At 40.1% G+C, this 251,292-nt stretch overlaps 1 protein-coding gene across 1 annotated transcript; it reads left to right on the forward strand.

Moving 5' to 3' along the window:
* Nucleotides 1–106,827: 106,827 nt before the first annotated feature.
* On the forward strand, nucleotides 106,828–224,256 carry Wwc3 (WWC family member 3). Its single transcript, NM_001427611.1, has 23 exons — nucleotides 106,828–107,407; nucleotides 153,771–153,880; nucleotides 157,059–157,262; nucleotides 168,735–168,811; nucleotides 170,285–170,364; nucleotides 183,905–184,034; nucleotides 184,917–185,066; nucleotides 187,543–187,616; nucleotides 195,238–195,480; nucleotides 202,941–203,030; nucleotides 203,766–204,328; nucleotides 209,149–209,269; nucleotides 210,375–210,449; nucleotides 211,388–211,474; nucleotides 212,414–212,606; nucleotides 212,925–213,095; nucleotides 213,434–213,585; nucleotides 215,013–215,178; nucleotides 216,293–216,457; nucleotides 218,120–218,212; nucleotides 219,555–219,782; nucleotides 220,218–220,345; nucleotides 221,715–224,256. Exons 1-23 carry the CDS (start codon nucleotides 107,130–107,132, stop codon nucleotides 221,779–221,781), a joined length of 3,645 nt encoding a protein of 1,214 aa, NP_001414540.1. The 5' UTR covers nucleotides 106,828–107,129; the 3' UTR covers nucleotides 221,782–224,256.
* The last annotated feature ends 27,036 nt before the right edge of the window (nucleotides 224,257–251,292 follow it).

Raw genomic sequence — 251,292 nt, forward strand, 5'->3', positions numbered from 1 at the left:
CAGTGGGGATAGGAATTGCCAGACCCACTTCTCCCTCTCTGCCTGTGGATCAGGATTTAGCTCTCAGATAATTCTCTATCACCATATATGCCTGTATATTACTATGCTCCCTGCAATTATGATAATAGACTAAACCTCTGAAAATGTAGTAAGCCCCAATTAAATTCCTTCTTTTATAAGAGTTGTCTCAGTCACTGGGTCTCTTCAAACCAATAGAACAGTAAGTAGGATGGTCATCAAGCTTGAAAACAATGTCTATTGTTTCAACAGAATCATAAGTGATTAAAATGGTAAAAGAAGCTTATGATTTACAATGCTTACTGGAAGCACAAAAGGCCAATTTCCATTTTTCTCTTTCATAATACCATAGCAACTCAAAATTTTGGAAAACTTTATCTTTGTTTCAGTAATTTTACATTTCACCTCCGTTTTTCCTTCTGTAGCGCATGTAAATTGTACTTTGGATTAAAATAAAAATAGTGTAGCATCTTCCAATACTGATAACAATATCAATTTAGGTATTTGTTTCATTGCCAGATGAGGAGGCACATCACATCAATGGTGTGCTCATGTGCCTGATAATCTCTATTAGTCAATAGTTTTCCAGAGCAGCATTGTGCTTATAATTTGGGATATATACAACATTCTCTCATTACTCATTTATGCATATACTCTTTCTGACTTATTAAATTTATTCATGACACATGAACATTGTTTGGGAAGTTTTCTGCAAGTAATCTTATTTCCTTTCTATGGCAAAGATGGTTGTTTTCATCAAACTTACAATGTGCTCCCCTGTCTTTCCCAGATGTTTTTGAATGGTGTATGTCAAATTCTGTTATATCTACTGTGCATGAAAATGGCACGAATTACTTATGGGCCAACTAAATAAAGAGCTATTGTGTTTCTTCCAGTACTCTCTTTTCCAACCATCAAAATCTGGGAATTTACATCTTGAGAGGGCAGCAGCACCAGATGGAAGAAACTTGGATTCCCAAAGTCACCAGATTGAGATGAGCTCTGTCTAACTTGTTTCAGACTTCATGCAACTAAGAAGTAAACAAATATTTAACCCTTTGAGACTTTTATTACAGCAGCATACCCTATTCCAAATGCACTAAATGTTATTTCCATGTTCTTGAAAAAATGTATAGGCTTCTCTATGAACTAATTACAAATATATTGAAGACATGATTATCCCATCTCCAAACATCTCTGCTGGTACAATATGTGAGGTAGAGTAAGATTGTAATTATCTTCCTTTAACTCAGACACACACAAAAAGACAGGTAAGCAAATATACTCCCAAGTTTTCTGCTTAAAACATCTACACTTCTAAACTCACGATTCCAGAAATGAATAAATTTGTCATACAGAAATATGGAATATCATATCTTTAGATATGTTTAAAATATGTCTATTAATTAGTAGTATTGCATAATATTGAGAAGTGTATTCAGTGGGGACGAAGTAGAACGTTCTATGGAAAATTTTACATCTCTATAACTTTCCTATGCTGTTTTATTCTTGTGTTCCTTTTCCTTGATAACATATTACTTATTATCCCTTCCCCTTTCTTTTATGTTTTTCTTGTTCTTCATTTTCAACAAGTTCTCAACATGTAGACATGGCTGACCTAAAATTTGCAATTTTCTTCCCTCAGTTTCTAGAGTGCTGGTATTATAAATGTGTACTTTTCCATTTGGCTCTTTCTATCAACTTCTTACCTGTATTCTCAGTTACTAGGCTACATTTATTTAGCTAACAGGCAAACAACACACACACACACACACACACACACACACACACACACACACACACACACACAAATCATCCAGGAGTGTGAGATATTTTGAGAAGAAACCAGAAATATGACTTTTTATTATTTTTAGCTCATTATAGTTTAAATTTTAATTGACACAGGAAAAGGAAACTAGATTTAGATCCAGTTTTTCCCAAAATTTTCTGATGGTAAGGCCTTTAATTTTCTTCATAGGAGTCTTCTCAGGCATTTCTTCAAAACTGTATCATGCATCCAGTTTCCCCATTCCTGACATCAGGAATTAATAAATACAACTGAAGCAACTGTTTGATAAGAGAATGTCTTTATATTTATATATGGTAGGAGTAAGGTAAGTATGAAAATTCTGACTAATAACTGAACCATTTTCTTTCCATCTAAGCTCATAACAGTTTGACCACATTTCCCAGCGTTCTTTATAGTTGGGTAGGGAACATATTATAGAGCATCTCTAGGCCTGTCTCATCTACAGTCCCCATTCAAAATGTATTTTGCTTTGCTTTCTTTCCCCTTCCTTGATGAATAACCTATGGGAGAGCATAAAGTAGAAGAGGCTGTCAGGGTGTTAGTGGAGTTTAGACAGAAGGATCCTGGGTCCCTAAATGACTGTATGGAGCAGAGTATACCTTTTTTCCTGTGTATGACTAATATAATGAGAAATATATAAACATGTTTTACAGTGTAAACACGTTAACATTTGGGAGTTATTTACTGTAGGCATCAACAGACTCTGCCTAATATAGATGTTTGAAATAGCATCAGACAGTTCTTTTGGAATTGTACATGTTAGGAAAAAGTTCTCCAGATGCCATAAGCACCTCTGTTAAAGCAGCCTAAAGGTTAAATTACTAGTACAGGTTGATATCTTTGTGAAGAGTTTCTAGTTGCTCCCTTCCCAAAGAAGTGCTATTGCCTCATTATTAACAACAGGACAAAAAACTTCAAAAATATTTTATTCATTCCTTGAATATATATATAGTGTATTTTGGTCAAACCCACCCCATACTCTGTTTTCAACTCCTCTCAAACAACCCCTCCCACCTTCATGTCTTCTACATTTTTATAACTTCAATTAGTGATTTTTGTATGCATAAAGGTACAAGACTTCTCAGTGGAACATAAACAATGTACCAGAGCCCACATTCATGAAGAAAAATGACACTCTCCTCTTCCTTTAGCTACCTAATACAAATAACTCGATAGACAGACTGCAGTCAGTCTGTTGGTTACCTGCAAGTATCCTTATATGAACCACTCATTAATGCATTGGCAACATTTTTATGTACCTTATATAACATGCCATGCCGCACTTAAATTACTACTGATATAACCAGACCACCTTAAGTAAAGGTTAACTTAATCCATGTTAGGAAGCAGGATTTATAGTATCCCAAAATGATAACATTCAGTTCCTCACTTCAATGTATATGCATGTTGTTACACTCATCATACATGGAGTGTATTCCCTCCCCTGTCCCTAATTACTTTCTGTGATGAGAAAATACATTTTGGGTATTCTAGGTTTTGTTATTAATGTGAATAATGTCTTACTTGGCATTATTTCTCTTAGAATCTGATTGGAATTTAGGAATATTGGAGCATGGGTATGATGTATTATATGATACATGAGGAGAGAATTTGTCTAAGCTGTGCCTTTCTGTCATTATATATTCTGTTATAATGTTCCAGAAGCAAAGGGATCAGACATCTATGGACTAAAATCTCTGCAAATGTAAGATGAATATGTCAACTCTTGGCAATGATGCATTGGATCAACATTTAAGAATTACCATGGCTGGCCAGAAGAGACTACACTCTGTCCACATTTCTGACTCCAGAAGAAAACACCTAACCCCACCTTGGACTCCAGTGCACGGGGCCCTGCGAAAAGGCAGCACAGGCACTCATGGTTGCCGCCCTCACGGAGACCTCAAAAGCAGAACCCACGAGCAACTTCACCTGTGGGACAACAGGTAAGTCCAACTTTTCTGCTTCAAGCAATCTGCCTGGTGGACTCAGGACACAGAGAGGAAAAATTCCTCTGGTACCGGACACTTCCAGTTTTTACCTGGAGCCCCAACTTTACTGACTCTGGCCCAGACTCCCTGCACCCAATCCCCTTGGGAGAGAGAGCTCACCTCTTGAACAGCTGGGCACTCCTGAGACTGCAGAGCCAGAGAGAACAAAAATACTGCCTACCCCTGCCCACATCCCTGGCCCAAGAGGAAACTGTATACGGCCTCTGGGAACCAGAAGATAGGGGTACCCAAGCCGCTTCCCGGATCTGAAGGGACCTGATCAAAAGCTCCCTGCACCCAAACCACGTGGGAGGGAGAACTAAAGCTTCAAAGGGGCAGACACACCTAGGAAGCCAGAGAGACTACACTCTGCCCACCACTCTGCCCTCCAGAAGAAAACACCTAACACCACTTGGGCCACCGATGCATGGGGGCCCTGGGAAAAGGTGGCACAGGACCTCCTGGATGCCACCCTCAAGGAGAGCTCAAAAGCAGCCCGCCAAGAGCAACTTCAGCCCCAGGAACACATGTAAGACCAACTTTTCTACTCCAAGCGACCTGCCTGGTGGACTCAGGACACAGGCCCACGGGAACAGCTAATGACCAGTAGACAGGAAAGAGTACACACACAAAAGAAGAACACTATGCTCCCATAAGTGGCAGGTCTACAGCACTCCTGACACACAGGCCTATAGGACGGTCTAGCCACTGTCAGAAAGAGCAGAACAATGTAACACCAGAGACAACCTGATGGCGAGAGGCAAGTGCAGGAACCCAAGCAACAGAAACTAAGACTACATGATATCACTAGGGTCCAAATCTCCCACCAAAGCAAACAATGAATATCCAAACACAACAGAACACCAATATCTAGATTTAAAATCACTTTTGATCATGATGATGGAAGATATCAAGAAAGACACAAAGAACTCACTTAGAGAAATGCAAGAAAACACAAATAAACAAGTAAAAGCTCTTAGAGTAGAAACAAAAAAGTCCCTGAAAGAATTAAGGAAAACACAATCAAACAGGTGAAGGAATGAAAAATGCAAATAGAAGTAATAAAGAAAGCACAAAGGGAGAGAACCCTGGATATAGAAAACCAAAGAAAGAGAAAAGGAGCCATAGATACAAGGATCACCAACAGATTAAAAGAGATAGAAGAGAGAATCTCAGGAGCAGAAGCTTCCATAGAAATCATTGACACAACTGTCAAAGATAATATAAAACAGAAGAAGCTACTGGTCCAAAACACAAAGGAAATCCAGGACACAATGAGAAGATCAAACCTAAGGATAATAGGTATGGAAGAGAATGAAGACTCCTAGCTCAAACGTCCAGTAAATATCTTCAACAAAATCAAACAAGAAAACTTCCCTAACCTGAAGAAAGAGAAGCCCATAAAAGTAAAAGAAGCCTACAGAACTCCAAATAGATTGACCAGAAAAGAAACTCCTCCCGTCACATAATAGTCAAAACACCAAATGCACAAAACAAAGAAAAAATATTAAAAGCAATAAGGGAAAAAGGTCAAGTAACATTTAAAGGCACATCTAGGAGAATCACACCAGATTTCTCGCCAGAGACTGTGAAAGCCAGAAGATCCTGGACAGATGTCATACAGACAATAAGAGAACACAAATATCAGCCCAGGTAACCATATCCAGCAAAACTCTCAATTAACATAGATGGAGAAACCAAGATGTTCCATGACCAAACCAAATTTACACAATATATTTCTACAAACCCAGCCCTACAAAGGATACTAAATGGTAAAGCCGAACATAAAGAGGCAAGCTACACCCTAGAAAAAGCAAGAAACTAATCGTCTTGGCAACAAAACAAAGAGAAGACAAGCACACAAACATAATCTCACATCCAAATACGAAAGAAAGAGGAAGCAACAATCACTGTTCCTTAATATCTCACAACATCACTGGACTCAATTCCCCAATAAAAAGACATAGATTAACAAATTGGATATGCAATGAGGACCCTGCATTCTGCTGCCTACAGGAAACACACCTCAGAGACCAAAACAGACACTACATCAGATTAAAAGGCTGGAAAACAACTTTCCAAGCAAATGGTCTGAAGAAGCAAGCTGGACTAGCCATTCTACTATTGAATAAAATCGATTTTCAACTAAAAGTCATCAAAAAAGATAAGGAAGGACACTTCCTATTCATCAAAGTAAAAATCCACCAAGATGAACTCTCAATCCTAATTATATATGCTCCAAATACAATGGAACCTACATACATAAAAGAAAGCTTACTAAAGTTCAAAGCACAAATTACACCTCACACAATAATGGTAGGAAATTACAACACACCACTCTCATCAATGGACAGATCATGGAAACAGAAATTAAACAGAGACATAGACAGACTAAGAGAAGTCATGAAACAAACGGACTTAACAGATACTTATAGAGCATTCTATCCTAAAAAAAGGATATACCTTCTTCTCACCACCTCATGGTACTTTCTCGAAAATTGGCCACATAATTGGTCATAAAACAGGCCTCAATACATACAGAAAGATAGAAATAATCCCATGCATCCTATTAGGCCACCATAGGGTAAAGCTGGTCTTCAAGAAAATTAGGGAAGAATGCCCACATATACATGGAAGTTGAACAATGCTCTACTGAGTGATAACCTTGTTAAGGAAGACATAAAGAAGTTAAAGACTTCTTAGAATTTAATGAAAATGAAGGTACAACATACCCAAACTTATGGAATACAATGAAAGCCATGCTAAGAAGAAAACTCATAGTGCTGAGTTCCTGCAGAAAGAAACAGGAGAGAGAATATATCAGCAGCTTGACAGCACACATAAAACCTCTAGAACAAAAATAAGCAAATACAGCCAGAAGGAGTAGAAAGCAGGAAATAATCAAACTCAGAGCTGAAATGAACCAAGTAGAAACAAAAAGGACCATACGAAGAATCAGCAGAAACAAAAGCTGTTTCTTTGAGAAAACAAACAGGATAGATAAACCCTTAGCTAGACTAATGAGAGGACACAGAGAGTGTGTCCAAATTAACAAAATCAGAAATGAAAAGGGAGACATAACTACAGAATCAGAGGAAATTCAAAAAATCATCAGATCCTACTACAAAAGCCTATATTGAAGAAAACTTGGAAATCTGCATGAAATGAACAATTTCCTAGACTGATACCAGGTACCAAAGTTAAATCAGGAAGAGATAAAACATTTAAACAACACCATAACTCCTAAAGAAATAGAAGCAGTCATTAAAGGTCTCCCAACCAAAAGGAGCCCAGGTCCAGATGAGTTCAGTGCAGAATTCTATCAGACCTTAATAGAAGACCTCATACCAATACTATCCAAACTATTTCACAACTTGAAACAGAAGGAGCACTATCGAATTCCTTCTATGAAGCCACAATTACTCTTATACCTAAAGCACACAAAGACCTAACAAAGAAAGAGAACTTCAGACCAATTTCCTTTATGAATATCGATGCAAAAATAGTCAATATAATTCTGGTAAACCGAATCCAAGAGCACATCAAAACAATCAACCACCATGAACAACAAGGCTTCATCCCAAGAATGCAGGGATGGTTTAATATATGGAAAACCAACAATGTAATCCATTATATAAACAAACTGAAAAATAAAAACCACATGATCATTTCATTAGATGCTGAGAAAGCATTTGACAAAATTCAACACCCCTTCATGATAAAAGTCCTGGAAAGAATAGGAATTCAAGTCCCATACCTAAACATAGTAAAAGCCATATACAGCAAACCAGTTGCTAACATTAAACTCAATGGAGAGAAACTTGAAGCAATCCCAGTAAAATCCGGGACTAGACAAGGCTGCCCACTCTCTCCCTACTTATTCAGTAAGTTCTTGAAGTTCTAGCCAGAGCAATCAGACAATGAAAGGAGATCAAAGGGATACAGATTGGAAAAGAAGTGGTCACAATATCACTATTTGCAGATGATATGATAGTATATTTAAGTGATCCCAAAATTTCCACCAGAGAACTACTGATCCTGATAAACAACTTCAGCAAAGAGGCTGGCTATAAAATTAACTCAAATAAATCAGAAGCCTTCCTCTACACAAATGAGAATCAAGCCGAGAAAGAAATTAGGGAAATGACACTCTTCATACTTGTCCCAAATTATATAAAATTCCGTGTTGTTACTTTAACCGTGCAATTGAAAGTCTTGTATGATGAGAACTCCAAGCCTCTGAAGAAAGAATTTGAAGAAGGTCTCAGAAGATGGAAAAATCTCCCATGCTCATGGATTGGCAGGATTAATATAGTAAATTGGCCATTTTACCAAAAGCAATCTACAGATTCTATGCATTCCCCATCAAAATTCCAATCCAATTCGTCATAAAGTTAGACAGAGCAATCTGTAAATTCATCTAGAATAACAAAAAATCCAGGATAACTAAAAATATCCTCAACAATAAAAGGACTTCTGGGGGAATCACTATCCCTGAACTCAAGCATTATTACAGTGCAATAGTGATAAAATCTGCATGGTATTGATACAGAGACAGACAGATAGACCAGTGGAATAGAATTGAAGACACAGAAATGAACCCACACACCTATGGTCACTTGATTTTTGACAAAGGAGCCAAAACCATCCAATGGAAAAAAGATAGCATTTTCAGCAAACGGTGCTGTTTCAACTGGAGGTCAATATGTAGAAGAATGCAGATCGATCCATGCTTATCACCCTGTCCAAAGCTTAAGTCCCAGTGGATCAAGGTCCTCCACATCAAACTAGATACACTCAAAATAATAGAAGAAAATGTGGGGAAGCATCTCGAATACATGGGCACTGGAGAAAATTTCCTGAACAATACAGCAATGGCTTACACTCTAAGATCAAGAATCAACAAATGGGATGTCATAAAACTGCAAAGCTTCTGTAAGGCAAAGGACACTGTGGCTAGGTCAAAACGGCAACCAACAGATTGGGAAAAGATCTTTACCAATCCTACAACAGATAGAGGGCTTATATCCAAAATATACACAGAACTCAAGAACTTAGACTGCAGCAAGACAAATAACCCTATTAAAAATGGGGTTCAGAGCTAAACAAAGAATTCACAGCTGAGGAATGAGGAATGGCTGAGAAACACCTAAAGAAATGTTCAACATCTTTAGTCATAAGGGAAATGCAAATCAAAACAACCTTGAGATTTCACTTCACACCAGTTAGAATGACTAAAATCAAAAACTCAGATGACAGCAGTGGCTGTCAAGGATGTGGAGAAAGAGAAACACTCCTCCATTGTTGGTGGGATTGCAGACTGGTACAACCATTCTGGAAATCAGTCCGGAAGTTCTTCAGAAAATTGGACATTGAACTACCTGAGGACCCTGATATACCACTCATGGCCACATACCTAAAAGATGCCCCAACATATAACAAAGACACGTGCTCCACTATGTTCATAGCAGCCTGATTTATAATAGCCAGAAGCTGGAAAGAACTCAGATGCCCTTCAACAGAGGAATGGATACAGAAAATATGGTACATCTATACTATGGAATATTACTCAGCTATCAAAAACAATGACTTTATGAAATTCATAGGCAAGTGGATGAAACTGGAAAATATCATCCTGAGTGAGGTAACCCAATCCCAGAAAAACACACATGGCATGCACTCATTGATAAATGGATATTAGCACAAATGCTCGAATTACCCTTAGATGCACTGAACACATGAAACTCAAGAAGGAGGACAAAAATGCGAATGCTTCACTCTTTCTTTCAAAGGGGAACAAGAATACTCTTGGGAGGGAATAGGGAGGCAAAGTTTAGAACAGAGCAGAAGGAACACCCATTCAGAGCCTGCCCCACATGTGTATACAGCCACCAAACTAAATAAAATGGATGAAGCAAAGAAGTGTAGGCTGACAGGAGCTGGATGTAGATCTCTCCTGAGAGACACAGCCAGAATACAGCAAATACATAGGAGAATGCCATCATTAAACCACTAAACTGAGAACAGGACCCCCGTTGAAGGAATCTTAGAAAGGACTGGAAGAGGTTGAAGAGGCTTGAGGCCTCATATGAACAACAATGCCAACCAACCAGAGCTTCCAGGGACTAACCCACTACCTAAAGACTATACATGGACTGACCCTGGACTCCAACTGCATAAGTAGCAAGGAATACCCTAGTAAGAGCACCAGTGGAAGGGGAAGCCCTTGGTCCTGCCAAGACTGAACCCCCAGTGAATGTGATTGTTGGGGTGAGGGCGGTAATGTGGGGCGAAGGTGAGGGGAACACCCATAGAGAACAGAAGGGGGAGGGCTTTGGGCGAGGTTGTCCTGGAAACCGAGATGGGGAATAACAATCGAAATGTAAATAAGAAATACTCAAGTTAATAAAGATGAAAAAAAGTCACCATCCACAATGTTGCGGGCACTGGCAGGCCACATGGCATCTGTTGGGTATTTTCATCTCAATCAGCAAAATATCTCCACACGACCTGCCACATTCCCAATTTCCATCTCATGATGCTGGCTATTCTCTGGGCCCTGCAATCTCTCTGCCTCCATAGCTAGCCCCACTATGGCCCCATCTACTCTCTGGCCCCAGCAGCAGACACCCTCTTGTTGACTCTCTGCTGTGAACTCTGTTCACAGTCTCACAACTCCCAGTAACCCATTACAATCAAAACTTAATAAGCTTGTAATTTATTTATCAGATTTATATCAATAAATTCTCACTATACAAAATGTCCACACAATAAACTCAGAACCAATTAATATTGATATAAACTGCCCACCTGGGTAAGACAAATTGTCCTATAATTATCCATCCCTTAAGAAATATTCATAGCTACCTGTGGCCCCTTGAAGCCACACAGATCTGAGTCATCCTTCTCTTCCTCCATCTTGGTTTTTCTTATTCCTTCCTTCTCTGTCTCCTCTCTCCAAAACTCTGTGCCTGCCTTACTTTTTCACTGCCCAATTGCAGGCCTTGCTTTAAATATAAAAATATAAATAAATAAATAAATAAATAAATAAATAAATAAATAAATAAATAAATAAAATCTGTGTGTGTGTGTGTGTGTGTGTGTGTGTGTGTGTGTGTGTGTGTGTATGTGTCTCCCTAGCACTGGGGTAAAAAGTATTTACTGTCATAGCTGACTTTTTATATAAATCAGTACTGAGGATCTGAAACCATGTTTTTCATTTGTACAGCAAACATTTGCCAATTAAGCATCTGTCTAACACCAAACTCACTCTTGGCCACCTAACCTATTGCACTATTTTTCTTCTTGCAGTAAATAATTATATAGGGGCTAGGCATGGAAGATGGTTCCATTGCTAAAGGACCTCCTGCATAAACCAAAGGTTGAGACTTTGATCTTCAGACCTGAAAAACAAATCTAAACAAAAAACCTTGGAGATATGGAGACAGGCCAGCCAGCCTAGCTTAATTGGTGAGCTCCAGGTCCTAATCAGATCCCTTGTCTCAAAGTGCAGAGTGGATGAAGAGCACTGCTGACGCCCCTTACCCCCAACACGCAGAGAGAAATAGAGTTAGAGTGTGAGTAAGGGAGAGAGGGAGGGAGAGAGAGAGAGAGAGAGAGAGAGAGAGAGAGAGAGAGAGAGAGAGAGGCAGTCACAGAGACAGACAGACAGGCAATACATGAGCTATTTACTATCTTCCTTTCTTGGTGATCTGATTTGCTGAAATTGCCTGTAACAGTTACCAGTAAATCCAATGACCTTTGAGGTAAAGGTAATAAGAGATAGGATAATTCTAATAGCTATGTGCAAACCTAATTATCTTTCATTTTTACACCACCTTCTTTTCTAGGAATATAAACTCCTCTGTATCTCTCCTAAGAGGAATCGTTGATCACATTTAGGACTTATTGAAATCATCTTAGATAATCACCCATTTTATGATGCTTACCATAACCATGTTATGGCCCATATAAGGTTATTACAATCTTAGCTTGGATGATGGCTAATATTGCATGTCTAGTTGTCCATATCAGGTGATACCTTGCTGGCTGATTAAGCATCATCTTGGGGATTACATCTGAGAATATCTCCAGTGGATAGTAACGTTCCATTGATAGAGAGTAAAAAGATGTAGATCAGATAGATCAATGGAATGAGTAGCTCCTTAAGGAAGAGAAGACTGATGTCTGCCCATCTAATTGGTCAGGCAGAGTTAATTTGCCATCATTTTACCATTTATTTATATTTGGGTCCATAAGCAATTATTTTATAGGAACTTTGAAGGTGAAACAAAATCACCTTGGTGATAATTATATCATTTATATTATACATAATTACTATGCAACATCCAATTTTAGAGTTTTAAGAAAGTGCAGAACAAAATTTATTCTTGAGTCTGATGAGATAGCTTAGTTGGTCAACTGCTTGCTGTGTAAGCATGAGGACCTGAATTCTAGCCCTAGCCCCATATAAGCCAGGCTTGTGCTTGTAGTCCCAATACCAGAAAGCTGGAGAAAGCATATTCCTGAAGCATGTTGACCAACTGGCTTGCCCTAGTTCAGGAGCCCAGTGAGTGACTCTGTCTTAAAAGAGCAAGATGAACCACTTCTAAGGAACAGTACTTAAGGATGACCTGTGGTTTGACTATTCTTGCCCACCAGCCTCCCTCCCCAAACATACATACATACACAAAGTCATAATGTATTTGACAGAAACACATACAATGTATGCAAATTTGATTGTGAAAAAAAGTTACAGTACTGGGGATTGAACACATAGCTTTAGATGTTATAGGAAATTACCTCTGAACTATATCCTTGGCTGTAAAATTTGTTCTTTAACACTATTTTGTCTTATTTTTCCTCTGTGAAAAATAATGATAGGGTAGGGGGATGTCTTAGGTTTCTATTCCAATACCAAAAATTGATAAAGACACAACAAAGAGGAAGAAAAAAGAGACAGGGCAATATCTCTGGTGAACCCCTGTACAAAGCTTAAGGCCAAGTGGATCAAGGACCTCCATATCATACCAGATACACTCAAACTAATAGAAGAAAAAGTGGGGAAGCATCTCGAGCACATGGGCACTAGAGAAAATTTCCTGAACAAAACATCAATGACTTATGCCCTAAGATCAAGAATCAACAAATAGGATCTCATAAAACTACAAAGCTTCTGTAAGGCAAAGGACACTGTTGTTAAGACAAAACGGCAAGCAACAGATTGGGAAAAGATCGTTACCAATACTAAAACTGATAGAGGGCTTATATCAAAAATATACAAAGAACTCAAGAAGTGAGACGACAGGGAGACAAATAACCCTATTAAAATATGGGATTCAGAGCTAAAAAAAAGAATTCACAACTGAGGAGTGCCAAATGGCTGAGAAACACCTAAAGAAATGTTCAACATCTTTAGTCATAAGGGAAATGCAAATCAAAACAACCTTGAGATTTCATCTCACATCAGTGAGAATGGCTGAGATATAAAACTCAGGTGACAGCAAATGCTGGCGAGGATGTGGAGAAAGAGGAACACTCCTCCATTGTTGGTGGGATTGCAGACTGGTACAACCATTCTGGAAATCAGTCTGGAGGTTCCTCAGAAAATTGGACATTGAACTGCCTGAGGATCCAGCTATACCTCTCTTGGGCATATACCCAAAAGATGGCCCAACATATAAAAAAGACACGTGCTCCACTATGTTAATAGCAGCCTTATTTATAATAGCCAGAAGCTGGAAAGAACCCAGATGCCCTTCAACAGAGGAATGGATACAGAAAAGGTGGTACATCTACACAATGGAATATTACTCAGCTATCAAAAACAATGACTTTATGAAATTTGTAGGCAAATGGTTGGAACTGGAAAATATCATCCTGAGTGAGCTAACCCAATCACAGAAAAACACACATGGTATGCACTCATTGATAAGTGGCTATTAGCCCAAATGCTTGAATTACCCTAGATGCCTAGAATAAATGAAACTCAAGACGGATGATCAAGATGTGAATGCTTCACTCCTTCTTTAAAAGGGGAACAAGAATACCATTGGCAGGGAATAGAGAGGCAAAGATTGAAACAGACACAGAAGGAACACCCATTCAGAGCCTGCCCCACATGTGGCCCATACATATACAGCCATCCAATTAGACAAGATGGATGAAGCAAAGAAGTGCAGGCAGACAGGTACCGCATGTAGATCTCTCCTGAGAGACACAGCAAGAATACAACAAATACAGAGGCGAATGCCAGCAGCAAACCACTGAACTGAGAACAGGACCCCCATTGAAGGAATTAGAGAAAGAACTGGAAGAGCTTGAAGGGGCTCGAGACCCCATATGAACAACAATGCCAACCAACCAGAGCTTCCAGGGACTAACCCACTACCTAAAGACTATACATGGACTGACCCTGGACTCTGACCTCATAGGTAGCAATGAATATCCTAGTAAGAGCACCAGTAGAAGGGGAAGCCCTGGTTCCTGCTAAGACTGAACCCCCAGAGAACGTGATTGCTGGGGGGAGGGCGGCAATGGGGGGAGGATGGGGAGGGGAACACCCATAATGAAGGGGAGGGGGAGGGATTAGGGGGATGTTGGCCTGGACACCGGGAAAGGGAATAACACTCTAAATTTAAATAAGAAATACTCAAGTTAAAAAAAATAAATAAATAAATAAGATAAAAAAAGAAAAAGAAAGAAAAAAATAAAAAGAAAACCAAAGGAAGAGACAAGGAGCCATAGATACAAGCATCACCAACAGAATAAAAGAGATAGAAGAGAGAATCTTAGGAGCAGAAGATGCCATAGAAATCATTGACACAACTGTCAAAGATAATGTAAAATGAAAAAGGCTGCTGGTCCAAAACACACAAGAAGTCCAGGACACAATGAGAAGATCAAACCTAAGGTTAATAGATATAGAGTAGAGTGAAGTCTCCCAGCTCAAAGGAGTCTTCCACAAAATCATAAAAGAAAACTTCCCTAACCTAAAGAAAGAGGTGCCCATAAACATACAAGAAGCCTACAGAACTCCAAATAGATTGGACCAGAAGAGAAATTCCTCCCATCACATAATAGTCAAAACACCAAATTCACAAAACAAAGAATATTAAAAGCAGTAAAAAAAAAGGTCAAGTAACATATAAAGGCAGACCTATCAGAATCACACCAGACTTTTCGCCAGAAACTATGAGAGCCAGAAGTACCTGGACAGATGTCATACAGACCCTAAGAGAACACAAATGACATCCCAGGATACTATATCGTGCAAAACTCTCAATTAACATAGATGGAGAAACCAAGAAAGTCCATGACAAAACCAAATTTACACAATATCTTTCTACAAATCCAGCCCTACAAAGGATAATAAATGGTAAAGCTGAACATAAAGAGGCAAGCTACACCCTAGAAGAAGCAAGAAACTAATCGTCTTGGCAACAAAACAAAGAGAAGAAAAGCACACAAACATAATCTCATATCCAAATATGAATATAACAGGAAGCAATAATAACTATTCCTTAATATCTCTCAACGTAAATGGTCTAAACTCTCCAATAAAGACATAGATTAACAACCTGGATAGGCATTGAGGACCCTGCATTCTGCTGCCTACAGGAAACACACCTCAGAGACAAAGACAGACACTACCTCAGAGTGAAAGGCTGGAAAACAACTTTCCAAGCAAATGGTCTGAAGAACCAAGCTGGAGTAGCCATTCTAATATCGAATAAAATCAACTTTCTTTTCTTTCCTTTTCTTTTCTTTTCTTTTCTTTTTTTTTTTCAGAGCTGGGGACGGAACCCAGGGCCTTGTGCTTGCCAGGCAAGCGCTCTAACACTGAGCTAAATCCCCAACCCCCATAAAATCGATTTTCAACTAAAAGTCATCAAAAAAGATAAGGAAGGACACTTCATATTCATCAAAGGAAAAATCCACCAAGATGAACTCTCAATCCTAAATATCTATGCCCCAAATACAAGGGCACCTACATACGTAAAAGAAACCTTACTAAAGCTCAAAACACACATTGCACCTCACACAATAATAGTAGGAGACTTCAACACCCCACTTTCATCAATGGACAGATCATGGAAACAGAAATTAAACACAGACATAGACAGACTAAGAGAAGTCATGAGCCAAAAGGACATAACAGATATTTATAGAACATTCTATCCTAAAACAAAAGAATATACCTTCTTCTCACCACCTCATGGTACTCTCTCAAAAATTGATGATATAATTGATCATAAAACAGGCCTCAATAGATACAGAAAGATAGAAATAATCCCATGTGTCCTATCAGACCACCACAGGCTAAAGCTGGATGTAAAGAACAATAAGGGAAGAATGCCCACATATACATGGAAGTTGAACAATGCCTTACTCAATGATAACCTGGTCAAGGAAGAAATAAAGAAAGAAGCTAAAGACTTCTTAGAATTTAATGAAAATAAAGATACAACATACCCAAAATTATCGAAAACAATGAAAGCTGTGCTAAGAGGAAAACTCATAGCTCTGAGTGCCTGCAGAAAGAAACAGGAGAGAGAATATATCAGCAGCTTGACAGCACACAAAAAAGCTCTAGAACATAAAGAAGCAAATATACCCAGAGGAGTAGAAAGCAGGAAATAATCAATCTCATAGCTGAAATGAACCAAGTAGAAACAAAAAGGACCACAGAAAGAATCAACAGAACCAAAAGTTGGTTCTTTGAGAAAATCTCAAGATAGACAAACCCTTAGCCAGACTACAGAAGACTACAGAGAGGACACAGAGAGTGTGTCCAAATTAACAAAATCAGAAATGAAAAGAAAGATATAACTACAGAATCAGAGGAAATTCAAAAAATCACCATAATTTACTACAAAAGCCTATATTCAACAGAACGTGTAAATCTGCAGGAAATGGACAATTGTCTAGACCGATACCAGGTACCGAAGTTAAATCAGTAACATATGAAACATTTAGACAACCCCATAACTCCTGAAGAAATAGAAGCAGTCATTAAAGGTCTCCCAACCAAAAAAAGCCCAGGTACAGTTGAGTTCAGTGCAGAATTCTATCAGACCTTAATAGAAGACCTCATACCAATACTATCCAAACTATTCAACAAAATTGAAAAAGATGGAGCGTTACCAAATTCCTTCTATGAAGTCACAATGACTCTTATACCTAAACCACACAAAGACCCAACAAAGAAAGAGAACTTCAGACCAATTTCCCTTATGAATATCGATATAAAAATACTCAGTAAAATTCTGGCAAAGATTCCAAGAGTACATCAAAACAATCATCCACCATGATCAAGTAGCCTTCATCCCAGGCATGAAGGGATGGATAAAGATACAGAAAACCATCAACACAATCCAATATATAAACAAACTGAAAGATTAAAAAAAAACATGATCATTTCATTAGTTGCCGAGAAAGCATTTGATAAAATTCAACAACCCTTCATGATAAAAGTCCTGGAAAGAATAGGAATTCAAGGCCCATACCTAAACATAGTAAAAGCCATATACAGCAAACCAGTTGCTAACATTAAACTAGATGGAGAGAAACTTGAAGCAACCCCACTAAAATCAGGGACTAGACAAGGCTGCCCACTCTCTCCCTACTTATTCAATGTAGTTCCTGAAGTTCTAGCCAGACCAATCAGACAACAAATGGAGATCAAATGGACACAGATTGGAAAAGAAAAAGACAAAATAACATTATTGTCAGATGATATGATAGTATATGTAAGTGATCCCAAAAATTTCACCAGAGAACTACTAAACCTGAAAAACAACTTCAGCACAGTGGCTGGGTATAAAATTAACTCAAATAAATCAGTAGCCTTCCTCTACACAAAAGAGAAACAAGCCGAGAAAGAAACTAGGGAAACAACACCCTTCATAATAGTCCCAAATAATTTAAATGCTGTGGTGTAACTTTAACCAAGCCAGTAAGAGATCTGTATGATATGAAATTCAAGCCTCTGAAGGAAAAATTGAAGAAGACCTCAGAAGATGGAAAGATCTCCCAAGTTCATGGATTGGCAGGATTAATATAGTAAAATGGCCATTTTACCAAGAGATCTACAGATTCAATGCATTCCCCATCAAAATACCAATCAAATTCTTCAGAGAGCTAGACAGAACAATTTGCAAATTCATCTGGAATAACAATAAGCCCAGGATAGCTAAAACTATCCTCAACAATGAAAGGACTTCTGGGGGAATCACTGTCCCTGAACTCAAGCATTATTACAGAGCAATAGTGATAAAAACTGCATGGTATTTGTACAGAGACAGACAGATAGACCAGTGGAATAGATTTGAAGACCCAGAAATGGACCCACACACCTTTAGTCACTTGATTTTCAACAAAGGAGCCAAAACTATCCAATGGAAAAAAGAGCGTTTTCAACAAATGGTGCTGGTTCAACTGGAGGTCAACATGTAAAAGAATGCATATCGATCCATGCTTATCATCCAAAGCTTAAGTCCAAGTGGATCAAGGACCTCCACATCAAACCAGATACACTCAAACTAAAAGAAGAAAAAGTGGGGAAGCATCTCGAACACATGGGCACTAGAGAAAATTTCCTGAACAAAACACCAATGGCTTAATGCTTTAAGATCAAGAATCGACAAATGGGATCCCATAAAACTGCAAAGCTCCTGTAAGGCAAAGGACACTGTTGTTAGGACAAAACAGCAACCAACAGATTGGGAAGAGATCTTTACCAATCCTACAACAGATAGAGGGTTTATGTCCAAAAATACAAAGAACTCACAAAGTTAGACTGCAGGGAGAAAAATAATCCTATTAAAAATTGGGGTTCAGAGCTAAACAAAGAATTCACAGCTGAGGAATGCCAAATGGCTGAGAAACACCTAAAGAAATGTTCAACATCTTTAGTCTTAAGGGAAATGCAAATCAAAACAACCCTGAGATTTCACCTCACACCAGTAAGAATGGCTAAGATCAAAAACTCAGATGACAGCAAATGCTGGCGAGGATGTGGAGAAAGAGGAACACTCCTCCATTGTTGGTGGGATTGCAGACTGGTACAACCATTCTGGAAATCAGTCTGGAGGTTCTTCAGAAAATTGGACATTGAACTCATCTATACCTCTCCTGAGTATATACCCAAACTGTGCTCCTACATACAACAAAGACACATCCTGCCCTATGTTCATAGCAGACTAGCTGGAAAAACCAAGATGCCCTTCAACAGAGGAATGGATACAGAAAATGTGGTACATCTGCACAAAGGAGTACTACTCAACTCTCAGAAACAATGTCTTCATGCAATTCATAGTCAAATTGGTGGAACTAGTAAATATTATCCTGATTGTGGTGACCTAATCACAGAAAAACACACATGGTATGCACTCATTGATAAGTGAATATTAGCCCAAATGCTAGAAAAACTCAAGATACAATACACAGACCACATGAAACTCAAGAAGGATGAACAAAATGTGCAGGCTTCGCTCCTTTAAAAGGGGGACAAAAATATCTATAGGAGGGGATAGGCATGCAATGTTTAGAGCAGCAACTCAAGTAATGGCCATTCAGGCCCAGCCCCACATATGACCCATCTATATACTGCCACAAAACCTAGGTAAGATTGATGAAGCTTAGATATGCATGCTGAAAGGGAACAGATATAGATGTCTTCTGAGAGACACATCCAAAGCATATCCAATACAGAGGTCATTGCTAGCAGAAGACCATCGAACTGAGAACAGGACCCCTTTGGGGGGAATTAGAGGAAGTATTGAAAGAAGTGACAGAGCGTGCAACCCCATAAAAATAACATATACTGCCAAAAGTAGAAAACTCTCAAAACTTACTAAATTAAAGAATAATTTAATTGACCTAACAAATAACTTTAGAAAGCAGAAATAGATCATATTTGGAGTGCTAGGACAGCAAACGATTAAGGACTAGAGCAGTCTAGTAGTCTACAGCTTAACACATGTGACTGAAGGGTGCCTATTGGAACGGGATATATCTGAGACACATGTCACTGGCCTGTGCCAGTGGCAAAAGCTATTCAAAATGATCTGTTTAAAAGGTGTATCTTCAGTATGCTGAAAAGGAAATATGCTGAGACAGCATGCAGGGGAATAGTAGGTGCATCTCAGAAAGATGGTTTACAGAATGTTCAGGACCATCAACATGCATGCCTGAGACTTTTCAGGACTCTGGAATTCTACCATCTACGATATCTTGAATCTTCAAGATGAGTAAGGTTCCCAACTCAAAAGTTCAGGGACAAAACTTGCCTTACTCTTTCTGCTTCAACACCACATTGATGCAACCATCAGGGTAAAATCCATTGAGCAACATTTGGAGATTGTGAATGAACAAAGATGAGGCTAGAATGGTATAGAAAAACAATAATATAGTCTTACTGCAGAAAAGCTGTTGGTGTTTTTGTGTATATGATCAATGTGGCAACTTCCACAGCCTGTCATCTTGGATAGAGGAACGTAATCAAAATTTCATACTGAGTGACTCACTGTGGATTCTAGTGAAAACAAATGTGACTTGAGAAACAACATTGAGGTTCTCAGAAAAAAGGCCCTGAACTGTACTGATATACACAGCATGTTTCATGTTGAGAACTCTGCTGAAATCTCATTGATGATGGTGGCCTTTTATTCATTTCAAAGGAACCCAAATAATAGGAACTTGCAAAGAGTAAACCTGAAGTAAAGAATAGCTTCTACCATTAAACAATGCAGACACTCTCTTTCATATTTTTTATTGTTTGTTGTAATGTTGATTAGCTCACAACAGATAGTGCCAATCTTATTCACGTAGTTCTGGATTGAATACTGTAAATGTATGCTTTGGTTGGAAGCTTAGCCTTTAAAAGCTGAGTCATATGTCCAGCCCAGTGCAATAGGATCTCCATGAAATATAGGAGATTAACAAACACAGAAAAAAATTCCTAGCGATTGGATACATAGAGTATTAAGCAGCCGTCCTCTGTAGCCATCCATGCACTGAACGGAGGGTTTTGGAAACAATGTTAGACATGAAAATTTCGAACTATGGTTCATCCTGCCTGTAGAATGTTCCAGAACAAGAGACGGGCAAAGTCATCATAAGAGAGAGAGAGCAGTGTTTGGATCTAGCAATTGATGGTAACTGATTCAGAATCTCATAGCCAAATATTAGATAAAGCTTAAGGTTTAATGTAAATGAGGAAAAAGAAGGAACAGAAGGTTCCCAGGTTTATGGGAATGATGATGAAGGACATGACTCTTTAAGGATTACAGCACAAAGCTGTTATGACATCTGTGCATTGAGTTAGACATCAAGAGAAGAAAGTATGGGGATGATATTGGAAGCTGAAGTTCAGGGGAGCACCATCAGGCAAGGCTAGTGTGTGATCTTTACACATTCAAAATTAGATCTTGGAGTGTATAGGTGGACAAGTAGGATTAGCTCTAGAATATATTACCTGAGAAAACTACTGCAGATCCTGAATATTCTGAGCTAAGTTTGGGAGTGATTAAAAGTCTCTGGCAATGAAGATTAAGGGAAGTGTCACAAGCCCTGACCAATCTTTAATCTATGCATCCAGAGAGAGGCCTTACTCTATGAAGAAGGGTAAAAGTGTATTTGTATCTTGAAGAACTACCCTGGACAGGTGTTACTGTAGTAGCAAGACAGAAAGTAGACAAGAGAGGTAATGGAATATTCTGGTGGATGAAAACCTGAAGAGTAAGGATAAAAGGCTAGGTGCATACACAGTTATCATGCTCATTAAGTTATTTTGTTCATGGGAGAATGCACCAGGAATATCTAGAGCAGTACTTGAGTGACAGGACCAAGGTCTAGACATGAACAATGACATTACTGTGTGCATGAGAGTCTTAGGAATGTTCTTTAGGAAGAGCTGGCATTCAGTTTGCATCGAGTTACAGATTATAGTACGCAGATGATACAGTTTCCTGTTTCTGAGGTAATTCACCATAGATAGCCAGTGCTCCACCTGTGCTACCAGGTCCAGTCCTGTCACACAGTAGATGAGACTAGCAGGAGCATTTCTAGAGATTGCATTGTATAAAGACACCTGCATCCATGGTAAGAAAAGTTTCATGGTGAAGACAGTGTATCTGGGATTGATTCTGGGATACCTCCCCAGAGAAAGCAGGGCATGAGTGCAGCTCATGTTTACTACTTTGTGGGTACTCTTTTCTTCCACACTTTCCCATCTGTTACCCATACTTTTAAGCCTCTAATACTCGATAGGATAACAAAAAGGAATACCAGGGAAAGAAACTGATATTACTGTAGACCACTTAATGCTGATTAGGGACATCATTCTGTTTTAGGCAATTCATTTACCATAAGAATATTTAATTTCTTCTTTCTTCTTTCTTCTTTGTGCAGGAGTACTGAACCAACTTCAAACAATCACAGTGAACAATCAAAAGCAATCAAGCAGAAACCTACTCTGCCTCTCGGGACCCTGCCATTATTATGTGCTCTGAAAACACAAGAATTACAAATATTACACAACGTCATAATCAATATACAGCAGACAACATTATACCCTTGCTAGACCATGAGGTGGCCCCATATCCCACACCGTGGACTAAAAAATTAACTTATAATATTTCTGTGGTTTTAAAGAAACCAATACTCGAGAGAGAGCTCACCGCTGGGACAGGTGGGCACTCTTGAGAGTGCAGAGCGGAAGAGAACCACCAACACTGCCCACCCCTGCCCACATCCCTGGCCCAAGAGGAAATTGTATAAGGCCTCTGGGTTCCCTTGGATAAGGGCAGAGGAGCAGCAAGTCCACTGCGTCTGAGACACCACTGGAACCTGAAGGGACTGACCAGGTAAACAGTTCTCTGCACCAAAATCCCGTGGGAGGGAGAGCTAAACCTTCAGAGAGGCAGACATGCCTTGGAAACCAGAAGAGACTACACTCTGCCCACAACTCTGACTCCAAAGGAAAACGCCAAACGCCATCTGGAACCCTGGTGCACTGAAGCTCCCAGAAAGGGCGGCGCACGTCCTCCTGATTGCGGCCCCCGCGGAGAGCTCATAAGCAACACCCCATGAGCAAACATGAGCCTCAGGACAGGTAAGACAAACCTTGCTGCTCCAAGCAACCTGCCTGGTGAACTCAAGACACAGGCCCCACAGGAACAGCTGAAGATCTGTAGATAGGAAAAACTACACGCCTGAAAGCAGAACACTCTGTTCCCATAACTGGCTGAAAGAAAACAGGAAAACAGGTCTACAGCACTCCTGACACACAGGCTTATAGGACAGTCTAGCCACTGTCAGAAATAGCAGAACAAAGTAACACTAGAGATAATCTGATGGCGAGAGGCAATCGCAGGAACCCAAGCAACAGAAACCAAGACTACATGGCATCATCAGAGCCCAATTCTCCCACCAAAACAAACATGGAATATCCAAACACACCAGAAAAGCAAGTCTAGTTTCAAAATCATATTTGATCATGATGCTGGAGAACTTCAAGAAAGACATGAAGAACTCCCTTAGAGAAACACAGGAAAACATAACTAAACAAGTAGAATCCTACAGAGAGGAATGACAAAAATCCCTGAAAGAATTCCAGGAAAACACAGTCAAAGAATTGAAGGAATTAAAAATGGAAATAGAAGCAATCAAGAAAGAACACATGGAAACAACCCTGGATATAGAAAACCAAAGGAAGAGACAAGGAGCTATAGATATGAGCATCACCAACAGAATACAAGAGATAGAAGAGAGAATCTCAGGAGCAGAAGATTCCATAGAAATCATCGACTCAACTGTCAAAGATCATGTAAAGCGGAAAAAGCTACTGATCCAAAACATACCCGAAATCCAGGACTCAATGAGAAGATTAAACCTAAGGATACTAGGTGTAGCCCGCCTAACTTCTCGCCAGCAAGAACGACGCGCGGACACCAGGATCCTTCTGCAGCAAAGCGTTTATTGCATCTTAAAGAGGAAGAGAGCAAGCCCCAGAATGGCGCTGCTTATATACACCCTAATGTGGCGTGTCCACACCTGATTGGTCGCTTACCCATGATCTCATTGGCACGCCACGGGGTGGGCAAAGACTTGGCGCGAATACACTCTTGCACATGTGCACACAGCTAGTTTCCTGAAAGGAAGTCGGGCTGGCACAGCGGAAGCCAGCGCCATCTTGTAACGGCGAATGCTATCGCGGCTTTCCACAAATAGGTGTAGAAGAGAGTGAAGACTCCCAGCTCAAAGGACCAGTAAATATCTTCAACAAAATCATAGAAGAAAACGTCCTTAACGTAAAGAAAGAGGTGCCCATAAACATACAAGAAGCCTACAGAACTCCAAATAGATTGGACCAGAAAAGAAACACCTCCTGACACAGAATAGTCAAAACACCAAATGCACAAAATAAAGAAAGAATATTAAAAGCAGTAAGGGAAAAAGGTCAAGTAACATATAAAGGCAGACCTATCGGAATCACACCAGACTTTTCGCCAGAGACTATGAAAGCCAGGAGATCCTGGACAGATGTCATACAGACCCTAAGAGAAAACAAATGCCAGCCCAGGTTACTATATCCTGCAAAACTCTCAATTAACATAGATGGAGAAACCAAGATATTCCATGACCAAACCAAATGTACACAATATCTTTCTGCAAATCCAGCATTACAAAGGATAATAAATGGTAAGGCCCAACATAAGGAGGCAAGCTACACCCTAGAAAAAGCAAGAAACTAATCATCTTGGCAACAAAACAAAGAGAAGAAAAGCACACAAACATGATCTCACATCCAAATACGAAAGAAAGAGGAAGCAACAATCACTGTTCGTTAATATCTCTCAACATCACTGGACTCAACTCCCCAATAAAAAGACATAGATTAAAAAACTGGATACACAATGAGGACTCTGCATTCTGCTGCCTACAGGAAACACACCTCAGAGACAAAGACAGACACTACCTCAGAGTGAAAGGGTGGAAAACAACTTTCCAAGCAAATGGTAGGAAGAAGTAAGCTGTAGTAGCCATTCTAATATCAAATAAAATCAATTTTCAACTAAAACTCATCAAAAATATAAGGAAGGACACTTCATATTCATCAAAGGAAAAATGCACCAGGATGAACTCTCAATCCTAAATATCTATGCCCCAAATACAAGAGCACCTACATATGTAAAAGAAACCTTACTAAAGCTCAAAACACACATTGCACCTCACACAATAATAGTAGAAGATTTCAACACCCCACTCTCATCAACAGACAGATCATGGAAACAGAAATTAAACAGAGATGTAGACAGACTAAGAGAAGTCATGAACCAAATGGAATTAACAGATATTTATAGAACATTCTATCCTAAAACAAAAGGAAATACATTCTTCTCAGGTCCTCGTGGTACTTTCTCCAAAATTGACCATATAATTGGTCAAAAAACACGCCTCAACAGGTACAGAAAGATAGAAATAATCCCATGCCTGCTATCAGACCATCATGGCCTAAAGCTGGTATTCAATAACAATAAGGGAAGAATGCCCACATATACGTGGAAGTTGAACAATGCTCTACTTAACGATAACCTGGTCAAGGAAGAAATAAAGAAAGAAATTAAAGACTTCTTAGAATTTAATGAAAATGAAGGTACAACATACTCAAACTTATGGGACACAATGAAAGCTGTGCTAAGAGGAAAACTCATAGCTATGAGTGCCTGCAGAAAGAAACAGGAGAGAGCATATGTCAGCAGCTTGACAGCACACCTAAAATCTCTAGAACAAAAAGAAGCAAATACACCCAGGAGGAGTAGAAGGCAGGAAATAATCAAACTCAGAGCTGAAATCAGCCAAGTAGAAACAAAAAGGACCATAGAAAGAATCAACAGAACCAAAAGTTAGTTCTTTGAGAAAATCAACAAGATAGATAAACCCTTAGCCAGACTAATGAGAGGACAGAGAGAGTGTGTCCAAATTAACAAAATCAGAAATGAAAAGGGAGACATAACTACAGATTCAGAGGAAATTAAAAAAATCATCAGATCTTAGTATATTCAACAAAACTTGAAAATCTGCAGGAAATGGACAATTTCCTAGATAGATACCAGGTACTGAAGTTAAATCAGGAACAGATAAACCAGTTAAACAACCCCATAACTCCTAAGGAAATAGAAGCAGTCATTAAAGGTCTCCCAACCAAAAACCCAGGTCCAGACGGGTTTAGTGCAGAATTCTATCAGACCTTCATAGAAGACCTCATACCAATACTATCCAAACTATTCCACAAAATTGAAACAGATGGAGCACTACCAAATTCCTTCTATGAAGCCACAATTACTCTTATACCTAAACCACACAAAGACCCAACAAAGAAAGAGAACTTCAGACCAATTTCCCTTATGAATATCAACGCAAAAATACTCAATAAAATTCTGGCAAACCGAATCCAAGAGAACATCAAAACAGTCATCCACCACGATCAAGTAGGCTTCATCCCAGGCATGCAGGTGTTGGGAGCAACTAAAGATGGCACTGACATCTAGTGGTCATTTGTGGTATACAACCATTAAGACGTGTCTTTAGCTTTCTTCTGGCATTTTACTAGGCCACAGTTGATAAGCATGTTAATAATATATCTCCACTCCACCAATCCCCAGAGGACAAGTTTACAGCCACTGTCTGTTTTCTACTTAAGGCGAGTGCCTTTGTTCCCCGGGGTCCCCAGAATCAACAATGAGGTGTTCCTGCAATAAAGGCTGTTAAAGAAGAATACAACGGTGTTGCATCTTCCTTACTGGTCGAGGTGGGCACTTCAACTGGTGGCCAAAGTACAGGGACCCAAGAAAATTATCTTTTCTCGTTTGGATTCAGAACTTTTTCAACCTCAGGACGGTCGACGTAGGTAAGTTCCCTGAAGGGGCAATTAGTTGCCGGAGTTGGGACGATAATGTTCCTGGAATTGGGACAATAAGGTTCCCGGAATTGGGACGATAAGGCTCCCAGGAATTGGGACAATAAGGCTCCTGGATAAGGGATTATAAAATTTCCCTTATAGGACAATAAGGTTCTCTGGAGTAAGCAGAGATGATGAAAGCCTTGGTTTAGAGGCAAAGGGGTTTGTGGAACACAGCAATGTTGTCTTTCCCATTTGATCCTTTGTGGATTGGACTAGCACTCTTGCCTTATACCCTTTTTGTGTTGTGGTGTTGCTACTGTCTGAATTGCCACCATCCATGGCACGAATGCATTCGCTTGGTAGAGCCCATTAATGATGAGACACAAGATGGTGTGTAAATAAACACGCTAGCTCACCCTGCTCATAAATTGATCGTAAATAAGGTAGTAAAAGCATGGGAAACTCACACTCCACCCAGCTCCTGTCAGCTCTTCAGGAGCTTCTTAGTCAGCGTAAGCTTAAAATTGAAAAGAAAATCCTGTTGAGTTTTCTTAATGAATGTAACCGTTGTGCTCCATGGTTTATAGTTTCAGGGTCGCTCACTTTAAGAGCGTGGGACAAGTTAGGAAAAGATCTGGATAGGGAAACAACAGAAGGCAATCTTTTTTTTTTATTATGAAGGCATTTTCTTATTTAATGTTCCCAACTCTTTGATGATTTTAGACTGTGTCCAGTTGACATGAAACTAGTTGGTACACATATTTTTCACACATTGTCTATTTCTGTGTCTCAGATTACCAACAATATTTTTATACTACTGATAAGAAGAGGCCAGTAGTGGGGGAAGTCTATGGATAAAAATTTTTTTTATTAACTTGAGTATTTCTTATATACATTTCGAGTGTTATTCCCTTTTCCGGTTTCCGGGCAAACAACCCCCTCCCCCCTCCCCTACCTTATGGGTGTTCCCCTCCCAACCCTCCCCCCATTGCCGCCCTCCCCCCATAGACTAGTTCACTGGGGGTTCAGTCTTAGCAGGACCCAGGGCTTCCCCTTCCACTGGTGCTCTTACTAGGATATTCATTGCTACCTATGGGGTCAGAGTCCAGGGTCAGTCCATGTATATAGTCTTTAGGTAGTGGCTTAGTCCCTGGAAGCTCTGGTTGCTTGGCATTGTTGTACTTTTGGGGTCTCGAGCCCCTTCAAGCTCTTCCAGTTCTATCTCTGATTCCTTCAATAGAGGACCTATTCTCAGTTCAGTGGTTTGCTGCTGGCATACACCTCTGTATTTGCTGTATTCTGGCTGTGTCTCTCAGGAGGGATCTACATCCGGCTCCTGTCGGTCTGCACTTCTTTGCTTCATCCATCTTGTCTAATTGGGTGGCTGTATATGTATGGGCCACATGTGGGGCAGGCTCTGAATGGGTGTTCCTTAAGTCTCTGTTTTAATCTTTGCCTCTCCCTTCCCTGCCAAGGGTATTCTATTTCCTCATTTAAAGGAGGAGTGAAGCATTCACATTTTGATCATCCGTCTTGAGTTTCGTTTGTTCTATGGATCTAGGGTAATTCAAGCATTTGGGCTAATAGCCACTTATCAATGAGTGCATACCATGTATGTCTTTCTGTGATTGGGTTAGCTCACTCAGGATGATATTTTCCAGTTCCAACCATTTGCCTACGAATTTCATAAACTCGTTGTTTTTGATAGCTGAGTAATATTCCATTGTGTAGATGTACCACATTTTCTGTATCCATTCCTCTGTTGAAGGGCATCTGGGTTCTTTCCATTTTCTGCCTATTATAAATAAGGCTGCGATGAACATAGTGGAGCACGTGTCTCTTTTATATGTTGAGGCATCTTTTGGGTATATGCCCAAGAGAGGTGTAGCTGGATCCTCAGGCAGTTCAATGTCCAATTTTCTGAGGAACCTCCAGACTGATTTCCAGAATGGTTTTACCAGTCTGTAATCCCACCAACAATGGAGGAGTGTTCCTCTTTCTCCACATCCTCGCCAGCATCTGCTGTCACCTGAGTTTTTGATCTTAGCCAATCGCACTGGTGTGAGGTGAAATCTCAGGGTTGTTTTGATTTGCATTTCCCTTATGACTAAAGATGTTGAACATTTCTTTAGGTGTTTCTCAGCCATTCGGCAGTCCTCAGCTGTGAATTCTTTGTTTAGCTCTGAACCCCATTTTTTAATAGGGTCATTTGTTTCCCTGCGGTCTAACTTCTTGAGTTCTTTGTATATTTTGGATATAAGGCCTCTATCTGTTGTAGGATTGGTAAAGATCTTTTCCCAATCTGTTGGTTGCCGTTTTGTCCTAACCACAGTGTCCTTTGCCTTACAGAAGCTTTGCAGTTTTATGAGATCCCATTTGTCGATTCTTGATCTTAGAGCATAAGCCATTGGTGTTTTGTTCAGGAAATTTTTGGCAGTGCCCACGTGTTCCAGATGCTTCCCTAGTTTTTCTTCTATTAGTTTGAGTGTGTCTGGTTTGATGTGGAGGTCCTTGATCCACTTGGACTTAAGCTTTGTACAGGGTGATAAGCATGGATCGATCTGCATTCTTCTACATGTTGCCCTCCAGTTGAACCAGCACCATTTGCTGAAAATGCTATCTTTTTTCCATTGGATGGTTTTGGCTCCTTTGTCAAAAATCAAGTGACCATAGGTGTGTGGGTTCATTTCTGGGTCTTCAATTCTATTCCATTGGTCTATCTGTCTGTCTCTGTACCAATACCATGCAGTTTTTATCACTATTGCTCGGTAATACTGCTTGAGTTCAGGGATAGTGATTCCCCCTGAAGTCCTTTTATTGTTGAGGATAGCTTTAGCTATCCTGGGTTTTTTGTTATTCCAGATGAATTTGCAAATTGTTCTGTCTAACTCTTTGAAGAATTAGATTGGTATTTTGATGGGGATTGCATTGAATCTGTAGATTGCTTTTGGTAAAATGGCCATTTTTACTATATTAATCCTGCCAATCCATGCGCATGGAGATCTTTCCATCTTCTGAGGTCTTCTTCAATTTCTTTCCTCAGTGTCTTGAAGTTCTTATTGTACAGATCTTTTACTTGCTTGGTTACAGTCACACCGAGGTACTTTATATTTTTGGGTCTATTATGAAGGGTGTCGTTTCCCTAATTTCTTTCTCAGCTTGTTTCTCTTTTGTATAGAGGAAGGCAACTGATTTATTTGAGTTAATTTTATACCCAGCCACTTTGCTGAAGTTGTTTATCAGCTTTAGTAGTTCTCTGGTGGAACTTTTGGGATCACTTAAATATACTATCATGTCATCTGCAAATAGCGATATTTTGACCTCTTCTTTTCCGATCTGTATCCCTTTGATCTCCTTTTGTTGTCTGATTGCTCTGGCTAGAACTTCAAGAACTATATTGAATAAGTAGGGAGAGAGTGGGCAGCCTTGTCTAGTCCCTGATTTTAGTGGGATTGCTTCAAGTTTCTCTCCATTTAGTTTAATGTTAGCAACTGGTTTGCTGTATATGGCTTTTACTATGTTTAGGTATGGGCCTTGAATTCCTATTCTTTCCAGGACTTTTATCATGAAGGGGTGTTGAATTTTGTCAAATGCTTTCTCAACATCTAATGAAATGATCATGTGGTTTTGTTCTTTCAGTTTGTTTATATAATGGATCACGTTGATGGTTTTCCGTATATTAAACCATCCCTGCATGCCTGGGATGAAGCCTACTTGATCATGTTGGATGATTGTTTTGATGTGCTCTTGAATTCGGTTTGCCAGAATTTTATTGAGTATTTTTGCGTCGATATTCATAAGGGAAATTGGTCTGAAGTTCTCTTTCTTTGTTGTGTCTTTGTGTGGTTTAGGTATAAGAGTAATTGTGGCTTCGTAGAAGGAATTCGGTAGGGCTCCATCTGTTTCAATATTGTGGAATAGTTTGGATAATATTGGTATGAGGTCTTCTATGAAGGTTTGATAGAATTCTGCACTAAACCCGTCTGGACCTGGGCTCTTTTTGGTTGGGAGACCTTTAATGACTGCTTCTATTTCCTTAGGAGTTATGGGGTTGTTTAACTGGTTTATCTGTTCCTGATTTAACTTCGATACCTGGTATCTGTCTAGGAAATTGTCCATTTCCTGAAGATTTTCAAATTTTGTTGAATATAGGTTTTTATAGTAAGATCTGATGATTTTTTGAATTTCCTCTGAATCTGTAGTTATGTCTCCCTTTTCATTTCTGATTTTGTTAATTTGGACGCACTCTCTCTGTCCTCTCGTTAGGCTGGCTAAGGGTTTATCTATCTTGTTGATTTTCTCAAAGAACCAACTTTTGGTTCTGTTGATTCTTTCTATGGTCCTTTTTGTTTCTACTTGGTTGATTTCAGCTCTGAGTTTGATTATTTCCTGCCTTCTACTCCTCCTGGGTGTATTTGCTTCTTTTTGTTCTAGAGCTTTTAGGTGTGCTGTCAAGCTGCTGACATGTGCTCTTTCCTGTTTCTTTCTGCAGGCACTCAGCGCTATGAGTTTTCCTCTTAGCACAGCTTTCATTGTGTCCCATAAGTTTGAGTATGTTGTATCTTCATTTTCATTAAATTCTAAAAAGTTTAATTTCTTTCTTTATTTCTTCCTTGACCAGGTTATCATTGAGTAGAGCATTGTTCAATTTCTAAGTATATGTGGGCATTCTTCCCTTATTGTTATTGAAGACCAGTTTTAGGCCGTGGTGGTCCGATAGCACGCATGGGATTATTTCTATCTTTCTGTACCTGTTGAGGCCTGTTTTTTGACCAATTATATGGTCAATTTTGGAGAAAGTACCATGAGGAGCTGAGAAGAAGGTATATCCTTTTGCTTTAGGATAGAATGTTCTATAAATATCCGTTAAGTCCATTTGGCTCATGACTTCTCTTAATCTGTCGACATCACTGTTTAATTTCTGTTACCATGATCTGTCCATTGATGAGAGTGGGGTGTTGAAATCTCCCACTATTATTCTGTGAGGTGCAATGTGTGTTTTGAGCTTTAGTAAGGTTTCTTTTACGTATGTAGGTGCCCTTGTATTTGGGGCATATATATTTAGGATTGAGAGTTCATCTTGGTGGATTTTTCCTTTGATGAATATGAAGTGTCCTTCCTTATCTTTTTTGATGACTTTTAGTTGGAAATTGATTTTATTTGATATTAGAATGGCTACTCCAGCTTGCTTCTTCTGACCATTTGCTTGGAAAGTTGTTTTCCAGCCTTTCACTCTGAGGTAGTGTCTGTCTTTGTCTCTGAGGTGTGTTTCCTGTAGGCAGCAGAATGCAGGGTCCTCGTTGCGTATCCAGTTTGTTAATCTATGTCTTTTTATTGGGGAGTTGAGGCCATTGATATTGAGAGATATTAAGGAATAGTGATTATTGTTTCCCTTTATATTCATATTTGGATGTGAGGTTATGTTTGTGTGCTTTCATTCTCTTTGTTTTGTTGCCAAGACGATTAGTTTCTTGCTTCTTCTAGGGTATAGCTTGCCTCCTTATGTTGGGCTTTACCATTTATTATCCTTTGTAGTGCTGGATTTGTAGAAAGATATTGTGTAAATTTGGTTTTGTCATGGAATATCTTGGTTTCTCCATCAATGTTAATTGAGAGTTTTGCTGGATACAGTAACCTGGGCTGGCATTTGTGTTCTCTTAGGGTCTGTATGACATCAGTCCAGGATCTTCTGGCCTTCATAGTTTCTGGCGAGAAGTCTGGTGTGATTCTGATAGGTCTCCCTTTATATGTTACTTGACCTTTTTCCCTTACTGCTTTTAATATTCTTTCTTTATTTTGTGCGTTTGGTGTTTTGACAATTATGTGACGGGAGGTGTTTCTTTTCTGGTCCAATCTATTTGGAGTTCTGTAGGCTTCTTGTATGTCTATGGGTATCTCTTTTTTTAGGTTAGGGAAGTTTTCTTCTATGATTTTGTTGAAGATATTTACTGGCCCTTTGAGCTGGGAGTCTTCACTCTCTTCTATACCTATTATCCTTAGGTTTGATCTTCTCATTGAGTCCTGGATTTCCTGTATGTTTTGGACCAGTAGCTTTTTCCGCTTTACATTATCTTTGACAGTTGAGTCAATGATTTCTATGGAATCTTCTGCTCCTGAGATTCTCTCTTCCATCTCTTGTATTCTGTTGGTGAAGCTTGTATCTACAGCTCCTTGTCTCTTCTTTTAGTTTTCTATATCCAGGGTTGTTTCCATGTGTTCTTTCTTGATTGCTTCTATTTCCATTTTTAATTCCTTCAACTGTTTGATTGTGTTTTCCTGGAATTCTTTCAGGGATTTTTGCGATTCCTCTCTGTAGGCTTCTACTTGTTTATTAATGTTTTCCTGTGTTTCCCTAAGTGTGTTCATGTCTTTCTTGAAGTCCTCCAGCATCATGATCAAATATGATTTTGAAACTAGATCTTGCTTTTCTGGTGTGTTTGGATATTCCATGTTTGTTTTGGTGGGAGAATTGGGCTCCGATGATGGCATGTAGTCTTGGTTTCTGTTGCTTGGGTTCCTGCGCTTGCCTCTCGCCATCAGATTATCTCTAGTGTTACTTTGTTCTGCTATTTCTGACAGTGGCTAGACTGTCCTATAAGCCTGTGTGTCAGGAGTGCTGTAGACCTGTTTTCCTCTCTTTCAGTCAGTTATGGGAACAGTGTGTTCTGCTTTCGGGTGTGTAGTTTTTCCTCTCTACAGGTCTTCAGCTGTTCCTGTGGGCTTGTGTCTTGAGTTCACCAGGCAGCTTTCTTGCAGCAGAAAATTTGGTCTTACCTGTGGTCCCGAGGCTCAAGTTTGCTCGTGGGGTGCTGCCCAGGGGCTCTCTGCAGCGGCAGCAACCAGGAAGACCTGTGCCGCCCCTTCCAGGAGCTTCAGTGCACCAGGGTTCCAGATGGTCTTTGGCTTTTTCCTCTGGCGTCCGAGATGTGTGTGCAGGGAGCAGTCTCTTCTGTTTTCCCAGGCTTGTCTGCCTCTCTGAAGGTTTAGCTCTCCCTCCCACGGGATTTGGGTGCAGAGAACTGTTTATCCGGTCTGTTTCTTTCAGGTTCCGGCGGTGTCTCAGGCAGGTGTCCTGCCGCTCCTGGGCCCTCCCCCACGGGAGCCCAGAGGCCTTATACAGTTTCCTCTTGGGCCAGGGATGTGGGCAGGGGTGAGCAATGTTGGTGGTCTCTTCTGCTCTGCAGCCTCAGGAGTGCCCACCTGACCAGGCGGTTGGGTCTCTCTCTCACCGGGTCTGGGAGCAGAGAGCTGCTGCGGGCCGGGATCCGCGGGTGTCAACAGAAGGCAATCTTAAACCAGGGACAAAGCCGCTTTGGCGTATGGTTCGTGCCTGCTTAGAAGATAAACGATGTGAAGAAGCTGTTAGGACAGGTCAGAAAATCCTTACAGAGCAACAAGAGAGTATGTCAGAAGGAGAGAAAGTTTTGAAGGAAGGAAAGAAAAGAAAAGGAGGAAGAGAGGTAAAAGAAAAGACAGAAAAAATCAAGGAGAGGATAGACAAAGGCGGGAATAATATTCAGGACCTAGAGACAAAGAAAATATATCCCTCATTAAAGGCATTGATCTAGTGACTCAGAGCTTAGTGATAATGACTTAGTTGACCTTGAGGAAGAAGCAGCTCGTTATGAGAAAGAGGTTTATCATCCTGACTGGTCACACACCTACGCTACGCAGAAACAAGCCAAAGAATTAGATAAGAAAGCAATTATACCAACGGCACCCCCTGCACCACCGTATATCTTTCAAGGTAAAACAATGGTGAAGCCTTCAGGAGGTACTTCTTTTTGCCCAGAAGTATGGAAATAGTTAGGATTGAGTTTTCCAGTTTTTCTGGATGCTAACGGGCAGCGACATCATGAACCTGTTGACTTTAAAACAATAAAGCAATTAGCAGAGTCAGTCAAAACTTATGGAGTAAATGCAGCCTTTGTTATGGCTCAAATTGAGGCTCTTGGCAGATACTGTCTCACCCCTAGAGACTGGGGGAGTTTAGCCAGAGCTTGTCTCTCTCCAGGTCAGTATTTGGACTGGAAATCTTTCCTTTATGAAAATGCTAACACTCAAGATGCCCTCAATTTGGCTTCAGGAGCAGACCCTCAGAGACATTGGGACGCTGACATGCTATTGGGAATAGGCAGATTTGCTCTGGACCAGACTGGTTATCCAGATCAGGTCTATACCCAGATTAATGATATAGCAATTAAAGCCTGGAAAGCATTGCCTAATAGAGGTGCAGTCTCCGGGAACTTTACCAAGGTTCTGCAAGGACCCACTGAGCCATTTTCAGACTTTGTAGCCCGCATGGTGGAGTCCGCTACTAAGATCTTCGGAGACCCCGATACAGCTATGCATCTTATTAAACAGCTAGTGTATGAACAATGTACAAAAGAATGTAGGACTGCTATAACACCATACAAACATAAAGGTTTGGAAGTTTGGATGAAGGTTTGCAGGGAGATAGGAGGGCCATTGACTAATGTTGGCCTAGCTGCAGCAATGATGCAATTAAGAAAGAAGGTTGCTGCAGATAACTGCTTCAAATGTGGCCGTAAAGGGCATTACAGAAGTCAATGTCCTGAAAGAAGTGGGGAACAGAGTAATAACAGATCCTCACAACCTGGATTGTGCCCTCGCTATAAAAAAGGGAATGACTGGGCAAATGAATGTCGATCTGTGAGAGAATAGGGTGGCCGTCCTCTAGCAATGGGATATGGTGGTGCACGGCCAAAAAAAGCAGACGACGGGGCCCACGTCCCCAGGGCCCTCAAATATATGGGGCTCTACAGGACGACAGGCAGGGACAGGACAAACAGAGGCCTTGGCCTTCTCTTCACCACCCAAAGGACCGAGGAGAGCCACTAAAGGCTCCACAGGACTGGACCTCCACTCCACCACCAGACTCATACTGACCCCCCAAATGGGAGTACAGCCTATAGACACAGATTTTAGGCGACCTCTCCCTAAGGATACAGTTGGGCTGTTGTTGGGACGGTCCTCCTCTGCCCTGAAAGGTTTACAAATTGTACCTGGAGTAATTGACCCTGATTATTTAGGCACAGTAAAAGTCCTGGTAACTTCTCCCCAGGGAATTTCTGCTATTTCTCCTGGAGACAGAATTGCCCAGCTGCTGCTTCTGCCTAGCTTACATAGGCATTTTCCTGCTGAAAATAAAATCAGAGGAGACAGGGGCTTTGGATCTACAGGCTCCCGATTTGCCTTCATCTCATTAGAACTGGGTGATCGTCCAATGTTAACATTGACTGTGGAGGGACGTTCTTTCCTTGGTTTGTTAGACACTGGAGCAGATCGAAGTATCATCTCTGTTCATGACTGGCCATCCAGGTGGCCTACGCAAAAATCATCTCAGGCCCTACATGGTCAAGGGTATGAAATGGCTCCTTTAATTAGCTCCAAGAAATTGACATGGGAGGATTCAGAAGGAAGGTCAGGAAAGATTACTCCCTATATTATAGACATTCCTGTGACTCTGTGGGGCAGAGATGTCTTAATAAATCTAGACATGAGACTGACTAATGAGTATTCTCCACAGGCAAGGACATGATGATAAAAATGGGCTACATGCCCAGAAAAGGTCTAGGAAAAAATTTACAAGGACAAGCTGACCCAGTGCTGCTGGATTCTAAAAGAGACAGGACAGGTCTGGGTTTTTCCTAGGGGCCATTGAGGAAGGCATACCCATTACATGGAAAACAGAGGAACATGTGTGGATTCCTCAGTGGCCTTTATCCTCTGAAAAATTAACTGCTGCTGCTGAATTAGTGTCTGAACAGCTAAAATTGGGACATATACAGCCATCCACATCACCCTGGAACACACCTATATTTGTTATCAAGAAAAAAACAGAAAAGTGGTGATTATTACATGATTTAAGAGCTATCAATTCTCAGATGCAAATAATGGGTCCCATACAGAAAGGTTTACCATTACTCTCTAGTATTCCTGATGATTGGCCTAGTATTATTATTGACATTAAAGATTGCTTTTTTTCCATCCCTCTTGCCCCACAAGATAGCGTGCGGTTTGCATTTACTTTACCCTCTATGAATAATGAAGAACCTGATAAGCGCTATCAGTGGGTGGTCTTGCCTCAAGGTATGGCTAATAGCCCTACTATGTGTCAGCTGCATGTAGGGCAAGCCCTACAGTCTATAGGTGACCAATTCCCAAAATTGAGAATAATACATTTTATGGATGATATATTGCTTTCTGCTAAAGATTGTAGCACCCTAGAAACGGCCTATGCAAAAGTGGTAAAGGTGCTTGAAAATAATCAATTGTTCATAGCACCAGAAAAGGTTCAAATGGGCAAAAAGGGAGAGTATTTAGGAACAAAGATTACTCCTCATAGAGTTTCTCCTCAGAAAACTGAATTACGAAAAGATCATTTAAAAATATTAAATGACTTTCAAAAGTTGCTAGGAAGCATAAATTGGATTCAACCCTATATTAAAATGCCCAATGTAGATTTACAACCACTCTATGAGATCCTGAAAGGGGATTCTCAGCTTACTTCATCCCGTGCTTTAACCGAGGAAGCACCATTATCCTTAAGGAAAGTAGAGGAAGGACTGGAGAAAGCAATGTTCAGAAAGTATAAGGAAAAGGAGGATCTTTTTTTGTGTATACTGAGAACCTTTCGTCAGCCTACAGGAGTGCTATGGCAACAAGGACCACTTCTGTGGATGTATCCTCATATTTCTCCTAATAAGACCCTTGAATATTATCCTTCTGCTGTTGCACAGCTTGCTATGTTAGGTGTTAAATCTTGTATTCAGCATTTTGGTATTTTACCCAAGAAAATTATTATACCATATACTGCAACTCAGGTAGAAACATTGTGTGCCTTGATAGATGACTGGGCCATATTACGCTGCAGTTTTGATGGAGAGTTCGACAACATTATCCTAAGGATCCTTTGTTACAATTTTTTACTGAACATCCAGTGATCTTTCGTAAGGTCACTGCCTCAGAGCCTTTGTCTGGAGCGTTAGATATTTATACAGATTGCTCCAAAACAGGTGTAGGTGCCTATATGGTTGATTCTCAAGAACCAGTATTAATTCAATACAGTCCAGGCACCCCCCAAATTACAGAGTGTAAAATTGTATTGGAAGTTTTTAAAAGATTTCATGATTCTTTTAATTTGATTTCTGATTCTGCTTATGTAGTTGACGCTGTGCACTCACTTGAAATTACAGGACCAATTCGGTCGACTAGTACTGTATGTCAAATTCTTTTAGAATTACAAAATTTGATTTGGGCCAGAAAAAATAAGTTTTTCATACAACATATTCGAGCTCATACTAATTTGCCTGGTACCATGGCCAGTAATAACGCCCTGGTGGATGCTAGTACTCGTAGAGAATTTATTTTTCATGCAGCTCCAGTTGATCTCGCTAGAGAATTTCATCAAAAGTTTCATGTTCCTACTTTCACTCTTCAACAAAAATTTAAAATCTCTAGAGCTGCAGCTCATGATGTGGTGTTACATTGCCAGAATTGCGTTCAGTTTCACCACCCTCCTCAGGTGGGAATTAACCCTCGTGGTCTGATTCCACTAAAACTTTGGCAGATGGATGTCACACACATATCTCCATTTGGAAATTTAAAATATGTGCATGTTTCTGTTGATACCTGTTCCGGTATTATACATGCCACTCTGATGACTGATGAAAAGGCTCGTAATGCCATTAGTCATTGCTTAGAGGCGTGGGCAGCCTGGGGAAAACCTGATAGTCTCAAGACAGACAACGGGCCTGCCTACACTGCAAAGTCCTTTCAGGCATTTTGCCAAACAATGCAGGTCAAACATACTATAGGATTGCCATACAATCCCCAAGGTCAAGGAATTGTGGAAAGAGCACATCGTACTTTAAAAGAGCTCTTACAAAAACAAAAAGGGGGAATTGCCTATGGCAGAAAACCACGAGAACAGTTGTCTTTAGCTCTTTTTACTCTAAATTTTTTAATTTTGGATGTGCATGGCCACTCTGCTGTGGATCGCCATGCTGCTACTAAACGTATGACTTATGCAGACGTAAAGTGGAAGGATGTCTTAACTGGTGAATGATGTGGCCCAGATCCCGTAATTTTGAGATCCAGGGGAGCTGTTTGTGTTTTTCCACAGAATCAAGACAATCCAATCTGGGTGCCTGAACGTTTGACTCGCAAACTGCCTCCTGCTCTTCGTGAAGATGAGACTACGAACCCTACTATTACTACTGGGAATGGTAATCCAGGTTGATTCACTCATGCTGTGGGCTATTGCCAGATCCTGGCCAGTACTTATGACAGTTCATAGCAATTCTACTGTCTTGCCAACTTTTTATCCACATCCTGTTTGCGTGATGTTCCTTGTATAGTGCCTAATGGAGAATCGTCCCAACGATATACTGCCACTAATCTTTCTTTATTACATACATTATGTTTCACTCTTAAAAATTCCTCCCAGCCTTGTATATGGCTGCGAAGGACCACATTGGCTAATTGGTTAGATCCTGTTAGCAATAGTACTATGGGCACTGGAACCATCCTGGCTGCTTTGAGTCAAATTACCCAAGGAGCCTCTTCAGGCAGTGGAGACACATCAATCAAGAAGTCTGCTAGGTTAAACATTACAACTTTGATTATGATGCATAATTGTAGTTTTCCATCACCCCCGGGGCAAGGCAATCACACACTGGATAACTCTACCTGTCGTAGAGTCCTACCTACTTGCCCCCCATATCAAGCCTTTCCACCTAAATTTACCCCATGTCAGAGTCCATTCCATAGAGCAAAACAATTCCTACCAGGATTTGAATTTTCCCCTCCTCTTGGCAATGTTCAATATGATCGGGAAAAAAATAAGACTGGCAAGCGTAATTCGTGGCCCTGGTATCAATGGGTATTATCAAATGAGCAGGGAGCATACACATCTTTAGTTCCTTTTGCTCGATTATTAGGTGAAGAATTTGCATTGTATAATATTTCAGCCACTAGAACCAATAACAAAACAAGTTTAGTAAATGTAAAGATTAATAGCCTTTTAGCGAATGATACTGCCGTTGGTGCTTCAGTATGTGTTAGACCACCTTTCTTTTTTCTGATAAGCACTAATGTAAGCAATTATGCTTTAATTGTAATAATTCTGATGTAGTCTGTTATTTAGCTGAATGCTGGGATGGCACCAATGATACCGCAATGATGGTCAAGATTCCTTCTTTTGTGCCTATCCCTGTGGAAGCAAATCCAGATAATTTTCCCATACTTCATTTACTAAGAACCAAAAGGGATTTTGGTATTACGGCAGCTATAATTTCAGCCATTATACTATCAGCCGCTGCAGCAACAACAGCCGCGATTGCTATGACTAATCAGGTACAGATGGCTGAGACTATCAATCAGATTGTGGAAAGAACCATAGTGGCATTAAAGATACAGGAAGAATTTAATGCCCACTTGACATCTGGCTTTCTATTAGCTAACCAACGAATGGATTTGATTCAAGAACAAATTGAGGCATTATATCATATGACACAGCTGTCCTGTGTTTCCTCGCTTAGAGGCTTATGTATTACTCCTTTGCAAGCTAACCTTTCACAGTATTCTCAACAGAGCAAAGAAATCTCAAATTATCTGAAAGGAAACTGGTCCATGAAAGCAGAACAATTATCGAAACAATTGCTGATGCAGATTGCTGTCCTTAACAACACTAGAATGGAACCCATCACGTTTGGAGATTTCACCTCGTGGATAACCAATGTTTTCTCCTTTTTCAAAGAATGGGCTGGCATGTTTGCCTGGGGGGCCATCGTCCTCTTGGGATGTGGAGTATGTCTATGGCTTTTTTGCCGTTTACAATGAGAGCATGCCAGACACAAAGCGATTGTTAACCAAGCTATGGCTGCCATTGAAAGCGGTGCTTCAAGATTAAAACAGACACTGAAGGAACACCCATTCAGAGCCTGCCCCACATGTGGCCCATGCATATACAGTCAGCCAATTAGACAAGATGGATGAAGCAAAGAAGTGCAGGCCGACAGGAGCCGGATGTAGATCTCTCCCTAGAGACACAGCCAGAATACAGCAAACACAGAGGCATATGCCAGCAGCAAACCACTGAATTGAGAATAGGACCCCCGCTGAAGGAATCAGAGAAAGAACTGGAAGAGCTTGAAGGGGCTCGAGACCCCATATGTACAACAATGCCAAGCAACCAGAGCTTCCAGGGACTAAGCCACTACCTAAAGACTATACATGGACTGACCCTGGACTCTGACCTCATAGGTAGCAATGAATATCCTAGTAAGAGCACCAGTGGAAGGGGAAGCCCTGGGTCCTGCTAAGACTGAACCCCCAGTGAACTAGATTGTTGGTGGGAGGGCAGCAAGGGGGGGGAGGATGGGGAGGGGAACACCGATAAAAAAAGGGGAGGGGGAGGGGGATGTTTGCCCGGAAACCGGGAAAGGGAATAACACTCGAAATGTATATAAGAAATACTCATGTTAATTAAAAAAAAAAAAAGAAAGAAAGAAAGCGGTGCTTCTCCCAGTGTATGGCTGGCCTCTTTGAAAGATTGAGAGTTCACCCTAGATCGTATTTTGTCACTGTCATGTGAAGTCATTGTATCCAGAGATGGCAACTTTCCTCAGGCTCAGACCAACCTAAGACAGGAGCCCGGTGGCAATAGGGTTATTCCAGTGATGGGTAAGGCCGAGTTTTGGAGAGGAACGACCTAAGATAGGAGCAATGACTTGTATTGACGTGACACCCAGATCTAGACCAGTCATAGACAGAAGTGGCTACGCCCCATTTGATCATTCGGGATGGTCTAATGCCCCTCTGCCCAGTTTCTCCCCTAAAATTAAACACACACGTATAGCCCAGGACGGTGTGTTGTACATAAGTCATCTCTAGCCATTGGGGTGCAGTCCTAACTGCAAGAGTGGTTTGCCATGGCCGAGCTGGGCACTCTGTCAGACATGTCTGATCTCTCCCACACCACTACCTCCACCTAATGGATTCATTTTTAAATAAAACAAAAAAGAGGTAGATGTTGGAAGCAACTAAAGATGGCACTGACATCTAGTGGTCGTTTGTGGTATACAACCATTAAGACGTGTCTTTAGCTTTCTTCTGGCATTTTACTAGGCCACAGTAGATAAGCATGTTAATAATATATCTCCACTCCACCAATCCCCAGAGGACAAGTTTACAGCCAATGTCTGTTTTCTACTTAAGGTGAGTGCCTTTGTTCCCCGGGGTCCGCGAAATCAACAATGAGGTGTTCCTGCAATAAAGGCTGTTACAGAAGAATCCAACGGTGTCACGTCTTCCTTGCTGGTTAAGGTGGGCGCTTCATACAGGAATGGTTTAATATACAGAAAACCATCAACATGATCCATTATATAAACAAACTGAAAGAGCAAAACCACATGATCATTTCATTAGATGCTGAGAAAGCATTTGACAAAATTCAACACCCCTTCATGATAAAAGTCCTGGAAAGAATAGGAATTCAAGGCCCATACCTAAACATAGTAAAAGCCATATACAGCAAACCAGTTGCTAACATTAAACTAAATAGAGAGAAACTTGAAGCAATCCCACTAAAATCAGGGACTAGACAAGGCTGCCCACTCTCTCCCTACTTATTTAATATAGTTCTTGAAGTTCTAGCCAGAACAATCAGACAACAAAAGGAGATCAAGGGGATACATATTGGAAAAGAAGAAGTCAAAATATCACTATTTGCAGATGATATGATAGTATATTTAAGTGATCCCAAAAGTTCCACCAGAGAACTCCTAAAGCTGATAAACAACTTCAGCAAAGTGCCTGGGTATAAAATTAACCCAAATAAATCAGTAACCTTCCTCTACACAAAAGAGAAACAAGCTGAGAAAGAAATTAGGGAAACGACACCCTTCATAATAGACCCAAATAATATAAAGTACCTTTAACCAAGCAGGCAAAAGTTCTGTACAATAAGAACTTCAAGATTCTGAAGAAAGAAATTGAAGAAGACCTCAGAAGATGGAAAGATCTCCCATGCTCATGGATTGGCAGGAATAATATAGTAAAAATGGCCATTTTACCAAAAGAGATCTACAGATTCAATGCAATCTCCATCAAAATGCCAATCCAATTCTTCAAAGAGTTAGACAGAACAATGTGCAAATTCATCTGGAATAACAAAAAACCCAGGATAGCTAAAGCAATCCTCAACAATAAAAGGACTTCAGGGGGAATCACTATCCCTGAACTCAAGCAATATTACAGAGCAATAGTGATAAAAACTGCATGGTATTGGTACAGAGACAGACAGATAGACCAATGGAGCAGAATTGAAGACCCAGAAATGAACCCACACACCTATGGGCACTTGATTTTTGACAAAGGAGCCAAAACCATCAAATGGAAAAAAGATAGCATTTTCAGCAAATGGTGCTGGTTCAACTGGAGGTCAAAATATAGAAGAATGGAGATCGATCCATGCTTATCACCCTGTACAAAGCTTAAGTCCAAGTGGATCAAGGACCTCCACATCAAACCAGATACAGTCAAACTAATAGAAGAAAAACTAGGGCAGCATCTGGAACACATGGGCACTGGAAAAAATTTCCTCAACAAAACACCAATGGCTTATGCTCTAAGATCAAGAATTGACAAATGGCATGTCATAAAACAGCAAAGCTTCTGTAGGCAAAGGACACTGTGGTTAGGACAAAATGGCAACCAACATATTGGGAAAAGATCTTTACCAATCCTACAACAGATAGAGGCCTTATATCCAAAATATACAAAGAACTCAAGAAGTTAGACCGCAGGGAGACAAATAACCCTATTAAAAAATGGGGATCAGAGCTAAACAAAGAATTCACAGCTGAGGAATGCCAAATGGCTGAGAAACCTAAAGAAATGTTCAACATCGTTAGTCATAAGGGAAATGCAAATCAAAACAACCCTGAGATTTCACCTAACACCAGTGAGAATGGCTAAGATCAAAAACTCAGGTGACAGCAAATGCTGGCGAGGATGTGGAGAAAGAGGAACACTCCTCCATTGTTGGTGGGATTGCAGACTGGTACAACCATTCTGGAAATCAGTCTGGAAGTTCCTCAGAAAATTGAACATTGAACTGCCTGAGGATCCAGCTATACCTCTTTGGCATATACCCAAAAGATGCCCGAACATATAAAAAAGTCAACTGCTCCACTATGTTCATAGCAGCCTTATTTATAATAGCCAGAAGCTGGAAAGAACCCAGATGCCCTTCAACAGAGGAATGGATACAGAAAATGTGGTACATCTACACAATGGAATATTACTCAGCTATCAAAAACAATGCCTTTATGAAATTCATAGACAAATGGTTGGAACTGGAAAATATCATCCTGAGTGAGCTAACCCAATCACAGAAAAACACACATGGTATGCACTCATTGATAAGTGGCTAATAGCCCAAATGCTTGAATTACCCTAGATGCACAGAACACATGAAACTCAAGATGGATGATCAAAATGTGAATGCTTCAATCCTTCTTTAAAAGGGGAACAAGAATACTCTTGGCAGGGAATAGAGAGGCAAAGATTAAAACAGAGACTGAAGGAACACCCATTCAGAGCCTGCCCCACCTGTGGCCCATACATATACAGCCACCCAATTAGACAAGGTGGATGAAGCAATGAATTGCAGGCAGACAGGAGCTGGATGTAGATCTCTCCTGAGAGACACAGCCAGAATACAGCAAATACAGAGGCGAATGCCAGCAGCAAAACACTAAACTGAGAATAGGACCCCCGTTGAAGGAATCAGAGAAAGGACTGGAAGAGCTTGAAGGGGCTCGAGACCCCATATGAACAACAATGCCAAGCAACCAGAGCTTCCAGGGACTAAGCCACTACCTAAAGACTATGCATGGACTGACCCTGGACTCTGACCTCATAGGTAGCATTGAATATCCTAGTAAGATCACCAGTGTAAGGGGAAGCACTGGGTCCTGCTAAGACTGAACCCCCAGTGAACTAGATCGTTGGGGGGAGGGCAGCAAGGGGGGAGGATGGGGAGGGGAACACCCATAAAGAAGGGGAGAGGGAGGAGTTAGGGGATGTTGGCCCGGAAACCGGGAAAGGGAATAACACTCGAAGTGTAAATAAGAAATACTCAAGTTAATAATAAAAAAAAAGAAAGAAAGAAACCAATACTCCAAACTTGTCACTGCACAGGAGCTTCAGAGCACATTGCCAAAGGTCATTAGGCCAGGAATAAAGGTGGGATTCTGGAGCAAATAATGAAGCAGGAATCATGAAGGAACACTACTTATTGTCTGTCTCTTCAGAGGTACCTCAGATGGCCTTTGTGGTGGCTTGGATAGGCTTGGCTGAGGTAGAGTCACTGTTAAGAGGTATGACCTTGATGGAACAAATGTGGCTTTGGTCTTATTTGAAGTATGTGTGTTGCCATAGAGGTGGGCTTTGAGACCCTTCTCTTAGCTGCCTTGAAGATAGTTTTCCTGGGTGCAACAAGATTAAGATGCAAAACACTCAGTTCTTGCTCAGGACCATGGCAGGTAGATGCTGCCATGCATTCTGTGGTGATTTTTAAAAGTTCTAAATCTCTGAACCTGTGACCTAGCCCCGATTTAATGTTGTACTTTAAAGATCTGCCTTAATAATGGTGTCTCTTCACAGCAATGACACTATCTAAGAAAGCCTTCTTATATAACCTAAGTCCCCAGCCCAGGTTTGGTATCATGCACCGTGTGCAAGGATATTCTAGATCAAGCATTATCATTGACAGTGAGCTCCTTCCTACAGATCAATTAAGAAACAATGCAGTGCTGGACAGGTTTTCCTACAGGCCAAGTTCTCAACTGAGCTTCCATCTATTCATAAAAGTCTAAAGTTTTTCAAGTTGTCTGAACTATAATCAGAATAACTAGGCTACATCAAAACTTTGCCAAGTGAATTGGCATCATGATCCAAATGGAAATAAAATAGCAAAAATTCAGTAGAATAATAGATGATGGTTTGAGAGGCTCTAGGGCCAGGCAATGTGAGTCAGGAGTGGATATCCTTCAAGGAAGACTAGAGAGAGAAGCCTGCATGAAGATATGAAATATGTTTATGCTGCACTTGTGAAGACAGGAAGTGTTGTGAACAGTAAGGAAATTTACAAGTTAGTGGTAAGGAAATTCTAAAAATTACACTTTAGCCCCCAGCCAGCACTGATGAAATGACAGATCTCCTTAAACCCTGTGAAATGAAAATGACTGTATCATATTCCTAGATGAAAGATACAGAGCTTCTGGATTCAGAGTTTATGCTCATAGATTTAGATCTTCCTTCAATCTGCTCTCTCCTTGAAGTTTTCCCATTCTTCCTTTTTATGATGGTAACATATACTCTACCTTTTATATGAGGAGTAGGCAAGCTGTTTTAAGTTTATTTCGAATGTCACAGTTGAAAAGCTGTTTAGAGTACCTAAGAGACTGAATTTTTGAAACATCTTACAACTGGAACAATCTCTAGATAATCTTACATTGGAAAATGTTTGTTTTGTATGATGAAGCTGACTTTACATTAGAGAGAGATTGACTGGAATATTATAACCTAAAAATTATATGTTTGGGGTTTGTGACATGGTTCCTTGAGTTAAGTGCCTCATATCATCTTGGCATGAGTATGAACTCTGTGACCGAACAAGAAAACCAATTCTGTTGCACTGTCATTTCTGATACACACTATTTGGGTCACAATTATTAGGCATATTAGAAATGCCTGTGCATTACAACTACAGTATTAGAATCTTCTACTGCCTTATAGTAGAGACAACCCACAGGGGCAAAAGCATCCACAATGTACACTATAGCTCCATAGTTCAAGGTAGCACCACACACTTTCAGCAATATCAAAGCTAAAACATCCAAACCATGTCCAGAAGTATGAATACTTTTGTATCTCTACTATAAAATGTGGGCATGATTCTATATTGAGGTGTCAGCTTAAATAGAAATTTTCTTTCAAATTCAAGGCTTGGGAAGCATAGCAGACAAAGACATTATATGATAGTTGCACTCAGAGAAAAAATTGGACAGTGTACAGAAGAAGATTAAAGGCTTGGGTCTAGGGACACAAAATAGAAGTATCAAATTAAAAATGAAAAACAATATATAGATCTGAGAATGAGGAATTAAGGTAGCATGCCACAATTAAATGAATTATCTTGCAAATATTGTACTAGCAATTAAAGTAAGATAGATCTGCAAATGTAGGTGAGAACAAAACACTGGGTTCTCAGCAATGAAAAGTGTAATCTCATGCAGAAATAGCATGGCAAGACCTAACATTGGATATGTTAGGTTGGTATTCATGGAGGTCTGACAGAGAAAGTCACCAGAAAAATCTGGTGAAAGTTCAACGCATCAAGAGTTGCACCCGACTGTGAGATAGACCAGGCAGTATTAGTTCTGGGTTTTCTCCCCGTAAAGAAACCAGTACTGAAGAAAAATGACAAGATGGGCCTTAGAATATGGGAAATGAAGGTGTAGTATCACATTATGGAGTGATTAGCAGGGAAAGCTGGTGTGAATTATGAATATGCTCAAGTAGACTTGATATCTTATAAAATAGGGGAGAAAAGGGATCTGGAAGATCCTTCCCAGATATTTTTAACCAACCTAGGGCTTGACAGTGTACAGAAGGTCCAGGTGGGCTATTAGTACAGGATCAAGAAGAAAAGCATTTCCAGTTGGTGCAAGACTAGAACTTACCATCCTATTAGAGATACTAAAATAAACTGACTTAGTTTTCAGGGAATCAACAAATAATTCCTCTGCAAGAGTTCATAGATAGGAAATAAGGTGTGGGAGTGTGAGGATGGTAATAGCAGCCAATGTTCCCAAGAGTGTCCCAGGGAAGGAGAAGGCTGATCTGTGCTTCCAGACCTAAGCACTGGATGGCAGAGATGAACAGGTGTATGTGGTGATGAGGCACTAGAAAACCAAAGCTACACTGTGACCACAGTTAGGGGTGGAAATGTAGGAATTTCTCTAAGAGAAAATAATATTCCCAACTCATGAGACTGTTTTCCTGAATAATAGGTAACTCAGGAAATAACTTTTAGAGTGTCCATACCCTCAACAGGTTTATCCAGTGAACATTTAAGTCACCAAGGAAGTTGAAGGAAATATGGCCATGAAACTTGCAGGAGAGGTGTTAAGGAGAATCAACATAAAACAAACCTGGCCCACGGCTCCCCATTCCCAAACACCATGGGTGAGAGAACTCATCACCCAGACAGGTGGGCACTCCTGAGACTGCAGGGCAGGAGAGACCTCCAGTACTGCCCACCCTTGCCAACATACCTGGACCAAGAGGAAACTGTATAGGGCCTCTGGGAACAGGAAGATAGGGGCACTCAAGCTTCAGGTCCCCTGTAATCCAGACTGCGCCTGAATCTGAAGGGACCCAGTCAAACAGCTCCCTGCACCCAAATCCCATGGGAGGGAGAGCTAGACCTTCAGAGGGGCAGACATGACTGGGAAGCCAGAGGAGACTACTCTCTGCCCACAATTCTGACTCTAGAGGAAAACAACTAGCGCCATCTGGCCCCCTTGTGCACAGGGACCTGAGAAAAGGCAGGGAAGGCCCTTCTGATAGCTGACTTCACTGAGAGTTAAAACCCACACCAGAGGAGCGACTTCAGGCCTGAGACCAGAGGTAAGACCAACTTTTCTCCTCCAAGTGACCTGCCTGGTGGACTCAGAACACACGCTGACAGGAAGAGCTGAAGACCAGTAGACAGGAAAGACTACATGCCTGAAAGGAGAACATTCTGTTTCCATAACTGACTGAAAAAAAAAAACAGGAAAAAAGGTCTACAGCACTCCTTGACAAACAGGCTTATAAGACAGCTAGCCACTGTCAGAAATAGCAGAAAAAGGTAAAAACAGAGACAACCTGATGGTGAGAGGCAAGCGCTGGAACCCAAGCAACACAAACTAAGAATACATGGCATCATCGGAGCCCAATTCTCCCACTAAAGCAAACACCGAATATGCAAACACACCAGAAGAGCATGATCTAGATTTTAAAGAACACTTGATCAGGGTGATGGAGGACTTCAAGAAAGACATAAAGAACTCCCTTAGAGAAATGCAGGAAAACACAAATAAACAAGTAGAAGCCTATAGAGAGGAATCACAAAAATCCCTGAAAGAATTCCAGGAAAACACAATCAAACAGGTGAAGGAATTAAAAATGGAAACAGAAGCAATAAAGAAAGCACAAAGCGAGACAAGCCTGGATATAGAAAACCAAAGGAAGAGACAAGGAGCCATAGATACAAGCATCGACAACAGAATACAAGACATAGAAGAGAGAATCTCAGGAGCAGAAGGTTCCATAGGAATCATTGACACAACTCTCAAAGATAATATAAAAAGAAAAAGCTACTGGCCCAAAACATGCAAGAAATCCAGGACACAATGAGAAGATCAAACCTAAGGATAATAGGTATAGAAGGGAGTGAAGACTCCCAGCTCAAATTAACAGTAAATATTTTCCACAAAATCATAAAAGAAAACTCCCCTTACCTAAAAAAAGAGATGCCCATAAACATACAAGAAGCCTGCAGAACTCCAAATAGATTGGACCAGAAAAGAACTACTCCCGTCACATAATAGTCAAAACACCAAATGTACAAAGCAAAGAAAAATATTAAAAGTTGTAAGGGAAAAAGGTCAAGTAAAATATAAAGGCAGACGTAACAGAATTACACCAGACTTCACACAAGAGACTATAAAAGCCAGAAGATCCTGGACAGGTGTCGTACAGACCCTAAGAGAACACAAATGCCAGCCCAGGTTATTGTATCCAGCAAAACTCTCAATTAACATAGATGGAGAAACCAAGATATTCAATGACAAAATCACATTTACACAATATCTTTCTACAAATCCAGCCGTACAAAGGATAATAAATGGTAAAGCCCAATTAAGGAGGCAAGCTACACCCTAGAAAAAGCAAGAAACTAATCGCGTCTCTCAACAAAACAAAGAGAAGACAAGCATGCAAACATAATCTCACATCCAAATATGAATACAACAGAAAGTAACTGTCACTATTCCTTAATATCTCTCAACATCGATGGACTCAACTCCCCAATAAAAAGAAACAGATTAACAAACTGGATAAGCAATGCGGTCCCAGCATTTTGGTGCCTGCAGGAAACACACCTCAGAGACAAAGACAGACACTACCTCAGAGTAAAAGGCTGGAAAAAAACTTTCCAAGCAAATGGTCAGAAGAAGCAAGCTGGAATAGCCATTCTAATATCAAATAAAATCAATTTTCAACCAAAAGTGAGCAAAAAAGATAAGGAAGGACACTTCATATTCATCAAAGGAAAAATCCACCAAGATGAATTCTCAACCCTAAATATCTATGCTCCAAATACAAGGGCACCTGCATACATAAAAGAAACCTTACTAAACCTCAAAGCACACGTTGGACCTCAAACAATAATAGTAGGAGTTTTCAACACCCCACTCTCATCAATGGAGAGATCATGGAAACAGAAATTAAACAGAGACATAGACAGACTAAGGGAAGTCATGAAGCAAATGGACTTAACAGATATCTATAGAACATTCTATCCTAAAACAAAAGGATATACCTTTTTTTTATTAACTTGAGTATTTCTTATATACATTTTGAGTGTTATTCCCTTTCCCGGTTTCTGGACAAACATCCCCTCCCCCCTCCCCTTCCTTATGGGTGTTCCAATCCCAACCCTCCCCCCCATTGCCGCCCTCCCCCCAACAGTCTAGTTCACTGGGGGTTCAGTCTTAGCAGGACCCAGGGCTTCCCCTTCCACTGGTGCTCTTACTAGGATATTCATTGCTACCTATGAGGTCAGAGTCCAGGGTCAGTCCATGTATAGTCTTTAGGTAGTGGCTTAGTCCCTGGAAGCTCCGGTTGGTGGGCATTGTTTTTCATATGGGGTCTCGAGCCCCTTCAAGCTCTTCCAGTCCTTTCTCTGATTCCTTCAACAGGGGTCCTATTCTCAGTTCAGTGGTTTGCTGCTGGCATTCGCCTCTGTATTTGCTGTATTCTGGCTGTGTCTCTCAGGAGCGATCTACATCCGGCTCCTGTCGGTCTGCACTTCTTTGCTTCATCCATCTTGTCTAATTGGGTGGCTGTATATGTATGGGCCACATGTGGGGCAGGCTCTGAATGGGTGTTCCTTCAGTCTCTGTTTTAATCTTTGCCTCTCCCTTCCCTGCCAAGGGTATTCTTTTTCCTCATTTAAAGAAGGAGTGAAGCATTCACATTTTGATCATCCGTCTTGAGTTTCGTTTGTTCTAGGGATCTAGGGTAATTCAAGCATTTGGGCTAATAGCCACTTATCAATGAGTGCATACCATGTATGTCTTTCTGTGATTGGGTTAGCTCACTCAGGATATACCTTCTTTTAACCACCTCGTGTTACTTTCTCCAAAACTGACCATATAATCGGTCATAAAACAGGTCTCAACAGATACAGAAAGATAGAAATAATTTCATGCGTCCTATGAGACCACCACAGGCTAAAGCTGGTCGTCAATAACAGTAAGGAGAGAATGCCTACATACACATGGAAGTTGAACAATTCTCTATTCAGTGAAAACCTGGTCAAGGAATAAATACAGAAATGAAAGATTTCTTAGAATTTAATGAAAATGAAGGTACAACATACCCAAACTTATGGGACACAATGAAAGCTGTGCTAAGAGGAAAACTCATAGCTCTGAGTGCCTGCAGAAAGAAACAGGGGAGAACATATAATACCACCTTGACAGCACACCTAAAAGCTCTCGAACAAAAAGTAGCAAATACACTCCGGAGGAGTAGAAGGCAGGAAATAATCAAACTTAGAGGTGAAATCAACCAAGTAGAAACAAAAACAACTATACAAAAATTCAACAGAACCAAAAGGTGTTTCTTTGAAAAAAATCAACAAAATAGATAAATGTCGCGCGCCCAACGTCTCGCCAGCAAGAACGACGCGCGGACACCAGGATCCTTCTGCAGCAAAGCGTTTATTACATCTTGAAGAGGAGAGACCCGAGCCCCAGAATGGCGCTGCTTATATACACCCTAGCGCGGCGCGTCCACACCTGATTGGTCGCTTACCCATGATCTCATAGGCACGCCCTGGAGTGGGCAAAGACCTGGCACGAAGGCACTCTTGCACATGCGCACAGTTAACTTCCTGAAAGGAAGTTGGCTGACGCGGCGGAGGCCAGCGCCATCTTGTAATGGCGAAAGCTATCCCAGCTTTCCACGTGGGGCGCAGTGGAAGCCAGCGCCATCTTGTGGTGGCGAATGTTATTGCGGCCCTCTACAGATAAACCCTTAGCCAGATTAACCAGAGGACAAAGAGAGTGTGTCCAAATTAACAAAATCAAAAATGAAAAGGGAGACATAACAACAGAATCTGAAGAAATTAAAAAAATCATCAGATCTTACTACCAAAGCCTATATTTCACAAAACTTGAAAATCTGGAGGAACTGGACACTTTCCTAGATAGATACAAGGTACCAAAGTTAAAAAAGGAACAGGTAAACCATTTAAACAACCCCATAACTCCGAAAGAAATAGAAGCAGTCATTAAAGGTCTCCCAACCAAAAAGAGCCCAGGTCCAGATGGGTTCAGTGCAGAATTCTATCAGACCTTAATAGAAGACCTCATACCAGTACTATCCAAAATATTCCACAAAATTGAACCAGATGCAATGCTACCAAATTCCTTCTATGAAGCCACAATTACTCTTGTACCTAAACCACACAATGGCCCAACAAAGAAAGAGAATTTCAGACCAATTTCCATTATGAATATCAACACAAAAATACTCAATAAAATGCTTGCAAATGGAATCCAAGAACACATCAAAACAATCATCCACCATGATCAAGTAGGCTTCATCCCAGGTATGCAGGGATGGTTTAATAAACAGAAAACCATCAACGTAATGCACTCTAGAAACAAACTGAAAGATAAAACCACATGAACATTTCATTAGATGCTGAGAAAGCATTTGACAAAATTCAACACCTCTTCATGATAAAAGTCCTGGAAAGAACAGGAATTCAAGGCCCATACATAAACATGTTAAAAGCCATATACAGCAAACCAGTAGCTAATATTAAACTAAATGGAGAAAAACGTGAAGCAATCCCACTAAAATCAGGGACTAGACAAGGCTGCCCACTCTCTTCCTACTTATGCAATATAGTTCTGGAAGTCCTAGCCAGAACAATCAAACAATAAAAAGAGATCAAAGGAATTCACACTGGAAAGGAAAAAGTGAAAATATCACTATTTGCAGATGATATGATAGAATATTTAAGTGATCCCAAAAGGTCCACTAGAGAACTACTAAACCTAATAAACACCTTCAGCAGAGGGGCTGGGTATAAAATTAACTCAAATAAATCAATAGCCTTCCTCTACACAAAAGAGAAACAAGTCAAGAAAGAAATTAGGGAAATGACGCCCTTCATAATTGTCCCAAATAATGTAAAATACCTTGGTGTGACTTTAACCAAGAAAGTAAAAGATCTGTAGAATAAGAACTTCAAGCCTCTGAAGAAAGGAATTGAAGAAGATCTTAGAAGATGGAAAGATCTCCCATGCTCATGGATTGGCAGGATTAATATAGTAAAATGGCCATTTTCCAAAAGAGATCTACAGATTCAATGGATTCCCCATCAAAATTCCAATCCAATTCTTCAGAGAGTTAGACAGAACAATCTGTAAATTCATCTAGAATGACAAAAAACCCAGGATAGCTAAAACTATCCTCAAGAACAAAAGGTCCTCTGGGGGAATCACAATCCCTGAACTCGAGCACTATTACAGAGCAATAGTGATAAAAACTGCATGGTATTGGTACAGAGACAGACAGATAGACCAGTGGAATAGAATTAAAGACCCAGAAATGAACCCACACACCTATGGTCATGTGATTTTTGACAAAGGAGCCAAAATCATCCAATGGAAAAAAGAGAGCATTTTCAGCAAATGGTGCTGGTTCAACTGGAGGTCAACATGTAGAAGCAGATCGATCCATGCTTATCACCCTGTACAAAGCTTAAGTCCAAGTGGATCAAGGACCTCCACATCAAACCAGACACACTCAAACTAATAGAAGAAAAAATGGGGAAGCATCTCGAACACATGGGCCCTGGAGAAAATTTCCTGAACAAAACACCAATGGCTTATGCTCTAAGATCAAGAATTGACAAATGGGATCTCATAAAACTGCAAAGCTTCTGTAAGGCAAAAGACACTGTTGTTAGGAAAAAACGGCAACCAACAGATTGGGAAAAGATCTTTACCAATCCTACAACAGATAGAGGGCTTATATCCAAAATATACAAAGAACTCAAGAAGTTAGACCGCAGGGAGACAAATAACTTTATTAAAAAATGGGGTTCAGAGCTAAACAAAGAATTCACAGCTGAGGAATGCCGAATGGCTGAGAAACACCTAAAGAAATGTTCAACATCTTTGGTCATAAAGGCAATGCAAATCAAAACAACCCTGAGATTTCACCTCACACCAGTCAGAATGGCTAAGATCCAAAACTCCGGCGACAGCAGATGCTGGCAAGGATGTAGAGAAAGAGGAACCCTCCTTCATTGTTGGTGGGATTGCAGACTGGTACAACCATTCTGGGAATCAGTCTGGAGGTTCCTCAGAACATTGGACATTAAACTACCTGAGGACCCACCTATACCTCTCTTGGGCATATACCCAAAAGATGCCCCAACACATAACTAAGACACATGCTCCACTATGTTCATAGTCCTCTTATTTATAGTAGCCAGAAGCTGGAAAGAACCCAAATGCCCTTCAACAGAGGAATGGATACAGAAAATGTGGTACATCTACACAATGGAATACTACTAAGCTATCAAAAGCCACGACTTCATGAAAGTCATAGGTAAATGGATAGAACTGGAAAATATCATCCTGAGTGAGGTAACCCAATCACAGAAAAACACACATGGTATGCACTCATTGATAATTGGATATTCCAAATGCTAGAATTACCCTAGATGCACAGAAAATATGAAACTCATGAAGGATGAGCAAAATGCAAGTGCTTCACGCCTTCTTTAAAAGGGGAACAAGTACTCTTGGGAGGGAATAGGGAGGCAACATTTAGAACAGATGCTGAAGGAACACCCATTGAGAGCCTGCCCCTCATGTGGCCCATACATATACAGTCACCAAACTAGATAAGATGGATGAAGCAAAGAAGTGCAGGCTGACACGAACGAGATGTAGATCTGTCCTGAGAGACATAGCCAGAATACAGCAAATACATAGGCAAATGCCAGCAGCAAACCACTGAACTGAGAATGGGAACCCCATTGAAGGAATGAGAGAAAGGACTGAAAGAGCTTGAAGGAGCTTGAGACCCCATATGAACAATAATGCCAACCAACCAGAGCTTCCAGGGACTAAGCCACTACCCAAAGATATACATGGACTGACCCTGGGCTCCAACTGCATAGGTAGCAATGAACAGTCTAGTAAGGGCACCAGAGGAAGGGGAAGCCCTTGGTCCTGCCAAGGCTGGACCCCCTATGAATGGGATTCTTCGGAGGAGGGCCATAATGGGCGAAGGATGGGGAGGGTAATACCCATATAGAAGGGATCGGGGATGGGTTAGGAGAATGTTGGCCTGGAAACTGGGAAATGTAATAACAATTGAAGTGTAAATAAAAAATACACAATTTAATAAAGATGGAGAAAAAATAAAACAATCCTGTGCAGTTTTTATGCTCACCGTGTTATGACATGGCAGTGTAGCATAAGACCAGGCAGCCGTGGTATCAGACATGACCAGGGAATGATTGCTAATGCAGTTGATGAGTTACAAGGAGATCTAATCCTTAGAAAATGTGAACAGCACAGTTTGTTTAGGATATTATCAGTCCTTGTGTCATATCTGATGGGATGTCTATATATGCACAGCCATGCTCGAGGTTTGTACATTTTGCAGTGATGTTTGTATCTGTGAAAATCAATAGGAAAAACCAGGTATGGTGATATAAAGAAGGTAGGCCCAAGCAAGTTCATAGACTTGCAATTGAAGTAACCTGGGTTGCAACTATTAGGAGAGTTATCATTTTTGGAGTAGGTGTGGACTTGTTTGAAGAAGTGGAACATTTTGAGGTGGACTTTGAGGTCTCATGTTCTCTAGCTATGTCTATTGTGTCTCATAATTGCATGTGTCTGCCTGAGGAATCAGAATAAAATTCTCAACTACTTCTCAAGCATCACATGTATCCACATGGCACCTCCCTTCTAGCCATGGGGAAATGGACAAAGTAGCTGAACTGAAAGCAAGCTCCAATTAAAGTTTTTTCTTTAAAAGAGTTGAAGTTGCTATTTGGTCTGAACCAGTTCCCTGAACAGATTTTGCGCATGGACTCAGCACTCAGTTCCACAACATTCAAAGGGAGTCTGACTACCTGGTGCTCAGAAACCCCCAGGACCACAGGAGATAGCACACCACCTGCCTCAACACCAGCCCCAAGACCCAAAGTAACTGAGTGCTGCAGGATCCAGGGACACAGAAACCCCAGCACAGCCAACTGCATGGGTTCCTTCTGGTCTGAACCAGAGCCCTGAGTGGAGGTTGGGCACTGGCTCTGCATTCAGTCCCACAACACCCTGAGCAAACCCACTCCTAGGTGCTCTAAAACACCCAGGAACACAGTGACATGGGTTCCTTTCAGTTTATACCTGCACCTGGAACAGACCTGGGGCACTGGCTCTGTACCCATATCTACAACACCCAGAAAGAGTCCAACTCACAGGTCCTCTGAAAAACTCAGGATCTCAAGATATCAAAATCACAGAGGAATCTTGACTCACATGATCAGACACAACCAGAACCACGGGAGCTCTGACAAACTCAAGATCACAGTTCAGCCTACAACATATTTCCCAAAACCAGACATAACTGGGACTCACACAGGACCCAGAGAAATCCAAACTCCACCAACCAGAGGCACTGGTTCCTTCCATCTTGCACATGTACCAGGAGGAAACCCAGGGAAGGGATCTGGCTCCACAACCACTCCTGCAAAAACCTGGGAATGATTTATCTCCAGGAGCTCTGACACGACCAGGATTTCAGGATGGCAGGGTCCCAGAATCATAGGATAACTGAGATTGCTAGAATCTGAGGTGTTCTGACAAAACCAGGATCACAGGAGAAACAAGCTCCAGTCAGAGACAGCAAAGGCAGGAAGCACTAGAGATAACCAGATGGTGAGAGGCAAGCAAAGAATAAAAGCAAGAACCTAGTGCTCACACTTCAGCAAGTCCTGGATAGCCCATCTCAATGAAAAGCAAGACTTGGATTAAAAATTACATCTCAGTTCCCGTAGAGGAGGGCCCAGGAGCAGCAGGTCCACTGCATCTGAGACACTGCCAGAACCTGAAGGGACCGACCAGATAAACAGTTCTCTGCACCCAAATCCCGTGGGAGGGAGAGCTAAACCTTCAGAGAGGCAGACACGCCTGGGAAACCAGAAGTGACTGCACTCTGCACACATCTCTGACGCCAGAGGAAAACACCAAATGCCATCTGGAACCCTGGTGCACAGAAGCTCCCGGAAAGGGCAGCGCAGATCTTCCTGGTAGCTGCTGCTGGGGAGAGCTCATGAGCAACACCCCACGAGCAAACTTGAGCCTTGGAACCACAGGTAAGACCAACTTTTCTGCTGCAAGTGACCTGCCTGGTGAACTCAAGACACAGGCCCACAGGAACAGCTTAAGACCTGTAGAGAGGAAAAACTACACGCCCGAAAGCAGAACAGTCTGTCCCCATAACTAGCTGAAAGAAAACAGGAAAACAGGTCTACAGCACTCCTGACACACAGGCTTATAGGACAGTCTAGCCACTGTCAGAAATAGCAGAACAAAGTAGCATTAGAGATAATCTGATGGCGAGAGGCAGGCGCAGGAACCCAAGCAACACAAACCAAGACTACATGACACCATCGGAGCCCAATTCTCCCACCAAAGCAAACACGGAATATCCAAACACACCAGAAAAGCAAGATCTAGTTTCAAAATCATATTTGATCATGATGCTGGAGGACATCAAGAAAGACGTGAAGAACTCCCTTAGGGAAACACAGGAAAACATTAGTAAACAAGTAGAAGCCTACAGAGAGGAATCGCAAAAATCCCTGAAAGAATTCCAGGAAAACATAAATAAACAAGTAGAAGCCCATAGAGAGGAGTCACAAAAATCCCTGAAAGAATTCCAGGAAAACACAATCAAACAGTTGAAGGAATTAAAAATGGAAATAGAAGCAATCAAGAAAGAACACATGGAAACAACCCTGGATATAGAAAACCAAAAGAAGAGACAAGGAGCTGTAGATACAGCTTCACCAACAGAATACAAGAGATGGAAGAGAGAATCTCAGGAGCAGAAGATTCCATACAAATCATCGACTCAACTGTCAAAGATAATGTAAAGCGGAAAAAGCTACTGGTCCAAAACATACAAGAAATCCAGGACTCAATGAGAAGATAAGCCTAAGGATAATAGGTATAGAAGAGAGGGAAGAATCCCAGCTCAAAGGACCAGTAAATATCTTCAACAAAATCATAGAAGAAAACTTCCCTAACCTAAAAAAAGAGATACCCATAGGCATACAAGAAGCCTATAGAACTCCAAATAGATTGGACCAGAAAAGAAACACCTCATCCCATAATAGTCAAAACACCAAACGCACAAAATAAAGAAAGAATATTAAAAGCAGTAAGGGAAAAAGGTCAAGTAACATATAAAGGCAGACCTATCAGAATTACACCAGACTTTTCGCCAGAAACTATGAAAGCCAGAAGATCCTGGACAGATGTCATACAGACCCTAAGAGAACACAAATGTCAGCCCAGGTTACTGTATCCTGCAAAACTCTCAATTAACATAGATGGAGAAACCAAGATATTCCATGACAAAACCAAATTTACACAATATCTTTCTACAAATCCAGCACTACAAAGGATAATAAATGGTAAAGCCCAACAAAAGGAGGCAAGCTATACCCTAGAAGAAGCAAGAAACTAATCGTCTTGGCAACAAAACAAAGAGAAGAAAAGCACACAAACATAACCTCACATCCAAATATGAATATAATAGGAAGCAATAATCACTATTCCTTAATATCTCTCAACATCAATGGCCTCAACTCCCCAATAAAAAGACATAGATTAACAAGCTGGATACGCAACGAGGACCCTGCATTCTGCTGCCTACAGGAAACACACCTCATAGACAAAGACAGACACTACCTCAGAGTGAAAGGCTGGAAAACAATATTCCAAGCAAATGGTCAGAAGAAGCAAGCTGGAGTAGCCATTCTAATATCAAATAAAATCAATTTTCAACTAAAATTCATCAAAAAAGATAAGGAAGAACACTTCATATTCATCAAAAGAAAAATCCACCAAGATGAACTCTCAATCCTAAATATCTATGCCCCAAATACAAGGGCACCTACATACATAAAAGAAACCTTACTGAAGATCAAAACACACATTGCACCTCACACAATAATAGTAGGAGACTTCAATACCCCACTCTCATCAATGGACAGATCATGGAAACAGAAATTAAACAGAGACGTAGACAGACTAAGAGAAGTCATGAGCCAAATGGACTTAACAGATATTTATAGAACATTCTACCCTAAAGCAAAAGGCTATACCTTCTTCTCAGCTCCTCATGGTACTTTCTCCAAAATTGACCATATAATTGGTCAAAAAACGGGCCTCAACAGGTACAGAAAGATAGAAATAATCCCATGCATGCTATCAGACCACCACGGCCTAAAACTGGTCTTCAATAACACTAAGGGAATAATGCCCACATATATGTGGATATTGAACAATGCTCTACTCAATGATAACCTGGTCAAGGAAGAAATAAAGAAAGAAATTAAAGACTTTTTAGAATTTAATGAAAATGAAGGTACAACATACCCAAACTTATGGGACACAATGAAAGCTGTGCTAAGAGGAAAACTCATAGCTATGAGTGCCTGCAGAAAGAAACAGGAAAGAGCATACGTCAGCAGCTTGACAGCACACCTAAAATCTCTAGAACAAAAAGAAGCAAATACACCCAGGAGAAGTAGAAGGCAGGAAATAATCAAACTCAGAGCTGAAATCAACCAAGTAGAAACAAAAAGGACCATAGAAAGAATCAACAGAACCAAAAGTTGGTTCTTTGAGAAAACCAACAGGATAAATAAACCCTTAGCCAGACTAACGAGAGGACACAGAGAGTGTGTCCAAATTAACAAAATCAGAAATGAAAAGGGAGACATAACTACAGAATCAGAGGAAATTCAAAAAATCATCAGGTCTTACTATAATAGCCTATGTTCAACAAAACTTGAAAATCTGCAGGAAATGGACAATTTCCTAGACAGATACCAGGTACCGAAGTTAAATCAGGAACAGATAAACCAGTTAAACAACCCCATAACTCCTAAGGAAATAGAAGCAGTCATTAAAGGTCTCCCAACCAGAAACCCAGGTCCAGACGGGTTTAGTGCAGAATTCTATCAAACCTTCATAGAAGACCTCATACCAATATTATCCAAACTATTCCACAAAATTGAAACAGATGAATCACTACCGAATTCCTTCTATGAAGCCACAATTACTCTTATACCTAAACCACACAAAGACCCAACAAAGAAAGAGAACTTCAGACCAATTTCCCTTATGAATATCGAATCAAAAATACTCAATAAAATTCTGGCAAACATAATCCAAGAGCACATCAAAACAATCATCCACCATGATCTAGTAGGCTTCATCCCAGGCAGGACCCCTGCCTGAGACACCGCCGGAACCTGAAAGAAACAGACCGGATAAACAGTTCTCTGCACCCAAATCCCGTGGGAGGGAGAGCTAAACCTTCAGAGAGGCAGACAAGCCTGGGAAAACAGAAGAGACTGCTCCCTGCACACACATCTCGGACGCCAGAGGAAAAAGCCAAAGACCATCTGGAACCCTGGTGCACTGAAGCTCCCGGAAACGGCTGCACAGGACTTCCTGGTTGCTGCCGCTGCAGAGAGCCTGTGGGCAGCACCCCACGAGCAAACTTGAGCCTCAGAACCACAGGTAAGACCAAATTTTCTGCTGCAAGAAAGCTGCCTGGTGAACTCAAGACACAGGCCCACAGGAACAGCTGAAGACCTGTAGAGAGGAAAAACTACACGCCCGAAAGCAGAACACTCTGTCCCCATAACTGACTGAAAGAGAGGAAAACAGGTCTACAGTACTCCTGACACACAGGCTTATAGGACAGTCTAGCCACTGTCAGAAATAGCAGAACAAAGTAACACTAGAGATAATCTAATGGCGAGAGGCAAGCGCAGGAACACAAGCAACAGAAACCAAGACTACATGGCATCATCGGAGCCCAATTCTCCCACCAAAGCAAACACGGAATATCCAAACACACCAGAAAAGCAAGATCTAGTTTCAAAATCATATTTGATCATGATGCTGGAGGACTTCAAGAAAGACATGAAGAACTCCCTTAGAGAACAAGTAGAAGCCTCCAGAGAGGAATCACAAAAATGCCTGAAAGAATCGCAAAAATCCCTGAAAGAATTCCAGGAAAACATAAATAAACAAGTAGAAGCCCATAGAGAGGAGACACAAAAATCCCTGAAAGAATTCCAGGAAAACACAATCAAACAGTTGAAGGAATTAAAAATGGAAATAGAAGCAATCAAGAAAGAACACATGGAAACAACCCTGGATATAGAAAACCAAAAGAAGAGACAAGGAGCTGTAGATACAAGCTTCACCAACAGAATACAAGAGATGGAAGAGAGAATCTCAGGAGCAGAAGATTCCATAGAAATCATTGACTCAACTGTCAAAGATAATGTAAAGCGGAAAATGCTACTGGTCCAAAACATACAAGAAATCCAGGACTCAATGAGAAGATAAGCCCAAATGCTTGAATTACCCTAGATCCCTAGAACAAAGGAAACTCAAGACGGATGATCAAAATGTGAATGCTTCACTCCTTCTTTAAATGAGGAAAAAGAATACCCTTGGCAGGGAAGGGAGAGGCAAAGATTAAAACAGAGACTGAAGGAACACCCATTCAGAGCCTGCCCCACATGTGGCCCATACATATACAGCCACCCAATTAGACAAGATGGATGAAGCAAAGAAGTGGAGGCGGACAGGAGCCGGATGTAGATCTCTCCCGAGAGACATAGCCAGAATACAGCAAACACAGAGGTGTATGCCAGCAGCAAACCACTGAACTGAGAACAGGACCCCCGTATATTTAAGTGATCCCAAAATTTCCACCAGAGAACTACTAAAGCTGATAAACACCTTCTGCAATGTGGCTGGGTATAAAATTAACTCAAATAAATCAGTAGCCTTCCTCTACACAAAAGAGAAACAAGGCGAGAAAGAAATAAGGGAAATGACACCTTTCATAATAGTCCCAAATACCACAAAATACCTCGGTGTGACTTTAACCAAGCAAGTAAAAGATCTGTACAATAAGAACTTCAAGCCTCTGAAGAAAGAAATTGAAGAAGACCTCACAAGATGGAAAGATCTCCCATGCTCATGGATTGGCAGGATTAATATAGTAAAAATGTCCATTTTACCAAAAGCGTTCTACAGATTCAATGCAATCCCCATCAAAATACCAATCCAATTCTTCTGAGAGTTAAACAGAACAATTTGCAAATTCATCTGGAATAACAAAAAACCCAGGATAGCTAAAACTATCCTCAACAATAAAAGGACTTCAGGGGGAATCACTATCCCTGAACTCAAGCAGTATTACAGAGCAATAGTGATAAAAACTGCATGGTATTTGTACAGAGACAGACAGATAGACCAATGGAATAGATTTGAAGACCCAGAAATGAACCCACACACCTATGGTCACTTGATTTTTGACAAAGGAGCCAAAACCATCAAATGGAAAAAAGATAGCATTTTCAGCAAATAGTGCTTGTTCAACTGGAGGTCAACATGTAGAAGAATGCAGATCGATCCATGCTTATCACCCTGTACAAAGCTTAAGTCCAAGTGGATCAAGGACCTCCACATCAAACCCGATACACTCAAACCAATAGAAGAAAAAGTGGGGAAGCATCTCGAACACGTGGGCACTGGAGAAATTTTCCTGAACAAAACACCAATGGCTTATGCTCTAAGATCAAGAATCGACAAATGGGATCTCATAAAACTGCAAAGCTTCTGTAAGGCAAAGGACACTGTTGTTAGGACAAAACAGCAACCAAGAAATTGGCAAAAGATCTTTACCAATCCTACAACAGATATAGGGCTTATATTCAAAATATACAAAGAACTCAATAAGTTAGACGACAGGGAGACAAATAACCCTATTAAAAATGTGGGTCAGATAAAGAAGGGGAGGGGGAGGTATTAGGGGGATGTTGGCCCGGAAACCGGGAAAGGGAATAACACTCGAAATTAAATAAGAAATACTCAAGTTAAATAAATAAATAAATAAATAAATAAATAAATAAAAGCAAAAAAAAAAAAAAACAACTGAACTGAGAACAGAACCCCCGTTGAAGGAATCAGAGAAAGGACTGAAAGAGCTTGAAGGGGCTCGAGACCCAATATGAACAACAATGCCAGCCAACCAGAGCTTCCAGGGACTAAGCTACTACCCAAAGACTATACATGGACTGACCCTGGGCTGCAACCTCATAGGTAGCAATGAATAGCCTAGTAAGAGCACCAGTGGAAGGGGAAGCCCTTGGTCCTGCTAAGACTGAACCCTCCGTGAACGTGATTGCTGGGGGGAGGGCGGTAATGAGGGGAGGATGGGGAGGGGAACACCCATATAGAAGGGGAGGGGCGAGGTTAGGAGGATGTTGACCCGGAAACCGGGATGGGGAAAAACAATCGAAATGTAAATAAGAAATACTCAAGTTAATAAAGATTAAAAAAATTTAAAAAAAATAAAAAATAAATTAAAAAAATGTGGGTCAGTGCTAAACAAAGAATTCACAGCTGAGGAATGCCAAATGGCTGAGAAACACCTAAAAAATGTTCAACATCTTTAGTCATAAGGGAAATGCAAATCAAAACAACACTGAAATTTCACCTCACACCAGTGAGAATGGCTAAGATCAATAATTCAGGTGACAGCAAATGCTGGCGAGGATGTGGAGAAAAAGGAACACTCCTCCATTGTTGGTGGGATTATAGTCTGGTACAACCATTCTGGAAATCAGTCTGTAGATTCCTCAGAAAATTGGACATTGAACTACCTCTCTTGGGCATATACCCAAAAGATGCCCCCACATATAACAAAGACACATGCTCCACTATGTTCATAGCAGCCTTATTTATAATAGCCAGAAGCTGGAAAGAACCCAGATGCCCTTCAACAGAGAAATGGATACAGAAATTGTGGTACATATACACAATGGAATATTACTCAGCTATCAAAAATAATGACTTTACGAAATTCATAGGCAAATGGAGGGAACTGCAAAATATCATCCTGAGTGAGGTCACCCAATCACAGAAAACATACAAGGTATTCACTCACTGATAAGTGGCTATTAGCCCGTATACTTGAATTCCCCTAGATTCACAGAACACATGAAACTCAAGACAGATGATCAAAATGTGAATACTTCACTCCTTCTTTAAAAGGGGGACAAGAATACACTTGGTAGGGAATAGGGAGGCAAAGTTTAAAACAGACGCAGAAGGAACACCCATTCAGAGCCTGCCCCACATGTGGTCCATACATATACAGCCACCCAATTAGACAAGATGGATGAAGCAAAGAAGTGCAGACCGACAGGAGCTGGATGTAGATCTCTCCTGAGAGACACAGCCAGAATACAGCAAATACAGAGGCGAATGCCAGCAGCAAACCACTGAACTGAGAACGGGACCCCCGTTGAAGGAATCAGAGTAAGGACTGGAAGAGCTTGAAGGGGCTTGAGACGCCATATGAACAACAATGTCAAGCAACCAGAGCTTCCAGGGACTAAGCCACTACCTAAAGACTATACATGGACTGACCCTGGGCTCCAACCTCATAGGTAGGAATGAATAGCCTAGTAAGAGCACCAGTGGAAGGGGAAGCCCTTGGTCCTGCTAAGACTGAACGCTGAGTGAATGTGATTTTTGGGGCGAGGGTGGTAATGGGGGGAGGATGGGGAGGGGAACACCCACAGAGAAGGGGAGGGGGAGGGGTTAGGGGGATGTTGGCCCAGAAACCCGGAAAGGGAATAACAATCGAAATATAAATAAATAATACTCAAGGTAAAAAGAAAAAAAAAGAAATACTCAAGTTAATAAAGATAAGAAAAAAAGAACACTATGAAATGTAGGAAAATAACGAGCCCTAAAACAAACAAACAAACAAACAAAAAACTCCCTAGCAACTGTTGACACCAAGTATTAAGTGCACTATCAATCTTCTGTAATAAGCCAAGCTTTAGGTGGAGGTTTTGGGAAACCAAGTTATCCATGAAACTGTAGAACTAAAGTTCATCCTGCCTGTAGAATGTTCCAGAAGAGACTAGTATTATCATCATAAGTCAAACCCAAGAGTTTGAATCTAGCAATGATATGAACTAATCCAGAAACTCAGGGCCAAATATTAGGTAGAGCTTAGGTTGTGCTGTTGAGGAAGGAAAAGAATGAGTAGAGGAACAACAGGGTTCAGAGGCACCACAAGAACAGGGCCCACAGCATCAATGGATTGGAACTCATGAAGGCTGACACAGATTAGGAAGCCAGTTTTAATCTCACCTAGTTTAAGGAATTGTAGATATTGCACACAGAAGCCTGATGAAAACCTGGTATAGGAAAAAAAAACAGAGAAATGAGAATCAAGTGTCAGTAATAGTAAATGAGGCTTTGTTGATTATCAGAAGGCACACAATTGCATCATTGGGTGGTTGATGCTACAGTTCAACTTGTACCTGCAACTGAAACTGTCCAGAGAAATAACTGAAAAAAAATGTGTGAACAAAACTCTTCCCAGGGTTATGGGAATGATGAGGAAGAGCATGGCTCTTTAGAGCTCACAAAGCAAAGCTGTTATAGGTTCCGTGTATTGAAGTAGACATCTAGTGAATGGAGTATGAGGATGACACTGAAAGCTAAAGTTCAGGGAAGCATCATCCGGCAAGCCTAATATGTGATCTGCACACTCAAAACTATATCTTGAAGTATGTAGGTGACACAACTGTGATTAGCTCTGGGATATATAACCTGGGAAAATATTTTCAGATCCTCAATACCTGAACTAAGGTGGGGAGTGATTGAAAGGCTCTGGCAATGAAGTTTAAGGGAAGTGTCACAAACCCTAGCCAGTCTTTAATCTATTCATCCAGATAGAGGCCTTCTACTATGAAGATGGTTAATGTGTTTTTGTATCTTGAAGCATGGACAGGTGTCACTGGAGTGGTAGGACAGGAAGTAGGCATGGGAGGTAATGGAATATTCTGGTGGATAAAGACCTAGAGAGTAAGGATAAAAGGATAAAAAACACAGTTGTCATTTTCATTAAGGTGATTTCTTCATGGGAGAACATACCAGGAAAATCTAGTGCAGCACTTATGTTACTGGAGCAAGGCCTGGACATGAACAATGACAGTGCCATGAAATGATGGCAGTAGACCAGAAAAAGGAAAGAATAGGAATCGGCAGGGAGCAGTTGTGTGTAGGTTAGGTTGGATCCCACATCTGCTCTGCCACAGGGTTCAGGCCACTTGAGGAGACAGGATGTAGGAAGTTTGGCCATGCTTTTCCCATGGTGCCACTGGGTGGTTATCAGGCTGTGAGAAGCCTCGAGACACTACTGCAGGGGTTGGGATTCGCAGTCTGAGTATGGGACGCAGACAGAGCTGGTTTGGGGTCCCCAGGCCTGCAAAAAGGCTGAGGCTCTCTGATTCTCTAGCTCTTGGTCATCCAGATACTGCTGAACTGCAGAGGAAGAGCTGAGAATGCAGTGGGGGCCCACAAGGCTGGATCTAGCCCAGGGCCAAGGGGGAAAATGGGGTGCTCTGTCTGGTCCCGATCAGAGTCTTTGGCTGGACTGATGTAGGTTTGACCTTGGTGGCGACAGCTGGGAACACGGGGAGGCTTTCTTCGGGAAATTAGAAGGTGGCTCTGTAAGTGAAGTCCATCTCCATGGTTCTTCATGGCAGATCCCAATGGAAAGAGTCCATGGTTTCAAGGCATTTATTGTCATGGCAGAAACTGGATGAGTAAAACTGTACCCCACTTCTAAGAGTGGGCCTGAGATTAAACACCTTTTATAGGGATGAGTGTCTGGGAAGGGAAGCTTCATTGGCTAAGCCTCCAAGCCTTTAGGTACCTCATTATAATGGAGATCTGTCTTGAGCTTAAATGACCTGTGGTTACATACTCCACCTGTGAAGGGCCCTTAAGTTACTGATGTTCACAAATCTATGGAGGGCTGAGGGCTAGTGACTGGCCTGGTTTCCTAGGAGTCAGGCAAAATGCCTACTGTCCCTTCAGGGTCACCAGGGTTTCAAATCACCACAACCAGGAACCAGAGTGTCTTTCACTGCCCTGCATATCTTCCTTTTATTTTTTTTTAAATGAGAGACATCGCTGGAATGAAGGTGTCATCTGTAGTGGAAATTTTGGGTCAGATTGAAGTATAAAAAGAAAACACTACACAGGCCGGAGGGGTAGCACAACTAAGCCAGAGGGGTAAGGAGAGGTGAGGATAGGGGTTGGCAAGACAGAGGATCATTGTATCAGTTAAATATTCAGTGGGTTGTACAGTTTGAGGGTATTAACATTGGTTTAAATAACACATGGTTAGTCTAATAGATACTATGTTTTCCTTAATATCATGTAAATTTCCCCATGTTCAGTAGCCATTTGGCTTTAGCAGGAGAGTTCACCTATAGCGGGAGGCTCCCAAGTCTGTCCTCTATGGGTCTCAGGGTGTCTCAGGAGTCGTCTGTCAGATGAGGTATCTAGAGGAAGGCAGCTTTGTTGTCCCAGGCAGGGCTGAGGAGAGGGTGTTCAGTCTCAGCTGGATCTGTGGGAGCAGCATTGTCTTTTTCTTTTGTAGAGATATACCTGTAGGGTAATCACAACAGGAGAGCAGAGCCCCAGCAAGGGGATGTCTGTGTAGGGTAGGTAGCATGTGTGAGATTCCAACTTAATGACAATGGCCACCTTAGGGAAACATCAGGTGGCTGAGACTTTTCATTATCAGAACCAGAGTTTCGAAAGAATTTAGAATAACACCTTGCTCCTGGAAATGAGCTAACCATGAAGAGGGAAGGGCCGTTTTCAGCCGCCCCATCCGCATGCCAAAGATATCTCTCCAATGAGGAATGTAAGGACAGTGTGCATCATCAAGGACCAACTCATGCTGTTGCCAAAGGCTGTCCTCCACAAGTATATAAAAAGTGTGTCCCTTTGTTACTCGTGGTTGCCTCTCTTGCAATTACAGGGTCACCCCAGTGCACTTGATCATTAAACCTCTTGCTTGATTGCATTACTCTCCATCTCCGTGTTTTCATGAGTGGGACCTCCTGGACATAGGGCTGATTGGTTCTACACATGTGTTAAGCCTGTGATGGTTTGTTTGGGAGCACATCGTGGTCTGTTGTTACAATCCTAGGAAAGCAAGGGTGTTTGAGGAATTTAGTCATGAAAGCCATCCTTTAAGTCTGATTTGGATGGCTGAGGAAGAAAATATTATGTGAATTGTGTATCTGGGATAGGCAGTAACAGTTTTTCTGTAAAAGGAAACTGGTTAATTAAGGATTAAATAATAGTTATCAGTATAGTTAGTTTGACCTGTGAGAATAGATTAGATAACTTTTGTAACTTCAAAGAAATCTTAAACAAGTTGAAAATTTTTTGAACATAAATCATGAATGCCAGGGAGAAAATACACATTTAGACAAATAAACATGAAAATTTTGGGATGAGAAGCACGAACATTGTCTTAGGTGTTCTTATCAAAGAGAACAAGCATTTAAACAAATCCTGTATACTTTTGGTTTTCAGGTGTTTTCCATTGTCTTTGGCCAGCCTAGATGTAGGAGGGGAGAGGCCTGCTCTGCCATGGCTGTGGCTGTGGCTGTACTCTAAGCAGACTGATCCCCTAGTTTCCATCATTTGTTTTTTTCTTTTTGTATATCCTAAATGTAGAGAGGAAGGACATGAAAGGTCAATATTAGCATTCTGTCTAAGCACTAGCCCTACAAGTTAACTGGCAACAGCCAGCTATGACTGACACTATAAAAGAGGCTGCTTGCCCCCTCCTCACTCTCTTGTCCTTGTTCTCTCTTGTGCTTCCACTCTTCCCACTTTGTCCCTTCTCTCCCCATTCCTCTCCCCCACTTCTCTCCACGCGCTCAGGGCCTCTACTCCTCTCCTCTTCTACTCTTCTTCTCTCATTCCTCTCCCTTGTCTCGTCCTTTCATTAAACCTCTCCACATGGAACCGTGTTGACCTAGTGTGGTTTGTCCAGTGTGGTTTGTCTACCCCAACAGCCAATTTCGAAGAAAAGTTCAAAGGAAGAAGCATAAAGACTTGATAATACAGTTAGGGCCAGAGGGAGTGAAATTGGAAGTATCTATAATAGCTGGGTTTCTAGCTCTAGTGGTTTTTGACCTGCAGGGGACCTCCGGGAACCTCATGTTGGACCCCGGCTGGCAGGCAGCACAGACCTCTGGGCAGCTGCTGTCTGAAACACAGCATTGTTAGCTGTGCTTGATCCCTTGCTATGTGGCTGGAAGAGGGGCAGAGACGGACGCTAGTCACCGCTGTGGTAGAGAAAGTTACCAGGAACACACAGGGGCGGGGAGACATTGTGAAAGAGAGATCAGAGGAAGGTTTAGTCTTTTTCAACTAGGTCAGGGGTTACTCATGATCTTTGAGTTCCAATATGGGTCTCTGTGAGTCACCAGCTGGGGGTATGCTTTAGCTGGGTTTGCCCAAGGTTGGTAGTGCCAGTTGTAGGTTAAGTTGGGTCCCAAGTCTGCTCCACCACAGGGCTTGGGCCACGAGAGGATGCAGGATGGAGGATGCAGGAAGTTGACGACACTTGCCCCACAGTGTGGCAGGGTGGGTGTCAGGCTCTGAGAAGCTGCAGGAAATGACTGTGGGGTTGGGAATGCTTGACACAGTAGGAGTTGGCTCAGGGCTCCCCGGGTCTGCAAGGAGGCCGAAGCTGTCTTATTCTCTGGCACTTGGGCATCCAGATGCTCTTGGATAGACGCAGAATGGGGCACTCTTGATGGTCCTGCCACTGGGTCCCCAGTGAGGCACAAATTTCAAGAAATATTTGCATATTCTGAATAATAAATTTCATTGTTTAACATAGTTGTAAAGTCATACAAAAATTGAGCAGACAGAGAAAAGTGGCATTTGCAATTTATCATATACATATACATATGCATGGACTTCTAGTACTTAATATTCTTCACCATGGTGTAACATTTGCTAAAAGTGGTCAGTGAAAAGTGTTAGGTCATAGTCATTCAATTAGAACAGCTTATAACACAGGTTAAGGTCATGCTCAATCAGTGATAATAACTTATGCTAGAATCTATTGTTTATAGAGGCCTTTTTCTTTAAATAAATAAATAAATAAATAAATAAATAAATAAATAAATAAATAGGCAGTTCTGTAGGCACAGGCCTTCTCCATGGTGTCCAACAGCAGATCCCAATGGAAAGAGGCACTGCATGGTATCAAGGTGTTTATTTTCATGGCAGAAATTAGATGAATAAAACTGTACCCTACTTCTCAGAGTGGTCCTGAGATTAAATACCTTTTATAGGAAGGAGTGTCTGGGAAGGGAAGCTTCATTGGCTAAGGCTCCAGGCCTTTAGGTACCTCATTATAATGAAGATCTGTCTTGAGCCTACATGACCTGTGGTTACATCCACTACCTTGAAGGGGCTTGAGGCATTGCCTTTACTTGACTGATGATCACAGATCTATGAAGCGTTGCTGGCTAGTGACCAGTCTAGTTTCCTGGGAGTCAGGCAAAACACCTAACATCCATTCAGGGTCACCAGGGTTTCAAACCTCCACAACCAGAAACCAGAGTGTCTTTCACTACCCCACAGTAGTGGGATAAGGTCTCACTGTACAGTACAGAAAATACAGTGCGATTCTGAGTCAGATTCTGTGTGACATGTGGAAGGTCATGGGGCTGAGGATGATGCAATGAAGCAAGGTCAGATTTGGTGGAAATTAAGTCCTTTCTGTAATTTGGATGTGTTTAGCAAAGGCTCTTAATATGGGGACAGCACATGCAGGTTCACTAGTTGGGAAACTTATAAGAAAATTCACATAAGACCTAGGTCCTGAGTCAGAACTCACAGGATCAAAAGAGCCCATGTGGGCTTAGGTCACCAGAACTCATCATGCCAACGATATATGATCTCTCATAAGACACTAACATGGGAATGTTGAGGTGATGTGACCAAATTGGGGTCTAAGGACTCTAAATAGTGGGAACTATCTATAGGCATCCCATGATGAGAAATCATCTTGGGACTATGCGCATGAGAGTCTTGGGAAAGCTCTCCAGAAAAAGTTGGCATTCCATATGCATTGAGAGTTAAACATTATAATGTGCAGATAGTACAGGTTTCTTGTTTCTGAGGGAATTCACCAGAGATAGTCAGAGCTAGGTCTGTGTGTTCAGGTCCAGTCCTCTCACACTGTGGATGACACTAGCAGGAGCATTTTCTGGGAGGCATTTTCTCAACTGACCTTCCCTCTATTCATAAAAGTCTACTTTTCAAGTTGCCTTACACCTAACCGAAATAACTAGGCTCCATCAAAACTTTGCAAAATAAATTGGCATGATGGTCCAAACAGTACTGAAAGAGCAAAAATGTAATAGAATCATAGAAAATGTTTGAGAGACTCTAAGGACAGGCAATGTGGGTCAGGAGTGGATATCATGCAAAGAAGTCTAGAGAGAGATCTGCAAGAAGTTATGAAAAAGTTTATTCTGCATGTTTGAAGCCAGGAGTTTAGAGATGACATGAAGTGTTCTGAATGATATGGAAAGCTACAAATATGTGGCAAGTAAATTCCATAAAATACTCTTCAGAATACAAACAACACAGGTGGAATGCCAGATCTCATTAAGGCTTTTGAATTCCTAGATGAAAGATACAGAGTTTCTGGATTCAGAGTTTATCCTCATAGATTTAGGTCTTCCTTCCAGCTGCTCTCTCCTTGGAGTTTTCTCATTCCTCCCTTTTATGATGGCAACATTTATTCTATATCTTTTACATGAGGAGTAGGTAAGCTTTTTTTAAGTTTGTTCAGGGTGTCACAGTTCAAAAGCTGTTCAGAATTTCAAAAAGACTGAATTTTTGAAACATCTTGCAACTGGAAAAACTCCGGATAATCTTAGGGTGAAAAATATTTATTTTGTATGATGAAGTTGACTTCACCTCAGAGAGAGAAGGATTGGAATATTATATCCTAAACATTATATGTTTGAGCTTTGAGAAATGGTTTCTTGAGTGAGGGTAAGTGACTCCAATCATGTTTGCATGAATATGAACTCTGTGATGACCAAGAAAACCATTTCTGTTGAGCTGTCTCTCTGATACACTTAATTTGGGTCACAGTGCACATTGGAAATGCCTGTGCATTTGTTATATTTATAATTAGATGAACAGAAGACTCCTGCTGCCTTATAGTAGAGAAAAGATAAAGGGGACAAAAGCATCCTCAGTGTACATCATAGCTCCACAGTACAAGATACTATCCAACACTGTCAGCAATGTCAAAACTAACACATCCAACACTGTCTTCCAGAAATATGACTATTTATGTGTCTCTAATGTAGAATGTGGTGATGGTTCTCTATTGAGATGTCAGCTTGCATACAAAAAGTCTATCATATTCAAGGCTTGGATAGCAAAGCAGACAAAGATATTATATGACCATTGCTCTCAAAGAAAGGGATGGATAGTATATAGAAGAAGATAGAAGGCTTCGTTCTACAGACACAAAATAGGGGTATCCAATTAAAAAAATTAAAGAGAATATGTAGACATGGGGTTGTGGGAAATAAGGTAGCACGCCACCACTGGAGAAATTATCTTACACATACTTTACTACTAATAAAAGATAAACTTACAAGTGTGGGTGTGAACAAAGTAAACTGGGTTCTCAGCAATGATAAGTGAAAACTCATGCAGGAATGGCATGGCCAGACCTAGTCTTGGGTGTGTTGGCTTAGCATTCATGGAGGTCTGACAGAGAGTGTCACCAGGCAAATCAGGTGCAAGTTCAACATATCAAGGGGTACACCTGAGTCTGAGATAGACCAGGCAGGATTTTTTTCTGGACCAGAGCGGTCTTGGGATGTTAATAAAGGAGGCTGCACAATCACACCATGGAGTTATTAGCATGGAAAGCTGGTGTGCATTCTGACTATGCAGAAGTAGTCTTGATGGCTGTAGAAAGCAGTAGAGAAAAGGTATCAGGGTGTAGAGAAAAGATATCAGAGCCAACCTAGGACTCACAGTATATAAAAGGAGGTCCAGGTAGGATTTTGGGTGGAAGATCAAGAAGAAAAGAAGATACAGTTGGTGCAGGACTAGAACTTACCCTCCTATTATAGATACTGTACAAACTAGCTTTGTTTTCAGGAAATCAACAAAAAATTGTGCAAGAGATTATAGGGAAGAGACTAATTGTGGGGCATGTAAGGATGGTGGTAGCAGCCAATGTTCTGAAAGGTGTCCCAGTGGAAAATAAGACTTATCTATGCTCCCAGACTTATGTGCTGGATGTCAGACGTGAACATGTACATGTTGTGCTGGGGCACTAGCCAGGCAAAGCTACACTGTGACCAGAAATCGGACTGGAAGTATCGGAATTTCTCGAAGAGAAAATATTATTCCCAATTCATTAGCCCAATGTGTTGAAAAATGGGTGACTCAAGAAGTAGGTTTCAGAATATAAATATCCTTGGGCAGGTTAGTTATGTAACTCTTCAACAGGGCAGACCAATGAAGATTTTATGTCACTAGAGCAAGGCCAAAGAATATGGCCATGGAACTGGCAGGAAAGGTTTTGGGGAGAATTATCATGCAAACCAGTGCATTTTTTGTGCCCGCAGAGTTATGGTTTGGCAGTGTAGCAATGACCCAAGGACACATGGTTCCAGACATAACCAAGGAATGCATGGTACTATAGTTGATGAGTTACCATGATACATTAATCCTTGGACATGGCTTTGTATAGATAGATAAGAATTAGTCCATGTGACCGATCTGATGGGAGGTCAATGCATACATAGCCAGGCTCAGAGGATGCAGGTGGTGCATGAAGGATTGTATCTGGGGAATTCAAGAGGGAAAAATAGTTATGGTGGTGTGAAGAATGTTGGCCCAAAAAGGCTCATTGACTTGAGTCAAGGAAACCAGGAATTGCCACTAATAGGAGGGGTGTCATTCGTGGAGTAGGTGTTGACTTGATGGAAGAAGTAGATCATTTTCAGGTGGAATTTGAGGTCTCACATCCTCAAGCTATGCCTATTGTGGCTTGTAATATCCTACTTCTGCCTAAGGATCAAGAATAAATTCTCACCTACTTTTCAAGCATCACAGCTGCCCGAATAGCACCTCCATCTTACCTTGAGGAAATTGACTCAATGACTGACCTGAAAGCCAGCCTCAATTAAGGACTTTTCATTATCAGAGTTGATGTGGCTCAAAGGCTCTCTAGCAGCCCTAGAATTGCTGACAGTTTTGCCCTTTCCCGTTGACCCTCCTTGCTATAGCAATAAATTGCATTCCTAAAGAAAACTATCAAAGTCTAGTCTCTTATGTGGACAATGGCTCACTCTTGAGACTAGTTACCAATGTCCAAGCTCAAAAATATGAAAGTCATGTGTGTGCCTTTATGTGTTTTTCAGTGTTCTTGCTAGTTCACCATGCACACCTGAAAATGTTCTCTGCCTCCAGACCTCGTCACTTAACATTGGAGATGGCACAGTTGAGCTTGGCTTAAAGAATTCACCAGGAAAATCTGCAGAATTGTCATGGGCATATATTTGTCTGACAGTATAGGGATGATGCTGGCACATAGGACTTAGAGCACTCCCTATTCTAACCAGTACTAGAGCTATGCAACAACGGCTAGAAGCTGACAAGTTGAGATTGTGAGGTTTTGATTTGTAACAAAATCTTGAAAATTGTTGCAGTAGCTTAGTGACCAGAGGTAAGGCTTGGAGTGTAGTTATGAAACTCTAGGGGCACTTTATGGGAAGATAAGGAGGTAAAGCCTGGATATCATCTCATACCTGATGGTAGGGTGGAGGAGTTCAGCAACTGTTTGATTGAGCTAGGTTTGTGACAATGGGGAAAGTTCTCCCACAATTCCTTGATGTTCATATTGCTAATATGGCAAGAAAGTACATGTGAGAATAGAGACATGGCACAGACAATTTATATTCAGCCAGTATGGAATAGACAATACAAGGATAAATATTCTATAGGTGTGGTAGATTGTGGACTATGATGACAGTGGTAATGTTGCTCTAGACTTCACAAGGTAAAACTGTAGAAGGCTTTGACCATCTGAAGCTGGACATTGGAGCATAAGAAGTGTGGCCTGAAGCTGGAGGAACAGTTTCCAGGTCTTCTGATACATCAACCTGATGTGCAAACTGTGAATCCAGATTAAGAACATGAGCAGTTGAGATGGTGACAATGTGCTTGATTCTGGGAGACCTGACTTTACAAAGCATTGTTGGATATATATGAACTATATTAGGGATGATAGTGAGTGGTTCCCAATATCCTGGAGAATGCTTCTAAAAAATCTAGTCTTTCATCAGAGCATTAGGTTTAAAGCCTAGACTTTGGAAATTATGCACAGGCGCTGTTTTTGGTATAACTATCAGAGAAAACTTTTACCTGTACTACAGGATAGGATGTAGGCATGGGTGTGAGCAAATGTGTATGGTAGTTAAGTATCTGAGATATTGAACAGGAAAATCAGAATGCTTACAAGGCATTGGCTTGAAAAATAGCCCTGACATGGAGTCTTGGTTCTTGCAGAACCTGCTGTGAGAAGTTGGTGTAGGAGCTACTTGACAATATACAATCATGTAATAATGGTCCTGAAATCAGTGAAGCTCAACAGGTAAGGCCAGTATACTAGACCTGCAAAAACAGAGCTAGACTTTAAAGTATAAAATTGTCACAGTCAGGCTTGATCAGGGGGGAAATCCCCAAGGAAATCCACTGTAGCATTTTGTGACAGGAATTAAATACTGGACATAAAGGGACACAATTTCAACGAAGATTGTTGTGACAACCAGATGAAACACATTTATGGTCAGGAAAAATGCACAGAGCAGAATGTGGTTAGTATTAGTCAAAATTAACTGAAATACAGTGCAGGTGACCTAGGCTCTGAGGGAGACTAGTTATAGGAAATGGCACTGGAAGGTCATTTTCAGGCCTGCCCAAATGGACCTTAATGTGTAATCTGCATATACTTACCTAGAACTTCTTCCTTTAGGATGATGTTTGTGGATACATTAAGGGGGGAACTCACCATGAAATTGGATACAATGCTGGATTCCTGTAGCCAAAAGAATTGAAGGCTCTTGAAGTCAAAGGCCTGTATATCGCCTCATGCAAACCTCATACATGCACTGTTCACCCAATAGAACTGGGAGTGTAGAAACTGAACAGAATGTTGGGAGCTAGATAAGTAAATGAAGAATTTGGGTGCAAAGGCTGCATAAGAGGACATAGCCCTGCGATTGTGTGAAGTTATTCAGGCATATATGTTGAGAGAAATGCATCCACAATTAGGTCTTAAAGTGTGGGAGTGGAAAGGATATCTTGGTTCTCCAGGAATTTAAAAGGCAGTACAAAATGTGTGTGACCAGAACTAGCCTGGCACAGTGACAATAGCACTAGAAAGGGAGATTCAAGAGAGTTTAGCAACAAAAGAAAATGGATGAGTTGAATGTATCCACATATTGGGAATAGCACAGTTGGGCTTAATTCTAGAAAACTTACCATATTAAGCATGGCAAGACCTTCACACTCCATCACTGACAGAACAAATTTCATGAGTCAAGGAAGAAATCTAGAGTCAAGAACAAAACAGATAACACTAAGGAATACTATATAATTCTTTTCACTAGTTACCTCAGCTTTACCTCTTGTACAACACAGAACCACTTCCCAAAAGTAGTAACACTCAAAGAGGGCTCCAAACTACCTTAAGAATCATTACTTGAGGGAGCTCTCAACAGGATTTTCTACAAACCATTTAATGGAGGAGTGGTTTAAATTGAGGTTCTTTCTTCTCAAATGATTCTAGATTGTGTCAAGTTACTGCAACACAGGCTACCATTGTGAGGCTCTATCATACCTGAAAGAAGAATATGGAACATGATTCACCTGGTACTGAATCGATGAAAAAAAAAACTAATGCAAGATTCCAGGGTTGATAGACTCCAGACATTCTGAGAGTCTCAAAGCCAGGCAATTTATATCAGAAGTGGATGTCCAACAAATAGGTCTGAAGAAGCATTGTCTGGGAAGGTGAACACAACAGAATTGAGGTTGTATTTGGGGATTCTAAACTTGGAAGTCCAGAGAAGCTGTTGGGTGACCAAGGGGCGTTCTGCAAATAGGAGATGGCACTGGAATGTACAGTTCAGAGTTACCCATGGATAATCTGTAGATGTTTAGATAGGCCTCCAATAGTCCAATGAAGACTACTATTGTGGACTCGCTACTTAGTGAATTCACCAGGAAACTGGTTCCAGGGATGGATGAGGAAAGCCAAGAATGGAAGCATAAGAAAGGTATTAGAAGTCCAAGTTCTGTAGATCTCATCATGCATACATGGTATGCATCTTGTTCATGGTAAACAGGACTAGGAATATAGAGTAAATGAAGCAGGGTCTAAAGAACCAATTAAAGAAGTTAAATGCTAAAGCTGTAAAATATAATAAATGCCTGGTGTTGTGTTGTAGTGTAGACAAGAAAGATTCAATGAAAGCATCTGGGCAAAGATGTTTATAGAAATCTGCATCCACTATTTGGCCATACAGTGTGCTGGTGGAATGGGTATCCTGGTTCTCCAGGAACTCAAAAGAGATAATGCAGGATCTGTGTGATCAAAACTATCCTGACATAGTGACCCTATGTTACCTGCAGGAGGCCTGTGGTTAGGAGATGACACTGTAGCACAAGGTTCATTCTTACCCACAAATGATACCCATGTCTAATTTGCGCAATTTTGAATAGAGTCGACCAATTCTTATACTTGTGGTCCTATAACTGGGGTACTTCAGCTGGTACAGACTCACACTGTTTTGCTAAAACAGATTCACATGGTGTTTTGTTGAAGAAGACGTATGGGAGGACATGTGTTCTTCAGAGGGACTATAAATACAACTCAACTGACAGTGACAGGGGCCTGGATAACTAGATTTACAACACACCATTGGTCTCACAGAATTTGGAAATCAGAGGTCTATACACAGTACCATTTACACATACTCAAGATTTGAATGCACACCTGCATTTGAGCTCTGAAAAGACTGATTGTGCAATGACACATTTATTAGAAATGATGACATAAAGGAGAAATCTGCACAAATTGACATTCATAATGCTTCCACATACGTACCCAATAACATGAAGCAATTTTTTTCATATTATAAAATAAAGTATGTTACTAGCATAACATACAATCCCACAGGACATGCAGTTACAGAAAGAGCCAATCATACCTTAAAAGACATGCTTACTAACCAAAAAGTGAGAATCAATACCCTCTGGGACATATGAAATAATGCTTTGTTAAGACCCAGTTTTCTTAATTCATTGAAAATGAACTAGAGCAACTGAGAGATATAGCATTAAAAAAACTGAGGAACTAAACCAACCTGTGTGCTATGAGGATGTGTATGTGTCAGGATTAGAATGGAAACCAGCAATAGTTTTCACATGTCATGGGATGTTTTTATGTTTATATATCTACAAGGAATGAAAATATATAATTACCCACAAAATGTATAAAGACTAGATCTGACAAGTGAAAACCTCTTACCAGCTGAGACAAGAATGTCTTCACACACACACACACACACACAAAAATAGCCCAGGTGATTCAAAGACTGTCTCAGTTACTGATTTCTCCAATGCATGCAAATTAACTTGTAATAAACTAGCCCTAATGAACAATCACATAGAAACTGGATAAACACCGAGACTGGCAATAAATGCTACAGCTAGTTTCTTTCAGACTAACCATTTTTTTTTTGGAGTGTTGGATGAAAAACAGGAATTCTTTGCCCCAATTCAGCAGGAAGCAATATATATAAGTGTGTGTGTGTGTGTGTGTGTGTGTGTGTGTGTGTGTGTGTGTGTGTGTGTATGTATGTATGTATATGACCGTCATCCAAATCCCTTAAGTTGGGGTGAGTGATTTGGGTCACTTGATGTATTATGGGTGTTATCATCTAGGGTGGTAGGTTGATTTGTTTAATTATTGTAAATTGATGGAAATTTAAGGTTGTTTTGCTCAATTATTGTATACTGATAAAAATTTAAGTTTGTTTTGTTTAATTATTGTATATTAATAGAAATTTAAAGTCATTTTTATAAATATTGTATATTTATAAAAATTTAAGGTTTTTGTTTAATTATTGGCTATTGATAGAATTTTAAATTTTGTTTACTATATATTAAGGGACATTTTAGGGTTTTAATTATTGTATATTGATAGAAATTTAATTTCACATTGTTTCAATAATTGCATAATAATAGCAATTTATTTTTAACTATTGTTTATTGATTAAAAATTAAGTTTGTTTTGTTTAATTATTGTATATTATACAAATTTAAAGTCATTTTGTATGAATTACAGTATATTAAAAGAAATTTAGTGTTTTTTAATTATTATATGTAGATAGGAATTTAGAATCTCTTTGCTTGAATTATTGTATATTAATATAAATTTAAGGTTTTAATTTAATTGTTGGATATTGACAAAATTTAAAATCACTTGAATAAATGCATATTACTAAAAATTTATGAGTTTTAAATGTTTTATATTAGTAGAAATTTAAATTCCTTTTGCTTGAATTATTGTATATAGAGAAATTTAGTGGTTTTGTTTTTTATTATTGTGTATTAATAGAAAATTAAATTCAATTTGAATTAGTATATGTTAAAAAAATTTAAAGTTTTTGTTTAATTTTTGTATATTAAAAGAAATTTAAGTGGGGAAGAGAGCGGACCACCTAGGAGTGCAGACATCCCAAGGCCACAGGAGAAACTGCCACCTCTGCACACCTTGGCCCACATCCCTGGTCCATGGGAAAAGTGCACAGTTTCTCTGGACACCGGGATATAGGAACAGCCGCCGATACCTGCAGTTCTGGTGTGTGCCCAGGACCAAACTGATCCAGCCAAACATCTCCCTGCACCCAAATCCCATGGGGGCGAGATCCGGAACCTCAGAAGTATGGATACTCCTGAGAAGTCAGAGGAGAATACTCTCTGCCCACAGTCAAGACACAAGAGGGAATCACATAGTGCCAACTGTGCCCACAGGGTGCAAGGACCTACATGAGCAATCAGGAGCAGGAGCCTTTGATTCCTGCCCACACCTAGAGCTGGAAGACAGTCTTCAAGAGTGCTGCCACACCTGAAATCAGAGCACCTGTTCTCAGGAAAGGCTGAAAGAAAACAGGAAAACAGGTCACAGGAGTGCTGACACAGAGGCCTACGGCAGGGTCAAGTCACTCTCAGAAACAGCAGGACAAGCAAACACCAGAGACAACTCAATGGCTAGAGGCAAGCGCAGGAACCTAATCAACAGAAACCAAGATTACTTGGCATCATCAGAGCCCAGTATCCCCACCAAAGAAAATACTGGATATCCAAACACACACCAGAAAAGCAAGATTTAGATTTAACATCACATTGTTTGATAATGATGGAGGACTTTAAGAAAGACTTAGAGAAATGCAGGAAAACACAAGTAAACAAGTAGAAGCCCTTAGAGAGGAAACACAAAAATCCCTGAAAAAATTACAGGAAAACACAACCAAACAGGTGAAGGAATTGAAAATGGAAAGAGAAGCAATAAAGAAAGCACAAAGGGAGACAACCCTGGATATAGAAAACCATAGGAAGAGACAAGGAGCCGTGGATACAAGTATCACCAACAAAATACAAGAGATAGAAGAGGGAATCTCAGCGGCAGGCGATACCATTGAAAACATCAACGCAACTGGCAAAGATAAAGTAAAACGCAAAAAGCTCCTAGCCCAAAACATACAGGAAATCCAGGACACATTGAGAAGATCAAAAATAAGGATAATAGGTATAGAAGAAAGTGAAGACTCCCAAACATAAAGGGCCAGTAAATATATTCAACAAAATTATAGAAGAAAAGTCCCCTAACCTAAAGAAAGAGATGCCCACAAACATACAAGAAGCCTACAGAAGTTAAAATAGATTGGATCAGAAGAGAAATTTCTCCTGTCACATACTAGTTAAAACACCAAATGCACAAAACAAAGAAAGAATATTAAAAGCAGTAAGAAAAATGTCAAGTAACATATAAAAGCAGACCTATAAGAATTATACCAGACTTCTCACCGGAGACTATGAAGGCCAGAAGATCCTGGACAGATGTCATACAGACCCTAAGAGAACACAAATGCCAGTCCAAGTTACTGTATCCAGCAAAACTTTCGATTAATATAGATGGAGAAACCAATATATTCCATGACAAAACCAAATTTACCCAATATATTTCTACAAATCCAGCCCTACAAAGGATAATAGGTGGAAAACTCCAAAACAAGGAAAGAAACTACACTGTACAGAAAGCAAGAATATAATTTCCTTGCAATGCAACCAAAGGAGAGACAAACAAACATAATTCTACCTCTAAAAGTGAAAATAACAGGAAGTGACAATCAGTATTCCTTAATATCTCTCAATATCAATGGGCTCAATTCCCAGATAAAAAGACATATACTAACAGACTGGATATGTAAAGAGGACCCAGCATTTTGCTGCATGCAGGAAACACACCTCACAGACAAAGAAAGACATTACCTCAGAGTAAATGGCTGGCTGGAAAAAAATCTTTCTAAGCAAATGGTCCAAAGAAGCAAGCTGGAATAGGCATTCTAATACCTAATAAAATGGATTTTCAACCAAAAATCATCAAAAAAGATAAGGAAGGACACTTCATATTCATCAAAGGAAAAATCCACCAAGATGAACTATTAATCCTAAATATCTATGCTTCAAATACAAGGGCACCTACATACATAAAAGAAACCTTACTAAAACTCAAAGTACACATTGCACCTCACACAATAATAGTAGGAGATTTCAACACCCCACTCTCATCAATGGACAGATCATGGAAACAGAAATTAAACAGAAACATAGCCAGACTAAGAGAAGTCATGAACCAAATGGACTTAGCAGATATTTATGGAACATTCTATCCTAAAACAAAAGGATATAACTTCTTCTCACCACTTCATGGTACTTTCTCCAAAATTGACCATATAATCCATCATAAAACAGGCTTGAACAGATACAGAAAGATAGATATAATACCATGCGTCCTATCAGACTACCACGGGCTACAGCTGGTCTTCAATAACATTAAGGAAAGAATGCCCACATATACATGGAAGTTGAACAATGCTCTACTCAATATACCTCTCCTGGGCATATACCCAAAAGATGCTCCAACACATACAACCAAGACACCTGCTCTACTATGTTCCTAGCAGCCTTATTTATAACAGCCAGAAGTTGGAAATACTCCAGATGCCCTTCAACAGAGAAATGGATACAGAAAATATGGTATATCTACACAATGGAGTACTAATCAGCTGTCAAAACAATGGCTTCCTGAAATTCATAGGCAAATGGATGGAACTGAAAAATATCATCCTGAGTGAGGAAACCCAATCACAGAAAAATTCACATGGTATGCACTCATTGGTAAGTGTATATTAGCCCAAATGCTCGAATTACCCAAATGCACAGACCACATGGAACTCAAGAAGGATGACCAAAATGCGGATGCTTCACTCCTTCTTTAAAGGGAGAGCAAAATACCTATAGGAGGGGATAGGGAGACAGCGTTTGGAGCAGAGACCGAGGGATCGGCCATTCAGAGCCTGTCCCACATTCGGCCCATATATATACAGCCACCAAAACTAGATAAGATGGATGAAGCTAAGAAGGGCACGCTGACAGGAACCAGATATAGATCTCTCCTGAGAGATGCAGCCAGAACATGTCAAATATAGAGACGCATGCCAGCATCAAACCACTGGACCGAGAACACCTCCCCCGCCCGCCATGTTGGAGGAATTAGAGAAAGCTCTGAAGGAGTTGAAGGGGCTTGCTACCCTATAAAACAACAATGCCAACCAACCAGAGCTTCCAGGGACTAAACCACTGCCTAAAGACTATACATGGACTGACCGTGGGCTCAACTGCATATGTCGCAGTGAATAGCCTTGTTAGGGCACCAGTAGAAGGTGAAGCCCTTGGTTCTGCCAACGTTGGACACCCAGTTTAGGGGATTGTTGTGGGGAGGAGTAATGGGGGGAGGATAAGGAGGGGAACACCCTTATAGAAGGGGAGAGGGAGGGTTAGGGGGCTGATAGCCAGGAATCCAGTAAAGGGAATAACATTTGACATGTAAATAAGAAATACTCAATTTAATAAAAAAAAAAAAATTAAAATATTTTTCAGTATGTCCACAAGATGGCAGCATAACCACAATCAACAGTAATGATCGGAAAAAAACAATTTCGATGATCTACATTCAGAGAGCATTCTCTCATTTGGCCATTGGGTGGCAGGACAAAATCAAATGTAGGTATATAGGTGCGTGTGTGCGTGTGTGTGTGTGTGTGTGTGTGTGTGTGTGTGTGTGTGTGTGTGTGTGTGTGTGTGTGGTGTGTGTGTGTGTGTGTGTGGTGTGTGGGGGGGTGTGTGGGGGGGTGTGGGGGTGTGGGTGTGTGGTGTGTGTGTGTGTGTAATACATATATCCATTTACATTGTATATATATATTGTATATATGTATGTATTGGCATATGACAGAAATTGTTCATTAGATGATTTTGTTGTGAATGGATGACTGTATATGCTTATTGTAAAATTGGTACAAAGAATTAAACATATATTTGACATAACTCAGCTGTAGCCAAGATCAATATCCTGACCAATTCATCTTCATGTATGCACCCATACACACAAATAGAACCTACGTCTTCCAAAGCAAAATGTATCCCCATGCCATTGTTTTCTAATGTTCTTTTCATATCAAATGTATCTTAAATCCCCCCCAGTTCTTTGTTATGGTGATTTTTAAAGGGCACAGGATGTTCCTTCAACCTGTGAATTTACTATAATGTGTTTTGTTGATTTACATAGTAATTTAGACTTTTTAACTGACTTTAAATTATAGATTTCGCAGTACAAACTATATAGATAAAGCAATCAATCACAAAATTACTCATCACCAAATTACTCGATATGCAAATTTAACAAATGCTAAATTTTTGCCTTCTTCATTTCTAACACACACACAAAATATGAGGGAGGGAATCATGTCCTCTACCTCCCTATGTAAAGGATGCACTTGAAGGGATGGGGAGATGGCTCATCTGTTAAGAGCACTGGCTACTCTTCCAAAGGTACTGGATTCAATTCTTAGAATACACATGGTGGCTCTCAGCTGTCTGCAATTCCAGTTCCAGGGCATATACATGCTACATATACATACACGAAGGCAAATCATATGTATATTAGTTTTTTTAAAGATACACTTAAACTGGTCTGCCTGCCTTTGCCTCCAGGGTTCTGGGATTACAGGTGTATGACACTAGGCTGGGTTTATATGACATTGAATATTATGTCCAGGGCTTTGTGCATGCCAGGCAAGTACTCTATATTCCTTAGTCTCTGTTACAGATATTTTTAATGACTAGTAGGTTTCAGGTACTACTGAATGGTCTTTATATCCCATTCTCCACAGTTAAAGAATGTTTTAGCCAGGTGTGGTAGCATACACCTTTAGATCCAGCACTCAGAAGGCAGAGGCATGTGTTTCTGTGTGAGTTTGAGGTACGTTTGGTCTAGTACCTTAGAGCTAGTACCAGGAGAGCCAGGCCTACAAAGAGAAAGTGTTTTTTTTTCCTGAAATTATTTTAATATTTTATCCTTGATTCCAGATTTTAAAAACAAAAATATGTTCTGTATACTTTAAAAATATAAATATTCTTGACACACTTCTCATGATTACAGATTTGCACATTTAGGTATAGTCTCAACTAATTTTAAGTGCACTATTAACACGTTTCCCTGATGACAAAACACATTATTTTCAATCATTGAGAATCAGGGCTCCCATACCAGGCATATCTGGATGAATGGCATCTTGGTTCACCCTGAAGAGGAAGCCCTGGCAAAGTAAATTTGCTCGAGTTTGGTAGGCTGACTGAAAACCAGGAGCCTCTTCGGACTTGGAATAGCACCACACTGCATTCCTGCCTGAGTCCTTCCTTATGCAAGGTAGCGTTGGGTAAGTGTCCAGTTCTTCTTACCACAGAGACCACCAATCTGGACCAAGAGTCGAGGATTTAAATCGGGGATTTAAGAACTTGAGGTTCACTATTTTATACTTAGCCAGCAATATTTTATCTTGTAACCCACCCCCCGCAACACCCACGCCAGCACTGTGCTGAAGATGAAACCCAGGCCCCTCACCAGTAAAGGTTCTAGGCAAAAAGCTACACCCCAGTGTGTGTGTGTGTGTGTGTGTGTGTGTGTGTGTGTGTGTGTGTGTGTGAGTCTTTTTTTACACTCCCGATATAAACCATGTAGCTATAAAAAGCACGTGGAACTGCGCAAACTACACAATTTAGGGAGAGTTTTATAAACTATGCCTGTAATCCCAGAAGACAGGAGCAGCAGATCCAGTCTGCCACACATGTGTCAAAACGCCAAACAATGCTAAAAAAGGATCAGAGAGGGAGGGGAAGTGGTCTGGTCTAGGCACGGAAGCATTTTTAAAAGTATGGGGAGAAGGAAGGATGGGTGGGAGAGAAGTTTGAAGGAAGAGGAGACTGGAACGAAAAGGAAGGGAGACAGGAGGGAGAGACAGAAGCCCGTGTCAGAACAATGGAGGCTGACGCAGATCTCGCTCTGTGTATTTACAGGGTGTTATCAATGTTCTTAAGGGATAGATGGTACCGGGCTTTGTATGTTTAAGTGGGCAATTATATCTTGTCAATTGGATCTAAAAAAAAAAAAAAAGTATGGGGGCATTGGTCTCAGCCAGCTAAGGCCAGTTCCATACCAAAGCACTTCACAGCAGGCAAGGCTCCAAACCTCCGGTCCGGCAGGAGAAGTGGATTAGGTGAGAAATTTCTCTGAGTTTCCCTGTTACCACACCATTTGGGTCCTCTGAGCAAAGGGCGCCCAGAGGCTTTATCATCTGATAGGCTGATTCGATAAGAAACCAGTCTTGAGACTAAGAGATAGTGAACTCATAAAGATAGGGAACAGGTTCTTCCTCGGAGGCATCCTGGGGTCCTAAAGCTTTTTTCACCTCCAGGGAGTCCTTGGCGCATCTGGCAGGGTTAACAGACCAGGAAGCTTTTAGGCTCTGACTAGGAGACAGGCAATGGAATTCCAAGCAATGAGTTGGCTCCCTGCGGGGCTAGTGGGCCTGATACTCAGAGTCCTGATTGAGGAGGGTGCCTTTCCTGTGATGCAACTGGGACAGCTGCAGACACAAACACCTGGCCTTCCTTGTGTGGCCTGTGGAACCTGGGGTATCTAGGATCAGCCCCAGAGGTTTATCTGGCTTTTGCTATGAAGAACAAAGTACCTATAGTGGATCTCTGACCAGGGTTTTGGGGTCTTGGGTTAGCACAAGTTAATGATTCTAAGGTAAACTACCAAGTTAGTGGCAGGAGGGACAAGTCTCAGTCCCTTTTCTGTGTCTAAATTCTCAAGCTGAGCAGAAGCAGGCTTTGATGGAAGGACATAGCCAGTCCCAAAGTCATCTTATGAGACCATCTGTCAAACATTCTACTGCCAAAGAGGATGGTGGTAGTGGTTGAATGCAAGAAGGGAGAAGAGAGGAAGGTGGAACAGTACAGAGTTTCAGTTAGATCATATGAAATCAAACATCTAGTAGTGTGACAGTAGGTAACAGTACCCTACTGTGTATTGAAATTTAACTAAGATTATAGGCTCTCACTCCTCAAGGAAATGCAGTGAGCTGGTAAGTATTTGATTAGACTGTGTGAATTATTTCACATTTCTGTATAACAAGTCTTCAAATTGTGTACCATAGAGACAAAACTAATTTAGTTCATAAGGAGCTTAATAGTTGGTATGGTGGTACATACCAGTAATCCCAGCACATGGGAGGATAAAGTTAGGGGTTATTAGAAACCTAAGCCAGGGGGGCTGGGGATTTAGCTCAGTGGTAGAGCGCTTACCTAGGAAGCGCAAGGCCCTGGGTTCGGTCCCCAGCTCCGAAAAAAAGAACCAAAAAAAAAAAAAAAAAAAAAAAGAAACCTAAGCCAGGGGTTGGGGATTTAGCTCAGTGGTAGAGCACTTGCCTAGCAAGCACAAGGCCCTGAGTTCGGTCCCCAGCTCCGGGGGGGGAAAAAAAAAGAAAAGAAATCTAAGCTAGCCTGAGTAATAGATAAAAAGCATGTCTCAATAAATAATAATAACAATAAGAGTAATAATAAATCTTAAATCTTCTCACATTTCTTTTATAATGGGTATTTATATAAGAAGTAAAGACCAGCCTATCATAGAAGGAAGACTAGAAAAATTCAATGTCTTAAAAGTACAAAGTCTTCTTAGGCAGATGCATGGAACTAGAAAATATCATCCTGAGTAAGGTAACCCAATCACAGAAAAACACACATGGTATGCACTCACTGATAAGTGGATATTAGCCCCAAAGCTCGAATTACCCAAGATACAATCCACAGACCACATGAAGCTCAAGAAGAAGGAAGGTCAAAGTGTGCAAGCTTCAGTCCATCTTAGAACAAAAATACTCACAGGAGGAAATATGGAGACAAAATGTGGAGCAGAGACTGAAGGAATAGTCATTCAGAGCCTGCCCCACCTGGGGATCCAGCCCATATACAGACAACACACCCAGTCACTATTGCAGATGCCAAGAAGTGCATACTGACAGGAGCCTGATATAGCTGTCTCCTGAGAGGCTCTGCCAGAGTCTGACAAATACAGAGGCAGATGCTCACAGCCAACCATTAAACTTAGAACGAGGTCCCCAATGGAGGAGTTAGAGATAGAACTGAAGGAATTGAAGGGGTTTGCAACCCTATAAGAAGAACAACAACACTATTAACCAACCAGACCCCCCCTCCCCCCCGAGAGCTCCCAGGAACTAAACCACTGTCCCAATAGTATACAGGGATGGACCTATGGCTCCAGCTGCATATGTAGCAGAGGATGGCCTGGTTAGGCATCAATGGCAGGAGAGGGCCTTGGTCCTGTCAAGGTTCAATGCCCCAGTGTAGGCGAATGCCAGGGCAGGGAGGTGGGAGGGAGTGGGGGGGGTATCATTATAGAAGCAGGGGGAGGGGAGATGGGATAGTGGGTTTCTAGAGGGGAAACCAGGAACAAAGATAACATTTGAAATGCTAATTTTTAAAATATCTAATAAAAGAAAATAAAAAGGATAAATTAAAAAGAAAAAATGTACAGTCAAAATGCCTCTGAGGTGAATGTTCCAGATCACTGACTGTCTTCCTTGCAGACTGTCGTCCAGAGATTCAGATTCCACCTTGTTTTTCCTCAGTCTCTTAGGATTTTGCCCCTGTCTCTAAGTCAGTGCTTTGGAACTTCAGTGCCTAAAGATCATTGAGTAAAAAGAGATAAGATTTTAAATTGCTTTTATGCTCAATTGGCAATGTTTGTGGATAGCCACTTCCAACCAAAATGGGGCTACCAAATATACCCAGGTGCCCTAGACTTTAGTTACAACCATTGTCCCTGTCTCAAGAGCCCCGTAATGTTATTTCCTTTGGCAGCTACAAAGTTGTTCAGTGCTATTGTGCAAACCACGGGTGCTTTATCAATACTAATTTATTTTAGATGCCCTAGTTTCAGTCCATTTCTACTTACCTACTTGCTCATTGATGCTTCAGTAATGCAGTTTGAAAATCACACTAACTTAATATGCCATCTTTATATCAAAGGGATGGAGTACTATCTCTCCAACTTTTCATTTTTAAAATGTTTTCTGTCCTTTTTGTTTCCTCTTTTCCCATATTAACCTTAAGTTAGGTTATATACTATAACAATATTAAAGTTGAGATTTTACAAGTGGATTTAGGGATTTGTTTGTTTTGTTTTGTTTGAGACAGGGTTTCTCTGTTTACTCCTGGCTGTCCTGGAACTCACTTTGTAGATCAGGCTGGCCTTGAACTCACAGAGAGATCTGCCTGCCTCTGCTTTCTAAGTGCTGGGATTAAAGGTATGTACCACCATGCTGTGGCATTGGAGATTTTTTATTCAAACTTTTCTACCTCTTATCTTCTACTAGTGCTTTGAGGATTTTTGCTTTTTGTATAAAATGAAGTTTATTTTGGGGCATGAGAAGGGGGGTTGGGAGGGAGTAGAGGCAGAGAAAAGGGGGACAGAGAGGGACAGAGAGAGGCTGGAGGGAGGGAAAGAAGGTAAGAGGTCAGCTGAGAACACGTGGAGAGGGAGGAGGAGGAGAGGGGGAGGAGAGGTGGGAGGAGGAAGAGAAAGGTTTGAAGTTTCTTTTTAAAAGTTATTTAGGGGCTGGAGAGATGGCTCAGCCGTTAAAGGCTAGGCTCACAACCAAATATATAAAAGTTATTTAGTTTATTTTGAAGGGGTCATTTTTTTAAGTGATTTTTTTCTTAAAGCACTTACTTAAGTGCTTTAAGAAAAGACAGGCACATGGAGATTAGGGGACATGTAGAGGGACTTGGTTTTTTGTTTGTTTGTTTGCTTGCTTGCTTTGTTTTTTGTTTTTTTTCCGTCCAACACTTGTGTTCCAGGAACTGAATTCAACTTTTGTGGCAAGTACTTTTGTGCTCTGAGCTAGCTCACTGGCTCTTCCGCTCTCCACCGCCCCACCCCCACCCCAGAATGTATTGAATGTGTGCTGAAACTTCTCAGGTTTTGTTTTTTTATCTTTTTTTGTTTTGCTTTGTTTTCCCCCTTAGCTCGCATTTTCCCCACATTCATTCATGGAAACTTTCTTAAGTCAACTTCTCTGGCTCACAAATTTTCTCTTTAGCTATCTAACCCATTCATTGAGCTGCCCCAAACCCCAAAAGTTTGTTTTGTCCTTGGTGAATTTTTCTCTAGTGTCTTCTGATAGCAACTTATTTTGTTACAGATTCTGTATCTTCTTTTGTCTTTGTAAACTAAGCCATTGATTTGATGGTAGTTTTACTATCCCAACTTATTTCTTAAAATTTTTATATTTTCTTTACTTTTGTTAACGTAGTTTTTGAGACAGGATCTTGCTATGTAGCTCAGATTAGCCTCTTACTGGAAATACCCCTGCCTCTTCTTCCTTCCTAGTGCTGTGATTACCGATGACTGACTGACATTACAAATGGCTATGGCCCTACTTTTTCAGGCTTCTAATTCTCAAGAATATAGCGTCTGTTGCCTTTCACTACTGGCAGAAACCCTTTAAATTTTCTATTTTAGGGAGCGGATGTTTGTTGGATTATGGATGAGTACTAGGCAGCAGATAAACTTTGTTTCCACCAGACCCACCAGGTCTTCCCAACAATATCTCACCTTGGAATTTCCGGGCCCCAGGGTGAGTGCACATTTTATCCAATGGGCTTGAGATGTTCTTGTCCTCATAGCTTTGTTTCAGGATCCCTTCCTTGAAGTGAGTATTCACAGAAGCCTGCCTGCAAGGAGGAGACATCCATTTTGTCCTCCATTTTATGAAAAAGGTAGTCTTGCCTGGGTGCTAGCTTTTGGCAGAGTCTGTGTCTTACTTCTTTGCAGGTATTAAAACTTCAGCCCCTAACAAAGAGTGTCTCTGGTTGAAGAAAGTGTTCTTTCTAGTGGTCTGTGTACTTAATATTTTTATTATATTTTATAAAGCGTGTCTATGTGTTTGGAGAAATATGGGGAGCTTGGGATACATTACTTCCATCTGCCCAAGTTGGAATCTGTTTTCAATTTTTCAATACTATAAATAATTCTATGATGAATATCTACACCCATTAATCTTTATGCGCGTCTCTAGTTATTTTTTTGGATAAATGCCTAGAAATGGTCAAAATGTAAGACAAATTTTAAGGTGTTTTACATATATTTTTTCCATTGCCAGGCCTAAAGAATGTATCACTTCACATTCCTTAAGAATTCCTGTTTTCCTGTGCCCTTGCCAACATTTGGAAGTTTTAAAAAAAATATTCACCATTTGGTTAGCTTTTATTTAAATACAGTGCAAAAACAATATTTTAAAAACATTTTAAACTGTGTAGAAAAAGATCAAAAGAATAATAAGATTTTGTGGTATGTGGAAATTATACAATATTTAAATTTCAGCATGAACAGAGGCAATTTTACTAGAACACACCATATCTACTTGTTTATTTATGGCTTCTTTACAACTACAATGGCAGAGGGGACTTATTTCAACAGAGACCATGCTATATGATGTAAAATATATACTATCTATTTCCAGAAGCAGGTTGATAATCCCTCTTTAACATAAATATCAGTCTTACCCAGCTTATGGTATGATCAATAGAATAATTACCATCATAGATGCAGAATGAACTACGGCTACACACAATAATGCAAAGGAATTTCAAAAGCATAAAGTTATAAATAAATAAATAAATAAATAAATAAAAATGAAGCTAGATGTTCTTATCCTATGAGAACAGAATTGAGTATGGTGAAACATACCTGTAATCTCAGCACTGTGAAATTTGAAGAAAGAGGATGTGTAGAGTTTGACATCACAGAGTGAGACCTTTTCTCACCCCCCAATCCCCACTAGGCATGAATGCTCTCTGCAGGCAGAAGTCAAGACACAGGCAATCACCGGAGGAATAGAGTAATTTGTGGACAGGGTTATGGATAATTCCTAAGGCATGTCCACTCGAGAAAAGAAGAAATAGACTCTACATCAATAAAAGGAATAAAAAGCATTTTATGACCTTCTTTAATCCACCTACTTTCTCTACATTGGCTGTGGAATCTCTAGGGTGAAAGGAGATCAGTGGACCATGGCAGATTCTCTTCACCTCCTTCTACAGCATGGGAGACTTCTGCTGAACCACTAATGTAGCTTGCTTATGTTCTCATCATAAACACACATAATCCAATAATTTTGGAGGCAGTTTTCTGAGGTAATTGAATTGTAAATTGTCAGCTTTTTAAGACAGATGGATAGGGGTTTGAAGAGATGACTCAGCTGCTAAGAGTACTGCCTGCTCTTCCAGAGGACACAGGTCTGGTTCCCAATATCTATAGGGTGACTCAAAACCATCAAGTCCCAGGAGATTTGAAGTTCTCAGGGCCTCATCATGTACCAGGCATGCACATGGTTCATATACATGCATGTAGAGAACACCCATGTCTATAAAATAATAGATTTTAAAAATGAAAACAAATAAATGCTACTATTTCCTCTGAACTGAAACTTGAGCCTGAAACTCAAACAACATATCACTGGAACAGCAATTATTGTTACCTGTACTTGTCTAGGTCCATACTTCTTAAACTGCAATGTGCATACGAATCACTTGAGGATCTTGCTGAAAAGTAGATTCTGATTTGGAAGAACTGGGATGTGAGTTGAGCCACCCTGTTTCTAATGTTGATGCTGATGGTGCCTCTTTGTAGACTACAGAGATAAGAGTCTCGCACTATTGTTAAGCACAATAGGCCCACAATTGTATCCAAACAACCAGTGTTCTCTAACTTCCAAAGTCCATACTGACTACAGGAAAGCATGATATAGACCTTCTATCAACACTTCTTAGGTAAATAGGTCATAGAGCTAATCTGGTTCTGTATTGGAAGCATAATCCTGTCAGTTAATAATGAAGACATTTCTTTACCTGAGAGTCAGCTTCCCACAGCACACACATATTTACACATGCACACACACATGAATACATACATTCTAGTTTGTAAGAGAAAATGTGACAAAGGAAGAAAACTAGATTCAGATTGTGTAAAAACAGAAACAAAAGTACCTTAGGAGAAATACAACTTGCTTCATAGTAGATCTTATCAGCTCTAAACAGGCTCTGGAGAACTGAGTAAAATCTTAGGTTGGGGTGGAATTATCTAGCAAACATAGATTTATAAATTGATTTTAGAAAATCACATTTATGTGGACATTCCATAGTCCTTCCAATGCATTGATTGTAGCCCAAAAGTGTTATGTGTTTCTGTGTACATTAAAAGATTTATTCAGTTTTACAAATTTAATAATTTATTTTAATTATAATTCAAATGTATATTTTTATGAGTTCAACCAAAAATTGAAATCCTTATCTCTCTATCTCTCTCTCTCTCCCCCCTCTCTCCCAACCCTTCTGTTCTCTTCCCTCACCATCTCCCCCTTCTTTTCCCCCTTCTCCCCATCTAGCTCTCCCTCTCCCTCCACCCTTTTCGCTACCTCTACCTCTCCTCCCCCCCCTTCCTCTCCTCTTTCAACATCTCTCCATATGTAGCCCAGGCTGGCCTCTAACTCAATAAGTGTCTAAGGATGACCTTGAACAGTTGCTAATCTTCCTGTCTCCCTCTCCAGAGTGCTAGTTTTACAGGCATGTTCAACCACATCTGTTTTATTAGGTGCTGAACTTTGAATGTAGGGTTTTATGCATCCCAGGAAGCATTTTATCAAGTGAACTACATTCTCAGGCCCTCAGTTACTTTCTTAAGCACTTTGGTTACCTCTGTTAACAAATACATTCTCAATTACCTAAATAACTCATTGAAATCTAATCAGATTTACACAGTGAATCTGAAGTTCTCTTAAAGTGTTTAAATACTCTAAGAAATTTTACTTTCATTCAAATCACTATTTTCATTCATTCACTCGTTCATTCATTATTGTTTTTAGAGATAGAATATCTTACTCTGTAGCTCAAACTGGCCTGGAATTCAGTGTGTAGTCCAAACTGGCTTAAAAAATCACCATGATTCTCGTTCATCAGCCTCCAAAGGCTGGAAATACAAGTGTGAGTCACCATGTCTGGCTCTAATGTCTCTAGTCAAGATTATTCAGTTATTTGTGTCATTCTGATTTTCCAAACTCAAAAATTCTTTTAAATTTTATAAATACATTGAATAAATCATACAGTCTGTCCTCTGTTTCAACATGTATTCAATTAAACTACATTTAAAATGTCTCTGTTTTCTTTAAGGGACTAGCCACTGAGAATTTGACCATGCTCTAATGAGCATCCTCCGAGTTTATCATTCCTGGCTTCCAGACCTGATATCATATGGATTCAGGGGAAGATTATATATACAATTGTCCTCCACACCCTGAATATATGTCCTATACCTTTGATTTTGATTCTTTTAATGTATATGTCTGAAACCTTCTTGAAATTCAAAATGGTCTTTTTGGGTTTTGGTGGTGTGGTGGTGCTGGTTTTTTGTTTGTTTGTTTGTTTGTTTGTTTTGTATTTTTTTGACACATGGCAATTAAACTCTTAGTATCTGAGCCTGCCTACACACTCAAGATTTAGTCCTAACTCCAATTAGATTCATTTCAGTGCCCCTAATGGGATGCTTATTCCATTAATAATTGCAATGTCTATGACACAATAACTCATTACAGGTCACTCAAGGCCCCTGACCTTAAGTTTTAAATTATACACATTATTGATTCTTCCAGGCACATTCAGCATTTGCAGGGCCCCCAGCATTGATCACCTGATTGGATTCTGCATTCTTTTGGCTCTCAAGATACGTATTTTTCCCTCTAGCTGTAAAGACCTTTGCACTTAAAGGAATCCTATGATAGATAAGTGTCCCTTCTATCTGCCCCTAAAGACCTTTGGAATCCATGGAATCTTTCTGAAGCTTTGATCAGATTTGGGTTGGGGAGTGGGGGGAGCAGTATTGCTTCATAGGCTATCCTGTTTGTTTTCTTCCCTGGAGGAACAGTATGTCTGGTGTCTCTCTCTTTGTGATGTTAGCAGAAAAATATATTATTCTGGATTTTTTAAGTAGTGTTTAGTTTTAGCCGTTTCATGTGTTCTTTTCTGAGCTATGGTGACTGGTTTTGAGGTAATTTTGACCAGAAGGTGTGATGTAAATGATTCATACTTTAAAGTATGTAAAAGTTCATAGTTTATTCACCTAGAAAATATATCATATTTCCTCTCCTTGCAGTTACATAGTACAGAGTAACACCTGCTCTTTGCTTTCTGCTGCCACTTACCTAGGCCTTCTCGACCTTGATGTTGTTGACATCTGGACCTAGCTAAGGCTTTGCCTTCTAGAGTTGCTATGAGGGTTAAAAACTTCCAACCTGTGACTTCTATCCACAAGTTTTCTAAGAGTGCTGCCTCCCTGCTCCAAGTTTTGTGAAATTGCCTAGTGTACCTGATAGGCAAAGCCACTACTGTAGTTTAATTGAGGACAGTAAATACGAATAAACAAGCAAAAATATAAATTCAATAGGGGTTACCCAAAGGAAGTTTTTTGGCTGGTGAATGATTGTTAATAGACAAGTATGAGTGTCTTAGTCCATTTCTGCTACTATAATGACATATGATAGACTTGGAAACTTACAAAACACACATTTCTCACAGTTCCAGAAGTTGGAAGTCTAAGATCAGATGAAAAGGTCATGGTTTAGGCTATGGTAAGGGCACTTTCCTAGGTTGAAAACTTCCAACTTCTGATTATATCCTATCATGATAGAAAAATAACCAATTAGTTCTCTGGTCTCTTCTTATAAGGGCAGCTCTGATCATGAAGGTTTTACTCCCATGATTTAGTTACTCCAAACGTTCTCACCTTCCAGTAATACCACATTGAAGTTAAGTAATTCAGTGAGTGACTGTTAGGGAATATAAAATATTACATCTATGATAATAATTAAGCAAAAACGTTTCCAGGACTTCAAGTTCTGATTTAGCCCAAGAGTTGGCAGATATTTTCCATAAAGACTTGTCAGATAGTCACTATTTTTGGCTTTAGGGTCCATAAATTCTCTGTTACAACTTCTGAACTCTGCCACTGTATCCTGGAATCAAACTTAGACAATATATAAAAGAATTGGCATGGTCATATTCCAATAAAGCTTTATTTACAAAACATGCAACTTGGTCTATGGGCCATCTTGATCTAGAGGTTTAATGGAAGTCATCCAGTCAGAAGGAAATGGGATACTTTATGCTTTTGTCTTACAGACACAAAACCAATTTTTATATTTCTTATTGTATAGTCATTTAAATATACATATCATTCATTTCCCTTTCTCAGAAGTTGATAGATCCAGGATCTCATGTTTTTTGGTGGGGGGTAGGGAGTGACATACAACATGGGGACATGTTCTTCCATAGAAATATGTCATTTCTTGTTTTATTTCTTTGTGTAATATTAGCAGCATTGATGTTTAATTTAGGGTCTAGTCAATTTATGGAAGTTATAGCCCCTTTTTCTAATTCTGTCCAAAGGTTTCCATAAAAAACCACTTTCCGGGCTGGAGAGATAGCTCAGCGGTTAAGAGCACCCGACTGCTCTTCCAGAGGTCATGAGTTCAATTCCCAGCAACCACATGGTGGCTCACAACCATCTATAAAGAGATCTGGTGTATCTGAAGACAGCTACAGTGTCCTCATATAAAATAAATAAAAAATAAATATTTAAAAAAAAAAACCACTTTCCTCTTCTACAAGTTGGATAGCCAGAAGTCCAGAGTAAATCTGACCTTTGAACAGCATGTGACAACGGCATATGGTTTGCCTCTGGTCTCCACAAACTATTGGCTGATACACCTTATGGAATGTTTTTGTGGAGTCATGCAAGCCATAGGTGGGGTTCCTGGCTTTGGAAGGATTTCTAGATATAATCATGGTGCGTTTCTGTTTCTTAGGATTTCCTGGTAGTCTCTGCTAAAGCAGCAGCAGGGACCTGGGGACAAATTTTTAGGTACATTCCTTTCCTAGGGCTATTGTAACAAGTGTCACACACTGGGCAATTTCAAATAGCAGGAATTTCTTTTCCAGTAGATCTGCAAGCTAGAATTTTTCAGTCAAGTTTTGAGAGAGGAAGCATGCACTCTAACAACACTTGAAAGAATAAGTTCCATGTCTTTCTCTAAGCTTTTGGGTGATTACCAGAAATTCTTGGTGTTTTTTGGCCAGTGCCTGGATCATTCCAATTTCTGCTTCCGTTTGTCGTTAATCCCTGGGTGTTTATTTCTTCTCCCCTTCCTATAAGGTTATCATAGTACAGTGAGGGCATACTCTACAGTATTATGCCCCCATCTTAACTGATTATACCTCAAAGATCTGATTTCCAAATAAACCCACACCCTCAGCAACCAGTAAATGGGACCTAATCACATCTTTTCATTAGCACATTTTAATTACATAATTAGTTTTTATTATGATATTTATGACATTTTCATACATGTATGTAATGTATTTTTTATCACATTTATATTACTCCTCCATTACCTGGTCTTTTCTCTTTCCCATACCCACTGTCAATATGTCTTTTCTTAAGGAGATGGATATATTCCAACTCTATGGAACCCAAGGAATCAAGACTCTGGGAGTGCTTTCTGCCAGTGGGGAGGTCAGTGGCTTAGTAGAGGAGATTTGAGAGGAAAGGGATTTTATTGTCAGTAATAGGGCTGGTTTCTTCAAAGATCCTCCTCTTTTACTCTCTTTTACTTACTCTTTTACTTCTTCTATCTCTTTGAATTTTGAAAGGACACAAAAATCAAATCTCAAAGGGCTGACTTTCTAGGCCATCCAGAATCCTGTGTTCTGAAACAGTGTTTGTTTGATTTTATTTTTGAGACAGTGTAGGTGCTATGTAGTCTGGGCAAGAATTGAACTTATAATCCTTGTGTCTTTCTCAATGCTAGGTACAAGTGTGGACTTGACCAGTCCTTATTGTAATATTCTACTATTTCTACCATGACATCTTTTAGATTTTCTGAACAAAGGGTTCAATGTGTTTTCATTTTACATTGTAAAATATAATCCACAAGTTAAATAGCAGATCCGAGTAGGGAGGGACATCAGAGCAGGGAGATAAACTTATGGCGGGGAGGAAAAAATTTCAAGGTTTCCTTATAGTCTCTCTCGTTGGCCAGCAACTGACTTTTTATCCATTTCTACTTCCTGCCTGGGAAGCCAGACTGAATTTCACAGCGACATAACGTAAAGCTGAGTCACAAACAGATCCAGGCTCTTAAACCTGCTCATCAAGCTGAGCAAGTGTGAAAGTGGCTTGTGATTACACTTTGCTTAATGACTGCTGTAGGGCCTGGCACCTCTTAAATGGTAAACAAACCCTTTATTGATTATGGGGTGAAGTGAGGAAAACACTACCCAGATGGCTCTTTGAGTCAATATTGTAGTATAAATGTTATCAAGAATTGCATGCATTTGTAAGCCTCTCAGCCTTTGCAGATCGAGATCATTGATCATCACTGTGGCTGTTGCTGTGAACACTGAAATGTATAGTAGTGTCTCTGGACTTCACCTACTACATACCTATAGTATCTCCGTCCCAGCTGTGACAAGTAAACCTGCCTTTAGACATCATACTGGGGGACCCAGTCACTTCTCCTTTGAGTGCTACTGCTAGATAATTATCATCTTAGACTATTGCTTCAAAACCCCCACAGGATCATGGGCCATTCCATTCATATCATAAAAGAAACTAATTTGTAATACTACTGTTATGAGTTGAAAAAACAAAAAGTTTGCTTCTTTCTGTGTGGGAGAAATTCCCCTTCTTGTATCTGCAAACAGAAACCTTGGAACTATGCTGTTTGGCTCAGAATGCAGAGGTCTGCAGTTTTTCTAGATACTCAGGGGACAAGTTCAGTAATCCTAAACAGAAAGGAATCCGTAGAGGAGGAAGTATCTTGTACAAGGCTGGCTCAGGGCAGCTTCATCTTTCTAAAATTATGGTTTGCTTGAAATAAATTTTAAATCAGCCTGCTAGCATTTTGCTAACCAGAACCCATGGGCTGAAAAGGAAAAAAAAGTAAAAATACACTATTGGAAGAGGCAAGCTGAAGAAGGATGAAGTTGGTTCCTTTTCCCCAACCACTACAATCCCCTATGTTTTGACACAAGGTCTCTCTCTGGAGCTCAGGTTGATCTCAAAGAGCTCAGTTTCCTTGCCTCACATTTCCGTGCACCAGCTTTACAGTTTTATACACTTAAACCCCAAGTTTTCTTGAATTTAGAGAGAAATCGGTCTAAGTTTCTTTCTTTCTTTTCAATATGTATTCTAGTAACCCAGGTATGTACCTACACTGTCTGATGAAATCTCACTTGAGCGGAACACTGCCCACCACCAAATCTAAACGAGGAATTCTCTGGTGACAAGTTAGAAATTTGCAAAAACATGTCTATCTTTATAGAAAGCCACAGAATAAGCAAAGAAGAACAACTTTATCCCATTTTCATTCAAATTTCTGAGCAAGTTGAGAGGGTTCCTCAGGAATCTGCTTTTCATCTTCTTTCTCACCCCAGAAATTAAGACAAAAGAATGAAAAAGAATAACTCCTAATCTTTTTCTCTGAGTAAGCTGGAGAGTTTGTACCATATAAATATATAAGAAGTACTCATGATTAATTATTCTAGCATTTTAAAAATGTTACACGTTAAACTATTTCTTCTGCAACCCTATTTCCCTTGTTCTGTTAGTTCAATGTGTAGAATTGTCTGACTTGATACTTCCTAGAACACTGCCTTGTTTATAAAAGGTAGACAAGACTTCTCTAATGCCACTGTCTTTCTGTTTTTTTTTATTTCAGATGTGATAACTGTGCCTCAAGTATTGCATGTGCATTGATCCAATTTGTACATTCCCTTTAAAAATACATTTTCCCCCTTTGGAGAAAGGAGTAGAAAGAGAACGCAGCATCGATGGACTAAAAGAAAACCCCCCAATTCTCCCCTTACTTGTTTGATTTATTCTGTAACGACCATTTTCAAGATAACATTTTCTACAAGCTATAAACCACTGCATTTCAGGACCATTGGAAAGGGAACTCCCAGAAGACTTTTGGGTAGGAGAACAAAAGAATTTGCATGTCCTTTACCCAGAGCCAGAATGGATTTTTCTGGACTGTTTTTCCATGTGAAATCTTGGTGGGAGGATGGATCCTTACAATGGTCATACTTTTGTGTTGGCATGACCATTGGTTTTAATGTGGAGAAAATAAAGAATGCATAATTGTGCATTCAGTTAAGTCTAAAGACTCCTTTACCCTACAGTATTGTGTATGCTTGTGTGCATGTGGTTTTTAGTTCAACATGGAAAGTACCACTTTACAGCGAAAAAGGCAGGCCTTATTTTCCCTATGCCTCCCTAGTTTTGTGGCAAAGCACACACACACACCCATCACTACCACTACCACCACCACCACCACCAAAAAAACCCAGCTCTTTTCCTTTCTAACTCCATTCTTAGGATTTTAGGAACAATCATCAGATGGCTAGCACCAAGGATGTCAAACAAAAAGACTAATCAGGTAATAGTAGGGTTTGGGGCATCCCAGTGCTGCTGCTTCCTCTATGACTCAGCCCCTTTTAAGGAGACAAACATAACAGTCCCACTTCACTTGCTTAAGGCAGTGTTCTATTGATGGTAGTAGATGGGTTTGTGAGTGAAACTTTTCCAGGAAGTTTCCAATTATTCCTCCATGTCACATCCTCCTCCTCCTTTCTCCTCTGATAATGTATAGATAAAAGTGAAGAATACCTATAGATACTGTTCTAAGAATGATGACTTACTAAATAGTGCATATTTACTAAATGCTTAGACAAGAGCAATGTCTCTGGAACTGTCAGGTTCCCTTGAAACAGTGACCAGGATATGTTCTCATGTGAGTGATAGGTTAAGGGCAGATTTACACAGCATATGGTAGGCAAAATAGGGCAAAAAAGGTCATGGCAAAGTTGTGATCTTAGAAAAGTCTACCCATATCCACTGGGCAGCTTGTGAGTACTGGAGTCGTTTCCATCAAGGTATGATAGCTGGGCTGATATTCTGCATAATCAGTTCTGGGAATGTGTGTAGCATAAAATCTCAGATTGTCTTGAGAGCTTGGCTACTGATATCATTAAAAAAGGAGTGACATGTGCAAAATGTTTATGGATGTATAATGACCAAATAGTAATTCAAAGTCAGAGCTGATGTGGTGACACATGCCTGTAATCTTAACACTTAGGAGACCTAAGCAAGAGGATCAGGAGTTGAAGGACAACCTCAGCTACATAGTGAGCTCTAGGCCAACTTGGGCTGCATGACACCCTGTCTCCAAACCACAGCCTCATGTGACTTCACGGCATCCTTGGTTCTCAATATATAGCATGCATATTTTGGGGATAAATATATATATATATATATATATATATATATATATATATATATATATATAGACAGAGAGAGAGAGAGAGAGAGAGAGAGAGAGAGAGAGAGAGATTTTGAGACAGATTGTCTCTGTGTAATAGCCCTAGCCCTGACTGTCTTGGAACTTGTTTTGTTCTGTACACCAGGCTGGCTTTGAACTCACAGAGATTCACCTGCCTCTGCTTCCTGTGTGCTGGGATTAAAGGCATGCACCACCATCACTCAGCAGCACATGCATACTTTGTATTGCATATTCTGTCACACCATACAATACCAACAGACACTATCTGAAACATTTGACTTAAATTCAAGATTATTGAATGCTATGGCTTGCTATCTTTGTACTGTACACAATTTTTCCTACTATTGTAGAAATATCATAGTTTAATTATGGAAAACAAAGACAATGTTTTCTTACCATTATTCCTCAGCATGAAAGTATACAATTAGCATATCCTTCGTTGTATTGTTCTGAGTTTCAAAAATTGCTATATTTGTTTTGGTGAATTGATACCATAGAATTAACAGGAGAAGAAGACCTAGGAAGGGAGATAGTAGGATATAGGTGTTATAAAGAGGGAAAGGGGGAAATGGGGGAGAGATTTAACTGGGATATGGAAGAGGGTAATACAGAGGGAGATGAAGGAAAGAGAGGTAAAGAATACTAAAGATTTTTGAAAATGCCACAAGGAAACATGATTTTATTAGGTTACTTATAACATGTGTGCATATATATGTATAGTTTGATATTATACTACATAGGACAATAATGTCTTCCCGGGAGCCATAAGCTATCTAATAAGTGCCTTACTATGCAAGTCAAGAAAAGTTTACACTCGAGTGGTTGGAGAAGGGGATCCAAAAGATTGCCCAGAACAATATAGGCTATTGTCATTGCCCTTTTTTGCCTCCCAGAACTTGAAGGTAAGGCCCTGTTTCTGAATACACTGTATGCTTGAAACACAAGACTTGGAGGAATCAAGCTATATCTGACCTCAAAGTCTCCTCACTGTGGAGTAGCTCTTATTGGAAGGAAATTTCCAAGGGAGAAAGTAATCCCTAGTCCTCTCTAGATATAGATGCAAGTCTTCAAACCACAACAAAGATCAGCCTGAAAAAATATCTTCAATGGTGAAATAGTGGCACTTATATCTGGGGGTAAACAACCAGCTATATAATTAGACTTAAGAACCACTGAATACCAGAGACTCATGCCTGGTATTATAAACTTAGTCAATTGTCCATGGGTGGAGAGGCAATATAACCTATTGGAGAAATTATGGCTATAATTTGCTTAAATCTATACATAAATGTACCTTTCCTCATCAAAGAAGCTGCTGCTGCTGCTTCCTCCTCCTCCTCCTCCTCCTCCTCCTCCTCCTCCTCCTCCTCCTCCTCCTCCTCCTCCTCCTCCTCTTCTTCTTCTTCTTCTTCTTCTTCTTCTTCTTCTTCTTCTTCTTCTTCGTCTTCTTCTTCTTCTTCTTCTTTTTCTTCTTAACAGACAGAGACTACTACAGAGATCCACAAGTGGTCAAATACAGGTCATATGTGATCATATCATGCCCAGCCCTAGTTGGTAAACCTACAACACAACCTCTATCTTTAAGGCCCAGAGAACACTGTGGGAGAGGAGGCAGAAAGACTGTAAAAAGTCAGAAGACCAGAACATCTGATGTGAGATAGTGTCTTCTAGATATGACAGGTATGCTGCACCTGTAAAATCTCAAGAATATGGTTGCCTAAACAAGGCCTGCAAAATAACAACAGTTGATATACCAATGGGGATGGGGGAAGATTTCACAAACTCTTAACCCTAGATGAATAGCCCCACAGTCAGTGGCTTCTAAGAGACAGTTAATCAATTTTTCCCATGGATAAGACCCAGGATAGGGGACTGGAGAGATGGCTTAGTGGTTAAGAGCACTGACTGCTCTTCCAGAGGTCCTGAGTTCAATTCCCAGCAACCACATGGTGGCTCAGAGCCATCTGTAATGGGACTAGATGCCCTCTTCTGGTGTGTCTGAAGACAGTGACCGTGTACTCATATACATAAAATAAATAAATCTTTAAAAAAAAGAAAGACCCAGGATAGGTTATCTAATCCCAATATGTCAGTCCTAAATGCTTGCACATACAAGGAACACTACATGGACTAAGTAATGTGTGTGTGTGTCTGTGTGTGTGTGTGTGTAATAAAATAATTAGGGAAAAAGAGGACAGGAATCTGTGACAGAAGAGTTAAAGAAGGAAGGATGTGGAAATGATACAAAACAATGTACTTATTTCAATTTCTAAAATGGCCATAAATATACTTCTGCAGCAATTGTCTAACATTCACAATTATAAAATCAAAATACTGATCAATTCTTTAAAAAATATTGAAGATCTATGAATTACAGAATCAAATATTCAGCCAAGGCTTAATTATTTATGTAAATAAACAAAGGGCATCTACCTCATTAGTGTGCAAATTTGCTTTCATCTTTATTAAGTTTGTAAAATTGTATGTTTATCAAAGTATTATTTTATGACTTATTTTCCTCAAATGTTTGATTTGTTTACCTATTACCCAAGGTTATGTAAAAAATTTTCATGACAAGAGGGGTCACAAGTAGAAAAAGTTTAAGGAGTGCTACTCTGGAGGAGGAACTTGCCTCATCAAGGCATTGTGCATAGCACCTGTAGCATGTGCTACAGTATCAACAAGGATTTGGTGACAGCAGTTCATAGAACAAATGGCAAAGACTCAAAACTCAGGGATTAAAAAGACTGTGCCTCAATTTCCCCATCTAGTATATCTTCACTTTCAGTCCTACAATCCCCACTTGAGACTTCAAGTTGAGGCTGGCATCCAGGCTTCATTAGTAGACAAATCACCGCTCTAATTTTCTATTTCTTTGACCCCCAGGAGACAAGGATGTAGCGCAGACCCTAGGTTGTACTATGTAGGATCTCCCCCATTCTCCAGGGCAGTGTCTGACCATGTGTCTGGTCAGTAGAGCAAACAGAGTCTCTCACCACAGTAAAGGCCAATCAGTACTGGCTTCTTTGATTTCCTGATTGGATGTAGTCTAATCCCTCACCTTACTCTTTATCTGGTTCTTTCTTGCTCCATCTGGCCTCTGCCTTTTCTCCTTTTCTACTGGCTGTTTTCATTCCCATATATACACATTTGTAATCCAATTTGTATGACTTTGAAATGACAATGTGCCTGGGAGGGTGGGGATGAAATTTGCCAAAACAGCCAGATGTGGTGATCAACTGATTTTAGGATCTACAGAAAGGGAGAGGAAAAATGGCAATGGCAGTCTAGTGGTCATGAATGGTAGCAACCTGAAGCAAAAATGTCAGTAGGGACACACAACATATAGGGACATTCTGTAACACATGCGTCATCACAAACTAGATGCCTCCATGTCTGCAAAGGATCCCTCCCCACAACTTAAATCTTTGGCTCTCAGGTATTTTACATAAAGTTTAGTAATATTTGCCTAGAACCTACATGCTCCTCATTTTTACGATATTTACAATGTAAAATACTGTGTAAATGGTTGTTTTTTTTAACTGTTTAGGGAATAATAGCAAAAAAAAAAGAATTCTGTATATGCTCAGTACAAATATAACCACAGTAAGCCTGACTACACACTGCACAAAAGGACATTTTCCCCTCTCCTTGGCTAGTCAAATCCACAATTTGGGGACCTCGGGTATGGATGGAAGCCTGAATTTGTTTTTACAGTCCTCCACTCCTTTCCTTGGACACCTAATAATCATTCATGGACCACTAAAATGATGGAGCTAGCGAATCCCCTACACTATTGTCTTGTAGAGACTAATAAATACTTGAGGAGCAAAGAAATTTCTGTGTTTTAGAGGTAGATAGGAAAGACCTTTCTTGTACACCTTTGTTGGCAGTCTCTGAATCTTCACATTCTTTTTAGATACAATTCTCCCTGTTGTACAATAGTCCAATTTTTACGAGAAAATTGGAAGGTTATTAAAAAAAAACACTCAAGGAATGAAAACTACTGTGAACATTTTTGAGTTGCAGGGCGCGGAGAGCATGTTTCCCCCAAGCGACTTCCCGTGCGCAGTGAACTTCAACAGCTGGTTAAGACTTAAGTCATAAATACTTTTACGTTATTGTGCTTAAAAATATGGCGGGCTGGGGATTTAGCTCAGTAGGGCTGGGGATTTAGCTCCGTGGTAGAGCGCTTACCTAGGAAGCGCAAGGCCCTGGGTTCGGTCCCCAGCTCCGAAAAAAAAGAACCAAAAAAAAAATATGGCATGTTCTTGCGTTTTATGCTCTACTAGACTAGTCTATAGCTGGGTAATTTAGGGCAATACCCAGATTTCACTCTGGGGTCTCTGTTTCTCCGTTGTGAGACGTGAGCAGAACAGAAATTACCAGTTAGGTTTGAATGTGACCTGGCTTCCTGGCCAGAACTAGCTTTCTAGGTTCTCCGCTCAAACTGTGGGGTCATAGACACTGAGTAAAGAGCACAGAGAGGGGTTCTGGAGTCCAATGTAAAGAATCTATGTAGATCTCCTGAAGACCTCCTAGCTAGGTTGTGAGTTTGCTACCAGCCTAGATATCCTCTCGTAGTAGTGTCCCCTGTTTCAATCCAGGAGACGGTGGGTGTTCCTCCGCCGGCTCCTGTGGCTTCGCCTACTTTACAGTGGCTAGAGCTTTGAGTAGTCAACAGACCAAAGGCTCAGCCTCCACCCCCAGGTGCGCAGAGGGGAGGACCCCAGGCGTCTAGGGTCTGAGGGCGGGTGAAGAGCGGTGACTGCCCTCTCCAGGAGTCAGTTCTGAGCAGGCTGCGTCCGGGTGCAGCACCGTCCTCCAGGCTCTCCTTTCTCTCAGAGGTGGCCCGGGGGCGGACTGACGTGGCGGCGCCCGTCCAGGCCGCGGTGCGGATTCTCGAAGCTGGGGGAGGTGGTGTGAAGAGGGAGGGTAAGAAGGAGGGGCGAGAGGAGCCGAAGGAGGCAGGCAGAGGAGGAGCCGCCAGAGAGGACGTAGGGCGGGCAGAGTTGCTGAGCAGAGGTGGAGCTCGAGAGGGAAATGGAGGAGGAGCTGCGAGGGAAATGGAGAGAGGGGAGAGGCGGAGTAAGGGGCGGGGGAGGAGGAGGAAGCCTAGACCCAGAGCAGAGGTGGAGCCTAGGAGGAAGATGGAATGAGGAGCAGCAAGAAGAGGCGTGGCGAGCCTGGAGGGGGCGGGGCCTTGGAACACCCCGCCCTCCCGACCGGGCTGTGTGGAGCGAAGATGGCCGGACCGGCCTCTGGAGCGGAGGAGCGGCCGATAGAGGTGGCTGTAGCTCCGACTTGGGGACTGTGACTTTGCGCGTGGCACCTTCCTGGGCCATCCCAGCGCAGCGGACAGCGCAGCTAGCGGCTCACGAAGCCTGTCGGGCGCCGGTGCGCGGGCGCCCAGCAGAGGATGCGCCGGGTGCGGCGGGCGGCTCCCCGCAGCCGCCCCCGCGCCCCGGGCGCCCGGCCTTAGTGCTGGCGGAGGAGGCGGCGCGCGCGGGGCGGCCGGGCGGCGGCGGGGCCCGAGCCGTCATGCCTTGGTTGAGCGGCGGCCGGCGGCGACGGCGGGGTCAGTCGCGAGAGGCCCAGCTGGAGCCACCGCCTCCTGCTCAGCCCCAGCGGGAACCGCCAGCGCCCCCCGTCGCCGTTCCCGCACCCTCGGTGCCCTCGGTTCTGCCTCAGCCGCGGGCCCGTGAGAGCGCCGAGCTGCCGCTGCCTGCAGGCTGGGAGGAGGCGCGCGACTATGACGGCCGGGTCTTCTACATCGACCACAACACTCGCCAGACGTCGTGGATTGATCCCCGTGACCGGTAAGTGGGCCATCGGGGGCCGCGTAATTGAGCGAAAGTGCCACCACGGAGGATGTGCTGGAGATACGTCCAGCCCCAGCGTGGAATAGCCAGGAGTGCTCTAGGTGTCCCTATCCCTGGGCCCCCGGATCTGGATAGGTGTTGAGATGGGATCAGGACGCTTCTATTCTCAGGATTGGAGCTTTTCTGTAGTCCCTAAGTCCTGTTTGTGGTTGTAACGATTCCAACCTTTGGGCCCAGGGAGAGGATGGCGTACAGGAGGCCCTTAGGTCTGGGAGAAGTTCCTGTATCCCTGGTGTTGAGATGAGGATTTGTACTTCTCCACCGCACATCCCTTACACCCAGTACTTTGGCTGAGGACGGAAGGCGACCGCTTTAGAGTCTTCAGAAGGATAAACTCCTCTCTTCTCCTGGCCCCTTCTCGCGGGGTGGACACTCAATTGATTCCCTCAAGTCACCCGCTGTCCAGGGCCTGGGAGCTGGGCCCCTGGAATTTCCTTTCTGGAGTCTGACGGATGGCCCTCTTTTCCTTTTTCTGTGGTGTCCTCGCCCATCAATACCCCGGGCCTTCAGCGGCCCACCACCCCAGCTTTGGCGGGACAGGGATTCCCAGCCCCTGGCAGATGTGAGATGCGCTGTCACCTTGGATCACCAATGTGTGCGCCAGTTTTGAGAATGAGAGAATGAGTTCCCTGCCTGGAGGGTTTAGCCTGGTTTTCATCCAAAACCTGGTGCCAGACGGGCATTAAAAGTATTCCGAACCCTTCTGGAGTTAGGAGAGACTGTTCATAAACTTTTTTTGGTGCTCTAGTGCCTTTAAAATCAAGTGAGTTAAAATTCTGTTTGAAATAGCCTTGTGTATTGTGGTCAGAATGGGATATGATTAGTCCCATATGCTTTTGGAATAAGTGAAAAACAAGAGTTGAATTTAAGTTTCCTTTTTGTACATGGTATGCACAGGGCACGAAGTTGTTCAGTTCGTGTAAATAAATCTGATCAAGTAAAAACAGATTCTTCTAAATGCACTACCAGATTTCATTTAATTAGTGTCATGTAATAGATTCTCCTGCTTCCATTGAGTCAACTACGAGAACGCGCGCGCGTACGAGCGTGCGTGCGTGTGTGTGTGTGTGTGTGTGTGTGTGTGTGTGTGTGTGTGTGTGTGTGTATGTAAATGGGAATTCTGTTGAAACCCAGTGTTTCCACTGGTTATCTGATATCTTGTCCTCTGTGGAGCAAGTTCTCTCCACCCTGTCCTGAATGCCAAAAAGGAAATACTGTAGGCTTCCTAGTGATTTCAAGACTTGAAAAGGCCCGTGTGGTGACATTGTGCCTGCTTCCTCCCACCTACACAGGAAAGGCAGCTTGCATGGCACTGTTTGAAAATAAACTTTTGAGGAGGGAAACTGCTAACTTTTTTGAAGATTTCTATGGGTTTAGGTAGGGTAACACAAATCTAAACAATCATGGTTCCTGAACATTTTCTCTAACCTTTGCAGACCTTGGAATACAGACAGAAACCTACATAAATCCAATCTCAGCTTTATGGATTCAAAAATTCTTATTTTGAAAATCAGGTGACCAGTTGTAATCAAGTGCGAGAGCCTCATCTGTTTGACGAAACCTTGGATGTTGCTGAAATTGGTGGAACAGCTCAAAATATGATGTTCTTATGTTGTTGTATGTCTATAAAAGTCTTAAACAAATAGAAATATGAACAAATTAAAATAGTGTTTAAAGCAGGGCATGGCAGCATATGTCTGTAATCCCTTGGGAGGCTCAGACAAGAGGATCAAGAGTTCGAGGGAAGTGCTGTGCTTCATTGCATGACTTGGTCTAGATAAAAAAAAAGGTGTTTTGCTTAGGAAAGGGGAAGACCTACTTCATACAGCTAATATAACAGTTGTGGTTTTCCTGCAAATGAGATTTATAATAAAATACATAAATGTAAAATTTTATTTTAATGGTATAGCCAGCAATATAGGTGCATGTGTCCCACAGGAATCATCTTTTAGGATCTTCATTCACATCTGTAGATTTTGCTTTCCACAAATCTGTTTTGTTCCTGAACATTTTTTACTTATTTCAGATATAACTTAGATTGCAGGTTTTTAAAAGTACTCTTTCTAAGTGCTAAGTGTTGATTGAATGAACAAAAGTGGATATTTTATGCTTTTTTTTTAAAGAAAAACATGTGTGTACTTTCCTTAGACATTGTTTTTATAGTGAGTGAAAATTCAGCTGGGGACAGCTTGAACTTCAGCTCCCATAATACCTTGCACGAAATATGTATGGAATGTTCAGCAAGCCACAAACATTTCAGTGGAGCTTGCTGAAGGGTGTGCTAGTCATTCTTCCTCTTTGAAAACACAAGGTTGCCAATTTTTATAGGTGACTAGGAATTTTCTAAGGTTGTAATTAACTTTTATTATACGAACAAAACTGCATATCAGAGCACTATGTTTTCTCCATGTATATCTGACAGGTTTTGAAGCTTGTTTCATTCAGAGGACTGGAAAATGGTGTTCAAGAGACATTTATCATATAGCTTCCAAACAGGCAAAAAAATAAAATAAAAGTATGGAGGAATAAATGAATATGCTAGGTTAGATGAAAATTGTTGACTTTGGACATTATTTCATATGTAATTATTAAAATCCTTAATAGCATGAAGTATACTGCTGTAAAAAAATTACTGACTGCCAGAGGATATAAACAAAATCTCCTCTAGAATGTAAAAATAATTCTCTTCAGTGTTATTTTAATAACATTAGATATTTCCAGTTCAGCTTATTGGTGAATTATTAGACCTCTAAGTATTAAAATAGTAATGAAGAGCATGTGAGTGTAAGGCACCAATTTTACAGATATGGCTACACCTGTCCATGAAAAAAAGTCTATATTTTATTGACAGAACTTTTTAGTTCAACTATGAACTACTCTTTGGTTTAAATTTATTAATTTATGGGTAGATAACTGTTGATATGATTTCCATAGTGAGCTTAATGTATCCATAAATGTTGTTGGGAAATAATTTTGCCATTTCTATGGCATGAAGTTAATTTGAATGAGTCATGTGGAATTTATATTTTACATATATTATCTTAGTGTACAATGACCACCTGATAGAAAGTTATTTCTTATAGAAAATGATTACAAATCTTTTAAAACTTTTTTCTGCATCTCTCTGTCTTTCTGTCTGTCTATCTGTCTATCTATCTACATTCAGTTTATATCCCAATCGAAACTGCCCTGATTACAAATCTTATACTTGGAAAATATAGGGCGAAATTTTTTTGCTTGTTTTAAAAAAATAGTTTAGTGCCTTTAACAATTGTATGTATGTGTGTGCTTCCTGCATTGTTCTCTTGAATAACGTTGTTCACAGATCCACGTGTTGAAACTGGACATTTTGTTTCTTGTAGCCTAGTGCCATTATACAGTAATGAGAATGAAGAACAAACAGTGGGCAAAATCACATTTGAGAGCCACAAGATAGTCGTTAAAGGTGCCTGATGCCAAGCCTGATGACCTCAGCAACTTTCCCAGGACTTGTGTGGTAGAAGGAGAGAACTGGCTCCCAAAAGTTGTCCTCTGACCTCTACATGCATACTCTGGCACATTCCTCTCTCCAAATTAAAAATAAATCGCTGTGAAATCATATTTGAGATCAGAGCTGAGTGTAAATTATGGACTGCTATGATTATGTCATGGCATCAGAGTTGAGGGCCATTGGTTCACTAGATGAGATTTGACCTGGTACCACATGTAAAAATTCTATGGTATATTAAAAGTTCTCTGAGCAGGCTTTTTCTCTTTTTCTTCTTCCTCCTCCTCCTCCTTATCCTTCTTTTTTTCTTTGTACAGGAAAAGAACACACAAATTTATTATGTGCCCAAGACACAGAAGTATTTGACTCTAAGCTTTTGCCTTAAGGAGAAAACATTTCTTGGCTCTGGTATTTGCAAAGTTGGAGCCTTCTATAACAGAGCCAGATAACACTGCTACCTTCTTGGAACCACTATTCAGTATTAATTAATAGGAGCTTGACTATATTTACCTCACGGAGTCTATTTCTGGGTTATGTGAACTGTCTAAGTTGAGCTTTCCGATAAACAACTTAATGATTTTTCCATTTTTCATTCTTTAAGATTATAGATAGCGTTTGTATGAACTCGGGGGAGTTTTTGGCTTTAAAAGCCATCAGGGGTCAGGTCCTGGAAAGAATCCTCCTTTTGTATCCATTTCGATGTTAACTACCACTTTTTAGTCTCATATCTTTTCTTTTTCTTCCCTTCTCTTTTTTATTTCTCTAAGAAAAGTAAATGGAAAAGTCATTGATTTCCAAAAATAGCTCTCGGATGTTTAGAAATCTCCAAGTTTCCTTCTCTTTCCTTTCACTCTGATTTGGGAAGTGGAAATAATATGTATCACAATCTCTGGCAGGTTCACTTCAGGAAATTGTGGGTCAAGTGACATGACAGGGTCACCTGGTAAGCCTGAGGTAGGACTTTTGGCTTCTTGCCCAGGGCCTTCTGCTGATGTTTGCCTTTCCAATAAATTCAATAAAATTAATATGATGGACTAAAAGTAAAGTTAAATCCTATGAAGCTCAATTGTCTGCGTCTAAATCTAATAAAACAAAGAAATATTTATGAAGTCTTGACCTTATGCTGGGACTATATATGGAAATCTGTTTTTGTTGTTGACGTTTTCTTAAAATAGGAAATATAGACTTTTTTTTAAAAAAAAGAAAAGGCAATAAAGGTCATGGGGAATGCCATGATTAATTCATTTCCTTAGGTGAAAATAACTTCTAAGGAAAGGAAGAAAAGTTCTCTTTTTGTTTAACATGCACTATTTATTTATAGTATATATTTTCTTCAGAATTTCACACATGTATATAATGTGTTTTGATCTGCTCTGTCCCTGTTCCTTCCCTTCTAATTCCTCCTCTATCCTCATCACTTTTCCCTTTTAATTTCATATGTTCTCTTTTTAAAAACTTACTGAGTCCACTTAGTGTTGCCTCTATGCGCATGGGTATGGGATTACTATATACTGAAGCTTGGGTAGTCTTTCAGAGATTTTTATCCATGATAAAAACCTCTCAATTGCCAACAGGGGTGGGACATCATGAGGTCCTACTTTTTCCATGCCACAATTTTTGGCCTACTTGTTCATGTTCAGGGCTTAAGCATGCAGTCACAGCTGCTTCAAGTTCAGGTTTGCAATGGCCCTTTGGCCCTGTCATGTCTAGAAGTTTCTTATTCTCTGTACCTTAACCATTTGTGAGTTTCTGTATTAATCGATATCTGCTACAAAAGCCACTGTCTCTGATGAGGGATGAGAGATCTCTTGATCTATAGGTATTTGGATAAGAGCTTAGGGGACAGTTTAATGCTATGTCAATTTAGTATTAGGTTCCCCCCCTAGGGGCTGTGATCTAGTAAGTCACAGTATTTTTGGCTCAGTTAACACTACTAGAAATTAATTCTATCTTATAGAATGAGCTTTAAATCCGGCCAGAAGGTGGTTGGCTACTCCCATAGCATATGAATGGGAATACCTCGCAGGGTTTACAGTTGAAGCCAGGAAACTAGTTAAGGGGTCATAGGAGGTATTTTAAGGTAAGGGAATTGAACACAGATGGAATGAAGGGAGAAAGGAAAATATGGAAGAAAAATGATTAAATGGTGTAGAGGATGGTAGAGCAGGTTAAAGGAGGGCATATGGGGAGGGATAACTTAACACTGAAGACCTTTGAAAACCTACTATTGTAGAAACTTCTTGAAACATTTACACACACACACACACACACACACACACACACACACACACACAAGAGTTTAAATGGAGTTACCTTAGTAGTTGGGGCCTCTTCAGATACCATAAACTAGTAAACAAAAAATATAGTGCCAGGTATGCAGGTATGGGTCATCTTTTTTATCTTTTTGAGTTGTTGGCCAGTGGATTTCCAGTCACGCCCCACCCAAAAGTCTGATACTGATGGCACTGCTCTTGGTTATGGTATGACCTTATTAATGATATATTTGGGTCATAGGACATGGAGAGACCAAACTGGTACTGACTTCTATTTCCACTACCAGAGAGAGAAAAGTATTCATCAGTTTCTCTGCTAGGAGAGCTCTCCTGAATATGGAATGGGTTTTATCCTTGTTCATCAATGTCTTGGGGCAAGATATTCAAGTGCTTATAGAACCGAGTAAGATAAAGAAGTGCATGAAAAAAATGCTAGAGACAAGGAAATGCTGACCGTGTACCAAACAAGTGAGAGACTGAATTGATATGACTGGCTCCGTGGTTGTATGTAAAGGGCTGAAGATTTGGGCCAGACCATTCCTAGCTGAGATTGCCACAGTCTTGGGGCCGGAAAAGCTAGGAACATCTTGTTCAAACTCCTCACACTTGAGAGCCCAGCCAAGTGGTGTGTTCTATCCATAGTTAGAAGGACATGGGCTCTTCTGACCCTTGACCCATTGCTTTTTCTAGCATGCAACTTATCCACTCAGTCCACGCCCATTTTAAGTATTCTACCTCTGTTCATTCAGTTGCTCATCTGTTCCATGGGGCATGTTGCACAGCTTCTTTCTCTTTGGCATTTTTCCCCAAGTTTCAGGACTCTAATTGCTGCACTCATGTCTTTATTTTTTCTCAGTAAGACCTCATGATGCAGTAAGGTTTCTCTCCATTGGATTCCATGCCTTTTTTTCGCACTGCTGGAGACATCTCAGGGGCTTGTTAGCGTCAAGCAAACACCTATAATTGCGTCAAACCCTACCCCCTGGGTCTGTGAATATGGTAGACATATGCTAAATATGTATCATGTGCCAAACATTTGCGTATATGCTTTCATCAGAAGCCCATCATAGTTGGAGGTGTATATGAACATGTGATTAAACTGAGGCCAGTGGGAGGCACAGTCAATGAAGAATAGGATACTTGACCCTCCCCTGAATTGGCTAAATTTTATGCCCTTTGTACTGTGCTGGGCTCACTGGTTATTTTATCTTGCTTTCATTGTTGCTTGATGTTGATTCCCCTCAGAGGTATCATGATCCCTTAAAGACAGATATATTAATGTCTTATTCTCTGTTAATAAGTTACCTTTCATAGCAAGATAAATTTCCCAGATACAATTCTGTTAAGGATCCTGTGATAGGGAGATGATCCTGCCTTATCTGGGTGGGCCCAGCATCACTATGGAGATTACTAGAGGGAGCAGAAAGATGAGGATAAGAGAGATGTGAAGATACGACAGTGAAAGCACATGGCCACGAACTAAGAAATACAGACAGCCTTTAGAAACTGGAAAAGGCAAATATAGGATACTTTCCTGGAGCCTGCAGAAAGGACTTCAGCCCTATACATACCTAGACTTCTAGCACAGCAAAACAGATGCTATGAGATATAATTCACTTGTTTTAGTTGAAGCCCCTTGGTTTTTGGTCGTTTGTCACAGCATCAATAAATATAACTACTGTATTCCCATGCTTTGTGTCTTGTGGAGAATAGAAGTATGCAGTCAGCTTGCTGTTTTGGAAAACAGCCTCTCATTTGTCATATGCCAGTGAAGAAGCAGGTGCTATGCATTTTCCACCAGTTCTGCTCCAGGATCCACCTTTTGTGTAGCTTGTGGTAGCTTGAGTGTGGAGTCTTATGTTGTCCACTGTGCTAGACTGTTCAAATAGGAGTGGTGGGCAGGTTGGCTATCTGACAGTATTGGAAGATTAGAGACTATTAGAGGCTTTTTCCGGTGATGATGGTCCTGCACTAGAGAGATCTGGAATCCTAGGTCATGAAAAGGCAAGGCTCCTATTGGAGAATATGGGAGGAAAACAGTAAGTGCAAAGGGTTTTGATAATGCCCTAAGTTATTTCAGTGACATGATCAGGGATTTCAGACTTCTTGCTGCAGTTTTCTGAGGAGCTGGGGTACTCTGGACTAACATGAAGGACTTCTTTTAGTCATTCTTGGAAGCCTTCATTCTTACCACTTTGTGTATTCAATAATATAGTTATAAGGGAGAAACCTGTTGGGTCACTTAAATGACTTAGAGTCCTCAAAGTTATCCTGATCATGAAAGTGTTACTAGACTAGGGTTTCTCTGCTATAGTAATCTTGGTGTTTGGGGACAGAGAGTTATTTGTTTAGAGGTTGTAGCACAGCATAGTTAGCATTATCTCAGGCCTCTATTTATTAGATCTAGATACTGGTAATGATTCCTTCCTAAACTCAATTTTGGTGATCAGAATTTTTTCAGACATTATCACATGCCTTTCGCATAGACAATACTTCTTGGTGACCATGCTTTGATGACTGCATTTTTATTTCAGCAGATTGCTAGCTCCTGTGATACTATATGTAAGCAGGTAAGACCATTGAGGACTGACTTGTTTCTCTATTTCCATGAAGAACAGACGTTCTACATAAGCATCTGAAAATCCTTGAACCAGCACTTCAAACTTTCAGAAATATATTGAATGCATATCGCTCTATTAGAGTAATCTCAATTGATAGGTATTTATGGTATATCTGTATATACAGTGGCACAGAGGAAAATGAATGTATTTATACTTCATTGTTTGTAGCAACCTCGAGCTGAGATGGTTCCCTATGTTGAATGTGTGACTGTGCATGTATGTACACTTATGTATGGTATCTGCTGCCAATGATGCTCTGACCCATTGAGTTCCCACTTAAATGCACAGAAAAGCAGTCAAAGGGGCTGCTTCTGCATTTGCTCAGGTCTTGAAAAAATGCAGAACAAGCACACACATCTCAAAAGGCTGCCTATGGGCTGTGGGATTCCCACTGGTTTTCATCTGGAAAATTCTCTATTTCTTTAAATGGAAGGGGCTCAGGGAAAGAGTGGGAAGAAGATGAGAGGAATGTTGATGCAGAGAACGAGGAGTACAGCCAGGCTGTCTGTACCACCCCCAGATGGCTAGCTGTGCAGTGTTGGTGGGTGGGCCAGACAGGACATCCTGAACAGCTCCTAAATATCAGCCTCATTCTTACCAGGTGAGAGAACTCCTACCTGGAGCTTGGCCGTGCATGTAACCTCATGTCTATTTTGACCTTCCAAAACTCTATGTCTCAGAATGTGGAGTTGACCCAATTTGTCTTTTTAAATAATTAGTCTGTCTATTGCTTAGTTTTAAACCTTTGAGATTTAATTCATATACTATAAGATAACCCATTTTAAAGGGGTACAACTTAGTGACTTTAGTCTATTCATGAGGTTGTCAGCCACTAATATTTGTTACCCCTCCCCAAAGAAACCATATGTTCATTAGCAGCCATTTCCTGTCTCCCTCAAAGCCAGTCAACCACTAATCAGTTTTCCATGTGTATCATCTCATAAATGACTTATGAGGTTGCCCCTAGACAATTCTTTATAATATTCCTGTGGATCTTTTTCAAAATGAAAAGTTAGGAAAAGGAAATTGGGGATTGAATGAACTAAGCAAAAATATGTTGTTGTTGGTTTAATCTCCTTTCCTTAAACTCATCCATACATTATTCTGCTTTGTCTACATAGTACCTGACATATAGTAGCATTCCTTCATAAATATTGAATGTGATCATGCTTTTGGGGACAAGTTTTATTGATTTGTAGCTGTCATTTTATATTTCTATATTTTATTGAGTTTTTCTCATGTGTTCTAGAGTACTTAAGAGCAATTCCTTCTTACAAAGATGTCAGTGCCTCTATTTTGTTAGACTGGCCTCTTTTTATCTTGACTCAGGATGGGATCCATCTTTAGCTCTTGTTAAAATCCCAGTTGCTCTTAGATACTAGATTTCAAATAGGGGAGGCTCTTGTTTTTCACAGGATATCTAACAGTATTTGGAGACATTTTGGCTGCTACAACAGGGGGAGAGCATATAGTAGGTGGAGGCAAAGGAGGGTGCTAGATAGTCTAAAATGCATATGATAGTCCTCATAACAAAAGTGACCTAGCCTAAATATTGATAGTGCTTGAGAATGAACTATGCCAAACATTTAGCATAAAAGTTTACAATTGGCTAACACAGAATTTCATGACCCAAATCTTTCCAGTTGAGCAGGGATGTGAGGAATGAGGCAGGAATAGTTGAAGAGAAGTCCTTCACCCCCATAAGGTGATGTGGAGCTAAATAATGTCCTGTGGGGCTAAGCAGCTGTTCTATTACCATTGTGTTAGGAAGGAACTGCTTGTGAAGTTGAAGTTAGGAAAACTGAAGGACTATTTATTCCTTTGCTAAGGTGTATGGATAGATGAACTATGCCTCTGGATTATCTACCCTCAGTACTTTTTCTCGTGCAAAATTAGAAATGTCTCCTTAACTTTAAGTCAGTTAATGTCTTTTTCTTTCTCAGCCCACTAGCCCACACAGGTATATTCATTTATATTTTCTACACAATGTGTCCTGTAGTTTTCTTTATGACTTGTTTGTTTGTTTGTTTGTTTGTTTGAAGAGAGCGTTTCTTTGTGTAGCCTTGACTTCTGTAGACCAGGCTGGGCTTAAAAATCACAGAGATCCACCTGCCTTTGCCTCCCTAGTGCTTGAATTAAAGTTGTATACAACTATAGCCCCAAATCTTCATTACATTTTTACTGGGGCCGTAGTCTGACACCAAGTACATATACTGACACTTGTTTCCCTTATTTTTAAGCATTTTGATTGCTTGTGATACTTAGGATGAAGTACTGTAATTGTAATGCTTCTGTGTACAACTCTTTTCCTTCCTTCCTTCCTTGTTCTGTTTTTTGTTTCATGTTTCCCTTAGAAGGGTAATGCTTCTAAATGTAGGTCCAAAAATGCTTTCTGGTTTATTTGTTTTGACACACTTTTGGAATATTTTAGCATTATAGATGAGTTATAAAATTTGGGTAGCTTCCCTATTTTTAACTTCTAATATTATCATAGTAGCTTTGATGAAACTGTGATTCAATGCCAGTCTCTATCCAGATTAATGATAGGCGAACTCTAGATATTTGAATTTTACCAGTGTTTCTACCAATTTCCCTTTTCTGTGCCTATAATCCACCCCCCTTCTCCCTCACACACCAAACAATCTTGCTTTGAGACTTCATGGACTTTTGGAATCATGGAGCTTGGGAAATCAGATATAAGGGAGTGATGCTTTTCAGATAAAGGTGGCAGCATGTGGAAAGTTTGTATATACTTTTAGGAAGATCGCAGACTTCTGCAAGCCCAAATCTACTTTGTTGCTAAATGAGTATATGTTCCTGTACTTAACTATCATCAGCCTAGAGATATCAGAAAAGATTAATTCTACAGTGAGTCATTAAACCTTTTTTGTGATTTCCAAACACAACTTAAAACAGTGGGGTACAATCCCAAGTACAGGATAGTTTTCACATGAATAGGGAAATTATTAGACCAACTTAGAAACCTGAAGCTTAGTGAAACAATGTGAGGTAAAGTCAACAGATTGTATAATGTGATTACTGCTGTATCCAGAAACTAGAAATTTGTAGAGGTGGAAAATGGATTAATGGTGTCTGCATCTGGAAGTGAAAAAATCTGGTTTTGGCAAAAAGGCAAGAGGTATCTTATTGGATAATATCCTAAGATTGAAATGTATGTTGTACAACTCAGCAAATTTACTAAAATCATGGAGTTTTATACATGAAATAGGAAGAGTTTATTGTATGATGGCTATATACAGTAAAGTTTTTTACAAGCAATGTTTTTTAAAGAATTGTTTATTATATCTTTATGAGTACACTGTAGCTGTCCTCAGACACACCAGAAGAGGGCATCTGATTACCATTACAGATGGTTGTGAGCCACCATGTGGTCGCTGGGAATTGAACTCAGGACCTCTGGAAGAACAGCCAGTGCTCTTAACCACTGAGCCATCTCTCCAGCCCCTATAAACAATTTTTAAGGGGAAATCATTTTAAAATTCAGATAGCCACCTTGACTTTGTAGTTGAAGAGATCAGACTATATAGATTATATTTGGCAACCTCTTACCATGCAAAAGTATTTTGGGGCTGCATAAAATGTCCATACAATTGTCAGGGCAAGGTGCCAAGAAGCCACATGTTAATATTGCTTAGGAGCTTTGCCAACTGTAAGAGGAGAACAATACTATGCAACAGCCTGGTAATCATTACTGCCGCAGCTAGCTTTACTCAGAGCCATTGATCTTGTAGAATAGCTCACTCATATTTCTGTTTGTTTTAAGAAAGTTGAAGTGGTATCGGGTTACATGACAGGATTCGGATTATTCAGAAGGAGAATAGTGTGAATAGGGGATCAAAATTGGTATTTGGGCCTCCTTTAGGAATCAGCATTCTTAGGTGGTTGGGGGGGGGTAGGGGGATGGGATAGGGGGCTTATGGACGGGAAACCAGGAAAGGGAATAACATTTGAAATGTAAATAAAAATATCCAAGAAAAAAAAAAGAAAAGAATCAGCATTGTCCCCCTACTCCCTGCATTTTGGTGATGAACCTTTGAAAATTGTATTATGCAGTTTATTTCTTTTTAAATTAACATTTGAATGAGTGGCCAGAACCAGGATAGACAGGAACTTTACATCATATCACTAATCATATGAACTGACTGTAAACATGGGACAGCTTTTCCAAGTCCCTGGTTCTATAATTTGTTGTGGGCTTTCTGATACTGTTGCCTCTTCTACAAAATGTAGTAGATTATTTTGCTTTCTAAGTGTTTTGGAGGATTCAGCAAGATGGTATAGAAACTTAAGTCAGTGTTACTGTAGAACAGGTTCTATATTTTATTGATCCTATGGTCACTTTTTATTTGTGTCTGTGTGTATATGTGGGGGGAGGGTGTTCTCATGGATGTGTAGGTGCATATGTGTTCATGTGCAAGTCAGAGAACAAACTCAGGATTCTGTTTCTCAGATACCATCAACATCGTGTGTGTGTGTGTGTGTGTGTGTGTGTGTGTGTATGTGTGTGTGCACATGTGAGTGCTGTGTGTGTGTGTGTGTGTGTGTGTGTGTGTGTGTGTGTGTGTGTGTGTATTTAAGATAGATTCTCTCACTGACCAAATGCTCACCAAGTGGACTAAGCTGGCTGTGTATGATTCAGATTTCCCATGTTTCTGATCACATGTACAAATCACTATATCTGCCTTTTTTTTATAGATTCTAGGGATTGAAGTCAGGTTATCTTGTGTGCAAAGTAAGCAATTTACCAATTAAGCTATGATCCCAGACATTTTTTAAGAATCAGATTTTATGTAAGGTCAGGATCTTCAGCCCACATCTTCTTGTAGCTCAAAGAATGTGTTATTAGGTTTGACAGGGTTAGAGAGAAGCAGTGGAAAACAAGGAAGAGTTAATGTCACTGTAAGCTTAGATATTTTTCTAGCAGCATGTGGCCAAAGTTGTAAAATATCTTCACCCTTAGGTTCACAAATTCCATTGAAAGTGGTGGTTCTCAGCCAGGGATAATTTTTGCCTTCCAGGGGACATTTGGCAATGGCTGAAAACATTTTTGGCTGTCATAGCATGGTGGTGGGTGGGGATAGTATGGGCTAAGGTCATGTAGTGGGTTGGAAGCCAGTAACATTGCTCAGCATCCTACCAAGCCCAAGAAGGCCTTTCATGACAAAGAATGAGCCATCTCTAGTGTCTACAAAGTAGAGATCGAGTAGTTCTATTTTGTCCATATGGAACGTACAGTAGTGGTTGTAAAGAGCCATAGTGAATATATAATTATCTTCTAAGGTGAAAATTCTGTTTGAGGGGTGTTGGTGGGGATCGTAAAAGATATAGGTAGCCATTTTATGGAGGACATCAGGAAAAGCCTCTCCAGATTCAGAGATTCAGGCAGTGGCCTTTGAGCTAATTCTTGCAGAAGGCCAGATGGGATCCTATCATCTTGCTAAAGAGCCTTTAAGGGAGAAAGACCCATAGAGGTTGAAGTGAAGAACAAGAGGCCAATTGGAAGGTGATATTTGTAATCTATTGACATGGACTGTGGGTCTGATTCTAAATAAGCTAGGAAGTCATTCTATTGAGTTAACATTTTACTTGAGGTTTTCTCACTGTTTAGAAGACTACGGTGGTAGGAGCTAACACTAGAGAACTAGTTAGGAGATGTTTTTTTTTTCTTAAAATCAGACAGTGATGGCTGAGGGCAAAAAGGAAGTGGCAATGTTCCCAGACATGTATTTTCTTAAGTCCCTGGATGCTGTGCTTTGGTCATGTGTATACTTCATCTTTCTTGCGACCCTCTCTCAGATCCCATGTCAGCTTGGGCAATATCAGGTCCTGTCAAAATGGATGGTCGTTCATAGTGGTTTGATCAACACGAAGGAGCTGACTTTTTCTCTGTATTATTCTCAGCTCTGCTGCTGGACCTACAAGAAATGTTGTGTGATGGAAAATGTAGGGTAGTGCATATATTATGTTCTTACTGTTTTACTACATGTATAGTTATGTATTTAAAAACGGTATCTATAGAGGAGATCCAAACACTTTATGAATGGACATGTTCTAGGTAATGGTGCTTAGAAAGTTTTATTATTATTTAAAATTGGTGATTACTTGCTAATGGACAGAATGATTAAGAGTCTGAAACAATGGTGCTTGAGACTCTGGTGATCACCTCTACAGAGTTTATCTCTACAAGTACATTAACTTTTCTTCAGAAGTACTATGGGCTCGTTTTATTTGCTATACATATATTTATTCAAAAGGCATTCAAGATAAATCATTCTGTGATTGACCTGATCCAGGTTAACCTAAGATTGTCATCTTGTTAATCTTAGTATTAAAAGCCAAGACACCAGAAACCAGCCTTCCCTTCTCTCCAGCCCATATCATAAACCTCCAAAATGTCACCATGTACATGGCATATTGACAAAAATGTCAAGGATTACCAAGAATAGCTTCTTGCATTCATATGCAGTTATAAGAGAAGGACAGAGTAGCTTTTGAATTTCAAGTGCCCCTGCAGTGGCCTTAACCAACAATTCTTGTTTGAACAACTTCCAAAGCTCAGCTCTACCGTGGGGTTTTAGAAATACGTCATACCTTGAATGTTAAAATATGAACACACATACTTCTTATGCTTCTAAAGTTACTAATGAAATTATTTTTTGTTCTATTTTTTGTTATTGTATTTATCACACAGTTCCCTCTTTAAAATAAAAGATGGCTATAATGTTTTACATAAACTGGTAACTGATTTTTTTCCCCTGACTTATTGTCAGAGTCTCAACTCTCAAGCTTGTGCCAGTTCAGTCAATATTTGATGAAACTCAAAGTCTACATTTCGTTCAGATGTGACCATTTTCTCTTGTCACTTAGAGACACATAGTGCTTCTTTCTCATCTTTTTAGGAATGGTTACTGGCCACTTACTATTTGCAGGAAACTACATTTTATTTCAGGAACCAAATCCATTTCTGTCTGATTTTATAGTTCTAAAACCATGTAAGTTAACCCAAACTGGTGGTGAGAAACAGGAGTTAACTGTTTTTCTTCTACCTTCATGCCTCATGAGACCGATGGGGAAAAATGCTTGACAAGCTTGTAGCTTGGATAATTAGGACTTCTGTCGGTGGTGAGATATTCACTGATCACTTTACAGAAGGGATGAATGTGCCTTTCAGCCTTTTATGTCTTTTCTGTGGTTGTTTTAGGTCTCACTGGTATTGGGTTGATTGTGTCTTCCACCCTGAGTTAATGAAGGGGCTTCAGCATAATCCAAACTACTAAAATAAATGGAAATCAGGAAGTTTTCCATGAAGCAAGCCTATGAGATAATGACACTTCAGGCATATGAGTTACTGACATTGGTTTTGCTGAAGTTGTTTGCCAGCAATATTTAATATTTGCAAAGGTAGGAGGTATAGGTGTGTGTGTGTGTGTGTGTGTGTGTGTGTGTGTGTGTGTGTGTGTGTGTGTGTCAGACAGAGAGAGAGAGAGAGAGAGTTTTCTCTTCCAAAGAACAGATCCACATGAAAGTTAAATTCTTCTATTAATGATTGCATTTTAAGTGAAAATTGTCCTCACCAGTTGTTTAAAAATTACAGATGAATTACAGATGAAAATAATACAGAAGTATAACATTTGATTCTCTGACATGCTGCCATCATCTGCAAAGTTCGTACTTGTAAAGTCTGCTGTTAAGTTACATTTTTAAAAAAAAATATGATGCTTTAGTACGTTTTCAGTTCTGTGTTAGGCCACATTTATAGCTGTCTTTAGTTGCATGTGGCTAGTGGAATACAGGTTAGACATACCTGGTATTAGATCATGATTCTTCTAGTAATTAGGTCTTATATTTACTGCAATGATAGACCATTTTTTTAAACACAAGGAAAAGAAGATACTCGAGAAAGTTATTGTTTGTAGCCTAGTCAATAAAAAGACAAATGAATAAATTTAGTGATCCTTCATTGCAACTACTCCAGTGCAATTATTTAAACAGTGTCACGTTCATTGGACCTCTGATTTAATACCTGATATCTGACACAATAGCAAAAACTATTCACTGTGAAGACAATTACAATGTCATAGGCTTGAAGCCTGTTTTTATGGTGGGAATCACAAATGCAGTGTCAACCCACCAGCAGTCCTGTGAGCCTTCCTATCCAATGATATCTCTAACCACTGGTATTTGGGACAACTTCTAGTTGCATCCATCCATCCATCCTTCCATCCACCCTTTCTTTCTCTATTGAAATGATTATGGTTGCAGCTGAAGCTTCACCTACCCTGCTTGGTTTACCTATCCTGCTTAGTTCGGCAAAGAGTCCATTACTGTTTGCCCTTGTTTAGAACTTACAACAATCAAGCTGGCTCTTGACAAAGGTTCTCTAGTTCATCTGTAATACACTCTGTTTTTCTGTCAGGTTATGTAAACATGAGGCATTCTCACCTGCTACTTTCAAATACTAACTAGCTACAAGTACAATTAACCTGGGGGGACTTTATAATAATTATATATAAACACACATGTATCCCCCACGCATGTGCACACACACACACAAACACACACACAGACACATACACACACACACACACACACACACACACACACACACACACACACAGCCTCTTTCTAGAATATTCTGATCAGTAGGTTCTAGAATGCCCCTGATACTCATTACTCCTCCTTCCACAAATAAAATTTATTTAGGCTAAAATTTAAAATAAAATTTAAACAAAATTAACCACTAACATTTTAAACTGTATAATTCAGTAACATTCAGTACATGTACAGTATTGTGCAAATATTACCTTTATCTTGTTCCAAGACATTTTCACCAGCCTCAAAGAAAACCCTGTACCTATTAAGTAGTTACTCTTCATTCCTCCTTACCTTCAACCCTAGGCAGCTACTAATCTACTTCATGTATTGGTGAATTGGACTGTACTTCACTTCTCGTGTGAACAGAACAGAGTATGCATCCTTTTATTTCATTAGTTTTACTTTAAAATAATGATTTCGGGATTCATCTGTATTATAACCCAGGTCAATCCTTTTGCTTGTATAGCTGAATAATATTCCATTATATGGGTAGGTTATGTTTTATTTATCCATTCATCTATTGATGGACACTGGGGTTGTTTCCACTTTTTAAATAGTGCTGTCATGAACATCCATGTGTGTAAATGTTTGGACGGGGAACATTTGACCTTGGAAACTGTTAATGATGTCACTTGTAAAGGAAGAACAATTGTGGAGCAGTTATAAATGCCATTGCATTATTTCTTTGGAGCAGAGGCGTGAAATGAAGATCAGGACATGAGTCTGATGTTCTGCTGACCACAAAAATATTTATATTAATGTTGAACAGCAAGTTTCCTGCTATCAGCTTCCTTTATGCTGTCTAAGCCCCACCCATAGGGTGAGTGTCATGTGTTGGGCAGTAGGGATTTGTTATTTGTTTGCTCCCAGGTAGAATCAAATTCCTTGAGGTTAACTCCTGGCACTGAAGATCTCAAATAGCTTTTCTTCAGTGAATAGTTAAGCAAATGCATAGCACTTTGTAGTATTCATGGAGCTTTTCCTAGGGTGGGGTCCTCTAGTGCTCTCATCCTTAGCCAAGGTGACATGCCTGAGGCTTATTAACATCATTTATCCCAAACTTCCTGCACGCCTCACCTGGCAAGTGTTTTTGGTACGTGCCATCTGGCTGCCCAAGTTGTTCCTTAGGAAGGATTTCCCTTCTCTGTGTTCAGCTTGCAGGGGTCATTGCACACTAAGGTGTCCACCTGGCTTGGCTCACACACAGTTAGCCAGATGTAAAATGTTACAGAGTGGTGGGGGCTGTGTGAAGGGATGGTACTAGTCAGAATGAGCCAATGTTTTTGACTTAGTGGACTTTTACTCGTGTGTACCAGCTCTTATCTTTTGTTTGTTTGTTTTTAGGATTTTATTACAGAGTTTGAAATGAAATCTTCTGAGTTAACTGCTGACAGCCCACTGTAACAATGGCAGAGCACCCCCAGGGCATGCATACTCCACTTACCCTCAGAGATGGAAAAAAGGGGTGGCCATGCTGTATTCTGGGTAAACTTTTTAAACAAATGTTTTGGTTTTTTTTCCCTATGTACCTATGTGGTGACCAACAGTTACAGATGATTTTGGGGGTCTTCTCTTGATCTCTACTCCTGAAACAGTTAACCAAAAAGTGATTGTATATCAAGCAATTTGTCCCTAATCTTCTCTTAAAAGCACTCTCACATTATTACAGTGTCTTTTAAAACATCATTTAAAAGTTACTGAGTTGGAGACATAGCTCAGTAGGTAGAATACTTGCCTAGCATAGCAGCACAGCATAAAACTAGATGTGTGGTAAGCGCAATGCTAGGGAAATGGAGGCAAGGAAGATTAGAAGTTTAAGGATATCCTCAATTTGATAGTGTGTTTGAGACTAGCCTGGACTACTTGAGACCCTTTCTCAAGAACAACAACAAAACATCCCAGCTATATTTTAGAGGACTTCTATTTTGAGTATTCTCCATCCATAGCAAACCTCACATAGAGCAATTATTGAATGAATAACTTACTTTTTAAGACAGGGTTTTAAGATAATCTAGACCCAGCTGGGATTACAGTTGTGTACCACCAAGCCCAGCTAATGAATGATATTTTCAGTATGCATAATTTGTTGAATCATGACCATACACACACAGATTTTTTTATTTTATTTTGTTTTGAATTTTGGCTTTGCATGTTCGTTTGTGACTAGGTTTCTCTGTGTAGCCCTGCTGTCTTTGAACTTTAAACCAGGGTGGCCTTGAATTTACAGAGATTCTCCTGCCTTTGCCTCCCTAGTACTGTGATTAATGGTTTGCACCTCACCAGCTGCTACATATTTTTAAACTTATACATATTTTATTTATTTTTACATATGGCATTTGGGGTCCTAATATTCTCTGTGATGGGAATACTCTATATATTAGGGATGTTTGGCATCCTTCCTGATATCCACTCTTAGATACCAGGAACATTGCCCAGTTTGTTTTTGTTTGTTTTTTCCATGCAGGATTTTTTAAATGTAGCCTGGCTGCCCTGGAACTCATTCTGTAAATTAGGATGATACTTATTTTAGAGATTTGCATGCTTCTGCCTTCTGAGTGCTGGGATTAAAGGCATGTGCTCTTGGTCCAAGCTGGTCTTATGATAACTGAAAAATAAGTCTCCAGATGTTGTCAAGTGTTCTTTGAAAAAAACTGTGGCCCCGGTTTAAAGAACACTGTACTAGTGTAATTAGTAAACTGAAAGGTATCAATGTCTTTTTAAGATTTGACGTCTTGACCTGTTGTTTAGTGCTTACGTTTGCTCCCTGTTTTACCAATTTTTTCTGAGGCCTTGGGTTCTTCCATTGTCTTTGGCTTTCATTACAGAATGCCTCTGATTTGGGGCCTTCAACAGAGAGCATTTCTTTTCTCATAATACTGGAGACCAGAAGGTCCAGATCATGTTCTGGCATATTTTCTTACTGGTATGGACTCATTTTCTTTGCTTGCAGACAGTTACCTTCTTAATGTGTCTTAACAACAAGGGAATCAAGCTGTGATTCCTCTTCATCTTCTTTTGAGACACTATCTTACTATGTAGCCCAGGCTGACTTTGAACTCAATATCCTGTTGCCACTGCTTGTAGTCTTGTCAGAACCTTTAGGTACATCTTCCCTATAAGATTAAGTCCCGTGTCCTTATGACAACATTTAATTTTTAATACCTTTCCAGAGGCCCTATTTTCAAATACTGTCATTTTCTAGATTAGGGCTTTAACATGACCTTTTTGTGGTACATAGTTTAGTTCATATAGCATTCTACCCTTAGCCCCTCAAAATTCATGTCCTTCTTACAATTTTTTTCCATTTTAGTAGATGATTTAGTAAATGTAGTAAAAAAATAATTTTAGTAAAGTCTCCAATTTAGTAGAATGAATTCTGAACTCATTCCAGCATCAACTTGAACATCTGATGCCTAAAGTTTCTTCTAAATAGTATCTAAATCAGATTTGACTGAGATTTGTGTGATTCATTCTTAAGGCAAAATTCCTTCCCATCTCTGAACCTGTAGAACCAAACAAGCTGTGTGCTTCTTAAGTATACTGGTGTGATAGGTTTATGGTAGAGAAAGAAGCAGGAAAGGAAGGAGTTGGCAGATCCTAGGCAAGTCTGGCAAGGTTAATTCCATAAAAATCTTAAGGCCAATGTCTAGTCTTTGGCTTGAGACCCCACTTTGCATTACCCACATAGCTCTGCAAAAGCCTTGATTCTGAAACCCAGAAAAAAAATCATCATTCTTGGGCTGGTAGTAGAATGATCTGGCAGCTTTGGTGGTCTCTGAGTTAGCTTCAGGATAATTCTTTGCTTTTTTTGAAAATTTGTTTATGTTCAATTTTGAGCATCTCTGTGGTTTCATCATTTAGGTTCCAAGAAGTCTGACATCCTTCATTCATTTTTGTCCTGATTTCTGCATCCACTGAAGTTCAAACTGGCAGTGTGGTACAATATTTATTTATGACTGCTGCTGAGTTAGCTGACATTGTGGGGGAAATGTTTGTAGGCAATGTATGTAGAGCATGACTTTTCAGAATCATTTCTATTTCTATACCCTTTCATTGCTCCTTTTCTATCTTTAGGTCTGTCAGTCCATCCTTCTTTCCATCCATCCATCCATTTATTTTCACTTCTTTCTTACAGCCCCCCATTTGTCACAGAACACTCTGGGGTACACACTAGGTCCTGGGGAACAAGACCTCTTCATGATGCACAGACATGAGAGACATTTGAAGGCAATAGTTTTTCAGTGAACTCTCAGAACACAGAACTTTGGGATCAAGACTTTCTGGGCAATTGGTGAGGCAGCCTATCCTTGGAAAGGATAATATGAATGCATACAAGGATGGGATATTTTGATATCATTTCATTTTGGGAATTAAAGCCCCAGGATGCTTTGGAAGATACAGAAAAAAAGGCCTCCCTTGTATCCTCATTCTGAATGATGGAAATGCTAGGTCACCTCTCAAAGCCAGAGAAGCATGAACCTTTGGCCTTCTTTGCCTTCTGGATCTCAAGATAACTGCTTAGCTCTTTCATGTTCCCTCTCCCACCATGAGGTGGACCTTGAGCACACAAGGTTTGTGCCAACAAAGGAACTCAGCATGCAGTTCTGATAAGCATTATTCCAGTGGTACAGGTGGCCAACTAGTTGAGCTCATTAGCAGGTTCAGTTTACCTGACAGTTCCCTTTGATGATAATATTGAACTCTTTTTGGACAAGCACCAAAACTCTACCCCCTGAGGGAAATAGCTTGAATCCTATGTGCACAGCCAGGCTTGATTGGCTATGGCCTAATACCTGCATGCCAGCCTGAGAGCTTGCTAGGCTGCTTGGATTTCTACAGATATGTTATTTACTGTAGCTTTTAAAGGGGTTCAGTATGGCTGCTAATGACCTTCTGGATCCCATAGGGTCTGCCAGAATGTCTGGGCTATATGGCTTGGTTCCACACTCCTGAGTTGGAAGTAGTTTGTGTGATATAAAGTATTTACTACATTCTTTCAAGTGTAGCATTCCAGCTTCTTTGCAGTTTTAAAAGGGAATTTGTTATCAGGCAGCCTCATAGAGTTGAACAGAGGTCTGGCCTCCAGATGTTTTGAGTCAAATTTTGTTGTCTATTGTCCTGCTCTGGGGATTTAATATAAAACACCCCTCCCCCCCAACAAAAATACAATTCATATGAGTTGATTTTGAACAGAATGACAGTCAGTCCCTTCATCAGTGCCTTTTATTGGGGGGATGGAATCCTTTATTCTAGAGGGAGTCTAAATCTAGCCTAGGAACACTATCATTGAGTCATTGATTTACACATTTGTGTGTTGAACCTCTGCTGGAGACACTGTGAAACAGAGACCAACAATTATGTTCCTGCCCTTTAGGAGACTAGAGCAGGGGAAAGCTCTGTCTTTCAGAACACTTTAAAGGAAAGCCACTGTAGTGGGTGGAATGATAAGAAATGTTCACAGAGGAAACCTAGTTGTCCCTGCAAGTAATTTTCCCATAGAATACAGTGGACATATTATTCATTAAATCCTGTGTCAGAGACTAAGTGATTGACTTCATAGTGATATCTAAGACCCTGGCCCCACCATACCTATTCCCATTTAGATCTACCTCAAGATTGCTGATTTTCTGTTCTGCTTGCCAAATGGCTCCCTCCTGCTCACACCTCCCCTGTCTGCTATCCACTTTCTCTGCATCCCAGGGTCTCTTTTGCAAAGCCGATCTGCTGAGGACACATCCTCCCTAGTTCCTGGCACCTAGTGGCTCCATGCCACCTACAGAGCTCAGCTTGTAATCTTTATCAGGACATCCTAGGCTTTCTGCAGCAGCTTCCCTTCTAGGGCAGTTCCCCAGTCTACAGTGAGACAGACTTGTTAAGGTTCAAGAGTTCTGTCCTCTTCCTCTGCACTTTGGAGGTGTTATCTTGGTACCTAGGTTAAAACCAGCCTTTCGACCTAGAGCTGGGGCTTGTTTAACCCATAGTGATGCCCTGGGAAGAGAGCTTTGAAAATAGGCTTCCTGAAACTAGAGTTCTAATACTAGCAGCATTGTGAGTATCCCGAGTTGGCACATTTTTCTTCTAGGAAGATTAATTAATGCCCGTCTCTAATACTGAAAGAAATTCAGGTCCTAAAGAGAACCACTATCTCTGAGAGCTTATGCTCTACATACATTTTTGACATGCAAGTTTTTAATATCATAAAAGTTTGGCATTCCCCACCCTGTGCCTATAAAGGTTATAGATGCAGTTGGCAAAGATGCGTTTATAAACAGTGACATTCTCATGCCTAAACAAAACAGACTAAATGACTACTGGCAATGTGCTTTTGCAGGGAAAGGTGATTGGTGTAGAAAACAGTGAGTGATAAAATCCTGTAACTTTTCCTCCTAGAAGTATGGGGCAGGCTCCAACACAAAAGTCAGAACTCCATCTTTATAGTCTTTGAAAAGTTTACTATGAGATGGTAGGGCCCAAGGGACTGTGACATTGCTGCCTTGGGATGCCTGGGGATATCCAAGAACCATCCTGGGTCACCTCCCCTGTGATGCTATTTCTAAAGAATGTTATTGTTCAGGCTCTTCCCTCTCCTTTGGCCACTGTGGTTTTCCTTTCCCATTTCGGCTGAATTCACTTCTTCCGTTAATTGTTACTATTTGTTTCTTTTTTCCCTAAATCCTTCCTTAAAACCTCCCCTTTTAATTTTTAAACACTTCTTCCTGTCTCTTATCTTTAGGAGTAAATTAAAGGACAAATTATTATAATATTGTATTATATGTTTAAAAGACTCTGTCAAAACCCATTGTATCATTTTGGCAGTATGAAAAATAAAAGAGGCTGGTCAGTAACTTGCCTCATGCTTTCACGAAAGTAATCATAATTAGAAATCCTCTCATATATTATGTAAGGGACTTATCAAGAGACTAAGGATAAGAAAAACAGGCACTGAAAAGCAGAGTGTAGGGAGCACATTTGATTATTCTAAAGTGGTCAAAGAACCCCTTCGAATTTTGCTTAAAATGTGACTAGTTTGGTGTACAGGCTTTGACTGGTCTCATTTGTATCTCTCTCTTCTTAGTTTCTACTCAGGTGAAATGAGTATGGAGTCCAGGGTTTTTTGTGGACCACCTCTGAAAAGTTATATGATGATGAAAGAAAATTTCTTGTGTTTGACACAAGCATTTATATGAATAGTCACTTCTAAACATATATCTGTAGGTTCCTGATCTATTGATTCAATCAACTTTGGATTAAAAACATTTTTTTTTAAAATTGCATCTCAACTGAGCATATACAGGTCTCCCCCCATTATGTCCAATAAACCATATAGGTTAACAACTACTTACATAGCATTTCCATTGCATTTGATATTATAAACCACCTAGAGATGATTTAAAGTAGATAGGGGATAAGGGGTAGGTTGTATACAAATACTGCATGTATCCTTTTGTTGTGAGGAACTTAAGTACATAGGGATTTTGGTACCCAGAAGGATCTTGAAACCAGTCCCTTTTGGATACCAAGAATGACTGTATAAATGCATCCTGAGGTATTGTTTTCCAACTATTAAGAGGACTATTTTACATCAGTACACAAAGAAAATACAGTCTTACAACATACTATGCATGGTACAACTCTTATAAAATGTGATATGCTCCAATAGTTTAAGGATTTATTTTTATGTGTAATTTGTATGCACACATGTGGATACAGGTACCCCTGGAGGCTAGAAGATAGTATTCGATCTCCTGGAAACAGAGTTATAGGCAGGTGTGAGCCACTCAACTTGGGTTCTGGACTGGGCACCAAATTTGGGTCCTCTCCAAGACAGTATATCATTTCAACCACTGAGCCAGCTCTCCACAGTGACCTACTCATCACAATTCATTGTTCCTTTGTGGGTTGTGCTTGTGATGTGAGAATCCTGATAGAGTTAAGGTGCTGAATGAACACAAATGAATGTATTGGATCAGATGTCAGGGACCGAGATAAATTTACATATATTTTAGAGACATTCTGAGATTTTACTCATTGAAGATATATAGATCGAAGTAGCCAGAGCATATAACAACTTAAAGCAAAAGAAATGACCATGAAGCTAGCTTCCTCTGATGTTTCTTTTTCTTCCTCAAGTTTTTCATAGGATTTGGAATCCTGAAATTGTTTCTTCCCAGTGCAAATTAAATACTCAGTAGGAATCTCATTGTTTGTGTGTGTATTGTAAAACCTGTGTTTCTTGGGGTATAGATTCCACTTATTTTTTTGCAGAGTTTGCTGAGTTTGGAACACACACATTACACACACACACACACACACACACACACACACACACACACACATTTACTTCCCACCATGTCCATGTTGGTCTTCTTGCCCTGATTCCTCTTTAGAAATAGATGTTTCAAAAGCCTGACTTTCCTGGGTGTGATCATTTCTTCCCCTTTCCTGATGAATGAAGTGAGATGCTTGGGGATCTTTCCAAGGGCCAACTTCCTTTTTCTGAGGTTCAGGAAGAAGGACTCACATGTGCCCCCCAGAAGATACTATATATGTGCCCCCCAGAAGATACTATGGGTTCCTCTGCACATGTATAGATAAACCTGAGGTTTGAGAGGAGCTTCAGGAAGAAAGGGCAGAGATGACCTTCAAGACTTACTTATATGAGCCCTCCAGTCTACTTTGGTTGCTCTTTAGCTCTCTGTCTAGAATACCATTCCTAATTCAACAAGCCCATGTTTCTGATAGTGCTGGTAAACAGTCGAGAACACCTGTTGTGCCCAGTCCCCAAAGAAGAAGGCATACATCTATTATGTTGGAGGCCATTCTTCTAGACCAGTATTGCAAGACTCAGATCTGTAATTAACTCAATTCATGAGTTATATTCCCTTGAGAGTAGCAGCAACTAAACAGTATACTAAACCTGTTGTATATGACACCTATTTGCATGGCGATCTGCATTCAGTGTTAATCAAGTAAAGTCTGACTCATTCTGTATATGCAACAGAGCACCTGCTAGGCATGCCCGAGAGTTCCACTGAGGTTGAGTCAGAGTTAGAGGAGATGCCAGTCTAGCCCTTGAGGCACCAATACTAGGGGGGGGGGATGTGACATATAAATAGGCACATCACAGAATATCGTAAATACTGAAGCCAGTCAAAGAAAGGCACCTTGCTCAGGTATTGAGTCTAGACAGGAGGAATATGGACCACAACTTGGAAGAAGCAGGAGGTGGGTGAGGGAGAACTGTGGCAAAGAGAAAGAACAATTCAAATTTGGATATAGGGTTGCTTGAAAAGCAGATGGACAAGGGGCCAAAAGTTTTTTCTTTGTTGTCTTAATGGTTTCTGAAGCCTGGTTCTTTTATAATTCCAACTAGGAGCTTGCAGAGGACAGCTTCTCTGCTCAGACAAAGTTTTAGGGCTCTAGCATCAGCCAGATAGTTTTCTATTACCATCAATCATAGAAAAAAATTGTAAAAGTTAGGTGACACCCTAGATCTGAGGTTTCCAGGATGGTATGCATAAACCATCCGACCCTGAAGAGTTGCTTTTGGTAAGTTCAAAGTGGGAAGAGCTCAGTGTGTAAAGAACATGCTTGATTTTAAGGACTTTATACAATTAAGAATATAAACATCCCAGTTATACTTTTTATAGTCGGTACATTTTTAAATGATGGTGTTTTTCAGTATCTAAAGAATAAAATATTTTATTATAATGAGTTAAATAAAATATGACTTTACAATTACCTATGTCTTTTCCTTTTAAATTAAGTGTTTGACTTTCAGTGTCATAATACTTCCCTAGGAAAATCATTTTGCTAACTAGGCTGAATTTTACTTTTATTTCACCTCACTTTTTATATTATTACAGCTTATACATGGAGAGGAACAAAACGTTTTTATGTCACCTTCGGAATGTGAGCTTGATGGGCTTGCAGAGAGATTCTTTTTCTTGCTCCTGCTGGGTGACTGTGATTGGATTGGTCAGGCCTCCTCTGGGTGTGGTTTCCTTTGGGTGGTACACCAGCAGGTTGGTCTGAGGTCAAATTGCTTTTAAACTATGTTCCACTCATACAATATTATGCTGCTAAATCAGAATAGTAATGACATTCTTCTAGTTTTTACAGGAAAAAAATAACACAGAAGGAAAATAAACCTTTATGGATTATGAAGTAAGTTCCAGAAGTCTTGATACGGTTTTCTACTTTTCTGCTCCATCACCCACCTAGAAAAGAAGAAGAAACTGAGATAGGAGATGGAGTCATTTGTCTGGGCTCAACAACATTACTGTATAGTTGTTCACCTTTATAGTTTTAGAGAATTGCCATTGTCTATGGATGTGAGTTAATAAAATTTATATTGAGGACCTTACATTCAGCCACTTGTCAACTGATAACATGTCCCAGATCTTCTCACTTCCATTACACGAGTACCTGAACATTTTTAGAACTGTTTTAATAAGATGGCTATGAGAGCTGAGCCTGGGAAGTTTGGACTTTTTCCTAAATGCCTCCTCTACTGATTTGTCTTAGGACAATTTATTCTTTGCTGGACGATAAAACATCTTGCCAAGATCTTACCTCTAGATTGTCTTCTCTGGCTACTTCCTTTCTTATGGACAAACCTACATTTAGGAAGCCATATAATGTATCTCAAGTTGGCCTAGTCAGTAGAGAATCAGAATGAAAAGATACAGGAAGTCTTCACTGATTTTTCACTTGACTCTGGTAGTCTTTCCCACTATGAAGTACATCAGCTTAAAAAAAGAGATGTCTAAGGAAGACCTGATCCTGGCTTCTAGAGTCGCATGTTTTTTATCATCTAGGTTTTGTGATTTCAGTTGCAAATTTTTTATGTATATGAGTACATGAGCTGTCTCCAGACATACCAGGAGAGGGTATCAGATCCCATTACAGATGGTTGTGAGCCACCATGTAGTTGCTGCAAATTGAACTCAGGACCTCTAGAAGAGCAGAGTCAGTGCTCTTAACCACTGAGCCATCTCTCCAGCCCTTGAGTCTTCTAATAGACTGTTTTCTGTCTACCCACCTCCATACAACGGTTTAGATTTCTGAAATCAACTGGATTAATTGATTAAACACTTCATTGTTTTGCTGGGGGCTCCAGCTCAGATGAGTAAGTCTCAAGGAACAGAATTCCTTCATTCAAGAAGCTCATGGACTAAGTGGATCAAGGACCTCCACATCAAACCTGATACACTCAAACTAATAGAAGAAAAACTAGGGAAGCATCTGGAACACATGGGCACTGGAAAAAATTTCCTGAACAAAACACCAATGGCTTATGCTCTAAGATCAAGAATCGACAAATGGGATCTCATAAAACTGCAAAGCTTCTGTAAGGCAAAGGACACTGTGGTTAGGACAAATCGGCAACCAACAGATTAGGAAAAGATCTTTACCAATCCTACAACAGATAGAGGCCTTATATCCAAAATATACAAAGAACTCAAGAAGTTAGACCGCAGGGAGACAAATAACCCTATTAAAAAATGGGGTTCAGAGCTAAACAAAGAATTCACAGCTGAGGACTGCCGAATGGCTGAGAAACACCTAAAGAAATGTTCAACATCTTTAGTCATAAGGGAAATGCAAATCAAAACAACCCTGAGATTTCACCTCACACCAGTGCGATTGGCTAAGATCAAAAACTCAGGTGACAGCAGATGCTGGCGAGGATGTGGAGAAAGAGGAACACTCCTCCATTGTTGGTGGGATTGCAGACTGGTACAACCATTCTGGAAATCAGTCTGGAGGTTCCTCAGAAAATTGGACATTGAACTGCCTGAGGATCCAGCTATACCTCTCTTGGGCATATACCCAAAAGATGCCTCAACATATAAAAGAGACACGTGCTCCACTATGTTCATCGCAGCCTTATTTATAATAGCCAGAAAATGGAAAGAACCCAGATGCCCTTCAACAGAGGAATGGATACAGAAAATGTGGTACATCTACACAATGGAATATTACTCAGCTATCAAAAACAACGAGTTTATGAAATTCGTAGGCAAATGGTTGGAACTGGAAAATATCATCCTGAGTGAGCTAGCCCAATCACAGAAAGACATACATGGTATGCACTCATTGATAAGTGGCTATTAGCCCAAATGCTTGAATTACCCTAGATCCCTAGAACAAACGAAACTCAAGACGGATGATCAAAATGTGAATGCTTCACTCCTTCTTTAAATGAGGAAAAAGAATACCCTTGGCAGGGAAGGGAGAGGCAAAGATTAAAACAGAGACTTAAGGAACACCCATTCAGAGCCTGCCCCACATGTGGCCCATACATATACAGCCACCCAATTAGACAAGATGGATGAAGCAATGAATTGCAGGCAGACAGGAGCCGGATGTAGATCGCTCCTGAGAGACACAGCCAGAATACAGCAAATACAGAGGCGAATGCCAGCAGCAAACCACTGAACTGAGAATAGGTCCCCTATTGAAGGAATCAGAGAAAGAACTGGAAGAGCTTGAAGGGGCTCGAGACCCCAAAAGTACAACAATGCCAAGCAACCAGAGCTTCCAGGGACTAAGCCACTACCTAAAGACTATACATGGACTGACCCTGGACTCTGACCCCATAGGTAGCAATGAATATCCTAGTAAGAGCACCAGTGGAAGGGGAAGCCCTGGGTCCTGCTAAGACTGAACCCCGAGTGAACTAGTCTATGGGGGGAGGGCGGCAATGGGGGGAGGGTTGGGAGGGGAACACCCATAAGGAAGGGGAGGGGGGAGGGGGATGTTTGCCTGGAAACCGGGAAAGGGAATAACACTCGAAATGTATATAAGAAATACTCAAGTTAATAAAAAAAAAAAGCACAAAAAAAATGGGGTTCAGAGCTAAATAAAGAATTCACAGCTGAGGACTGCCGAATGGCTGAGAAACACCTAAAGAAATGTTCAACATCTTTAGTCATAAGGGAAATGCAAATCAAAACAACCCTGAGATTTCACCTCACACCAGTGCGATTGGCTAAGATCAAAAACTCAGGTGACAGCAGATGCTGGCGAGGATGTGGAGAAAGAGGAACACTCCTCCATTGTTGGTGGGATTGCAGACTGGTACAACCATTCTGGAAATCAGTCTGGAGGTTCCTCAGAAAATTGGACATTGAACTGCCTGAGGATCCAGCTATACCTCTCTTGGGCATATACCCAAAAGATGCCTCAACATATAAAAGAGACACGTGCTCCACTATGTTCATCGCAGCCTTATTTATAATAGCCAGAAAATGGAAAGAACCCAGATGCCCTTCAACAGAGGAATGGATACAGAAAATGTGGTACATCTACACAATGGAATATTACTCAGCTATCAAAAACAACGAGTTTATGAAATTCGTAGGCAAATGGTTGGAACTGGAAAATATCATCCTGAGTGAGCTAGCCCAATCACAGAAAGACATACATGGTATGCACTCATTGATAAGTGGCTATTAGCCCAAATGCTTGAATTACCCTAGATCCCTAGAACAAACGAAACTCAAGACGGATGATCAAAATGTGAATGCTTCACTCCTTCTTTAAATGAGGAAAAAGAATACCCTTGGCAGGGAAGGGAGAGGCAAAGATTAAAACAGAGACTTAAGGAACACCCATTCAGAGCCTGCCCCACATGTGGCCCATACATATACAGCCACCCAATTAGACAAGATGGATGAAGCAATGAATTGCAGGCAGACAGGAGCCGGATGTAGATCGCTCCTGAGAGACACAGCCAGAATACAGCAAATACAGAGGCGAATGCCAGCAGCAAACCACTGAACTGAGAATAGGTCCCCTATTGAAGGAATCAGAGAAAGAACTGGAAGAGCTTGAAGGGGCTCGAGACCCCAAAAGTACAACAATGCCAAGCAACCAGAGCTTCCAGGGACTAAGCCACTACCTAAAGACTATACATGGACTGACCCTGGACTCTGACCCCATAGGTAGCAATGAATATCCTAGTAAGAGCACCAGTGGAAGGGGAAGCCCTGGGTCCTGCTAAGACTGAACCCTGAGTGAACTAGTCTATGGGGGGAGGGCGGCAATGGGGGGAGGGTTGGGAGGGGAACACCCATAAGGAAGGGGAGGGGGGAGGGGGATGTTTGCCTGGAAACCGGGAAAGGGAATAACACTCGAAATGTATATAAGAAATACTCAAGTTAATAAAAAAAAAAAGCACAAAAAAAATGGGGTTCAGAGCTAAATAAAGAATTCACAGCTGAGGAATGCCGAATGGCTGAGAAACACCTAAAGAAATGTTCAACATCTTTAGTCATAAGGGAAATGCAAATCAAAACAACCCTGAGATTTCACCTCACACCAGTGAGAATGGCTAAGATCAAAAACTCAGGTGACAGCAGATGCTGGCGAGGATGCGGAGAAAGAGGAACACTCCTCCATTGTTGGTGGGATTGCAGACTGGTACAACCATTCTGGAAATCAGTCTGGAGGTTCCTCAGAAAATTGGACATTGAACTGCCTGAGGATCCAGCTATACCTCTCTTGGGCATATACCTAAAAGATGCCCCAACATATAAAAAAGACACGTGCTCCACTATGTTCATCGCAGCCTTATTTATAATAGCCAGAAGCTGGAAAGAACCCAGATGCCCTTCAACAGAGGAATGGATACAGAAAATGTGGTACATCTACACAATGGAATATTACTCAGCTATCAAAAACAACGGCTTTATGAAATTTGTAGGCAAATGGTTAGAACTGGAAAATATCATCCTGAGTGAGCTAACCCAAACACAGAAAGACATATATGGTATGCCATCACTGATAAGTGGCTATTAGCCCAAATGCTTGAATTACCCTAGATGCCTAGAACAAATGAAACTCAAGACGGATGATCAAAATGTGAATGCTTCACTCCTTCTCTAAAAGGGGAACAAGAATACCCTTGGCAGGGAAGAGAGAGGCAAAGATTAAAACAGAGACTTAAGGAACTCCCATTCAGAGCCTGCCCCACATGTGGCCCATACATATACAGCCACCCAATTAGACAAGATGGATGAAGCAAAGAAGTGCAGACCGACAGGAGCCGGATGTAGATCTCTCCTGAGAGACACAGCCAGAATACAGCCAATACAGAGGTGAATGCCAGCAGCAAACCACTGAACTGAGAATAGGACCCCCGTTGAAGGAATCAGAGAAAGAACTGGAAGAGCTTGAAGGGGCTCGAGACCCCATATGTACAACAATGCCAAGCAACCAGAGCTTCCAGGGACTAAGCCACTACCTAAAGACTATGCATGGACTGACCCTGGACTCTGACCTCATAGGTAGCAATGAATATCCTAGTAAGAGCACCAGTGGAAGGGGAAGCCCTGGGTCCTGCTAAGACTGAACCCCCAGTGAACTAGACTGTTGGGGGGAGGGCGGCAATGGGGGGAGGGTTGGGAGGGGAACACCCATAAGGAAGGGGAGGGGGGAGGGGGATGTTTGCCCGGAAACCAAAGAATTATTATTAAGTATTAAATAAATTAAAAAAAAGAAGCTCATGGACTAATAGGGAAGGTATTGCCTACATTGACAAGTAAAAATTGATAATGACCATAATAGAAATATAGACACTGATCTTTCTTAGTCTTTCCTTGTAAGACTCCAGAGTATATGTATATGTTTTGGGTAGGGAGGGGAACGAAATTCTGTAGTTGCTTACATATCTTGTGAATCACTAAAGAAACATCATCAAATGAGATGAAATAGACATTTCACAGATTCAAAACATCGTTCTTTCATTGTCTTGCTCTTCAAGTATGTTATAGCCAGCAAACTGTCAAACAATCATTCATGAACCTAGGTTTTTTCCATGGTGTGGCTCCCCCATCTTTTGGGCCTTTGCTGCTATCTACCTACTCCTTTGCTTTTGGACAATAGAATAGGGAAGAGAGATCACATGAGGATCCTGCCAGAAGCTTATGGGACAAGCCCAGAAGCAATGTGTGTGTGTGTGTGTGTGTGTGTGTGTGTGTGTGTGTGTGTGTGTGTGTGTGTGTGTGTGTGTTTGTGTGTGTGTGTGTGTGCTAACCTCACATTTCCTCAATTAAAGCCCAGCCACAAAACCCTACCCAAGCAAGAGAGGCTGTGAAGTATGGCCTTTCTATAGACCCAAGATACAAATCACAGTTCTTTTTCCATTATTTTGAGTAACAAGTACTCAGTCAGATACATCCTTTAAATATTGGCTTGACAGAATAGTCCCATCTTATTGGCTGTTGAAAAAAGCACTTGGCACACTTAATGTGACATGAGTTTGTGGCATGAGTGATACTGCTGCTAGGCTATTAGTACCACTGACCTTCAAACTTAGGCAAGTGGGCTGTAACCAGATTGCTACACTGGGCAAAGCTGTGCCCCAAAGAACATGGCAGTGTGTGGCTTTACAGGTAGGGTGTACAGCAAATCCTACATACCCGATGGGAAGTTGTGCTCCTGGGAGAGTTATTGTCATTTAGAAGAATCTCAGTAACAGTGACACACCTACTTGAAAGCTATAGATAATTGTTATAGCTTGTGGCCATCAAAGCAGCAATATAGATCTGGTGATTTGCCTTTTGTCTGTCAGAAAACATTTAGGCTGGGCGGGGGGACTCACAAATATACTAGTGAATTGCTTGGGGTACATCCAATTCTCTTTTATCATTTGCTTTTACAGAACTATTCCCATTAATGAAAGTTGTATATAGCTCTTTACTCTGAGGGAAGATCCAGGAGCCGTTTGTTGTTCTGAGTAGCCCATGAGTTTATCCATGTACCTTGACAGTTTTGTGTTAGTAACAATGAAAAGATTAGTCAATGCTTACTTTAAAAAAAATTCTTCTCCTCACTCTTTTTATTCAGGATTCACAATTTTTATTTAGGAATGATTAGTTCTAAGGATCTGTCATTGACTAGGACCTTCACATTTCATTAGGGCACGGCATGTGTCTGTAATAGACTGCTTACTGAGTAATATTACTCTTCACACTAAATTCTTGAGTGGGGACTTGATTATTAGTGCCAGTTCCATTTTTATCCATATTCTAGTTAATATTTGAGGCTAAAAATGCACTTAAACAAATAATCCAAATGGCTTTTCAGAACTAACGCAGCAGGTTTGTGACATAGTACCTATTGTTTAAAACTTCAGCAAGGGGTGTTGAATTTTGTCAAATGCTTTCTCAGCATCTAATGAAATGATCATGTGGTTTTGTTCTCTCAGTTTGTTTATATAATGGATCACATTGATGGTTTGCCGTATATTAAACCATCCCTGCATGCCTGGGATGAAGCCTACTTGATCATGGTGGATGATTGTTTTGATGTGCTCTTGGATTCGGTTTGCCAGAATTTTATTGAGTATTTTTGCGTTGATATTCATAAGGGAAATTGGTCTGAAGTTCTCTTTCTTTGTTGTGTCTTTGTGTGGTTTAGGTATAAGAGTAATTGTGGCTTCTTAGAAGGAATTCGGTAGCGCTCCATCTGTTTCAATTTTGTGGAATAGTTTGGATAATATTGGTATGAGGTCTTCTATGGAGGTCTGATAGAATTCTGCACTAAACCCGTCTGGACCTGGGCTCTTTTTGGTTGGGTGACCTTTAATGACTGCTTCTATTTCCTTAGGGGTTATGGGTTATGATAAAAACTGCATGGTATTTGTACAGAGACAGACAGATAGATCAATGGAACAGAATTGAAGACCCAGAAATGAACTCACACACCTATGGGTACTTGATTTTTGACAAAGGAGCCAAAACCATCAAATGGAAAAAAGATAGCATTTTCACCAAATGGTGCTGGTTCAACTGGAGGTCAACATGTAGAAGAATGCAGATCAATCCATGCTTATCACCCTGTACAAAGCTTAAGTCCAACTGGATCAAGGACCTCCACATCAAACCAGATACACTCAAACCAATAGAAGAAAAACTAGGGCAGCATCTCGAACACATGGGCACTGGAAAAAATTTCCTGAACAAAACACCAATGGCTTATGCTCTAAGACCCAGAATCGACAAACGGGATCTCATAAAACTGCAAAGCTTCTGTAAGGCAAAGGACACTGTGGTTAGGACAAAACGGCAACCAACAGATTGGGAAAAGATCTTTACCAATCCTACAACAGATAGAGGCCTTATATCCAAAATATACAAAGAACTCAAGAAGTTAGACCACAGGGAGACAAATAACCCCATTAAAAAATGGGGTTCAGAGCTAAACAAAGAATTCACAGCTGAGGAATGCCGAATGGCTGAGAAACACTTAAAGAAATGTTCAACATCTTTAGTTATAAGGGAAATGCAAATCAAAACAACCCTGAGATTTCACCTCACACCAGTGAGAATGGCTAAGATCAAAAACTCAGGTGACAGCAAATGCTGGCAAGGATGTGGAGAAAGAGGAACACTCCTCCATTGTTGGTGGGATTGCAGACTCGTACAACCATTCTGGAAATCAGTCTGGAGGTTCCTCAGAAAATTGGACATTGAACTGCCTGAGGATCCAGTTATACCTCTCTTGGGCATATACCCAAAAGATGCCCCAACATATAAAAAAGACACATAGTCCACTATGTTCATCGCAGCCTTATTCATAATAGCCTGTAGCTGAAAAGAACCCAGATGCCCTGCAACAGAGGAATGGGTACAGAATATATGGTACATCTACACAATGGAATATTACTCAGCTATCAAAAACAATGACTTTATGAAATTTGTAGGCAAATGGTTGGAACTGGAAAATATCATCCTGAATGAGGTAACCCAATCACAGAAAAACACACATCGTATGCACTCATTGATAAGTGGCTATTAGCCCAAATGCTTGAATTACCCTAGATGCCTAGAACAAATGAAACTCAAGATGGATGATCAAAATGTGAATGCTTCGCTCCTTCTTTAAAAGGGGAACAAGAATACCCTTGGCAGGGAATGGAGAGGCAAAGATTAAAACAGACACAGAAGGAACTCCCATTCATAGCCTGCCCCACATGTGGCCCATACATATACAGCCATCCAATTAGACAAGATGGATGAAGCAAAGAAGTGCAGGCCGACAGGAACCAGATGTAGATCTCTCCTGAGAGACACAGCCAGAATACAGCAAATACAGTGGCGAATGCCAGCAGCAAACTACTGAACTGAGAATAGGACCCCCGTTGAAGGAATCAGAGAAAGAACTGGAAGAGCTCGAAGGGGCTCGAGACCCCTTATGAACAACAATGCCAAGCAACCAGAGCTTCCAGGGACTAAGCCACTACCTAAAGACTATACATGGACTGACCCTGGACTCTGACCTCATAGGAAGCAATGAATATCCTAGTAAGAGCACCAGTGGAAAGGGAAGCCCTGGGTCCTGCTAAGACTGAACCCCCAGTTCAGCTTGTGGTGGGGAGGGCGGCAATGGGGGGAGGGTGGGGAGGGGAACACCCATAAAGAAGGGGAGGGAGAGGGAGAGGGGGATGTTTGCCTGGAAACTGGGAAAGGGAATAACACTCGAAATGTAAAAAAGAAATACTCAAGTTAATAAGAAAAAAAAAAACAAAAAAACAAAAAACTTCAGCAAGATGCCTCAGCAGGTAAGAGTATTTGCCACCACGTTTGATGAACTGAGTTTTATCTACCAAGTCTCACAGTGTAGAAGGGGAGAATTACTATAAAATGTTCTCTGACCTCCATGCATTTGCTGGGGGAGATGCATGCCCATGTACATTTGTGTACAAACACACAATAAATGCAATAAAAATTTGGCAGACATCCACAGAATCTTTTTTAAGAAAACCCTTGCAGCTTCATTTTTGGGGCCAGCAATGTCCCCAGAAATCTGTTGCTTGCTACTAAGTGAGAAGCTTGGCTCTGGGGTATAAATGTTATGCAGCCAAAAGTTTGGAGAAACAACTACAACAGCTCACAGTGTTGAATTCACTACATAAGTAACCACAAACAAACTGTGTCCAAGTTCCGGTGGACTTTGAAATATACTCAGAGCCAGGCATCTTAGAAAAGGTGAAGGAAGTCATTATAATTTCTTGAGGATTGGTTGGCTCTGAAATTGAGATTAATGGTATCCTCTCTGAATAGCATATTAAAAACAAGCATGTATTAGAAATATAAAGACTACTTTGTTCCAGAAGAGTGAAAAGTGTAGTTCAAGGGCAAAGGATTACTCTGGCATCCTGATAACAGAATGTGCAAAGAATCAGTGCCTTGCTCTCCTTATACTTCCTACTACTGGCCTCTACTTTTCTATAATTTGATGATTTAGTGTGGCTTGGGCCCAGTCTGGCTGGGAAGGAGAGTGTGAGCTAGGCTCATCTTCTCAGGGCCCTGCTGCCTTACAGTTGCTGCCTTATAGTGGGCAGAGTAATAGCTTTGAAGACATTTGTGTCTAGATACCTGTGAGTAAATTGTTTGATGTGGCCAAAGGGACTTTACAAATGTGATATTTTGATGGGAAGAGGTGGGCCCCATGTCATAGCAAAGGTTTATCTAAGTGGGAAAAATCAGAAAAGAGCAAATTTGGCCTTCCCAGCAGTGTTTCTTTGAAAATAGGAGGAGTAGGGGACTACAAGCCACAGCCTCAGGAGTTAGAAAAGGCAAGGCAACAGCACCCCGCCAGGTGTGTCCATCCAATCTGTGGCTTTATAGAATACATGTGACTAAAGATAGCTCTGAATGTGATCCAATGCAAAATCAAAACCTTAGGACATTACGAGACTTTTATGTGTTATTTATTCTGCTTTGTAATTTTATTGTACTGTGTATAAGCTTGAAATTTTTAGATGACTGTTGCAGTGTCAAAAGGCTGGACATACTTAGAAATATGAAGCAAAACTCTGTAACTATGTTAGGTGTCTTCAGACCTCTGAGAATGGTCAGAGAACAATGGGCCAAACAGCCTTTATGAATGGGAGAGGGGAAACTTGACTGTTTGAAACCACCCCTTTGGTTGTAGCAAAAAGCAAGCAACCCAGTCTGAAGCAAGTGCAGTGAGATGGCCGGAAGGGGACTAAGTGCCTGCTGGTCTCCATGCTGCCACCAAGGAGGCCACAGTCAGCCAACATGACCCCATGAGGTTCATCTGGTTATCCTCAGTGTAAATATTAAGAAACATGGGCTGGGGATATAGCTGAGTAGCAGTGTATTTCCCTTGGCCTGGCAGATTTTAGACTGTAGGTTAAATGGCTCATACTGAGAAAGAGAGAGTATTAGGAAACTGAGGCTCAGGGTAAAGTGGACTGACTCACTGAAGGTTTAATTCATGAGAGTACCAAGCTCTTTTAGAGCTGGCATTTAGACAGCATAGCAGGATGTGACAGACAAAACAAAAAGAAATTAGAGTCTGGGCTTTTGCCACTTTCTTAGTTCATACTGCCCTGCTTTGTAAAAATGGCCAGCAGAACATAGTCCCTCTGTAGAGGCCAAAAAGTATGATTTTTTTTCTCAGAGGAGAATCTGCCATGGCAAGATCTCTGGGTTGTGGTTCAGGAGAAAAAGTGATTCTTCTATTCTCAGTTTTTACTTCATTCTTCTACCTTTCCCACATTCTGAAAATGCTGTTCAGCTCATGGCACTATTGGGCCTCCCTGCCTGTTCTCTCAGGATAAAGCACACTCAAGCCAGATGGACCTATTCTGAGCTCTGGAGTACATGTATTAAAAATATCTCCAGAGGGTGGTGACAGACCTTACTTCTTTGGCTGGAGGGAGCGTAAGGTGGTGGCTAAGCTCTTTGGCAGTATGTAGCAAGTTTTTAATATAAGTGCATGTCCATTATTTATCATAAACAGCAGACCATTGGGACATGCTTGAACTATAGAGGCCCGATGAATAAATTGGGTCTGCTACAAAGAATGAAAGATTGCAGGTCTCAGAAAGTAATGTGAAAAAAGCTAAAAGAAATAAATACCCAACTAGAAAAATCAGCTTATGAAATTATACATAAGTATACATATCATTTGTGTGAAGAGGTAGGAAAAGTCAGAGAAGGAGCAAGCTAACACGTGAAACTAGGACTTATGTAGTATTATGAGTGTTTTCTTGCTGATCTTTTAGATTTTACTATCTGGTTTTGTGTATTGAATTTAAATAGAGTCGAAAAACTTCCCAAAGCCATATAGATAGATCATGTTTCATTTACTCAGTATTTCCATCTTTCCACTATTAAAAATAAGGTTTTGCTTTGGACCATGGAGTATAAGGTGTAGAGGTGTGTGTGTGTGTGTGTGTGTGTGTGTGTGTGTGTGTGTGTGTGTGTGTAGATATTTTTATTTTCTATGTATATCTATCAGAGGAGGGGCACTGGCTCAAATAGAAATAAGTATATGTTTAACTCTTTAATAAATTGCTGAATTGTTTTCTAAAGTGAATGGTTCTTATGGATACTTATATTATTGAAAATCTGGACTTAATATAGATGTTACTAGTTCAACAGAGCTTGAGTAAATTACATTAATCCGTTGACCGAATGATTTGTACAAATACAAGTTATTTATTTAGCAAGCATTGTGGAACACCTATTTCATTTAATTTCATTTTTCTTCCTTTCTTTCTGTGTGTCTGTGCATGAAGGTGTGAGAGCTTAATGTGCATGCATAGCATGGTGCATGGGTAAAGGTCAGAGAACAACTTAGAAGAGTTGATTCTCTTGTAACACATAGGTTCTGTGGATTAAACTCCGGTCAGTAGCCTTGGCAAGAGCCTTTACCTGCTGAGCCATCTAGCTAACTCTGAACACCTATTTTATACCTTGTCCTGGACAAGATCAAAGGCACTGTAGATGAAATATTAGTTTCAAAGGAGCTTGAACTATTCACCTAATTCAGGTGATGTTTACAAATGCTTTATGACAATGGAGACAGAATCCCTATGCTGTAGTGCTGTTAGAATTTCTAGAAAGACTTATGAGTTAAATGTTACAAACTTAAGTAAAAACACTAAAATAAAAATTTATATGCACTGTGTGATCATGACTATGTCAGATATTTAAGTCTATAAATTTTTATACATTTTCTATAATGAAACAAAACTATCAGTTATCTGTGCATGAAAACTGTGGGGTGGAGTAGGTGGATTGTGGGGCAGGTGAAAATTGAAGAGGACAGACAGGCTTTCTGTGTGTAAAGATGAACCTTGGGAAATAGTGTGCTGTCTGCTAGACTTGATCCTTTCCTCCTCTCCTTCTCAGACAAACTGACTCCTATTTGATGTACTTTGCCTGTTCCTGGTCTTACCCAGACATCAGCAATTGCCCTGCTGAGTAGTTAAATAGGAGGCTTTTAACTTTTTTCACTGGGAAAATAGCTCTTCAAAGTTAAAACCTTAACCATGTTTTTGTAAGAAGACAAAATTGAATTGCTTATTTATTTGCTCAAAGAGCATTATCTAATCTTTTTCCATAGATTAGAAAGGATTCCAAGACTAGAGCTGAGAAACTGCCCAAACCAGCTAATCTACTAGTCTTGATGATTCCAGAATGTTCTACTTGGGGCCCGCCTGAGCGCCTCCCTTGCAAACAAGCCCACTTATCTCCATTTTAAACATTCGGATCTGTCTTACCTGAAGGGGTGGGTAGGAGTGGTGAAAAGCAATAAGCCAGCATGATTTTACTTCTGATGAGCAAAGGGCAGCCAGAAGTGTCAATGTGGGGGATTCCTACCAGGGTTGGGTGAAACACAGCAGAGACACCAACCTTAGAACAAAAGTGCCTTTCTTTTTAGTTTTGCCTTTTTTGTTTGTTTAATATTTTTTTTGCTTTCTGAGATTATAATAAAATTACATTGTGGCCTCTTTTTCTTTAATTGTTGTTATTGTTGTGCTGCTGCTGCTGTTGTTGTTGTTAGTGGTGATGGTGGTGGTGGTTGTGGTGTGTGTGTGTGTGTGTGTGTGGGTGGGTGTATCTGTGTGTGTGTTTGTGCCTGTGCTTTCCTTCTTTTCATTTTGCTGGTGTAATATAATTTCCTGTGTTTTGGAGTGGTTAACATCCTTGGGTTTGGAGTTTTCTTTCTAGTATCTTATCTGATGCATTTATCCACTCCTAAAAATAAAGATGCAACCTGCTCAGTCTGTATAATGTTACTTATGTCTTATATCTTTTTCAGGGCTGACCATTTGCTATTGGATAAACAATTGGTGAGCTCTTAGTTCATTTTTCCAGACAGGGACTTACTATGTAGCTCAGCCTGACCTCAAATTCCTTCTTGCTTCAGTCTCCCCAGTGCTGAGATTATAGGCATTTGCCACCATGCCTTACTTTGTACTCCTCCCCTTCATTGATTCATTCAGAATCAAGTTAACGACTTTTATTAGTTAATATGTTTCATAGGAAAAAAGATGTAGGAAATGGGTAAGGGTTATGACAAAAAGAATAATATGTGTGTTTCTATATATCATTACTTAACGTATTTTACTTGTGTGCTCAACAGTGACACTAGTAAAAGTAAATATAATAAAAATAGATAGCCCTTCCTTCCTTCCTTCCTTCCTTCCTTCCTTCCTTCCTTCCTCCCTCCTTCCTTTATTTTTACACTCCAGATTTTATTCCCCTGCCGGTCTACCCCCCCAACCTCCCCAGGCTCCACATCCCATTCCTCCTCCCTGTCTCCCCATACACAACCCCTCTTGGCCCAGTCTCCACAAGGATGTTCCCCACCCTTCCCCACCCACCCCACCAGACCTCTAAACTTCCTGGGTACATTTTTCAACATAGAAAATGTTACCCTTAGTGATAATGTAATCACAGTTTGGAAATCCTACCTGCTTGATAGTATTAAAAAAGCAGCTACATAAGTAAAAATTAAGTATAAAGAAACAAACTAAAAGACAAAATTGCTTAAATGAACTCATCAAGGCTGTGGTGATGCATGCCTTTAATCCCAGCACTCAGTAGACAGAGAAGTGGATCTCTGTGAGTTAGAGGCCACTCTGATTTATAGAGTGAGTTCAAGGACAGCCGCGGCAGCACAGGGAAACCTTGTCTCAAAAAACCAAAACCAAATAATAACAAAACAATCGTTAAGTCTGAAAAAAAAAAGGCAAAACTATCCAAACAACCAAACAAATAGAAAACCCTCATGATAGTCTTCATGAATTTTTGTCAGTGGATAATACCATAACACAGGAGGGTCTTGGAGATACTAAGACATTTGAGTCTTTGGCATTTTATTTAATGTCTTTAGATTTTGTGATTTGAATTTTCTCATTTTTAGTTTTTGTCTCCTTCCCCTTAATGAGCTACATTGTTTTCTGTCTGTTTCTGCTTCTGCTTTTTCTTTCCTGCTTCTGGATGGTATGTAAGGAATTATGCAAAAGGTGAAAGACTTCAGGGCCTTGGGGGAGGTTGGAAGGAAGGGTCTCCAGTCCAGAAGTGAAAAGGATGTAAAAAGGTCAATTTCTGCCTTATCTTTTTCATATTGTCTTTGACATATTTCTTTTTGTTCAGTTCCATTAAATCTGTCCTTTTCATTTTGGATTCAACTGAGTCCGGATGTTATTTAAAGGTTTAGCCTTTCCACATACTGAGCAATTTCCACATTTGTTTTAATGGCATTAAGTTCATACAAGCAATCTGCTAACATTGCCAGTTTTGTTTTTTCCGTCTTTTTGGTTGTGATAAAATAACACAATCACAACACCTTTTTAAAGGAAATGTAAGCCAAGTTGCTGTGAGCCTTCTTGGCTCTTTCTGGTTCTCACTGCCTTTGTGCTGAGAAGAGTTCTGTGCTTTTTTTCTACCCACAATGACTTGAAAGCCATATGGTAAGATGTAAAAGTTTGTACTTATTGGTGTTAGGCATCCTGAAGATGCCTGAATTCTCTAGAGCTCTTCCCATGAGAAGGCGTGCATCCTGTGTTCATTGAGAAATACAAGAAGGAATCTGACTAGGAAGGGTAGTTGTAGGGTTTGGAGTTATTTAGATTAAAAGGCTTGATTTTCTGGAATCGGAGATGCGAATTTTATTGTAGGGGTACTATAGCTGACTCAGTGAGGATAGGCCTTTCTCAGGAGGAAATCAAGGCTGCTTTCCTTTACAAGGTCTCTGCTGGAATCTGGTTGAGTAAGGCCATTAAACAGTTAGCCTTATACCCTTGGAAGATGTACAGAAATGTAGTTGATGTGGCTCAGAGTACATATGGCAGTTTTCCTGCCCACTCACCCAGTGAGTCAAAAAAAAAAAATGAAAATTGCTTCCACAGCAGAAAGGGTTTGGGAGTTGGACAAATCCTTGCTAATGATTTTTGAGGGATGAAGTGACCTTTTCAGATCTTCAGATCTTGACAGAGGAGTAGCTTTAGTAACACGCCTAAGAAAGACTAAAGGCAAGGTAGTAGACTGAAGAGGGCATGGATTTTGCAGGGTTAAGGGGAGGGGATCAGGGAGACAGAGTCTACCTGGAATAAAAGTGTGTGTGTTTGTGTGTGTGTGTGTGTGTGTGTGTGTGTGTCTGTGTGTCTGTGTGTCTGTGTGTCTGTGTGTCTGTGTGTCTGTGTGTCTGTGTGTCTGTGTGTCTGTGTGTCTGTGTGTCTGTGTGTGTGTAGTGGTTGAAGTAAAAAAGAACAACATATTTATGGGCTTGTTTGGGGAGGAGTAGAACACCAACCCAAGGGCCTGGAACACTCATTTTTGTGTACACATTTGTGTATGTATTCATGTATGTTCTTGGGGATGGAATTAAAGGTGTTACACATGTTAGACAAGCACACTATTGCTAAGCTATACTCTGAGACCAGTGTTGAACATTTTTGTAGAGAGCCACTGAATTTGAGGAAGAGTCCTTGTCTCCCTCTCAAGTGAAGGTTGATAGCTGGCAAGACAAAGTAACATGACATTTGTCCAGGATGATACCTTGTACCTTGCATTTGGTGCTGTGTGTTTGCTTCCCAATGAAGGTCTGTCATGAATGGTTCCCCAATCTCACCCTGAAAAGTCAGGAACCTGGCTAGAGAGATGATTCAGCAGTTAAGAGCACTGACTGCTCTTCCAGAGGTCCCCAGCAACCACATGGGGGCTCACAAGCATCTGTAATGGGATCTGGTGCCCTCTTCTGGTGTGTCTGAAGCTACCGTGTACTCATCATTATATAAAATACATAAATTATTTTTTTTAAAAAAGTCAGAAACCATCACCCTAAGAACTTCACTTTTCAAATCCCAGACAGTGCCCGGAGGCAATATCCTCATCATTCATGTGATCGAACAGTTTCTGAAGCTGTATAACTCATGATATATTTATTCTTAAAGTAGTATTTTCCCAAACACCTTTTTGGCAGAATAACAATTTTTGATATTGGTACAGTAAAGACATGATGAGGTAGCTTAAGCATCTTTGGAATGTGATTATGGTTTTTCTCAAAGCCAGTGGTGTAGGAGAATGTGGTGGGTGCTGTGGATTCTGAGACCATCTTCAAGGACTTCATAACTTTTCTGTGGCTATAGAGTCCTTGCTGTTGATATTAACTGAGGAGTAGCTCCTCCTTGGCTTGCATTGAGGCACTCATTCTGTGCACGATTATAACAATTCATGTTTGACATAGAAAGGAATGGAATCAGGAGACATGCCAAAATAAGATTCATCAAAATGGCAGAAGTACTATTCAGTTTTCTTCTGGAACAAAGAATATGGAGTTGTTATTATAACAACTTGACTTTCTTTATAAAATATGGAAACATAGCATCTTGTAATTTTCCAGCAGTTCTTAAGTCTAAAGTAAGTGGATTGAGCTCAGCAGTCATATAAAAATATGTTTCCCACTTGCAAATGTTATTAAATCATATCATATATGTAAATAAACTTCAGATATAACTGTCTCTGGGCATGGTTCGCTAGGCTTATATATGAATATTTACTATGCTGGGATGGCAGTGATATATTCAAGCTGCAATTTGCATTCAAGCAGAATTATTTTTGCTGTGATCTGTTCCCATCATGAACAATATCCTGCCACTGCTGGCTTAACATGGGAAGCATACCATTACCCTATTTTCCCTGGAAGTAAATCCTGTTTCAAATGTGTGTTGTGGAATGAAGCAGGGAAATGTGCAACAGATTGTTCTCTGTGGTTCTTCCCTTCCTCCTGTGCCTGCTCCTCCTCCTGCTTCTCTTCCTCCTTTTTAATGTACCATATTGTGGAGGATGGCTATAGCCTATTTTATCTTTTATACATTTTTATTTTGCAATGACCATAGCTTCTTGAAATCATATGTTTACAATGTAGGTTAAGGGGTGATTGGAATCAGTGCTCTGATAATGTTTATTAAATTTTTTCAACCATCCCAGGAGAAAGAGCTTTGTTGTCGAACCAGTTTGGGGGAAATCTCATGGGGACTAGCTATGGTTTTGATGTCTTCAGTTTTCTGCAGCCAGGGACTTGAACAGAAGAAGTGGGAGGACTGAGCTTGTGAAATTTAGATTGTCAGATTCCCATGCATGCCAGTCAGTGTGCATTTATAGAGACAACCAAAGAGATAGCTGCCCAGACTCAGACAATTATAGGTGTGTCCTGTTTTATACAACAGCTGCTGCTCTCAAACCGGCTTGTCAATCAACATGATCATGAGAGTGGGGGAGGGAAGTGGCTCTGATTAAAAAAATTATCCATGGTACACCCTTTACTTTCTCTATCTCCTGCTAAGCCCAGGATTCCTTAATCAGATTTCCTCCAAGAAGAGATATTTGTAGGCATTGTGCTTTGGCTGTTTTTCTGTAGGAAATGAAAAAGGGGACCCTTTGAAATCTTTGATCCTTACTGTACAAGGAATGAAGTACTCAGAAGGCACCTCACTATTATTGTTAGGTTTCTTGGCTTTTTACTTTTGTGCAGTGGTTGATATTTGATTTATTAGTGGGGAGATGACAATATTGCAAGTACTCGTACATAGACCTAAGGCAGTATTCATGTGTATTATGTGGAACTGAAAGTTGTGAGGGAGGACATTTCTCAGGGAGGGAGAACAGAGCCTAGTTCTCTCCTATTTTGGAAGAGTTACATTCCACTGCCATGGCCTCATTAATCACACTGTGGAAGAAGATGCTTGTCTTACTTGTTTGGTTGGTCATTGTCAATATCTGTTTTCACTAGTCTTTAAAGTGTGCTTTGCAATAGTATGAGGCTTTTAATTGTGTTCATACTTACATGATTATTGATTGTTACTTAACTAGACCCGGTAAATTAATTTTCAAGTGAGTAGGTTGGGCAAAAGCTATCAGTTAGTAATATGAATTATATTTCTTACTAAATAATAATTTAGATCAGCAAAGTTATTCAAATCTGACCTGACTTTTAAAATTTGTTTTCATAATTTTATTTTGCAGGATAACAAAGCCACTGACTTTTGCTGATTGTGTTGGGGATGAACTTCCTTTAGGATGGGAAACTGTATATGATAAACAAATTGGAATTTATTATATGGACCACATAAATAGTAAGTATATTGCCACATTTGCATTGTTATTTTTTCTTTTTATTTCACATAGAATCTCAGAAATGCTAAACCCTTGTTCTCTAAAACAAAGTGATCATGGTGCCCCATGAAATATTGAGGTTTTGTAATATGGTATACTCTGTTCTCCTTAGCTGAGTAGTGAATACACAAAGCTATTTTCTATAAGGAATAAATTCCCCAGGCATTCAGAAACAGAAAATTACCTCATGTTGATTGCAAAGTAGAACCTACACATTCTTAGAAGCCGCTGTGATTGTCCTCCCCCCAGAGGCAATGTCTGGAGATATTTCCTATAGCCAAGCCTGAGAGAGGTGCTTTTGGCATGTTGTGGGTGGAAAGTAGGGTTGCTTCTCAACATCCTATAGTGCTTAAGATAGCTCCAACATAAAGAATGAACATACTTCTAATGTGAGAAGAGGTGAGATGTAGAAACCCAAACTCAGAAGCTATACCACATTCAAGATCTGTCCTCTAGGTCTTGCTCTTGGTGTTCTGCCTCTTCTTAATCATCAGCCTTCTTTAACCAGATCTTAATTAAGGTTCCATTTCTGACTCTCTTTGCATTTTAATTCTAGCTCCTTTCAGTACTTTTGTCATTATCATATTTTGACTGGCTTGTTTTCTGTGCTTCAGTTTATTCTGTATGGCTGTATACCCATGCTGTTCTTTACTTCTGTGACTTTGAAGTTCTTTTCTACTCTGGGCCTGTGAGGCTGACTACAAAGCTTTCAGTTTCTTGGAACTGAATCTTTGTGTCTTAGAACTTGGAACAGTGAACTTTCTGATGTTGGACACTGAAACTACAGCAGTTCCAGTGTTTCCAAAGCTTAGCCAATGATGATTGGAGAAGGGGAATAAGTACTTCTCTGGCCCTGCTGCTCTTCAGGCAGGTATCCAAGTATCGGGAAATTTTAAGGTGGATCTACTGAATACTGGAAAGGACAGATGAGAGACTGAAGCTAAAGGTAGTGTTTTCACTGGCTCTTAGCATGCCCGGCATCTCATCACTGTGGATGTTCAGGGGAAGGTGGTCGTCTAGACTTGTCTTCCTAGCTAAGGTTCTAAGGGGAAGTTTTGAATACATACTCTATTCCTCTCTGGGTCTCCTGGACCATGGGTATTGGCACTGTGGCTATATCACTAGGTTTTGTCCTTCTCAGGAACCCATGGCGTGGATGTTTATGCTTACCAAATGGCAAAGGGTCTATAAAGATTTCCTGAAGTTCCCAACTCTTAAGGGTTTAATATTCTCAAATGTAGACATGAACCTATGAGCAAATAGAGACAAAGGATTTTTTTCAGCCACCATAAAAGTATGTCCCACCACATAGGAAACAGTAGGTGAGGAACAACAGTTGTAGTGTCATACCAACTCCTTCCTTATAGATCTTCAGAGAATCCAACTTTGAAATTCTTTAAAGCACAAAATCTGAGGAATCAAGTATTAACATCGGAACTGTACAGGTTGATGATGAAGTAAGATCAACAAATAGATCCTAGACTGGCAGGCTAGAGGTTCCCAAGACCCTCAGGGGCTCTGAAATAATGTGAATAATGCTGTTCACCTGGCTGGTTACAGTGGGTCTCACAGCTGAATAAACATCAGGAACATCTGGGCAGTTATTAAAAAGCCCTGCCCTTGTCTTAAATTAAGCCAAGTGTATCTGAACTCCGGTGCTGGGGTAGAGTTCTGACTTTTGGTATTTTGCATTTTTATTTTCCTAATTGACATACTAAATGCTTGGAGAGCTTTTTAAGAGTCTGGGGTGACAGCGGTGACTGAATAGGGTCAAGTAGGTAGGGAGAGTATTTCCAAGGGAGTCTTCTTGGTTTGGAACATTTACTCTGTCTCTGCTTCAGCCTCTGTGTCTGCCTCTGTCTCTTTCTTCTCTCTCCTCTCCTCTCCTCTCTCCTCCTCTCCTCTCCTCTCCTCTCCTCTCCTCTCCTCTCCTCTCCTCTCCTCTCCTCTCCTCTCCCCTCTCTCCCTCCCTCCTTCCCTCCCTCCCTCTGTGTGTATGTGCACATGTGCATGTGACAGACAATATATAATTTACCTTTCTAAAGCCCTTTGAGATAAAATCCATACATCATAAAGGAAGCCATTTTAAAGTAAACAGTCAAATTGTATTTTGTACATTTGTACAGCCAGCTTTAGTTGCAAAACACTCTTATTTAATGCAAAGGGAAACCCACCTCCTTAAGCAGTCACCCTGCAATCATCTTTTCCACAGTCTCTGGTAATTACCAATCTGCTTTTTATCCCTGCATTTTTGCCTATTCTAGACATTTCATATCCATGGGGTCAAACACTATGTTCCCTATTGGGTTTGGATATCTTTAGTTAACATTGTGCTTTTAATACTCTTCCATGTTGGAGCCTCTCTATGCTATTCCAGCAAGTCTTCGTGACCCTTAGCATGTTATAGGAGGGGAAACTAAGACCTGAATTTCTTTGAGGATAGGATTCAGGTTGATTCCCAGTATGGCTAGCTCAGGTGAGGCTATTTTGTGCTGCTTACAGTAAAAGAGGAAAGCTTAGGATGAAGTAATATATTGTCTGGCATGGTCTTGCTTTCGATAGTGAAAGGCCAATGTATGAGAATGATTTGTGTTTTGGAGACTAGCTTACAATTACTTTGAGTCTGTGTAGAAGGAGTTGAAGTCAGGAAGTAGGAATTCCACAGACTGGAATTTGAGAAAAAAGATTGGAGCTGGAGACATGTCTGTTCCCTCCCCAGGCCTGCAGAATGAGAAGGCAGAAGTGGGGAATGTTACAGTTGTGTCAAGAGATAAAGAGGTCAAGAGAGAATACAAAGACAGTATTGGGGGCAGTAGTGTATAAATTATCCCACATTAAAGAGGTCTGTGGGAAGAATGTCATAAATACCCTTTAGCTTTACAGTTCTAAGCTCATTAAGGGTCATCTCCAATGCTTATTTTCTTGTATTTCCTTCCCTTTTATCTCTGTAGCATTTTCTTGTGTGAGCTATGAGTACTTTAGTAAAAGGTGTGACACTCTTCATAAAGGTTCATGATGTAGACTCTTTCATATTGTTCGTTCTGGTAATTAGTTAATTAACTGGTCACATAAACACCTGTCAGTCAACTTGCAGAGTTCACTCTCAGCTCACTTGTGACTTTCCCTTTTTTACTTCAGAGCTTACTCAGATTGAAGATCCAAGAGAGCAGTGGAGGCGAGAGCAAGAACGCATGCTGAAGGAGTATTTAATTGTAGCCCAGGAGGCTCTCAATGCCAAGAAAGAAATCTACCAGATCAAGCAACAGCGGTTTGAGCTAGCTCAGGAAGAATATCAACAACTGCACAAGTTGTGTGAGGATGATGGCCGCTCATATACCAGCTGTGAGTTGACTTTTCTCCTTCAATGAACATCTGTTTCTTTAAAGCCACTCTCTTGGCTGAGTTCTCTGAATATGGTCAGTTGTATTTGGGCAAGAAAGCTTTGTAAAGTCTTAGTCACATACTATTAGGCAATCCATATTTATCAAGTTATCTGTGTTGGATGCAGATTCTGGACTATGGTGGTGACTAACAGAAAGATCAGGTATGAATGGTAAAAAGTAAATATCCATACAATTTCAGGCTGTGTGTGAAACAATCTTCCATTTCATGATTGCCAGGTTTCACTTGGAGGGTTCTGCTTAGAGATGGCTACAGTTAGCACTGCTTGTCTGAAAATGAGCTCTTGAGTAAGCCCACAGAACAGCTTTCTGAGTACTGAATGGGGGAGATTCGGGAGTCTGTAACTATGTCAGTCTCCTAACAGTGTAAAGGCTGTTCCTGGACTTTAGGACTTCATTGGTCAGAACACTGAGGGAGTCTAACCCAGGTATCTCTGACTCTTAAATAAGAGGCTGTTCTCTGCTGATCTCAAATGGAACCTTGGAAGGTTCCATTTAGAGGCTGCCAGAGGTGAGCTCTCATTTTACTAGTGCTTAGCAGGCACCTAGGTGTAGAGGGATCCAGGTTCAGTTTTAGAAACCAGAACCTTTTGTGACATGGACAGTCACTATATGGACATGCATGATCCTTCCCAAAAGAATTGCCTATACACATATCTTAGCCACCATTATTTTGGGTAGCAATAACCTTGGAGGGAGGGAAGGAGGGAGGGAGGGAAGGAGGGAGGAAGACAGACAGAGAGAGAGAGAGAGAGAGAGAGAGAGAGAGAGAGAGAGAGAGAGAGAGAGAGATAGTGGTGGTGGTGGTATGAACTTGGTACTATTAGATTTTGCTTTATGTCTGATTGTGACATGGGGGGGTGGGGAGGAACCTACTACTGACACTGCATTTTTACCAGGTATTTACTGTGGTAACGGAGCTTTGACCACTAAAGATACAATCATAGCATTTTTGTATTGCAAGTCAGAATGGAATTGAGGCCAAAGGGCTGTATGCCTTGTGCGTTTTTTGTTGCAGCTGCTGAAGGTGAAAAGCTTAGAAGCTATTGCATATTGGCGAAGGGTTTCTCCCTGAATCAGGAATTTAAAATATTTCCATTGCTCTGTTTCTTGAGGGAATGGCAAAGGTATAATGATGTGTTGTTTTCAAGTCATCTTATCTCTTGGTCATATAAGACATTGGTTCCTCCTACTTTATTTTTTTGAACTTTCCACTAGAAAGTGATAGATCAACTCAGCACTGAGCTATAGAGGCTTTCTTCTCTCCACAGTTTTCTTTTAAGACTGATCTAATTTTTGTAGGAGGGCTGTATTGGTCTCATAGAATGCATTAACATGTATCCCTTCTGTCCTCTCTGAAAGAGTTTATGAAGGGTTTAGTATCCATGCTACCTTAACTATTGTGGTCCCATTCACTAGAAAAGTCCTGGTGTATAAACTTCTTTGTGGAAACTTCTCAAGTAGATAAAGACCTATTTAAATTTGTGTTTCTTCTTGAGTTCATTTTTGTATTTATATGTTTCAAAAGTTTATCTACTTCATTCAATTCCTAAATTAACAGTCTTTTCTGTGAAGTATCAGCAGTAAATATGTTAAAGTTTGTTGGCCATTCCATCTCAGTGCCATCTACTCAACCATGGTGTTATTGTGCTAAAACAGTTAGAGGCAGAATTTGAATAAACTAAATTATGTTCCAGTAAAAAATATAAATACAGGTAGCCAGCTACATTAAGCCTATAGGAAGATAGTTAGATGGTAATCTGAGCTGTCAAGTCTGAAAATTATTTTTTTAATGTTCATAGGCAGACTGTGAGGTAGGTGGTCTCTTCCTTCATGCCTGATATTAATAATTTATGTTTTTTCTCTCCTGTGTGTGTGTGTGCGCGCGCGCGCGCACAAATTCACATGGAGACTAGAGATCTGTATCAATCGCTCTCTATATTACTTTTTAAAACACAGTCCCTCACTGAACCTAGGCCTCCCTGATCAGATTAGACTGGCTGGTTAGTCCATCATGTGGGTTCCAGAAATCCAATTCAAATCCTTGGGTTTGGCATCAAGTGTCTTACCCATTAATCCATCTTGCTACCCCTTTCTTTTTCTAGTTTTATTAAAGCAGAACTGTAGGTTAGTGATTTAAGACATTCTTTTTTTGTACATACCCTTTCAAATTATAAATTCATCTTTAAGTTCTGTCTGACTCTATTTCTAAAAATGTAGCACACGGGTCTTTTTTTCTATTTCTTTTCATATATATATATATATATATATATATATATATATATATATATATATATATATTCTATTGCTCCCAGACACTATACTGAATGAAATTTCAGTCTTTTTATGGCCCATCATGTAGTGTTCTCAAAGTGTCAGAAGGTCACAGACTTAGAGCCTCAAGGTCACACTGAGCTGAAGCATTGACTTATACTTGGGTCTGAGGTAATATAGTTAGCAGCTATTAATCTCCAGAAAGTTACTTGGCAGAAACTAGTTTAATCCATATAAGATTAGCACTTTTTGTAGCTAAAGAAGAGGTGGATATTGACAGTGTTTTGTTTCTTCCTTGTTTTATGTTAGCCATAGTATTGTATTTCTTTCCAGAAATGCTTATGTGCTTTATTTCACACATATTTTGGTTATGTCCCCAAGAAAAGATCCAAATTCAGACTTTAGAAGGCAATAAATGGTATGAAGAGATGGCTCACAAGTTAAGAACTCTTGTTCTTCCAAAGAACCTGGATTTGGTTCCCAGAATCTACCTGATGGCTCACAACTGTCTGTAAATCCAGTTCCAGGGGATCCCATGCCCTCTTTTAACTCTGTCAACACAAGGCACATGTGGCACACCAACATACAAATGAACAGAGTAAAACATATCACCCATAAAATAAAATCAATAAATCTAAAAACAAGTTTTGTTTTTAAAAGAAGGAAACAGAAGGAGTGTATGTCAGGAAAACTTGAAAGAATTTTCTTTTCAGTGACTGGAAAAGGTAAACTTAGTCAAAGGAAGTATGTGCTAAGACCTGGCAACTACTAGTTTAGCTAGGCCTGAGCATTGAGACTCAGCAGTATATGACTTTGAAAACACAGACATCCTTAGAGTACTTGATTTGAGGAAGAGTAAGTGAGGCACTTCAGTATCGTGCTTAGTCTATGGAGCAAGGTTACTCACAAGTCCAATGGAACTAAAGCACTGACAAAATCATTTATTTTTTTTTTTAAATATTTCCATGGGCTTTTCATTCCATTGACATTTAGACAAATAAATAATTATACTCAATTACATTCCTTCCTCCAGTTCGAAAGACTCAAGATACTGTTTTTGAAGGGACTTCTGTGTCACCAGGAGAAGTATCTTATGACTCTGAGTATAGTGATATTAGGACATGTTCAACAGGTTCCATCTCCTGACTTGCCAGAGTAAACTTCTAGACTCAGTAGATCCAGGAGTAGGCTGTTTTGAAGGCCAGAGTTGGACCTGTCTGTTTTCAGGAAAAGGCTGGAGATGCCAATGGAGCTTCCTGGGGCCTATCAGCTCACCAGGGAAAAAGTCAGCTATGAATGGAATCTAGGAGTTAATCCAAGTGGTTTATCAAGTGGCTGCTGTCCCTAGGGTTTCCACCAGCCCTTTTCAATGTTCTGTTTAACCTGAGCTACTGATTACAATGAGGAAAACCCTGCTAGTCATGACTCAACTGAATTCTTTCTAGCCACAGGGTAAAGTTCAGTAGAGTCCTGTTGGCTTAAATGTCTATAATCTAACAGATGTCTTATACTGCCACAACAGAGGACCTGGGACCATGTTAGGAGTTTCTTCTGGCTGGATCCATAGCACATCTGGCTCCAACCAGCAACATTGGACCTCTCTGTATGCCAACTGGTCAATTCAAGCAAGGAGGTAGCAAGCCTCCTTGCTGAGGTACTGGGAACTGAGTGAGCACTGCCTATCTAGATTTGCTTCCTATTAATTAATTTTCTCCATTGGAATAACTAAGCAAAAGCAAAAATGTATTTAATAAGCTAATGTTTTGAATATGATTGCCAATTATAAGCACAAGCTGTGATCTTCATTGTTCTCTTTTTTTCCTCTTTGTTCTCTGAAGAAATTGAATATAAGCCTGGGAAGATAGATTAGTCATTAAAGTGCTTGCCTTCTGAGTTCAATCTCCAGAAACCATGCAAAAAGCTGGGTGTGGTAGCACATGCTTCTAATCCTAGCACTAAGGGAGGTAGAGATAGGTGGATTCCCCCAGGGATTGCCAGCCTAACCTACTTGGCAAGTTCCAAGCCAGTGAGAAATCTTGTCTCAAAAAGGTACTGCTTAAGAAACAAAATCTGAGTCTGTCTGTGAGCGACACTTGCATGCATACCAGCACACACATCTATTCTGTCACACAGATGAACAAGCACAAGTCCACACAAGCACAAACCTCAAGGTTGTGGAGAGAGACAGAGAGAGACAGAGAGGAGAGGAGATGGGAGGGAAAGAAAGTGAGAGACACTATCTGTGGGACTAAACTATTTCTTTCAGGCTATGTACCCAGATGATAGAAATTCAATTGGAACTCATTGTGTTTGTGACCTTCAATTGTCTATACTCTTTCTTAAACAATGAAGAGACATTGCAGAAGTGCTGGTTGCAATTTTGAAACACGTTTGGCACTCCTCCATTTTCAAGTTATCTAAAACTGATTGACTATAAATTAATAAGGTGTCTAGAAATTATGCAGAATACATGGGACAACTATAAGGGAGAGTACTTTCTGTTTCTTGACTTTCTTGTGTCCCACACAGGATCATTAATGAATGGATATTCATTTTTTGCACAGATATTTAGTACCTGCTGTTGATATGAATTTAAATGCTGGGGACACAATTTATCCTTAATGGCTGATTGTCAGGAAAATGAGGCAACAGCGATAAAATAGAAACAAACTAGAAGAGCCATTTCTAATGCCGGAACAGAAGGGTGTGGAGAGAATTGGAGGAGCGGAAGTGCATTTTGTCCACACCCTTCACACATTTACCCCCTGAGCTATATAGAATCACCAGAATGAAACTTTATTCATTGGAAAGAAAAGATTTTGTATCAATATTGGGCCATCTGGTATCTAAGAATATCCAAGCCTTGACCTTTTTGGTTCCTGACCAAAACAGATTCAGATGTTCAGATGTATTAGAGCAAACATGTCTCCAGGCACAGAGATCACAACCCTCCTAAATGTCTCTGAGCACCTGAACTCACTGCCTGGTATACAGTCCTAGTTTATGCTTTGTATACCACTGGAGATGAAGCACTTCTACAGTTGGACATACCTTTATTTTTCCTACTGTTCCATTTTGCAGAATTCTCTCCTACATGTTTCATTGCAACATATTCCTCTGTTTGTCTTCCTTTTACTGATTAATGCATTCTTTATCTCAGCATTTTTTTTCTGTAGTTACTCCCTCATTCTTGTGAAACTCTAGCCTCTGCATGAATTCAGATGAACTATGTGACCATTCACAGGAGCTTTTGGAAGAAATTCTTGCCTGGGGTAGAATTGTACTCTGAGCCACAGGTCTGCAAATGATGTTAGCCCTGCAGGCTAAATTCTATCAATGCAGGTGTTTGCAAAAACATTTTCTTGGAAATGAGCCATGACCATTCACTCATTTACTGTCTATGGCAGTTAAACAGCAGAATCAGGTATTTGAGACAGACTATATTGCCCAGAGAGCCAAAAACAAACAAACAAACAAACAAACAAAAAACCCAACAACAACAACAACAAAAAACCAACATAATTTGTATTTCTCTCTTCATGGAAAAAGTTTCTATTCCTCAGTCTAGACCAGCAGTTGTCAACCATGGGGACAAGTCTCCTGGAGAGGGCCTTTTTCAACTGCTACCGACTGTTAATTATCAAAGGATGGAGTTAGACACTTTTATTGTTCCTATCTTTAAAGTCCTGTAGATAGTTCCTAAGTTGAGGTCTGGTGGTCTAGATTAACTGTGACTTGTCCCACCTAGCAGCAGGAATGTAACTTTATTATCCTGGTTCCAAGAATGAGCTGAGCTGCCACAAGTGTTTCTGGGTGCCTGGGAAAGAGGCAGTCTTATCTCCGGTGAGAACATGCTGACTCATCCTGGATTCTTTGGTCAGGTGGTGGCAAAGCTTGACCTTATCAGCCATCAGTGCTGCCAACATTCTTTCTGAGGCTCCAAGCCCATCCCACTCAGACTATCTGCCATCGGCACTCAGCTAAAGGTTTTCTCATCTGCTTGTCTGGTTTAGGATTGAGAGCTTTAGGCAGTCCTGTCATCCTTTTGTTTCCCTTCCCACAGGCAGGTTGGAGCAGGCCAGAGAAAAATAGATCACACAGCATTTTTCTCACATGTTAGTCAGCAAGCCTGAATTCTGAAGGCTACAGGAGGGCATGCCTATTTACTAAGAGCTAATCCCCAAGAGCTCAAAAAAGCTGTGGTTCCTCCTGTGAATGATGGAGTAGTGTAGGTCAAGTCACTACAAACACAGTGTTTTTCTTATAGAGGGAAAACACTATCCTTTTCTCTGTTTGACAAAGAGTTTTCTGACAATACGTAAAATACGTATGAAAGGCATTTCTGTGATAATAACGTATAATACTTTGCATTTTGTGATTCAGCTAAAGCTATAACATTATTGTTATCCAAAGCAACATTATGTTCCTGAACATATTCCTTAAGTTATTTAATGCCTTTCTACATTGAACCGCCAATAGAGAAGAGATTCTTGAGGTGGAAGCCTCAATGTTTATAAACATTGGATTGAAGATAGGTACCTTGTAATAAATGTGACATGTGTGCTGTGAAAAGGGGTCAGGAGTCCAAGGTATTTTTTTGGACTCTGAAAGTGATTCTGATAGATTTACTGGAACTGAGGATTTTATTTATAAATTGAATTATACTATTAAAAGTTTTGCCAGTGTTCACAACTATTCTTAACATCTAGACATTAAATATATTTGCAGTCATGGATACTCGGATTGCTTTTCCCTCATCCCAGAGATAGAATTTCTTAATTTTAGAGAGTAACAGAAATGATTTCAGTGTAGTAAAAGCTGACATTTCATATTGTTTTACCTGTACACGTGGACGACGTGTCTGGACCCACGTGCTTGGACACTAAGCATTTCATGAACAATGGAGTCTCTCTGAGATTGGGTAGAGGGTTTTAGTTGGTGGGTTTGGAGCCTCTGAGGTAGTAGTCTTGTTTTATTGAGCCTACCATCTAGATCTTAAGAATGCTGAGGATGACTACTGCTCAGTGTTAGGATTATGTTAGGGAGAAGCAAGAGATAGGGTAGGGAGAAGGATAGGGAGAGGTTGCTGTGTAGATGTCCAGTCGTGGCCAGCACAGCTCTCATGTATTTTTCAAGTCCCTGCTAATATTTTCTGTGAAGTTTCAGAGGCAGGAACAGTTTTATGGTGGTAAGTTTTACTTCATGTTACTTAGTCAGTCTCTCTCTCTCTCTCTCTCTCTCTCTCTCTCTCTCTCTCTCTCTGTGTGTGTGTGTGTGTGTGTGTGTGTGTGTGTGTGTTCAGGAGTACACATAATTCATAATTGTGTGGGGGGAGTGCACATATGAGCATCTGAGTGCAAAAGTATGTGGAGACTAGACCTCAGGTAATGTTCTTCAGGGGCTTTAGTTTGCTCTTACTATTATTTACTTTTCGGAGACAGTGTATCTCACTGATTAGGCTATTCTGTCTGGCCAGCAAGTTCCAGGGATTCAGCTATCTCAGCAGTGGAATTACAAATAGCCCCCTGCTCCCCCTCCCCCAGTGCTTGGCTTTTTACATAGCTTCTGTGGCAGGTACTTTATGGATAGAACTTTCTTCCAAGCTTGGTTGTTACTAGTTCTTAACATGAAGTTTGATGTTCAGTTTTAGTGCTAGGGGGGTTAGTTTCAAGCCTCAGTGGGAAGGATCACAGATATTGACTATTGGGGTGATCCCCCTGAATTAAATTTAAAAGTTTAACTTGAGTGTACTGGAGATTAACACCCCTTAGTCTCATTTACATATTACACTTAACTATTTAACTGGGGGCTTTTAAGCTTAGGTATGGGAGTTATACTTGATGTGGAGATCATGTGTATATGACGTGTGCGTACAAATGTGGGTATACACAGCATGTGTGTGGAGGTTATGGAGCAACCTTAAATGTTGTTCTTTATATTCCACCTTGAGACAAGCCATCTTGTCCTTTCACATCTCTGAATACCAGGATATGTAGCCCAAAAGCTTCTGGGTATTCTCTTGTCTTCACGACTTACCTTGTAGGAACATTGAGATTAGAGATGTGTTATGGCTTCATGTGAGTTTGGGGGATTTAAACTTAGGTCTTGATATTTGCAAAGGAAGTACTTTGCTCATTGAACTGTTTCCCTGGCCCTGATGTAGAGATTTTCTAAAAATAATTTTTGCCTGATAAGAACAATGTGCGAGGAGGTAAAGAGATACCTCAGCAATTAAGAGCACTGGTTACACTTCTGAAGGAACCAGGTTTAATTCTTAGCACCTGCATGTTGTTCTCACAAACTCCAGTTCCATGGAGTTTGCCCTCTTCTTCTTTTTTTTTTTCAAGCAAAATAAAGTTTAATGTCACTTATAAATAAACAAGTCATTCTTTTTTTTCTTTTTTCTTTTTTCTTTTTTTATTAACTTGAGTATTTCTTATATACATTTCTAGTGTTATTCCTTTTCCCGGTTTCCGGGCAAACATCCCCCTCCCCTTTTTTATCGGTGTTCCCCTCCCCATCCTCCCCCCATTGCCGCCCTCCCCCCAACAATCTAGTTCACTGGGGGTTCAGTCTTAGCAGGACCCAGGGCTTCCCCTTCCACTGGTGCTCTTACTAGGATATTCATTGCTACCTATGAGGTCAGAGTCCAGGGTCAGTCCATGTATAGTCTTTAGGTAGTGGCTTAGTCCCTGGAAGCTCTGGTTGCTTGGCATTGTTGTACCTATGGGGTCTCGAGCCCTTTCAAGCTCTTCCAGTTCTTTCTCTGATTCCTTCAACGGGGGTCCTATTCTCAGTTCAGTGGTTTGCTGCTGGCATTCGCCTCTGTATTTGCTGTATTCTGGCTGTGTCTCTCAGGAGAGATCTACATCTGGCTCCTATCGGCCTGCACTTCTTTGCTTCATCCATCTTGTCTAAGTGGATGGCTGTATATGTATGGGCCACATGTGGGGCAGGCTCTGAATGGGAGTTCCTTCTGTGTCTGTTTTAATCTTTGCCTCTCTATTCCCTGCCAAGGGTATTCTTGTTCCCCTTTTAAAGAAGGAGTGAAGCATTCACATTTTGATCATCCGTCTTGAGTTTTATTTGTTCTAGGCATCTAGGGTAATTCAAGCATTTGGGCTAATAGCCACTTATCAATGAGTGCATACCATGTGTGTTTTTCTGTGATTGGGTTACCTCACTCAGGATGATATTTTCCAGTTCCAACCATTTGCCTACAAATTTCATAAAGTCATTGTTTTTTATAGCTGAGTAATATTCCATTGTGTAGATGTACCACATTTTCTGTATCCATTCCTCTGTTGAAGGGCATCTGGGTTCTTTCCAGCTTCTGGCTATTATAAATAAGGCTGAGTTTGCCCTCTTCTGGCTCCATGGACACCAGGCACTCCATGGCACACAGATATACATGTTGGCAAAACACCCTTACATATACAATTTTAAATTTTTAAAAATAATATTGTTTAACCACAAACATTCATTGTTGACCTTAAATGAAATCCATGAATTAGGTAACATTGAAAATTGTAGAATTTGGAAAGACATTCTTATCTAAGAATTCTGGTGTGTGGGGAGTAAATTCCAGGCTGGTGCATTCTGTGAAGATTTCTATGAATGATTTGTATTCCTAGCCTAAGAATTATAGATTTTGTTCTTGTTTGTACAGGGTCTCACTCAGTAGGTCATGCGGGCCCTCAGTTTAAAGCCGTCCCCTTGTCTCAACTTCCCAAATCCTGGATTACAGGCGTGAGCTACCACACCCAGCTAAAAATTGTGTTATAAAAATGTGTTTCTCCATGTCCTTGAGAGATCACAATTCTAAGTATAAGACAATTTGAGATAAAGTTGGCAGACACTGCACTCTTCCAGATATTTATTTCTAGTATATTCAGTTGTTTGAAGTTCTGACTAAATGGGGTTTAAATAGTAGATTTTCCATAGAGCTGTTTTTAAAATAGGAGCTCTGAACTGCTCAAATTAACTTTGGATGTGGTTCTAATTGAAGTTTTAAATAATCCTGCTGTGTAAGCTACTTGATGGTTTTAAGCTGTCCTTTCCAATATAAAGTGAGGGAAGGATCTTGAATTAAATTCTAGTTGTAAACATCTAAGTTAACTATAAGAGGAACAGTCTGTCATAGGTACTGAAATCACAGGAGGCTAATGATGCTCGGGTAGCTTGACTCACAGATAAAGACCATGGAACTGAGGAAGAGAATAGCGATTAACTTACTATAGTACAAACCACCAAGAATATAGCTATATAAACAAAGGTGATAGAAAGAGAAGGAAAAAAAACAGTATAGAGAGGTGAGAGCATGGGGAGAGAGGAGAAGCAGCTACTGTCTGTCTCAAGACTCTGGAATGCAGGAAAAAGTTTGTGGCTTTGAGAGGACAGAAATGGGCAGAATCAGATCTGTGGGGCCTATTCACACCATATTAATGACATCGTGTCTTTAGAAAGCATTAAATCACATTTATGGTACTGTTTAAGAGTCTATGGATTTATTTTAGCCAAATATCCAAACAGACCTAGAATCAAAGTATGATCATCTTACTTCAGTTTCAAGGGAACAAGTAACTTGTGGGTACACTATCTTAATCTGGTTAGACTGACATAGTAACTAGATTTTGACATAACTAGAAAACTAACTGCTTTATAATTTTATATATTTCAGTGTTCCTTTGTTTTCTTTCTTGTGCCAGCAATTATCCATCCGGAGAGCATATACAATAAAGAAATTCTTTAACATACAGCCATGGAGAATAACAATAGTTAACATGAATCTATCTGTTAGGCACTTCTGTGTGTTTATATGGGAAAGAGAGTAACAGAGAAAGAATAGTTTTCCATATCAATCTTTTTTCCCTTGTGTCTAAGTGAGCTTTATTCATCATAGGTTTGTAGTAGAAGCAAACAGTTTACTTCCTTGTAGCTTATGTTTCGTTAGGTGATAATTCAGTAAATCTTAATGCAAAAATCATTAAGGTTGTGAAATGTTAATTATTTAGGAGTCAGTGCCTAAGTATAAAACCCCAGACTGAGAATCAGTTATTAACATGATGAATCAGAAGTTACTTTTTTCTATTTGTTTAAAAGATGATAATATAAAATAAAATATTTTCATTTTCCTTAGCCTTCTCTGGATATTCAACTAATACAAAGTATGATCCACACCAGATTAAAGCAGAGATAGCAAGTCGTCGAGATAGGGTAAGTAAAACAAGGGTTTCCACAACTAGAAGCACAGTGTGTATTTTTATGTAACAATACTTATCATGATTCATTGTGGGATCATTGTATGGCTGACACTAAGACGTTGGTAAAATTTTTATTTCCTGAATTACTGATGCATTTTGCTTTATTTTTCACTTGTTTTGTCTTGGCAGAAAAAAACAAAGTTTTTTTTTTTTAAGCAATTTCTCATCAGACAAAATGTAGCCAAGATCCATTGCATGTTTCATAGGGTAGACTATTCAACCATTTGGGATGATGGCATATCAGGGCCAAGTATCACAGAGCTGCTTCTCTGTGCCATTAGGATACCACTTTTGACCCTTGATAGTTGTTCTTCTTGGGTTGCTAGTCCCAAAGGGCTAGCTCCTATAGCAGCACTTTATCAAAAGTATGCTGATCCTTTCTTGATGACACCTTTGTTCTTTAAGTGACACCTTGTCTCATTTTTTAGACCCTTGTCCACCTGGTTGTCTGAGAGAGGACTCATGCATTGTTTTGTGACAAAGCTCAGGAAATATCTTGATACTAGTGTGCAATTCCTAAAGTGGGCTATGTGTTTTAGTTCTTAAGACTGATCACAGCAAAGAAAACCACCTGGGGATCTTTGTGAGCTTACAAGTTTTGTGGACCTATTTCTCAGTGGTTTGATGGAGAAGTAGAGTGGGTTTAGATCTGTGTAATGAACTTTATGAGGGGATTGAGGTTCAGGTAGTCAGAGGCTACAAGTATTCTTGGTACTATCTATGAGGAGTAAATACAAGGGAAGATGACAGAATCTTATTTGCTGTGTGATATGTACATTGTTACCCTCAAAAATAAGTACTTACCATTCCCTACTTGCATATGACCTGCCAGGATTAGGGAGTTAAAAATTATTCTTTGGAGAATTTCATTCATGTATCTTATGATATATGATCATATCTATCATGTTTCCTTCTTCTAGCTCTTTCCCTATCTATATAAACAGATCCCTTTCCCAACTTCATGCCCTTTTCCTTTTTTTCTTTTTTCTTTTTTTGATAGCCTATGTCCAATTAGTGTCGCCTGTATGTATGTGGGTATGAGGATATTTACATTAATATGGGAAGCCTACCAGTGGCCATATCCCAAAAAGATTATTTTTTCCCTTCCCTATCAGCTATTAAGTGCTAAGAACTCCTCAGTAAGGGAACGTCTTCCCATCTATGCTGGAATTTTGGCTGATTTGTTTTTGTGCAGGTCTTGCCAATCACAGTTGCTGTGAGCTCATGAGTGTAGTAACATGCTATGTCTGGAAGACAGTATTTCATCCCACTACTCAGGATTGGGGATTTTTAAGTCTATGCAAGGCAGTTTTCCTAGAAATAATGGAAGGTGAACGATCCATGCAGTTGAATGCTAAGGAAGAACTTGGATGACTGTTGTATAAATAATTTATCATGGCTTACATTTGGAAAAAAATATTTTTAGCTTTCCAGATTAAAACGAGAGCTGGCCCAGATGAAGCAGGAGCTCCAATACAAAGAAAAGGGTGTGGAGACCTTACAAGAGTAAGTTACTTGCATGTGTGCATGAGAGCATTTTCACATGTGTTTTCAAATGTCTGACACATTTGGTGCTTGGACATGTCATGTATCTTTTTCTTGAAACCACCTTGTTCTTTTAAATGGAAATACTTGGGAAATAAAACCCGTTATATATATGCATACTTTTCTATAGCTATACTCCTTAAGACACACATGACAATTTACCTTTAAACTCAGGATTTTATTAGTTTCTTTTTAATTTTTTAATTCTAAAAAGAAATTGAAATAAAATTCCAATCTAGTTCTTCAGTATTAGTAGTCACACCTGAAGTTTTCAACGGTCATATGTGGGTAAGACATATTTTCTCTATCATGACAATAGTGATATTTTGGGCTGGATAACTCTTGTTGTAGACCATCCTAAACACCAAGGAAGTTGTGTAGCATCTCTGACTTCTACACACCAGCTGTCAATAGCATTGTGACTGACTTGAAATGTGAGCTACCATGTGGTTGCTGGGAATTGAACTCAGAACCCCTGGAAGAACAGTCAGTGGTCTTAACCACAGAAACATCTAGAAATGATCCCTTGAAATGTGTCCAGACCAGTGGTTCTCAACTTTCCTAATGCTGTGACCCCTTAATATAGTTCCTCATGATGTGGTGACTCTCAACATAAAATTATTTCATTTCTACTTCATAATAGTAAGTTTTGCCACTGTTATGAGTTGTAATGTGAAGATTTTTGGAGAGTGAGGTTTGTCCAAGAGGTTGTAACTGACAGCTAAAGAACAACTGATCCAGATGTTGTCCAATGCTGGCAATTAAGAAGCCCAGAGCTATCGGCTAGACATTGGGCAGCACAGGTTATAGATTCCCATCATCACAAAAAGTATTGTTAAATGGTGTCATCCAGAAGACTTCCTTCTTTTCACACCCTTGCAATTAGAGTTGTATTACTATAAACTTGTTGAAGACTAATTTTTATAATTAGTAAGTTGTATTAAATCAGCACATTAAGTCAACAAGAGTCTATATTTTGCAAATGATAATGGTGTTGGCCTGGAAGAGTTTTCCTTAAGAAACAGTAATCCGACTACTACTTCTTGGCAATCCTTTTAGAGGCTGGCTCCACTGGCTAACTTAGCATGTGCTTCATACTTCCTATGAATGTGTTTCTCCTCTTTACATGATTGTTTTAGCTATCTTGCCTGCTACAACAAAATACCATCATCTGGGGCTTGATGAACAGTCTTGAATTTTATAATTCTGCATGAAGTTTGGAAGTCTGAGTCCATTCCTAAAAATGACTTCGTCCCTGTCTTACAGTTACCTTTACACTGTATCCTTACATGGCTGAGAGAGAAGTCATTTAGTATTGCTCTCTCTCCCTTTCTTTTGAGGACTTGTGGGTTCACTTACGTCTTTGTCTAACCATCGGCCCTGTCCAAATATCTTCACATTAGAGAATAGGACTTCAACAGAAGAATTGGGGAGAGATACAAACATGCAGTTGATTAGCAGTGCTGATCAAGTTCAGTTGTCCAGAGTACAAAATTACCTGACACCTAGTTAACCTTCAACAAAGTATGGGTCTATCTGCATGGTTACTGTGGTTGGTAAAAATGAACAGCATAGAATGTTTTGTATTCTGAATTCACACTCAGTAACACAGTATCAAACATGAGGGCACCATTGTTTGTCTTTATGAAGAGGTAATGGTTTACTGTATTTGACAAGTATAGTTACCTTAGCCCTGTGAAAGGGGTATAACCTGAACATATCAGACTCTAGTTTTGAACATTAAATTAAGATTGACTAAGTTTTCTTTTCCACGTGTGTTTGTGGTATATTTGTATATGCATATGTGTGAACTGTATGACATGCACGTGGAGGCCTGAGACTGACACTGGGGAGTGTTCATCACTTTCCACCTTATTCATTAAAATAGGGTTTCAGTGGAACCTAGAACTCCTCTCTCCACCTTCTGAGTGCTACAATAATAGACCGGCTCTCACAGCTACCTGATAATTATATGAGTTCTGGGCATCCATATTCTGGGTGTTTGCTGCTTATCCACCAAGTACTTTAACTTGTGAGCCACTTATCCATCCCAGGAATGACTCTTGTAGTCTGCCAGGATTGGCTTCGTTCAGGGTTGTTTTATTTGTCCCTTTATTAATGTTAAGGTTGTCTGGGTGCCAGGGATGACAGAAAACAAAGGATTTGTTAGATTTTGCCTGGGGAACCCCAGGCTTTCTTTGGCTCTAATTCCCAGGAATGTTAAAAGATGGCCCTTTCTCAGAAACACAGGCATGCCCCCTGCAGGTGGGTTTTGGTAAGCCGATCAGCATAATGCCATTTGAGCTCTTTTAAAGTCATTACCCTCCCTCTTTGTTGTTCACTAGCACTGAGCAGTCTGTTTGTGTGGTCTGCCTCTCTTTCACTTCTGCAGTCTGAGATTCTTTTAATTAGTAGTTAGCACAGCTGTTTTTGTTCTTCTTTTTAAAAGTTTTTGTCTTAAGCAAATCAAGTTTCTTCTCCAACACTGCTCTGTTGGAAGCTGCATTGTCACCTTATACTTCCTGGCTACTGACTTTGATGCTCATTTGGTCCACTTGATGCAGCCAGTGTACTGATTCAGGCTCTTTATCTTCCCATCCCCCATCATCCAGAGAACCTACAGATCACCCAGTGTTCTTAGGATCTTTCCTTATTTTGAGGCTATTCTGCTAAAAGGGATGAATAAAGAATAAAAGCAAACCAATAAATGGATCTGATAAGTTATCAAAAGTTGCCTGGACTATGTAGTTGAATAGGAGTTTGATTTCCTGCTTTCAGTGTTCTTTGCTACTGATAGTTTTACTCTATGATGCTGGGTAATCTGACATTTTCATGGTGAGCTCTGTGTATGCAGTCCACTTCATTTTTTATTTGCAAATGTTTTAAGGAAATTGAGTGGGGTTCAGAAAGAATCTGAAAAATGTACAGCAGCCCCAAGGCTCACAGGGGAGCTGAACTATGCTTTTCCCTAAAGGCTGTGACTTTTGGTGGGGATTGCTTTTCTAGGTGCCCAGTGCTTCTTCTGGCCCATTGTGGATAACCTGTTTCCCAGTTTGAATACAATGTTTGTAATATCCAGTTAAGATTGTGTAATATAGAACCTGAAATATGCTGGGAACTGGGAAATGGACTTTCCTTTGGCCTTGCTGGGAAGTGGTGCATCTGGTGTAGTTGTTAGTGGCTCAAGGGTAGGAGATGGCCTCTATTTCTCTTGCAGGGTAGTATGAATAAGCACAAAGAGAGAGGATAGCTTTCATGCCTGCATCTGACATGGAATATGTATTGGGATCCTAGAAGACAGAGATATGATGCTATTTTTAGTTAGCTTCTGCTTTACTGCAAGACTCCATGCTTGGGAGTAGTCATTGCAAACTTATTTCCTGTCAAAGGCAGGTTCTTCCGGCCTGCTAGAGCTCATGAAGATATCCACCCTACTCTGGTTATCAAGAAGTCGCTGGGGAGATTCTGGCCCTAGCCTTGGTCCTGAGGGGCTTACTTCATTTCTGAGCCCTACCATAGATCAGGCTTTGAATGCCTTCCAGGAAGAAGAAGGAGGAGGAAGAGGAGGAGGAGGAGGAGGAAGAGGAGGAGGAGGAGGAGGAAGAGGAGGAGGAGGAGGAGGAGGAGGAAGAAGAGGAGGAGGAGGAAGAGGAGGAGGAGGGAGAGGAGGAGGAGGAGGATGAGGAGGAGGAGGAGGAAGAGGAGAAGAAGAAGAAAGAGAGAGAGAGAGAGAGAGAGAGAGAGAGAGAGAGAGAGAACTCTTCTTAAATAGCATGTCACTGCTCTGTTGGAATCTTTACTGTCTCTATGTGCTTACTGTATTCTGTGAAACAGCCTCTCAAGGAAAAAACAAGAAAACATAGACACACCACTCTTAAAATGCCTGGGAAGTGAGTACAAGCTGGTACCTTGCCTTGAGTTCCACAGGCGATGAGATTTTTACAGTCCAATTATTTTCTGCTATTGAGGATTGGTTATTTATGTTTGTATCAAATCGTGCATATTAGTATTGTTCATTGAGAATTTTTGAGAAAAAAATCATCCTGCTGTCACCATGAAATCCATATAGGACATGGGCTATTGTATATAAACGTGAAACTTATTTATTTCAGTTACTAACATAGTTTAAGGCAGCAGTCTTAGGTTTTCCTCCGGAAATCATCTGCTCTTCTTGCTTCCCAGAAACTGAAGAGCACCTCAACAGGAGTTTGGCCTCTTATAACTTTTTAAACTTGACTTGTTTATCTTGGTGAATTTCCTGGCTCTGAGGAAATCCATCATTATGCTTGGATCCAAGGGAGGAAAAAAGAACCTTTTGTATTTAAAAAATCTATATATGCTACAAATATTTGTGGAGGGGAGCTGGCCTTGGATATGGATTAATGTTAAAATTTTATATATAATAGAAGAGAGAGAGGGGGGGAGGGAGAGGGAGAGGGAGAGGGAGAAGCAAGATTTCAGTGATAAAAAATTAAAGTAGAGAGAAGTCTCCTACAGCCCTTTCTCTATTTTAACTCCAATAATGATTAGTCTTGGCCACTATGTAGCCCTGTTACATTCCCTAAGTTCTTATTGCAAGAAATACCCCCAAATCACATTAATTAAAAAGTCTTTTTCCTAAAACTGTAGATTTTTTTGGAATGAAATTGGAGTACTAACATCTCACGTACTAGTCACCCAGTCAGCAGTTTCCTTTCCTGTTTCCTCATTCTGTTTGTCTCCAGATTCCAATGAGGCCCTCACAGTGCAGTTGTTTGGTGCATCTGTTAAATCTATTCACCTGTGCTTCTCCTCTTTTTGTATTCTGAAAATTGATTTTCTCAGGAAAAGAATTTGTGTGTACTGTACAGTTTCCCTGGTGGCTTGCCTCAGCCATGCAAAGTATTTTCTATAAGCTTTCTGCCTCTTTTTGTACATGCACATTTTTAAGGATAAGTACCTGAAAGGTAGTTTGGTTGGTCAAGATAAATATATTTGTTTTATATTGAACACTGCCAATTTTTTCCTACAGCAACAGCATCATATTGTCTTCCTGCCACTTGACATGAACATTTCTATTTTCCATGGCTTTTCCAACAGAATGTGTTGACAAGCTAAGGCATGGCATTTTTGCCTATCTCATTGGTGAATGAGAGAGAACATCTAAAGGAATTATTTACGTACATTTCTTGCAGGACCCTCTGCAAAAGTCTTCAGAAAATAGAAACATCATTTATCCTTAAAAAGTCTTATGTGAGTTTTTCAGTGAAAGATCACTGGACTCTCCACAAGTTTTTGAAACCTAACTTGAAAATTACCTTGATGTGACTCATTACTAGTGTCCAGAGGCAAATAGAAGGAGACAGAAACTGAAGAGTGTTTCTGGAATGAACAAAACACAAGAATGGGCTGGGTATGCTCACAGATAAGGGCAAGTCCCCTTGGTACTCCCCTGTTTGGAGATCTAACACGGATCTTGTGCTAGTATCTGAGCTGTTTTGGCCAAGAAGCCCACTGACTTAACATGACTTTTCCCTAAGTTTCTCCCATTGAAGCCTTTATCTGCCTAACAGTATATGTGTCTGACACCTATGTGATGGCCAGAATGCTACTCTGACCACCTTGTTACCACATCTATTGTTTATGGTGTGATATTTCCATATCTGGCATGTGGTCCCTCTCACAGACTCTACTTTGACCACTCAGAGTTGACCCACTGTTGTGATTCATGATTCTCGTGAGTAACCACAGAGGTTCTTTTAAATGTTTCCTCAGCTTATGACCTTCAGGTGGCCTTCTTTCTCCCCTCGAATGTTAGCTAGACATGATGAGTTAGCTTCCTGAACTAACCTCATTTCCCTTTAGATTCTTTCTCACTCATCCATGCCAACCCCTTCACCCATCAGGCTGGCTCTCTGCATGCCTGGGACACTTGCTTTTAGTACGGACAAAAGCTTTTCCTGGACTGCTAGAATCTCAGGGGATCTGTATGTTGACCTGGTTATCTTCTTCTTAAGTTCTTTTCCTTCCCCTCTATATTTTGTATTATATTTCTTTTGAGCCCTTTGTTTTAAGAGGTCCTGCTAAATGATATTCACATTATTAAAAGGAGTGTCCACTAAGCAGTTCAACACCCACTTTCTACTAGCTTCATTGCTGGCACTCTGTGATCCTCCCAGTCTTATGATGGATTAAAGAACTTCCCAGTTAAGGGAGGATAGATAGAGTTACACCTATTTGTTTCCTTAAATAAGAGTGAGTACACACTTCTGAATATTTGATATCAAACTGAGGCATTACTAGATAAGAGAGTTAGCACTTTCTTTCTGAGGACTTAGCAGTTCAGGAAGGAATGGAATTGTGTACAACTAGAGTAGGGTTCCATCAGCAGTATCCTACTAACACAGACATAAGGTACAGACTGTGCAACTCCTGTCAGACAGTACCAAGATAGCAGTAAAATGCACAAGAATGGGATGGAAGCAAAAGGAACATTGTTTCCAGTGATGGGGTAGACCTAGCATTCCTAGAGGACCTGCTGTTGCTAGCAAGTAGCCAGAAGCTTCCTGATCTGCATTCAAGGCCTTTTCTAGAACTATCAATGTAAAATGTAGTGGCTGTAACAAAAATATTTATTCTTTTGGTTTTAATCTTCATTTTTAACATAGAGTAGCTCTAGAGAACTGACAGCTCTTTTCTCCAAGATGATGGTTTAAGGTGTTAGCCTTTATTCTTCTGCTAGTGTATTCTACCGGCATTTCAGTTGATCACCAAAAATGGAAACCTTAGGGCAATATGATATAAATTTGATGATAAACATCTCTTAAATGTCTCTGACTGGTATCTTTTCCCCCTTTCCCCTCAATTTCTTGAAAAAAAAAACTATAAAGAGGATTTGGGAACCACATTTGGCTATAGTCTTAAGGTTTCACTCAGTAGGCCTTGGCTGTGTGTATATTGTTAACCTAGTGATGAAGAGGATTAGTACTAATAGGAAGAACCTTGTTTGGCCTTCTCATTGTATTTCTTACAGGCTATGTAGCCCTCAGCATGTTATTCAAGTATCCTGAAGCTATGTACAAAACATAGAGTACGAGTATGGAAAACTAAAGATTGTTGAGTCTCTGTACTGTTTTTTTCTACACTGCATAAGACCTTTTGTCCTTCTTAGTATTACATTTTATTCTTTCTGAGAAGTGATCACATTTCTATTAGTAGAAATATAGCTCATGAACACTGATTTGCACTCCTAATAATAAAACTAAAAAAAATTAAGACAGTTCTTGGCAGATATCTATGCATTTTCTTTATGAAGGAGAACATACTAATATTTTATAAAAGAAAAGATAATTGAATGGTCATCTGAATTTGACCAGAATTTCTATAAACATTTAATTTTAGAGACCAGGACTCATTCTATATCTCAGGATGACCTGAAACTTATTATTTATTCTATTCTTGGATTTAAGGTGATCCTTCTGTCTTAGTTTTCTCAGTAGTGTTTCTGAACTTTTCAAAATTAGAGGGAAGTCTTAGATAAGTAAATTTTACAGAACGGGAAAAAAGAGATTCCCTTCTCATTGAAGGTTTTGCTAGATAACAATTGAGTGCGACTGTAAAATGGAAGCAATTTGAGTTTTATGAAGTATTTTCTTGTACACAATCTATTTCTTCCCACTTTGGCCACTTTGTGACAGTATGATGGGTGACACACTGCACAGGAGGGACATCACCTTACTCTATGATTCTGTGCAAATTTTAAAACTAGGGAGTATATGGGTGAGTATTGAATCCTTGCCCTGCCACATATTAATTTGTCATCTGGACACTTAGTTAATTGCTCCAAACTCCAACTTCTTTATTATAAAGTCCAAGAGGATTATACTTATCTTATAGATCTGTTCATGGCTTAAATGAATACCCAGTGTAAAGCATGCAGCATGATTCTTTCATCTACTAGGAACTTGATATATTGAGTTATTTTTAGATACTATTTATATCATAGAACTTATGATATGATTGAATAACATAATTTATGTAACAGTGCATTTTGTAATAATATGCAACTATTTTGATAATGGATTTTTAGTGGCTCTTAGTTTTTGAAAGTGTCATATAATTGCTTTCTTTTTTAATAATTATTTTTACTTTATGAATGTTTTATCTGCTTGTATGTATGTGTACCATGTGTGTGCCTAGTATCAAGGATGTCTAGAAGAGCACATTGAATCTCCTGAAACTAGAGTTACAGACAGTTGTAAACTGCCATATAAGCATAGAGGGAACTGAACCCGGGTTCTCTACAAGACCTGGAAGTGCTCTTAACTGCTAAGTCTTCTCTCAAGATCCTTCCTTCACAATTTTTACAGCAAACACTTTCCCCATTTCCTTCTAGGCAAACAAACTTACACAAAATAGGAAAGCTGTGGAGATTGTATGTGGTCCAGAGGCCTACTTGTGTTAGGTTCTCTGCTCTGTTCCAGAGTATCCCTGAAACAGGAACTAAACAGCTACTCTGGTATATTCTCTATATCTATATCTATATCTATATCTATATCTATATCTATATCTATATATCATAGCACATATGTGGAAGTCAGAGGACAACTTCTTTTTTTACTTATATCTCATTCCTTTCTTTTTTCTTTTTTCAAAATTGGATATTTTTTATTTACGTTTCAAATGTTATTCCTTTTCCCAGTTTCTCCTCCATAAACCCCCTATCCCTTCCCCATCCCCCTTCTTCTATAAGGGTGTTCCTTCTCCCCAACTACCCCTCCTTTTGCCTCTTAGCCCTGACATTCCCCTGCAGTGGGAGATACAGCCTTGGCAGGACCAAGGGCTTGTTTTAGTGCCCAACAAGGCCATCCCAGAGGACAACTTCTTTTTTTCTGTTGAGGCAGGGTTGCTTATTTCTGAGGTGTTGCATATCAAGGTAATTTAAGCCATATGCCTCCAGCCAGTTTTCCTATAGGCTTACCTTAGGCTACTACTATATTTGGCTTTTAATGTAGGTTCTGTGGTCCAAACTCAGGTCATCATCAGGCTTGTATAGTGACTGCAGTTACACTCTGAGGCATCTTGCTAGTCCCTCATCTTTATTGTTTTTCACTGTCTCGTGGTCATTTAGGTAGAGCTGTGGCTAGAGCAAGGTTCATGCCTTGAAGTTCATTTTCATTCTCTAAAGGCTTCTGAAATGCCCACTATTAGACTAAATCACACATGATGCTGATGAAGTAAGGTCTTTTTCCCTTGATATGATTGATGTTCCTGTTGTGCAACCTAGTGCCACGGTAGGCTGCTGCTGGCCCACTACTAGGTTTAATGGTAGCCAAGCTTAGGGGCTCCAACTAAAAGCTGCAGGGCACCCACCACATTCAGATCTAATAGAGCAGCAGGTATAAGCCTGTATTTAGCTTTCACCATGGAACATAGTGTGTGTGTAGCTATGGATACTTATTGATACTCATCTTATGCCCTTGGAAAATTACATTTAGTATAGTCAAATTTCCCTTCTGTCCATGAGGTTGGTTGCAGGCCTCGTTCTCTTTTTCTGGAATAATAGGAAAGCCAAATAGCAGAGGCAGTGGCCATTGATGGTTAGATAGCAATTGAACTTTCCTGGCTTTCGGGTTTTTTTCTGAAGATCACTTTCCCCTTTTCTATAGATTTAATCAACCTACAGAGAATTCAGTTTATGATTAACAACAATATAGGGTAAAGCATTTCATGAGAAGATTAATACGAGACTTATTATTTGAATAAGCCCTGCAAAAAACATTTGGTGACTTCCTTGGCCATGAGTGATTTAAAATGTATGGCCCTTGAATTTTTCTTTGTGTTAGAGACTTGTTGCTCTTCCTACAGTATGTAAGATGGAAACATATATGAGATTTCCATGCTTTATGTGTTCCTGAATTGTGGGTCTTGATGCTGAGATGGATAGCTGTCAAGGGACTTTGGGTGGGTGTGGGGGGTGTTGGAAATTGAATTCAGGTCTTCACATATTTTAAGCATATGCTCTAGTCATGAGATACATTCTAGCTCCAGAAGAAGAACAGGAACTAACTGCCAGCATATATTCTTAAATTAGACATGGGTTAAAATAATTTCATCATTATTTGGGGGTGTCTCTTTGTCCTTCAGTAATTTCATAACAAAAGCCTTCTCTATCATAGAATTTTTTCTACTGTCCAGTCATGGGTCTTTGCATGTATTGAAGCCATGGACTTCGTTTTAATGGTAACTGCTTTATATGTCAGTGAATGATAATTAGTATAAGAAGCGGCTTCTCTAACCTTGTGGGAGATAGTTGTTGGATAAATTAATTTTTCATTTCTACCTGTAGATGATCAGGTTCTGCTGATTATCTAGTCAGTTTCTAGGCTCCCTGTCTATCACACCATTTAGGTTTGTAATATCCTCTGTATCTACAGACACACACACACACACACACACACACACACACACACACACACACACACACACAGAGAGAGAGAGAGAGAGAGAGAGACCTTGTCTTATTTTGTTTTAAGACATAGTCTTGTTGTATATCCCAGGCTGACCTCAAACTTGTGATCCTCCTGTATCCTCTGCCTGACACCTGCCATATATACCACAGTCAATAGAACTTTTCATATTTTATGGCTAAGTTTCATGACAACCATCTGGTTATTGTGGAGTTAAAGCTAATTGTCTCAATCAGTTGGATGAGGTATTAAGAAGGAGCCGGAGTGGAGATCCTTTTTTTTTTTTCTTTTTTTCTTTTTTTTTTCGGAGCTGGGGACCGAACCCAGGGCCTTGCGCTTGCTGGAGATCTTTTAAGAACAAAGAAGAGGGGGTTGGGGATTTAGCTCAGTGGTAGAGCGCTTGCCTAGCAAGCGCAAGGCCCTGGGTTCAGTCCCCAGCTCCAAAAAAAAAAAAAAAAATAAAAATAAAAAAAGAAAAAAAAAGAACAAAGAATAATATCTACCACCTAAAGTTCAGTTCATGCTCATGTAATTTAACTTTTAGCCTATAACACTGTAGTTTAAAAATGTATGCAGCTCGCTGACAGGAGCCAGATATAGATCTCTCCTGAGAGACACAGCCAGAACATGTCAAATACAGAGACGAATGCCAGCAGCAAACCACTGAACTGAGAATGGGACACCTGTTGGTGGAATTAGAGAAAGGACTGAAAGCGCTGAAGTGGCTTGCAACCTCATAAAAACAACAATACCAACAACCAGAGCTTCCATGGACTAAACCACTACCCAAAGACTATACATGGAGTTACCCTGGGCTCCAAATGCATAGGTAGCAATGAATAGCCTTGTTGGGGCAACAGTGGAAGGGGAAGCCCTTGGTACTGCCAAGGTTGGACCTACAGTGTAGGGGATTGTTGGTGGGGGGAGCAATGAGGGTTGGATGGGGAGGGAAACACCCATATAGAAGTGAATGGGAAAGGGGTTGGGGATTTAGCTCAGTGGTAGAGCGCTTGCCTAGGACGCGCAAGGCCCTGGGTTCGTTCCCCAGCTCCGAAAAAAAAGAACCAAAAAAAAAAAATAGAAGTGAATGGGAAAGTTTAGGGGGATGATGGGATGATGGACAGGAAACTGGGAACATTTGTAATGTAAATAAGAAATGCCCAACTTTTAAAAAAATGGAAAAAATACAGAACCTTTATATCAAAATAAGCCTTAATTATAACTGAAGTTGTATAGATATTTACCGTATTCTATTAAAATATATTTCCTATCAATAATAAAAAATGCATGCAGCTGATTAAAATAATATCTAAGTAAATGTGGAGTCAGATTATGATTGGATTTAGGAGCATCATTATGCAATATGTGTGGTCCATTGGTGCATTTGTATCTGTCTTTTTATGGAAAGGACTTAGGTTCTGTCTTCATAAATGTTCATAGTAGTTGATGGCTATCAGAGTTAGGCTCACTGCTTCTATTGCTCTGTTCCATCCAGGACTCAGTTTCTTGCTTCTGTATTTGCTTGTCTGTTCTTTTTTTTTTTTTCGGAGCTGGGGACCGAACCCAGGGCCTTGTGTTTGCTAGGCAAGTGCTCTACCACTGAGCTAAATCCTCAACCCCTGCTTGTCTGTTCTAAGAATGCCAGTAGGTCAGGTCAACTCTGCTGCTGAGCTTTGCTTTGTGTTGTATCTTCTATGTCAAGGAATTTATTAATAATAATGAAATAGTAAAGTTGGCAACTTAATACTTTTTCTCCAATGAGTAAGTAGTTTTATTATACTGATATTAATCATTACAAACATTGCATTCTAGGCCTTCTGCCAGGTGAGTCCTTTCCTCATATATTCTCCTTAAATCTTATGACTGGCCTGTGGGAATAGTATTGTTAGTATACTTATTTGAGATACAAGGAAGTAGATCAAAAGACATGGTTGATTGTCCTAGGGTCCCATAGCTAATGAGTGGCAGTACTGGAATTCTACTCCTACTCACAGCATGCCAGATTTGTGTAGTGGAAAAGCAGGCAATTTAGGCTCGCAACCAATGATCCAGATCTTTAGGATAACCTGTGGGAAAACTTTTAGGCTCAGAACTTGTGTAATGGTGGGCTTGGAAGCTGAAGAATAAGGTAGCTAGTTTCCAGGGAAGGAATTCATTCCACATCCGGACCAGTTTCTCCATCGTTTTAGCCTCAAGGGCTTTCCAGATGTGAGACCTAGACTTGGGAGACGTGACAGAGGACATGCTCCCAAGACAGCCTGCTCTTGGAAGGTGGGGTCAAGTCTGGTCCTGTTTTATGTCCTATATCTACTACTCTGAGCCAGGCCTTCATGTGCATAGGTTGACTCAGTTGTGGATGAACAGACAAGAACAAGGAGAGTGGTGAGAATGAGGAAGGGGAAGGAAGGAAGTTTTGCTGGATGGATATTTCGACTGAAGAAAAATAACAGGGAGATAGAAAAGAGAATGATAAGTGATAGCTAGAATGAAATGTATGGAGAAGGCATACGTTTCCAAGTGTTGAGGGCTGAAGATATAGTGCAGTGGTAGAGTGAGCGCCTAGCCTGGGCAAGGTCCTGAATTTAATTCCCAGCGCCACAAGAGAAATTCCAATCTTTGTTCAAGTATTTTATTGAAACATACCACTTCTTGCTGTTTTCTGTATCCTCTCCTGGCATTACAAATCTCACCCATAAGTTTTTTTTTAATAAACATATTTGACCACTGATCTGAGGATTCTGAGAATAAATGAACAAACTTTGGTTGTCCTCCCAATGACGAACTATCCAATCTCATGTATTACTCAAGCCTGCTGCTTAGTTGGGGGTAGGGGCCTCCTCCCCTGCACAGGATCCTTCTGGATCAAAGGCAGATATCCATTAACCAGGTCTCAGGTCTTTCTGTTTCCTGAAATGAAGGAAAGTTTCATGGAGTCTTTGCTCTTCTGTGCCTAAACTCTGCTTTTAACTGTTTCTAACCTTGATGCTTATTGGTTTTTTAAAAGGATATTGTGATCTCATGTAGAATGGCTCTAATTTTTAATTTTTAAACAGGATTGACCGGAAAATGTCAAATACTCACACCACCTACAAACTGGATGAGGCCCAGGCTATTATGAGTGAACTCCGTACTATTAAGAAAGCCATTTGTACAGGAGAGAAGGAGCGACGGGATCTGATGCAGGTAAAGCTAAGGCTGCCTCCTGAAGACTCTGCCAGCCTACCTTTCTGTCATTTTTATTATATGCTATATATTTGCTGTATACATATCTCATAAGGACTGTATATGTGCATTTGGTTAATTTTGCCTGATAAATATATGATATAAGATATTATCTTATATAAACTCAAGATGACTGGCCTCTTCTAAAAACCATTGTTTTAGTTCTGAGCCAACTATCTGAGCTCTGTTGCACTTGTCCTTTCTGATTCTGATGTCTTCAACAATGCCAAAAGTGAATGGGTCCAAAGCCTAAAGAAATCGAAAACAATTCTATTTCTCTCGACCTCACAAACAAGCTCCATGTGCAAAAAGACATGATTTTCTGTAATTTTTGGCATACTATCACCCACAGGAGATTACTTTTGACCATGTAGCACAATGGGTGAAAAATCAGGTTATAAAAGTCTGGTCTGGGAGATGTTTTCATCTCTGGATTAGCTATAAAAATGTGAGGTGACATGCATCTTTATCAGACCCAGTTACTAATTAGGCATTTGGGATAGAAATGCTGTTTTAACTTAAGAAGCACAAACATTAAAAAAAAACAATAAAAATGGCCTCATAACTATTCTCTATTTCAGGTTTCTGTTACCAGAAGGATCTAGTTTTTCATTTACTTAAATGACTAACAATTTTATTTAAAGCATGTGCATTGAAAAAGATTCTTTTAGAAAAATCTAATGCTAATTGGTAGTAGGGTGGGGGATCTCTCTAGTCATAGGCTGTAAACCTCCATGAATCAGAAAAAAAAAAAAACAAAAAACAAAAAACAAAAACCAGCTACTTTTAAGAGAAATAAGCTATGCCATCTCCACTCATAGAACTTGTCTTACTCTTTTCCAGAGTCTGGCCAAGCTTACTGACAGCTTCAAGAATAGCTGCTCTATTGTGGACACTCTACCAGATTTCTCTCACAGCACAGGTTCACTTGGTAACTCTGGTGCCTCTCAGCAGTTTTGTGATGCTGGCTCTCAGACCGACACTGTAGGAGAGGTATGCTCATCCAGGGCAGAGACATGAACGTGCTCAGAGGGGACTCACTGACTTTGGTGGTGTTGTCACACATTTAACTTTTAATTTCTACTTTAGAGATATTTTAGTTGATGTGTGAGTAAATTTGAAAGTCACATTTCTCAATTTAAATATAATGGTACAGTGGTATAGAATGCATGTTGTCTTGTGATTAGGAGTCTTAAAAATGACAGTTGCCTTGAGAGCAGTAAACCTAAGTATTTTTTAATATCCATGACATTTTAGAGCTTGGCTTAGCAAATTATTTCTGTGAAGAATCAGAAAATGAATATTTCAGGCTTTGAAAACTAGGTAGTCATATCCTTGAATGGTCTCATTATACTGCAAAAGTGTCTTGGGTGAAACCTAAGAAAATGGGCTTTTTGGGTGTCAATAAAACTTTACAAAACCAGGCAAACAAAAATCAGGCAGTGGACTGGACCTGATTCCAGGATCAGATTGCTGATCTCTGGTTTGCGCAATGATTTTCAAAGCTTTAGGAATATACATTGTTGCCATTTCTTGTTCTGCTAAAAGAATATTAAGAAACTGATTTTTTTGAAGTTTGAAACAATTTTAGCATGCTTTACCTTGACAGTCAGAAAAGTATCAAATTAGGCACAAAGACCAAATTGGGAAAATAATCATTTGAAACTGGGTAGTTAATAAATAATCCAAGACTTACTGTTGTAATTTCATTGGATGAAGTTAGAAATTAATTTGCTATCAAATGGAGAGCAGTTTGGAGGGATTCTTTTGTTTTAGGGTCATTATGTAAACATAATGTGTAAACATTATGTAAACATATTACAAGTGGAACTTGTAATAACCCTAACACTAAATAAAAGAAAGCTTACAAGAGAAAAACAAACAGTTTGTGGGGAAAAAAATAACAGTTTTAGTTATTTGGTAGTTTGAATGTTTGAAAAATAGTACCTTTCGAGGAAAAGTATAATATAAATTATGAAATGATTAGGTGTCCTGGAAATAATTTGTTTTCTATTTTTATTTTCATTATTGCTGAAAATATATTTAGACATTTTTGAAGAAGCATATTTTATTTAAAAAGCATTGTTACCACTTGTAATACACAGACAAGAGTCTATGAGCTAAAAAACTTTCTGATTTTGCCTAACGGTTTTGGAATGGAGTAAGGAAGCAAGCACAAGACTCGTTGAGTTCTGGAAATGACTTTTTTTCTTCTTATCCTAAAGTTGATTTAGAATTTATAGCTCTTAATTAGTTTGAGCAAAACAGATAAGATCAAAGCTCTCTAATGATTTCATAAGCCATTCTAAAAATGTCAGGCTAGGGGTAGTAACTGGTTCTGCCATTCCAGCTGTAAAATGTCATGGTTTATAAGCCCCTGAAGTATACTGGGGTTGGCCCTAGGATGGCAGCTTTATAGCTGTTATCTTAGTTTAACTAGTTTTTTGCTTTGTGTGGATTTTGTTACCTTTAATATAATTGGTATGAAAACATTTAAGCCTAACTACTAATAGTATTCCTATCATTTATAGTGCAACTTGTAGGTAATCCTTCCCAGTCCAGATACTGCCTTCTCCTCCCCCTTTTTAATACCTTGAGTCTTGGGAGGTATTGTTTATCACCTTCTTTAGGAAATTAGTCTGTCTAATGTAGACCTTGGGATTTATGAGTACAACATCTAATTTTGTCACTGTATTCATAGAATTGGTTGCTAAACCCCTTGGAATACCAGAATCCATTAATGATTATGCCCCATATGTCAGATGGCATGCTATTTGCACAAATCCCCATATACTTCCTGCTGTTAATTGCAAATCACCTCTAGATGATTTATAATACCTGATGTAATACAGGTAGTTATTATATTATTATACTTTATGGAATAATGACAAGGGAAAATGTCTCTTCATATACAATACAGATACAACCATTGTGGACTTAACTATATTTTTGAACCATGGTTGGCTGAATCTATAACATGGAACACACAAATATGGAGGGTTGACCATGTTTTGTATTAACTGAAGAATTGGAGAATGTACAGTACAAAGCAGGAGTGGATGTTTTGCCTTCATGTCACTTTACAATAGTTGTCTAGTTAATTGGAATGCAATTCATTTTTATTCATTGCAGTGAGTGATATAATAGATGAATATATTAATATATACTCACATATACACATAGATATATATCATATATATCATGAGATATATAGTCCTTGTTTTGAAAGCAAAAATAATAAGTTTTAGAAGCCAGCAGTTGTTCCAGCCTGCCTTTTAGTCTTCAGCAGTCAGGGGTAGCAGCACAGTATTACTTCTAGTGTTCCTCCTAGACCTTTGAAAAATACAAAAATACACTGTAAATGATACTGTGTTTTTTTCCCAAAAGTTTAAGTGTGAATTTTCTATTTTAAAAACGTGTTTTTAATATTTTTTTCTCTTTCCTTTTTTGTTCCTTGTGTTCTGGAAAGTTTCTCTTTGATGATAAAACAAGACTTGTAGACCGTGTCAGACTTAACTGGCAATATGAAGAAGCCCGAAAAAGGTAGGAAGTGCACGTCTACACTTTGGCCTTCTGCTTGCTTGCTTTCTTCCATAGAAGCAGGATGAGCATGTCTCTAGTATGTGACTGCCCATATTTTACCAGAAAGCAAATTCTGATAAAACAGAAATGTCCTTTATTCTTTGAATTTTCTTAATATGCCTGGTAAGCTTTCAAGTGCCCTTAAAATGTGAAATTCTCAGTACTGAAAGTTAAAATGATGTGAAGCCTTTAGCGACTTCTTCAGGTTTCTCTGTCATATCAATCCCCTCCCTGCCCTCCCTTTCTTCCACCCTATAAGTAGCATCCATCTACCAGGCCAGTGAAAACAAACTGTCTTGCCTTTTCACATGCAAGATCCCTTAGACTGATACAGTAAATCATTCATCTTACCACCAAAAGCAGTTTGGTACTGATATATATTACAGTTCATTTGTTAGAGACAAGTAACATCATTTATGTTGATATATATTGTATTTTACCTACCTTCTACAAACGTCACATTTGTCTTTTCTCTTTCCATCCCTCACTCCAGTCTTTATCACAGGACATTTGCCAAATCCTTGCAAAGTACAGTATTTTTGCCTCTGTGAGTTTAGTGTGTTGTCTTCCTCAAGTGTTCATGGTCTCAATTTTTAATATTTGAATGGTTTACATGGCCTCTTCTTAGAGACATTTTCTCTATTATGCCTTATGGAAAGAGTCCGAAAACCAAATCATTTTAAAATTTGTTTCAGAAAACCATGAACCATAGATTTTTGTTTTTATTTTACTTTTATGTGCAGTGCTGAGGATAGAACCCAGGCATCACACATGTTAAGCATGTGGCCTAGCACTGAGTTAAGTCCCAGCTGCCCTATTACCTTTTATTTTCGTTAGGGTCTCCCTCATTGGCAAGTCTGGCCTTGAACTCATGCTATCCCAGAGAAGTCTTAACTTATGATCTTCTTTTATCTGCCTCAGCTAGAGTTATGGGCCTGTCCCACATGTCCCAGACTAAAGAATAGCTTTAAAAACACTTTATTCAGTTATAGGTTGCATATTATCTTAATATCTTGGGCAGAAGAAGAACAGAATACCAGATAGGATGAGGGACTTCTGAGAAGCTTGGCATTTGGACCAATGTTCATTGAGATTTAGAAAACCACCTTTATGAAACTGTAACATTAATAGAAAAGCAAACCATCTAACTTCCTTCTATGGTGGTAACCTAAATGAAAACCTACTTCTGTTTACTGGGATACATCACACCAGCTCTCCTAGGACTTTTCAGGGTGGACTTGTGGTTGGCATTGAACTTCCCAAGTTCATTGGCCAGTGCTGGTTACCTCCCTGGTCATATGCTTCATTTTGCATGCATTCTTTCATGGTAGCTTTGGGTGCTTGTGGGGGCGATTGTTTCTTCTGACCAGTCCTCTACTTCTTCGCTCCTATTTTGAAGTGGGACTGCCAAGTGTGGGTGCTGGAATTTGCTGTGTTGTATTAAACACAGAAAATAGATTATTGCTACACTTACAACCATAATTGTTATGTGTTGCTGTGACATTTACCAAACATAGCAAGTGACTTCTTTGTTCTAGAAATGGTGTCAGTACATACCAAGTCACCTTTTAAATATTGAAGTACATTTGGGCAAAACATTGAGGATTTAAGATTATTCAATGGGCAGGCACTACATTAAATCATTACATTTCCACCAAAGTATGGTGTTATAGTTGCTAGAACCTTTTTAAGATGTTTACTGTAACTACTTAGAAGAATCCAATACCAGCATTTCTGCATTAGCAGGAGAGTAGAGCCTTCTTAGAAATGAAAAACAAACAGGACTCCACAGGTATGATAAGGTTAGGTATCTCAAGATGGGGAGAGATGTTCTTAAATGATCTAAGGAGGCCTACTTCCATGATCCTTGTGAGATACTCTGGATGGTCAGAGTGAGAGAATGCATAATGATTGGAAGTAGAAACCAGCTACAAACTGGAGGAAGCAATAAGATGTATTTGTTTCTAGAGGTTCTAGAAAGAACATAGCTCTGCTGACCTGTGGAACTATGGTCAAATAGTAGTGTTGTTTTAAGCAATCATGGCTGTGGATCAGTTTGTTTGTTTTTATACTAGGAAATAAAATATTTTAATTCAGTCCTTTTGGATATTGCTTGCTATCACTGATAAAAGCATATCTTTTAACTTAGTCTTCTTATTAAAATGCTAAGAATTTCCAGAAATTCTCTCATGCATACTGTCAGACATCATGTTTTGTCAACTATCTGGACATCCCTTAGCCTAGTCACCTTCACACATACTAAGTGACCATTATACATACCCACTGTAGACATATATGTTTCATATATTTCATATATGAGTGGTCAGAAGAAACAATCGCCCCCACAAGCACCCAAAGCTACCATGAAAGAATGCGTGCAAAATGAAGCATATGACCAGGGAGGTAACCAGCACTGGCCAATGAACTTGGGAAGTTCAATGCCAACCACAAGTCCACCCTGAAAAGTCCTAGGAGAGCTGGTGTGATGCATCCCAGTAAACAGAAGTAGGTTTTGATTTAGGTTACCACCATAGAAGGAAGTTAGATGGTTTGCTTTTCTATTAATGTTACAGTTTCATAAAGCTGATTTTCTAGGTGAATTACTTTTGTCAGGTCTACGAGAAGGAGAAAGTGATGTTTTTACATATTTTGAGAAAGTCTTTCCTTCAGTGCCTAGAGCTGAAGTTGTTTTAAAAAATACAAGATTATCAAAACTGTAGATTTCTGGATAGTGAAGGGCTATGTGTATGCTAAGATTTACAAGAAGTGTCTAGGAGTAGAACTTGTAATTCCAAGTGATAGTGTGAGAATTCTGGAGAATTATCTGGCCACACTACCACTGTCAGACGAACCTGTTTCGTATTCAATTCTGAGTTATATGAAGTATCCCAAGAGGGCTACTCTTACCTTTCCTTCCCTCCTGTAATGACTCCTTGTTTTCCCAAGGCAGACATTATTAGAGGGATATTTTCACATTTTAATTTTTTTGGAATATTTTTGAAATTAGAATAACGAGTCTTCTTGAAGCAATCCGGATGACGCAGATGGATCCATATTTTTAACCTAAGAGCACTTGTTCCAGAACTGTGCACAATTTGTAGCCGTTCCCATGGAAACATTCAGCTCAGATAGGAACAAAACATGTGGTTAGTCCAGTTCCTGTGTCTTCAGTCTTGCTGTCAGGGTTGTTCCTGGTGTTCATCTGTTGTCAGGATCCAGTGATTCCAGTTGAGTTTGATTATTCACTTGGATTTACCACTTCTTTTCTCAAGTGACTTTGCACATGAGCTTTGACAAGTAAAGAAAAGCATATTTGCTATTGTAGCTCCATCTTTTTCATTTGGGCAAAGTTAAGGAGGTGAACTTGCTGCTTTTCATTTTAGAAAGTATCTCCCTAAGAGCTCTCCTTCTCAAGGGGAGAAAATGTTAAAGAGGGCAGATGAGGGATGGTAGTATATTGACAGGTACTTCTTGTACCATGTGTTCTAGATGGAGAATTTTCCAGGTAGAGGTTAGTGAAATGCACACTAGTCTGTCAACATTCATTCTGTTGAGGAGATGTTGTCATATTTTCAACTTAGATCTCAGCTGAGATTTTCTTTGACCTTTCTTTCGTAAAAGTAAACATTCACAAGAAGAAAACTAAGTAAAAAATACGTGAGCTATCAGGGCCTGGAACTGAAATATGAAGACACAAGTTTCTAAGTTGCCATTATGGCAGTAGGATATGTTATGGCTTGTCACCATCAAAAATGGACAATAGAGTTCCTGAAATTGTTTGCTATTCCAAAAAGCCACAACATTTTAAGAACATGGAAAATTATACAGCAGATTAAAGATTTTAGGTATAATTTGGGGTTACTCTTGATGTGCTTCCAATGTTTTTAACATTAAAAATACACTATTCTTAGAAATTGCAAACAATTGAAAAATTTCCTGTTAACTGTGAAGATCTGAGTAGTTTCTTCAGCCTACACAGAGATTTCCATTCATGGTTTAATATGTTTTGGTTATGACAGAAAAAACCACTTGATCAGATATCAGAAGTGAGCCATAGTTCAAATTTTATTTTCTGCATTAGACCTTCTCAGGGAACAGAATTTAAAAATCACTTAAATAAATATGAAACCTAAAGTGAGATTTTGCTTTCATTTCTTTACTCTCAGGACATGAAGAAACACATGTCTTAAAACTCTTAAAGGCATTTGTGTAAGATTATATGTATGCCATAAGATGTTTTACCTGTCAAAAAAGAAACAATAAAGCATATAGTAGATTTGTACAATAAAGGAAGAAGATCCCTTCGAAAGTTTAATTTAAAGTGGCCCTTAGGGTTGTTTAAAAATGAATTTGGAAAACGTGTGTGTGTGTGTGGGAGGAGTGGGAGTTCCATAAACTTTCAACATGATCTTGCTTCTCAAGCACTTAATTTCATTGAAATGACACTTCTAAGAAAAGCCTTTCTGGACATTGTTTTTCTACAATGGAATGATGGCTCTTCTTGGGCCTTCAAAAAGTGAATCAACTATTTAGCATGGATCTAGAAGGCATATCAGTGTTTTCCTTGAGGCATGAACTCTACTTCCTCAAGGAACCTTCAGTAGTATAGATGCTCCCTGCATGTGACTCTATTCCAGGCTCTTAGCCCAACAGAGAAGGCATGCTACTGTAAGGCCAGGGAACTGTGCTAGTAGTCAGTTGTTGGGAGAATCCTTTCTTCTGGTGCTTTTTGGCTTCTAGAAGAGACAGACCACAGACAGATATGCCTCTTTTGATTTGGCTGGAAGGGCTGAGAAGTCAACATCCAGAGTGTGGTCACAAAGAAGGTGATTGCCTTTTCCAATATGTCAGTATTCTAGATTCCGAGGTATCTTGAAAAGCAGCTTACAAGCATTGTTGTGAAGTTGGAATTAACGAGGAAATATTCTTAAGCATGGAAATGCTTGCCTAGTTTTCAGCATGCCCCAAACAACTTTTCCAGATGGGTCACAAGAAATTGTCCTCATCCGGATCTTGTTTCTGCTAGAGAGGTTGGCCCTTCCTAGCACATTTTTCCTGTGAGCTATAGTTATAGTACATGGTTTAACTTTGGCTGTTCTACTGTTTTAGTATGCTTGAGGTAAGCAGGCTCTTTGGAAAAGTTCCCTGTGCTTCTCCTTTTTCCTATAAGTTTTTTTGGCTCATTGATTTTTTTCTAGATAGCATGAATCCCTTGAGATTTTCCTGGGAAGGATAGAATTATCTGGAACTGGATTTTCTGCCACCGTCAGCCAGTTGAATTCTTGTAGATACCACTGACATAGAGCTGCCAGGCTTAATGGAGTCTTGTATTTAAACCATACGAAATTCAGTTTGCTCAGGGTTTGGGGGTACGGTGTATAGTTTACTGATGATGAGTGGTTACTTAGCATGTATGCTATCCAGGAGATGGTTCTGGTAAAACACACATCTACAGGGAGGGGCAGGGATCGAGGAAGAGAGGGGGAGAGGGAGAGGGAGAGGGAGAAGAGTGCACATCTATACACACAAACACACATACACACAAAAAAAAATACCACTGAAAACTCAAAAGGAGTGCTTTTGAGAATGTGCCTGTATTATACGTGTGACAGATGTGACTATTTTTTGGGTAGCTTAGCTAAGCTTTCCAAAGAAGCAGATAAAATGAAATAAAAATCTGCTATGAAGACATAGCCAATTTTCTCACTACTCTTCAAGTCTTTTATATTTAGTTTTTAAATTTGTCTTAGCTTATAGTAGATTTTTCTAGAAATTTTATTGGGTATAATGTCTGATTTGGCAATGAATTATTTATGGTCCTGCTCAGAGTATGTTTTCATTGAGCTTCAGTTATATATTACAGCTATAAATTTTAATTCCACTAATTAGACTTCGGTGGATATTTAAGCCCTGTTTAGTTGCCTCTGACATTACTTTTTTAATTATATGATTTGGCATCATTTCCCAAATATTAGCTTTAAGTTAGAAAACAACTTAGCTAATAAAGCTACCGATGCACAAGTAGTGTTTCTTTACCTTCCTGGAGAACTAGGCAAGAGTAAAATACATACATTTAAGCTTTAGCTTGCAGACCCTTTTCCTTCTAGGACTATGGGTTTCAGGTTGATTCTATATGGAGGGAATGAGTCTTGTCTAATTCTCCATCCTTGGTGAGTTCCTGTGTATATTATCTAGATTAGACAGAACGTTATTTGATACAGGGTTAGGCTACAGTTTATTTAATGCATTTGGTAACTCCAGTCAATTGGTGGTATCTAAGTGGAGCTCAGGTTTGAGAAAGATTATGAGGGCTGGACCCAGCAGACAAGAAGCCAGACACAGTTAATGCCATGTGTCCTGGGCACAGGAGGTAGGCAGTCTCATGTGTGCTCCTGCCCTGCATCTGCCATTCCCATATTAGTGAAAAACAACATCCTGTCAGTCCCTGATGTTACTCCCTAAAGGTCATTTAGCACCTTCCAGACTGGGCAGAGTTGCAGAGGAGGAAGCTCTGAGAGTCCTGGCTGTTCAACTTGAGTGAGCAGCAGAAGTGCCCAGAGGACTTGCCAAGACCCCTACCTCATGGCGTAGGAGTCAGAAGATCTGAGCTTGGGCCTGATGCCTTTCTAACCGCTCCCAGGTGATCCTGAGGCGCCAGTCCTGAGGCTCTACTTTTATAATCATTGCCTTAAGGCTGTGTGGTGCCTGACACTTACATGTTTGCACAGATTTCTGTCATCTCAAAGAAATATTTGGACTTCATTTTTAGGCATGCGTGCCAAACTTCATACTCCCCAGCACTGGGTTCACATTGGGTCTGGCATTCCTAGTTTAGTCTTAAAGAAACCTTATCTAAAACATACTGCTCACGCTTTTAAGTATGTTTTCAAAACATGAGCTCTGTCTATTTCATTTAATCTGAATTCAACACCACTTCAGGGCACAAATGATGAAGTCTGTTTGCCAGGCAAGCACTTGGAAATTTAGGGTCATAGAAGTGTTCAAGCACTCAGCTTTTGTTGAGTATTTGCCCCCTCCTTAAGGTCCTTTTCAATCCCACCTGGCCAAGGGCTTTGGGGCAGGAAGGAACAGATGTGGAGCCTGGAGCCCCAGAGCTGTTCTTTTCAGAAACATTTTTAATGGATGCATTTTCCTCCTATTATTTTCTCAGTCTGTCTGTTAGTGCTTACCCCTGGATGAGGGGGCAGAAATGCAGAGGAGTCTCTTGGATGAACAGTTTAGATACCATGATGGTGGAGAAGGGAGCCATGAGCTTTCTCTCTGGGATGATATCATGAAAGGAGCAGAGTGCAGACTTGTTGAGGAGTAGTAGCTGTTTTTGTCAATTCTTTGAAACAAGTACAAAATAATTATTGTCACCTCACAGCTCAGATGAGAGATTACAAAGGACTTCTGCAGTGTTTTCATGACCCCTCATTTCCAAATTCTATTAAGTTGAAGCTCGGAGCAATTATCTTACCATTTATTTAACCGAGTGAATTTATAGAGTTGACGATAGCGAAGAAAATGTGCCCACACCAGGTTTTCTGTTCATTTCTCCCTGCCTCTCTTTCTTTCTCAGAGTCTCCAATATTCAGCAGCAGCTGGCTCAGCTGGCTAACGAGTCATGGCCAGGCATGGCGGAGGCCGACAGGGACCGGCTGCAGCTCATCAAAGAAAAGGAGGCCCTGCTGCAGGAGCTGCAGCTTATTATTCAGCAGCGGAGGTCAGCAGAAGATGTGGTTCGGCTGGAAGAGGAAAGGAGGCGCCTGGAGGATGAGATTCAGCGTGCTAGGGCCACATCTGCACAGGGTGCCACAGAAAGGTGTGTGGCTTTCCAAGACTTTGGGAGCAGAGGGTACTACGTCTAGAAATGAAGCAACTAGAAATACTAAGTGAATGACTTGTATATCGTGTGAGGGTATTCTTAATTGGTACAAGTTGAACAGTCCTTGTGTAAAAGCGCTTGAGCCCAGAAATGTCTTGAATTTTCCTGTGTTTTATCTAAAACCTTTTTATTACGTTTAATTTGTTTGGTATATGTCTGTATATGAATGAATATGAATGTGTACCACAATTCTAGTATGAAGATTCCAGGCAGGCAGCAGTCTGCCCTATCATAATGTGGGTCTCTGGGATCGACCCCATGTCACCAAGCTTAGCAGCAGATGCCATTTTACCTGCTTGACCATCTCACTTATCCTAGATTATTTTTTTTACATGTTAGGTTAACCTTTTAATCAAAATACAGCCCCTAGAATCCTTTTTCTTCTTTTTTTCTTTTCTCCTCCCCTTCCTTTCTTTCCTTTGTTTCTTTCTTCCTTCATTGTTTGCAACAGGGTCTTATGTACCTAGACTGGCCTCCAACTTGCTGTTATAACTAGTGGTAGCCTTGTGTTACTGATCCTCCTGTATCTACCTCTCAAGTCCTGGGATCACAGGCATGTGCTTTCTTTTGGGGCTAGAAGTTTGGTACGGTTTTGGATTTTAAATTTTTGAGTATTTTTGTAGATGCACTAATCTGAAAAATCTAAAATCTGAAATGCTCCAAAATCCCAAATCTTCACATCATACTTAGGTGACTAAAACAGCTTGAGATTTTATATCAATTCAGACTTGGGACTCATAAATGAGGCATGTTCTACTTCCCCTGAGAACAGTGACTGCCTGGCGTGTTCCTTACTATGTGGGAAGTGGAATCATATGCCTTCTGTGCCATAAGAGGAGCCAGCTGCTTTCAAAGGCTCCTGATACCGACTCAGAACTGGGACATGGAAGCCAGGTGCAGTGTCTCACACCCCTAATCTTAGCACTGAGCCTTGAGAGGATCACCTTGGGTTCAAAACCAGTTTAGGATATACAGTGAGTTTCAGAGATTGAGAATGGGCTATGAAGTGGCATCTTATCTGCAGAAAAAGAGAAACAGATATAAAGTGATTGAGGAAAGCAATAGAGAATGAAGGACAAGCATCATTTATACTGTTTCCTGTCTGATGTGGGTGCTTGGTGCTTCTGCTTATGTTTACAGAGCAGTGCCTGTGAGGGATTGGAGGCAATTTGGGGAGGGGGGCAGGTGGTGCTCTAGCTTCAGAACAGGGAGCCTCTGTTGCCTAGGGGAATTGCTCCTTGTAGCATTGTGGGTATCTCCCTACTGCTTTTATCTCTGACTTTGATTTCTAGCCAGGGAAGCCAGCTCTTACTTTTGCAGTAGGAAGTCGGCAGCCTTTGTGAGTCCCTTTCTGAACGTGCCTTTCCTCAGTTACTCTGAGACGCTTTCAAGCACAAGACACGTGAAGCCTCTGTCTTTTGTATTCTCTGATGCCAAGTTGTTCAGCCTTTCATCATGTGCCACATCTCCTGGTTTCCATTTGCTGAATGCAATTGCGGAGTGTGCTGAAGGCTGGGTCTGCTTTCCACATTTAACAGCTGTCAGTGCTTTATCTGTGGCTATCTGCCGAGCTTTGGGGACCCTCTCCTTTTGTTAATACATTGGCTTACTCAAATTCAGCATATTTGCATGACCTTAAATTTTATCTCTCTGAGCATTGTCTATGTAGAATTTAAGTAATAGGAATTACTTGACCTGTGCAAATACATATAGTGACAATATCATTGTGACTTCTTTTACATTTTATTTTAATTTATTTTTGGTTGTTTCTTTGTTTTGAGACAGGGTCTCATTATGTAACTCTGGCTATCCTGGAACTCCTTATATAGACTAGTCTGGTCTCAAACTCACAAGAGATCCACCTGCCTCTGAATGCTGGGATGTACCACTCTAACCCTTTTCATTGTGACTTCTGATTGTTCTTTGTGTTGCCTAGCAATCTTGATGTTTGGATGCTTATTGATAATCTTTAGGGGAGATGAATGGTGGCTTGGAGGCTCATTGCAGCATTGAAAGGAAGTGGTAGTATTCAGAGAGTTTAGCTTAGCTTAGTAGTGAGCAGAATGATGCCTGAGATGATAGCATGACCTACCATTACACTGTAAAACTAAAGTACAGTCTGAATCTCAAAAGGCAGAATGTAACTGACCTTTTCTTTTGTGCTCTTGGGCTTGGTGCTTTCTGAGTTATACTTTAGCTTTTCTTCTACCTTGGTATTCTCTTTTGTATGTTGTGGATAGGATGAGGGTCCACAGTTCCTGCTGTTCTCTGTTCAGCAGGGTGGATTTCATCTAGGAATGGTGCCTGCCTCGTCAGAACTTCCATCTATGCACTTTTGACTCTAGTTGCCCTCCTCATGTGAAGTTCAACATTGCCAGTGCTGTGGACATAGGATTCACTTCATATCTGTAGAACTCTCTGGGGACAGTGTTAGCTCCAGTACCTGAGTCTAAGGAATAAGACAACAAAGCTGGAGTACTTTTTACCACGAGTCTCTAGTGGGACCATACTGGGTAGTCAGTTTTGGGGAAAAGAGACCTCAATAATAGCTGAATAGACCCAAGTGAATTTCCTAAATCTGTGCAAAATGACCTTGGTTACTGGAAAACATATATGTGTGATAATTATCTTTCTCCTTTGTACTTTAAAGCTACTGAGTATGAGATGAGACCAAACACTTCAAAGGGTTCCCACAACTGTTGACACTCTGGTGGATGCTGGTCACATTTCTCAATGTCACTTCCACTAGTTTAAGTGTGAGGTTTCTTGTAGCTCAATCTGTATGGTTAGACTCAGAGTGGAAATAGAACGAAGGGAGTGAGCTTGGCTCTTTTTTTTGCTAAGTTGTGGCAGGCAATTGACCAGTTATGGGATCTGTCTTATTTCAAGGTCATTCATACAGAATTATGATTAGAAAACCTAGTGAGGGGACATAATTGAAACTTACTTTCTGTCTTAGTGGGTTTTTTTTTTTTCTGTGAAGAGACACCATGACCAAAGCAATTCTTATAAAGACAAACATTTCGTTGTGGCTGGCTTATACTTTCAGTCCATTATCTTCATGTCAGGAAGCATGGAGATCCGAAAATAAGCATGTACTGGAGAAGGAGCTGAGGTTCCACATCTTGATCCCAAGGCAGCCAGAAGGAGACTCTGATCCCACACTGGGCAGAGATTAAGCATAGAAGACCTCAAATCATCACATTCTACTCCCTGGCCTCTAGAGACTTACATTTATAATGCAAAATGCTTTTAGTCCAACTTCTAAAGCACCTGTAGTCTATCACAGTCTCAACAATGTTTCAAAGTCCCTTTTGAGGTTCATGCAGTCTCTTAACTGTAATCTCCTATAAGATCAAAATAAAAAAAAAAAACAGATCATATACTTCCAACATCAGAGGATATACGTTACCATTCTAAAACATCACAGTGAGGAAATGTTGGACCAAAGCAAGACCAAAAGACATCTGGGAAATCTCCAAACTCTGTATTTCCATATGTGATGTCCAGTTCCTTTCAGCTTTGTTGACTGCAACACAATTCTTTCTCTTGGGATGGTTCTATTCCCTGTTAGCAGCTTTCCTCAGCAGACATACCACAGCTCTGGCATCTCTAACATCTTGGGTCTCCAAGGCAACTTCAACTTCACAGCTTCTTGTTCCAATGCCTAGTTCCACACATGATCTTATGAGCTCCTCTAAACGGCTTAGGTCACTTCTCTAGCTCTGCTCTTTGAATCACTCTACGATCTGGCTGACTCCACTACACTGCCACTGCTATTTTTGGTGGTTATCCACAGTACTGGCCATCTCCAGTACACTGGGTCTTCTGCTGGAACTGGGCTGTACTGTCATCAATAGCCTCTCATAGGCTCTCTCTTCATGGTGCCAAGCCTCAACATTGTTCTTTGCATGACCCATTCAGTCCTGGGGCATCAACTGCAACTAAGGCTGCACTTTCACCAATGGCCTTCCATGGCCTCTCACTGTGTCAAGCTTCTGCTGCTCTCCATGACCCGTTCAGACCCTTCAAAACCAATACCACCTGGGTGATTCTTACACATTACCAAGTCCAGGTGCAGCACAAGGTACAACCTTGTATATTTCTGGAACATACCTTTTTTTGTGCTCTCAGAAAACATTTCCCAGATTTCACTACAGTGACGCTAGTCTCTTCTTAATCACTGCTAATTTCTTAGCTCCAGCTAACGAGAAACAATTGTCCCAGTAGTCTTCTACTTTTCACTCTAAAGCCAGAGCCACATGACTGAAGGTGCCCAGTTCTACTCCTTGCTGGTGCTGGAACAACCCCTCTCTACCCCGTTCTATTACATTTTCACCAGCTTTCTCTTTTCCAATTCCCTTACTACCTAAGCTCAGCTATCTTGAACTTGCTCTGTAAAAAGACCTTGAACTCAGAGATCTGCATGACTCTGTCTCTGAGTGCTGGAATTAAAGACATGTACCACCACCTCTGAACCTAAGCTTTTCTTTTCCTGGAGCATGTTCTGTACCATGCTGTCTTTGAACTCAGAGATCTGCTTGTCTCTGTCTCATGGGATTAAAGTCATGTACCACTATGCCAGAACCTAAGCTTTTCTTTAATTCCATTTTACAAGATCTTTTTAAGTTCTGAATTGTACTTCAATCCATATATCGTCAAGTTGACAACTAAGAATATCCATCATAATTCATACCCTGTCAATTTGACACACAATCATATCTCCTTGTCTAAATGAATAAATGAATCTCATATCTAAATAAAAATAGTAACTCGGTCATAATAATGCCTAACATATAGCCATCCACCTTTCAACTGTAAACACATAAATAATAAGCTTAACTGAGTGGGATCTTGCCACACGGTCACCACCCCCTTAATCTGTTTATCTCCTTGAACATAAGATTTTGCTCCATTCTGCTTTCTGGTGCCCTTTTAATACTTGAACCATACATACTGTATTTTTCCTTTTTAAGCTTGCTATGCTTGATAAAACTGCTCTTCCTAGGAGTAAACCACATGACATAGTCTATGCTATGCTGTTTTGAAATTTTCTTCCTCAAGGCAATTACTCTAAATTACTCTAAATTTCTTCACTTTAGAGCTGCAGGCAGACTCTTTAGACAAGCAGTCACATTCTATCAGAAGAATGATCTCTAGGCGACATTCTAAAATCCTTCTCCTCTTAAACCTCTTGAGCCAAGCCTCTACAGTTCAAATCAGCCTCAATACAACTATCTTCCATGTTCCTACTAGTATGGCCCATTAAGCCCCACTTAAAGCATTCCACTACTTTCCTAACCCAAACTCTCAAAGTCCACATTCCTCCAAACAAAAGTGTCGTCTGGCTTATCACAGCAATACCCCAGTCTCCGGTACTAACTTCTGTCTTAGGGTTTTCTTGCTGTAAAGAGACACTGTGATCAAGGTAATTCTTATAAAGGCAAACATTTCATTGGGGCTGGCTTACTTTTTCAGAAGTTCAGTCCATTTTCATCATGGCAGGAAGCATGGCAGCCTACAGACAGACACCAGGTGAGAGAAGGAGCTGAGAGTTTTACATCTTGATCCAAAGGTAGCCAGAGGGAGACTGTTTCACAGGCAGTCAGGTGGAGGCTATGATTTCACACTGGGTGGAGCTTGAGCACAGGAGATCTCAAAGCCAACCCCCACAGTGACATTCTTTACTTCCAACAAGGCCACACCTAGGAGTGCTACTCCCTTTGGCCAAGCATTAAACTATCACACTTTCTTTTATTCTTTCTCCATTTTTTGAGAAGAAATTACAGATGAATGCTTGGTGCCTTAGGTAAAAACTTAAGTGTGACTCCAAATTAAGAAATGTTTTGTAGTAAAAAGAAACTCCCTTTCTTGTCACATATTAACAACAGAATACAAATGCCAGGAAGTAGAAGCAATAGAGCCTGGTAAATTCAAACTAATGAGTGAGCCTTGAACTTTCATAGCCAAGGCAAGTTACTTTGATTTCATGAGGGTTTATTTCCTCATCTGTTAAATGGAGGATACAGTCAAGTGAGTGACAAGAAATGAGGTGCAACATGATTCCAAGTGTTAAGGGCATTATCATTTTTATGCACTCACATGATTTCTAATATGTTAAAAAGTCAAGTTTTCTATGAACAAACAATAATATATTTTCTTTCAAAATTATAGGTAAGTTGAATCTTTAAATACATTACATTAAAAAGAGAATATTGTAGCTCTTCTCAAGTTGTTGGATCCCAGAATTTTCTTCCACTGTTAAAATGATTAAGAACTCCCAAGGAGCTTTTTCTCATATGAATTTTTATCTATCATTATGCTAATGATTTAGAAATTACTTTGACATTATTATTTGATTAGAGATAACAAGGCCTTATTAAAAACAATTTTATGTATGATAATGTTTTTGAAACCAAACAAAGAATTAGCATAGAACTTTAACATTTTTATAATAAACTTTTTAAACATCTGGTTTTCTAGAAGGCAGATGCTAAAGCATTTAGCCTGTTGTTGTATGTTATTTCTGGTGAACACATGAATATTTCGCTGCTCACAGACATGTAGTAAAGAAAAGGGGACACTTTTGGACCCTTGAGGTCTGTGGGCCATATTTTAATGTATGTTATTCAACTTTTAAATGTGTTGTGTAATGGCTCCTGTCTTAAAGGTGTTTGACTCAAAGAGAAATGCTATAGGGCTTGTTTTACTATAATGCCAATGAAACTTTACATAGCTTTTTGCTTATAAGAGTGCCTAGGATGATAGAATTATGTTTCTAGGATTCTGTAAGGAATCTCAACAGATTAATGCATGCTGTGCATTTGGACCCAGCTGGGACTATAGTGTCCCATTGTTCTGTCTATTTTTTACCTATTTATCCTGAGATCTTCACTCACCTTAACCACCTATTCATATGACCACCTATACCACCTTGCCCTCCCACTACTTCCTTGTTCTCAAGTTTATGTCTCCAACCTTCCCTTTTATCCTCTTGCTCCAACCACCAAGTATCTATAGTCTTTCAGCCAGCTTCAAGTGCCAGAGATGTATTTTCCAAATATGACAAGACCCTTTTTATTATGTTGCCATTTATAATGGATGCCTTTAGAATTCATGTAATCACTTCAACCAGAATGATTTACAGGGCATTTATAGTTGAATTTCTTCTGTCTTTTTTTTCTCTTCCTTCTACTTCACTATCCTCTTTCCCTTCCTCCCTCCTGTCTTTTGCCTTTACCTCTTCTACAATTAGGTGATGGGGATTGACCCAGGTCCTTAGGCATGTTAGAAAAATGTATCATCAAACTACATTCCAAAACCCTAAGCTGATTTTTTTTATAAAAACAATTTCCCTGCCCTTTAGACCCACCAACTGACTATTTTTGTATCTACAGGATTTTACTTCAGGAAAAAAGAAATTGTCTGCTTATGCAGCTGGAAGAAGCTACACGTTTAACATCATATCTCCAGTCCCAGTTAAAGAGGTAGGCTACTTTTGAAGGGAATATATACTTACTAATTTTATTATTTTATTACATGAACATGTATTATATTACAGTAAAGTGAATGAACTTCATAGTTTCTTTTAGCTTAGATGTTCTACTACTAGTAGTGATTGGAACTTGAAGTGGGGTTAAACGGAGCAGAAAAGTAAATGTGTTTTGTTTTGTGCATAACTTGCTGACATACAACTTAGGTAAAATGAGGAAAACCAAATTTGACTTCAGAATAGTAAGTCTGACCCTAGGATGTTTATACACACCTGTAATTCTATCACTTGAAAGTTGAGGCAGGAGTAAATGGAGTTCAATTGTGAAATCAAGTTTATTAAAGGAATGTATAATTTATATACCAGCTTCAGAAATATTCATCTATGTACATTTTTATTATGGGACTTTTTGTAAAAAAAAAATATCTGGATGTGTAATGGCAGCTCCACTTGTCAAGCTCTTACTGTACTGTGAAGCAGGAAGTTAAGGGCTTCATATGAATGACATTATCGGTTACTCCTCCAACTCAGGAAGGAGTCTGCTGTTTCGCACTGCCCCCAAGTGTCATTCAAAAGAGATAAGAAGCAAATTCTGGCCAGATGCTCTCAAGCGTCCAACTGCCTGCATTCCTGTTAGCTCTGTTCTTCCCTGGGGCTACAGCTCTGGTACCAGGTGATGGGTGGTGGGAGCAGCATGCGTTTTTCTCATACCATGGCTTTTTCATTTCAGCCTGTCTGCCAGCACCCTGACTGTGTCCTCTGGGAGCAGCCGTGGGTCCCTGGCCTCCAGCCGGGGTTCCCTGGCCTCCAGCCGTGGCTCCCTCAGCTCCATCAGCTTCACGGACATCTATGGCCTCCCACAGTATGAGAAGGCTGATGCTGAGTGTGGCCAGCTTCTGCGCTTTGATCTGATCCCCTTTGAATCTCTGGGCCGAGATGTTCCCTTTACAGACCCACAGAGCCACTCTGGCTTCCATAAGCAGAGGAAGTCCCTGGACACACCACAGTCTTTGGCCTCTCTGTCTTCTCGCTCCTCCTTGTCCTCTCTGTCACCCCCTAGCTCTCCCTTAGACACACCCTTCCTCACAGCTTCTAGGGACTCTCCTCTGGCACAGATGACTGACACCTATGAGGCAGCAGGCCTGGGAACACTGGACAGACTGAGGTCACAGGCCTCTACTCTAGGAGATGAAGATTTGCAGGGATCTGCGATACTTCAGCCACATGGAATCCCTGTGGATGGAGAAGGACCCCGTGAGCGGGGACCTCAACCTGTGGCTCCTACTAGTGCAAGTAAGTGGTGATAGGAAGAAAGTCCTGAGTTTCTGGGTGTAAGGGATATGTGTGCTGTGGCTTTGAGGATAGTGACTTTCAAATTGCTGGTGAGCTGTTAGTTTTAGAATAGTAACAGGAGTAGGATGAGTCCAGACCTTCATTAGTCTTCCCTTTTTGTGTCAGGAATGCAGGCATTGATGAAGCTGTATTTGGCTTATTTGTGGAATGTACTTCTTAGTTGTTGAAAAATAACATTAAGAACTACATAGTCTTCCATATTCAAAGGCAAATAAGGAGGTGGTAGGACCTCAATGTACCTTTGCAGGGCATGAGCTAAGATGGAATTTTCTGTGTATGTTCCCCTTAGACCAGCATGTAGACATGCATCTGATTATACCTTAGTAGAAATGTCCACCTCTGTCAGTTTGGCTTCTCTTTTTAGCCATATGGCCTTGTTTCTGAGTATATAATTCAATCAAAAGTAGAACTAATTCTGATTATGTCATGTCAATAGACACTCTAGCTTGCACCAAATCATTTCTCCAGATGGAGAGTAATCAGACTCTGTAGGAAGCTTCATCTGCTCAGCTGTGTTATAGTTCAACCCTTCATTGATACCACAATGATGTTTGAGAAACAATAGACTACTATAATGTAACACCAGGAACAAAATTTCCTATATCTGAAGTTCAGCCCATGTAGTTAGTTAACTTTCATTTACCCAGCAAAAACAATGTTCTAGACATTCAATTTGGACTAGCACTAGTTAATTTATATAGAATAGATAGTCCTTCCTCCCTGCCCTGAGGGAAATTTGGCAATGTCTAGAGAAACACTGAGCTCTCATAGACTGGCAGAGGGGATATTCTGGCACCTAATGGATTGAGACCAGGGAAGTTACTAAACCTCCTATAATACACAGCACAACCCCTACCACAACAAAAATGATTTAGCCCAAGGTGTCAATAGTATGAAGGCTAAGAATCCTAAGAAGCATTCTTTTGACTGTGTATCCAATAGAGTACAATGTGGTGTAGTAGAAATGGCTTCAAATAAGCAGCCTGCAGGCCAAGTTCCTTGTCACTTTGACCTCTAGTTCCATGACTTTCCATGAATTATCCTACTTTTCTTGTCCTCAAACAAGATGATCTTTATGGTTTCTTCCATTTGCCACTATTTTTTAACCTAAGAAATGAATCGATAGATTGATAAAAAGATAATCTTTCAATTAGCTTATCTATAATGTAGCCATCTGCTAGCATTTGTGTGTTTGCCTGGAGATCATTATGTTCTGGTTTACCTCTTGACTTTTAACATCTCTGTTATTCTGGTGTCTTATACTATGTTTGCAAACACACTTGTATGCCCCCTGAAACATTGTTTCTATAATTCACACATCCAGATAACCTTCATTCACTTTATTCTTCTTTACAATTACAGGGTTCTCCCTTCATACTTATTCCTTTCAGCATAAATGAAATAATGATGTAAACCCATTGTTCTTCTAGTCCCCTCCATCACTCCTTATTATGTTCTATTTAAAAGTTGAAATTCAAGAATATTAGTTTGGTTATGGGGAAAGTCTGTTTGAGGGTCTTCTAGGCCAGGGAAAAGGCAGGTTTGGAGGGAGAAGAGCTGAGTTAATTTCTGATTCTAATTTCTTTATTTTTCTTTCTTATTCTATGACAGACATTGATTGTCATGTTTCAACAATTTAGACTGGGAGTGATTTGCTTCATCTACATTTAGGGACTGCCACCTGGTGGTAGATTCATAGATGGCACTGTCAGTTGACTTGTGTCTTTAGGAATTTAACAGATTAAGTTCCTGGTCATGCTAGGGGCTCCCAGAATCCTAAGCAGGGGAACTGATTTCAAACCTAAACACCTGGGTACTCCTTGCCTTCCTGTGTGCTTTGACAGCTGCCGATCCCAGAGTTAGAATTCATGCATGCTTATCAGACCCTCCCCTCTCCCCCATTCCATTATCTGGTGATGTTTAGGGTCATGCAATTCCCTCAATTTTCAGCCTTCGTCTGTAAATCTGTTTGGTTTCAAGCAAGTTTTAGTGAAATTAAAATTTTACTAAGATAAAAATCTAAATTGCCCAAGATAGAAGGAAATGATCCCCCCCCCCGCCTTGATTCCTTAAGGTAGTCAGATGGGCAGATGGCAAGACCAAGAGTAGATTATAATTTGGGACATTTTTTACATTTTTTGCTACAGTTTTGTTTTTACTGGATTTTTAAAGTTAAATGTATCCTAATTTTGAAATACTTTCCCTTTTTTAACTTACTGGTTAGTCTATGCTAACAAAATCCATTAAATTCTTTTGAGTTGACTGTCTATTTATTGATGATTGTATTATACATACCCTGTTTAAAATTATCAGCTAAAATCTTAGAGTTTTCACTCTTGATTTTTTTTATCTCTTCCCATGCTGCTCCACAGAAACGTTTACTGTAAGTGGCCTTGGTATTCTCCTTATTCTTGCTCAGGCTGCGGGCAAAACTTTTACAGTGACTTCATGCTTAGGATGGCTGGGAGGTGATAGCTTATTGGTTGTCACTATCACTATTATTTCACTGCTGTTATTCTTAATAATCATGTAAGAACAGGTTTTTTTCAAAAAGCTTTCAGTATTTATTTCCTATATGTATTTTTCTCCAAATTCTAACAGCATTTATTATTTTAATATACCAGTTGGCAGCTTTGGCTATTGATTTTCAGTTCTTTCCCCTTCTTATAAAGCAGTTTTTAGTATGTTCCTTGGTTTTAGTGTCTGTTTTAGTAAAGAAAGAGCAGTGTGGTTTTTGTTTGTTTTATTTTTGTTTTTCAATAAATGTGTAATAGATTTTCTATTCCCTATATCATTTGTACTACTTCTCAATCAGTCTTGAAGTCCTGGAGTTTTGAATATGTAGTATGGACATTGCTGTGTCTTTTTTCTTTTGGGGGACATTACTCCCTGTTGCTGTGTGAATTCAGTGACACCATCTAAGCTTTTAGTGTCCATCCTCCCTGAATGGACTTGTAAAGATGAGAAAAAATTTGGTTAGAGCTCAACTGTGGGATAGGACTGTGGAAATGGAATTGTTACCTAGTGCTGTTTTTTCAAAGGGATTTCAAGCTGGTTAGAAGAATCATCTTTGGTAGGTGTCAGGCTAGGGAGTAGAAACAAGCATTAATTTAACTTGTAGAAACTTGTAATATAGAGGTTCAGACCCCAAAGATTCCACATGGAGTCAGAGTTGGGGTCATTTCATGGGACAGGGACAAAGACAAGAGCGGGGCATTGGCTTACAATTTGAGAGTTTTATACCTTTAGTTACTTCAGGATAAAGCCTACTTCTATCCTTGGCTGATGAGAGCAGTAGTAGCTTACCCCCGTAGTTAGTACTACAGATGACTGGAAGGCCAGCTTTTGTTTCCAGTTGACATTACAGACCAAATGCCTTATCTGTTTAATATGCTTGGATTTAGTTGGTATGGGTAATAATTTGGTTATAATTTGGGTTGTCATTTGAGCCATCCTTTCTTTTAGTTCAGAATGTAAAGTTATCAGTTTGTGGAACTAGGATAGCCAAAGAGAAGCAGAGAGACCACAGAGATACCTGTATTATTAGCCAGTGGCAACATGAAGTCCAAGTAGTATTTCTCTTGGAGCTTCATATGTATTCTGTATTTTAACAAAGCATGCCCCCTATAAAACATAGATTTTTACATGTATAACCACATGTATCATAAAAAAGTTGAGTATGTTTGTATTGATTTTGTTTAAAGAAACTCATTTCAATGAAAGAAAAGGATAAACTAGGTAAGAAAATATCAGTGATTATTTAGGGCTCTTAAAGGTAGAAATGAAAGATAAAAATCAAATACTCAATAATGGTAGCATTCTGACCCAGAAAAGCAATTCCAGAAAGCAGTTTGGCCTAGGGTGTGTCTAAGGAGGCTTCTACAGTGAGATCAACAGACAGATGTCAGTCTGTGTAAGCCATAGGTCTCTAAGACTGTTTTCAAAGGATGGATCTGTGTTTTTGATTTGAAGAGCATTGTTAAGATATATTTGGATAATTTTAAAAAGTGATTATAAGTGCAATATCAACAAGGCTTATTGTCTAAAATATGGAGAATACCAAATAGCATAAAGAAGGAAAGTGAAAAATAACACCTCTTTTTATATCTGCTGTTCTCCTGAGCCCAAATGTCTTTCTTCTTTTATTTTTAAATTATTTTTACATTTTATTCAATCAGTATATATTACATAACATTATGATATATTTGAACAAAGTGTGTGTTTGTGATTCTGCTTCTCCCCAATCTCCTCCAACCCCCTGTTACCTCTATCCCCTCCTTGTAGCTTTCCCCTCCCAGACTCTTTTAGGGGTTTCTCACTTCTGTCATCTTATTCAGTATGTGCTCACCCTCAAAGGGGAAATACAAGATGTATGAGTCCAAATATATTTTTAGACAGGTAAGAGATTTTTTTTATAGGAAGATACCAGTGTCACCTCTGGCTTTTGTGTGTCAGCCATAATGCTTCATACAGTAATTCCAGCATGCAGGAAGATAAGAAACATCTCAAGTCCAAAGAGCAAGGATTACATAGTGAACCTCTGCCTTAAAAAAAAAGCAAGAAAGAAGTAGTACCCAGAAGTCTGTTGCTTTGGCTTTGCTTGTGATTTTCAATATTAAAGACAATCATGCACAGTGCCTATCTGCATGCACATGCCATGGCTTGTCTTTGGAGTACTTAGTGACTTTTCAACACTCTGCCATATATGTCTAGGCTCCTGTGCTATCACCTCCTGACCTAGGTATGTCCCTTGTTTGCAGCAGTGACCCTGCGGGAAGACAGCGCCAAGAGGTTGGAGAGAAGAGCACGCCGTGTTTCTGCATGCCTGTCAGATTATTCCCTTGCCAGTGACAGTGGGGTTTTTGAACCTCTAACCAAAAGGTTAGGAGCTGATCACCTTATTTCCTTGTTCCTAAGTACCCTTTCCAGAGTGCTATTGGTATGCACACCAAGAATCCATATGGAAATAATTAGATTCTAAGCTTTGTTTCTGGCTCCATTTATATTTTTCTATCGCCTTTAATCTTTGGAAGGTTGGGTCTTAGAAGCCTGTGGAGAAAACACCTCTAGCTTACGTGTGTATTTGGCTCTTAGTGTGTTCTGGAATGCCTTTTCTCCTCCTGGTCCTGACTAGTAGAGCTGAAAAAGACCAACTATGCACAGTGCATAAAAGGGACCAGCATTCCTAGCAATGAAGTCCCTCCCTCTCTCTCTTTAGCTACAGGGAGCTCCTTGTGGTCAAAACAAAACCTTTGGAAATTAGGTAGTTCATTTTGATTAACTGTCTTTGTTGTCATTGCAAATTTGTATAATTGTAAATCTCAAGTATCTGTAAAGACATTGTAGTCAATGCAAAATTTTCTTAAAGTTCACTTTTTGAAAACTGCCTTTAGTGTGCCTTTCAAAATGTATGCAATTATTTTCTAAGACAAAGCAAAACCCCAGAACAACACAAATAAAAAACAAGGCAGCTGTTGCTATAGTTGATATCTATAATTTTGCCATTGTGGAAGCTGAGACAGGGAGAAATGCCACAAATTTGAGCCAACTTTGGGCTATAAAGCTCTTGCAGGGGACCTGATATCAATTCTCAGTACCCACATGGCAGCTCACAATCATCTGTTCCTTCATTTCCAGAGTTCCAGTGCCTACTTCAGGCCTCCATCTCCACTACATACGTGCAGTGCCCATACTTACAGTCAGCAATACACTTACATCTATAAAATAAAAAGGAGTCTTTTTTTTTAAACCAAGGGAGTGATAAAAAGAGAAAGATGTTTGTGGGCAGGTACTGATGAGATAACCCATGATGGATCCGGGAACCAGCTGTTCCTTTTGAGCCCCTTAATGAACACAGATACTTGAATCAGAGTTTGATAAAACTCTTCTCAGTAAGAGATACTCTGAGCATGAGAAAAACCTTGTACATGCTTACAATGCTGAGGTCCTTTTAGAATAAACCTAGTGTATTTGCCATTATGTTTAGAAATGAAGATGCTGAAGAGCCTGCTTTTGGAGACATGTATGGAAACAATGAGCCTCAGATCTATGTGGGATATCTGTGAGTATAGGAGCCAACTTGCTGTTCTTTAATATGCCCTGTAGAATAAGGCCTGCTTGGGCGATATTCTATCAGCTTTGATACTCCCTGTCATGTCATCAGCCTTAAAGATGCCTTGTAGATGCATTTCCATGGACAGGTGAAGGGAGATAGACGGACTGTATGAGCCAGGTGTTGCTTCCCCATTCTTGTTAGCTCCCATCTTTCTTTTGACTCAGATGAGTTGGCAAGGGTAGAAGGTAAGAGGGAAAGAGAAAAGTGACTGCATTGCTGTCTTTCATTCCAGACACCACAGCTGAGGACTGTTAGCTTAGACTTGGGAGTCGGCAACGTGGGATACTCAACGTCTCATCTAACTCTTAGGAGCATATTTTCACATTTATGTTGGAAGTGGACAGTATTCCCCATAGTACAGATATCAGAATCCTTCCCTTATCCCCAGAGTGAGTCATCCAATCATCTGTAACAATGGCAGCTTTAGATGTCTAGCTACAGTTTCATTAAAAGCAGGTGCCATGATGTTTATACTGGCAGCACAGGAGTTTTGTTTGTTTGTTTTTTTGTTTTGTTTTTGTTTTTTGTTTGTTTATTTGTTTGTTTTTTTGTTTGGTTTTTTGGTTTTTTTTGTCTCTAGTTTTGGTTTGCCCATTCTTGTTATTCTGGTTGAGTTTTCTTGGTTCTCATACTGCTCACTTTTAGAATCAGTTCATTTTTTGCTATGGTGTCCCCATCTTGTGCACTGTAGGGAATTCAGTTGTGCCCTTCACACTCTTGTTCCAGTTTTCATAATAAAAAATTCTTTGACATACTACCAATCTCGCTTATGGGTAAAATAAGGTAAAATACCCCTCAGACCATGGGCAATATTGGGGTTGAATGACAGGGTCATTTCTTCCATGGGGAATTTATAGTCTATGAATTTGTGCTTTATTTTCTAGGCATGATAGTACAAATGAATATCTCCTTGTGCATGTGTTGCAACTGAGGAACCTTGCTGGTCTGGTGATGAAGGAAGACTGTAAAATGTAAGTTCCTGATATTGAAGACCTGGAGGCTATATACAGTTAGTGATGTCCTTCCTCCAACTTTCCTCTGCATGATACAGCTCATTGCCTATTCTGCTCAGCAGACTGGGAACAGAAAAGCAGTTTGGGAGCCCGAATTTGCAGATTTGCAGTAAAAGAGTAGGGAATATCTATTTAAAGTACAAAGGATATATATATATATGTATATATATATATCCATATATTAAAAGAGCTTCATTAATTGAGACATATGGTGTACTGTGTTGCTGTCAAGGAAGGGCCTGTCACTGGCAATATTGAGGATTACCTTGTGATGCTAGTACAAGCCCGTTCCAGTCTGTGATCCTATTATGTGTATTAAGAAGCCTGAGACTGGGTTCAAGGAGTCTTTAGCCATGGAGAGGAATAGGAAATATGAAATGGGACCATTTTGAAGTCAGCTAGTGTTCTCGTTCTCACTGGCAGAATTGCTGCCTCTCTGTGCTCTGTGACCCTAGGTGAGTGTTCATAGAGGGTATCCCTAAGGTGGCTAACTGCCAATAGTCATCCATTCAAATCTGAGGTAATCAACCCCATACATTCCTTGTTGTGAACTAACTTTGTAAACATGAGGATCCATATTTCAATCCACCTCTCCTGGTGATACACACAGCAGTCATCACAAATATTTCACGCCTGTCAACTATTTGCTAAGTTCCAGACTGAGGTAGAAACCAGAAAATAGACTGTACTGCTGTGGATGTTAGAGCTGTGAGGAGAAAGCAGAAGAACTCTTGCTGAAAGAATGTCCAGCAGAACATCAAAGCTCCAAGTCTTATCTTAGCCAGTCAGGCATGCTCCATCTAATCTAAAGAGACACATTAGTCCTTTGGACCTGGAGGGTGGGAACCATATTAGCTCATGCTGACTACCAATATGTTTCCTTCCCTCTATTCCTAGCCATATTCGCGTCTACTTGCCCCCACTCGACTCTGGCACTCCGAATACTTACTGCTCCAAGTCTCTGGAATTCCAAGCTCCATTGGTGTTTAATGAAGTGTTTAGAATCCCTGTGCATTCCAGCATGTTGACATTGAAATCACTGCAGTTGTATGTGTGTTCGGTGAATCCTCAGCTACAGGAAGAACTGCTGGTATGTTTAGCAGTATGGCCTGTGCTCACTCATTTTCTCCTTCCCCCATTTTCTTTTTCCCTTCTCTTTGTTTTATGACTCCATCTTCTTTCTCTCTTCCTCTATATTTTCTTTGTTCCTAATTTTATCTTTAATTTCTCTTTTACATTACTCATATATATATATATATATGGGAGAGAGGCATGCAGCTGTGAGAGGGTGTACATGCTATAGTGCACATGTAGGTTCTGGCAGTCAAACCTGATATCTTAAAGGACAATATTTATGGAAAAAAACATTAAAATCTGGTTCTTGCTTTTACTTTTAACACCCATGCAGGGCATTGCTCAGATAAACTTGGCCGACTGTGACAGTTCAAGTGAAATGCAGCTGCGCTGGTATCCTGTGCAGGTCTTTGCCAGCCCTGATCCACCTAGGCCAAAAGAGCCTGTGCTGCGAGTTATGGAGAGCACCACACAGGAAACCATGAATACCAGCTCTGGAAAGACGGTACATGGCCCTGGCTCAAGGAGCCAATCTTCTCTGGCTATTTTCTTTACTTTGAGACTGGCTTTGCTCCAGGTACTCATTTCTAAGACAATTTCTTGTAGATTACAAGGCAGCATGAGTTACAGTAAAGAGTTTCAGGGGAAGGAATCATATGGGAACATAGCAATATAGAAGTCCACTTTCTGAAAATGATGTTTAATGCAAACACATTCATGATCACTACTTTTGTACAAATTTGTGGACACAGAGCTATAGGCCCAGGGTGAACACTGTGGTACTGTTCTCGTGTGTGGCCAAGAGATTAAACTGGTTCTCAGAAACATCCTTTCCTCCTTCAGGATGCAGTGACAGTGCTGCTAGCCAGAACCACAGCACAGCTACGAGCTGTAGAGAGAGAGCTGGCTCAGGAGCGTGTGAAGCTGGAATATACCGAGGAGGAGATCCTGGAGATGGAGCGTAAGGAAGAACAAGGCGAGGCAGTGTCTGAGAGGTGAGTGCCTAGTCCTCTGCCCTCTTAAGATTGCATGAAGAGGCAGAAAACAGTACAATATCTTAGGGAAGTGAAGTGAAGTTACTGCAAACAGGCTAGCCTGCCCAGTGCCAGTCAGCATGTCTCTCAGGGGAGTGTTTCTGAAAGCAAACCACTTTCCTCCTCTTTGCCTCTCTAGAACATGCTGGGACATGCTATCATGCCATTGCTCAGGAGCCTTATTGTGGTGGGGAATATCATGGTTATATTTATAAGAGAAATACCCTGACTTGTGTGCCCAATCCTCTTCCTTTAATTTCAGAATTTCTTTTCAGGACTCCACTGAACATTTTGGTTTTATGGAGATGGGCCCTTAGTGCTTAGTCTAAGGTGGCTTTGGAGTTCTCTTGCCTTAGCCTTTTTAGAGCTAGCATTATAGACATATGCCACCATACCCAACTCAAAGTTCCCTTCTGTTTTTTTGTTGTTTGTTTCATTTCTCTTTGGGTACTGGAAATTCAACCTGTGGCTTTGTACATTCTGGGCAGGCATTCTGCCATGGAGCTATACTTCTGGGCTATTCTCTTGTTGTTGTTTTTGTTGTTGTTGTTTTTGTTGTTGTTGTTGTTGTTGTTCTTAAAGCCCACCTTATAGAAATTTAATCTGTCTGCATTTACACTGTACAACTCACTAGTTTGGTATAGTATAATTATAGTATGCCATTTTTACTAACATCAGCTGTAGAGAACTTTCAGTAAACAAAAAGACCACCACACATACGAGGAATCACTCCCATTCCTTCTTCCTTCTGACTGCATTCAACCACAAATCCATTCTGCATCCTGGACACACTCCTCAAAGGAAGCATAGAATCCCATAACCAGGCAGCGTCACTAGCCACTACTGCTTAAAGTGGCCCATCGGTGTGACTCCTTGCCAATAGAGGCCTATGAGAAAAGGATGAATAGTTCAGGTGAATGAGCACCTCTGGTGTAGTGGCTTGTCTGATCCTCTGTGGGGGGGGGGTCACATGTTGAATCTCTTCCACAGGTTTGCAAAATGAATATTGTCTTTGTGAGGCTTACTGTTTCTTCCCATGACTTTCTCTGAATTTAGTTTAGAGAGAAATGTGCTTTTGAAGCACCTGGCAGAGGGATAAGACATGCTATGCTGTTCATGGTTAGACAGCAAGATGGGAGGGTTTTCTAAAAGAGTTTTTGGTACCTTAAGTGGCTCAAATTGGGTGATAGGAAAACATAAAACTGTTAATGAAAGGATGCTTCCTTAGAAAACAGAAATACTCCTGCTTTATAAGAACAGCAGCTGTCTTTAATCATTGAAAAGAAACAGGTTTTCCTTGCTCTTTCTGCTGTTCTCTTCTGAAAACTGCCATGAGAGGCATCATCTCTGATGAGTTTTTCATGGACTGTTTCAATATTTACCTTTAGGAGTTGGCAGGCTGACTCGGTTGATAGTGGCTGTAGCAACTGCATCCAGACCAGCCCCCAGTACCCAAACTCCTGTTACATTGGTGCAGACTCTATCCATGGGCATGTGGTTACTGGCCAGGCAGATTCTTACAAAGCTGAGAAACTTCAACCCTTGCCTCTAAAGGTAAGTAAAAAGTGCCAATAGGGCCTTTGAATATTTAGTACCTGGCCATCTCTAGAAAGAGAAAGGAATTTTCCCCATACCTATTAAGGGAATTATGAGTGGCAGGGTAGATTAGTGGTAAGTGTACTGCAGGAAGCTAGACTGATCTGCTCACATGTAGGAGTAGAACATATACTCACTAATGGCCATGTCTTGTGGGTGTGAGAGGGTATGGAGATGGGTGGCATTTGGAGGTAATATGTAAGCAACAACTCTATATAATCAAGTGCTGAACTGTAGCATTGCCTAAGATTTGTAAGGGATTAATGTGAACTCAGCAGTTCCTACAGAAGTGTCCATCACCTGTAGATTATAAGAAAAATACAGCTCTGACTTAAAAAATTGAGCCTTTTACACCATTCTGTGGCAATCACTTCCCATCTTTAGGAACAAATAAGCTTTGACCAGTTGACAATGTATCTCACTGAAATATTATTGTTCTAACTATTCAGTGTACCAAAATATGCTACCACCATGGTCTCTGAAGCAACATGTATGAACTCTCCCCTAGGCAACTTCTTAGTCTTCAGCCTGTATAGCAGATTAGAGTACTTGCTTTAGATGAGGTCTCTAAGAATTGCTGCTGTTCTACTGTTTACATGCATGAAAAGTAACAGCTACCAAAGGAGTGGCTGGGGAGGCTAGATTGATGCCCCCTTTAACTTTATTTATACTTATATTTTGGAAATGACAGGGTTGCAAGATGGGATAATTGTTATGGAAACTGCCATGGCAGACCTTCAAAGTCTTCCAGTGGTTCATTCTTCTCATCCTACCTCTTGGGAAGATAAGCGAGGAAGAGTGCCTCAAGTTCAAGACAAGCATGGACTATATAATGAGTTTCAGGCCAGCCTGGGCTGCATAGCAAGACACTATCTCCAAAAAAATAGAAAAAGAGCTGATAGGAGTAGGGAGGGAGAAAATGAACTGCTGTCATTTCAGCAATGACAATTATGGGTGGTAGGTATAAAAAGGCAGGTAGACCAGCAGGAAGAAACTGAAGAGGAGTTTGTTCACACTAACTGTATTATTTGTGCTATTAAGAAGTCAGAGTAACAATAATCCTACTACCTAGGTTGACAAGGAAACCACCACAGAAGACCTTTACATGGAAGAAGCACTGGCTGTTCGAAAGGAATGGCCTAGCCGTCGTGCCCGTGGTTCTCCTTTTGTCCGTAGTAGCACCATTGTGCGCTCTCAGACCTTCTCACCAGGGGCAAGAAGCCAGTATGTTTGCAGGGTGAGTTGAAACTCCTTTACTCTTGCGTGCAACATTCTCTTCTTCTTTCTCTTTGTTATGTTCTCATTTTTACTATCTCTGATAAAAAATATATTTTCTCACAAGCCATACCAATGAATAAATGACCATCATATATGAGTGGAGATAAAATGAGCAAATGAACACTAGGCATTCAGCTCGCCACCTGGCTCTGAGCCTGTTGAATTTTGAATTTTCTCTGAATTCTACCTCCTAGAGATTTTCACTCTTCTATGTGATGGATCTCATGATCAGGAGGCAGGGCGAATATTTTGAGAAACAGCAAGTCAAAATGGAGATTGTCTTGAGTTAGATAGAAATCTATAGGTTGCATTAGCTTGTTCTTTTCATCCTTAGAAGTTCCAAAGGTACTGCCCTATTTGAATCCTGTAGGCTCTAAGGAATACATTCCAATTTTATAACTTTTGGGAAATAATGGGGATCCATAGTCAAATCACATTGAAAGGCTTCACTAGATACTGACACCCAGGTCCCACTCCTAGAGACTTGTCACTGGTCACAGGTGGGACCTGAGAATTAGAACTTTTGGAAATTCTAATGTGCACATGAAACTGGTAGCCTATAGGTAGGTGGCTTGGAGGTCCAAAGCACTGTAGTCATTGAAGGGAGGACAGTGAATTTGAGCTGATCTGGCCATTCCAGAGTGACAGTAACACCATTGACCTGGATAGTGAAATGGTTTTGAAGGGAAAATGGTCATGATGCCTATATGGGTGGTTAGACATATTCATCTGAATACCATTCTCATGGTCTCTCCTCTTTTGCCTATGCTCTGGCAGAACCACCACGGAACAGATTCAGATGCTCTTTGACAATAGGGTACTAGTAGGACAAAGTTTGCTGCTTAGAGGAAGACTGGCAGCTGACGGGTTGAGCTCTGTTCCCAGCATAAAAGACAGCATTTATTAGTAATGGTGTTAGAAGCCTTGATGTTTATGTGCATATTGGTATGACCACAGGGCAAGTAAGCTTCCATGCCACTGTGTTTCCTGAATATCTCCTGTAAACTGGTACAGAAAATAAGGCTGGGAAGCAAGACTTGGGCACTCACACAGACAACCATTGATCCACTACCACATGAAATCCGTAGGGGCTCCCATAAAGAAGTGTTCTTTATTTTCCTCTTTAAAACCACACCTTTCCCTTGACTGGCACAACACAGCATGGTGAATGTTGGCTTGTCTTTCTACCCGGAATGAGTCCTTTTTCCAAAAAGCCATTTTACTAAAGCCAGAAATAAATAGCAAATGTGAATGACTGCTAAACAGTGAAACATGCTGAAGACAGTACCTGCTTTCATAAGCAGCTTACTTAATATCAAATTGTAGTTGGTATGGATAGGAGAGAATTATGATTAATGTGATCAGTGTAGAAAGTTCATGTGGTTAAGTTGATGAGCATGAAAAAAAGATCAGGTTGGCAGCTTTGTTTGTTTTGGTTGGTTTTTTTTTTCTCTCTCTCTTAAAACTCTTCTGTTGGTCCAAAGACCTGGTAAATGCATCAACAAAAAATTTTAATGTGTTTTAAATGCATGTGAAAGGAAAAAATTAATCCCATTTGGATTCACAGAGATTGAATAGGAAATGAATAATAAATTGTTTCTGGATATTCTTTTTGGTGCAGCTTTATCGTAGTGACAGTGACAGTTCAACACTGCCCAGGAAGTCCCATTTTATACGAAATACTTTGGAAAGACGAACCCTTCGCTATAAACAGGTGTGTGCTACAGAAACTAATATGGAATCTATAACAGCTTGTTTTTTATTTGTATATTTTTCTTTATAAAGGTATTACTTTAGGAAATGCTTCAGGCCACATTAATTAAAAGACTTTATTTCCTTGTAACTTCTTTAGAATGTGCAATAGTATCATAATTCTATTAGCATTTCTTGATGATTTTATATCATTTGTGATTATTTTATTCTTATATTTATTAAATGGATAATCATTTCATGATTTTAGAAAGTGCGTGCGTATTGGCAAATTTCAGCTTCTTTTTTATGCTTTATTTTTAATTATGTATATATGTGTGCATGTGAGTGCAGATGCTTGTGGATTCCTGAAAAGAGTGCATGATCCCCCCAGAGAGGGAGTTATAGGGAGTTGTAAACCACCTGTCATGGGTTCTGAAAACACAACTCAGGCTCTTTGCAAGAGCAGTATATGGTGCTAACCACTTAAAACTTCTGTAGCCTCTACATCTGTTTGTTGACATATAGCGTGCTTCTATAGTTTTCATTGTCTTTGCTTGCCGTGTGTGTGTGTGTGTGTGTGTGTGTGTGTGTGTGTGTGTGTGTGTGTGTGTTGCCAGCTTTAAAAGTTGTAGTTTGTAAGGTAGAAGGTAAGTAAGTCCCTGTCATTTCTGGGCAAGCATCTTCTGGAATAGATACTTTAAAAATTCCAGATTCCCATGTGATGTACTGAGATTAGTTGCAGACTGCGGGAACTAAAAAAGTATGTAATTAGGCTTCAGAAGTTGTGTCTAAACAGCAGCAGTATGAACATTTTGAATTGAGTCATTGTTATTGTCCTGTCCTCTCTTTTTGAGCACCATCCTTGAGCTTGACCGATTGGATGCCAAAAACACCAGTTTCCTGCTGTTACATATTTAACACAACTCCCCCATTTTAAACTTTACCTAATTGAGTCACTTTTGTGATTTTCCAGTCATGTTTTTCAGACACCAGTAAAAAAATGAAATTTCAAAACAAAAAACAAAGCACATTTTGCTACCTTAGACTTATATTATCAAACAGCATTTCTAGAAGAATGTGTTTGTTTTATCTGAGAGCTTCATATGAGGGTCTGTTGCTCTATACTTTGACAAACAGTTGTAGGTCATGATTAAAGAAGTTTGCTGTTCTTATTTTGAAGTAGAGATTTAATCTTGCCAGAATCTGGTGTTTTAAAATATGGATATGGGATAAGTCAGGCTTAGAGAAATACTTGTACCATAGCTATGTCCTGTTAATTGTGGAAGAACCTTCTAGAAGATGGAGCCTATGTCAGCCCAAGCTGGTTGCATGCTCACTGGTGCCCCTCTGCCTGCCCTCCACAGTCTTGCAGGTCGTCTATGGCTGAGCTGATGGCCCGCACCTCTCTCGACCTGGAGCTGGACCTCCAGGCCTCAAGGACTAGGCAGAGGCAGCTGAATGAGGAGATTGGCACCCTCCGGGAGCTGAGGCAGCGTCTGGAAGATGCCCAGCTACGGGGCCAGACTGACCTCCCACACTGGGTGCTCCGAGATGAGCGGTTCCGTAGCCTACTGAAGGAAGCGGAGAGGCAGGTAAGACACTCAAAGGCCTGGTCTGAACTCCCTCTAGAATTCCCCATCTGTTGCTTATCCATGTTTGCCTCCCTCACCTTTAGTTGTGAGTGTTCCTATAATATAGTAATAGAAAGGATTTTATGTTTTATGAAATTCTCCCCTACTATGAACATGTAGACAGTGAGAGATTCTTCAAGGAGAGTGAGGAATACCAAGAACCTCCTTCCCTTATGTGTAGAATGCCCTGAGGCCACATTCAGCCAGGCCTGGCTCCAGCTACTTCAGGCACCTCTGTGGAGATTTCTTCTGTAGACACAGATGGGGCAGACCTGCGTTCTACATATCTGTGACTGATATTATATCTTCTGGACTCCAGAGATGGGAGTGAGCTCATTCATTCTTTTGTTTTAAGTAGCAGTAAAAGATTTTGCTCATCAAATGTTTCTGTTATAGACAAGACAGACCAAACTTGACTACCATCAGGAACAAGTAGCTGAAAAGATGCTGAAGAAGGCCTCCAAAGAGATCTACCAGCTTCGAGGACAGAACCACAAGGAGCCCATCCAAGTACAGACCTTTAGGTAAGTATGGAGTGAGGATGGACCCTGTGCCCAACATTACTGCTTACTGCTTTCCTATCACCATGATGCCTGGGTTAATATAAAAAGTACAGTCACCAGGAATCTACTGTAAACAGCATCTCCTGCCACTAGCAACATTTTGATGCTTTTACATGATGTTTATATTTTTATACTTTTTTATGCTACCTGCCATCAATGTAGAGTTTTTTGTTTAAAAATTAAAATACCCCACAATGCTACATGCTTTGTTAGCTTATTTCAACATGTTTTATCTATAATTCACCCATTTGCTCTATTTTGTAACCTAATGCTGCTTTCTAAATGTTTGCTACTGAAGGTAACTCAAATGCATACATATATACATCCTTATCACATTTGCTTTTAAATTAACTTTCAATTGAAGCCAGATCTACAAACTGCAAAGCATGCATATCATATAGTTGAGCTATCACAGTCTTGCTATCACAGGTATCAAGCATTTATCACCATCTCACCATCATCTATTTTCCTACATTATAATCACTATGGCATAGATTAGATCTACCTGCAAAGGTAGAATTAATGCATGGTATCTATATTGTCTGTGGCTGTGAAAAATTGCAGAGAATTTAGAAAGCATAAATTTAATGCATTTAAATATGTCAATAACAATTGCTGCATCAATAATGTCATGTTCCTACTCCTCCCATTTAGTTCTCAGATACTGTCCTCATCCCCTAAAGGAAAGTGCCTCATACTCCTTGATGGTCAAGCCCATACCCCTCCCTGAGCTCTATGTGCCACTCCCCTATCTCTACATTTGCCTCTTGACTATTTCCTATTAATAGAATCATACAACACGTAGTTTTCTGTTTCTTTCTCATTGCATTTAGCATCAGGCTTCTGAAGGTCATCCACATTGTAGCATCTATCTGTGTCAATTCTTTTTATTGCTAAATACCACATTTGACTTGCAGCTTTCATGTTTTAAAATCTTTAATTTTCATATCCTTGCCATAATTAGCATTAAGGAGTATGACATTCTGCCTTCAGTTATGATTTAGAACTTGTTTACTCACACAACTCTCACCCTCATATTTATTTCTTAATAAAACAAGTATTTGTGTGTGTGTGTGTGTGTGTGTGTGTGTGTGTGTGTGTGTGTGTGTGTATGTACCTACCATATACAAGTGAGTATTTTAGCCACCATAGATGAGCACACCACAGGACTTCTTCATATAAACAGTTGTCACTGGCAATTTTAATTCAGCTCCTGCTACTGGGAATTGATTCCTAGGACCTTATATAAACTAGACATTAACTCTCCCACTGAGCTGTGTCCATATCGCTTTCAGATCTACTTCTAATGCATAATTCTTTCTAATTCTAGGGAGAAGATAGCATTTTTTACAAGACCAAGGATTAACATACCTCCTCTCCCAGCTGATGATGTTTGATGTAGTGCATTGTGCACATGAAGTATTTATCTGCCAGTTTTATTTTCATGAAGTTCTTAGATTAGCAAAATTTGTCTTTAAAATATTTGTGCAAAGCTATTAATATACACATTTTGTAAAAAAAACATATATCTATACATATATATTTTATAATAGTGACGGCAACAGGGCTTGGTTTTTCCTTGTTGTGAAATTGACATCTCTGAAGACAGGTTATTTTATAAAAGATCAACTATCATGTTAAGAGTGTATAGTTTTTACACGGTTTTATTTGACTTAAAGGCTGGAAGACAGAAACGAAGTGAGTTCAGGCAAATTCACTGTATTGTAATTTATTTATAGTACTTTTTTCCTTGAAGGAAAATACTGACTTTAAGGTATATTTTAAGGCTGAATTTTTGTTCTTCAGTATTTGTCATGCAGTAGAATGGAACTTGGGGCCGGTTGTATTTCTGACACCTGAAACAAAAACACTATGTGCTGAGTTTGTCATGTGTATCAGTTTCTCATAGGTGCATCTACTATGTATATTGTACACTTTCACTCTCTCTGTGTTTTGTTAAAATATCAACTGCAGTGGTTCAGTCATACTCTGCAAGCTGTGTGTGCATTGTAGGGCTCAGTGTCCTGGGCACTGACAACTCCTCATTGCTGTGTTGTCATCTAATGTATCTTTCTGTGCTTTCCACAAATCTGAAGCTGGCAACAGAGCTTCCGGCATCCCAGGTTTCAGCGTGCCTGTCCACTGGTGACTGGTGACTGTTCACATTGCTTACATTTGTCAAAGCATGTGCAGCTGCCTTTGCCACCTCTGGCTGATCTGATAGACATGGTGTGGGCGTGCTCTCCTGCTACCCTACTGTTTTATGAAAGAGTGAAAAGAGTGGATACAGCAGATACTAAAGGCAGAGACAACCTTTGAAGGTGCTTTTTTGTGTGTGGAGAGAAGGGCATGTGGGTAACATAGCTTGCCCAGCAAATCATTGCAGGGGAATATTTGAGTTAAATCAGAATGCTTCTCTCACATTGGAGCTAACCAATATTCCTCATAGAATCTTAGAACTAGCTCATGAGGGAAAAAAATTTAATGGAATAAAAATATGCCATGATTCTTTTAAATGCCAAACAATTTAGTTTGCCTAGCACACATTTATTCTACATAAATGTGCTTTCCTTTCTGAGGCCTTGAATGAATAAATGAAGTAATCACAGGAAATGTAAAAGAAAACAGAACTCTCTTCCTAGATCTTTCTTCCCCTCCTTGGAAATCTCCCTTTTAATCAGGTCTCCTTTCTCATCAGTCTGTAACCCTTGTATAACCCACTTTCATTTTTGGTTTTATTAAAAATGAATTTTGTTAAAAGCATTTCATTGACATGTGACCAATCACAGACAATGGAATTTGTCAGTGGTGGTAAGACTGAAAACCTTTTTTACAGTTGTCATCTCTTGCTGTGCATTCCTGCTTCTAGTCTTGCTTATTTGCCCCATCCCCAATTTCCTTTTTGTATGAATCTACAATAGAGGTAGAGACCCAAGGTACCAGTCCTTAGAGCACTGCCACTAGCAAGCACTATTGCTGAGGAGGCCTTTCCCATATGCCTGCAGAATATTGGGACCTTAATCTCCAGCCAGAGCCAATGTGGCTAACACTGCCTCACAGGTATAGCTCTTCCCAGGCCATTCCCAAGCTGGAACGATGTAGCTTTTCTGCCAACTCAAATTAGGGAGCAGCTAGGAAAACCAATTGTGCCAATACAAAAAGACTCCCAGATGTATTTAAAAAAATCACTGCCTACCTTATACCAATTTATGTGGGGAGTGTTGTCTTCTTACTCTTGCCCCAAAGGAAACACATGCAGTCCCTGCTTTAGGATGAGTCTGAAGAGGAGCACCTAGGTTTGATACCTTTCCATCATAATATCTCCCTGCCATCTGGCTTTGCAACATGTGGAAGGTGAATTGTGTACAGGTGTACTGCATTGCATGGACTGTTTGCTGCCATAGGAGAGACATGGTACCCAACACCCTCATTTGCTTCCTTTTGGCAGCTACCAACCTCTTAAAACTACAATGTTGGGAATACATTGCCTACTTCAGACAAATGAAGGTATATGGGCATTAGGGAGCTGGAGGGAGTTTCCATCTGCTGTGTGAGATTGCATATGTGCTTAGCCTGGTGAGAAAGAAAACCACTGTCTCTGAACAGCTCTGGTCATGCAACAACCTGAATTCTGCCACCAGGGTCTCTGAAACAGCACTGTGTGTAAAAGGGAATTTGGTTTTTCACTTTATCTAATCATTGCCTTGTCGGACTTTGGTGATTATTGCTGAAATAAGTAACCTTCTGTTGTGGGAATAAGTTATAATCAGTATTCATCTCTTTGTTTTGTCACTGTTCTCTCTGATTGTGTAATTTGTATCGTTTGAAAGTATTTCTTCTATAAAATTAAACTAACCTGCCTTAAGAACAAATGGAAATGTGTGGCTTGTTTTTTAAATATATGTAACTTACAGGAGACTTTTTAAATAAACAAAAATGGTGCTGGAAATGTGGCTCAGTGGCAGAGTATGTATTTCACATGTACAAGGACATGGGTTCAGTCTCTATAGCAACAAAGAAATAAAATAGAGACATTGTATTAGTTAAGATTCTACAGAGAAACAAAATTATAGAATGAATCTACATCCATATAGAAAGGGAATTTATTAGACTAGCCTACAGGCTGTGGTCCAGCTATGAATGACTGCCTATGAATGGAAGTTTCAAGAATCTATTCCACAAGGCTGGATGTCTCTCAGTTGGTCTTTAGTATGTGCTGGAATCCCGAAGAAGTAAGTTCTAATGTCAGTGAAGGAGTGGATTTGCCAATGAGAGCAAGAACAAGCAGGAAGAGAGCAGGCTTCTTTTTCCATGTCCCCTATATAGGCTCCCCGAACAAGGTGTAGCCCAGATTAAAGGTATGTCTTCCCACCTCAAAAGACCTAGATTAAAGGTTTATCTTCCCACTTCAAAGGGTTTAATTAAGAAAAAAGTCTCCCACATGTTTGCACAATCACTTAGATTTTAGTTAATTCCAGATGTAGTCAAGCTGACAACCAAAAATAGCCATCTCAGACCGGTTTATTTTAAAATACCAAATAGAGGTATGAGAGAATAGTGCAACAACAAAATGCTCACTTAATACCACCTTGCTTTCAAACAAACTATTAGTGTTCCCCCAACTCTCAAATCTTCTGATTTGGAGCAAGTTCCACACACCTTTTTTTTTCATTTTAAAATATTTCATTGTATATTATTAATAGGAAAAATTATTCATATTGACTTTATTATTACTTAGGATCTAATTACCCCTTCATATTTAAACACCAGAGTCAACAGCTCTGTTTAACTCTGAACAGAATCCAAATAATCAATCCATTCATTAATTTTATATATATGACTTTTTTGTTAATACCTTTCTTGAAATAGAATTCAAGTAACAGAATGTACTCATTTAAAGCACATGACTTGAGTTTTTTCATATATTTAGAGTTGTACAAATATTACAATGATTAATTTGGATATTTGATCAATCTCAAGGAAACCTACACATCTATCAGCTGTCACCCTTCATTCTTCTCTCCTAGTCTACTTACTTTCCTATGGATTTGCCCACTTAGGACATTTCATCTGGAGGGACTCATACAATATGCATCTTTTTTATATGCCTCCCTTCATAACACATAATGCTTCCTAGATTCAGGGACACTGTATTGTCTATCAGCATTTTATTTTTACAGCTGAATAATCTTCCATTATGTGGACAGACCATATCTTATCCATCCATTTGTCACTTGGACATTTAGGTTGCTTCCATATGGGGATGATTATATGTAGTGCTGCTCTGAGCTTTCATGTTCAAGTTTTTATGTAGACATGTATTCATTTCTGACTGAGTTCTATTGAGAGGAGTTGCTGAGTCATGTGACTCCTTGTATGCTGGAATATTTTCCAAAGTAGCTGCACCATTTTACATCTCTAGCAGGTATGCACCAGGCCTCCAGTGTCTCCACATTCTGGTCAATACTTGTTTTGCCATTAAAGTGACAGCAAATCTTGAAGGTGCAAAGTGGTATTGCGTTGTAGTCTTTGAGTCTGCACAGACACACAATCTGTCACAAGTCCTACAACTCTTCCAATTTCTGGACTTAGTGGATTAATCTCTGGTATAATTGAGCATTCTCTACAAAGTTTATTACTTATAAATCTGTAGTTGCATGGTGGTATTGCTGGGGAGATGTTGATTTGTTTTTCTCATCAACAACAGGCCAAAAGGAGAATACCACCAAGTATGACTTGGCGGACCAATGCATTTATGGAGTTACTTACAAAAGCAAGGGTGATTCACAAAGCTAGCCACAGCATGGGAGTCATCTCATGAAAACTAGAACCCTGCAATGCTCTGCACAAATTGCAGGCTCCACAGGTTGGAGAGTATCTTTTACTCAGTGCGGACCTTACTGTTTATATAACCTTAGGGAGAGTGTAACCTTGTGCATATGGTAGGTTTCAGGAAATTGCTGAGACTTTTGAGTTGGTCACTTCTTGGGTCTCTTTTAATTTTTAAAATGTACTTTCATTTTTGTGTATGTATGTTTTCATGCCGAAGGTACAGGCAGTTTGTGAGCCACCATATGGGTGTTGAGAGTAGAAGCAAGGTCCTCTGGAAAGGTACCCAATGCTTTTAACCACTGAGCAATCTTTTTAGCTCCTATTTTAATTAGATTTTAGATTTACTGTATTTTTTAGGAGAGTGGGAAAGGAAAGGTGAAAGAGAACAAGAGAGAAGGCTGGAGGAAGGGACAGATCAAAGGAAAGAAAATGAGCACTCTTGGAGAAGATGGCAGAAGGTGTTGGATTCTGTGGGGCTGGAATTATAGGGAGTTGTAAGCCACCTAGAGTGGGGGTTTGCAAGTGAACTCTTGATCCTGCAAGAGCAGTGATTAAGGAAGTAACCAGTATTCTTCTCATTTTTGTTGGATATTTTCTTTATGTACATTTCAAATATTATTCCCCTTCCCCGTTTCCCCTCTGAAAATCCCCTGTCCCATCCCCCCACCTCCCACTTCCATGAGTGTCCTCCTCCACCTACCTACTCCCTTCTGCCTTCCAACCCTGGCATTCCCACCTTCACTAGAATCAATGGGCCTCTCCTCCCATTGATGCCTGACAAAGCCATCCTCTGCTACAAATGCAGTTAGAGATGTGGATACTCTTTGGTTGGTGGTTTAGTCCCTGGGAGCTCTTGGGGGTATGGTTGGTTGATATTGTTGTTCTTCCTATGGTGTTGCAAACCACTACCCAGAGTGATCTCATTAGTTCCTCTGATTTTATTGTTGTTTGTTTGTTTCTTCCTTTGAATTAAAACAGGGCCCCCTTTTAAAACTTTCTCAATCTTAATGAGCTTTCCTCCAGGATGGACTATTTCAACTCAAAGGAAACTGCTCCTTGACAGTAGTTAAATCTGGAAATTCATTTTCTTTCCTTTCTTTTTGAGAGGAATGACTGGGTAAGATTTCCATATGGTCGTCATCTGGTAACTTCCAAAATCCCGTGTCTTTTTGTAATGTCAGCTACTGTTGATAAGACCTAGAGCAAGTGATTCCCTAAGGATTAATTAATGGTAATCTGAGTCTAGCATGTTTTTCTACTCATGAATTGAAATACATTTAAAAAGATGCTCATCTATTTGGTTACCTTGTGATAACAGTTTCTGTGAGGAAGGCCTGATAAATGCTTAATTTTTTTCTCTTTTTTTTTTCTTACTGGTTTTCAAAAGAGCAAATCATGCTACCAATGTACAGTGGTGAGCAATTTGTTGTTGTTTCGTTTTTGAGAGCTTTAACATTATTATTATTAGCACACATTATTATTATTAGTAGTAGTAGTAGTAGTAGTAGTAGTAGTAGTAGTAGTCTGTGAAACTGTTCCTAGTGTTTCCATGAACTAGACTTGTCCCTGATTGTCAAATTTACTCACCTTTGGCTGGAGGAATCTGCCCAGCTCCAGTGCCCCTCTGCTCTGAACTTAGTATGACTCTATGCCCTGACACCATTTTCTCAAAGGCAACATACTTTCCTGCTAGAGACCTCTTTTTACTATTGTGTTGATCATTGTTTTTAGGTTATTTTAATGGTTCGAGTTAGAGAACGTGGGGTGGAGGAAATAGATGTTAGTACTAGACTATCATACCACCATTCATTTGTTTTAACCCATGTCATGTGAGTACCTTCACAATAGTTTAATAATAAGGCCACAGTACTATTAATGATAGAATTGCTGCAAACCATTTGGAATATTTTTCTGCAGTCTCCTGAGCCTTAATGCATTTCTTATTGGGAATGTAAAGTCAATTTACTTTTAAAATTTTATAATTATCTAAATAGTGACATAGTGCTAAAGACAAATATACACTGTGAGGTATATCCAAACAAATCGAATTTTTATCTTTGCCTTTCTTCCTTATTTCGTTTCTGTACAGATAACTACTTTTAAAATATTGTTTTTTATTTGATACAAACACATCTGAAACACAAATATATACAAATGTACACATGGATATAAATACACAAATACATACACAATTACATTTGTGTTTCTTCCCTTGCATAATAATATTTTCCACTTGATTTTTCAATATCAACATATATCTGAAGGGCTGTAAGTGTAGCTCAGTGGTAAATCATCTGTGTCACATCCACAAGGCTGACAGTTTAATCACCCCTCTGCAGATAGTGTGCAGTCATGTTCACATGCATGCATATGCTTACACCTCTGCACTGCTTGTTATAGAAGTTTCTGTCTAGTCACTATCCCCATCCACTCATTATTTAGTCTCTGTGTTTCTGTCTCTAGTAAGAACATATGCCCAGACCCGGTGAGAGAGAGACCCAACCGCCTGGTCAGGTGGGCACTCCTGAGGCTGCAGAGCGGAAGAGACCACCAACACTGCTCACCCCTGCCCACATCCCTGGCCCAAGAGGAAACTGTATAAGGCCTCTGGGCTCCCGTGGGGGAGGGCCCAGGAGCGGCAGGACCCCTGCCAGAGACACCGCTGGACCCTGAAGGAAACAGACCGGATAAACAGTTCTCTGCACCCAAATCCCGTGGGAGGGAGAGCTAAACCTTCAGAGAGGCAGACACGCCTGGGAAACCAGAAGAGACTGCACTCTGTGCACATCCAGACGCCAGAGGAAAACACCAAACGCCATCTGTAACCCTGGTGCACGGAGGCTCCCGGAAAGAGCGGCGCAGATCTTCCCGGTTGCTGGCGCCGCGGAGAGGACTTAGGCAGCACCCCACGAGCAAACCTGAGCCTCGGGACCACAGGTAAGACCAAATTTTCTGCTGCAAGAAAGCTGCCTGGTGAACTCAAGACACAGGCCCACAGGAACAGCTGAAGACCTGTAGAGAGGAAAAACTACACGCCCGAAAGCAGAACACTCTGTCCCCATAACTGACTGAAAGAGAGGAAAACAGGTCTACAGCACTCATGACACACAGGCTTATAGGACAGTCTAGCCACTGTCAGAAACAGCAGAACAAAGTAACACTAGAGATAATCTGATGGCGAGAGGCAAGCGCAGGAACCCAAGCAACAGAAACCAAGACTACATGCCATCATCGGAGCTCAATTCTCCCACCAAAACAAACATGGAATATCCAAACACACCAGAAAAGCAAGATCTAGTTTCAAAATCATATTTGATCATGATGCTGGAGGACTTCAAGAAAGACATGAACACACTTAGGGAAGCACAGGAAAACATTAATAAACAAGTAAAAGCCTACAGAGAGGAATCGCAAAAATCCCTGAAAGAATTCCAGGAAAACACAATCAAACAGTTGAAGGAATTAAAAATGGAAATAGAAGCAATCAAGAAAGAACACATGGAAACAACCCTGGATATAGAAAACCAAAAGAAGAGACAAGGAGCTGTAGATACAAGCTTCACCAACAGAATACAAGAGATGGAAGAGAGAATCTCAGGAGCAGAAGATTCCATAGAAATCATTGACTCAACTGTCAAAGATAATGTAAAGCGGAAAAAGCTACTGGTCCAAAACATACAGGAAATCCAGGACTCAATGAGAAGATCAAACCTAAGGATAATAGGTATAGAAGAGAGTGAAGACTCCCAGCTCAAAGGACCAGTAAATATCTTCAACAAAATCATAGAAGAAAACTTCCCTAACCTAAAAAAAGAGATACCCATAGACATACAAGAAGCCTACAGAACTCCATATAGATTGGACCAGAAAAGAAACACCTCCCGTCACATAATTGTCAAAACACCAAACGCACAAAATAAAGAAAGAATATTAAAAGCAGTAAGGGAAAAAGGTCAAGTAACATATAAAGGCTGACCTATCAGAATCACACCAGACTTCTCGCCAGAAACTATGAAGGCCAGAAGATCCTGGACTGATGTCATACAGACCCTAAGAGAACACAAATGCCAGCCCAGGTTACTGTATCCTGCAAAACTCTCAATTAACATTGATGGAGAGACCAAGATATTCCATGACAAAACCAAATTTACACAATATGTTTCTACAAATCCAGCACTACAAAGGATAATAAATGGTAAAGCCCAACATAAGGAGGCAAGCTATACCCTAGAAGAAGCAAGAAACTAATCGTCTTGGAAACAAAACAAAGAGAATGAAAGCACACAAACATAACCTCACATCCAAATATGAATATAACGGGAAGCAATAATCACTATTCCTTAATATCTCTCAATATCAATGGGCTCAACTCCCCAATAAAAAGACATAGATTAACAAACTGGATACGCAACGAGGACCCTGCATTCTGCTGCCTACAGGAAAAACACCTCAGAGACAAAGACAGACACTACCTCAGAGTGAAAGGCTAGAAAACAACTTTCCAAGCAAATGGTCAGAAGAAGCAAGCTGGAGTAGCCATTCTAATATCAAATAAAATCAATTTCCAACTAAAAGTCATCAAAAAAGATAAGGAAGGACACTTCATATTCATCAAAGGAAAAATCAACCAAGATGAACTCTCAATCCTAAATATCTATGCCCCAAATACAAGGGCACCTACATACGTAAAAGAAACCTTACTAAAGCTCAAAACACACATTGCACCTCACACAATAATAGTGGGAGATTTCAACACCCCACTCTCATCAATGGACAGATCATGGAAACAGAAATTAAACAGTGATGTAGACAGACTAAGAGAAGTCATGAGCCAAATGGACTTAACGGATATTTATAGAACATTCTATCCTAAAGCAAAAGGATATACCTTCTTCTCAGCTCCTCATGGTACTTTCTCCAAAATTGACCATATAATTGGTCAAAAAACGGGCCTCAACAGGTACAGAAAGATAGAAATAATCCCATGCGTGCTATCGGACCACCACGGCCTAAAACTGGTCTTCAAGAACAATAAGGGAAGAATGCCCACATATACGTGGAAATTGAACAATGCTCTACTCAATGATAACCTGGTCAAGGAAGAAATAAAGAAAGAAATTAAAAACTTTTTAGAATTTAATGAAAATAAAGATACAACATACTCAAACTTATGGGACACAATGAAAGCTGTGCTAAGAGGAAAACTCATAGCGCTGAGTGCCTGCAGAAAGAAACAGGAAAGAGCATATGTCAGCAGCTTGACAGTACACCTAAAAGCTCTAGAACAAAAAGAAGCAAATGCACCCAGGAGGAGTAGAAGGCAGGAAATAATCAAACTCAGAGCTGAAATCAACCAAGTAGAAACAAAAAGGACCATAGAAAGAATCAACAGAACCAAAAGTTGGTTCTTTGAGAAAATCAACAAGATAGATAAACCCTTAGCCAGACTAACGGGAGGACACAGAGAGTGTGTCCAAATTAACAAAATCAGAAATGAAAAGGGAGACATAACTACAGATTCGGAGGAAATTCAAAAAATCATCAGATCTTACTATAAAAACCTATATTCAACAAAATTTGAAAATCTTCAGGAAATGGACAATTTCCTAGACAGATACCAGGTATCGAAGTTAAATCAGGAACAGATAAACCAGTTAAACAACCCCATAACTCCTAAGGAAATAGAAGCAGTCATTAAAGGTCTCCCAACCAAAAAGAGCCCAGGTCCAGACGGGTTTAGTGCAGAATTCTATCAAACCTTCATAGAAGACCTCATACCAATATTATCCAAACTATTCCACAAAATTGAAACAGATGGAGCCCTACCGAATTCCTTCTATGAAGCCACAATTACTCTTATACCTAAACCACACAAAGACACAACAAAGAAAGAGAACTTCAGACCAATTTCCCTTATGAATATCGACGCAAAAATACTCAATAAAATTCTGGCAAACCGAATTCAAGAGCACATCAAAACAATCATCCACCATGATCAAGTAGGCTTCATCCCAGGCATGCAGGGATGGTTTAATATACGGAAAACCATCAACGTGATCCATTATATAAACAAACTGAAAGAACAGAACCACATGATCATTTCATTAGATGCTGAGAAAGCATTTGACAAAATTCAACACCCCTTCATGATAAAAGTCCTGGAAAGAATAGGAATTCAAGGCCCATACCTAAACATAGTAAAAGCCATATACAGCAAACCAGTTGCTAACATTAAACTAAATGGAGAGAAACTTGAAGCAATCCCACTAAAATCAGGGACTAGACAAGGCTGCCCACTCTCTCCCTACTTATTCAATATAGTTCTTGAAGTTCTAGCCAGAGCAATCAGACAACAAAAGGAGATCAAAGGGATACAGATCGGAAAAGAAGAGGTCAAAATATCACTATTTGCAGATGACATGATAGTATATTTAAGTGATCCCAAAAGTTCCACCAGAGAACTACTAAAGCTGATAAACAACTTCAGCAAAGTGGCTGGGTATAAAATTAACTCAAATAAATCAGTAGCCTTCCTCTATACAAAAGAGAAACAAGCCGAGAAAGAAAGTAGGGAAACGACACCCTTCATAATAGACCCAAATAATATAAAGTACCTCGGTGTGACTTTAACCAAGCAAGTAAAAGATCTGTACAATAAGAACTTCAAGACACTGAGGAAAGATATTGAAGAAGACCTCAGAAGATGGAAAGATCTCCCATGCTCATGGATTGGCAGGATTAATATAGTAAAAATGGCCATTTTACCAAAAGCAATCTATAGATTCAATGCAATCCCCATCAAAATACCAATCCAATTCTTCAAAGAGTTAGACAGAACAATTTGCAAATTCATCTGGAATAACAAAAAACCCAGGATAGCTAAAGCTATCCTCAACAATAAAAGGACTTCAGGGGGAATCACTATCCCTGAACTCAAGCAGTATTACAGAGCAATAGTGATAAAAACTGCATGGTATTGGTACAGAGACAGACAGATAGACCAGTGGAATAGAATTGAAGACCCAGAAATGAACCCACACACCTATGGTCACTTGATTTTTGACAAAGGAGCCAAAACCATCCAATGGAAAAAAGATAGCATTTTCAGCAAATGGTGCTGGTTCAACTGGAGGGCAACATGTAGAAGAATGCAGATCGATCCATGCTTATCACCCTGTACAAAGCTTAAGTCCAAGTGGATCAAGGACCTCCACATCAAACCAGACACACTCAAACTAATAGAAGAAAAACTAGGGAAGCATCTGGAACACATGGGCACTGGAAAAAATTTCCTGAACAAAACACCAATGGCTTATGCTCTAAGATCAAGAATCGACAAATGGGATCTCATAAAACTGCAAAGCTTCTGTAAGGCAAAGGACACTGTGGTTAGGACAAAACGGCAACCAACAGATTGGGAAAAGATCTTTACCAATCCTACAACAGATAGAGGCCTTATATCCAAAATATACAAAGAACTCAAGAAGTTAGACCGCAGGGAAACAAATAACCCTATTAAAAAATGGGGTTCAGAGCTAAACAAAGAATTCACAGCTGAGGAATGCCGAATGGCTGAGAAACACCTAAAGAAATGTTCAACATCTTTAGTCATAAGGGAAATGCAAATCAAAACAACCCTGAGATTTCACCTCACACCAGTGCGATTGGCTAAGATCAAAAACTCAGGTGACAGCAGATGCTGGCGAGGATGTGGAGAAAGAGGAACACTCCTCCATTGTTGGTGGGATTGCAGACTGGTAAAACCATTCTGGAAATCAGTCTGGAGGTTCCTCAGAAAATTGGACATTGAACTGCCTGAGGATCCAGCTATACCTCTCTTGGGCATATACCCAAAAGATGCCTCAACATATAAAAGAGACACGTGCTCCACTATGTTCATCGCAGCCTTATTTATAATAGCCAGAAAATGGAAAGAACCCAGATGCCCTTCAACAGAGGAATGGATACAGAAAATGTGGTACATCTACACAATAGAATATTACTCAGCTATCAAAAACAACGAGTTTATGAAATTCGTAGGCAAATGGTTGGAACTGGAAAATATCATCCTGAGTGAGCTAACCCAATCACAGAAAGACATACATGGTATGCACTCATTGATAAGTGGCTATTAGCCCAAATGCTTGAATTACCCTAGATCCCTAGAACAAACGAAACTCAAGACGGATGATCAAAATGTGAATGCTTCACTCCTTCTTTAAATGAGGAAAAAGAATACCCTTGGCAGGGAAGGGAGAGGCAAAGATTAAAACAGAGACTGAAGGAACACCCATTCAGAGCTGCCCCACATGTGGCCCATACATATACAGCCACCCAATTAGACAAGATGGATGAAGCAAAGAAGTGCAGACCGACAGGAGCCGGATGTAGATCGCTCCTGAGAGACACAGCCAGAATACAGCAAATACAGAGGCGAATGCCAGCAGCAAACCACTTAACTGAGAATAGGTCCCCTATTGAAGGAATCAGAGAAAGAACTGGAAGAGCTTGAAGGGACTCGAGACCCCAAAAGTACAACAATGCCAAGCAACCAGAGCTTCCAGGGACTAAGCCACTACCTAAAGACTATACATGGACTGACCCTGGACTCTGACCCCATAGGTAGCAATGAATATCCTAGTAAGAGCACCAGTGGAAGGGGAAGCCCTGGGTCCTGCTAAGATTGAACCCCCAGTGAACTAGTCTATGGGGGGAGGGCGGCAATGGGGGGAGGGTTGGGAGGGGAACACCCATAAGGAAGGGGAGGGGGGAGGGGGATGTTTGCCCGGAAACCGGGAAAGGGAATAACACTCGAAATGTATATAAGAAATACTCAAGTTAATAAAAAAAATGTTAAAAAAAAAAAAAGAACATATGACATTGGATTTCAGGTCACATGGCTAATCCATGATGATCCCAGCTTAGGATTTTTATTTAATTACTTTTGCAAAGACTCGTTCTAAATAAGGCCACATTCTTGGGTTCATAGGTGACAAATCTTTTGAATCATCAAAACCACCATCTGAAACAGTGTACAGTCAGGTATAGTGGTGGAGACCTGTAATCCCAGCACTTGGGAGGCCGAGGCAGGAGGATCCTGAATGGAAAACCAATCTGGGCTGCACAGCAAATTTGAGACTGATCTGAGCTAGCTTTCCTAAAAATAAAATCAGCTAACCCTCTACAGTATGCTTTCTACAGCTACCAAATTTAAATCTGTCCTACATGCAAAACACATTCTTCCAACTCCCATTTCTGTCATAATGGTTCATAGAGGATTGATTATTCAACCTTTTTTTTTCACTTTTGCACACTGCATTGGTGAGTGTGAGTTTATCTAACCATCTTCAGATTGTTTCTAGTCTTCTACTGTTAAAAATAAATTCATTGATTAATTTTTTATAAACACATTTTCACATTTTGATGCCAGGATTTCTTGGGGGATGGACCCTAAAAGTAGAACTTTGAAGCCAAAGGGCAACTGCATGTGGAATTTTGTGAGATATCACTGTGTTTCGCTACTCAAGGTGCCCTATTTTGTATTCCCGTTGTAACATATGTCAGTTTCCCCACAGCCTCACCGATAGGATGTCACATAGGTGGGTCCTGGTCATTCCTTCAACTGGGAGAAGCTATTGATAGTTCTTAGTTTTCAATCCTAACCCCCTTCATTTTTCTTTTCAGTACTTTCCTACCGATTCTTGCTTGTTTGTTCTTCCAAGTGACCTTTATAATCAACTTATCTGGCTCCAAAAGCAAACAAAACAAACAAACAAAAACAAATTATGTCTTTGGACATTTCTTCTCTTCCCTATTTTGTTTTTTTCTATTTGTTTGTTGTATTAAAGGCAGAAAATGAAGTTAGGATAAATACACATACACTAAAAGCAGTACTTTTCACTTCGACATTGTAGCATGTTCCCAAAATCCCAGTATTTTAGAGACTAAGAGTAGACTGGAATTCATTATGTTGTCCAGACTTATCTTAAACTTCCAGCAATTTGACTGGCTCAGCCTCCCAAGTGTTAGAATTAGAGGCCTAAATCACTCGGTTTGAAGCAAATGTTTTAGTCTGCTTACTGATGATATAATGAAATACCTGATGCCTGGTGACATAAAGAATATAGATTTATTACATTAATTGTTCTGGAGGCCAATAATGCCATACAAGTGGTCACAGTGTAAATGAATGCAATGGCTTCACCTTTTAGTGGATGCAAGGCTGAGACCAGAACTAGTGGGAAATAATAAAGATGTATTACCTACTAGTCTGTGGTGGAACACACCTTCAATTCTAGCACCCAGGAGGCAGAGACAGGTAGATCTAAGTGAGCTTTGAGGCTAGCCTGGTCTACAGAGTTCATTCTAGGATAACCAGGACTAAACAGAAACACCCTGTCTTGAAAAACAACAAACAAAAAGACTTATTACCTGCCACAAACAAGGAGAGTACAGACCCCCACCAAAGCAATGCCCCTCCTTGAGCAAAAGAAACATGAAGCAAAGTACCTAATGTAGGAGTTCACCCTGGAAGACATAGGTTTACTTAAAGGCTAATAACAGCATCAGTTCAATTTCTGGTAGGTACCTGGTACTGCATCATCAAAGCATAATGGAAATAAAGGCAAGCAACTACATGTGGAATAGATAATTTGGGGTATATTTAAACACTACCACTGTCAATAACCTGTTTCCTTGAGAAAGGCAATGATGTATCTTAGCAACTAATCACCTTATAAGGATTCAACATCCCAACACCTGCAAAAAATCAATCAAATTTCAAATATATTTTGAAAACTACAATTTTATTCAAACCGCAATAGCTAGGGTTTCCCCATTAAATTAAGATGTTGGTTTCCCCATTAAATTAAGATGTTGTGGAGGTAAATCACACACACACACACACACACACACACACACACACAAACAGCATGTTCATGTGTGTGTATTAATAGCCAATTGATACTCTTTTGAGTGATTTTACATTTCTTCTCATTTTTAAACATTTTTTGTTTATGATTATTTTGTGCAAGTCTCTATACCACATGCATGTGATACCCACAAAGGCTAGAAAGAGGTCCTCAGCCTCCTGGGACTGGATTTTAAAGTGACTATGAGCCATGATATAGATGCTGGGAATCAAACCTGAGTCTTTTGGAAGAGCAGTCAGTACTCTTAACCTTTGAGCCATTTCTCCAGCCTTCTTGGGTGCTTTTAGGTCAGCATTGCTGGGGAATGAAACATGGGCCTTCACAGGAGTTTGGGCATGTATAGTACTGAGTTCAGCTCTTTCTTGAGAGTTTTTATAATAAATAGGTTGAATTTTCTTCACATTATTCTTCTCCATCTACTGAGATAAATATAAAAATTTCCTTCTTAGCCCTGAAAGTATTATGTTAATTGAATCTGGTAGAGGATTGCTTGCTTTTGTAAAAATGAACAACAAAGGAGAATGAGTATATTTTGATGTGCTTTGAACCTGGTTTGCTAGCATTGATTATTTTTATATTAAAACAGTGTAAATTTTGTTTGCGATACAGTCTCTTTCGAATAGCCCTGACTGGCCTGCAACTTGACATGTAGACCAGGCAAACCTCAAATTTGTGGCAATCCTCCTGTCTCTTCATATTACATTCTAAGATGCCATGTGTGCAATACAATGCTGTCTTTGCAAATAAAAATTAAGGAAATCTTTGCCAAGCGAAGTGTTAACGTCCTATTCCATAAAATGAATGATGGAGTATTCTCTCTGTGTCTGTGTGTCAGTATGTCTGTCTGTCTCTCTGATTACAATTATGAACAACCACACATCTTTTATAGACTTATGGATTATATGTGTTAGGAAAACACTACCCCTCTAAGGTATACCTCCAGCCCCACATTTTTGTTTGTTTTGTTTTTTGTTGTTGTTGGTTTTTGTTTTGTTTTGTTTTTCTTGGTTTGGGGAATAAGTTTGGAGGAATTCTTCAGTGAAGCTATCTGGATCTGTTCCATGCTCTATTTTTTCCTTTCTTTCTTTTTTTAGAGAAGTGCTTTAAGCTATTTTCTTAATACTTTTTCTATGGAAGTTTGCCTTTTAAATTTTTTCTCTTGATCTATTTAGTTTAAGTAGGATCATTCGTATGATCATTGAATGAGAACTATCCATTATAGCCTGGTGGGGTCACCAGAAGAGATACAAGTGAAGACCGTCTGAATCTGCCAGTGGCCAACTGAACAACTTTGGATAGTACCCCTGACCTCCTCCACCCTCTCTGCCTGTTAACAGGCCTATTTTTGTTCAAACCCAGTGCATACAGCTGCAGCTGTTCTGAGTTTGTGTTGGCAATGGTTGTCTTGTGAAAGAGATAGCAATTTGCACCTCTCATCTCTATGTCCTAGATCTTACATTCTTTCTGATGTCCATTCTTCAATTTTCCATGAGCTCAAAGTGGAAGGAAGGCAGTTGTCACTTACTACCAGCACCTTGTGCAGTCATGGGTCTCTTCATCATACACTAGGAAGAGAGCCTTGTCTAAGGCTAAAGGTAGCATATGGATATGGGAAAGGAACTAATAGGGGTGACAAGGGGTCAATACAGAAAATGTGGTACATCTACACAATGGAATATTACTCAGCTATCAAAAACAATGACATTATGAAATTCATAGGCAAATGGATAGAACTGGAAAATATCATCCTGAGTGAGGTAACCCAGTCACAGAAAAACACACATGGTATGGACTCACTGATAAGTGGATATTAGCCCAAATGCTCGAATTACCCTAGATGAACAGAACACATGAAACTCAAGACCGATGATCAAAATGTGAATGCTTCACTCCTTCTTTAAAAGGGGAACAAGAATACCCTTGGCAGGGAAGAGAGAGGCAAAGATTAAAACAGACACAGAAGGAACTCCCATTCATAGCCTGCCCCACATGTGGCCCATACATATACAGCCATCCAATTAGATAAGATGGATGAAGCAAAGAAGTGCAGGCTGATAGGAACCGGATGTAGATCTCTCCTGAGAGACACAGCCAGAATACAGCAAATACATAGGAATGCCAGCAGCAAACCACTGAACTGAGACCGGGACCCCCGTTGAAGGAATCAGAGAAAGGACTGAAAGAGCTTGAAGGGGCTCGAGACCCCATATGAACAACAGTGCCAACCAACCAGAGCTTCCAGGGACTAAGCCACTACCCAAAGACTATACATGGACTGACCCTGGGCTCCAACTGCATAGGTAATAATGAATATCCTAGTAAGGGCACCAGTGGAAGGGGAAGCCCTTGGTCCTACCAAGACTGAACCCCCAGTTAACATGATTGTTGGGGGGAGGGTGGTAATGGGGGGAGGATGGGGAGGGGAAGCCTATACAGAAGGGGAGGGGGGGTTAGGGGGATGTTGGCCCGGAAACCCGGAAAGGGAATAATAATCGAAATGTAAATAATACTCAAGTTAATAAAGATGAAAAAAAGAGAGTATGTGTGTGAGAATAACTGTAATATATTATACATGTGTGAAATTGTCAAAGACAAAATTAATTTAAAAATAAGAACGTATTTCTTGAGATCAACTTTGATAGCTCTTTTAAAAATTCTGTCTATATGTTTATGTCTATGCATGGATGTCTAGAAATGAGTGCAGTGCCAGAGGAGATATCAAAGCCTCTGCAGAAGGATTATAGGTACTTGTGAGCTACCCAACTTGGGTGCTGGAAATCAAACTCAAGTTCTCTGAAAGTGCAGTATAAGCTTTTAACTGCTGAGCCATCACTCCAGCCCTATTAGGTGCAATAATTTGAAAATTATTTTATCTGTGTTTTACTTTCTCTGTAATAAAGCACACACAGTAGTCTTTTTATAAAGTAATATTTTCATTGCTGAGAGATCTATTTATTTATAGAAGGAGGCTGAAAGATCTTAAAAGTCAGAGGTGATGGATGACTCCAAGGAAACACCATCTTCTAGGTACAACAGGATTGAGGCACATGTGAACTGAGTCTGTTGCGGCAGGTACGAGACCTGGCACAGATTTAAGCTAGGTGGGGTCCCAGCACTGGGAGAAGGAAGTGAACAGGAACTTCCATCCCTAACCCAAATGCTGTCTACAATAGACAATTATTGGCAGAAGACAAATTATCCTTCTCCCTTGGAGTCTGACTGGGAATACAACCACACTTAAGGTTAGGCCCATGCCAAGCAATAGATGGCTGCCCCAAAACAAACTCCATGTGTTTTCTCTTGATGTGTTTTTGCATTTTCTCTTATTGGGTTTTGTTTCCTTGCTCGAGATTATGGGGGAGGGGGAGGAGAGGGCGAGGAGGAGGAGGAGGGGGAGGGGAAGGGGAGGGAGGGGGCGGTGAGAGAGAGAGGAAATTGGGTAGGTAGGGAAGTGGAGGAGAATAAAGGAGTAGTTGGAGGGGAAAATATGGTCAAAATATATGAAAAAATCCTTTTTCTAGGTCTTTGCCCTGTCATTTGCTGTTTTCCATATTTGTGTTTTCTTGATTAGGTTAGTTTTTTGGATTAAAAGCAAAACCCATTGTCCCTATTTTTAAAAGTCGGAAGGTCAAGTGTGTCAGAGCACTGTTCCACTGATGGGCTCTAAGGGAGGGTTCTTGTCTCTTCTAGTTCCTAGGGATTACAGACATCCCTTGGCTTGTGGCTCCACCTCTCCTGTTGCTCTTTCCATTTTCACAGGGCCTTTTCACCTGTATTTCTCTCTTCAAATATTCCCCTCCATTCTCTTATGAAAGCACCCAACTGTTGGGTTTATGACCCATCCTAAGTTTCAGTTTGAAAATCCTTGATTAATTACATTTGTCTGATGCCATTTTTAAATAATCATATCCTGACATTTTGAGTAGATCCAAATTTGAGGAGCAGAACACATACATACATAACACTGCACACACTTACTCACATATGTCCAAGCATTAGTAAGCTGCTTATTGGTCATGCTAACTGGATGTTCTTCAGCTTCGCTCAGGTCTTGTCCTGGGTGCATTGGTACTTGTGTATTAAGGCTCCTAATCTTTTTATATTGATGGTAATCTCTACTATTGCAAGCCATTGCCTAATGACTTGTTAACTCTTCATTGGATAACATCGTCCACAGTACTGGGAAGTAGTCCATGCTCCCCGTGCACTCAGTCACAACTCCATCTTGTTAGACACCAAGAGTGCCAAAGATGATTTCACTTTGTTATTTTCTCACCTGTTTACCTATGTACCTGCTCTATGTTCTAGACTCTTTTTTTTGCCTGTCTGTGTTTCTCCCCAGATTAATATTAAAATGCATTGTTTGATATTTCTAAAATGCTTCATTTTAACGGGTCATCTGGATATGACCATTTATTAATAATACTGGTTTATAAAAATGTTCTTGCTTCTGTTTTGGCAGATACTTTTCAGCTGCTGCCTTGCTTTCCCGCTGGCAGTTGTAAGAACTTGTTCCAGTACCTAGTCCTTCTTTTAAGCTTAACCTTAATGTTCAGTAAACCTTTTTTAAAATCTCTTGGTCTCAAGAATAATTCCAACACAAGAGATCATAACAACCTTAGGATTGAAAACAACACATATTTACCTTATTACACTTCCAGAGAAGTTTATAATGGGTTACACTGAGGCCAATTAAAGTACTGTGTTCATAAGCAGACACTAGGCAACAACATTTTCTAGACTTTTCTACTTCTAGAAGCTTCTTAGATTTGTCTGCTCGTGGTCCCATATTCCATTCTCAAGGCTTACCAAGCAACCCTTGCTAACTGCGTATTCTACCTTCATGTAATTTTTTCTTATTTTAATCCTACCTCACTTTTATTAAGGTCCTGTTGATGTCATTATACCCATCAACCATGCACATGTTCTAGGGTGTGCTGGTTGGGTTCTTTTTGTTGTTATTGTTTGTTTGTTTGTAAACTCGACACAGATCTAACATATCTAGGAAGAGATAGTTGTAATTGAGAAAATGCTTTCCTAAGACTGGCTTATAGGAGGTCATATTCCCCACTATGTTCATAGCAGCCTTATTTGAAATAGCCAGAAACTGGAGCCAACCCAGATGTCCCTCAACCGAAGAAAGGATACAGAAAATGTGATTCACTTACACAATGGAATACTATTCAGCTGTTAAAACTGAGGCCATCCAACCCATGGCACCAATCCCTGAGACTATTACTGATGTCAAGATGTGCTTGCAGACAGGAGCCTAGCATGGCTGTCCTATGAGAGGCTGTATCAGCAGCTGACTGAAACAGAGGCAGATACTTACAGTCAGTCCTTCCCCATGGAAGAGTTAGGGGAAGGATTGAAGGAGCTGGAGGGGATGGGAATACCATAGAAAGACCAACAGTGTCAACTAACCTGGACCAGTGGGAGCTTCCAGAGACTAATCCACCAACCACAGAGCATACATGAGCTGGTCCTTCCCTCTCCCCCCACCCCCTGGCACATATGTAGCAGAAGACTGCCTTGTCTGGCCTCAGTGGAAGAGGATTGCCTAGTCCTGTAAAGACTTGATGCTCCAGGGAAGGGGGATGCCCAGAGGTAGGGTGGAGGAGGGGGAACACCCTCTCAGAGGCAAAAGGAAAGGGAGATGTAGTGAAGAACTCTGGGAGGGGGAAAATTTGGAATGTAAATAAATAAAATAATTAATTGAAAATAAATGAGACTAATAAAAAATGTAAAAAACAAGATTGGTTTGTAGGTAAGTTTGTGATGCATTTCTTTGATAGATGATTTATATAGGCAGCTGAGGCTACTTTGGAAGGTGATATACTTCTGAGGAGGTTGTCCTGGGTGTGTAAGAAAGCAGGCAGAGCAAGCCATAGGGAGCAGGTAGGTCAGTATGCAACATTCCTCCTTGGACTCTGCTTCAGTTGCTGCCTAAGGTTTCTACTTTGAGGTCCTGGTATGCTTTCCTTATTTTCGGTCAAGATGTTTTTCACAGCAATAGAAGCCTAAATGAGACACAGGGCAAACTCTCTGTAGCTCCAGAACCCCTAACTTAATCACATTTATATAATCCTTTCCTATGTAAGCCAGCATCTTCAGAGGTTCTACAGACATGGAATTGAACACCTTTGGGGGTAGTTGTCCAATATAGTGGAAAAGCACACTCTTGGAAGAGTATATTTCTGAGTTCTTATGTGGATGTCCACTCGTAAATATCTGTATCAATCATCAGGTATTGTCATGTCTTCTTGAAGCATAGCCTGGAGGCCCCAAAAGTAGAAACTGCCTGTTTTGTGGCATTTGGAAGTACCATACCTGAGTTCCGTGCCTAGAGGAACACAGGTCTCTAGAAACAGTGCCTTTCTATCAGTCCCACCAATAGCCTTTCTGGCTAGATTGCTTTTCCTGCCCTGAAATTACAGGCAGCAAGCCAAAGGTAATAAAGAAAAATTGTTTTATTTTAGTGGAATTCGTTAACTAGAAATATTTGATGTCATGAATAGAATTATCTGTGATGATATAGTTGTCCTAGATCCCTACTAAAATATCACAGTTATTAGATCACATGTGACCCTTAAGCACTTAACATGTAGCTATTATGAATAAGGCACTGAATTTTAACTCAAATTTCGAGCTAATTCTTTTGTAAGTAGCCATTGTGGGTGGTGCCAAGCATCCTTGGCCAGTACAATTCAGAAAAAAATCCTATTTCTGCTTCACAATACTAAGTCAAGAAACATTTCTCTCCTTCTATGAAGCCACAATTACTCTTATACCTAAGCCACACACACACACACACACACACACACACACACACACACACACACACACACAAGTAACATTTCTCTCTAAGGCCAGGTCCAGGATAAAAAGAGCTTCTCCTTACTTAGAGAAAAGAAAACCTTAATTCTGTTGTTGTCTTAGTCAGGGTTTCTATTCCTGCACAAAACATCATGACCAAAAATCAAGTTGGGGAGGAAAGGGTTTATTCAGCTTACACTTTCACATTGCTGTTCATCACCAAAGGAAGTCAGGACTGGAATCCAAGCAGGTCAGGAAGCAGGAGCTATTGCAGAGGCCATGGAAAATGTAACTTACTGGCTTGCTTCCCCTGGCTTGCTCAGCTTGCTTTTTTATAGAAACTACTAGCCTAGGGATGGTACCACCCACCATGGGATGGGTCCCCGCCTTGATCATTAGTTGAGAAAATGCCTTACAGCTGGGTCTCATGGAGGCATTTCCTCAACTGAGGCTTCTTTTTCTGTGATAACTTCAGCTTGTGTCAAGTTGACACACAAAACCAATCAGTGCATCTATAATTTAGCTAAATTGACATAGTGTTGAAGCACCATATATATCCTTAATCTCAAAGAAGTTTTTCTTTCCAGTGAACTTCATGGGCTGGAGAGACGTATGGTTACACAGGGCACTAAATGACAGTGAAGTACTCAGCCCTAAAGAAGACATTTCTATCATTTCTTCCAAACTCAGGGAACACTGTGTGAAAGGAGAGTGGAAAGCAGGTAAAAGTCTGAAGATAGGAGAAGGGCCATAAAATGTAGCCTTCTGGTGTAATACACAGTTGTTCAAAGCATGAACATTCCACAACTGTGGAGTACTATACTGGGTCTGCACAAAAATGGGTACATCAACAGTCAGGCATGGAGGGAGGAAGTGCTCAGTGCCCCTTACTGCTGAAATACTACCTTTGGATAGTATTACAAATTAAAGGAAAGTTTAAATAACTAAATAAAAACCCAATTATTTCTATGACTTCTATGCAATGGAGATGTGTAACAATGGCCATTGAATTAATTTCAAATTCATTAGTCAGTAGTTTGAAGTTAGCCATGAGCTGACTGGCTTCCAATGGGCAGTCCCAATCCAATGGTCACACATATTGTCCTGATTTAACTAAATGAGTCACAAAACCCACTTTTTTTTTTACTATAAAATAGAGATTATTCAGGGCAAGGGAATGGGGTTGAGAGGATAGTAGAGACAAAGAAAGACACACACAGAGAGAGAAAGAGAGAGAGAGAGAGAGAGAGAGAGAGAGAGAGAGAGAGAGAGAGAGAGAGAGGAGGGAAGAGGGAAGAAGAGGGAAGAGGGAAGAAGAGGGAAGAGGGAAGAGGGAAGAGGGAAGAGGGAAGAGGGAAGAGGGAAGAGGGAAGAGAGTAGAGAAGTAGAGTCAAGCCTCGGGCATGTGGAGAGAGATGGGGGAAGAATGTGGGGAGAGAAAGGGAAGGGACAAGAGGACAGAGTGGAAGCAGGAAGGGAAGAGCAAGAGAAACCATAAGATCATTTTGAGCTGAGCTGATTGCCACTAGCAGAGACACCACGATACATATGCGAAGTAGAGAAGACAGCCTTCTAATCCAAGCTTGGTGATACATGCCTATTATCCCGGCTGAGACAAGTGTATTAACAGTTTAAGACAAGCTTGGGCTACACAGTGGGTTCAATGCTAACCTGGGTAAATAAGTGAGATTGTTTCAAAGCAAAATGTCAAGAAGCGGGCTCATATTGTAGCTCAGTGTTAAAATGTTGATCTATCATGTGTATATTCCCAGGTTCAACCTGGGGGGGAGGGAAGCAGAATAGAGGGGGGAGTGGAGACAGACTAGTGAGTTGCCTGAACACAATCTGAGTTTCCTGGCAGCTGAATAGTAAAAGGAGATACTATCACCCTCAGAGTTCTAAATGTAGAGTTTTCCGGGGTGTGGTGGTGGGGTGGAGTAAGAGTTCCCTTACTCTCACAACTTTTAGAGGTTATTGTCTCAGGCAGCCTAGAATGGACAATGACCTTGACAGTAATTCCATTGCAGAACAGGGTGTTTAAGGCTGTAATTTATCACATCCATAAAGGCATTCCTACTGCCTAGATAACTGAGTAACATGGTCCAAGTTTGCAGGTTTTAGATGTCTGATGTGATCTATAAACAAAGTTCAGAATGCCTGAAAAAGACTGGATTGCATAGTCTTACATATCACATTATTACCTTATTCTCCTAAATTTTTTACGACACCGATCACATGTAGTAATAAACTAGATGGGAAGAATTTCTTCCTTCTTTCTTTCAATCAAGGCAATGGACCCAGGTGTGAAACACAAGTGGAATGGGCTTTTGCAAGATTCACAATTCTCGGAATACCTTACTAGCTACTCAGGGCTGAAATTTGGAAGTAAGTGAGGCACTTGCCTTGGGTGCAAGGTTTAAGAGCACCACAAAAGGTATTTAAAGAGATTGCTGTCTTTGTTAATGTAAAAATTAGTGCAAGGGACTGAAGAGTTGGCTCAGCAGCAGTTAACAGTACTGACTACTCTTCCAAAGGACCTATCTGGGTTTGGTTCCTAGCCCTTACATGGTCAGTTCACAACAATCTGTAACTCCAGTTCTAGGGGATCCAATGCTGTCTTTTGGTCTCTGCAGGTACTAGGCATGCAAGTGGTGCTCCAACATAAACACAAACACACTGCCCATCCCCTTAAAATAATAAATACTAATACTAAAGTGCCCAGTGCAGAAAGTATCACATTTTAAAACATGCTCTTTGAGACTGAAAAGATGGTTCTATATTTAAGTATATTTGTTCTTGCAGAGGAGCTGGGTTCGATTCACATGGTGGCTCCCAATTGTCTAGATAACTCCAGCCCTAGAGGCTCCAGCACCTTCTTCTGATCTCTGAGGTCAACGGGTATGAATGTAGTGCTCAAACATTAAAATATGTAGGATGAAAAAAATAAATCTTTTTAAAAATGTATAGTTGTTTGAGGAGCCTGAATTATTGTGCAAGGGTAGCAGTCATTTCCAGTTAGCTATGGGTTCGTATGTCTGATGTCTCCCCCAAAGATGGTTATATACTGTTGGACAATGGCATGTAAATGAATTGAGTATAACCCTCCTCTTTCTCTTCCCCCAACCCTGTGTGTGGACTCTCAACAATTTTCACTTAGTTAGGTGATTACTATATATAGGTGCATACATTTCCCATCACATTTCCCATACAGAAAGGGGGTGGGCATTGCTTTCTCCTTCTTAATGTCTCACATCACTTCCAATAGTGCTATCATAGTTAGGGTTATTATTGCTGTGATGAAACAAAACCATGACCAAAGCAACTTGGGGAGGAAACTGTTTACTCTTTCTTCAGTGTCATTTTTCATTATTGAAGGAAGTCAGAACAGGAACTCAAACAGGGTAGGAACCTGGAGGCAGGAGCAGATGCAGAGGCCATGGAGGAGTGCTAATTACTGGCTTTCTCCTTATGGTTCGCCTATCCTGATTTCTTATAGAACCCAGGACCACCAGCACCACCTACAATAAGCTGGGCCTATCCTACTAATTAAGGAAATATCCTGCAGCTGGACCTTTTGGAGGTATTTTTCTCTATTGAGGTTCCTTCTTTTCAGATAACTCTAGCTTAAGTCAAATTGACAAAAAATGAGCCAGCACAGGTAGATTCTATAACACTGACCCTATTTGCAGAAGGGAAAACTGAACTTTATGCAGATTTGAAAAAATAGCACAGATAGGACTGGGGCTGTAGCTCAATTGGTAGAGTGCTTGCTTGGCATACACAAAACCCTGTGTTTGATCCTTAACATTGTATGGTGGTGCAATGTTAATGGTTTGATCCTAACCATTGTATGGTATGTATGTCTGCAATCCCAGCCTCTAGGAGAGGGCAGTAAACGAATCAGAAGTTCAAGGTCATTCTCAGCTACATGGTAAATTTGATGACTGCCTGAGATACATGAGATTGTCTCAAAAATAACAGAGAAATTCATATCATCTATTTATAATACATTAAGTTATAAGTTAGATGTGTTAAATTTTGGTTGAGAATATATTATTTATTTCGTGTATTTATTTACTTATTTACATCCAAATCACTGACTGACCTCTCCTAGTCCTACATCCAAGGTCCTTCCTCCATCCTCCCAGTATTTTTTTCTTTTTCTTTTTTTCCATCTTAAGTGTTTTCTTATCTTTTTTTTATTAACTTGAGTATTTCTTATTTACATTTTGAATGTTATTCCCTTTCCCGGTTTCCAGGCCAACATCCCCCTAATTCCTCCCCCTCCCCTTCTATATGGTTGTTCCCCTCCCCATCCTCCCCCCATTACCGCCCTCTCCCCAACAATCACTTTCACTGGGGGTTCAATCTTGGCAGGACAAAGGGCTTCCCCTTCCACTGGTGCTCTTACTAGGCTATTCATTGCTACCTATGAGGTTAGAATCCAGGGTCAGTCCATGTATAGTCTTTGGGTAGTGGCTTAGTCCCTGGATTTTTAACTTTTATTTTTAATTGTGCATACACACACACACACACACACACACACACACACACACACACGTATGGATATGGGTACATGTCAGTGTAGGTACTTGCAGGGTTCAGAAGAAAGTCTCTAATCGTCTAGAGCTAGAGTTATAGTCAGTTTCAAGCCACAGGATTTGGTACCAGAAACCTAATTGGGGGGTCCTCTGCAAGAGCAGCAAGCACTCTTAACCTCTGATGCATTTCACTAGCCAATTGGCTGAAGATATTTGAGCAGAGCTAGTAAAACTTGGTATGGCCTAGAGATAGTGTTGAATGTTGATCTTTCCTTGAGAGAAAGATCCAGCTCTTGCTGCTCTCCAAGAACTGTAGGACTGATGTGAGCAAGTGATTTGAAAATAATGTAGTATATGCCATGTCAGGGTCTTGGAAGCTGTGGGTTTAACAACGAAATGATAGGAGAAGCAGGGACCATGAGTCCATGTCTGACCACACAATGCTCCAAGTTAGAGGGTAAAAAACAATGTTAAGGCTCTTTAGTCTATCCTCCAAGATAAGGACATAGCATTTCACCCATTCAATTGCTGGTAATACTTAGCTGAAAGCATCAAAGGACACCCTGGAGAATGTGCTCAGTACATTGAATATTTGACACAGGGAAGTGAGAGTCCTTGAGACATGTATGTTTAAATCATATTTAATGCATTCCAAAACTCTTGAAACTTTCGACCAGTCTCTTTGAGCCAGACATTGGGTCCTCCTCCCTAGATATATAACCACCAAATCCTTGGGGTTTTTTAAGAGATGGTGTTATTCTTTCTTTATGACCAAGTAAGGTTCTTTATTATGTAGCAGAGCCTCTAGCACATTATCAGGGAGGGAGGGTGCTTCAGAATAGTTGGGACATCAAATCTTACTTTATAAATCATTCTAAGCTGGAGGCCCGAAGCCTCAGCATTATTGATATTTGAGGCTATATCATTCACTGCTATGAGAAGCATTTATTCACACTGTAGCCTGTTCCCCAGTGTCTCAGGGCTCCAAGCTTATCCCTATAGTACATGGGTCAGGCAGCTGCAAATATCCCCAGGGAAAAAGGAACAACATTATTCCTATTAAGAACCAGTGTTTTATGAGAATAGGACCCGCGTTGAAGGAATCAGAGAGAGAACTGGAAGAGCTTGAAGGGGCTCGAGACCCCATATGTACAACAATGTCAAGCAACCAGAGCTTCCAGGGACTAAGCCACTACCTAAAGACTATACATGGACTGACCCTGGACTCTGACCTCATAGGTAGCAATGAATATCCTAGTAAGAGCACCAGTGGAAGGGGAAGCCCTGGGTCCTGCTAAGAATGAAACCCCAGTGAACTAGACTGTTGGGGGGAGGGCGGCAATGGGGGAAGGATGGGGAGGGGAACACCCATAAAGAAGGGGAGGGGGAGGGATTAGGGGATGTTTGCCCGGAAACCGGGAAAGGAAATAACACTCGAAATGTATATAAGAAATACGCAAGTTAATAAAATAAAATAAAAAAAAAGAAAAAAAGAACCAGTGTTTTAGTTGTGCAAAGTGGCTCACAACACTCAAGCTACAAAGTGAGACTGTGTCTCAAAACAGAACAAAACAAAGGACCCCCAACTCTACAACAATCCCACAGTGTTGTGAATCTTGTGTGTGTTTCTGGAAAAAGTACAGATAATGAAGAGGGGAAAAGTTTCTTTCTTTTTTTTTTTTTTTAAGATTTTATGTATGTGAGTGCACTGTAGCTGTTCTCAGACACACCAGAAGAGGGCATCAGATTTCATTCCAGATGGTTGTGAGCCACCATGTGGTTGCTGGGATTTGAACTCAGGACCTTTGGAAGAGCAGTCAGCACTCTTAACCTCTGAGCCATCACTCCAGCCCCGGGGAAAAGTTTAAGAAGTTCCATGTTATGAAATTACAAAATATGTGAAGAAAAAAAAAGGAATTGGATCTAGAAATTAGAGTTTAACGGTGCGTCTACATCTAATGAAGCAGGGTTACCAGAAAGAGAAAATTACATTATTGGTCCTCCATTCCAGTGGCTGACAGGTAGGACTCCAGAGAACACCTGTGATTTTTCCCTTCAAGCTTTGTGTTTGGGACTGGAGACTTTTCAAATAAAAACTGTACATCAAAAGAAGCTACATGTATTCTACATATTTCTCTTGTCAGAAAACTGTCACTGTGGAGAAATTATTGCATAGCAGAAGGGGGAGAGGAAGAAGAAGGAAATTTAAATACCTCCTAATCCTATTCACCAGTCAGTTGCCACATTTGATAATTTGATGAATTTGATTTTTAATTATTTTCTGTGTTCATATGTAACAGTTTGTGTAGCTAGACATGATTACCTTACACCCTCATACAACAGATAAATTACTTCGTACATGTTTTGAAGCTTAAATGTGTTCCATTTAATCTGCTATGAACATCTTTTTCTCCTTAAGTATCTACCATCATAGTAATTTTAGGTCTATTGCAGTTTGTGTGTGTGTGTGTGTGTGTGTGTGTGTGTGTAAAACACAAGACAGACAGACAGACAGCATATGTGTGCTTTCTTTCCTTTTGTTTGTTTGGTAGTTAGTCTGGTTTTTGAGACAGGGTTTCTCTGTGTAGCCCTTTTGTTTGGTAGTTGGTCTGGTTTTTGAGACAGGGTTTCTCTGTGTAGCCCTGTCTGTCCTGGAACATACTCTGTAGACTAGGCTGTCCTTGAGATTGCAGAGGTCCACATGCCCCTCTTCCTCCTGTGTGCTGGAGTTCTGGAATTAAAGGTGTGTGCCACCATACCTGGTGTGTGTGTGTGTGTGTGTGTGTGT

Source organism: Rattus norvegicus, chromosome X (genome assembly GCF_036323735.1).
Source record: "Rattus norvegicus strain BN/NHsdMcwi chromosome X, GRCr8, whole genome shotgun sequence".
NCBI lineage: Eukaryota > Metazoa > Chordata > Mammalia > Rodentia > Muridae > Rattus > Rattus norvegicus.

What these genes read in the sequence shown, in the direction of transcription:
- Wwc3 (NM_001427611.1), top strand. Translation starts at nt 107,130, where the DNA reads ATGCCTTGGTTGAGCGGCGGCCGGCGGCGACGGCGGGGTCAGTCGCGA. An exon ending in GGTGTGGAGACCTTACAAGA is followed by an intron (nt 170,365 to 183,904) that starts GTAAGTTACTTG and finishes ATTTTTAAACAG; the next exon opens with GATTGACCGGAAAATGTCAA. An exon ending in GCACAGGGTGCCACAGAAAG is followed by an intron (nt 195,481 to 202,940) that starts GTGTGTGGCTTT and finishes TTGTATCTACAG; the next exon opens with GATTTTACTTCAGGAAAAAA.